The 288,358-nt window shown below is 39.0% G+C and overlaps 4 protein-coding genes and 1 long non-coding RNA gene across 17 annotated transcripts; 4 read left to right on the forward strand and 1 right to left on the reverse strand.

The window, feature by feature from the left end:
• The first annotated feature begins 25,896 nt into the window (after nt 1-25,896).
• On the forward strand, nt 25,897-39,113 carry LOC143897384 (carboxylic ester hydrolase). Of its 3 annotated transcripts, none has more exons than XM_077406006.1 (9): nt 25,897-26,028; nt 27,966-28,238; nt 33,479-33,798; nt 34,029-34,228; nt 35,439-35,635; nt 36,998-37,163; nt 37,417-37,616; nt 37,834-38,120; nt 38,405-39,113. In XM_077406006.1, the coding sequence occupies exons 2-9, from the start codon at nt 28,026-28,028 to the stop codon at nt 38,613-38,615; spliced, it is 1,794 nt and encodes a 597-aa protein (XP_077262132.1). In that variant the 5' UTR covers nt 25,897-26,028; nt 27,966-28,025; the 3' UTR covers nt 38,616-39,113. The 3 variants fall into 3 exon arrangements, with proteins under 3 accessions (XP_077262132.1, XP_077262131.1, XP_077262133.1); XM_077406005.1 differs by lacking the exon at nt 25,897-26,028 and adding an exon at nt 26,818-26,974; XM_077406007.1 differs by lacking the exon at nt 25,897-26,028 and adding an exon at nt 27,004-27,158.
• Nucleotides 39,114-39,731: 618 nt separating this feature from the next.
• On the forward strand, nt 39,732-41,759 carry LOC143897327 (uncharacterized). Its single transcript, XM_077405912.1, has 3 exons — nt 39,732-39,878; nt 40,254-40,466; nt 41,331-41,759. Exons 1-3 carry the CDS (start codon nt 39,732-39,734, stop codon nt 41,757-41,759), a joined length of 789 nt encoding a protein of 262 aa, XP_077262038.1.
• Nucleotides 41,760-42,521: 762 nt separating this feature from the next.
• On the forward strand, nt 42,522-184,138 carry LOC143897549 (uncharacterized). Of its 11 annotated transcripts, none has more exons than XM_077406343.1 (11): nt 42,522-43,009; nt 95,257-95,386; nt 156,735-156,834; nt 173,759-173,926; nt 174,125-174,280; nt 174,527-174,760; nt 175,175-175,404; nt 175,527-175,679; nt 175,873-176,385; nt 176,506-176,880; nt 178,270-184,138. In XM_077406343.1, exons 2-11 carry the CDS (start codon nt 95,288-95,290, stop codon nt 179,638-179,640), a joined length of 3,399 nt encoding a protein of 1,132 aa, XP_077262469.1. In that variant the 5' UTR covers nt 42,522-43,009; nt 95,257-95,287; the 3' UTR covers nt 179,641-184,138. The 11 variants fall into 11 exon arrangements, with proteins under 11 accessions (XP_077262469.1, XP_077262463.1, XP_077262464.1 ...); XM_077406341.1 differs by lacking the exons at nt 42,522-43,009; nt 95,257-95,386 and adding exons at nt 122,532-122,607; nt 122,718-123,761; XM_077406342.1 differs by lacking the exons at nt 42,522-43,009; nt 95,257-95,386 and adding exons at nt 122,673-122,868; nt 123,031-123,761.
• On the reverse strand, nt 131,212-207,178 carry LOC143897552 (uncharacterized). Its single transcript, XR_013256944.1, has 3 exons — nt 206,519-207,178; nt 206,220-206,266; nt 131,212-131,269 (listed from the first exon to the last, which is right to left on the reverse strand). It is a non-coding gene; the product is annotated as an uncharacterized LOC143897552 (long non-coding RNA).
• LOC143897551 (uncharacterized) lies at nt 202,656-222,188 on the forward strand. Its single transcript, XM_077406351.1, has 4 exons — nt 202,656-203,793; nt 209,788-209,834; nt 219,715-220,055; nt 220,885-222,188. The coding sequence occupies exons 1-4, from the start codon at nt 203,785-203,787 to the stop codon at nt 221,391-221,393; spliced, it is 906 nt and encodes a 301-aa protein (XP_077262477.1). The 5' UTR covers nt 202,656-203,784; the 3' UTR covers nt 221,394-222,188.
• Nucleotides 222,189-288,358: the final 66,170 nt, after the last annotated feature.

Below are 288,358 nucleotides of genomic sequence, written 5' to 3' on the forward strand. Positions count from 1 at the left end.
GTGGGTGACCCCACCGATTCCCGCCTCTGCTCGCTATTGGCTACTTTTCGCACGCCGGTTTCGCAGCCGAGTACGCGCTCCGTCTCTCTGCGTGCATGCATATACCATATACCTACCATGCGTGCACGCGAGCGCGTGAACGTGCATGCGTGCTCGTTCGCTCGTTTCCTCTCGCGGCTTTCCTCTTCCTTTCTCTCTCATTCCCTCTCGCCTCGCGCCAATCGCGCACACACCGCGAACGCGCGTTTATACTGATGCGTTACGCATGTGTGTACTCACACACACACTCGTGCCTCCACGCTAAGCCTGCAGAAATCTACCGGGTGTTTTTGGAAAACTGTAAGATCCTTGACAGATTTTACGCAGGTCTATCGCATGCAAAATCGTCGCTTGAAAAACTGTGAGAAATAGTGCAGGTACATCTAATATTTTGTATAGAACGCATATTTCGTTAAGCATTTCAAAAGAAATATTCAAAATATCTTATTAAGTCTCAACGAAAGATTTTTCTCTATAAATATTTTTCACGACATTCTTCACTTCAATGCCGTATAAATTAATTTTAATATACAAGTGTTACAATATTTCGAAAACCTTCTAATCAGTAATGTAAAGACGTAAACGAAATTAATGTTTCACGGAAGGGATTTTCGTCAAAGTTTCTTCAGGGTGTTCGGATTTACTCGAGCAGTAGTGTACATGATACACTATACCACGATACTCTTCAACGTGTATAAGGATTTCTCTGGAGGAAACGCGGTAGATAATAATATTCAAGACCGTGCGAGCGTGCTACAATGTAGGACGAATTACAATATGAAACGCCGTATGTCGCGCGGTGTTCCATTAAAATTAGGCTGCCGAGGAGAGCATGCTAATTATTCCGCGGGCTCCACAAAAGTTCCTTCGCCCTGGTTCTCTCGCCCGACGATCCCGCCGTCCTTGCGCACCATACAGCTCTCTCTCTCTCTCTCTCTCTCTCTCTCTCTCTCTCTCTCTCTCTCTCTCTCTCTCTCTCTCTCTCTCTCTCTCCCCTTTTCTCTCTTTGTCTCTTTTTTTCTCCTTCTTTGCCTGAGCAGGGATAGACAAATCCCACTCTTAGAGTAGTGTGTGCCTCTTACAAAAGGGGTGGAGTGAGACAGCTGGACGTGCGTACCCAGGGTCAGGGTGCTGTGCTCGAAGCCATGGAAGAGGACGAAAAAAGGAAGAAACCGCGCCCATGTTGTTTCTATTCACCTGCCCGTGCTCGAGCGCCGAGCAAAGACGTCGTTAATAAATTACGATTAATTAGCGAGAAGCGAGAACGCCAAGCCGCTAGCGACCGCGATTTAATTACTGCGATGTCAACGACACGTCCGTATTGTACAATTTACATTCGCACGCGTCATAACGTCATGTGCTCGCAGTAAGGTAAATGTACATACCAATGCCTGGACACGTATACCTATGTATGGACATTTTTATCATTTTAGTCTTTAAATAAGTTATGACGCGAATTAAAATTAAAGAATCAAAGATAAAAACATTTTTCTAGTATTATATTTTTATTTTTGATTTTAATTTGCATCATACTTATTTAAAAACCAAAATAATAAAGGTGTGCAGACGTAGGTCTTAAGTGTCTCGGGATTGGTACATTTACCTTACTATCAGAGTTAGGTAATAGTAATGAGCCCTTTTTTCGGGAAAAATCCCTTCATCTCCAACGTCAACGGAATAACATTACACGGCACATGTTCTCTCGACGTTTTTTCCTGCAATCTTTATTCTCGTTCTCAGGTTATATTTTATCCTTTTTCACATGTGTTATTATGCTGTATCATTCGCAAAAGTATATGTGTATAAGTGTGCACGAAGTAGAGATATTTGTGAGTGTCCACATGTTGAGCTCAGGTCTATGGGTTTGCTAATTGTAAGCCAGATGACTGTGCAGATCAGTTATCCCTATACGGTTACTATTGAATTCTTTTTCATCTCTATTTAGTTAATATAAAGTAATTATTATATATATTAATAAACACATGAGAGAGTCGAAAAATAATATTATTTGTAAACTATCGTTCTCTCTCTTTCTCTTTCTGGTGTAATAAACGTTTTACCTGTATTATAAATTTTCATATACATTTATATTCTATATTCTATTTATAATCTTTCTCTTTTTATTTGTATATTTTTTATGTTGTAAATTTATAAACCAAAAAATAAATGTTAAATATTTTAATTTTCTACTAAAGTATTTTATTAGAAAAATACTTTCTCTATATCTTGAGAGATATGCGCTGTAAGGAACCTTTTTGTATATTACTAAATTTTGAAATAATTTATTTTGCCTGTAATGATTTTCGATAGAAATCGTTTCATTAAATTTATCCAATAAACTTTCTTAATGGTCTTAGCTTTTCATGCAAGATTCAATTTTCTTCCGTTTATTGAATTTTAACCACAAGATCTCAATTTATCGTTTCATCTTTTTTTATTTAATTCTGTAATTTTTATTGAAACTAATGATCGAAACAACATATAGTAAATTTTAAGGATTTAATAGTGACTTTGTAAAATCTACATTTGTAAAATTTACATACAAATTGGATATTGCAAATAAATCATTTAAACAAATCTTATATTCTATATCTATTAAAAATTACTATGATTTTAGAAATATTTAGTAATTTTTACCGCAACTAGTTTTCTTAATTTTCTCTTTGTTTCTCCGGATTTGCAACAGTTATACAATACGACTTACATAAGCGACTTGACGAATTTGATCAATTCCTTATACACGAGAGTGGTTCATTAAGTAAATATGAGTTAGAAGGCGAACAACTATATGTAATATATCTACAGGCTGCGTGTGTGCTGCCATTATATGAATTGTACGAATTTTTATGTGTGAGTAGACAAATTAAAAAGTAGTTGCACCGTCGATAAACCGTGTAGAGGGTGATTTATCGAGATATCATCAGATTTGAAAAAAAAAAAAAAACGGTATCCAACGGTAAAATGGTATCCAAAACTTAATGACGAAATGAAACAAATTTCGAGAATGTATAAGAGGAATGTTAAAAAATAGCTGTAATTTCTTCTTTCCAAATAAATCTCTTTAACGAATTATACTCATTTATCTGTATTTACTTGTTGGCTCATCTATTTTGCTTTTCGAAGCTAGGCCGCTGCATATATTCGTCCTCTGTCTTCGATCGATCAAATGAAAGAGACGAGGGAAAAACCAACGGAAAATGAATTGAAAACCGGCAATGCGGTCTCGTGGGTCGTGCAGCTGCGCCATGTGGCAAATGTTTCCAGCCGAGTCTTCCGAAGAGCGCAATCTGCCCCCACGATAGGCCGGCTGCTCTCGACAAAATGCACCTAGGGAGTAGCTATTTCCCGAAAGATTCGGAAAAGAAAGAAAATTCGGAAAATGATCCTTTGAAAAACTGTTCAAACAGTATTGAAAAGCAGTACTGATTCCTGATGGCGATTTCTATTTGCTGATACATTGATTTTTGAAGGCGGCTTACTAGTTCGCGTTTTCTAGTCAAATAGAACTTCTATATAAATGCATGTAGGTTGTATCAAATTAGTATATTGCTTAAAATATAACAAATAATGTTTTAAAGGCTGAATTATTAATTATTTTGTTATATATATATATATATATATATATATATATATTGTGAGAATAATTTAAAAGTATAATTTGTGTATAATCTTGTTGCATTCAAATTTTTTGAATAAAGTAACTTTATAAACTTATATAGCGATACTATACACATGCAATAATATTCTTATTAAGTGTTGCTTAACAAGTAAGTATTATATGTATATTTGTATAAACAAAGAATTATTAATTATTAATTTTTCATATCATGACTTTTAATGTACCGATCGGTAAAATGTCTTTTTAATTGAATTAACTTTCAAATATCTTACAAATTTTTTCGCAATCATGAAGATGACATTTATTAATTGACATCGAAACTTTAATTATAAAGAGATAACTATTTTATGTTTATATAAAAATAAGTCGATTTTGTCTTGTAATGCAAATTTCGATGGATTGAATGAACGATTGTTAACTATCATGGCATCGTGCCATGACAAACTAAACTTGTAATTGAAATAATTTTCTGAAATATTGATTTTTTCATTTTTTGTATTCTTTAAAATAAATTATTGGAGTACGCTGTAGCAATCGGTAAGACAGAGTTTAGGAGATTTCTAACTTGCCAGTGAAGCAGCTGCCGTTTCTATAGCAGTTTCCAGCGAACGCAATTTCGTCTCGCATCTGTCGCTAGAGGCTTTTTTAGCACAAGTTCGTATCCGTATTGTCGCGCTAATAACGTTTTTCGTTCCCCGGCGGAGAAAGAAATCAATCCATTAAACTTCTACTTCACTTCTACTTGATCGCAGCAAAACATTAAATACGATATCGAGAGAATTAAATCCAACTCGAAAGCAAAGAAAGAAATTCCGCGTTTGTCATAATTATCATCGCTGATGATGCGATTTGCTCATATCGAATATTTATGATTACAGCAATGATAATTGATATATATTAGTATATTTTTTACCTTCTTGTCTACGACAATAAATACATTGATGAATTAACGAGTTAATATTTCGCTGTTAAACTTGTCGTTTTGAAAACATTGAGAATAAATCTATACATTTTACTTGCAATTAGGGGAGACCGGGGCTCGTTGGCACAAGAGGCAAGTTGGCAATGCGTTCCGTTTATGTATTTATAGCGAAAAAAACAATGGAAAAGTTATCACAAAATATTTTTTATACTTTTCACAAAGTTTTATTTTAATCAGACAAGTATTACAATAGAAAAAGAGAAAAGTCTGATTCAAGAGGTGACAAGTAAATTTTCGAGCGTTTCAAAATATCGTATATTAATGTTCTTCAGCTTGAGAAGTAAATCAAAGTGACGTATCATTAGTTAAAAGAAAAGTTTCTGTTACTATACGACATGTACGTTATTTTGACTAACAATAGTAATTTATTGTAATAAAAGGACTGAAATAAAACGTATGTAGGGAGAGGGTATGTTGGCTCATATCAAGACACGATTAGCTTGACTTGTTGTTGCCGCGGGCGTGAGATCTGTTTGAGCACGTGATTTACTATCTACAATGCTGATAGAAGCTAAATATATATTATATTAATATTTTTATGATGAAGAAAGCTACATCTAAAATAGTTCACAATTATTTTTCTGCAACAACGTTTTGATATTCGATCATTACAAAATAACTTTAAAAGATACAATCTTTATCAAGAAGTACGTATGTGTTACCCGTTTTGTGTTTCTATTACGTATTCATTAATTTAACGTGGATTTTTGTCGCATAGCCAACTTACCCTACTATCGGGGAAAGTTGGCCACAATGCAGCATGTTCATATTTCATTTATTACAAAGAAACTATACGGTATACAGGAGCGTTCCTAGCATGAAAATGTAAAGAAAGGTTCTCTCTATGATATTAGTACTGTTTAATCATGATAATTAGTTGTATAAAAACTCAAATGCCGAAATTGTAAAAACGGTGCCAACGAGCCCCGGTCTCCCCTACACCACAAGAGTCAAAATTGTTCAAATGTTTTAAAACTGCTTTACAAATTTGCCATGATAAACAAACAAATTTTATCTTGCAGATTTTAGCGATTTTAGTTTTTGCGCGCGAATTATCCAAATCAGTTTTTATTCGAACGCAATATTTATTCATAATGAACGGATGTGCCTTTTTAAATAAGAAAATTATTTTCTCTTTATAAACAAGACTTTATTTTTTTTTATTTCTTTTTTAACTCTGAGTTAAATCACTTATCTATCTATATCAATTGAAAGCAAATCTCATTTTTCATTGACCATTGGAAAATTCTTGTGCATTTCTTTTAGAATATATTTAAGACCGTCGCTTTAAAAGCGAGCACTAAAAATTTACCAACGTTCAACGAGACAGAAGTCGTCCTAGCACGACGCTACCGATGATGAACTTTAATCGTTTTCGAGGACAATTTGTATAGTGGCGTGGAGCGTGACCACAAATGTATTAAGGGACTAGCATCTTTTACGTCACCTCGGAACTCGGTTTCACCGCAAAATTGTCGGTACGCGGGCGTTTCTACGATTTTTAAACGTAGCATGACTTAAGCACACCCTCGCAAGCTCAACGACGGGGACAATTTGGAACAGCCTGTACCAACAGACTAATGAACAGTTGGCTCCTATTGGTAGTAGGTTCCTGTGCTTAGACCTTTCGCTATGTTATGGTAGCGCAGCTGGCATTGCCTCGGTTTCCTTCCTTCTCTCTCTCTCTCTTTCTCTCCTACACCCCTTTTTCCTAAACGACCATCGTGTCCCTGCCTATTTCTCTAGCGGATCTAGCCCTAGCAAAATATGCCGTAGCACGCGTATGTCGATGCATTTTTCTCTTTCCGTATATATACGCAGAAACCGTCCTACATTATTTATGGAAGCCGCCTCTACCTTGGACTTCATCATTTTGCTTCACGAAGTTCATGTCAAACTGAACTTATCGATTTTTGCAACATTCACTTAATAATTGTAATTTTTGAAATCTTTATGAATAAAGCAGTGCGAGTTGGATATTGCAGAAGTAATTGTAGTAAACTCGTTTGTGCATATATTGCACGATTCACATAAATTAAATTATAACTTGTACGTTACGAATGTATACACAATACGATTTGTACATAAGAAAACAGTTAGTATAATAAGATTATTGATTTAACTATTGTAATGAAAGAAAAAATGACGCGAGTAGGATGATGTTATTGATTTTCGTTTTGAATTAAAAAGGTAAATTATGTGAAATAGAAATTTCCATGTTTAACTTATTATATATTAAAGCACAGATATACTCCTGCATTTTATTGTTACAATCTATATATCTTTGAAGTTTTAAAATATTCGTTTCAACAAAATTGAGTGATTAAACAGAAAATTTATCGATTAAATATGGACTAATTCGATTTGTCGATTAATTTTGTTAAAAAAGATCGTAACATTTATGCATTCTTTGTAAAATATGTGATTAATTTCGTCTTTGAAATGTATTTTATCGCGATGAGATTACGAACCTATAAAATTTGAAAAACGAATATAAAATTCTCTTTGGCAAACGAAAACGATAGAATTTTAATAGAATTGATTCTCCTTATTACAGCAGCATTTAATTTTCTCGCAATGAAGACGGACACGCAATCATCAATCCGAAACTTCATATACGCCAAAGTAATAGATACATGACCAAAGATCTATGTATTTATATATACATATTGCGCTATCGCGTTCTAGCCAGGCAGCTGCGGCCGTTACGAATGCCGTGGTAACGAGCGCATCCAAAGGATCGGGGAATCCATTATGCCGCCGTGAAATCGGAAGAAAAAAGTTGGCGGTGCACAAAAGAAGCGGATCTCACGGATGGATCCCGCGATGACAATATTCAGAGAGGCTGCCGGGAGTTCCCTTTTTGAAGGACCTACTCCTATCTCCTTCTCTCTCTCCTTCTCACTTTTATTCTCTACTTCTCTTTTTCTCTCTTGCTCGCTCCTTTATATACTTCGCTTCGCCTCTGCGTCCTTTTTTTACTTCGCCCTTTTTCTACGAGCGAAGGTACCGCCACCTTGTCTTCGACTACCGTGAAGGCACTCGTCCAAGGATGAGGAAGGACTCGCGAAAACAAGCTACCTACTAAGTTTTATTAGAGTTTTATTGGACGGTCGTTGCACTTGGCGAAGAAGTTTCTTTTTTGATTTCTTCAATGAACTCTCTCTACTGCAGTATTATACAATGTTTCCATAGCGTTTAATAAATATAAATGTCATGAAGCTAAATGTCTGAATCCGAAAAAACATTTCAGAAGATTTACAAGAATATAAGAATATACTAATAAACGATTAAATATGTAATAAATGTTTTTAATTCCCTTCTGTAGCCTCTAACTGTAATTATTGCATCTTTTTATGATTGTAATAAAATGTATTTTATATTAAAATAAATATTTGTACTCTAATAATACAAATATTGATTTTAATATAGTATAATTTGTAGTAATGGTAATAAAATCAAATGAAAATTTTATAGAATAATTTACGTATATATAATTATAGGTATTAATATTTTTAATTGCATTTTTATAATTAATATTTTAGTTATTATGTTATCATCACTGTTTAGATGTTAAATATATATTACATTTACATATTTCCATCATTTTTACTGGTATTCTGTAATAATGACAGTTAACTGTCGATATAAATTATGTTATTATGTAATTATGTTATTTATGTTATCTATAGATAACATAAATGTAATAAAAGAACAATTGTAATGTAAATTTTAAATAAGTTACATTCTGAGCGTATTTAAATTTAATCATTGTCCTCTCCTTCAAAAACAGTGACATCTCTTTTTTTTTATTTCACTCTAAAGGGGCATCTTTATTAGCAAAAATCTTAACCCTTGTCCCAAGGTTTTGTTACTCATACGTGCGGAAGGGACGTTTCAGTTTAATGACGACGCTTTTGCGACGATGCTTCTGTCTCTCGACAGTTAATCTTTCCTTGCGTGCGACTCGCGTTGCTAATGCCTCTTAATTCGAACTTTTATTGCATCCATTTGAATTTTTTTTGCCCGACCGTTGCATCCCATAGCCGTTGCTCCTAGCCACCTTTCCTGAATGTCCTATACCAGATGGAGAATGGCTAGACTTTTGTAATCTATTCTGTGGTCGCGCTGTGTTAAAACGACATAATCACGTGATTGGGGCAATTTACGATTCCGACGGTTAACGTTTCTTGATTTTGCGTGTGGAGCAAAAGATTGAATTCACATTTGAAATAAATATCTATGCGACATCCATATCCGCGATATAGGGTATTAAAAGAAAAATATCTTTTTACGAAGATATTTCGAGGTATATTAAAATATATTATTATTTAAATAATAATATGATTCTCTAGGAAAATATCTTTTTTGCAAATTCTTTTTTTTATTGCTCCTCCTTTTTTCTTTCCTTTGAAATAAGAGATATCAAATAAAAATAGATTTGCATTTAATTGCAAAAATTAAATCGACTATTTGGGTCGCATGTCTTATACTGGATCATGTATTAATTTTAATACCTCTATTATCTTATTATTTCTAATACTTTTTTCTTGTATAATTCTTGCATATTAATTGTTGGGACTTGGGCGGAAAAGCTTATACCTATTATTCTTAATCATATATTAAAATTAATGCGTCATGAACAACTGATACAAAGAATAGAAAGTGATATAAGATTTAGTTGAAAGATTTTTAGTTGATAAAAAAAACGATTTTAAAATAACATGTACTGTGGTTTATGGCGTTACATTCGGCGATTTTATGTGTGAGTATATGCACGTACATGCGCTTCTGTGCATATGTTAAGCAAAGGGGCAGATTGGAGCGCCAGTTATGGATGCAGCGTACGAATGGCGGCTTAAAATTCGCGATCGCGAATGTTACTTTACCAAGATCTTATTAAAAACTTGCTGTATTATTTTGATTTATCAAAGCTGAGAAATTAAAAAAATGCAAATTTAAAATTTAAAGATTACTACAATTAAATATATTCAACGAATTTATTTCTCAGTTATATTTATTTACACTTTTAATGTATAAACTGTCCATGCTTCAGAAAGACCGATGCTTTAGAGAGAAAAAAAGGCAAGGTAATAACTGCAGAAAGTGCAGGAATAAAGAACACAAGGAAATTGCGTAGAAATACTTGCATGATTCATACAAATTGTTATATATAATTTTTTACTAACAAAGTCATTGTGATCCAATAAAGATTGTTTGTAAAAAAGTTTTATTTTCTATTCAGCTATAAAGGTTGGTAATTTTCACCATAGAAATATAATATAATTTTCAAAAGTATTTTGATTTTTCCAAGTTTATTAATAATTAAAATTATTCTCTTATAGAATACTATAAATTTTTATAAAACACTAGAAGTAAAACTATACTGTTGTACTAAAAGTGGAATATGATTTTGTTATGTGTGATTTTTTTTAGAATGCTACAAGTATTTTTTTATATGGACATAAATTATGCATTGTATCTTGTATCACTAAAAGGGATCAATGTCAAAAGGAATATAGATTGTTTAGTCTTTCGCTATTTTTTAATCACAAATGTTAACTTTATATTCAAGAATTAAGATGTGAGTTTCTATTGTGTGTGATATACATATATTTTTCAAAAAAAAATCTATCATTAAATATAATTTTTTTACTTTTTTTTAAATAAAATTAATTTTACAAAAATGTGTGATCTTTTTTAATGTATAAATATTTTTCTCATTTATTATAATTATTGTACCTAAATAAAAAGTAAAAGAGAATATAGTGTCATAGCCTTGTCTTTGTATACAATATTTTCTTATTGTTATGTGGAAAAATCTGATAAAAAATATCATTTATTTCCCTCTTCGTAATTCACAATGTAAATTGTAACCGCGATTTTGATCAAGACTAATAGCGCCAATCCGCAAAATGCACCCGATGCCGGGTGATGCAACGTGATGCACGCGCACACACGTCGAATTATCGTTACATATCGCGTTGTTTGATTGGTGGAAATCGCGGCGAGGAGACGGACATAATCCTCCATCTCCCCGGAAGTTGTTCGACGGTGCGCTTTAAAAAGAGGGAGTGAGTAGGGGAGGCGCCCTCGCGGCGGTCCCCTCTTTTGTCCTCGAATCGACGGCGTGCATCGGTAAATTGCATGTCGCATGCAACTCGTCGTTGCCGGCACCGCGAGGGGAGCCAACAAGCGCCGTGCAACGATAGCGATGGTGGTGGTTTCATGGTCATTGGAGGGGCTGCATCGGGAGAGGGAGATGGTGTGCACGAGTGGGGATAAAAGGGGGATAATGCACTTTATAGCAGTGCCGGGCATCAGTGCATCAGCCACGTGTAGGCTATATTCGTCCCTATATCGGATTATCTATACATTTACGCCAGAGATAAATAGTAATGGGCTTCAGTTATTTTCTGTTTTATTGTTTTATTATGTCTTTCATTGCTTTATTATTGCGCGAAAGTTGTTCTGCTTTCTAGGAGATGAGAACTAATGTAATCGGAGCGTTAATTGCCTATAGAATATTTACGTGAAGTTCTATCGTTTCACGTGCTATCAATGTAGATTTGTAGATAAATAAAAAGTGATATCTTTATTTTGTAGTTCGAGATTATGTATAAAATTGTAACATAAAATTGTTTATGCGCGTATAATTTTGATCTCACTCTTTTCTTTTTATATTTTAGATATTTAGATAACTATATATATATTCTCTCAAATATTCAATTAAAAATTATATATACGTGATTCCTTTTACGTTAATTAAATTGTAACAAAAATATAACTTTAAGCTCGATCTTGTATAATTTAAATATATCTACGTAATACAGTAAATTCATTTAACTAAATAAATTAAATAAAGCGTTTCTAATTATAAATACTCCTTGATAAAATAGTGGAAATGTAATAAGACATTTCCCGTTTACAAGAATTAATCTATCTATTCATATTTATGCATAAAATAAAAATTATGTTGCGCTAAATCGGTCATGCAATATTCCGAGACGCGGTGGACATCCTGAACCTGTATGGATCGCTCATTTGCTGCCTCCATCCATTGGCGGATGCACTCGTGGTGGGAAAGAGGGGAGGGCAATGCACATTCATGTATTCTGCACACGCATACTGAGCATCGTGTGCGGCGTACATGCTTGATACCGTATTGGTGAGATACTGCCTCGTGGTGGAGCAATACCGCCTCGCTTAGGGATAATGCCATGCAGTTCACGCATTGTGCATTCGGAGTGCAATCGACATTCGTACGTTCCATAAATACATGCATAAGAGAAACACGATTAAATAACGTTTCTTTAATGTTACGTATTGCATTAGTATATGCGAGACAAATATAAATAATAAATACGATATCGAAATAATAATACTAAATATTATTAGAAGATATTTTTTTGTATTTCTTTTATTGTTGTTCTATTTTATTTCTTGTATTCTATTTGATATATAGCATATTATTTGCAAAAGTGATTAATTAACGAATGGAAATGGCATACGAAACGAGCAAACCGTAACTTCACCGACTAATGTCGTTAAAAACAATTAAAACAAGATTTGTGTATCCCTCCCGAAATTACAATCCCGGAAAAGATTTATCCGAAAATGAGGGAAAGCAAATACGGCGTAACTATATAGAAAAACTCAGATCGTATAGTCGACAGTCGCGAAAATCGGTGGCGTTGTAAGCCAGTTCTATGTTCCCATCCCTATCCGCACATGCTGAAAATCGGCGAGGGAAAGTTGTTCTGGGTACACGACCCTCCTTCCCGCGCGTCGATCACGGTCGTGTAGATGTTTCAAGGGTGGTGGCGACCGTGAAAGTCTCAGGGAGTGAGCACAGCGTGAGCGCCGAAGGAGGGTAGCAGGAGATAGCAGGGGACGGAAGGCAATGAGTCGAGTGAGACAGATGAAGAACAGGGCCAACAAAGGAGACATCGAAGCAGAAAGGGAAAAGCGCTGAATCATAGGCGAAAGTGTCGAAATATTCGATGGAAAGTCGGGCAGTACAGCGCGGTTAAAGAACAATTAAGGAAAATTAAGTGAAATGGGGAAGTAAAAAAAAAGTAATAAAAATGAGAATAAAATATAAAGAAGGGAGATAATAAGTGGAAAAGAAGTTTGGAAAAGAGTATTTGCGCGCGAGTACGAAACAATATTAATATATCTTATATATCCGATAATAGATAAAAATAAAATCTCGAAGTAACAGAATATATTATTTAAAAAATCTTAATGCTAGTAAATTTGCTTTTGTGTAATAAATCGCATATGTCACAAGAAAACTATATATAGCATTAAGTCATTTGAATTTTCTGATAATATAATGTAATGAAAAAAAAATAAAAACGGAGTAAAAGTATTTTTCACACAGTGTAAAACTATAAAATAGATAATAAACTAAAAACTTTAACAATTAAATATATATATATATATATATATATATATATATTTCTGAAATAATATGAATAAATAAAAACGTATATCTGTGTACAGTGAAAAGAATTACTTTTATTTTTAATCGGAAACTATATTTCGTGCGAAAATTCAATCGTGGACGATAAGAAAGAGAGAAGATTAATATTAACTAAAATTGAAATACGAAATGTAATTCAATTGAAAATAGATCGGTGTTTTGAGATAAATAAAGAGAAATAAAGAGAAAACATCAGTCAGATTGGACAGAGATCGAAACGTTAACAAAATCAAGAGGGACAGGAAGAGAAAGACAAGCGTGGAAAAGGAGGAGGCGTTATTTGCGGGAAAGGTTTAGATAGAGAGACAAAATAGACGGAGCGAGAGGGGGTTATTGGTCGAGAGGCATAGGCACTTTTCGGTGTGCAGGGTGAATCACCCCGCATTAACCGTCGGCTACGCCCATTTGGAAGATGGCTGCCTACCTATCGACCAATTAGAACCTGCGAGGTAGCTCGTACCGAAAAAGCGCGGGCTAACGCACCCTCCATCTGACCACCCCTCGAGGAACGTCACCGAGGAGGGGTTTTATTTATTTTTCCTTTTTTTCCTAAACTTCAACCCCTCTGTCCCACCCAGCTTCTCACTCGTCTATACCTTCTCTCTCGGCTTCTGTTGTGCCACACAACGTCCAAATCGTGAAAAAATTTTTTCCCGCTCCCCCCCACCCTTGCACGTCTCCTCTTTCTGACTCTTCTTTTTCCTTCCATCAGCTCCCCACATTTTTTCCTCGTCATGAAAACTCGACGCGGGAAACGCAGACTTCATTCCCAATAATATAATCTAAGGCTGCATTCCGAAATTCACTGTCAGCAATTTTCAGTACTGAAAATTTGTAGTATACATGATGTAAAATAGAGATTTGCAGTAATGACAGTGAATATCGGAATGCAGCCCTAGTCACGACGCAATAATAGATGCAAAATTAATAGAAACCAAAAGTTTCCTGTCTAACCCTGATTTATTGAAGACACAATTTTTATAAATTTTTATAAATCTCCTAATCGTATATATAATATGTAATGTGTGTACATAATATTTATAATAGGTATAATAATATTTAAGTAGGTTGTAGAGTGTTAGCTTTTTTGCGATAAGAGGAATTAAATAAAAAATTATATTTATATGATGCCAGCAAAACGCAAAGAGCATTATAGCTTTTATGTATAAAATTACAATTTACAATGCAATACATTTTTATATAACTGTAAATTAATAAATATAAATTAAGAAAGATAGATTTTTTTACTGCAAGTCGGATTTAAATATTATATAATAATAAATAATATATATACAAATTAAAATGAGATAAAGAAGATCATACATAGCATAAAAATGGCTTTTTAAATAACACAAAAAACACTAAAAATTTTTAGAATCAAAAGCCATGCGATCCAAGCTTAGGTCTTTGAAAGCCTTATATTAGTTTCTGTAATACATATATGTCTATATATATATATATATAATTTTTCCAACAAACTGCGCGCCGATTATTTGTCGGACTTAAAACACAGTAATTGTTAGAATTAAAAACCCTTCCCTTCCCGGAATTAAATCGACTCGATTTAATTATCTAAAAACTGTAAAGAAATTTATTGCGAAAAATATCACCTCAGCCAGGGTTCGAACCTGGAACCTCCCTCATTCCGTGTAGGGCGTCGTACCAATTCGACCACCGAGGCATGTGGTAACATTTGTCGCAATAATCGGTTAATAATAGTTTGAAACGTCTTTCTCAGGCGACGTGAATAAATAATAATAAGAGAAATAAGATCGTAACGATATACAAACAATTAGAATCAAAAGCCATGCCATCCAAGCTTAGGTCTTTGAAAGCCTTATATTAGTTTCTGTATACATATATGTCTATATATATACATAGAATTTTTCCAACAAACTGCGCGTCGATTATTTGTCGGACTTACAGTTGAAATTTGGTAATTGTTTAGATGGGGGAGACCACCTTAGATGACCTTGATATTTTAGTATGTTGTCAAGGTCACCTTCCTGAGTGACCTTCAGAAGGTTTCAGCCTGCGCTCGTTATTCGTTAAAAAGTTATTAACCAAAAAAGTTTGGAAAATATAGCAGCTATTTTGAGTATTGGAAGGCATAAATAACTAATATATACGTGTGTGTGCCCTGCTTTAACAAAAATCACAACTTCTATAAAGCAGAACATACACACATGTATGTGTGCTCTGCTTTAACAAAAATCACAACTTCTATAAAATCACAACGTCTAGATGTAAATAAGCAGTGACCTTGTTTTGCATAGCACGCGTTCCAAGCATGTATATACAATATATATGTATATAAATATAAATATATATATATATATATATATATATATATATATATATATATATATATATATATATATATATATATATATGTATATATATATATATATACATATAGGTCCGGAAGTATGTTCCGGGACTTTTATTTTTGATATCGGTATATTCCGGGACATTTGGCAGTTTCCAGGACTGTCCTGGAAAAAATTGATGTCCTACGGCAATTTTCGGGACAGTTTTTTGAATCTGATTACATATATATGCGTTATATTCCAGGACTGTACATTTCAAAAAACGTAAACAGTCCCGGAACATACCTCTGGACCTACATATATATATATATATATATATATATATATATATATATATGTAAACCAACTTGTAAAGCGCGCCACGAATCCATATGGCACCTCGTTTCGCGTGGAAAGTGTATGCGTGAACTATTTCGATGTATATATTAGTCATTTATGCCTTCCAATACTCAAAATAGCTGCTATATTTTCGAAACATTTTTTGTTAATAACTTTTTAACGAATAACGAGCGCGGGCTAAAACCTTCTGAAGGTTACTCAGGAGGGTGACCTTGACAACATACTAAAATATCAAGGTCATCCAAGGTGGTCCCCCCCCATCTAAACAATTACCCGAAATTTATATGCTGATGATACTTTCTCTTTATACACAATATATAAAGAAATTTAAAAAGATAAAAAAAGAAAGTTCGTTTTAATATATAAAATTCTATTAAAATTTTCAATCGTATATTGCAGTTTTTCTATAACAATATGGAAATTTTTAATTTTAGAAAAGATATTCTTATAATAGGAAAACTTTTATTAGTTTTGTCTTTATTTCATTTTCTGTCAAATTGTGTTGCACTCAAAAAAATATTATATTTCGAATGATAAGCCAATTATATCTCATATATAATTTCACAATTATTTTTAGAAAAAACTATGTAGAATTTGGATCGGTTTTCTAGGTCTCCTTTAAGCTAATCCTACGCCAATGAATTCCTAGAAGCCGACATGCCTGATGGGATTGGTTGGACACGTGTACGTGTGCATGCGTATATGCGTGTATGAATGCGTATTTCAGCCTTTAAGTTAACAACACTTTAGAATAGTGTTGTAGATATGCGCCGTTTTCTTTCCTTTTTCAGAACCGAGTTTCCAGGGCCTCGTCAAACAATAGATGGAATTTTCTAATACCGTCTATTTTACAGCTTTTCTTTTTCGACAAAGTATTATAGTCCGCCGCCGCTACCTGAGCGATTTGTAAGTATAAGCTTTGGCCGTACTGTGTGACGTGCTTAGAAATTACAATCCAGTCTCGAAAGAAAAGCTGATCAATAGTATGAGATAACAAAAATTTCTAGAAAAACTGATTTATATATTTAAAATCAGGTAGTAAACGCGTAGTCGAGCGAGTAAAACTAATGTTTAAAATCATAGATAAGTTTTTATTAAAGCATTCAATGATGAAATTATAAAACATTTATAGGATACGGGCAATAAAGATAACGAAGAAAAGTTTCTAATACTTAAAAAAAATAAAATGAGTATTCTTTTATATAAAAATAAATCAATTTAATTCTCTCCTATATCTTCTTTAGTGACAATTAAAAACGCATTTTAGTTTGTTTTTTATTCTACTACTAAAAAAATTCGGTTTTTCTCTCGAGTTAGAATTATAGTTTTGATGCCGCATATACTATGCTTTTAAAATTTTAAATAGCAAAGATTTATTTTACTGAAAAAAATCAAATAAAGTAAACGGTATTAGAAAATTGCACTTATTATTTTATTATAATGCTATTGTTTCTTTCAGGGGAAATTAAGAAAAAAATATTTATCTAATCGTTTGTGTAAAGAATACAAAATAATGCTACGTCGATACTAAAAGATTTAGGAAAGACTATATTGTATTAATCTCTGATTACCAAAAGAAGTTTAATTTTACGGAGAAATTGTCTGTTAATCTCAATCTATTGTTTATTTCTTGCAGGCATGTGTGATAAATTTACTGTGATCCTATGAGAATAGAGAATATGTAAATAAGTAAGTAGACGGTTATTTTTGCCATGATTTCTCAACGGTTCAGCAAGTTAGTTTCCAACCCGGAAGTACTCTATGAGGAACTTTCTTTGAAGGTATTGGTGAGGGGGATGAATGGGCGTGCCAAAAAGAGAGAGAGAGAGAGAGAGAGAGAGAGAGAGAGAGAGAGAGAGAGAGAGAGAGAGAGAGAGAGAGAGAGAGGTACAGCTGAATGGCTAACAAGATCTTCTCTAGTTTCACAGGCACTTGCACGTGTGTTACGCCAGCCGTGTGCCTATATCTACGTGCACGCGATTTATTATCGTGTGCTGGAAATGCTTCTAAACACGCGCGTACGGCAACAGGATCGTATTTAGGTCATCCAAGATTCTGCGGTGTGAATTAAGTATGGATGAATATCATCTAAAAACTGCAAGAATGAATGGCTAAAAAATTGTAAATTAAATTAAAAAATATATTGAGAAAAGAGAAAGAGAGGGAAAGAGAGAGAATTTAAATCATCTTTCAATATTTGAATTTACTCGTTAGATTTTATTGACAATGTTACTTACGAAACTCGATTACTATTTGGTAGTTTTCGAACGTTTGGCTGCCCCTGCTAGATATGACTAAAATCTTTATAAGTCACGGGATTAAAGCCCCATAGCGGGAAAATAATAATAGTTCTCACGATTATAATCCACCATCTTGCTCGCGTGGGAGAATCACTAAAAATCCGGGACACGCGTTCATAAACGAACGAATTTTCTCATCGATGATACGGAAGCACTCTTGGGGCGGCGACCTAAATCCGAAAAGGGGTAACGACCCCGAAGAGCGGGGAATCGCTTCTGCACGCATCGCGGATCCGTTTGTTCTCATTCGTTCCCTTCTCTTTTTTTTTATGTTCGATTGTAAATGGCGTGCCTTCTCTTTGAATTTCGACTCTATAATATGCTCACCGCACGCACGGTGGATGTGTCCTTCCTGAACTCGGGGATACGTTTCGGGAATGAGACACGTGAAAACTATATCGCTATACTTTCACCTAATATGGCTATTTCACACAGGCAGAAGCGTGGCGCGGCGCGACGTTGACATTTATAGATTATCGGCCAAATCTTGGTAATAATGTTGTAAAATTCGACATTATTAACGTAACTATGATCAGGAGAATGTTATAAAGTGTATAAGTGCGTCAACTATAGCTATAAAACCATAATAATAAAGCATGAGCTTTATAGTTTTATTTTAAATGTATATATGTATATTTGTGTACAAATTAATTATTATATTACTGTATAACAAAAAAATTTTACACCCTTATGATTTGTTTCGCCAATAAAATTTAGTGTAATGAATCTATAAGAATAGTTTCTTCGCGTTCTTGTTTCGGTCGCGAAATTTTTGTGATTATGTTCACGTCTCTCGTGGAAAACTCACGAGACATATTAGATCGGGGAGTTAGTTCCCTTTCCTTCTCAATATCGACCCCGTTTGTATTTTCCCGACCCACTGCAAGGGGTCGATGGCTGCCCCTCTGATGCTTCCGGAAATCGTGGTTTATGTCTTTCGAAAGCGACTATCACACTGAGAAAAAAAATTTGTTAAGCCCAAAAAATATTTAGTCCGATACGTTCAACTAAACATTTTAGCTGGTTAACTAAACATTATAGTTGAATAAATTAATTCTTGATTAAAGAAACTAAATGAATTGTTGTAACAACTAATATTTGGTTAACTAACTAAAATGTTTAGTTGAACGTATCCGACTAAATATTTCTTGGGATTAACAATTTTTCTTCTCAGTGTACAAATTAAAAAAAGTACTAACAGTTCTAATATAGCACTTTTTATAGTTCTACAGTTTTTGATAAAAATTAAAGAGCTCTGCATTTTTTATATTAAAAAAAATTTAAATTGAAAAAATGTGCTAATTTCGCGAATCTAGCACGACACTCTTTTTTCTAAAGTACCAGAATAATATAATATTTGACAAGAGTTCCCGCCGCGATAGTTCTAATCAAACTCCACACATATCTACAATTTCAGATCTCGATATTTCACCAATTAACAATTTTTTAATAATTTTTATCCGTGCCCAGCACGACGCGACGCTTAGGGAGAATAATACATTGTCGTGCTGAGCGCGGATAAACATTTATTGTTAAAAAATTGTAATTGAAATATTGATCTGAAATTGTGTACATATGTGGAATTCGATTAGAACTATCGGGAACTCTTGTCAAATATTATAATATTCAACGCGTACTTTAGAGAAGAGAGTGTCGTGCTAGATTCGTGTAGTTATATAACACGAAATTTTTTCAATTTCAATTTTTTAATATAAGGAATGTGGAACTCTTTTTAATTTTTATCAAGAACTGTAGATCTATATAAAAGATGCTATTAAAACTCTTATGGCTCACCTACAATAGTCGTAAAAGTATGTAAGACGTGAGCAGTAAACTATTGACCAACCACAATCGATTATTCTTGAATTGTAAAAATCCCATTCATAGTCAACAGCTTACTGCTTACGTCTTACTGCACACTGTTGCGGCTATTGCAGACGAGACATTAGTATTTTTTTAAATTTTGTAGAATATCGTGTCAACTTCACAGATCCATACGCAATTGAATAACAACATTTCATTATGTCTAAGTTTGTTTTTCGAGGAATATTTATTGTGTTGTATGTTTGAATAAATATGTGAATTAGAAAAAAAGATTGGCACTTTTATTACTAAAATTTAACACTACGAAGTACGAATTTAATTTTCTTAATTATTGCTAAATTTAAATTTATTAATTGATAACACACCTATATTTTACTACACTTTAGAATTAGATGATTTAAATAAAAAATAGATATTTTGAAAAACATTCCGGAAACATACATCTATAAAAATTCTTTTACTTTTTCTGCGGTAAAAACAAAAAATGGGAAAGCCATTTTCGTCGATATGTTTCTAGCGATTCTAACGGTGTTCGATCGTTCTTAATAAGCTCGCTCAATAACTGGGCTGATCGGGAGAAATTCCTGGCAAGTTTCTTTGAAAGGGGATCAGGAGGGTCTTCCGCAGTTTTATCGGTTGCCACTGGCAACGCCTTGAGCAACCTTTGCCGTTCAGAGGACCCGCGTGCCGGCTTTCCCGACGTGCTGGAGAGACGCTTATAGCAAGAAGAAAGGAAAAGGGGGGGGTTTACGCAAGTGGGGTGGGAACGAACCCTCCTGGATAATGGAGCCGACACTTTCCCTCTCCTTTGCTTAAAGTCGAAAGAAAACTATGGAAAGAAACGAACATTCAATTGTAAACTATATATATGAACATATCGCGTAAGATATTAACTTTTCGTTGCTCAAACTTGGAATTTTTCAATTATAGTGATTACAATAAGTTTCTTTTTAATTTATATGATTTATATAAAGAAAATAATACATCTTGTTTCTAATTTATTATTACAATTATTTCCTTATGAACGGCAAAAGTTAGAAAAGTTATATTAAAAATGGTAGAAATGATAATTCTTTAGCTGCATTAAGAAATACGGTCTACCTGCTTTATACAAAAAACTTACAGAAAAATTATCATCGTGCTGATTGCACAATAAATATTAGAATAAAAATAAGAATAATATTTAAAGTTTATATTAAAGTTATATTGTCTACTATATATATGTAGTATATTTTTAGGTAAATTTATATTTATTTTTGTTTCTGCCTAATCTAATCTCTTTCAATCATTCTATCTACTCTTATCTATAATGTACTTTGTTCTCTCGATTAGTTTTCTTCGCACAGCCATTATTTGCACAACCATCTTTTTTGAACAATTTAAAATTTTACTTTATATAAAACACAGATGCCTATAATAAAAGAAAATTACTTTGGCAACTACCATTCTACGATATAAATGGTTGCTCTAACGACCTCCGTTAGAAGTTAAAAATGGAAAGACAGAATATCGTTAAGAATATCATGCAACAATACATTATGTTAAACTGGTCAGCTTGAAGCTGTGTGCTTTTGGGAAATGAGTCTTTTTGCTTCCTCATAGAGGAAGCTTTGTTTTCGTAAAAAAAAATTTTTTTTTAGTTGCTTTTGCCAATGTGTTCAAAATGTTCTAAAACGTCGAAAAATTGCTATTTTATAAAAATGTCGGTATGTGTGTATGTATGTGTGTATGTCTGCCAAATTTACCGAAATTTTTATAACTCCAGAACTGATCAACCAAATCTTAACGAATTATATATGAAATAGGGGTAGAAAAGATTGAAGAATATAACAAAATTAAAAATAAACCGATATCTTAAAATTTACAGAAGTTAAAGCTATTACAAACATTTTTCTAAAAATTAAGGACCTTTGATTACGTATAAAGCTGAGTCTAATCAACCAAATCTTAAAGAATTATATATGAAATAGGGGTAGAAAAAACTGAAAAATGTAATAAAATTAGAAATAGATCGATATCTTCAAATTTGTGGAAATTAAAGCATAAACAAACATTTCTGCAAAAATTCTAAATTTTATTAAAAAAAAAACCTCTTGATTATTAGCAATTTTTATTATGTGTGTATGTGTGTATGTGTGTATGTATGTGCCAAATTTACCGAAATTTCTATAACTCCAGAACTAATCAACCAAATCTTAACGAATTATATATGAAATAGGGGTAGAAAAAAAACTGAAGAATATATAGAATTAATAAAAATTGCTAACAATCAAGGGGTTCTTTTTGCTTCGTCAAATTTTTTTACTCAAGAATTAGAAAAATAAAAAAAAACGGTTTCCAAAAAATTAGCAATAACAAAAAACTAAACACTCTATAGTACTCCCCGGAAAATTCTACTCCTATTTCATATACAATTCGTTAAGATTTGGTTAATTAGTTCTGGAGTTATAGAAATTTCGGTAAATTTGGCACATACACACATCAGAGTTAAGAGACCTGTATGTAAGACCGTGATCTTGAGACATCACTTCCTCTATGAGGAAGCCAAGTGCAAATTTCTAATTTGCACTATTTTTCTACTTTTGCTTCCTTTTAAAGAATCTCTTGAATTTTTCATAAGGTGTTGAAGGTTTCATACGATGCGGCGTTTTCGATCAGTTTAACACAAAAAACATTGGCGCACAACACTGGAAAAATGTTCTGTATTTTGGCGGTAACAAATAAATATAAAAAATTAAAAAATTATGTAAAGTTTCATATGCTTTTCTAGCTTTTAGTATTTTTCAAGTACTTTTAGTAGTTTTCATCAAGAGACGTCTCTCTCGTGTAGCTTCGCCCGTATAATTAAATAATAAAGCTCGTTTTGAACATCGCGATACGGGTCCTCTCTCTTATTCACCGAGCACAGCAAACCGATATTTTCATTTAACGCAGGCGTCAAATCCGATCGACGTTTTTACGAGTTATAGCTCGCAGGTCGTAAACGTTAAAACGGCCGACCGTATAGTTATGAGACTCAACTCGAGCCGGGCGCCTTAAGGATATTTCGGCATGTTGCTGCCTGCGCAGACAGTCTCCGATAATTGAAGGCCGAGAACCCTCGTTTAACCTTTACAGCTAGCAGAATTATACTATTTCTGCGAAATAGTCGCTCAACAGGCGCTAGCGTCCCCTAGAATTCGGGCCCAGGCCCTATGAATATTCCGCGGGGCCGCTCTTATGGCCGCCTCGATGTTCTATAATATTTCGAAGCCGATACCGACAAGCATATGTAATCCTGCCCAGAAATGCAATAAAAGTCGTCTAATTAAAATTTATTTAAGCGTTTAACTTGGCACAGTTTAATGCACTTGCAAAAAACAAAAAAACTATAAAAAAAAATAAATTGCTGGTTAATTGTTACATACACGGAAAGAATGGTTTTGCTGAAGTATCTAAAAATTTAGCTAGATACGGATCTGCAAATAATTTGTTGCATCATCAAAATAATTTTGATGGTACAACAAAATTATTTTCAGATCCGTATCTATAGCTAAATTTTTAGATACTTCAGTAAAACCGCTCTTTCCGTGTATAATGTATACATATAGGTACATTAATTATAGTGAAGACGATTATTAATTCTATTTCCTTGTTATTCTTTCTATTTATTTATTAAAAAAATAAAACATTCATTAAATTTAAAACGCAATTACAATAATTTTAAATTCTAATGCCCTAAAGTATAAGAACGGATAACAAATGCATGTAATTAATACATTTCTTATTTAGTATTCCACAAAATAGACTCATTAAAATTTATAAAAATTTAATTAGAATCGGACGTTAATCCAAATGCAATGATATACCTTGACGTACTTCTTAATGTCAGAATTAACATTAATTATTTTAAAGAAGACTAAACATATGACTTTGTACACAGAGTAGACATATTCGATAAGATAACCAGCTACAAAAATTTTACAAATATGTATCTTATGTTTTACTATCTGTTATTGAAGTGCAGATAGTAAGTTCGTATCATGCAATAGAGAAAATGGTGGGAAGGAATGCAATCTTGCGAACTCCAGACGGCGCCACCGATTGGGACACAAAAATTGCAAATGTTTAATTGATTATAATATTGCATAAGACATTTTTATTTTTAATGAAAATATTAATAATTTACATATAATTAGTCTTCCCATAGTAAATTATACTCTAATTTAAAGTGTATCCGCGCGTAATTATCCATATCAAAGATTTTTTAAAATATTTGCGATAAATTAATGGAAGAACTTTGAAAAAAAGGGAAATAATTGCTGATGCTAACTTTTATATCAAAAAACAAAAATTTCTTTTTATGTACAATTATATTCTTTAGACATCTAGCAACTAAAATGTAATTTAAAAACCTAAATTTATTTAATATAAGATGTAATATTTTTATGATGATTAAAATCATATTTTATAAAAATAATCCAAAAAAATAAAGCTTTCGGTATTCGATATTTTATATGCAAGATTGATTCAATATTGTTAATGTAACACCTTTACGTATACTTTTTCCTTATTTATTTTTGTACATCTAAAAACGCAGAATTTATTGGAATATATTTTATTTATTCTCGATTTTTTAATATAATTTAACGGTCACAAAATTTTAAGAATATCTATTGCGTTATTTCGCCTCTTTACAAAATGGCGCGTCCAAGTTTGGACGGCATCATGGTATCCTCCACCCCTCTGTATAAGGGGTAAAGCCCCATTCCACAAAGCCTCCCTTCATATAGGGTCAGCTTCCGATACGGTGAATTCGAAAATAACCTTAGGGTACGAGATAAAACTTCTTTTTAATTAAAAGATGTAAATAAAAAATGAGCTTTAGCTTTCTCCATCTATTTCAATTTTATATATGTATATATATAAGTCTTATTCATATTTTTATTATTATTCTTAAATTAAATTGCATCCCGTTTTTTCTTAAAATGTTTATTACACTAGCAAAAATGTGGGTATGAGTATATTATACATGTAATGGCTACACGTAAATATTCTTACAATCAGTATATTGAGCTTTCCTGTGGGATTGCTAATTGTAAGCCGAAATGCGGATCAGTCATCCTTGTGAGAGTACAAGATCAAAGGTAAAGTTCTATTCAAAGGGCCTTCTCTCGGAAAATTTCTGAAAAATTGTTTCACTATGATTTGTAGTACCATCTACCAATTTTCGTCGGTAACCAATAATGCTATTTTAGAATACCGTACACTGTTAACGCAACTGTGATATAGGTAGAAAGCTAGAAAGTATTGAAACCGACGGATGGTACTAACGGATTGGCAACGTGAAATGCATGCAAACGTATACGCTCCGCTGTTGGAAAAATCAATCGGTAGAGGTGATCGCTGGTTTCGTTTCCAACATCGCATTTGCACCGATGAGGCTATATTGTATTGCGTTCAATTGCGTGTTATAATTGCATGTTTTAAAGTAAAGATTTAATTTAAATAGTTAAAAACACACCAAACAATTGAAATTTTTATAATTCTGTATTTGGGAATATCTTAGAATATATCGGTTGGTTTACAGAGTGTTTGGACGTTAATTATTTATTTTAATTGTTCAAGACAATCTTTAAATTAAAAAAGATTTCACATCGTTGTATAAATCTGCAAGTTATTTATATTTCTCATGTGTTTAAAAGTGGTTCATCATAAGATAAAACATGTAGGGCATGATACATTAGTTTCTAAAAAAAAAAATAAAAAAAAAAAACCACTTTTTTTTAATTGTAAGCGATAAAAAATTTAATTGTAGAATTGTATATAATAATATATATTTGGAGAGACGTCGGTAGAGAGAGAGAGAGAGAGTAGAGTGGGCGATGCGTTGACTCGGTCGTGTTTGTTTGTGACGAGTTTAAGACCTATCCATAGTGTTTACGAATTCGAATAAAACGAACGCACCAGGACGTTGCGAGATAATATATAAGAACGTTAATTGCCGAGCGAGAATAGAATCCTCTCAGTAAGCAGAGAAGCGAGAACGCCTGAGAAGAGTATCGAGACACGGACCTGAAGACGAGCGATACGACGGAGTTTTGACCTGAGGAGCGGCTCTACAATAAGTACATTGTTCATTATTTCCGCGAAATAAAGTAACATGTAACAGTACTCTTGATATTATCGAATCATTAAAAAGCCATCCTACTACATAATATAAAGTTTGTGTTAAATTTTTTGAAGTAATTATTTTATAGTAATAATAATGCCACCATCACTTTCGAAAAATTGTGATAACTATATTTTCGTTAAATAAAGCTAGACTTTTTTTAATAAAATTTATTTAGTTAAGATTAAAACAAATTCAACAATATATAATATAATCTGTTTACATTAATGTAAATTCTATAGTAATACATATAAATTTTTATTTAACATATTATAAAAAATTTTACTAAAAGCTGCATTCAAAATAAACTTTTAAAAATGCACAAAATATCAAAAGATGTATTTTTATTAATATTAGAGAGGGATAATGAAAATATTGGTCATGAAAATATCCAGATTGTAGTTGGACAACGTTTCTGATTGCGAGATTCATTTCTTTACATATTCCTCATACCATGTTTTATCTAAAAATATAACAAAAAGCGTGATCAAAATCTATTTGTTTAATTATAACATTTTAATTACTTTTTTCTAATGTTTTGCTAAAGTTGTGAAATAAGTGTTCGTAAATTCTTACGTATTCTTTTAAAGCTTGAAAAATTGTAATTTATTTTATATTAATTACGACGTTGATAAGTGCAACATTATTTACCTATCCGCTTAAACGTGTTTCGTATTAATCAGCATAATTCCGAAAGGCGTGATCAACGAAAGAAATATAGTCGTGTTCGAGATAAACAGGTTAAATAGAAAAGGATAAGCTAGCCAGAAACATTTGTGCTGTTTGTCAGTGACGTCAATTACCATCATCGATAATAATCCAACGAGCGACTCTCTCCTGCGACAGTCTTAATCCTACCTTCGCCAAACGAACACGTTCTTCGGCACTCACAAAACCGCACGGTATACCCTGTCATTATCATTACATCAGCTTCACGGTCCATTGTCTAGAGTTTAGCAGTTTAGTGAGCTATTATTGACACCGTAATTCTCATAATCTGCCAATAGCTTTTTGCTGTTACGACATTTTGTCTTAGCATCATTTGGACATTGGTGACATTATACGAAAATAACTGGTTTTTTCCATGTAAGATTGTCAAGAGAAATCTTCTTGCAAAATATCATTTTAGAAATTATTTACAATGTCACAAAATGTGAATGCGTGCACAACTGTAATTTTTTGTTTATTTACTATTTCCATTAATAAAATTGAAAAATAAAACTTTTGAAGCCTTTGTGACGTGGCATTTACAATTATACGTTGCTCTCATTATATTTCATAATTCTTTCGTCATTGATCTTGAATTTTTTTCTTTTTACATAACACTACTTTACATTTACGACGTGAAACCAGTTTCGTGTTTTTTTAATGTGCCGTAGTTTATGTATAGTCACGGCTAATAAAAAATGATAAATCTCTCAAACGTAATGTAGACATACAATTTCATTTCCTCTGTAATCATGTTCTTGACCATAAATTAAGTCTAATGTAAACGCGATTATTTCCACACATACACATTAATGTTCTAAATTGTCGAAACAAAAGTTCCATCATCAACAGAACGACTATTACTATTTCATAGATAAAAGATACTTTTGCAGGTTATATTATTTAAAAAATGCAGAGAGGCAGTTATATACATATAATATAATAATCAATTATTATATATCTATTATATAACCGTATCAATATAGCAAAATGCAATAGAAATTTTTAGATAAAAGCTATAATAAATTTAATATTGTTTTTAATTATAATATAACTTAATTATAATATATGTAGTTATTTAGATACACGCATCCATAATTATATTTGCATCTGTACCAACTAAATAATTTCTATTTCGCATATCTGCACTCTTTTATAATTAATATTATATTAACAACATTACAGAGATCGTCACGAAATCTCTCAAAAATCTGACCGCTGTATGGTACTTCGAGAGTGTTCAAAATGAGGGAATATCGAAATAACATATTGATCCAGCTAAGCTTTATTTGCATCACCACGCTTAATGCGAATATTGTCTGTGGTAATTCACCAATTACAAAAATTCCAAATGGTACGTTGTTTGGTAAGACAATGCCCACCCGATTTGGAAAAAATATTTATGCATTCCTGGGAATTCCCTATGCTGCACCGCCAATTGGAGAACTCAGATTCAAGGTAAAATTATCCTGTTTTTTTTGTGAGACATAAACGCGAAGTGATTAAGTGATTTCATCCTTAAATTTAATTCGATTAATTTGTAATATAAATTTGCGGAATTTTTAAACGTTTATTTTTATGCTGCGTTTATTACACGAACGAGGGGGAAATATTTTTGAAGTAGTTGATTGGAATCTGTAGACAGACATATTTCTAGTCAATTCGAAGTATATTTTCCACGAGCGGAGATAAATATCCGGTTAAAATATTTCAACTGATAAATGTGTTATTTAAAAAAATCATCTTTGAAATATGATACGTATGATAGGTATAATATAGGTGCTTGCAACACACGTCAAAGAAATAAGTGGTATCGAGTATTTATGTTAATGGTTTAAAATAGTAATTGCCTAAATCGTGTGAGCTGAACTAGCTCGGTTAGCATCACAGCTAGCTGAGTTATGGCTTATAATTTAGAAGAGAGTATGGACTTAGAATCCGGAGTTAATTAACTAATCCTGCCTGCTGTGTCCTTAATGATTCCTAATGGGCTACGCGCCTCGCGCAATCACTTAAAAAGAGGCATCAGGGACTTTCGCGGCAATTAGTATGCAACAATCACGCATCGTAATAACAAAATTTCCTTTTCCTTTGAATTTACGCATCGTTCAGTTTTTTCCATGCAATTACGCGCGCCGCCGCTGTTGCAACTAATTCGAACGTCGGCATTCCGCTTTCCTAAGTCAATTCTGAATATTATTGTATGTACGTGACATACTTTGTGTTTTTGTTTCGCGGAAGTAAAAATACTGCGTTACAATCGGATAAAAGTGATAATTCTTTCCAAGCACGAATTCACTATAAAGAAGGAGCCTCAGCCTCGGCAAATAGATACAGGATGCCACGAAAGCGCATTTTTATTGACGCTTTGTATTCGCGTGACGTTATGTCACCGTGTGTGCATTTTGCGCTTATATTAGCTTTGCGCGCGTTGCTAGTATTATTTTACATCAAATCAATTTTACATTATAATATGTGTAAATTTTTGACATTATAGAATATATTCTTTAGGAACGATAATAAATAAGAGATAATTCAGTCATTTATTATTGTTTTAAAATATTTATAAAAACAAATGAAAAAAAATAAATTTAAATTAGAAAGTCTTCCACACAAAACTGAGCGTAGTTCAAAATGTTTTTAAAATTGTTTTATATTTAAAATAGCTTGCTTTTTGTTGATTCAATATTAAACTATCCTACATTGGATAAAATACAGAATACCAAATATTTATCTTGTATTTAATTAATAGAAGTAAGAAAATTTGACAAAACTGAGAGATAAGGCAAACGTAAACGTAATTGGTTTAATTGTAACTGAGAAAGTGTATGTGGTAAAAGATTGCTCTGCGAAGTTTATATAGATTTTATAATGCACTTTGCAATGTGTCGGGAAATCATGCGGAACTAATAATCGTTGGAATTTAATTTTAAATTCAAGCGAGACGTATCACAGAAATCATGCTAATCATACTTGGCTTGCATTAGATATTCTGCTGGTCGACCGCTATCGTCATTTAACGAGGAAATGCTTCTTGCATCTTATTGGATGTCTATTTCGTAATATCACGCATGTCCAACGATGCGTATAATTTTATTTAATTTTGCTAATGTTTCGAGTTCAGGGGCTCTATTCTTGAAAAATATCGCATACGATATGTCATAAATATCACACTCTGCAACCAATAGCACACTTGCAAAGTGTGATTTTCTATAAGTGATATTCCTAAAATATCGTATGCGATATTTTTCGAGAATAGGACCCCAGAAAATATGACACTATCTCCGATAAATATAGAACAAATTATAACGTATACTTATAAACCAGTGACAGAAATAGAAGAAAATCAAAGTACATCAATCAATTTAATTACTTAATAATGATTCTTGCCCTATGTAATTAAATGGAACGTTTATTTTCAATTTAGCACAATGTACGTTTCGACGTTCACCACTTAATTTGTAGTCTTATTTACGATTAAAATATATAACTGTTTTAATATTTTATCTGAATTAAAAACTAGTTAACCGATATTTTAAAATCCTTTACTTAATATGCATGGAAATCTTGAAGAAATCTTTCATATTATCATCTTTCTCAAATCAATTTAGCGCAATAATAAAGCTTGCCAAGTAAAATGATTTCAATTTAATCACATATATATAGAACAAGTATACACGAGTATGATATGAATAGATTCACTCACCAGTCGCTGGATCGTCGCCGTCGTCCTGCACGCGCTAACAAATTTTCCATTAGCAGCAACAGACGGCCGATCAAGTTATGATTCAAATAGGATGCGACAAGTAATCCTGACCGTAACAATCACAGCACTGATCGTAGCGTTCGACTGATTTACTCTTCACGATGCTCACGATGCTCGATCTCGATCGGGTTATCCGCACCACGGGTGTCCGTATGATCACAAATAATCGCGGATTATGCACCTGTAAACAAGCGAAGATCGTGAAGCACTTACTTAATAACTGCCAACTCCATTTACGTCACGTATGTTAGACTGCGGACGCGGTTTACGGAGAACAGTGTAGCTGTAGATATACAATAGACGCGGCATAAGCTTAGCGGGGGAGACAGATTCGGGGTAAAAAAAGCATACGCTATTTGTCTATAGGGAAAACAGTGTCGCTACAGCGTTCTTCCTCCTCCATTTACGCGCGCAAAGACTCTCCTTGTCTATTCGTATAGCGCAGAGTCGTGTGTCATACTTCTTTCTATTTTATTTTTATTAGCCCATCAGGCAGTGCTTCGCCCATACACGGCCATAAACACGTAAGGACTAGTAAGGAGGCTCAAAACCTCAAAAGTAGTAAGAGATGTGTATGTGTATATGTGTGTGTGCGCGCGCGCGCGCGTGTATGTGTAGTTGTGGGTGTATGGCCGCGGTGTTGGAATCTCAGGGAGGGGGGGGGACAATCCTTGGATCCTTGGGTTCGTTAAAGCCTTAAGGCCCAAGGAATTGCCCCTGCGGGAGTAGTCGTCACACGAATAGACAGAGTGTCTTTATATGCGTGAGTGCAGAGAGGGAAGAACGCCGTGCGCCGCGTCCTCCAGCAGGCATCCACTGTGCACTGGTCACCAGGGGTTACAAACTCCTATTGTTCTCGCGGTACCAGTGTTTGCAGCGCCCTCACTGAGTGACAGGGCTCATGGACGCGAACTAAAGCGCATAGTGTGAGTGAGTGCGAGTGAGAGAGAGATAAAAGTTTCCTGCGCGAATGAGTGAGATAGTTGAACGCTATACGCGGTCACGGCCCACGGGTCCGTTACCGTTTCCGCGAATTTGTACTACGCGAATCAAATATGGCCGTTGCGTCGTACCGTATAGTCAATTAAATATGGCTATCACGTCGCGCGTCGATCGGGACGTCAAACTCGACGTTGAAGAAATGATACACATATATCGTAATGCGAATGCGAATATAACGCGAATAAGATCTTATGATAATTATTGTCGCCAGTCGAAAAAATCAAAAAGTGGGGGGCTAACCTAAAAATTATTTTTAAGTTAGCCCCCCACTTTTCGTTTTTTTCAATTTTTTTGATTGTGCTGAGTTGTGCTAAGTTGTGCTAACATTGTGCTAAAATATTATTTTAAAAAAATAATAACAAAAAAAATTACGATAAAAAAATCATTTTTGGATATAATCAATTTTTTTATCGTAATTTTCTGTTGTTTTTTTTTAAATAATATTTTAGCACAATGTGTTAATACAACTTAGCACAACTCAGTACATTCAAAAAAATTGAAAAAAACAAAAAGTGGGAGCTGACCTAAAAATTCTTTTTTTTTTTTTAATTTTCTTTCGTATTTTTCATATTATGATTATAAAATTCGAGCACAATATAGCACAAACCTAGCACAATTCAGCACAACCGTGAAAATATGTTAATTCTAAAAGTAAGGGGCTAACTTCTAATAGGTGTCGCCGGTCGCCGTCGTTCCGTATGCACCAGTGCACCGAGTCGCGAAAACGATCGAGCGCCCCGGGCCTCGGGAGAAACGGCGGAACCGAACCACGCCTGAATCGCCCTTCAGGATCGTACATTAATTTAGCGTTTTCTTTATAACAATTGTTAGAAACTCTACATGCCGTTTGATGACGTCATTTTATGCGATTAACAGTATCCTTGTTGATTAATTTGGATCTTAATTAATATCTGATTATTAATAATTGCGATTAATACACGGCTCGTCGATAATTTGCTATTGCTTGTAAGCGGAATTTTCAAACAATCTTGCAATTAGTACTTTTAATTTTGACAGTTTAATTTTGTTTTGTATGTTTATAATTTTTTATAATTTTTAAACGCGTTTTTTAATAGAGATTTTATCGAGTAACTTAAAAATTGTTAAAGATAAAAGAATATCTATTGCTTCCTCATAGAGGAAGCTTTGTTTTCTAATTTTTTTACTCAAGAATAAAAAAAAAAAAAAAAAACGGTTTCCAGAAAATCGGTAACAAAAAACTATACACTCTATAGTACTCCCCGGAAAATTCTACCCCTATTTCATATACAATTCGTTAAGATTTGGTCAATTAGTTCTGGAGTTATAGAAATTTCGGTAAATTTGGCACATACACACATCAGAGTTGAGAGACCTGTATGTAAGACCGTGATCTTAAGACATCACTTCCTCTATGAGGAAGCCAAGTGCAAATTTCTAATTTGCACTATTTTTTTGACTTGTATTAAGAATATTGTAAATGCTATTACTCTTTTATAAAGATACCTGATTTATTTTAGTTTTATGGTTCTATAATTCATGTTTCTTGTATATTTTACATAAATGTAATTCACATTATTTAAACAAATTGTTAATAAAAACAAATTATTAAATTTTGCACATAATAATTAAAAAGATTTCTGGATCTCTTGTTCAAATTTGTCAGATGCCATTTTTATTAATCGTTGTTTTTGTCTACGTTTATTAAATAAATCGGCAAATATCTGTTTAATAAAACATTTCGGAAATTCGGTATATCGCAACTGTATAATACATTATCTAAAGAGTAATTCATTCGCTTTGTTCGTCATATATACGTCGTCGATCTGTCGTTTCGAATAAGCCTCCGCTTAGTCGAAGCTGCACGGTCAGTTTTACAAATGTCTCAATGACTTAAAGTCATTGCGAATTAAATACACGCAATTAACTGCTCGATATGTTTCCTTCAAAGCCCCCGCAACCTCCGATCGCTTGGAACGGTACCCTAGATGCTACGACAAACGCCGAGATATGCACGCAACGGAACATTTACGTCCATCAGGAAGAGATTGTCGGCAGCGAGGACTGTCTTTACCTGAACGTCTATACGCCTTGCATAAAGTGCACCGAAGAACACTCAAATTTTAATCATAATTTGAAACAACGGAAAGCCTTCCCGGTCATGATTTGGTTCCACGGCGGCGGATGGATCGCCGGAGCCGGCCATTCTGAATATTACGGGTCCAAGTTCCTGCTCGACTTTGACCTCATTCTCGTCACCGTGAACTATCGGTAATAAAGCTTGATTGATAATTTAAGTCTGATGTTAGGCATCACATTTTTTATTCCCTGTGCAAATCTTATCTTTCGTACGCGCAGATGCAATTTGATTTTTTTATATTATAAATATTACAGGTAGAAATATTGTATAAATGATACACTTATTTTTATACAATTAGAAGTAAAAGATTTACGATTGCGTTGTAATTGCGTAACGATATTACATAGATTTCTTATTTTAGACTTGGACCGCTGGGCTTCTTGAGTACGGAGGATCTGGAATGTCCAGGAAATCTAGGATTAAAAGATCAACAGCAAGCTATCCGATGGGTGCAAGAGAATATTGTTTATTTTAACGGTGACCCGAATAGAGTGACCCTTTTCGGTGAAAGCGCAGGCGGTGCAAGTGTTCACTATCATATGGTCAGCCCTCTTTCAGCAGGTAAAGTTTTAGCAATATCTTTACGATAAATCACGTTTCTTAAAATAAATCACATTAGTTTGCAAATAAACGCGGTATTACAAACCATAATTGTAAAAATATATATGCTGAAAAATGTAAGTACTAATTATAAACTATAAAATAAGTGCTAATTAGAATGTAAGCACTAAAGATAAAAAGATATTTTGCAGCAAAAAATTAGAAAGCAGGTATAGATGAAAGTAACTTATCTAAAATAAATAAAAGAAAATAGATTGTTATATTTCTTATTATTGCAGCTGCTGAAATATGAGGTTAATCTGATTTGCATTATTTACCTCGGAAAACATATGGATTATTACGAATTTTTTCTTGATACGGAGTGTGTAGCAAGTGCTGGCAGGATTTATTGCAAAAACTAATTCTCGATTCTGCGACTCATTGGGTGTTTCACCGTCATTAAGTGATTCGTAATCGCATGCATAATATTATTTCATACACGTGCTGATGTGCATGCATATAATATCAGTTTCAATTTACATCACAACTCGAATTAATCACAACGCGAATTTTCAATCAGTGTACAAAGAAATGTGTTTCACAGTATTGGCATATCTTTTTCCTGAAAATGATTAATAATGTTAATGACATCAAGTTGAACTGCAAATCTAAAGCCCGACGAATCGCATTCAAAATCAATTAATATTTTATCGTTTTTTATCACTGAAATAAGATATCTATATGCAATCTAAAAAGCTTCAATAAATTTTTAACGTTTGTTGACATTACATGTTTTATGCAGCATCAGTATAAAAAGTATTATATGTAATTAAATTAGATTAATTCGGAGCTGATTAAATAATAGAAATATAAAAGGTGTATCGTAATATAAATGAAAGTTTATACTCGTATAGCAAGTTGATTATCAAATTATTATGACATGTTGTTAATTTAAGTTTTCTTGCAAAATATAACGAAAGTTGTCAAATCGAGAATATCATATTTTACAAAATATACTTTCCAAAAAATACTTTCCAAAAGTTTTAATTATTAAAAACTACTAATTTATACATTTTCGCAGACAGGCAGATAATATATTCCGCGTGTATTTTATTTGTATTACTAATGGTGCAATGGGTATTAGTAATGTGATCTTTTGCAGCATCATACTTTAATTGGCATAACTCGTTTTTACGACCGGAAAATGTTTACATTTTTCTCAATCACGCAGGACTTTTCCATCGCGGTATTTCGCAAAGTGGCAACTTTTACAACCCGTGGACTTTGACGTCACCAGGATTTGCCAGAAAGAGAGCCCTGACTTTGGGTAAGCATATAGGATGTAGCTCCGAGAATTCGAAGGAACTCATTGAATGTCTACGAACAAAGAGTGCGGAGGAGATTATTGGCACTGACCATCTTTTCAAGGTAATGAAATTCATCTGATATCAAAAGATACTTAAATAATATAATCAACTTATTGACAAATTTGCAATCGCATTTAATTGATGGCATTTTGCAATAGTGAAATAGTTGCTGCTATTCGATCTGAACGCTAAATTATATCAAATGTTGTCAATTAAATTATTTCTTGTGTGCCGTGTGCACATTTCTTATGTATTTTATTACTTATCTATTTTGACATCTATTTAAAAGGATCCATTTGACTGTCAATCAGTGCTCAATCGATCGTACCGTGATGTGGAAACGTTATTCGTCGCGTCAAATCGCGTGAAATTAATGAATTTATGTGAAAGGTTTAACTCGGTGTGTCTGAGGTATATTTATGTACACAATATATGTATGTAGGTCACTTATCATCTCTGATGTAATCTCGGTACTTAAAAAGCTTCACGCCTGGTTTACAGTAGTCACGTTTTACATTAACTCCTTACTCAAAATATATTGAATGCATTCATGCGCGACTAAAAGTGCAACCGCAAGATAAATTCCGTATCTGCGCGTGCATCAGTCTCAGAAATTATGTGCACTGACCGCACTGACAGGTAGACACTTTATCGATACGGGTGCATGTAAAAGTTGCCCATGAACAGTCACGCAACAGTTTCGCTTACCACTTTAGAATAGGTGTGTCTTATGCAAAATTAAGAATTAAGACGAAGTTTGATCAATGAATACTCTAAAACTTTTATCTTTTATTTTATTTTCTAATAATAAAATTGTTCACTAGGTTTATTAATTACGGTAGGAATTTTGATATAAACATCTTTTTGATAAAGAGATAATAATATTTTATTTAAAACAGCGCCACGATAGATAATTTTAAAACGTGTTATGTTTCGAAGATAAATATTGGATTGAGATAATGGATAAACATTCATCGAAGTTCTGATAATATAAGAAAAACCAGTTTTGTAAATATGCGCGTGCACATTTGAAGATTTGAACGTGCCGATTACGTGCTTTCCGCGTGTGTAATTGATATTCACGCCTGTGTATCACGTATCTCTATCAGCTGATATTAAAATAAAGCGAGCAACAAGCATGTATGTACAATCACAAGCACGGATTTCCTACAAAATTAATCGTTGTAATAGCTGATGATTATGATATCGATGAAAAAGCGTTTGAATGCCTTTGTGCTGTTTTTCGAATTTTTACGCATTTAATACACTGTTTGATTTTATATTTTGTGGTCATACACTTTTTTATTTTTTATAATTATATCATTTAATAAAATAATTTTCTCTTTTTTTTCCATGAGTTATATATGTTTTCAATGCAGCCATATGTTTTCCATAATTTAATTTATTAATTGCTTTATCGTAGAAATTTGGTTACTGCCCGATGATACCATTCCGACCGGTAATCGAACCCAAGCACCCAGGTGCTTTCCTGACGGAGGATCCTCTAATTTCCGTACGAGAAGGCCGCCTTCTCGACATACCCTGGATGACGGGAATTACTTCGGACGAAGGAGCTTTGAGAGTAGCAGGTAGGGGTATGCTCGAATTTAGTTTGAGTAACATTAGAAGCAAATCTATGTAACAATTTTAAGATTCCGACTAGAACGTTCCGTAAGATAATTTTGTTTTCAAAATGTTCATTAGTTTCTTATAAAGTAATTTTTAGATAGAAGTCCCAAAAATCCGTCAATAAAGAATTTAGATTTAATAATTCTCTATAAATTATATGTAAGCAAATAAGATGCTAATAAAGGAAATATTTATGTGCATTATATTTCTTAGGTATTTACGGACGGGAGAACCGTGTGAAGGAATTGGATAATAACTTCAACAAAATTGCGCCTATAAGCTTATTTTATGACGAGAGGTACAACATCACGAATGAGAATTTGCTAAATGAGATAAGCACTTCCATTCGCAATTTCTATTTCGGTTATAATTCTATCGACCACACCGAGGATTCCAGGATCAAAGTCGTCAACGTGAGTTTAAACAATTGTATTATTTGAAACAATTAATATTTGAAGTAGAAAATGTTATACAAATTTACATTTTAATTCAACTAAAATCAACATGTCATAAGAATGTTTTAAATAATCAATGTCAATTTAATTTTAATATTTGAATTGTTTTAGTAAATTTTATAACTTAATTAATGTAACAAAATGAAGTGAATTATACAATAATGTGATTTTATAGATGTATAGTGACTCGTGGTTTAATCACGGCACCCACAAAGCTGTGCAAGATTTTATTGTAAACCGAACTTCACCAGTCTTTTATTATTACTTCGCGTACAGAGGAAGTGCCTCTTTCAGTTCGATATTCGGCGATCCCGTAAAAGATTATGGAGTATCGCACGCGGATGATTTGCAGTACTTGTTCCCTGTGGGAGAAGAGTTGTTTCCGGACACGCCATTGTCCGAGAAAGATCAAGAAATGATCGATCTCATGACCTATCTTTGGTATAATTTTGCAAATTCCGGGTAAGTGTTAATGTCAAATCGAAGATAAGAATAAATTAAATCCATACAAAATATTGAAAATTTGAATTGTAATAAAATTTAATTATAATTAACATTGGAATAATGATTAATGCAAAATTGGATTAGCTATTTAATTATTGAATTAACTACTTCATCCAATGACCTTTGTTAGACTGGATTTTTTAAATTGGATATTATTTTTATTCTCGCGATTATGGATTCTTTTGATAAAACATACCCATAAAAAATTCACCAACATAATATATAAATAAATATTTTTTTAGAAATCCTACGCCAAAAGTGACAAACGTGGTTCCATTGAAGTGGAAACCTGTGAAAACAGAAGAAGCACCGGAATACCTGCGCATAAAAAGCTCAACGAAGATTGCTATGGATCATAGTCTTCTTTTAAAAAGAATGTTATTTTGGGATACCGTAACACACCAGTTGAAGTGCCATGACAATACTTTTAGACGTTTGAAGGATGAGTTGTAACTTGTACATTTGTAATTTGCGCATAAGGCAAAGATATTTGAATGTGACTGCAAGAATCTTAAAATGCTGAAATTTTAAGAGATTATTTTTCATTCATTTTATAGAATTAATTAATAATAGTTTAATTTTAGTTATTCCAAAAATTTTTTAGATTAGAGCTATAAATTGCGCAAACTTTATTTTAATAACATGTAAAATTCACGAAACGCGCAATATTTTAATATAAATAAGAGATGAGTATAATATATTTATATATATACTTATATATATATATATATATATATATATATATATATGTAATACACAAAGTAAAATAACACTACGCTACGGGATTGTATAATTTGCAATAATTATTTTAGTGTTTGACATAATATAACAATAAAATTTTTAGATAACTAGCTAAAAATATATTTTTATCTCATTGTTAAGAGAGTGAATTCAATAATAAAGATTACGATCGGTAATATTATACAAGCTATAAAGTAACATAGTTCAGAATTTCACCGAGTTTCTCCTTACCTTTCCATATTACGAAATTCCCCTACGCAATTCCGTATAGCAAACTTTCAGTTATCTACTTTAATATTAAATATTATTAACTTGACGCGTACGAAACTTTTCACGTAAGACTATCACTATGTTGCATAGTATTTATAGTACATACCTGCAGGATATTTCTGATATGATAAAAAAAAGTTGATTATATAAAAGTGAGATTATATATATAAAACAGATTATAGGTACTTTCCATTTTCTCGAATGCGCGATATTTACACGTTTATGTAAACTTCTTCAGTTAAACGGAGTCTGTCTGATTAATATGATTTTGATATTAATCCAATTAAGGTATACGATCACATCAAAATACACTAATCGATTTTTAACTTTTTTAAAAAGATGTGAGTGTGATACGAAAACCTCATTTCAACTCACTTCAAACTACGGATTGACAGAAGAAATTTCGGGACGTCGTTTAGTTAACGGTCGTGTCCATTCATTGCAAATAAAATAAATTATTGTTACGAACTTCACAAGACTGAAGAGTTTTAATATTTAGTTGAAAGTATCGTCATGGATGAGGAAAAAAAGAACAATTTTATTGGGATAGAAGCGAGAATGTACGCGCCTTTGGAGTGGGATTCACCGGCGATATGCAAAATACAGGATCTCAAGGAAGCGCAGTACGAGGAAGCTCTACGTCTGATAAAAGTTCAGCAGCGGGAAAACCCGAGAACGTACACGCCTGCGTTGAATAGTTCAACCGCAATTAATCACAACCGTTGATTTTGCAAAAACGCATCAACAACGTTTATTTCGACTTTTCCTCATTCCGTCTTTTTCTATTCCTCTCATTTGCAAAATGTTTTTCCGACGAAATCCGGTTAGGAAATTACGCTTATCTCACTTATCGCTCGCGTGTTATCGTCGTGCGATTGTAACATGATTACTCGAGCTCGATTGAAACTATTTCAGAGAACTCTCGTGAGATATCAAATGGATTCGTAATTTCATTTCACTTCATTGGCTCACTTTCTAGCAATCATTTAATTTTAAAGATCACAGAATAGTAGAAAGTAAAAGATTCAATCATTTCCTCCGAATGTTATAAAAATCAAAGTTATTGACTCTTTTTCGTAGCATCATTTTTTCCGGGAGGAGCCGATGTGCCGAGCAGTTGCTCTATTGAAAGATCAGACATCCGTCAGCGAGTACCTAAATCTTCTGAGAACGTGGATGAAAGACACCACTAGTTTGGTCGCGCTTAGTTTGGCATCGGGACGAGTCGTTGGAGTTGCCGTAACGCGAATCAACAGCGATTCGGACAAGAGCGACACGTATAATCGAGTACAAGTACGTGTGGCACTTCGTTGCAGTATCAAATTCTGAGACCTCGATGTAACGAGAATAGCGAGCAATTAAATCTTTCGACATATATGCTCTGATGTTGCAATTACATATTGTACACAGAGATTTTTCTTGTTATGTACAAACGGAAAATCTGAAGGCAGCATTCATAGTCCGATTCCGATATATTTAAGGCTCCTGGTCCCTGAGCCGAGAACTCTGCGTTGACGGTGGCGCCGTACCGTCGCGGCAGAAATAAGAACTCTCTCCTCTCACTCTCTCCAATGGAGAATTCTGTCTCGTGACATGTTGACAACCTCATTTTAAGTTGCGGTATATTTCTTTATTATTCGCTCTGTACTTGTGCTCTAACGTTTAACGTATTCGTGAAACTCGTGAAATTGACCGGATGGTAAGATTTGCAAGAAATATATATGCGGAAGGAACATTCACCACTTCTTTCGATAGTCGGAAAACGACTTGTTTTCCGTATGTTTAGGCTTCGTTTTATGGCCGTTTGTTTATTGTCGAGGGAAAAGGATAGTATCCGGTCAATTTTTGAAGTGTGCTGAAACGATCTGTCGTGATTTTTTTTATTGAAATGTCTCTTTTTATTTCGGAAAATACCGCAACTTAAAATTAGGTGTTTTCCTCGCCTCGATAGTAAGAATCCAATATGGCCGCGGTGACTACCCAGGAGCCTTAAGATTATTTCAAGCCCGTTCCCGAATTAAGATTTCATCTAGAAGCGATTGTAGTATTATCTCGAGATCGTGCTTAGTACTGTCCCAAAAGATAAGCAGCTTCGTTCTATATAAATTGGATCGAGTAAATTGCGCAACGCTAGGAACGCGTGCTCGGTTGGTTCAGAATTTCGAGGGCGACGCCTTGGAGAAAATCATGAATCTGATCAACGCCCTGATAAAGGGGACGGACGCGTACAGGGAGCTCGACTGCGACGTGTATCTTCGGGTTCACGTTCTCTGCGTTCATCCGTCCCATCAGAAGAAAGGCGTCGGCGCGGCCCTGCTGAAGGCCTGCGTTCAAGTCGCGTCCACGTTGGGAATGCCGGCGATCGGTGGCGTCTTCACGTCGGGTTCGAGCCAGTCGTTAGCCCTGAAATTGGGATTTCGTCTCGTCGCGGAGGTCCGCTACAGTCGCTGGGTCGTCGACGATAGAGTCGTGTTCGACGATTCCGGCAAGGGAAATTACTCGGCCGCTTTCATGGGAATGCGAATACCTCGCGAGGACTGCGAGGAGTCGCGTGTGTCGCGTAGCGAGCTCGGAGACGGGAAATAACGATGGCGACCATATATCGTGCGTCGATAATATCGCGGTACGAAGTCACGGATAACGACTCTGCAGTTATACATTATATACGCGATGGTAAAATTCTCGCGAGAAAGACGCGAGAGTGCCTCATGAAGGTAAAATAGAAAATCCGAACGTTTGCGTCTTGAAAAGATACCCTGCAATTTGAAAAACGCATTGCTATCGAAATAAAGCTTATATTTCCAAGAGCTCACGATATAATAAATTATTATTATGAATTATATTATTAATTATACATAAATTTAATAAAAATATTAATATAATAAATTATTATTAATAAGTAATAATAAGTTATTGTTACTCATATTAATATAACAAATTGTTATTACTAAGACTGACGTATCCATCGCGATAAGTTTTGCTCGATAATTCGCAGATATTACAAAAAAGATAGAAAGATTGTGACGACATTTCTATTTATAGTTGCCGAAATGAAAATACATTTACCGTAAACGAATAGCAATACACAAAAGCGTTTGTCCGCTCAGGCCGAAGACGCCGAAGACGGAGGGTCGAGGAAAAAGTTAATTCGGTAAACGCTTTGATCGACGCGTTGAAATTCAAACATTTGCGCGTCGCGGCGGCAGGGTTCGCTGGCGCGGCACGAGCGTTTGAACTTGGTGGATGTGCGCGCCGCCGCGCGCGCGCCGATGACGACATGCGCGGGGAGCGCGACTCGCGAGACGCGAGGAAAAGGAAAGGCCGTCGCGGTCGCGCGGCACGGCGGCGGTGGCGGACTGGCGGCAGGCGGCACGGCGGCGGGCGCCGGCAGTCAGTGCATGACGGCTGACGGCCCGAGGTTTGTATCGATATCGTATCTCCGCGCACGGTCCGCTCGCTCTCGCGAGAGGGAAAGGGGAGAAAGGGAGATAGGGACGGTTCCCGGGGGCCGCGCGACTCCGCGACGATATTACTGGATATTGCGAATTACGACGCGAGCCGCGCGAGCGGATCGTTGTGGTTCGTCGTGACTCGTGGCCGTGTCGTCGCCGCGCGCCCCGCAATTCCGGCCTACCGAAAATTCGCGCCGTTTCGCGGAAGAAGGAACGCACGGGACGCGGGACGCGCAGTGGCCGTGACGGAGAGGTGTGTGACGGAGCAGACGGAGGTATCGTCGAATTTACGACGCCAGACGGATTCGGCGGAGCTACATCCGGCAGGAGAGAGAGAGGGAGGATAGGAAGAGTGGACGAGGGAGCGGGCGACGAGTCATCCCGGTGAGTAACGTGTGGACCTTCGAATTCATCTCTGTACGCACTCGGCTCGCGCGAGAGGTTCACGAGGCGGCTGACCTTCCGATGTCGATGTCGATGTCGCTCTCGCTCTCGCGCGGCCTCGTGAACTTTTCGCGAATCGCGAAAAGCGCAGCTCCGCATGCTTGCGAAAGGAGCAAGTCGATCGACGAACAATTACGCTCTTGCGAATTATTATTACTCGTCCCCCCCCCCCGCTTCGACTCCGTAACGAAGACGGAGAGAGAGAGAGAGAGAGAGAGGGGCGACTCTCTCGATGTGTTTTATTTGTGCGCCTCGCTACCTGAACGTTTAAAAGTATTTGGGAGATTAGGACGTCTTTGAGAGAGATATTTATGTGTCATCTGATATCGAGAATAATATTGGAATTCTGTACGAAAATAGAGGTAAATCTCGGGTAAATGGATTGGAACGTCAGTCACGACAATAATAATCTAAAAAAAATGCTTGTCTGTTTAAAAAGAATTAGAATTAATAATTGGATCGCGTAATTGCAGAAAAGGAACGTAACGGATGTTTTACTGGTAACTGATTTTTTTCTGCAAAGTTCGGATTATTTAATTAATAATCGCGTAATAAAACAGATATTACATAATTTCCACAAAATTTAAGTCAAATATATATAAAGTTAGGAAATTATAAATATAGTATATTACACTACAAGGGCCGAAAGTTGAATTTTCGACCCTGCGCGTCATGATTCCCGAGGCGAAGCCGAGGGCATCATGACGAGCAGGACCGAGATTTCAACTTTTGGCCCGCGTAGTGTATACGATTTTTCTTCATAGCCGGTCGAAAGTACGTTATTAATTTTATTTTTTTTAACTTTAAATGTTAATAAGCATGTTTTTGATGCCTGCCCCCGACATTTGCGGCACGAGCGAAGCGAGTGCTGCTGGTCGTGGGGGCAGGCATCAAATACATTCGAAGAGTCAAGTCTTGTCATATTTTGTAAAAATAAATTAATTCCATTCTATCAAAAATAGATTGTATCGATCAACAGACTTCTTTGGCAACGTATCTGTATTTATTATCAATCGCGCTTCTGCACCGAAATTTCGTATAACTTCTTTCTCGTCTACGGATTCATGAGATGACATATTGTTCATTTTTGCTAGATTATTGAATTGACTTTAATAATATTTTAATATTAAATTAACTGACGACAGAACAATATTGATGACTATTTTTAAGGTTAAAGGGCGTTAAGGTTTAAGGTTATAGAGGGCGCGCGTGTACTTCTCACAGGGAGTAAATGTTAAACTTTCGACCGAGGTATGAAGAAAAAGTACATTTCCACGAAAGTAAATCAACTTTAATCTCGGTTTAACTTGCTTCTTTTTCTAATTCTTACAATTGGAAAAGAATAAAAATATATAAGTTAAACCGAGATTAAAGTTAATTTAGCTGCGTTGGTAGAAATGGACATTGGAGAATTTATAACTTAATTATTGAATAATGAGTAAATTTCATGTAAGCGTAACGAGATTACAGGACTTTGTTGCACGTCTATAGTCCGTGTATCATCGCGAGGAAATCGCCGAGTTTTTCATCTTGTCTCAAGTGACACTTGCGCGTGCCTCCGAGTATAATGAGAGACATTTATATCTTTGTAGAAATTTTGTCAGGCATCAGCGATGCTGGATTTTCGGGAGAACCGGCTAACGCGCATTTAACTTGATCCTTTTGCGAAGAGGAGAAAGATTTGGCGGAATATATCCGAGGTCTAAAATAGCAGTCCAGCAGTCGACAGTGTGCGTGTGGCGCGTTATTTTATTTTTACTGAGAAATGGTCCCGAGAGTCCTCGAATCATTATTTCGAAACGGCAATTATTTCACGGGACCATTTTGCGCGATGACGTCTGTCCGCTAGTCGATTTCCATCGACTATCCTTGGAACACGAGGGTCAATGAGCGACACGCTTGCTCGACACGATGTTTAACGATCCGGAAAACGCTCGGGGGGGATTTATACTTGCAAGGCGACAGCCGAGGCGACAGCCTGTGGAGTGTATCTATGCCCATGTCTTTATTTCGTCATTAACTTCTTTGTAATCGTAGTGAAAACTGTCTCGGTCCAATGTGCCACCTAGCGCTGAATGACACTTCGATATACAGAACTTTTCTATTCTTTTATTTTACTCACGTTTTATTTTTTTACTCATCTCGGGAATAAGTCGTTGAAGTCTGAATAAACGATTGATAAATAATTTTAGTTCCTGGTTTTTACTTGGTTTTACGTAAGTTTTACGTGAAATAAAATTGAAAATTTAAGCCGTATTTAATGTTGAAAGTTAAGCGAAGATTATCTTGAGCTAAACCGCGCAATTTTAATATTTTAATAAATAAGACTTCACGGAATTTTGTTGAAAAGTGGATGGAAATTATAAGTATCGGGATCTGAGTAAAATTATATGTTTTGAAGTCGTAAAGTATTGTATATTTCCTCAACCTGTGACCGCGATTCCTTCGCGTTGCCGCGTTCAGCCAATCGGGCATGAAGGTTAGTGTAAATGGACAAGGCTAACTTTGACATTGTCACATGTGCGACAGACGTGCGCGATGACGTGTATAGTGTACAGAAGTCGATGTACGGAAAAGGTATGTCAAGCTGTTTTGGAGTACGGTATAATCCGGTCGCCGGGAGTTACGAAATTGTTCGGGGAAGCGATTCGTGAAAGATTCGAGCGAAAGAATAAGTCGATCACAAGAATTAAAATTTTACAAATACGCGAGCGTGTTTGTAAGACTCGCGGATACAACCAGGTAGTAGAACGCACAAGTTTCTTTACATTTTGATATATAGATGTAGAAAAATTGGTATTTAATTATGCTCACGTATAAAGATGAAAAGATACCTGGAACATATTAGAATATCCTGCAGACACTTGCATTTATGCATTTGATAATAAAATCTATTAATTATATAATTTCGATTTAAAATTTTATGTTTTCAAGTACCGCGACGTAAAATTATACGTCTCGGCAAAAATAATTTTTATATCCAATATTAACTGGAAAATTTTTCTTTAAACTATAGCTCCAAGTTCATATTGGAGTGTCAGTAACGTGAGCAAGGTCGACCCGGAAATCATCCCCTCATGTTACCAAACGCTTTTTATCGAGAGCCATTAGATATATGTATAGCTGTTTATCGCGCGGGTTCGTGCTTGGAACGGTAACCCGGGGAGAATCTTTGTTGCCGATTACGGTCGTACCGGAAGCGGAAAGTCACTACCGAGGAACGATCATGCGTCGTCGATGGTTTCGCGAAGAGATTGCGCGTTCGTGCGCTGCATGGAGCATCCGCGCTAATGACGATAATGATAATCATATTAATATAACGATAGCGCTGGGCGGGTTCGTAAAGGCCATTGCACGTAACAAATTTTTAGTCATAATCGTAAGGCCGTAAGAAAATAGACCACGCACACTCGATTATTCTTCGAGCTCAAGGAGAATAATCGAGTGTGCGTGGTCTATTTTCTTACGACCTTACGATTATGACTAAAACTTTGTTACGTGCAATGGCCTTTATATTCGTGGGTACAAAAAACGCGATTTCGAAGCGGACTTCAATATGGCTCTGTTCCAATTATTGCGTGGCAATGGGTGGTTACGTTGCTCGATAATACATAGAGACGAAACGCGTTTGATCCTTATTTAAAACCTACCTAATTGTAATGAAATACAATTATATGATTAGTTTATTTGATAATCCTTTGACTAGATAAAACTTGTTTTTGCCAAATTAAGTAGATAGATAAATCCTTACATTTTTATTAAAATTAATGTATATATCGATACTATATTTCGATAAATATATATAAGAAGTATTAATTTTATTAATATTACTAATAAATATTGGTAGTAATACGCTGTATTTATGGTAATACAGTATATATATACACTATAATATGTCTAGCGATGTCGCTTTTAAGGTGCGACTGTTTGAAAGTTAATTTCACGCGGCAAATCATATACGCGTGTGTTCTCTCACGCTACGAGAGAGAGAGAGAACAGTAGTGTATTTATGTGCATCGAGTAGCATATTTATGTGAGAATACTCTCGTGTGGAGAACGGTCACTCAAGTAGTGAATTTACGAAAGTTAGCGATAAAATACCGACAAGTAACATAGTGAAGTGTCCCGATTCCTCGCCCTCGCTTTATCGTTACCGATAGACATTTTTAAGAGACATTTCTTATTTGATATAGGATGTTGTTGACTTGGTGTCTCAATAATTTCTAACGGTAAAGACATCAAATTATTTTTATACGCAGGAAAAACTTGTATGCAAAGAATTTCGATATTTTAATCAATGTTTCTCATTTAGAAATATACAAGTTTACATTTTTGGGACATACGAATTTTAAGAGTTAGTCTAATTTTATTGTTTGTGACATTTGGAATTTTTACACTAAATTTTCGACATTTAATAATCAATTCTTGAAAGAGAATTGTATATGTATATTTTACGTACTAGTAATTTTTTAATCTAATATCAGTCGAGTGTCTATTGAGTCGAGAACAATTGCATATCTCTTAAGTATACCTTGAAGATAACATCACGAGAAGAGATTGCGTTTAATAATTTAAATACAAAAGAATTCGAATACGCGTTTAAATTCTTGCAGTGGTTTAGCCTTGACGACGCGCCCTGTTATTTACACTCGCCTTTTAATAATTTAAGTATTTAGTTATACAATATATTATTTATATTTATATTTGCATTTTAAATGATAATTTTCTGGGCAATAATTTTTTTGTACTTTACATTAATTAATATTAGGCAGCGACACGCGCCCGTTTAAAATTAATTTTTTTAAAATATGACAGACGTAAAATCTAATGTTTAATTGAAAATTATCTGAAATTGGATTTGAGAAATATACTTATGAAAATTAATGTATAATTATTTTATTTATTTTAAAACTTTATATAATAATTTTTAATAAATTAAAAACAAGATTAAGTTGCTATATATCTTGCGACAATTCAATCTGATTGTCTTGATATATGAAAATTATACTAGTCCAAGAGCCGGTTGCACAAAACCCTCTCTCGTCGTCACTATTATTAATAATATTAATAATTAATATTATTATCGTCGTCACTATTAATTATTAATAATAGTGACGACGAGGACTATACTGTCGATAGTTCCGACAGCGATAGCGTTTAAAAAAATTCTCGTGATTTATATATTTAGTTTTTATATCTTACTTTTAAGATTTTAAAGACAAAAAAATAAGAATAAAAAGAATAAATAAATAAAAAACGTGAATTTTATATGAACTTACCTTGTTTCATTTCACACCTCTACCAATGTACGCGCAGCTTGTTTATCACAAAAATGTTATATGAACTTACCTTGTTTCATTCCATACTTCTACCAATGTAAGCGCAGCTTGTTTATCACAAACTATTTTTGCCACAAAATATTCAATGGGAATTTTTGCGCTAGTATGGGCGGTATTCATAGTCAATTTTTAAGATCGTTCTCGTCGAAGATTGTCTTATTTTCTATTTAAATACATGGCAAGAGATTACCCGTATGTTCTGTGAGGGAAGTATTGACCCGTTACAAATTGGCAGCTAAAAGTCGCGCGACTTACGGGTGGCACACAAATTTTTGGTCAAGGCCAGCGATGGCAGCATTGTTTTTTATGTTCAGGAATGTTCGAACTACATTTCAAAAGAAAAAAAAATTGTATGTTCTGTGAGGGAGGTACGGTACGAAAATATATCATGTTTAAGGGTTGCTGCCATGGTTCCTGTCAAGGTGGGGGGTAGCAGCATATTTTTTTATCAAAGTGCTTGAAATCCTGAATCGATTGGCACAAAGTTTTAGCCGTATGTTCTTTAAAGGGGTTTCATCTCAAAAAATTATACCGGAAGTGGCCCTTTTTTAACACTTCGGTCAAGTTTCAGGTCCGGCACAGGGTTAACCACTAAAAAAGCTATCGATTCGAATAAAATTCAGCCGTATGTTCGATGAGGGAGGGTTTTGTGCAGCCGACTCTCCTACTATACCCTTCTCTTTGATCGAGTAAAAATTTGGAAGAAATGATCATTAATTTACATAAGGATATTTTCCATTTTAAGACGAAAGTAATTTTTATTCTTCACATGATCATTAAATTTAATAATTCTGTTCAAACGGAGTAATTAATTAATTATTTGCATAAAAGAATGAAATGTGTATAATTAAAACTTGAGCATATAACGAATATAATCAGATTACATATTCGAGGAATTTTTGAGTCACACTATACCGCTACCGAGTTTCTTCTAATTGAGACCATGTTTGTCTTTTACTTCACGCGAATTCGCAGAAAAAAGGTAGCCCGCTCGTCAATATCAATTTGAAATACAAGCTATAAAGCTTTCGCGTTTATTTACAACAAATACTTGGTTGCGACCGTTAGGTGTGACGTCATCGTGCGCTGTTTACACTCGGTCGCCCTTGCAGCTTGCCGCATTCGTAATTCGTACTACGGCACTCGTGCCGGCAGGCAGCGACTCGGGCCGCTCCGTGTGTCGTTATCATTTCTCGAAATACCAATTACCAATACGCTCGCGAAAATAAACGATATCGTCGCTTATGACCGCGACGCTTTGCACGGCACTCCCGGTAAGAGTGCAAAAGATCTAAGACTTTGTTTAACCAAATGTTTAATAAATAAGCGCGAATATATACATTCTTTCGCGCGATATTTTGCTGTCGCGTCACGGTCGATCTTGGATCTGAATTCATTTCACGAGCAGGGCGGAATTCGCGCACCCCGGGGCATCAGGAGGAATTGTGAAAGTTTCGTGCTACGTTATTTTTGTAAAATGAGGCAATTTTCAATTAATTAAACACGATATGTAAAATAATAAATTGTAGCTGAGATTTGAATCTATTAACAAAACTGATTTCATTATAGAAATTTAAATAACTTCTACATTATTTTGAATGATTTTTTGGGAAAAAAAAACATACATTTATTATATTATTTGTTATTGTATTTGACATGTGTGATCGTGGAATTGAAGTTAGATTATACGCGTGATTCGCTCTTCGCCATTTCGTATATGTATAAAATTCGCGAATAACAGCAAATCCGTCGTCACATTTGTCGTTTATCATTTGTGCCAACGCGAGCGGAACAGTTTTTCGACGAGATCAAAGAGCGCGAATCACCACAAATCAGTCAATCCGTGTCGGTTCGTATAGAGTTGCATCATACAAAATACAAACAAGGAACGAATTCTGCGCGAACAGCGTGGAGAGTTTGTTCTAGCGAACGATGAATTTCTGTGAGCTGTGAATCACGAATCACGAATCGCGCTTAGCCTGGCGCTATAGTTTAGTGGTTTATAGTTATTTCGTGCGTATACAACATTTATTTTCCGAAATGTTAATTACTTTGGAACATCGCTATAATTTCGACGTATTTGTATTTTGTATAAAGTTCAACGAAATTTGCATCGCAATTCCGTCGCCGCTGCGCAACGGATCGATGAGTGACAAATCGTATTGTGTTATAATTGGAATTGCACTGTATCATAATAGATTTATAGAAGTTCTGTCGTATATATTTACGTAGAATGTACTACAAGAGATATCCGTATTACAATTTATCTACTAAAAAGCATGTCATTAGTTATTATATATATTATACATAATATACTTATCTTTATAACGCGCAAATTCTGAATCTATTTATAGCCTATTCATATATATATTTTTTATATTTATTGCTAACTTGATTTCACAATGCTATACGTGAATAATTATTTTGATTCTCAGTTGCTTTCAAATCAGAACGTAGTTATTTAACCGCTCGCAATCTCATTGTCAGATATGAAATTTCACTCTGAGTGTCTCATTGTCAGCTGATGCTTTTGAAATTGGACTAACTCAGACTTCAAGTAACAATATATAATAACGATATAAATACGGGTATATATAGATCACTTTATATATTTATTAAATTAGCTATATTGAAATTGTCCCGAAATTATCTCAAGTCTTTTTAATGAGATCTTATTTTTAATTTTTTATGAGACATTTTACGTTATATATCTCTTTGTTTAAGTGTAATTTAGAAAAATTACAAATATACCATTTTGACGTGGATTGCACGCGGTCATTGAACTTGCTCGTGATCCCCATGACGATTTTCGCAATTACGATGCATTGTGCGCTTTTCAAGGATATTGAGCTTACCGCCGATCGATGAAGTTCTCGCGGCGTATCTTTTATTTTTCATTTTTCTCGTTTTTCTCGATGCTCCGATATTCGTAGTTCATCAAAAAATTCCATCGCGGTCGTTGCATTCTCATTCCTCTTCGGAATTATATGCGGGATGTCGAATTCATTGAACATCTTTTTTTAGATGTCTTAATAGATTGGCAAATGATTTTATGAACATTGCAACTTAAATATTTTGTCAATTACGTTATGAATTAAAATTTTCTCAAGTTGGAATTGAGAAATCCCTACTCACATATGTCTACTGCCAAAGTTCAATTTGCCGCAGTCTTGTAATTTTGAACCATTTGCAATGCGGATCGACATATATCGATGGCTGAACATTTTTTACCGTAACTTTTTTCATTTCTCTTGGCTTGTTTCTCGTACACGAGACACACTACATAAGTACATCGTCTATTAATAGAGTTCACTCTTTCCGCGACGATGCTCTTTAGCAACGAAATACTTCGGTTCGGGTGCGGAAACGAGAAAGGACCTTTTTATCGCGAATACTTGCGCTCCTTCACACACGTACACATTTACACGTGAACGTGTGTATAAAATTCGCTCTCTTGCTTTCTGTGTATATAAACTAACTTATTTTCTGTGCGTGAAAAATTCGGTACGTCTTATGTACGTACATTTGTACGAAACTCTATTTGGCTTGCCTGTGTAAAAGTAACATATATGTATTTGCGAATGAGCGTGTGAATGCATGTGTAGGATATACACACCCTTTTCTGCGGCGCTTGGTTCAGCACCCAGACAGAAAGAAAAAAAAATGACCAATAAAAATAACTCTTAAAGCGGTTCCAACAGTCTCGTTTCGTCTCTTGTCAGCTTTTTGACTGAAAAGTCTAATTTATTACGGTTAGGAAAGCTGTCTCCGTGAGCAGAATAAGTAAAAAATGGCATATGAATGATAATCGGATACGTATTCTTCGCGTCGCATATTTCCTTGACGGATGCTACACTTTGCAGCAATTTAATCTTTAGAAAAAAATCTGTGTAGAATCTTTGTTATTACTATAAAAGAAAATTTATTTATTTAAATTTATTTAAATTAATATTAGATTTTTTTTTTTAATTTATATTTCTTGATATATAGTTGCGATTCGGCAGTTAATATTAATTTTAATCTTGTTAATTCAATGATCTTTTATTTCTTTTAGTTTATGAGAAGACAAAAAGTTAGTTGAAAGGTTAAAGCTAATTGATTAGATAAAATCATTTATTAATCAATTTTGAGTCATGGTCGCGTCATGTAAACCTTGGAATATACAAAGTGAACGATCAGAACGACGAGGATTCTGGCTCTTATCGTGCACTGCGTTTGCAAATATTACTTTATCAGGATTGTAAAACACACCGACACATACACACACATGAAATACGTAAACATATATCAAATGAATCGCACAACTGCTGCACACGATGATAAACGCACCGATTATTCTATCGCCGATATAACGATTCCTTGTATTTTTGACAGCAGATTATTGTTTCATCCCGGTGTTACCTCTCTATATTGTAACATATCAAATACATTACACATACGTAGTTCAATGTATATTAATAATTCCTGCATCGTTGCGTGGCGCTTCGATTTTTAACACGCAAATGTATCATGTGTTTTATATGTTACAAGAATTTATTTCTGATCGAAATTTTTGAAGTGTTTATCGAAAATAATTTAATAATATTTTTGCAAAATAAAATACGCGGTTGAATATTAAACAATTTATTAAGAATTAATTTTAAAGATATTTCTCTGACGTGAATGACACAAACACGTGCTGTATACGGAGCGAGATATTATGTGTGTGTGTGTGTGTGTGTGTGTGTGTGTGTGTGTGTGTGTGTGTGTGTGTGTGTGTGCGCGCGTGCGCGTGCGCGTGCGCGTGCGCGTGCGCGTGCGCGTGTGCGTGTGCGTGTGCGTGTGCGTGTGCGTGTGCGTGTGCGTGTGCGTGTGCGTGTGCGTGTGTGTGTGTGTGTGTGTGTGTGTGTGTGTGTGTGTGTGTGTGTGTGTGTGTGTGTGTGTGTGCGTGCGTGCGCGCGCACACACACAATATATATACGTTATTCGTCATTACTCCCATTGTCTATTGATCCTTCTATTCCATGATGTGCGTAATGCTACCCTCTTTCGGTGAACCCTTGATTAAAGCCTCCCTTGTGAGATTAAAGGATTAATTGAGCATTCTCCGCATTAAGGATTCGCAAAACTCGGCCTCCTCATCTTTGCTGTTATTCGACCGAACCCTCCATACGGGCTTATATCGAGCAAAGCAAAATCCCTGACTGCTTTCTCTTTTTCTTTCGGCTGTCTTGAATCTTGAGACAATATTGCTGTCGACGGGAATCTCGCGGCACTCGTCTTTCCCGTCCGGTTTCTTCCCAGGGGACGCTTTTATCGCGAATGTTTACAGGGTTTATCTGCGCACCCTTTCTGCCACCAGAGTCACTTTACGTTTGCAACCCTCGGTAACGTACTCGGCATGCAACGCGTATGTTGCACCCCTGCGGAGCACGAGATTTTTCGTGTGGCGTTTTTAATTTCTTCGAGGTCCGGGACTAAAAGGTTTTCTTTGAAGAGAATGCACGCCCTTTTGAGAGAAGTCCTATTCATGAAAAGAATTTTGACTCTTGCTTGTGAGTGACAAATAGAGAGCAACGGGAGATTGAGGACACTTTATAAAAACTTATTCTTGCCTGAAAACTCGCACACTTGTAGAATGTATAGCCTTTGAATTTGACGCGATAAAAGCAGTTTAGATTCTGTTGCATTTCAAAATTGTGCATTTACGAGATACAATTTTCAGGGACATTGTTCGGGACCATTTAATTTATTGCCGCTAGTCCAAGCGCTAGTTTGTCTAGCATGATGATAATTTAGTCGGAAACCCCTGATTGCTGTAAGTATGTAATTCGCGCTTCACGAGGATAGAAACGACCGTAGTTGTTCTTGTAAAAGACGACGGAGATAAAGAAATAAGGGGCGTTCGTTCGGAGCGCGTGCCTTCACTGCTTTTTAGACCTGTGACGTGCAGGTGCAACCCTTGTGTTTCGGCGGTCTGCACGCGATCCCAACATTAATTTCACGTCGCACGCGTGCCGCGATAACTTCTGCTGACGTATCCCCCTCCTGTTTCGTGCCCGGCTTTCCACGACCCCCTGCATTTGCGTGCATTGTTTCCATATTTTTCCTTAATTGCGTCATTTAGGTAAGCGAGTTATAATTTGCCATGTGTCTTCATGAACTTGTCGCTATAGCTTTACGCTTGGAAAATCGCCAGGTTCGATCAACATTCCGATGAATCGTGTCTAAATTTATATTTTATTAATCATCATTCTTCGAAATTTTCCAGATAAACAATAGAGCGTAAATTTAAACATTGTTTATTTTTAAAGTTTGTAGAATTTAATTCGGTTTATTTTGAATTTATGATTACATATTTTTAAATTAATTTTTGAACTAATCACTTGCACTTGTTACTTGCGCTCTATACACTATGCTAATTTAATTACTCTTATTCGTTATTATCTTGCATTGTTAAAATCAAATTTTGTAATAAAAAAATTTTTTAAATCGCGAATTTATAGCTGTTAGCTTCAACAATATTCGAACTATATATTTGGAGAAATGAATAAGTAACATCAGAAACGGTTACCTTCCTGTTTCCCACACAAACAGAAATGTCTCTTCAGGAATTTATTAAAGTACGGTTTTAGGATTTATGAAAAGATTCAAACGCGCGATACATAAATTTCTAATCTTTTCAAGAAGATCAATCTTAGATAGAATGTATAAGAAATTAGCTTAAGTACAAAATGTGACTTCGTAAAGAATGCTTAGAAATTAAAATTTTGATAAGTTTAATCTTCTCGATATTGTACAGTTGCAAAAAAATATATCCTTTATAATGTTAAAATTACGTTGCAAAGTTATTTAAGAGATTGCAAGCATTTAACAAAAAGAGTTTCTATTCAAATGTTATAACCGTTGCATAAATCATTTTTTGTTTTAATCGTGATAAGGTAATTTGCGTTTGATAGGCTCCAGCAAAATTCCATTTTGCAAACGTCGGTGCGCACCGCACGCTCTCATCTGAATCACTTCTGCTCTCGTCACGTCCGTCGGCTCGGTAATTTGGAAACTTCACGAACGCCGTTCGGAGTTTGCACTCGGAGCTTGTATTGAATTATACAATGCGCACGGCTGCGTCGCGCGCTCCATAATGATGCACCTCATTCTGCGAAATTACCGTCAGATAGGGTTGTTCGCAACGGGAGCGTGAGACGATTATTATGCACTCGCGTCGATGTTGCACTCGGCGAACGCTTGTCGCGGTGAAAATGGAATGCGATTATATCGGCCGCATGGTTGTAAAAGCATGATTTCAGCGGTGCGTCGTCTGCATTCGTTTCTCGATCTTTTCTCGAAGTGTGAAAACGTGATATAAAGTATTCATGATATTTAATGGAGGTATAAATTTCTCTCGCGATCTTATTCGCGAATAATAATGTCAGTAGGGATACCTTCAACGAATTCAATAACACCAGAAAACATTTATTAAATCGTTCGTATTCCGCGAAGTTCCTATTTTAAGAAAATTATATATTTATTTCACGCTGTGTGTCTTTACAAGTTTATTCAGAGAAGACAAAAATAGAAACTGTGTTTTAGACGACTACTTCTTAGTTCTCCCTTCTGTACAGATTTACATAATTAGATCCCAATTTTTAGGTCACGGATAAGCAAACAGAAAGACAGCTTCACAAATTCCCGTGCTAAGCACGCGAAATTAACAAACTCAATTAATTTTCCGCGAAAGGGTTAAATATCTCGATATCTCGCTCGCGTTGGAGGCGTGCGTTTAGGGATCTGTGAAGTTGGCACGACATTCTACGAATTTCAAAAAAATTATAAAAGTTCTGGTAGCATTTTCATAGTTCTATAGTTCCTGATAAAAATTAAAAAATGTTCCGGATTTCTTATATTAAAAAATCGAAATTGAAATAATGTCGTGCTAACTTCGCGAATCTAGCACGACACTTTTCCTCTAAAGTTGTTAGAAGTAGTGCGTGAATATCACACACTTTATCGCGTGTGATGTGTGTCCGCCGTTTTAAGACATCTGTTAGTGTGTTACTTTTCACGCACGAATAAGTGTTTGATTATATTAGCGTGTGTGACTCGTCACACAGCTGGAGATGTGTAATTCTTAATTATGTGTGTGATTTTTAATGCGCCTATAAATGTGTGAAAAAGGGTCGCAGCCACTTTTATACACGCATATATGTAATTTGGTAAAGGCATTTTTTACACGTTTCTTGCCGTTTATAATTCATAGACATATATAATAAACTGAGCATTCCCATTGGAGATCTTCCGACAAGATCTGAAGGACAGAATATATGCTTGCAGTGGCGATTTCCTTTTCTAACATTTATAGGTTAGGATACGGTTAGAAAAAGAAATCGCCACTGCAAGCATATCTTCTGTCCTTCAAATCTTGCCGGAAGATCTCCAAAAGGAATGCTCAGTCTATTATATACGTTTATGGATTATAAACGGCAAGAAACGTGTAAAAAATGCCTTCACCAAATTACATGTATGTATGCGTGTATAAAAGTAACATTTTAGATTTAAAGTAATGACATACAATGAGATGTAATATTTTAAAGCAATAGAAGTTTATTAAAGTATACAATGAAAGTAAGTATATTGCGCGAGAATATCAACTTGGGCAAATTTTTATTACGTCAATAAAACTAATAATGTGCTCGTGAAAATGGTAACTGTCATTGAAGTTAGGTAATCATAAATTTGATCAATAAACTAATCAGAAATGTTATAATGTCGGATAACGCGCAAAAATGTAAATGGTACATAAAAATGTAAGAAGCTCAACTCAACTTAAAACAAATTCTGTTTTTTTTTAAATACCTACATTAAGAAAAAAATATTTAGATTAAAAAAAAAATGTATACCAAATATTAACTCCAAAGCTTAACTCAATTTAAAACAAATTCTGCTTTTTTATTAAATACCTACATTAAGAAAAAATTTAGATTAAAAAAAATAATGTATATAAAATATTAATTCCAAAGCTTAACTCAACTTAAAACAAATTCTGCTTTTTTTTAAATACCTACACATTTAGCATTATTTTTTTAAATCTAAATATTTTTTTTAATGTAGGCATTTAAAAAAAATAGAATTTGTTTTAAGCTGAGTTAAACTTCTTGACAAATGTGCAAAATTTAGTTGGAAGAGTTTTTTAGGTTTAGGAATACCTATAACTTCAAAATCAATTAAATGAAAAAAATTGGAGTATGACTTGGGATACATTATGTCACACACATAGTACATGCCTATAAGAGAACGAATACATGAGGCAACAGTTGGGTTGTCCACAGCCAATTCCACTTCTTTGTCCGCAACAATAAATGCCTGAGATACGCTGGTGTTCTAAGAAGATGACCATCAGGCGGGGAGATTTATTCTCTTCAGTTTTGAGGATGTCAGATGACTCGTAAATCTGAAACAGCGATATCACCACAAACCTAGGATTAGAGATCAAATTTGGATTTTATTCAGTGCATAACACAAACAGAAATTTTACATACCTTACATGTGGTAATAGCTTTGCATGAGCTCAAAGCCTTGTTAGGAATCAATGCTTTCTCAGCTTTCATTAACAAGAAAAGTTTCTCTGACTCGGTAGTTGCATTCTCCTTAAAAAGTTTGCTGAGTTTCTCTAACAGAATGTCAAAATTCTGGACAGCACTGCTTTTCCAAATTCCAAGTAGATCAAAATCATGCTGCAGCTGAAACGTAATAAAAACCAATTTTAGGCTAGAAGAAGACATCCTGTCATTTACTGTCTTTAGTTAACAAATTGAAATATGTTGAAAGGGTCACATGTACGCTCCGTTTTCACGTACTAATTCAGAGTTCTTCAAGTAAGGGAACTGCTTCAAAATAGTAGAGCACCGAGCACCAATTTCCTTATTTACAATCCAATCTCTGCGCATTTTATTTGTCTTTGACATTAATATTTTCATGTGTTGCAAATTTGTTGCACACGGTTTGGTGTCTTTTAATTTTGACATTAATGTCTTTAAGTCCGCAGCTATATCCTCCTTGACCATATCAGAAGTGCTGTAAACATTACATCTTTGATATTATCAAAATATGTAGCTTTGCTGCCAGAGCTGACCTTCTAAATTATAATAAAATATTATACCTGAGTGAGATGACTCAGGTTCTGCAGATGTGGAAGGCAGCACACACATTTGTATAGTTGTTCTTTGAATTTTCTTTGCACTAGATCCATCTTCTGACAAGATCTTCTTTAAAAAAGCTCGCCTGTTACAGTTGCAATTACTCAGCATTTTCTTAAATGATCCCTGAAAATTTTTTTAAAATTATCCATCTATGAGAAACTTGAATTCATACTCGCAAACCAAACTATTTTTATAATCTAAAAAGAAATAGTTTATTACTTACATAATACGTCGGAGAACCCACATCTTTCAGAATTGGATATTCTGAACATATGGCAATACTTAATTTTGTATAGTCATCTGAAGTAGGTTTGTCATTAGTCAAACTCAGCAGATGAGTGGCACATATGCGCACCAACTCATTGATGTGTTCCAAAAGATTGCTGCACGATTTCAAGTTTTCCGGCAGCACTGGGAGTGGTACGGAACTTAATGTAGTTGATGACTGTTTCTGGTTTTTGAAAGTTTAAGTCAACCTTTAAACATCTACCAATCAAGATATAAAAAAACAAATGTATAAAACTAAAAGTTAACCTTATTCACATACCTTGATATAGTTACTTTAGATTCTTTAGAAGAGTTTGCTTTGCAAGTTTCTCCTAAAGACTGTGCTTTAGTTTCTTCAGAAATTAACACATCTGAAGATTGTAGAGTAGCTATATTTGCTTTGTTACTGGCTTCATTTAGAGTTCCTGCTGAAGGGTTGCTAATGTTTTTAGTCGTATCCCCTGGTGGAAAAATATCTTGGACTTTTTCATATTATTAATCATAATTTATATAAAAATTTTCAAATTTTAATATATCTTTAATATATCTTTGTTGAAATCTGAGTAAATATAAGAAAATGTGTGCAGTTTATCAGACATTTTCATACACACAGATACTGAAATGTTCCGAAAATTTTTATACAATTATTTCCGAGATTATTTATAGAATTATTTATACAAGCATCTGAGAAATTATATTTATATATATTTATAATTATATAAAATATATAATTGAGTAAAACAACATCAAAGGAAGGATTCCTGGATACTGACATTGGTAATAATTGGTGTGATGTCAATAAAGACCTTGGTAAAAAAAATTTCTTATATTTTCTCAGCAATTTTATAAAAATTGAAACTGACAATTTAAAAAAAATTATATATATATATAATTTAAAAAAAATTATATATATATATAATTTGTTTTAAATTGTCAGTTTCAATTTTTATAAAAATGCTGAGAAAATATAAGAAATTTTTTTTACCAGGGTCTTTATTGACATCACACACCAATTATTACCGATGTCAGTATCCAGGAATCCTTCCTTTGATGTTGTTTTACTCAAGTTAAAAACTGGTAGATCAAGGACCAAGCCAGGGGTGAAAACAATAGTCACTCTTGACTTATCTTCAATTATGTCATTTTCTTCAATATCAATAGGTTCACCAAAATCCAGATCGATATGTTGAAAAACTATGGAGCTGTTATTTTCCATTCTGTCCCGTAAATCTTTATCTGTTTCCGAAGCGTTAATTAAAGTTTTTTTAAGGGCGGACACGTCAGATTCTCCCGGCTCTGTTTCAAACATTATTTTTTTTCTCCGACCCGCAAATTCACATAAAACAACCTTCATATTTTTAATGTCACAGTGTTTAATGTATTTAACAGTTCCAGCGGATGTCCCGACGCGCGGTCGTGCTCTATCCGTTAAACAATAATAATAAGGAGGAACTTATATATCGGTTCACGTAAACCCGCGACGCGTAATCCCTAGGCCGACGTGTGTTGTCGCGGCAGCGGCGGACAGTTCGCAGCTTACCGATCGACCGTTCAATCGGCGATCAACTGATTATCGGTCGGCACGTTCACCGGCGACGTGTCCTTCCGCGGCACGTCGTCCTCGGGTTTGCTCGTTGCTGTTATGACGGCGGCTTTGGTCACATCCTCCTTGGGAATTCTATTCTGCAATACCTTGGTACTCTTGCTCGAGGATAAACATAGACATAATCGAGGAGGTCTTCGAGGTCAGAGTTTTCTTCGTTGGCGAGGTTGCGTTCCCAGTCGATTTCCCAGTAGGTGTACGTGTCTTCGTAACGCCAGTTGTGCCGGTGGGCGCGGAAGTGCGACCACTGATCTTGGGCGCTGATGCCCCAGAACGGGAGATTTGCTTATTGAACGTTTCTTTACTCTGTTTGTCGATTAACTGCGATTTAGTGGTCGTGGCCGTGATCGTTCTACCGTATTTTCGCGCGGCTTGATCGTGCTGGACGTCGCCGCGGTTCTGGGTCTCGACGCGCTGTTGACGCCGGTCGCCGGCTGTTTCGATGTGATCGTAGCAGCTGCAGTCGCGGACCCGGGTCTTGGTTTCAACGTTACACTAGATGCCGATGTTTTCGCGGTCGTTGACGATATTTTGGCTAAAGTGATCTTCGCGGTTGTACTTGTACACAAATGTAGCAGTGACAGGTTTTGGCGCGAACTGAAATCTAACCTAATTGCCGTTGAGCGCAGTGCTGCCGCAGACGACAAACCAGACATGTAAAGGCAGTATCGCCAGATTAGCGACCGAGAGCCATCTCTCGGTGGCTCTCGGTCCCCAATCGGGCGACACTGCTTGGGCGGTCAGCGCCTTGTATAACCAAATCAGTCATCACTCGACTTATGACTAAATATTAAAATGTGTTCCTGTGATAATTTTACTAATATTTAATATTATTTGTGTACATATCACTCTTCGCAAATAAAATTTGACCAAAGGATTACGAATAATATATACAGTATATTAGTATGACCGTATGAGCAAGTAGTGAGATGGAGCCTTATTCTCGAAAAATATCGCATACAATATTTCATGAATGCCAGCAAATATTACATTTAATATTTTAGTGTCATGTGTCATTTAATATTTTAGCGTATGAAATATTGTATGCGGTATTTTTCGAGAATAAGGCCTTTGAGCTTTTGCTGACCGTATACACCGAATAATATTGGTTAGAAAGTTATTATATTTATTTCCTATTGTTCTTATTATATATATATAGTATATATACCGAAGACGATCCTTAGATCCGTTCGTTTTAGCAGAACTTCTTGCATGGTTCATGTTTTCTCTTTTTCTCTTTAATAATGTTAAAAAAAAAAAAGATAGATGAACCGTGCCACTAAAAAGAACAGGCCTTTCGGGTTCGGTAATCGACAGTAGTAGGGTTCTGTTGCTAATTGTATTAATAATTATTGATAATCTATAGCTCTCACAAATTGTTTTATGTGCTATTTGCAACTTCCTGAAGACGAAGTTATATCTCACGTAGCTCGTAGCCACAAATTTGATCCCAATTTCACCATTTATTGCAATCAACCAGGTTGCGGCGCTAGTTACAAGAAATGGTCATCGTTTCAAAAGCATGTCAAAAGAGTGCATCAAGTAAATTTACGTAACATCGATGATGAAAATATCGAAGATGTGGCAATAGATATTTCTGAACCTTACCAAGATGAAAAGAATGAATCAGGTCAATCAGGTAAATTATTAACTTTGCACTTTTACTTAAATTTTGCTACATACTTTTACACTTACAATCTCTCCATAAAACTAATCTGTATTTTTTATCACATTTATGACGTTATAACGTAATGTTGATTTTTATTTAGATGATGAGCCGCTCATTTCAAAGCAAGATTTACTTTGGTGGCATGCCTCCATGTTTGTAGTTAATCTCAAAGAATCATGCGCTATTCCTCAAACTACAGTAGAAAAAGTAATTGAGGGAGCACAACAGTTAATCGAGAAAATTACCAGCATTATAAAGGTGAATATATAATCCTTTCACAGCAAAATGTTACTTGTACAATAAAATCCACACTTTACTTGGGGAAATCTATCATTATTTATAAGCCTGTTTTCTTACTCTTTAGACAATGATTTTGGATTCGATCAATGAAGAAACAAAAGCTGTTTCCCGTACTGACATATTGCAAGTGTTTGCAAACTGTGACGCGTTGGATCTGTTTCGTGAAGTTAGCAGCTCTGCAAGAATAAAATCATTTCTTGATAAATGTGGTATGGTGAGACTAGAAAAAAAAGAAATTGGCTCATCGAGAGTTTGGATCAAGGGTGGTAGGCTTGTAAACCGCAAGAACTACGCATATGTAGTTTCTTTCCTGAGAAACTTAGAATTTTACCTAAATAATGATGATGTTTTCTCATGCGTGGATAACCCAAAGCCTCATGATGGCACCATAAGGACTGTATTGGATGGTTCCTATTACCGCTCCCATGGAGTATTCAAACGCGACAGAAAGGCATTTTCTATTATTGTTTATTATGACAATGTGGAGTTTGCCAATCCACTGGGTGCTAAGACCAGAAAATTAGCAATGTTTTATTGGACACTAGGAAATATTTACCCAGAGTTAAGATCATCTCTTAGGTCAATAAATCTGCTCGCAATCACTTCACATTTGAAAAAACATGGTGCAGAAAAGCTTTTGAATAACTTCTTCAGCGATTTAGCACTGTTTGGACGTGAAGAGGGAGTTTTACTGAATACAAAAGGTGTACAGAGGAAATTTACAGGCTTCCTCAATTTTGTAGCTGGAGATACTCTTGCATCTGCATACCTCGGTGGATTTAAGGAAGGAGTTGGTAAGGCGCATAGACCATGTCGCACTTGTCTTGCAGATAAATCAAGTATTCAAGAAAGGTTTTCTGAGGAGCTTTTTGTAATGAGAAATATGGAAACTCATACTCAACATTGTGAAGATGTGACTTTTCCTGGGTTAACAAAACAAGCCCGAGACTTTTGGTTTGCATTCCACGGAGTAAACTTCAGAAGTGCATGTATGAATCTTGACAATACTGATGTCACTAAAATTTTTTCTCATGATTTTATGCACATTATGTTTGAAGGCGGAACTCTAGCAGTAGAAATTAAAAATTTTTTCACGTACTGCATTGTTGAAAATAAAAGATTCACTCTCCAAGATTTGAATGCCAGTATTGCCAGCTTTGATTTTGGCCATCTTGTTAAAGATAAACCTTCACCAATTGAGCCAATTCATTTAGCAAATGGTCTAAAGCAAGGAGCAGCACAGATGCAAGCACTAGGGAATTTTCTGCCTTTTTTAATTGGGCACTGGATTATCAATGAGGACAGGAGCCATCTGTCAAATTACATTTTTTTACTTCAAATAATCAATTTAGCTATGTCTTTTGAACTTGAGGTTGAGGATGCTTTCTTATTGAAGAGAATGATTAGAGTGTACCTTATCAATTTTACTGTACTTTATCCGAATTAAAACAAGACTTCCAAGATGCATTATCTCGTGCACCTCTGCAGTCAAATTCTCTTGTTTGGACCAATTCGTCAACAATCGTGTTTTTGTTTTGAAGGTGCCCATGCATATTTTAAACAACTGATAGCCAAACTGAAGAATTACATTAATGTTCCCTACACCTTGGCTTTTAGACGCCAAGCTCAAATGGCATCACAATTATCTTCTATACCAGGTACATCTTCAAGGAAGTTTTTGTATGGTGGAGATGTTGTTAGGAGTGGAGAGAAAATGCATCTTCAGGATCATGATATGTGTCACATTCTCACAGAACTACTACAAGTGGGAGATGATGCACTTGTTATGTTTGCTCCGCTTTTGTGTATCCATGGTACAACGTATAGAAAAGACTCTGTAATTCTTTTACAGAATGTTGAGGATAACTTTCCAAAGTTTGGTCAGGTAACGCAAATTGTAGTGTACGCAAACAAAAAAATTTTGTTGTATACGGAACTGGAAACCTTATCTTTTGAGAAAACTTTAAATGTCTACAAAGTACTGATGAGACAAGACCGATGATAAATGGTGCTATAAGTCTTTCAAATTTAATTTTTCCGCATTCTTTGTCACGATATAAATATTAATCAGAAATTTACGTTGTTTTATTTAATTCAACAAGGACAGAATTTGGAGTATAAATAATGTACTAGCATTAAAAACCAGTTTTATATTTTACGTAATATGCCTTTTTAAGTAATATGCTTTTTGCAATAAAAAATGTTTTTTTCTTTAATGTGATTCTTTAAAAAAATCCCAACTTTCTGGACATAATTCATTCCACAGCATACATCAATACAGTGATACATTATTTTAATTATATGTAGAGATAGCTAATTTTTAGATAAGATATATATATTTTAATTAATGTGGCGCTTATAGCTTTTATATTCTATATAAATAAAGAAGAGACGGGCTAAATAAGAGCCATGACGCTGTTGATGGTAATAAAAACTTACGCACCATCAACAGCGCCATGGCTCTTATTTAGTCCGTCTTCTCTACTTGAATTTTCCAAACTGAGCCTATATACTTCGAATTTATATTCTAACTCATTACGTTGCTGATACGTACCTGCATGATATGTGACTGTTCAGTGTGTGACTAGTAAGTGTGTTATTATACTCAGTGTGTAACTTTCCCGCAAATGTGTTATATTCAGACACATAGAAACATTACACATGTGTGAATATTATAGTGCTTGACTATTTCATACACTGGTGGATGTTTTATTAAATTCACACGTTGAAGTGTGTGTTTTATACACATTTCCTAGTGCGTTTCCCTGTTTTTTACACGTGCACATTGAGACACAAGTGCATGAACGTTTGAAAAATCATACATTACACGCGTGTGACGCATTAATATTCACACATGTGTGACAGGTCCACTTCTAACATACCAAAATGCGTTGAATATTATAATATTTCACAAGAGTTCCCGATAGTTCTAATCAAATTTCACACATATATACAATTTTAGATCGATATTTTACCAATTAACATTTTTAAACAATTATGATGTCCGCGCCCAGCGTGACGCTTAATGACAAGTGTCGTGCTGAAGATTTTCCGCGGTTTAACGATTATTTTTGACAGTTCTAAAAGAGTTCTGTGCCTTAGAATTAGTCGTAAAGAAAGTTCCGGTGATTAACAATTTTTTAAACAATTTTAACAGTTACGTCTAGCACGACGTTTAGTTAAAATATGTCGTGCTGATGATTTTCTGCGGTTCTAATGATAGTTCTCGGTAGTTCCAGCAGAGTTCTATGTTTTAGAATTAGTTCTAAAAAGAGTTTCGGTGATTAGTTATTTTTTAAACAATTTTTGTAATCCACGCCCAGCACAACGCTTAATGACAAGTGTCGTGTTGAAGATTTTACGCGGTTTAACGATTATTTTTGACAGTTTTAAAAGAGTTCTGTGCCTTAAAATTAGTTGTAAAGAAAGTTCCGGTGATTAACAATTTTATAAACAATTTTTTGTGTCGTGCTGGACGTAACTGTTAAAATTGTTTAAAAAATTGTTAATCACCGGAACTTTCTTTACGACTAATTAAAAAAGAATTTTACTTTGTATACCCCAAGGGGCCTTAAAGGGCGTTTTGAAAGGACGTACCCAACCCTAACCTCCAATTCATCCACTACCTTACTGTTTCCTCTTTTGGACCAACGGTTTAACGTCTCTTCCGAAAGACGGAGCCCAGTTTTCTCCGCATCTTGCACGGAGGGGCGCGGTTTTTCGGAAAAAAACTTTTCCATGTTACATGGCTCTAGTGGACTCGAACCTGGTTCCTCAGATTACGAGTCTGGCGCTCTACCACTAGACCACACCGCCGCCCTTCTTTACGACTAATTCTAAGGCACAAAACTTTTTTAGAACTGTCAAAAATAATCGTTAAAACGCGGAAAATCTTCAGCACGATACTTGTCATTAAACGTCGTGCTGGACGTAACTGCCAAAATTGTTTAAAAAATAGTAAACAGTCGGAACTGTTTGTAAAAATAATTCTAAATCATAGAACTCTGCTAGAACTACCGAGAACTCCCTTTAGAACTGCAGAAAATCATCAGCACGACACATATTCACTAAGTGTCGTGCTGAACGTAACTGTTAAAATTGTTTAAAAAATTGTTAATTACCGGAACTTTCTTTACAACTAATTCTAAGGCACAGAACTTTTTTAGAACTGTCAAAAATAATCGTTAAACCGCGGAAAATCTTCAGCACCACACTTGTCATTAACCGTCACGCTGATGGGCGCGGACATCATAATTGTTTAAAAATGTTAATTGGTGGAATATCGATCTAAAATTGTATATATGTGTGGAATTTGATTAGAACTATCGGGAACTCTTGTGAAATATTATAATATTCAACGCATTTTGGTACTTTAGAGGAAAAGTGTCGTGCTAGATTCGCGAAGTTAGCACGACATTATTTCAATTTTGATTTTTTAATTTAAGGAATGCGGAACTCTTTTTAATTTTTATCAGGAACTGTAGAACTATGAAAAGTGCTACCAGAATTTTTATAATTTGTTTGAAATTCGTAGAATGTCGTGCCAACTTCACAGATCCTGCGTTTAGAGTGTCGATTCATCGATGCGTTTCCACAGCTGCCGCGACCAGAAGGCGCCCGTCTAAATTTACTCATGAGCCTCCTCTTTCACGCCCTTCCTCGCCCTCTTTCCACATCTCTCTCCCCCCCTGTCTGTCTCTGCTGTTGTCGACTTTCCGGTTTCTCGGCGCCCTTAACGACGCTCTCACGGAAGTACGTTAATGTACATGCCTGATGCCCTATTATTAGATCGTCTCGCTCGCTCTCTTCGTTCGTTCGTTCGTTCGTTCCTTCCTTATTCAGTCGCGATCTTCCGATCGATTTTTCTCCCTTGTCCACCCGCGTGCCTTTGCGTCTTGTGGAACCGAGATCGATCGATCCTCGCGCGAGAGTCACGAATTCACGTCGTGCCGCGATTCGAGCTCTCCCGTGCACCTCGGGAATGAGAAAACGATCGATAACACAATGCTTCGCCCCCGTGGTCGCTCGAAGAGAAAGGTGAGGAGAGAGAACACGAGGAGAGGTAGCGAGAGGAAGCAGGATCGTTCCTCCTTATTCCATTAAAGGCGAGTTTACACGGGTTCGCTCTCGACGAGTCGTTCACAGTGAAAGAGGAGTGGACAAGTAAACAATGCCCCATCAAAATGATCGTCCGCGGTAAAACAAGTCGATATACTTAGCTCCGTTTGCTTTGAGTGATCGGAATATTTCATCCATAGAGCGAGATCGTATAAATCATACAAATGGGTTCATTTTAATCCGCTTATAGTGATCGTTGAATTACGTTTAGTTTAGATAATTGTGATTAAATTGACGAACAAAGAGTTTCTACTTTATAACTTTGTAACTAGACAACAATACATTCTCACATTAAAATGTGACATATAATAATACACAATGATAAATTATCATAGCAAAGTGACAGATTTATTTTTTCATGTAGAAAGTGTATAAAAGCGAGACTACCCGAGCGAGATATTCTTTAGTCTCTCTCGCTGTCTTAGCTAGCTACTTCTCTGACTCGGTGGCTCTTTCCTTTGCCCTTGGTAAGCGGTCGGTACTAAAACTCGAGGCGAGGGCTCGAAACAAAGCTGGCGAAGGTAGGACGTGCCATTTTCGCGTGGTTCCCTTGTGCGGCGATGATTGCTGCACCGGCGTTTTTGTCTTGCCCGTTGTCTGCCGCGAAATGCAACGTGTAACAGCGTGGAAACGAAGAATCATTTCTGCGCGGAAACGCCGCCTGAGATAGTAGCGCTGTCGTCCTGTTATTCCCTTGATAAGGATGAAGGTGCACGAGCAAATTACCATTTGCTTGTCGCAATTATTATCGCGTTTATGATCGTAGTCGCTTAAGCGTTGTTTGTCCGGAAGCTGCGATAACGAAGAGTGTGAAGGTAGATTAACCTCGGATAGATGTTTGCTCGAAACTTGAGTCACGTTAAGGATGCAACGGAAAATTATGCGACATAGTGTAATAAATATTTTTAATATTAATTTTTAATTATACTAAGAGCTTGTGAAAATAAAGTTTTTTTTTAAATTAGAAATCACAATTTTTTTTTTAACTTTGTTATTTTGTGTAGTATGAGAGTGTTACCCTGGAAACTTTTCATATTTTTTCCGGTGTTAAAAATCTTCCGCAACGACCGGAAGTGCTTGGCACATTAATTCACCCACGTTTTTCCTTATTTATTCACGTTCTGCCAACGTGATGAAATAAAGATAGCTATACAAGTAGGATACATGATAGAATTAGCATCTGCCACGCGCGAGTTAATTCAAAGGCGCCCACTTTGACGTGTACAACAATATATTATCTTAATTACTCAAAACTCAAAATTATCTTTATCAAAAGCAGTTTTAATTATACGTAAGCTAGAGCTGAAAGTTATTTAATCATATTTTATACGTTTAGAGGGAATGGTTGTATGGTACTCGTAATTATTTTACGTTGACAGAGAGACAATACCAAATGCTCGCCGCAGTCGCGAACAAAAAGCATCAGTTATAGCTCTGAGACTAAATGTTGCACGTATATATTGCTCGACAGTACAGTCGCGGGTTTATTAACGACGTTCTCTCTGCGTCTGCATTCACAAGCAGCAACGTTTCAGAGTTTGCCGATTTCTTTCGTTATTCTTTGCGAGTATAAAGCAATTATGCCATGCAATTAATTATGTAAATAAAAAAGTACGTAATCTTAAGTATTAATAAAAAAAATTGTTTAGTATAAGCACATCGGGACGTTATTTCTGCACTCGTGTGTACATGCATGGGTAGGCGCATCGGAGGCGGTATTAAGCCATTTAATTCCGATTGACAGGCACTCCACATCGACGTTTCGACATCTCCACTTCCACTGCCACTTTCACTTTTATTCGCTTTTATCGACGACGGCTCGTTAATTAAGCTTTAATTCGGCATCGTGATATTTTAATTGTCAGTCACTGTCCAAGATTTCTCATTACATCAGTCATATACTTTCGCATTACTCTATAATTCCGTGTTTTAGTTCTTAATTTTTACACGTGCCATGATCATAAACACTGTGGATAAGATATACGTATAACACAACATGTATTTCTTTTAAATAATTAGAAATTATAGAAGGATTAAAGAGGAAATTTGTCGTTATCAAAAATTTTTTCTTGATTAATAATAGATTGAAGAAAGAGAATTGAATATTAGTTTTTTTAGCTTTTTTATATTAAAGAAATTAAAAATTATTTTTAATTCATTTTTAATTAAAGATACTTTAAAAATCTTTATGTTTTGGAAATAATTTCAATTATTGTTAGTCTGTTTAGTAAATACTAAATTCGATATCTGATTCCTGTAATATGATCTGGAAAAAATTATCTTTTTTCTTTTAGATTTATTTTGTTATTTGAACTTCGTTTTTCACCTTATTCAATGTAAAAGAAATACGTTTTTAACGTATCGTAACTCATACAGTTTGTCTGATAAGGAAACGCAGAGGCGGAAACTTGCGGGCCCACACGTCTGCGCTTGCGTAGGTGTGTACAGGTAGATTAATGAACCGTTATTACGATGTTGAGAGGAATATCTTGTGTCCAGAGTTAACATCGCCCTGCACAATTTATGGAAACGCGGGTCGGAGTTCATAAACGTTACGTATGATTAGGGTGACCAGCTGAACAAATCGTAAATCCTATAGGGAACATGACCAGCTTTGGTCATGTTGCAAGCTAGAGATGCACAATCATTTCATCTAGAGAGTGTTTCAAACTTATCGCCGTCCACTTTCAATCATAATTGAAATAAAAATTATGAAACGTGAAAAAGAAACATATTCGCTTAAAGAAAACAGTTCAATGATGTTTTGTGTCGTGTAAATTTAATAGCGTAATAATGCATTAACTAAGTTCAACAAAATAATTATACAGTTTTAAAAAATCGCCGATAAGTTTCTTAAGATCTGTTCTATTTCTAGAACGATATAATGTCAAGCGACGATGAAGTGTCGTTTTAATAATCATGACGCTGACGCATAATCATTTTTTATCGGCTGTCCCTTCCGGTCTCAGGCCGACATACAGTCATACGTATTTCTATTCTGGAATGAAGCAATGTTCGCACTGTGATAACGACTCGGGAGAAGGGAGGAAGGTCGAGTATGCGAAGGAAGAAAGCGCGAGCTCTCGTCGTTCTCAAGGAACGCGATTATCGGGCTTAATTAAAACGATTGCTACCGCAAATCGCGATCGAGTACCCCAAGCTTGGAGTGCCTTCTTCCCTTTCGACCAATTAGGTACCACGGAGCTCTCCAAACGAAGGGCACAAGGACAGAGTATAAGCGCCGTCGTACGCGATCAATGTTTTATTCTTTGAGAGATAACCTACTCTTCCGGATGATTTAATAACTCTATACGGGTCGCGCTTTTGTACTTGATGGCTTTATTTTTTTATTCTCGGTCTTCTGTAATCTGTATCTTTGTGTTTCATGATGTTAAATCAACAGAGTTTCTAAGATATATCGATAAAAAGTAGATTGAGATTAAAAGAAATTATCGTGAGAAAGAAGCTACAATAATATATTTAATATGTTACAATAATATATATATAATTAATATATTTAAATAATATATATTTTATATATATATAATAAATTAATTCGGTAAATGGAAACGTTTTATCTTCATCTATAAAAATTATGTAAATATATCGAATATTATAAGAATTTATTCTATGTGATTTACTTTCATATCAAACGACAAGACTTTGCAGTGTATAGACAGTCATAACTAAATTGCGAGACAGAGTTAATAACATGTCGACGCGGTGATAGCAAAAGATTCGGCGTATTATTGCGTGAAAGCTGGCGATAATACTTTCCATGGGAAATCTCGCCGATGCGTTAAGTTTATGCGACAATTAACGAGATTAGCAGGAGTCAAAGAGATTTTTGCGCTTCAGGGAACGATCGGAGGGCTGAAGCTGCCCGACGACGTTTTATCAGCTATATATAAAAGACTAAGTTCCGTCCCCGTCTGGATGACTGGGAGATTAACCTCTTGATCTTTTTAGTCGATAGCTTTTTCCATCAAAAATTCTCATAACGCTTTCGCGATTGGTAATCCCGAGACAAGATATTCCAAATATAACATTTTCTTATAATTTGGTTCTGTTTTTTAAATATAAAAAAAATAAGTTTATTAATTTGAGAGGTCTTTAATTCTATAATATTTTAAAATTAAGAATAAGGTAAATGCACCTATGTGCGTCCGAATCTGATTAAAAAATAATAAAATCAATTAATATCCACACTTATTGAAGAATATTTATTCCATTCTATAGACAATATTCTATAATTGCGTCTATTTTAAAATGTGTTTCATTGAAATTAAAAAAATATAACACGGTTTCAATGTTCATAGTGCGCGCCGTGAGTGACCATTTGTACGCGTGCGCTGAGGGAAAATTCTTAGTAGATCGGACGGTGAAAGTGACTGTCATTTTTGTTGTTGTTGCGGATCCTGAGAAATAATCACGAGGTAAATTCAAGTGTTTTAAGCAATCCAGCTCCACAAGCTACTCAAAACGTGTGATTTCATCACACGAAAGGTCAGTAAATTATTAATTTCACACAATAGTAGCAAAGCAGCACAACAACATCCTAATGTACATGCGTGCGTCCGGTTGCTTCGAATATTCAATGTAATTGAATCGTCAGTGTATTTATGCTAAAAATTGTCTTGAATGATGCGAAAAATATCACTTTTTCGATGTGCACTGTTTTTTTCTGCGGCACAACCTATAAAGTAATATAAGTTTCATCAGAATAATTCAAGTCCACCATAACCTCTGAAGAGCAGACGCAAATGAGGGCCCTTACACATTTTGTTTCTATTTGCGACCGAAAACATCCAATACATATTCGTTTTATCCATGATCATGACAGACGCAAAATAGTGCAGTCAAATCGTCCTACTAGTTTGCGTCCTGTCGCAAAGGGGGCAACGCAATGGACGCAAATACGTTCGAAAACTAATTAGGCGGACGCAACGACGTACAATGATACCTTCGCGTAATTTTAGAATTTTTCAGTGCAATATGTAGCAATTTGTCAAAACAAAAGCTTTTTTCCATAAAGAAGTATATATTTTTCAATCAGTAATGATTTTTAATCAAATTGGAATAGATTATACTCGTTTATTGGTCTTTTATTCTGCTATAACCCTTACATGGACGCAAATAGGTGCATTTACCTTATATAGAACTTAACGAAAGCAAAATTTTTCAACTATTTAAACATTAGATTTTGAGCAAATTAACAATCGATATCTCGCATTCTAAGATTTCTTTAAAGTAAGAATCATACTCTGAATTCTCTCTCTCTCTCTCTCTCTCTCTCTCTCTTTCACCAATTGATAGTTGATGCACACATCGTGATGACGTGAAAGCGACAGGTTTCTTAATATGGAAAAAACCGGCCATGGTTAGTAGGTAAATCGGGATATATCGCCCTCGTTGACTTATCGGTTTCCCTTCGTCGCTCGTTAGTCGACGAAGTGTTGAAAGAACGCCGGAATGCGGTGTGCAAACATCGTGACGCCCGCACGAGTCGAGCGATGCAATTGCACTCAAGTCGTCGCGCGACGTTGACGCTGACAAGTAAAAAGGTTCACGCCTGTATAACTCGGCCAGTGTGTTTATGTGGTTTATGTAAAATGAGTAAAATGAGGTTTTCGCCTTTTCTCAGTTGTGAGAAATTTATTAATTTCAAGAGAAAAGCGCTAAGGAAAATCCGAGCATCTAATTTAAAATATAATGGCACTACCATGAGATATATCTATTAAATCCATTAAATGAATAAAGAGACATAAAGATTATAAAATAAATCTTCGTAACGAGACTGTTTTCAGCGTTTTAATAAATATAAAATACATTTTGACAAAGAGCGTAGTAAAAATTTTCCATTCTTTTGTATGTATTTTGCATCTGTATTATAAAAATTTGTTTGATATTTTGAGTGTTACATTTTGACATAATTTAAAGAAAAAACGATATATTTTTTCGAGACTGTAAAAATTGTTAATATAATTTTGTTGAAGATAGAGTTAATATCGCTTTTTATGTTACTCGCTGTCCCGCAGGGATGACTGATCCGCACAGTCATTTGGGCTTAGCGAACCCATGGACCCGAGCTCAATATATTATGGACCCTCACATACACTTATACATATCACGTATAGTACATCTATATGTATAACGTTTTTGCGAGTGATAAAATATTTGGGGAAAAGTGGTAGCAAAATGAAACCTAATTTAAGAATAAGAATAAGGACAGGAAGGAGAATAAAAACAGGTATACATGATGTAGATATAGCGCAGGATAGGAAAAATTGTTTATATTCTTCAATCAAAAAAAGAAAGTTGCTCGCTACATCAAAGACGTCTGCTCGCGCCAAAAGCACGCTTCTACGTAAAATGTGTGTAGGAACGGTTCATACACGGCGCGCCTGTATATCTGCATTTCAAAGGGCCGAGAGGGGAAGTTGTTTCGGACGAGCGGTGACTACACATGCGTATGTACACGTGTACCTTAAGACGATTGCTGTTTTGCATGCTGAGACGAGATGGTAACGTTAATATTCGTAAAACGTGCATCTACGACATAGAACACACGTCATCTTTACTGACAATGTAGACTGGTTTTCGTTCATCGGTGAAAGTTTCGCCATCGCTATTATTTAACTGAGAAAATATTTTGAGGAAGTTCGTATTTTTGATGAAATACTGTTTTGAGAGAATTTATTGTGTAAACTCTCGAAGAAAGAAATCTTATTTTTTTACTTCGAAGCCTTGTGCTTTCAGCTGCTCACGTTACAGTTTCTCATTCACATCGGACTATAAATTCGATTTCGTAATATCCAATAAATTAAGGAGCTTCCGAATTAATATCGAATACCACATTTCTCATGGAAAAATTGAAATTTTTCACCGGAAGTAATAGGTCCGATATCGATGAGTGAAAATGGAATGAGAAATTCCGATGGTATCGCGTGTCATCTCCGTTTCCGGTAAATTGGAAGCTTACGATGATATATAGGGATATCCGATGACATTCCTCGGCCGCGCGAATGAGCGAGGGAACAAATGGACGTAGGGAAAATACGTGTCTCCCACACACACCGTCTATCCCTAGCGCTTAATTAATAAAGTTACCCTAATGCAATATATGACGTACCATGTCGCATGATATATCTTCGTTACGAAGGCTTCGTTGATTGTGAACGGTAGGATTTCAAAGGCCTGCCATTAGGTTCTCTGAATTTTTGACATGCCCGGTGATGTCACAATTATACCCATACTCCCAAAAATGGTAGCAGGAAGTGGATGAGTCAAATACAATTTATTTTTGCAGAGAGAGGCGCAGCGTCGTCTTTTACATTTAGCGAGTTTCGATTCGTACCATTGTATGACAAGTGTAATGCCCGTAGTCAGCTGTGCGTGGGAAACGCTGTATCGCAAGCGAAATTAATGTTCCGCACGCGTAAGCGCGAAACTACGTGAGTTCACGCCGGAGAATTCAAATTGAGGTTGTCCTCTTTGACGTGAGCTCGACCGAGCTAGGTCGCATTTGCATTTATAGACTCGGGAAGGATCGCGCCAGGGTTTAATGAAACAAAATGTGCGAAATGTCGATGCGGGACGATGCCACCTCTAATTAACGTAATTAACGTGACGCCTCATATTCGTATTTTTATTTCGGTTGCATATGTCACGACGCATCCACGTAGTAAACGATATTTCTATCTTCGCATTACCTGCATTCCCTTCGTCTAGTGAAATATGCATGTAGGCTAAAATTCTCGCACTTCTCGAATAAATTATTGATAGATTAGTGACAATAAAAAAATATACTTTATACGATTAAAACATACATTCGTCAAATTCTAAACTTAAAATCTTGAAAATTCTCAAATACCCGATGACGGTGATCCGCATTAGTTTCGAAAGTGTTTCCGTATATGAGGTCTGAAAAGGAATTTAATCGTATTATACGCTTTTAACAAACACGCCAACTTTCTTCTCACTGTAATGACGTTGATATGACAGCGCGACAATATTTAGTAAACCACTCAGGTAAATTAATTAATTTTCAGATATTTTTTAAGTTATCGGGGCAGAAACGCGCAATGTCATATATCCGTCAAACGGATAGCGTGCGACGCGGGATTAATTAATTGGTTTGTTGTCTTTTTATCTTGTGGCGTACGCGCGACTGGAGTTTCGAAACGTTGCAGCCGGAGGTTGAATGCGTTTAGAAAGCCGAACGTAAAATACGTTCGTACTTCATGCACGCAGGTCATTCAGGAATAATTAAGCGCAATGTTAAATTGAAGCGGTGATTAAATATCGCGGGCGACAAACGCGCGCGCGTTTCATGCCCCGACGTTCGTCGACGGGCGACCATTAGCCGCGGAACGAATGTTTGCTGCGCCGATGCCGTCAATCGGCATTATCGGACTTCCGACGGTGATTTGTTTGCCGTACCGATGTTAAACCATTTATGGTGGCCGGTCTTTCATCGATCGGATCGTCAAACACGTCGCTTTCTCGGTCGCGCGTTGTCTGCCACGTGTAAAACGTCAATAACAAACACGCAAATATGTAATGATATATCTAACCATCACAGGGAATAGTGGAAATCATAGAGTGGTTCCTAATGCTATTTTTTCCTCTACTTATATAGTTCAGCAATTAAAGTTTTTTTTTACGGAACAAAAATTGACATCAAATTTATCAAATAAACGTACAAAAAAGTGGTCGGAATTTGTTATTCTTTAGTAACTATGGGTCGTTAGTATAGAAGCAAGAGACAGAAATTTCAGATATGAATGACGATAATTTTCTAATCAGCCTCAATCATAAAAAGATGATCATATTCTGCAAGAGTCGGTATTGAAACGTTGAGAAATTAACCTAGCAATTTTTAGCAAGATTATAAGTATATCCTGATTTTTATGCGTTAATATTTATAATAATAATAGTATGATTTTTTTGACATTTTTATTATATGTATTTTCTATTTTAATTAACTTTTCGCTTTGAAATGTAATTACATGCAGTTATCTGTATTCTGATTTTCCATTAAGCAGCACGTACTAAGTCCTGCTAATACCTCAAGCTTATATGCGAAAATTCCGGCGTGGTTTATCCCCCGGACTACAATATTCCAAGCATGAGCAATGCGACTGCTATCATAATGCAAGCGTTCTCAGAGGCGACAGACAGATCACGTCAGCTAACAATGCACACCAGTAACGATTGCGCCTTATGGCTTTTGAGTTTATTTGTTTTCTTTGCACACGTAGTGACTGCGCGGCTAACCGGGACGACCGCACTTAATATTCCAGTTCTACCGATTGTGAACATTGCGATCAGTATATAAATAAATGTTCCTATCTCAATAAACACACGAAATTAAGCGTCGTTTATATAGCATGATTGCGATACTCGGAACGATTTTTGGCATAATAATGACGTCAAAAATAATAATTGTTTTTTAATAATAACGGGTTGAGAAAGGATTTATAGAAAAGTACAAAAGAAAAAATGTGTAATTTATGAAATGTTGTATTTCCGAATTATAATACATCTCGTATATGATTTGTTGATCAATTCTACAGCTTTTAAATTAAAATTTGTTAGATCAACGTCACAGACGTTCTGACAGGGTAAATTAGATTAGTATAATATTCATTCATGATTATACACATCGATTTCTCACGTAATACATGCATTATATGTATTATATATTGCGGGGAAGGGATTTACAATTGACGATGTGCATTCCGTCCCACGATAATCAGTGCTTCGTTATCGGCTGAATTGGAGCCGTGACGGCGATTCGCTTCGTCGTTACTTCACTCCCGCCGCGCCGGTTTGGTGCCGGTGTAAAAGGTCAATGGTACGTGTTGTGTTACATCGCTGGACATTCGTTACGCCGCCGGCAGGTATATATTGATTTCGAAATTCCAGGTTGAGAGATGGAATGATTGAGAGGTGGAAAAACATTTTTTCAATGGAAAAGTTATCTTGTTTTTTTTCTAGAATCGAAATTTAAAAAAAGAAAACAACGAAATTTTTTTAATTCCAGTTTTATTTTTAGACATCGTGAAATAATTCTTATCTTAAAAATACTACATTGATAGTATTATGATTAAATTTAGGGATCATATTTCCGCATGTTTGCAATAGAGAAATCTACATTTATATGAAGAGTAAAAGAGGAGAGGAAATAGTTTCATCCCGATCCTCAGTTTTTCTAACTACCAACATACAGAATGCAATACAACCGTAGTTGGAAAATCTGGGAACACGTACTCATCATCATTGCGAAGATCAGTGTTTTGAGTGCGTGCTCATCCTTATTCAGAAATTGGCTTCGTACATGCCACAAAGCGGCTCATTTCACCGACCCTCATTCCAGAACCACACCTTTCCTCATAATGCGAAGTTTCACGTTACGAAAGGAATCTGAAGTAAATCTTGCGATCGTAATAAGAAATTTTGCAAAAATAAGAAATAGAAACATTTTAATTTCTCGATTAGTATAATACTATATTTGATTTAAAAACTAGCGAATTGATAGGCAGACAAACGCAAGGAATATTAAAATTTATATAAAATATAATATCATTAATATATACATTATTTAGGTCGCTTGTTAATCTGCGAGAACACCGGAGTCGTGTTGTCCATGTGCTTTTAAAATTAGAAATCTGGCCTCCCGCCAATTTTGGCATGGTGATCGTACACGACACGCGCGCGAGTCGTTCGGGTCTTATTTTTAACAAGATGTGGAAAGCGTGGGCGGAAACCGATCAGTGAAACGATTACGGCGCCCACGTGGATCAGGTGCGCGCGTAAAACGAGTACTCGGGTACCGGAGCGTTCGCCGTTAAGGGGGTCATCCCGTGTGATGACCGTTTTTTTTAAGGTTTTTTTGCATTTTTTTGCGGCGAAATGAAAAAATACAGAGCTTCTAAATTTTTACTATATATTTATTACATCTAAAACTATATGTGTAAATTTTTTTATTTGAAAATATAGCGTCGATGGCGAGTTACATCACTGGAATGGCACCCATGTAAAAAAAAAGCAGACAAACGGTGTCCACGATTCCGGCAGACTGGTTTATCTAAAATAAAAAAGCCAAATTGCATTTTAATCTATAGATAAATGACTATCGCGGGAACTAGGATTATTTGAAAATATTAAAAATTCAATTTTTTGCATGCTTTTAAAAATTATAACTCAAAATAACATGATTTTTTGCGACTATTTTTTTATGCGGACAGAAAACGGCTCAATATTTTTTAAAAATTCTAGTTCCCGCGATAGCCACACATGTGCTGAATCTACCATTCAAATTTTATTTAAATCCATTGAACCGTTTTCGAGAAATCATGGACACCAGTTTAAAAAATACAGTTTTGAGAAAAACGCGTTTGAAAGCGCCGAGCGCTCAACTGCGTGCTTAAACACTTTACCTTCTCACTGCTGTAACTTTTCAATGACTTCGAATTTCGGAAAATTACTTTGCCAGTATATTCTATGCATGCTCTAGATTAGATTTATGCAAAAAAAAAAAAATCGATTTTTTGAAGCCGTCACACGGGATGACCCCCTTAAGATGCACTTACGGTGCGAGAACGAACGATATATATCGAGGTCTATGAATGAACGCTCGTATATATTCCTTTTTTTCACACCGCTGGCAGAATAGTTTAGATCGATGCGAATGAATTCCTTTATCGGCAATCTATGTCTTCTGGACGTATTCGTGACATTCTATGACATCATTGAGCTTATTATATTTTCTTGTTCATAACACGAATCAAACTTTACAAGCGCACTTTTAAAAGTTGGCCTACCGGTTCGGTTTACATTCGATTTCTCGTCGAACCCGCCGCGTACGATGTCGCGACTGATAAAAGGTCGTCGCTCGACGACTATTTTCTGTATCCATGGCGCTTATCTTGAGTACACTTGCAATCGCGGTTGCACCGCGCGTTTCGCCGCAGGTAGCGGCGCTTTCCCCGTCCGGAATCGCGATCACTTTACCGTCGCGACAGCGCTCTCTTGCGTTTCTCGCTCGGGGTATCTCGCTCTGACATCATCGACCAGACGGTCGTTATAAGTTCGATCACCCTCGGTGCCAAATTTGACTCATTCGAAGAATAAATATCCGAACGCGCGACATTTAGCTTTGAGTGGATATTTATATTTTGCAACTTTTACACCGGAAATCGAGAAGACTCAACGAGGGTGATCGAGCAATAATCGTGAAAGATATTTAAGTCTTTATTCAGAATGATTTCCTTTTGTTTAAAGAAAAAGTTATTTGAGAAAACGACACTTGATTACATGTGCTTATAATAAAACACTTTATTTTCGTAAAATATACATATATCGCAAAAACTTGTATACAATGGATTATAAAACTTTTCGTGTCTATGATCGATGCGACTGAGCGTGTAGACATGCAGAGTATACGATTCGGCGATCTACAACAATGAATAATACATGTAGTAGTATATATTAATTATACCGTTTGTTCGATCGTAGCGAGATTAATGAAGTGAATTAAGCGGAAAATCTGCCACGAGCACGATGGAATTAATGAGCACGTAATGCAATAGCCGGGATTTGCAAGTCTATGATCTTGACGAAGCTTTCGCAGTTTTCCTATGTCAACTTCCTATAGGGAACGAAAATTTCAAGAAAATTATAATTTATCAAAGTTTACTTTAATTTTTTTACTCTCTCTTTCCACGTTAAATTTTTGCATTTAATATGCAAATGCGTAACTTTAGAGTCATTAGTACTATCATGTCAGTTTGTGAATATATTATGAGTTAGAATGAGCATCTTTTAGCATCAGCTGCAGTCTTTAAATAAAATGATAAATATGGAGAGAAGAATCTCCATATTTAAAAAGTTTGCTAATAAGCAAAGTCACTTTTTACTCATTTTCATATGTTTTTGTATAATTAAAGTCGGTATAAAAATAATTCATGTGCAGAGAAAATAAGTATTATCTATTGCATTAAAATAAACTGTTATATAATTCAAGATACGTGGAATAATAGTTTATAGTCCTATAGAATTTCTGAAGAAATTAGCACGATTTAGATTGTAGAAATGCGTATTTAACTATCCAGGAGTTGTATGCAAGAAAGCAAAGTCTGCGAATCGCTTACAAGTTTTAAGTATTTATTTTTATGTTACGTGGCAGCCGAGAATCGGATTGTATTTACGCGTCTCGTTTATCGCGTAAAGAGATCCGTAACATCATGCGTGCTCTCGCACCGGCGGAAACGCTGTGTGATCGTTTACGTTGCTAATTCCATTCACGTAATGTCCGAGGTAGTTGTGATTTGCGTGCATGGGAATCCGATTATGACGTTTGCACCGCAATCGATGCACTCGGAGAGCGGTTACGTATATATAACGGTCCCTCCCTGCCTGCTATCACTCCCTTTCTCTCTCTTCTTAAATGTATACAGATATGTACGTATATCTATTCATCCCGCTCTTTCTCACTGTTTCCCAGCTTCCTCTTGTCTTCCACTCCGATCGCCGCAGGTTGCCCGAGAACGTTCCACGCTATTACAGGTTCGTCCGTGCGTAAATGCTCGCTCGAGGAGAGATCGACGATCCCCTCGATCTTTTACGCGACCCTGACTCTTCGTTGTATGAGCGCCTCTTCGTTTTATAACAATGACCCACTTCGCGTTCGCTTGACACTCACATTTCGATGAAAGGATCTCCACTGTTACTTCCATACGAAGAATTAGAGTGTCAGTTTGTATATAGTTTATAGGATGCTCACGGAATTGTCAGTCACACCTAGAAAATAGATAAAATGTGTCAGAAGTCTTGCAACTTTACATATACAATTGCATACAAATTGCATGCATTTTCTTCTATCAATTTGGTATCGATTAGTTTGTAATAAAAATTATGATAATTATTAAACGTTGGATGTTAAGGTGGTTTATCCGCGACTATGTGAGTCAAAATAAACCTCATTTTAAAACTTTTAATTTCATACACTTTCATAGTCGACTAAATTCATTAATGAATTTCTCAAAATGATTGTATATCACAAATCGAATAAATAATCAATAATAAAAAAGAGGCGAATGAAAATAGTCCAATTTTCTTAGCGTAGTACAGAAGAGCTTCAGATGTGGCAACGTCGCAACATTCATGTAAACAAATGGTTGCACGTGTATCGTTCGGAGCAATAAACTTAGAGGTTAATTTTATTTAAGTGCAACATTTACTTTTATATCATGAACAAACAACTGCGTTTTAAAGGACGCTTTATCAAACAAAAAATGCTTGACCACAAAAGAAAACGCGCAGAACTATTGACAAAAAATGAAAAAAAAAACAAGCCGAATGGCGAAACACAGCCGAAGTGAAATACCCATGTGAAGGGCGACACGTTGTTACTCTCAAAACGCTGGGAAAGAATTTGAAATGCGGAAATCGATGTCTTTTAACTAATTTTGTGAACATTCTATACGGTTGAGATTGTTGGCTTTGGTACCATATGATTCGGAAGACACTCCTCTGTTTTTATTCTAATTTTCAACCTGATCTGTCTTCTATAATTTACTACCATCAATTTATCTCAAAATTACGGTCTCTCACGCGTCGTCCGCCATAAACGCAATGCTTAAGATAGGGAAAAAAGCATATTTTTAGACAATAATATCTCGGAAACTACTTACACCGTCAATCCATTTCAAATGTAGCATGAAGATTCGTCAGTTGCTTAATTACTTTTACTGAAAAAACTGCATCGATCTGTTTTCATAGGTTATATGGACATACCACCTTAAAAGATGGAAAACGAAGACTATAATAGTGAGCTCTTTTCAAAATCAATTTTTAATGTCTTTCGTCTTTTGTCATGATTCATTTATTTGTATTCCATTTTTTCTTGAACGAAGAAACAATTTATCTAAAGAGAAGTTGCGTGGAATTTTCACGAGGATATATTATATGTACCGTGGAATCCTTTGGGAGACGCAATGATGGCCAAATAAGGCCCAGGAATGCACCCGAACATTGATTGAAACTGAAAGAACGTGCCTCTATGCAGTCGCAGGCCTCTCGCAGGACGATCTCTCGCAAACCGAATTTCTTCGCGCATATTTTGATACGCTGAAGATTAAGAATAATTCGTGTCAATATTCTGAGAATAAATATTATTTTGATGTAAGTGCGTGTACAAGGAAAGTTAGCAAAATTTTATGAAACTGAAACAGTATAGGAGGTAAATCATCTCCTATATTTCTTCGTAGCAGAAAATTCGATAATGAAACTTTTTGGATTTGAATACGAAGATAAAAAATGTGTTGCAGTATATATACATGTATAATTTTATAGCAATTTATATTATCATCAAAAATATAAATCAACGAGCGCACAGGCAACATTAACAATTCTGTATTTCAAAAAGCTCTTCCAGTTTGCGACTTTATCGTAAAAATTTACATAATATATATAGATATTATGACGGCGATATATATAGACGGCGATATAGAATCATTACGTATGTGTGTATAAAAAAATTCGAGAAAGGGAGTTATAGATAACGCTATTGAAATAGTGTATATCGAACTCTTCAACACTTTCGAATCAGATCTCAGCTCATTGAATCGCGTTAGATAAAAATGTATCGCAGATTCGAGGAGCGTCCATTCTCGAGTACGGATCGAATGTCGATTCCATTATCTGGTGAAGAGGTGTAGGTACGCGGCTCTGGACGCGAAGTAGGATTGATATACGCTTCGAAAATCGTACATGCATTAAGAGTGCCTGACGCCGCGCCGTGCGTATCGCGCGTGCATTCTCGCGTGTGAGTGCGTGAAAATGCGGCTCTAGGATAATATTGCCGGTTACACGAGGTCATTTCCGCGGTGCGCGTATACCTACACAGTCAGATTTTATTTACGTATATTAGTGCGTATTATGCGTGTGCACTCGGCATGTTGCTAATCAATCGCGTTTCGAAGCACGAGGTACTTATAATATGCGCGCTCGTAAAGGAGTAGGAAATATTGACATCGCATATGACTGAGTACGAAGAAGTGCAGAGAGACACGGTAAATTCAACAGTTTGCTGGTGTCAAACTATCATTTAGTGTGAAATATTTGTTTCAAAGATATTAAAAAAATATTTTTTTAAATTTTACATTAGATGTTTATCGTTACGTAGAGTTCGGTCGAAAGGAGTACGTCTATAAGAGTTTATTACCTCGATATTAATCGAGAATCGATTGTCTTCTATGGCTGCTTGAAAATTGCGGGCGATATATCCGCGGATTAGAAAGTCCTCGATCTCGAAACGTTTCCATATCCTGAATCTCGCGGGGAGAGGAAAGGTCAGTGGTCTTGGCCGAAGTTTTCTACGGCGGCTATATGATTCTGCGGCTGCGTCAAAGCCGGCTCGTCACGCAACACGGGCATTCGTGCAAACGCACCGCATACGGCGAGCGAGAGACCGAGAGACAGACGAGCGGAAAGAGAGAGAGAGAGAGAGAGAGAGAGAGAGAGAGAGAGAGAGGGAAAGAAAGAGAGGGAAGGAGGAAAGAGATAGATGAAACGATAGGGGAAATAGAAGAGGAGAAGAGCAGGACTATACAAACGTCGGCTTTACGGACGGACGCTGATACAGAGCCTAATAGAAATATCGATTTCGAGGGTCAACGCACCTCGCGGCGCGATACCTCTGTCCTTCGGTGCATAATTCTTCTTAAAGAACATCGTCGCGGTCGCGTACGATAAGCACTGAAAGAGGATTTTCTTTCTTTTTTCCCTTTCGAGAAAATTTGCTCACAAAGAAGTAAGAATCGATTATGCTTTAGATTTCTTTTGCTTTTACCTTTGGAGCTATTTGAGATAATTGAAAAATTGTGGATACTGCATGTGAAGGATCATTAGTTATACCTAGAAGTTCATTAGAAATGAAAATTAAAGTAATAAGGTTACTTTCGATACTATCTATTGCATCTCCATGCACGTATAAGTCGAATAAAGAACGAGTCGAGGAGAACTTCTGGTCTCATTAAAGATGAGAACAAACGCACGGAATGTTTTACAAATTAATTACGAAGAGACTTAACTCTCTTACGAGTAACTTTCCTGAAATAAGAGAATACTATTCGTGTAGCATGCTTTCGTTATCGATACTGGCAATAAAAGCAATCGGGTATCTACCTGATATCGCTAAATACGTATGTATGACGAGATATCGGAGTAACGATGAAAAACCGACGTTTCCGAGAGTATATCAGTAGTCGTGCTCTCCGAAAAATCCATCAGTACAAATCGTGTGTTATATACTCACATCAGATACACTCAGTGCCGCAGTCCCCCATATCCCCGATAAGATTTAGATCCCCGTTTATATACATCTTAGCTAGGAGTCGGGAGTTCTCGAGAACAGGCAATCGTGCGCAGGATACCCGCGGGCCGGATGTGCGGTTCTCGTCAAGTCGCGGGTAACGCGATCGAAATTCTATATTTAGAAGCGGTAACACCCGGTACAGCGCGGACGGTAGTCCGCGTATGGCGCAGCTATTCCTGTATTCCACGATCTTCTCCTTCGCCCGCGCCATCGTTCTCTTATTCGTTTTTCGTCTGCCGCGCCGCGCTCCGCCTGGGGAAATTCTTCGAGGGCGGACGGATGCGCCGAGCGAATGCAGAATCGCGTTCCCCGCGACATTGGACCCGCCGCGCTGGCGCGCTTTGAGATATTTCCTTTATCTCCCGCGGGTCCCTGCTCGCAATTAAATACAGCCGCGGCTTTCCGCGAGCTGGGGCATCGTTCTCGCGATATTTAACCCCCGCGAGGGATTAAATATTCACGCTGCCTTTGGTACGTTCCTCTCACAAAGCTATCTCGCACTTAAAAGTCGGTTTAACTATCTTGGTAACTATAATATGCATACTTAGTGTTTGCACTGATTCTGTAATCAAATTCTGTAATAGTGGACTGATATCACTTGGAAACATTTGTTTACGCGAATGCATCTATGATTTATTTTGAAAAGATTTTTACCGAAAGGTGGAAACGCGCGGTGATTATTCTACAAATCCTGCACAACGATAAAATAATCATAGAAATATTTCTATCGTTCCTCCTAGAAATTAATCGCTGATCAGAACGATCCTCTGCCTCGAACAAAGAGTTATTCACGATTGGCGGCGCGGCGCGTCTCGTCTCGGGGCGCGTTAATCTCGATTGTCCGTATATTGAGTTACCCGCGCGCGCGCGCGCGCGCGCGCGCGATGTGTCTCGACAATCGTTCATTCACGACCTGCTGCGAGTCGTGTATTCGTACTTTACGTTTATTTCGCCTTATGCGTGACTTCTTTTGACCCGCCACTATCGCATCTGCTTTGAAGCTCGTGAAAGATTTACCACTTTCCATCTTCAAACGCAGATGAGCCGTGGAAAGCGATGCATATGTAAATAATTTTCGTCGCCATGTGTTTCAGCTTTTTATAGAATAAGTCAGGATAATATCTCGCTGAAAATAAATAAATTTGCTACGTTTAGATCTGTATACATGTAAAAATAGTGCAATAACTGTCCAGAGTTGTTTCATCTTGTTATAGTCTGATTCCACCTCACTTTAAGTTTTTGTCAAATTTTGAAATTATATATGCCACTACAGCTCATTTAAAACCGTTTAAAACTATGTGATCCCTAGCAATGGTGACGTGATGGGAAGTCCGGCGATGACAGTTAGCGCGATTATTTCGTCGCTCTTGCGTAACGTAAAGCGCTGCTCTCGTTATAGAATCTCGCACGCTTTTCTCGGTAAAGGCTGGATCGGATCTGTGATTTGTTCTTCGTGGAAATATCGCATACGCCTTATTCTGGATCGACGCTTAGGCATGGCTGCTGAAAAACCGTCAACGTTGTGATTTTTCCGCGAAACGCCTTGCAACCGCCTGACCGGATTATTTTTCAAATGCGAATCACGGAAATCGAGATAGGTATTCATTCGTCGGTTTGAGACGCCCGAATAATGTCTATAGAAGATTATTTTTGCCGTGTGACTATGGAATCACAAAAATAGAGAGAGAGTATAAAGTGTTCGTTTTACTTTAATACAGTTACAATTTTATTATGTATAATTATTTTGATAATTTTCTACACTTTGCAGTTAGTTTTCGTTCAGTTTTGCGCGGTCAGTAGTTTGGAAAGCTTTTTTCAAAACTTTGTCAATAATATTTTACTTATATGAAAAAGGTCTTGAGTTTGTACGTACGATTATTAATGACAGAATACAAGCAAATCTGAAGGGAAAAACGCTTGAATGCAATCGATCCTTGAAACCGGATATCGTATATGCGTCGCATTTTGCGAGAGCGCGCTTTGCGGTGCAGCATGAGCGCAAACATGACGCCGCGCCGCCGTTATTCGACGTCATCGCCTGGCGAGCCGGAACGCGCGATGTAGAACAGTCTTGGCATTCATGCCGATTCCGATGAGCCAGATACCCGCTGACTTATTAACAAGAGGAAATATGAATGAGAGTCGTGCCTTTCGGAAGTGATGCACGAAAGCAACTTTATATCAGCCATTGCCATGTTGAAAAAACACACGAGTCTCGCATCGAATAATTTTAACGTCGCAAACTGTTCCCTACGTTGTAATTAATAATCACTATTATAATTGTTGTTATTATAATTGTTGAAAGATTCGCTTAATGGTTTTTATAAAGAAATTGAGGGAAAAATAATACAATATATATGATAAGTATTAAGTATATTGTTAAGGAAAATTATTTTGTTTTATATCGGATTACACCTGCTCAAAAAAGTTCATAGCTATTTTATTATAGTAAGTATTGCTTATATGTAAAAAAGTGGCTTAAAATTTAGCGTATCACAAAGTCGTGGGAAATATATATCTGCTAATTTTCTTGCAATTGCGGATCGATTGTGCAGGCAGTCCAAAACACTGCACGTCCTCAATCTGGGACTTATTATTAAAGCAGTTCGAGGTCGATTTTTTCGCAACCAACGTTTATTCCGTTGTACTTCCGTGAGTTAAGTCTGTTGTTCTGTCCCTTTGTTCCCGTAGTTCCTCCTTTCACTTCATCGCTGTCCCACTCTCGTTACCGAACTTGGCAGAGCTCTTTCTCTTTCGAGATCGTCCTCCGTCGAGGAGGAGAATCGCGAAAGTGCGTGACGCGGCGTCGAAGGCGCCACAAAAGGAAGAAGAGCGTAACAAGTCGGCGGAGAACGAACGAATATGGAGTGCATCGAAACGAAACGACGGGAGAACGGAAGAGAGTGTACGAGAGACGTATATAATCTGTATAAAATTTATTTAGGACCGTTTTTATTCGCAAACTTCAATTAGATGGACATTAATTGACGTTTAATTGTTTAGTTCTTTTTTTCTTTTAAATCTGTCTGTATATGGAAACATTTAACAGTTTTGTATGTAAAAGTTCTGTGGAAGAAAATCTTAAAAAAGTTTTATACGTAAAGAAATATGTATCCACACGAACAGTTTGATACATCGATGAAATTTTAACGCGTTTTGATTTCTCACGAAAATCTCACATATCTTTATTTATATCAATGTTTTATTATCTCCTGTAAAAGTCTAGAGTTGCAACTTTTCTATTGAATTCTGGAATTAATGCACTTTCTTACATTGCGCAAGAATTGCATCATATCATTTCTACTGCACGCACACATAGAAATACTGTAACAAGCGATGGATATATTCTTGATAAACAACGTCGTCATCGTTAATTATAAACTTTCCAACCAAGTATTGTAGTTTACTAAGCATTAAAATAATTATAAGAAGTTTAAAACTTTTCTAAATAATTATTAATAAAAAATTAATAACTTTTAATATTGCCATTTATATATTCTTCAATGTATCTCTGTTAACATTATTAATTATTTTATATTTATTATGTACATACGTATTACATCATAACTGACTATTCTTGGTGTTAATTTGATAAACGACAAATGTCTCCGTTCAGCCAGGATTGTCGATGATGCATGACGCTTGAGAGTTTTCAATGTATTTATCGCCATTTAAAGTTTTCAAGGTCTAAAAAACGTCGTGACGTTATTAATCGTTTTTGGGCAAAAGAAGGAGGAAGCTATATCCTCACTGTTTACTTTCATTGTTCGGTACATTTTTATATTTTGGCGCACATGGATCGCAGCAAAAACAGTATCAAATATTTATTTTTTGTTATATAATTGCCTATAATTTTTTCACAAAATAATTCCAGTCTTTCATGTTATATGTTAATACATTTTGAAGCTTGGTTTGTTAAATTAATATAATACACATAGTTTCTATTTCTTTTTTTTGTACTTAGCATTTTCACATACACGGATTAGCTAACAAGAGTCTAATTAAAAATGATCTTGTTAATTTAACAGCATTTTTAAGGAAAGAAATACGTTATGCTCTTGTTTTAATAAAATGATATTTGTTTTATTAATACTATTATTAAATTAATAAGATTATTTTTAATTAGACTGCTGTTAGCTAATGCTGTTGATATATCATTTTTTCCGTGTATAAATATGTATTGGGGATATAATTTGTGGATGCCCGCAGTACCTAATTAGCCTATTTGCTAGAATAAACGATGATAATAAAAAACATTATTACAATGCTTGATAATTACCTGGAAATAATTAGCGGCAATACTTCAGCGATGAACGCTGATGTATAACCCCGGAATAAACGATATATCTTTGTTGTTAGCGAAAATGCGAATGAGATGCGAGGAGATACCTCCTAGCTAAATTGCATGCGTCGCGCATTTGTAATTCAAATATCGCAACATTGTTCGTGGATTAACACGCCAGAATCTTTCGCTCGTCGTTTGTGTGCGTAAGGTGAAATATTGAATATATAGTACTAGTTGTGCATAAGATGGCATTATCGTATTAAGGATACCGTCATTGTCTACTCTACGGTGACTACGGTGATGCTGTTGTATTAGGATGTTCCAAAAGCCGCGTATATTCGCAAGTACGATGCAAAGATGTTAGATATTTCTTTGTAAAGATATTAGAAAAAGTATTAGAAGTATTAGAAAAAGTAGCAAGCAGATTTTTATAATAATAAGGAAAAGAAACAACTTTTATTTTTTGATAAAGAAAAGTTGATAAGAGAAATAATAATATCTTTATAATAATAATTGAATCACTTCTCTCCTTTTTAACAGATTATTTATATAAACTCTGAACTTTTTACCGTAAAACTGACACCGTTTTAACGATCCAATAATAGATAGAAACGAAATTATTTGTCAATTTACGTTGAACTACGCGTCCCTTTTCTTGCGGACGGCACGCAACACAATCCGGAATAAGGTTTAATATCTGTTTCCGGGCGCGTGCCTCGCGTGCCGAGACAATCGCGTCGCTCCGAGCAAATTGTCTTTAATCGCTCTCCCGACGCGGACCACGGTAGCTTCTCGAAGGTGGTACGAAACTGCGCTAGGGTATTATTTAGCATCGCCATGGGCAACGACGGTGCTTACCGAGCAACACTGTCGTCGAAATAGCGCCCATAGTGCATTGCTCGAGTCTATACGTATGTACATACGTATTTGCTGAGTAAACGAATTTTTAGAAGGTTTTTGCGTCTGAACGGTAAAGAGTTGGTCGTGAATATTTTAGCAATGGCATAACTGGTGCTTACGCTGCTATTCCGGAGCGGCGGCTATTGATTCGGCCCACCGGATAAAAACGATAGCGTCGTCAACGTTTTATTCTGGGATGACGCACATGCGAAGTTTCACAGAGCTGGATGCGACTCCAAGAATAACGCCTGGAAGTATAACAAGCTGTGCGAAATGGTACGCAATAAAGTTTTCCTTAATGAGAATGTTGTGATATAAATAAATTTCAAGTTATAAATAATTAAAAGTGATTTAGCAAATTTGGCTGTAAGGATGCATATATAATCAAAATTTTTATTTCAAGTATAAACTTGTTCTAATATGATTTTAATTTTAAACTTAGTTACTAAGATATTTAATAGCAATGACAACATTTTTGGTGCGTTATTTCACTTTTCTAATTTCGCGACCAGTTTGTCGGGGCTTCGCACATCCCCTCCCGAAGAATCCTTTTTCGGAGAAACTTTTGAATGGGCGGTGGAGGGTTTCCCCGGCGAGTATACACGTGAGTCATCGGACACCCTTCGAGCACCCTCAGAAGGAGAGATCCGTTGAATCCATCGTTCCGGGTTTTCTCGACCCTCGTTTCCGTGTCCGCGGAATTTCTTTGCGGCGGGGCAAGCTTGTGTTCCATAAGGCAGATCTGAACGCGAACGCTAGAAGGTGAGGATCGATCGAATCAGGGCGTTGCACGGAGAGGACTCTGCGTGAAAGAGGAGATAAGGTTCGAGGAAAGACGGTGCATCCTTCCCGAGGGTGACTTCCGCCATTGCCGACAGGAACGCGAGACGCTCGCAATATTTCTACTCTACAAACACCGCTTGTATTTTTATCGCCTAATATAATTGTTCATTAATTCGCGATAGAATTGTCATTAAATCATATATCTTAATAATTTATACGTTATATATAATTTGTGCGCTTTATTTACGTAGATAATTTTAATCAAATTACATGAGGAATGAACTTTATCACCAAATTTTCTATCTATTTTATAACTCAGCATATTTGCATAATCTAGATATATATACATATTTTCGATTGTTATATGTCGGAGCACATAATAATTATTTCAGTTTTATGCTGTATCACATACAGCTAAAAGAAGTAGCGCATTTTGTGAATGAAGATGAATAACGAAACGTTCCATATCTCGTCATATCGTATTTCCTTCTTACCTTCGGGCTAAATGATACTGGCTGTTCCAGTTCCATGGTATCGGCTCGGATATCTTTTAACTTGATCAATATCGATATGTTTCCGTGTTGCATCGGCTTTGCTATAAACTCGATTATGATTCATCGCATGCCGACATGTCGATTCGACGACAGTCTCTTCCTTTCCTTACTGCCTCGCTTGCCTGTAAGTCCCTGAGGCATTTTCGCCAAGAAGCTCATCCCTCGCGTTGATCCTCACGATATCTCGAGTATACTTTCGTGAAGGGATCTCTGGCAACTCATATCTGCTGCACCCTTCGCGAACGAGGAGATATCGCTAATTCGACGATAAACGCTCCGAGTGTCGAGTGTCGAGCTATAGCGGCGCGACTTACAAGCATCGCGGCGATATCTCGGTTTTTATTTATATTTTATTGATAACGCCGTCGTATCTGGACGGTTCAAGGGAATCCTGGGTACTGAAGTTATCTTTTTTTAACCTGAATTACTCTAACTGTTGTGGAATCAGAATATCTATAATTGAACTCTTGGTGTAATTATAACTGTCACATGTCATTCTTTACAGAATCGTATATGCGATAAGAGGAAAAGTGTGCGAGTTGCGTTAGAGATTCAACCATTCCATGATTACTTCATTGGAGTCTGAATAAAGCTGTTTGCTGCTCTGACACGATCGATCACACTGGTCGCATGAGGGATGAACCGTGCATAGTCAAAGAGGCGCCTCGTTATCGATGTAGGAACCCGTTTCTTCGGCTGAAAGACAAGCCGTCGTGAGCCGTCTAGCTGCAACATCGGTTATGTCGCCGCTGCTGGAGAAACGGGAGAGCTTTGTCTGCTCGTTGCATTATTAATCGAGCAATCGATATCTCGGTCTATGTTTCATGCGCGCACACCATGACGCTAGCCTGTCGCTGTATACGTATTACGTTATTCCATCAACTTGCATTACTTTCTCAACTTTTCAGCTTTATTCGATATTTTCCCGTCTGTACAACTGGAATTTCTGTAATCTTTCTATGGACAAGATCAGGAAGTTGAAAATTTTCTAATTTTTGATAATTATTTAACAGCGTGATCTACATTGTTTTTGTTTTGTACTTTTATAACAATTCGAAGGAATTACGATATTACGAAAAAACAATAAAAAACAAAATTTATTAAATTTCTTATTGCACTTATATATAAATTGTTAATCTAACTGTATAAAATTTAGATGCATTACTATGATAGAATTTTAAAAGTCTTAAAAAATGTATTCATGCGATATTATACATATTATAACATATGTTCCAACACTTTATTGAAGGATTCGTTCCTCTCACGTGTCTTATTTCATCCTCCCTATTATGTAAATTCAGGAGCGATAGTTAGATGATTTATTACGGTTACCAGATAGTATATCAGAAGAGGAAGTCATTATTAAATCGTATTAGCGTTTACATGTCTTCGGAATAAAAAATACTAAACGAATGCATAGTGCCACGAGCACAACATTTTCTACGCTTGTTCCGAAGGCGGCAAGAAAGCTGCATCGTCTGACAAGCTGACGCGTCGCCACGCATTTTCCATCCTTGCTACGCGTGTTCCGCGACCCGCGCTACCATGTTATTCGCTCTATCGCGATGTAAACCTTGCAAGGACACCTCGTCCAGTGCACCGTAAACCCGTTCCTCTCTCGCTCCCGTCTCCTTCTCCCTGCCGCAATTAGCAGCGCAGTTTCGCGCTACTTCGGTGGAATGCAATAACGCTATTCCGTCCCGACCGCGAGACGATTACACTGCACCTGCGTGGCGTGTTTATGTAAAGCTGTCTGGCGATGCGCTTTCAGCTCGGGTATGCACCCGCGGGTGTTCTGCTCTATCTAAAAGTGACCCGCACGGATTTCTGCTACTTTCCCCACACGCGTTACCACGAGAACTTGAAGTATCAGCCTTTTTCCAAGCTGTCACGTGATGACGGCATGCTAGAAATGAGAATCCCGCTGTAGCGAACAATTTTATATCAAAATCAATCTCTTACACGTATATCCAAGAAGTAAAGAATTATAGATTTCATTATTAGCCGTTTGTCAGCCAAAGTGTAATATAATTATAAATAGTCCAAACACGTTCTTGTCGTGAAATTTTGCGTTTTCACAACAAGAATATTCTTATACATTTCTCTAGTCTGAAGTCCTTCATAGGAAGTGTATTCCGCGATAGACATTCTTATTGATTATCAGTTAATCGCGGAACTGCGATTGGCTAATCACAGAACTATGCCGCTGAGCTAAGATCTCGCTGCTCACCGAAGGTCCTTCAACGGGAGACGGCGGAGGCAAACGGTTGCATTACTGCGGCGTGACGGTATCGAAATAATTAACAATCGCACGCGTGCATTTACCCGGAGTGATGCGCCTAACGAGAATCGAGTTAATGGAATCGATACGGTCCACCTGCAATCGTTGCAACGCAGGGAAGGACCGGTCTGTGCGCAAGTGCATGCCGCACCCGGAAATGAGTTTTGTCGGAATAGTGCAAAATGGAAAGAGGACGCGGTACAACGAGTTGATTTCTCTCGAGACAATCGAGCGATTAAATTAATTTTCATTACCGGTAATGGCATCGTGCGCACTTGACCGCGATGTACGACGACAAATTAATCTAATGTCTCGTTAGCACCGTCTGTAATTACGGCTTAATTCTTGACATTCAACGCGATTGCTGTTTTTAATCCCGGAATACATATGCCACCTTAACCTATTTTGCACATTTGTATCGCACTCGGTAGAAAATAATATGCCTGTTTATTACTGCAAAATACATCTGATTTTGCTATAGCGATTAATAGTAACAAAACATTATTTCTTTATGAATTATGTTGTATCTATATTTTTTGTTGCAACACTCATGTATATTATTAAATTCATATTTCTATATTCAGGCAATTATGAAGTATTTTTATTTACTTATTATTTGCTTTTATACCTATATAATTAAATTTGACTATTATTTAACTGGATAACCTGTATATTTAATTGGTACCATGTTTAGATGTAAGATACGTTTTACCGAACTTAAGCAAAGCGCGCTCCGGGGTTAACTAATTACAACGAAGCGGAACTCCACGTTTCAATTTGCGACACGAGTATATCCAATTATTTGAGTTAATGAAAAGGAATTGTGACAAAGCGACATTTACGCCGCTCGCGTTTCTACGATCACAGTTTCGCGGTCCCATTAATGGGAATTTCGGGCCAAGGCCCGTTCAACACTGCTACTAAATGTTTCGTCAACATTTCTGCGCCATCGCAGCTGGTATAACCGCAAGTTACCCTCGAGCGAACAAAGCTATATTACGTAGACGGTACATATTTGTCGATGACATACTTGCATGCAAAGCGAAGGCGACATATGGCATCGACGTAGAATTATGCGAGAGACGCTATTTCCTAGATTTTCATAATTTCTTCAATTCTATAATTTATCATATTCCTATATTCACTAATTGGGTACGTATCTGGTATTGGGTATATATATATGCCGATAACGAATTCGTACGCTTTGAAGAAATAAAAGAACCCAAATTTATTAGAATTCTTTGTTTCATAAAATAAATCCAATTTTGGTGAAAGCGTCGCGTTTATCAGCGATTTCCTATTACATTTATCGAATTTCTCGCAGTTGCTTTAATTTCCACTTTGCTGTGGCGATATTTTGCAATTGCATTTGATTTTAAACTGGTGCAATTAAATTACTGCAATATAGAATTTCTTGTTTATCGCTCTCTCTGTATATGCATAAGAAATCGTTTATATTCCAAAATATAAAATAATATCTTGATAAAAATACTTCGATAGAAAATTTGACGATACAATTTTTTTGTGCAGGTAAAACGATTCGACGGACGATTGGCTCGCCATGGAGCGATACGAGGAAGAAGCCGAGGACAGCGACAACGAGACAGATCCTGAACAGCTTCTGAACGAGTGGCTGGGCGAATTAGACAGCCTGACTGTGGTGAGTTTATATTTCTCTTCACGTGGTTTCTTCTTTAGCTGTTTTACGGTCTCTCTCTCTCTCTCTCTCTCTCTCTCTCTCTCTCTCTTTCTCTCTCTCCTCCGGCTCTACAGCCACTCGTGGGCCCTGGCCTTCACAACAATTTGCCTCCACCCTGTCCATCTCCTGTCCATCGCCGTCGACCTCCATGTCTTTGTTCCCAGCACTCTCATGTCGTCTTCTATTTCATCGATCCACCTCTCCCTCGGTCTACCTCTTTTCCGAGTCCCATACAGTTTGCTGTCTAGTATTCTTTTGACACCTCTGTCGCTGTTCATCCGCATTATGTGTCCGGTCCATCTCAGTCGGGCTGCTTTGGCGCTTCCAACGATATTAGGTTCCTTAAACAAGTCGTACAGTTCGAAATTATAGCGTACACGCCATTCATTAGGGCCGTTTTTTATTGGGCCATAAATTTTTCTCAGAATTTTTCTTTCGAAGCAGGCGAGTCGGTTTTTCTCTTGTTTTGTTATTGTCCATGCCTCACATCCGTATAGTACAACAGGACGAATCAGCGTTTTATAGATTTTTATCTTGGTTGATCTCAATACCGAGCGGGATCTCATTATTGGTAAGAGTGCATAGTATGCCTTATTGTCCTGGATAATCCTCATCTTTAATCTCCTCGCTAATTACGTTATTTTTATTGATTTGCGTCCCCAGGTACTTATCCACCGCCTCAAAGGTGCAGTCTCCACACACCAGATCTCTGCACACCCTTGACTTATTCTCTGCGGTTGTGACTAGGTATTTCGTCTTATCACTATTAATTCTTAGGCCAAATTTGTCTGATTCCCTCTGCAATTCCTCATATACTCTTTCAATATCTCCTCTTGATCTTCCCACTACGTCCACGTCGTCTGCGTATGCTAGAATTTGGATCGACCGATTCGTGATGTTTCCATCCGTTCTAACTTTAACTTTTCTAATAACAGCCTCCAACGCGAAGTTGAACAGCATTGATGACAATGAGTCTCTTTGTCTTAGGCCCGTATTGATCCTGAATTTTGGCGATTTCTCCACCTATTCTGACCATACTCTCCGTGTCCTGCACTGTTATCTTGGTCATTCTGATGAGCTTCATCGGAATTTCAAACTCTTGCATGGCCTTCCATAGTTCATTCCTATTCACGCTATCGTACGCTTTTTCATAATCGACAAACAGGTGGTGAGTCTCGATCGATTGTTCATGGCACTTCTCCAATCCAATATCTGTCTGATGGTAAAAATCTGCAATGGTATATCGTTGATCTGCCCTGTCTGAAACCGCCTTGGTACTCTCCCAGGACCCTCTCTGAATATGGGGCTATCCTATTAAAAATTATCCTTGATAGTATCTTATATGCCGTGCACAGCAGCGACACTTTTTCGGTCCCACCAAACAACATACAAAATATTTTTTCTTCTGCAATGCTGCTGTCAAGACGTCGATATCGAGTTTCGTTTTCTTAAACATGTAAAGAACTTCTCGGAGTCCATCGTTTTTCTCGAGAATGTTGATTAATTTCGTTTTCCCAATATTGTAAATTGCTGAAGTAGTGTATCACATCCTGTGAACGCTTGAAGAAGAAAGATGTGATCGATTACAGAAACATGTTTGAAACTTTTCGTCGAGTATAGGGCCTCCCGAGTTCTTTCTTTTCGATTTTATTTATGACCCGATTTTATTGATAATATGGTTCATTAATGAAACCGTTATTATTAATGAACTGTGTTTTTATTACGTAAAACCCAATTGCCGGTATATACTCCATAGTCGTTGACGGTATTTAAGGCCTCAAATGTAGAAACACACACGCATGGAGACACGTGCACGCTTTTCAAGGAAGTAAACTCGCGTCAGCGGCTTCTCGTGCGACTAGCGAATCATTTAGACCACGCGTCAATTGACACCAATTGAGAAGCGCGTACTCAAGAGAGGCAGTTAGTCAGCTGCCTCTTCATTGGATCGCCTCGTCTTTCAAACTAATCAGATCGAAATTTCTTGCCTGACATCGATTCTACTTCGGTCTTTAGATGTCGTCTCGTATGAGAGACGTCTAATTAAAGACGTCAAATTTATATCACCGTCTACCGCTTTATTTAACGTTTAGTCATTGCTTAAATTAGATCTCGCACGGTATATTTGTTGTGGACATAGATATTGTAACTACTCATCGTAGCCTAAGATCGTGTTATTTATAATTTCAAAGCATATTTAGTTGTATATTGCTCTATGTATCATTTACGATTAATTGTGCCATAACATATAATATTATTTGCAATATCGAGTAACTTAGGTATATGTGTACTGTCTATAATTAATTGGCAGTATTACTTCAATACGCCGTCTATGTTTGCATGCAGGGTGTTTGACAATGCTCCGATGAATTAATATTACTGCTATAGGAGTCCGTTCTTCAGCTCCTATTATTGTACAAACCGTTCGTGAAAAGATAAAATTTATTTTTCCAATTTTCTTCAGACATTTGGAATATTTACGATTGTTCCATGGAGCGATTGGCTGCCTTGGCTGCCTTAATATCAATAAAATCGGGTCATAAATAAAATCGAAAAATATAAATTTTATGAATAAATCTGAACGAAATCGTATTATATCATTATTTATATCTACAAAACCGTTATTCCAGTTTAATTTATTACATAATTCCGCATAATTTTTGCGACATACTTATTTATTGCTACATCAGTAATATCACACTTTACTGCAATATTCAACATTTAAAAATTTAATCGTAAAAATTGTAACTTGTATAATTTTGTCAAATTTCTTTGACTTAGCGTACAAGTATAAAATAGATTCATTATTTGCATATCTTTTTGACTCGTGACTTTCGCGATTTGCGCAATAACGAAAGCGAAACGACAGAATTCTCGACAATTGACGTGTCCGAGTGATTGCGATGCGAACTTTGTCCAGCGAATAGACTGCTGCTTTTAGCACTTTCTGCCCATGCAGAGGCTCGCGGTCTGACGCGTGGTTATCTGTAATTTCATTAAATCGCGGATAATCGCTTTCCTGACGTATCCTCTGTTACATTGTTAGTTGTGTTAGCGACTTTCAGCGCGCTTACAGACATGATTTTACTGGACAGTCTACGGATCTGTGCGACCCGCGAAACGTCATTACGAAGTTCGAGAATCCCCTTTGTCGTTCGTTCCGGTAAAAGTTCACGCATTTACTTTGTAGAACTTTCCCCTGGTTGGCTTTGTCGAGAAGCAATAGCGAAATTTTTAGATTAATCTGTAAATACTGGCAAGTTATTCCACGGATACCTCTTTTTTTCGACATCGTTTTTCTTTTGCTGTTTGCCGTATAACAAGATTTTCAGGAACTTGAAATAAATATTTGTCATATTACCTTGTCTTAAAAACTTTAATATTGTCAACTTGTATAGCGGGTTTGTTTTTTCTCGGGGTTTCTCGAGATACCTGTTGAGTATCTCCTATTTTGCATACAGACGAGTTTATAGGTCTTCTCGAGCATAGCTTGTATTTTAAAGACTATAATACAACTCCATTTCACGAAATGGGGAAATTATTAAATTGGAAATGTCACGTGCGTCATATTTATTAGACGGCGGTGTTCTAATAAATATTTTATTAGATAAACTGTTTTCTTCATCTGTTTTAAATTTGGAAAGTCGTTATCTCTTGATATCTTTGATAATATTCTCGAACAGAGTTTAAACTCAGTCAGGATCAACGGCTTAGTTTAATTTAACGTGATTTAAAAATAGAATAATTCCTGGTACGAATTATATCTTAATGAAATCTTACCACGACACCCGCGATTTCTGGCGAACCGGGACGAGTCTTAATTACAATCGCGGTTGATCTGATTGCAAACGCGACGTTTCGGAGGAATAAAAGTCTTCGCTGAAAGTGAAACCGTGACGAGAGTAACCTTGAACCTTTCTATACAAGCCGCCGGCACGACGAATGGACACTCGAGAATCGAGTCTATAGTCAGTGAAAGATGGATGAGTAGAAATGCACGAGCACTTCTACTTGGCCGTTTCGCGGCGAACGTTCGGCGAATCGATAGCAGAGCAATCTGATGTCATTGCCCCGCCATCACGCGATGTTTACTTCACGAGGACAGGAAGTCAAAATCGCGACGATCGGGCAAATGTAAAGTGAATGACCGATTAGAAGATATTGACAGGTATAACGCCTCTCAGTAAATTCTGACGTATGCCTCATGACTTCATACATATTTGCATCTATCGCTCGTCGACGTTCCTCGATATTTAAATCGAGTCGTTTACGAACAAGTTGCTAAAAATTCATAGAAGAAGATGGTTGAAGCGATCTTTAGAAAGATGATATGTTACTTGTTTGGTATTCCCGTAGTTTGTTAGCTGAACTGTCATCGCGATCACATGATCGCTGAACGCTTATTTCGATGAGTAATGACGCTTGCAGCGCTGAGTCTTTATCGATATACGAGATATGAAATTCCTATGGGTCTTGTTCGCGCGTAAACGCGTGGCGTTTCACGAGTTGCATCGCGTTGAGAACGATAAACAAGCAATCGCCCGTTCCGGGCTTTCTCTTCACCCTGTTGCTTTTTTCTTATTTCTTTCACTTTTATTTCGAGATCGTTCTGGGATATAAAGCAAGAGGCGAGAGAGAGCTTTTGCTTACACTTGCACTTGGCGATGCATCGGAGGTCGGTCAAGGCGCCTGTGTACAGATCGATAGCCTGGCAACGCGGAACGGATAACGTTGCAACTGTGGTCGCTGACCCCTACGTGGCCACAGAACATTCGAGAGAGCGCTGGAACAGAACGCTGAAACATCTTGCGAAATATTATTAGTCAAATCCGGGTCACACTGTCACGTTTGTCTTGCGCTTTTGATAAAGTACCTCTAACCAAACCGAGAAGCAAAATTAATCTTCGAAAATTTCGAACTAATGCGTAAGAACGTAAAACGTATATAGCTACGTCCTTGCGCATCTTTAATATAAAATAAAAGAAATTCAGTAAATGGCCAGCAGAAGAGTAAACAATATAGCTAGCCGTTTTCTACTTCCAACAAAAACGGAAAGTTCAGTGGAATTAACTATTAAACTATTGTATACATTTAAATCGAATAGAATGCGCTAGACTAGACGGAAGGAAAAGGTTCATAAAATACAGAATACCTATATCTTTTTCCTTCTCCTATTTACGGAAATAATGTCGTGACTACACTCCGTGAATTATTCGCGATGATTAGGGCGTTACGGTGCTGAGCATCATATCGTGCAGGCCGTTCCATCGAGACGCGAAACGCGCGGCGCGTCGGGATGATTCGCGTGTCGCGGACGTACCGTAGCGCGAGCACCGAAGTGTCCAATTTGCAGGCACATTCCGCTCGGGGACCGGAGCATTTTGCGCGGGGCGTCACACACGAAATTGTCGAAATTACTGTGTGTGTGCCCCGCTAAATTACGCATAATAGCTTTTCTCAGAATGCGCGCACAGCGCAATCGTGTGTTGTCGCTTACTCATCTGTCCACGAATTCATAATTATTCCTGATACGTGGCATTTTCCTCTAGATAATTGGTTGATTTTTTTAATTAGAAGAATCTATGAATTTCTCCTATTTTAAATAGATAGTAACTTGGCAATGATTAAAAATAGTGTTATTTGGATTTTTGTAACGATCTAGAAGACAATGAAGATAACGAATAACTAATTTTTATTTCTTCTTTTATGAAAGTGTTTTAGTATATTTTTATTATAATGTATTTTTAATTGCAACACCCCTCTGCAACGAATATTAAGAGTGAAGTTTCAGATTTATTAGTTAACTTGAAATTTGTTTCATGAATTTTATTACTAAAAATTATTTCTGCGACAATGAATATTTTTTATTTTTAAATTTCATTTTTAATTTTGCAAATGGTTTTGCTCATCTTTTCTCAATCAATAAATTAAATAAACACCTAAAATTATTTAGCGTATTAGAGTTGATTGTATAGACTTTCTGGCGGTATGTCGTAAAATAATTTTTAAAAATTATTCGCGTTATCTTCGACGATTGTGTAAATTATCTCTTACGTCATCTAGTTCTCGTGAAGAACGATTATCTTGGGAACTATATGCTATCTTTGCTGCATACGTTACCGACAACAGGCGGTTTCTTGCTTCAACACTGGTAATGCAGGTTTCAGCCTTAACGTGTCTCTTTCATTATAGTTTCATGGTTGGAACACGTGTGGAGCTGATACCTCTTCATCAGAGAAGAAATGTTCATTATAGAATTGAATTCTTGATGGTCCCGCAAGCATGACTGATTCACACAGTCATTTGGGCTTAGTGAACCTATATGAACCCGAATTTAATACTGTGGACACTTACATACATTTACACATCAGACACATAGAATCTTTTATGAATAATAAATATTGCGGAAGATAAAACCAAACATTTTAAGAATAATAAGAAGAATAAAAATAAAAACTAGATTCTATACTATTTTTTTTAGATAAAATAAGATGAAGGGAAAACTAAGGCTAACTTTTTATACATTTTTTTTAATTAAGCAAAATATTTCAAAATCGTCAGATATTTTTTAAAGAGGCATTTTAGGATAAATATTTTAATACAAAGATTATCGAGATTGTAATAATGTCGAGTATTCAAATGAAAAGTAATTAATATTTATTAAAGGATTCGCAGAATTGACATTTTGTGCGTTAAAATGTTGAAAAATGGGCAAGATTCTGATGAGATCATTATGATGATGTGGAAAATATCGCACAAATACGAACTTTTCATGAAAAGAACGTATGAGAAGTAATTTATTTATTTATTTATTTATTTATTTATTTTTTACATAACGTGTCACAAACGAAAAATGTATCTTCATCAGAAACCCATAGAGATTTGCAATATGATTGCTCTTTAGTCACTAATTGGATTGAAGTCTCACAATCCCGCGGCAGCCATGCCAAACTTGTAATTATCGAATTCACGGTACGACATGACAAGCTATACGTCCCATTACAGAGACTGATAAGGCTCAAGAGGCTAAATCGTTCATTATATCATTTGATCGTCCGTATAATGAGGGCAAATCGGAGCGAGCGCGAACGGCGAGCCGTGTGCCTCGCGGCGAAATAGACAAATGGTTAAGAGCTTCCGGTGGCTATTAACATGCGGGCTTCGTAGCATCCGCATCCGCGCCGGGACTTCGTGGCCATCTTTAATCGTGACCGGGGCCAATGAGAGTTTTTGTTCCGTAATATTGCTGTATCCGGTATGGTACTTGTTCACCATTCTTTCGTTGATCGAGAGAAACTTTAGGGATTCGTGCGCGCGTTGCCTTTAGAATACCTATAGTTTAGAGTCTGGAAACGTAGAAGCTCTCTATCTTTGTCAATTGTTATAACGGATCTTTTAATTTAATCCTGCTCTTAACAATTTCGTAGTATGTTAACCTAAATAATTTTTCTATTGTGTAGTGCGTATTGTTTTAGACCATATATAATTTTTCCGTTACATTTTCGAGTTCTTAATAATTGCCCACTTATGGGGCGAAGGTTTAAGCACACGCGAAAGATCATCCATTTAAGAAGATAAAGACTAATTATTAATCGGGGATGTGTATTACGAGCGGCCTACGAGATTATCATCAATTTCAAATCGTACAGATCCATCAGCGATGGCCCTTGGCCGCAATTATGCCTTTCGAGCAACCTAAACATCACCTGGAGAAGGTAATTAGGTGACCTCTTGATCTTGGTGCTTCCAAGACTCCATCATATATACGATAACGAATATACTTCGCTATAGGATCGATTCGAGTAACTTGTTTCGGTGAAATAAATAAGTAGCACTTATCGATGCCATTAAATTAGTAGCGAAAGAAAATTACATTAAAAAAAAAATGTTCTCCATTTTAGATCCGTTTATGCATTCGGAAGATCGTGTTCCATCCTCATTAAAGGTTTACGAATCGCAATCGTTGAGTGGCAAAATTGCGAGCTTGTAAAACATGGTTTGTCTTTGTGAAGAATAGTATTATTTTATGAATCTGAATCTGTTCTCTCTCTCTCTCTCTCTCTCTCTCTCTCTCTCTCTCTCTCTCTCTCTCTCTCTCTCTCTCTCTCTCAGAGTATAATTTTAATTTAAAAAAATAGACCAATGCTTTTTTACTTAAACAATACTGTGCAATTGTACTACGTATATAACAGAACTTCGTTAAACAAACGTTAATATACGAAAAAAATTAGTTAAATTAGTTTTCTTGTTTACTCGTTGAAATTGTATAGTTCTGTGTTGGATGTGTTCTCTCGGCTGTAAAATTATGAATGACAATGGCCTATTCCGACATGCAGTGCACACCACTCGCGCTTTTCTTCCTGTCTATTGAGAAAACTAGCTCGCACTCTTCAGGTAACCCCAAGAGAGCGGGAAATGGGAGATCGTTCAGGTAGCAGCGCGCTGCACGTGCCTAAGGGCAGCTGTAGTTTGGCCGACCTTCTTCCCGCTCGTCCATTCTCGAGCATCGTGTGCCGTAAAGCGATCCTCATTTCCGCGTCTTCTCTTCGGGGCTTCTGTTTTCGTTTCGGTTTCTCTCTCGGGGTCAGATGAACCGTTATCAAACTCGCAAAATAAGAAGAAAAGCGAGCACCGAGAAAAAGACGGAAAAAAATTGTTTTGTATCTTGTGGATCTTTATGCACGGTGATGACAAAATATTGTCGAGAGATTTGAAAGTACGTTTTTAACAATGCTTCACGCGTATGTAAGGAGAAACAATAAAAGAGACAATTTTAAATAAAATTTAGAATAGAGTAGAATAAATCCCTTAAAAAATGACATGTATAAAAAATACTTTTGGTTATTATTCTCCCGACGTTTTAATTAATAAGTTAATTCATAATGTTAACTGATAACATGATTATATAAAACAATTATCTGCATTGAGAACACCATATATGAGATTAAAAATTATTAATAATAAATATCTGCTTTTGATTTATTATATTGTAATATGATCTGAATGTATTATATCTCATCAATAACATATGATAATAAACAAATTATCACAACATTATAATTAATTAATGTAGTAGATACCTACTAAAATTAATTTTCTAACTTTCTTTATCTCGAGTGGAGGTAAGCGAGCGAAATACAAAAATTCTGCGGTTCAGCCACGCGTCCTGCTTACCATCTGTTGAGCTAGTCTCTAATCTTGTCAGATAAATCTCATGCGACGTGAGTTATTATCTTTGACACACCACTTTCCGTGTGGATAAATAAATTTAATTTCTGGTACCCTCCTAAGTAGGTCTGCGTATAATGCAAGCATATTTGTCGAAAAGTTAGTGCTTTTTTAGAGACAAAGAATTTTTGCAATATCATTGGATATTGTTCGAAGGATGAACAAACAAAAAGATATTTAATTTTATTTCAAAATATTTTTTATTACATATTATATTGTACATAAAAACCATATATTTATTAATTAACTGTGTTAATGCAAAAGTCGTACTTAGGGTTCTATATAGTTGAGTATTGCTCGCATATATGATTCACAATCGTCACAAGGCAATAGAATGGAATAGAAAACATTTTATTTGTAATTTTTTAGACAAATTGCTTTAATAGTCATAGGATATAATGAAAATTTATTGATCAACCTGGAGATAGAGGAACTACATCCGCCTGGTCTCTCCTTTAGCTTCGCTCTCTCAACACCTCGAACAGCTTAAGCTTCGTCCTGGCGCATATATCCGTCGTCCTATGGGTTGCAGCTGCCTCGTAGTACAGCAGCACGTGTTCCTCTTTTCGGGGCAGGTGGTTGGCGTCGTTAAGCAATCGCCTCCCCCTCGACGAGGACCGAGATTTGAACGCCGTATAGCCCGTCGGCGGGCGAACGGAGAGGATGACGAGGAACAAGAAGAAAAAAAGCGAGAAAGAAGGACAGGCCTGACAGGCACGAGGCTCGTGACTATAATAAAGCGGACTCGTGGTACTTTTGCCAGAGAATATGCGGGGAAGGGGAAAGGGGGATGAGAAGGGAAAGGATTATTGCACCTTTTGCAAAACCGTTCGTGGTAATCAATAATCGTGCATATATTTAAATATGAATTTTTTTCTCGAAAATATATGTCACAAGGACGATAACATATCGAGTATGAGAAAGGGTCCACGGGAGAAGGTCAAATACGACTTTATTAAATTAAAATTTAATTAATTTTGTTATTGATTCGTCACCAAACATAGGGATGAAAGGGGAAATATAGAGCAGAATTTTGTCTAACAAAGTATACTTTTTATTTATGGCAAAATCTAAAAATTGAGAATACATAATAATCTATACAATTGATGATAATATTTGTAGAATGCACATAGAATTTTCTGTTTAAAGAAACATTTAATTTTTATAAGTTACATTTATTTTACAAGTAATATCAGGAATACATAAAATATTTCTCATGTTTCTTCATTTTCTTTATATATATATATATATATATATATATATATATATATATATATGTCTCTTTTATGATATCTAATAAATAAATTCTATTATTGATCATTTTTTGCCACCGTGTGACGATATGACAAAAAACAAGAGGCTTACTATAGGTGTTCTAAGAATTGATATCTGTTGATTGCCAAATATCATGAACAATCCGCGTGATGTCGTTAAGGGGCCAATCGCGAAAAAGAATATAACGAGAGGATAATGTGGTCCGGGCCACGAAAGAAGGACGGTGAAGGTGTCCGTTCGTCTGCGAATGCCCGTTGCAGGAGGACCGCGATCAGGTGAAGCGAACGCGAGGGGGAAGAGGGCGAAACGACCGGCAGGTGGTGGCGAGAGGTGCGCTGCTGATATACGCGCGCGTCGTGACTGCATGGTTCCAAGATCGGCGTGAATCTCCGCCGTGCGGTTTACCGCCGCTTAATAAGCCGCTACGAGGAGGACCTACCGTCGGGCCCTAACTGCGTGCGCAATAAATCTCGTAGCGCAACGCGCGCGACGGCGACGTTACATATGCGAATTGCGCGATTGCTCGAATCTGCGACGCGATCGAGCAGGTGGTGGCCGCGGCCGACTCCTCCGGACTCATGGCTTCTTACGAAGTAAACGAAGGTCACATCGAGCGTATGGTCACCTTTCGCATTTTATGCTTCGATTCAGGAAGATACAAAAATTTTTACCTAAAACAATTCGCTAACATTTTCTTGAATCTCATAGCTTAATACACCGAAGAAAAAAGAAACAGAACTACGATAACAGAGATTATCAGTTAAGGAAATTATAAAAAATCATTTTAAAATATAAAAACTATATATTTCTTTTAAAAAAAGATAGCTGGAAAAATATCGGAAGAACCATGTGTCTTGAGCTTAAAGTTGAATTTTGATGAACGCATCAGAGAGGTTTCACAGCAACATTTCATTAGCAATATCTTTTCACAATTCGCACGAAGTTGATAATTAACAAGATTGCAACGCCATTGCATATTACTTTTTCGATGTTATTGCAAACTTTATAAGAAACAACTTTATCTTTTATCGCTGTTTTAAATTTTTAATAATGTTCGATCATTTTGAATCTTATCAAGTCGAAAATACTCTCTTCGATTATCGCGAAGATGTGATAAGTTTTAAGCCTGATCTACAATGTGTTCTTTGCTTTCTGTTTTCTGCTCTTACCTCTTTGCGACTATCTCGTATTTCGCAATTCCGTCGCGCGATGCGATATGTTTTTTGTTCTCTGTCGCCCAAGATAAAAATTGACGAACTTCAGAAGAAACAAGAAACATCACGTTACGCGACGGAATTGCGAAATACGAGATAGTCGCAAAGAGGTATAAGAGCAGAAAACAGGAAGCAAAGAACACATTGTAGATCAGGCTTCAGTTTCATACGCGAGTGCGTCGAGTACGCGTTATCGGCGACTCGTTATCGAGCCTAATGACATGTGAGCTGCATGTGGGTTGGATAAGAGCAGTGGACCAACCCCATGCATGACTGGGCATCCCTTCGAAGGCTCTCCGACAAAAAAAGGGGCGAGCACGAGCTGATGTAGGACGCGGGGGCAATGAAGTTTTCCGTCTTTCTTTTTTCTCCCGTTTCTCTTCTTTTATTTCTTTTCTTTCGGTAAATCAGATACAGCCTCGCCTCTCACCTCTCCCGAAAGCGAAGAGCAACAGTTGGCGAGGAGGAAACATCTGTCGGTTGCAGCGCATGCGTATCCTTCAGGTAAAAACCTGAAGGATTGGGGTTCAGGGATTCTCAAATTTTCGGAAATTTAATTCGCGAATATTGGATCATATAAAAAATGGAGCTAGTACTTTTAACAAAAAGAAAAAACTAAACGTACGATGCAACTACGTTATATAGAGAAAGAGACGAAAAAGAGAAATTTAAAGTAGATATAATTTATTGCAATTTAAAATTAAATTGGGGAAAATTTATATTACAAATATAGAGAGACATTTTATATATATTTTTTTTAAACTTTGAGGTGTTGAAGCTGAAGATTAGGAAAATGAAACTATATAACATGGTAAAACACTCAGCTCGTTGTGGTGTTTTATTAGAATTCCCTTCGTCTATATCCAGCGATGTAACTTTAGAAACGACACGCTCAAGAATTAAGACCGAATGATGTCGACGAAGTGCGGCACTTTGGATTTTCGACCAGCGTAACGGAGATGGTTGAAATGCGTCGTATTTGCCGCCATAGAACGATCTCTTGCCGTGGAAAACGATGTGTTCCGTTAATTCACATTCGTCGAATTACGACGCTATAAGGAATCTGGTGATGAGATATCTATTTTTGTCAGTTGATATGTTTATTACATTGTAAAAATGAAATAGAAGAGCAGTAAAATATAGAAAGTACATTCCTGTTTAATATTTGATAGATATTTTGTAACAATTAAAATTAGAAAATGCTGGAATGTATTTTAAAAACTGGTTAAAAGTATTCCATTATAATTACGCGCGTTAAAATTAAATTTTCTCGCACTTATACAAACCTTATAATTTACATGCACAATTTACCGCTTCGTACTTCTCAGGGCATTTCCTCCCGAACTTCTTGACATCTGCGGCGAGACATGTATGTTGAAAAGTTTGTTCGACAAGTACCGGTTGAAAAAGTTCAGGCTAACTTATGCCGCGTCATTTATTTAGCCATCTTGAGGGCCTCGCATGACTCACGCCGAAATTACACATCCATTTTCGCAGGCGAAGGGTGCCGCGAAACACCCTTCATTATGCACATCGGCCGCGCTATACGTATAATCGCACGATCTTGTATCGATTCTAATGTAAATGTACCGTTCACCTGAGTTTTTTGTTAGTCATAAACACGGTACTCAACCCGATCAAAGCCGGCTATATTATCAAATATAGATAATATAGCCAGTTCGTAATTTTAGTTCTTTCTTTGTTGCTCAATTAAGTTGAAGCTTACTTATTTTATTAAATAATAATATTAATAGACGTAGAAACATTATTATTATTCCTATCATGAATTGCTCGTCATTTTTGGTTAAGCTATTAGTGATTATTTAAACAAAATATAGAGCAAAAATTTTAATGTTCCTTAAATGGTTAACGAGATGATATGTGTAATGTATTTTTTATTATATATTCCATTGATTTAAAAATGGAAAAGATTATGTTTAAACATTATTTTAAAAAAGTTAAATTTTTATGGTTAGCAAACTTTTTACGTTTCCATTTAGGTGTGTGTAAATGCTTGCGGCTGAATATTCATACGTGTGTCAATGCCATTAGGCCAGATAATCGCGCGAGTTCCACAGGAAACGTTCGAAACTCGTGATCAAACGCAGAAACCGAGAAAATGACACGTCTTCGCCGCGACGAGAAACGAGTTAGGCCGAGCAAACCGCAATATATTCATACTTTACGAAAAGAACCTTCGAGGATTATGTACAAAGTTCTGCGAACTTACATAAGTAGACAGGTCTATTTTTTTACTTCTCTTTGAATCCGTGGTTACTCGTCGGCAATTTAATCAACCGACAGATTTTTGTCGTTTCCGCAACGCGACTGTTTTTGTTACGAAACAGATAATATCGTAATCAGTTTCCAAATTTGACATTTAAAACGTGCTTTTATCAATGATTTCATTACTGTGTAACATTATTTTCGTGTTTATTGTTAGGTAATGATGTTACATTTAACAGTATTGTTATAGATTATATATCTATAATATAATCTATAACGCTCTTTATTCTCAGAAAGCCGGACACTCGATATTCATTATTTCTATTCCGAGGTTCGTGTCCGTCGTGTGAAAATGCGGCTTCGTAGTAGAGAAGGCAGATGCACCGATAGGTATCGAGTTTCTTCAGCTGGCCTGTCTCGTTTTGCTAGATGTCAAGGTCTTTAATGTTTCGAGCGAAACTTCCGATTTGGAAATTTGATAAGGGCGGAAGTAAGACGCTTCGATAGTTTAAACTATTATTCTCGCGCGTAACAAGTCCTTCAAGGTTCACTTATTTATAGTTGAGACCTCTGAGAACATTATACAACGAAGAATCCTTCGTGGGAAATAGAATACTATAATTAACTTTCGTACTCAATGAAATTATGTTTGTGAGCAACTACAGAATTTCTTTCGCAAATACAAACGAAAAAGTGCGAATAATGTTAGATTTTTCATTTAATTTACTTTTTTTTTTAATAACAGGTGCTTTTTCTTGATGTTACATTTTTTTAAATCTTTAGAATAATTATTTTAATCTTATATTATTGTATGAAATGCAAGCAAATTAGATTTATTCTTTTATTATTTTGAAAGAAATCATATATATATATATATACTTAAAACACAATTTTTCTCAATATTCTAGAAGCATAAAAATTGATAAACAATTCTCTTTTATACAATCTACTTTTTATCTAATTACTCAGGCTAATACTGAAGAACTAATAATATAATCAATCAGCACGTATCTAATTAGCTCTAAATGTTATTTAAAAAAGATGTTATTGAGATCCTCGATAAAGCGCTTAGAAATAGATTGCTACAAACGAGGACGAAGCGTGCAGGATCGAAAATTGAAAGACGATTTTGAGAGACACTGCGTATCTGTGCCGAGCGCCACGCGACCGGGTCGTCCGGTCGGGCCGGGTGCCGGGTGTTGTTGAAATCAACGTGGTGGGGTTCCTTCGACGAGCCTACAACCGGAGCCTTATGCCTTCAGTCGACTCTCGGCTCTCACTGCGACTCGAGCCGACTGAGATTCCATTAATTGAGTATCGAGCAGCCCGAAAACGCGCCTGGACGCTTCGCTTCAGGTGCGGGGCTATCCGTCACATTGAGCAGAAGGAACAGCAGCAATAGCAGCAACAACAACGACAGAAGAAGAAGAGAAAGAGATAAGGTTCGCAGTTTTTCAATTACGTCACATACTTGGCAACTCGGGGAAGTAAACTGCGTGGGATCTGATAAAATCTCGTAGAAGATAAAAAATTGCGTCGAAAAAGCTTATCGAGGGGAAGTAAAGGGAATCGAGGGAGTAGTGGGGAAGGAAGTATCCTGCCCGCGAGTCGTCGAGCAGTGCGATCGGGACTTGGCGCGAGTCGACAACCTCGAACCGATCGCGACTGACCAATAGTCCGGTTACTCCGATTCAGGTCGATCACCTCCACGATTTTGGAGCCCACCACGTGCTGTACCCACGATTAGTTAATAACGTGGTTGGCAGGATCGTAAAAGAGAAAAGGATCTAAAAGAAATCGTCAAAAACCGAGCGACTAGAAGCGAAAGAAAGAGAACGGACAATCGAAGCAAGGGGGAACCCAGTCGATTTGCAGAGGGTGCGGCTGGGGCCGGAAGGGTTAAATAGATGCAGGAATCTGCAGACAGCGCCGTCGTACTCCGCCGAGAAAAAACATCAGATATCTACGCTCGAAGGAACTCGCGTGAACGTGCCCGAAGGACGTTTCCTGATCGAACAGATTGTGCTCGTGAATTCCGATTGTTTTTTATAACGTCGATAAGGGATAATCTTTTTTCCACAAGAAAACTAGCGGAGAAGTATTGATTCAACTTGCTGGAAGCTTTTATCTAATTAATCGCCGCCAGTAACAATTACAACGCGTCTGAAAATCAAGACAGATATTCGCGAGTGCTCACAAAATAAAGTGTCTTTTATCTCGTAGTTGACAAATTTCATCGAGATTGATAAATAATTGATTCTCCCGCTTAAAGACTCGTTGAAAGACCTTCTTAAATTTTACAGTGCTTGATAGTCTCGTATATGATATCTATAGTGATTTAAGCAATAATATATTCGCAAATAATCGAATATATATTTAAAACGTATTAGTGTTTGCAATTTTCACGATCGAGGGATTTCGATCTGAGACTCGTGCGATAGTTTGAACACATTCGGTCTCGCTTGGATGACATCGGCGGGGATCTAACAAGGTTTCGGTAGCTTAAACGGTACGACATCACGAATATGTTGTGCGGCACGTTTAAGAAGAGGAGCAGACATCTGGGGGACGAGTATCGGTTGGTCAGATCGAACACCATGCCGAGAGTAGTGTCGGGGCCGAGAGACGTCAACTTGATGTCTGTGCGGAGAACAAAGTCTACGAGGACCGCCGCCGCTCGACCCTTGATCAAGGACCTATTGCATACGGTAAGGCAGGAACAGATAAAATGATGATAAAACTATTGGGATTGTCTGCCGCATGAAAATTTATATCGAATGTGCTGGCGCGCGGAATTTTTTATCAAAAATAAGACAGTTTTGGGATACGGATAGAACTCTGCATTGACGCTTGTGTTCGTAGATTTGGTAAAGAAATGAAACAGATAAATATTTTGTGATGTCTATGAGTAAAATCAGGGACCCAAGGCCTGTGATTGCACGATTGTTATTTTCTTTTTTTACATTTGATTTATAACGGTTTCAGTCGTGCATTAAAAATTTTTGTACCAAGTAACATTTACGAAAATCGATGACATGTTGAGAATGCAAACACAAATGTACAGCTTGTTAACCGTATCGAGTTAAGAACGTCGCGTCGCATAGACTAGTCAGCCGATTGATCCTCAAAGGATTCGGACCGTCTCAAATCTACATACATGAATACGAATGCGTCATGGAGTTTGCATATGTATGTCGGCTACGGCGTCGCGCCGTATTCGTATGCATGCATTTGTCCGTATAATTTACGACGCCGTATGACTTTAACTCGGACGTAAACGTCATGCGCCAGGGGTACATCTTTAGCCGATTAATTAGCGATTTCGTGTTCTTTTTTCGACAGTAAAGCTCGTAACAATATAGCGTGACTGATTAGATAAGATTTTTAGTGCTTATTGTCTCGTTGGGAGATCCCCGATGACAAGGACAGCAACCCGATATTGCACCCGATATATTCGACCGTTTTCCGTCGATTATTTGCGAGGTCTTATTAAAAATTCACTTATCTTGAATTCAAATGCGCGGAGAGATCGCTGCATCGAATCTTTTGGTAATCGATACGTTCGATCCCGCGATGGGTCTCACGCTTTTTTTCGTTCTTTTCGTTCTTCCCGAAAGCATCGCGTTGCTTCTTTTTTCGATCTAAATCCGGCAGCGGCGAGGCGCCTCGGCGCCGCCACCTTGGATTCTCCCGTGGTGCCTGCCTGGACCGAAAGGCAGAGACCGACTCTCGAAGTTCGCCTTATAAGGTGTTCCGCGGGATGCCCAGCGTCCATTAGAAATCCTTTTGTCGGATCCGATCTCTTTTTCCGGCGGATTCTCTCGAGGGGCCACCTCACCGCTGCGGCATTCGTTCCTTCGGAATCATTCGGAAAAAGGTGCGTGTCGTTTTTCGAGAAGGACCGTATCGTATTCTTAAAGTGTACCAAACGTGAAAGAACGAATTGTAACATTGAATTGTCGAGCATAGTAAAACTGACGTAGCGGTGCGGCTCGATGAATTGGAAACTTTTCTTCCGGAAATATTTAATTGTCTCTAAAATCTAATATCACTTTACTCTCGGATCAAAGATACATTTGGATATTGCGGGGAGTCTGTAAAAATTTAATCGAAACTAATTCTATTAACGTAGAGTATAGTAGCCGCAAAATCCATAGAAATAATTAATAGCGATCAATATTATGGCCGGTAAACACGGTAATTCGATGTCGTTCACTCCTATTATCCGAGTAGCCTCTTTACCAGCCGCTGATTGGCCGTTATCCATAGACGGGGATTTTTTTACTCCGGGTAGAGAGAATTTTAATGCATAACTGGCGAGGATGAGTTCATGAATATGCACATAAATATAGAGAACGAGCACGGGCGCGAGGTGCCTTTTTTGCGGGACTCTCGAACGTTAACGCGAAAATATTCGTTGCGCGGTTTGCGCCGGACCGAGCGCGCCTTCCTTGCCGAGGGAAGAAATTTTGTCCGCGGTCAAAAGGACATCGTGGAGTTCGCAGGAATTTGATGCGTGTATATATTGAACTTGTTCAAGTCTGCAAGTAACATATACGAACAATATTCAGAATGCATCGATAGGATTTACATATTTAATCCTGATATCTCTCTCTCTCATGTAGTAGAAATATCAAATATAGATTTTATAATTCGCTCGTTTAGAATTAATTACGGTAATTATGATAATACTACGCAACTTCGATAAGATTTACAACCATGTTTTTCGCTAATTATGTATGCGATGAATTTTAATTTGATCATCGGAAGATACGGAAGTCTTTATCTCTATATATAAATTCTGAATCAAAAGAAATGAGAAATATTTTACTGTATATATCTATATATTTATCATATTTTATTCTATCGTTACATATTCTTGGCAATATTCTATTCTTGTTAAATTCATGGTCATTACACTCGACTCTAAAATATTTGTGTAGCACTGTTAAACAAACCAGTTTTTTCTGATTATAATAAAAAATCGACAAGTATAGTTACTTTTCAGCCGTTTGCCCGTTTTTCAAGCGTAATTTTGCCTCGTCGAGGGAAAATATCGCGAAGCAGCGCGTTAATCAGCGCGGTTTACATCCTGCCATTCGCGAAAACCAAGGTCGTCCGCGAGGTTGTAATCGGCGAGGCCGCGGGCCTTTAGACAAATCGCGAGAAATTTCTAACGATGTTCGCGCATAAAGACAATAATTTCGCTTCGAGATTTCGAGGAAAGAGACGAAACGAAGAGAAAAAGAATTGGAGCTGCGGAGAGAACGCGTGCATGCGTTTTTTTCGCCGCTGCAATTTGTGTACCTCCGCCGCCCTTTGTTCGCGTCTCTTTTTTTTTTCCAACCCGCTCCTCCTTCTGTTCTCTCTCGTCTTCTTCGTCCTCCCGCGCCGCCGCGAGATTCTCATCCTCCTCCGCTATCCTCTTCGTCTCTCGCGAGATATTCCGGCGCATTCCTGATGCGTATCGTGCCGCTGCGATTTAGGCCTCTCCCCCTCCCAGTCAATAGCCCTTACTGCCCTTAAGCCCGTGTCACACTACGTATCGCGGACACGGAACGGATTGGGATTACGGATCGCGGATCGGATGTCAGCCAATCACAGATGAGCTGCTCGTCTATGATTGGTTGGATTACGATCCGCGATCCGCAATCTCAATCCGATCCGTGTCCGCGATACGTAGTGCGACACGGGCTTTAGGCCCTTGTTAGGACCCACTCGGCAAGCTACGTATGAAGTATTAGTAAAATCGAAATATACCTAGGTATTTAATGACTGAAATTAGAAAGTTGAAGGGAATAGACTTTTGTCCAGGAGAAACATTATTTCACGATTTATCGAGTCTTTCAAAAAGCATCCTGTACATCTAAGCGTAACGTTACGCAATTCGTTTTTAACGCGCTTTTTTTCACCTTCCGGTTATCGGGGCTGGTAACCTCGAGGGTAACCTCTTATTAAAATCCATACTGCATTCATACGAAACATTTCCTCCGAATTGCGCAATTAGTTCTGCATCTAGTATGTTAATTTTGTTATAATTACACCTGACGGCGGGTATGTTTCGATAAATACGTTGTTACTATATTATTAATCTGTGAGCGATCGCTAGATGTAATTTACAGCCCGACGCGACGGCTCGATTTACTTTCGTTCGTATTTATTGCAATTAATTTGATAATTTTACTCGCTATATTCCGCTTTCCAGCTAATCAGCCAAATAACCATCAGGGTATCACGTATCGCCACGTCACGAACAAAAAGAGTAACTCATCATACCTGCTATGTAACGAGTTGCATATCGATTTATATGTGAAGTGCAAAATACGCAGCCAACGCACGAAAAATCGCACATTTATTTTTGACATAAAAATGAGTAGACGACTCGATAATGGATAAACTCTGCACTTTTATTATCTAATATAGCTTATTAGTTAATGTTATAAAAAGTTAAACAAAGTACACTTTACCTATAATCCACCTATAAATATCCATCTCTTTACATAGCAGATATAATGAGTTATCTTTTTTGTTTTTTACGCTTATAGACTTAAATATTTACGAGATGAAGTTATAAACGTTGTTGCTGCACAAATGCAGTCTATCATTATTTTATATCATTATTTGATCGTAAATTTGCCATAATTTTAGTCTCCTTCTCTTTTTCTTTCTCCCTCTTTCTCGTATTATCTTCTTTCTTATTATTAAATTGCCGTCGATTTTCTTGGAAATTAGACGATCGCGAATCGTTCTCGACGACGCGGCGGGCGGCTGGCGTGTACGCTATTAACTCTAATTAGCGATTATTAGAAGACATTCCGTAGAGAGACGGCGCCGCAAATTGAAGGCGGCGCAAACCGGTGTGAACGACAGAACAACGAGGGCGGGGGAGACGAGAGTGGGTATAACGGTCTGATTAAAACAAATCGTCGACCGAGAAATGAAATTGCTAGTGCGGCCAATGCGTCGAGATAAGCGGTCTTTTGAACCAATTTTGCTCCGTACGGACTATTGCGAAAAGAGCAATTTATTGCAATCCTTATTTATGTTTCGACACGCCTCTATAAGAACTTGAGAAAAGTAGAAATAAGAAAAACATACTTTTTTTAAGCGGAAAGAAAATCTCAGATTAAAAGTATTAAAGTCTGTTTAAGGTAACCGCGAAGAATATAGAAAAAAATCTGTTAATTATATACTGAAGTAATTTTATTAATTTTCTGCTAATAGTAAAAGAATTAAAAATTGCGTACGAAATCATTTTTCAAGTCGATGCGTGAAAAATTTGCATCGGTGCGAATGCGAATACTGACTCGGCGATTTTATTGCGACGAACGCCGAATTGGGCCCAGACGAGAAAACGGGTACACACAAAGTGTCATCACACACTGATGAAATAACGCTCGTACCTCGCGGGATATGAGACGCTTTCGCGCGTTCAATAACGGCGAAATAATCGTCGATGGTGCAACGCATTGCATAAGCTTCTTATGGTACGACCTGATTAATTGCATCAAGTGCATTTTGAATAACATAAGCATGTAGTACAGTGAGCATCTCTCGTTTCTGGTTGCATCGATAGCTTTAATTAACTGATTCTATATGTCTTTCTAGATCCACCTATGAACAGTTAATCAAACATTAACCGTCGTTGATGTTATAATTTATTTTAACTATTTATGATTTATTATTTGTGTGATGTTATCTATTGGATTCTTAAACATTTTTACGTTATCTTAAAATAATAAATAATAATAAATATTAAATATAATTTTTTGGGCTGATTATAGATTGATTAACTCGCGCAGCGCGTATTTTGAAGACAATAATATTTTGATATATTTGATATATTTATTCATTTTAACGAAATAACGTCGTTGAGAAATAAAACACGCGTACAAAACGCGCGTGCGAGCGAGCGTATATTCGAGGTGCCGTTGACCTCTTATATTTTACCAAAACAACAGTATCTTATATCTACATAACATTACACACTTTAACTTCGTATATGCAAATGCGGATGCAGCGTCGAATGTGGGATGAGAATGGGTCCGGTATACGAAAGCCTCGAAATTCTTTCGCAAGCTAACGTGGGAGCTAACGAGACGATTCGTGGTACATACAAGGCCCCATATAGGTGCGAATGAGAACAATATTTCGAAAAGGAGGGCCTCACCCGCACGACCCCTCGCCTTTTCCCTCTCTCCAACGAGTTCGCGGGCTTTCGAAACGCCTAATGCATTTCCTTGGTTCGAGCTTGATCGATCGACAACTCGCTACGCGCCACGTTAATAACAACTAGATATTCTATCTCTCTTTCTCTCTAGCTCTATCTTACTCATACGAGTGAGAAGTATCTGAAGGAGTTTTATACGCGACATAAAACTTCCACCTCCGAAATGTCAGCGTGAAGACGCTGAGCCGAATACAGCCATTGTATACTTAAGTTATGCGTGGCTTCGGAAATTTTTGTCGGATTCGTTATACGTACAACTTTCCCGTTCCCAAAGCAACGGGATTGTCTTTCAACTTCCAGCTACCGCCTTCGCGTTTCTTATTCTAAAGAGTATACCAAAACCGTTGCTCATTTTAGATGTTAAAAGTCGAATGAAATTTTACGAGTCATCAATAAGTTATAACTGTCGAGCGATTGGAAAGATATGTTAATTGCTAATGAGTTTAAAATTGTTTGAATTTAGGAACAATTGTTTAGGACTACATAAAATTGCCTAATTTATTAGATCAAAGTGGGCTTTATTCAAATAGAATTTTATAATCTGAACTTTTGTATCTTGAAATATTCTCGGCCAGTTCGACGAAAAAAATTATATATTTCTCTCTTTAAAAAATTAAGGTATTTCCGAAATATCGCAACAGCACGCGTAATACAGAAGGTACCGAGATGCAGCGGTATGGAAATTAACCAGTCGTTTTATTACTTCTTATTGCGACCATATCAACCTTTGTCCAACGATAGGCTCACCGAGCGAGTTGTATTACGCAAGGGATTTGCTTGCAAAAGGGATAAGGCAAAAAAACGCTGCATTACCTGAGCCTGCTTAACATAATGCGTGCATTGATACGTTCACTATACTTCAGTCACCTCGGACTTCACGCTGCGTTCACTTATAATGTTAGTCATTAGTCGACCGATTTGCCGTAGAAAAATCGGTTGAAAGTCAATCGCACGTTTCTGCGGGATACCCGATCGTTAGGAAGAAACATAGTGAAGACGGTAAGAAGATTCGAAATATATCATATGCTGTTTCTTTCATATCTAAATGCATAATCATTAAGTGTACTGGTCATGCGGGTATTGAAGGGTTATACCAGTAAAATTTTCACCATATCGCAGACGTTCGTACATACATATATCTATCAATATCGAGTGAAATCGCAATCGAAATGTTTCACACACCGTTCGCCGAAAGGAGGACTTAACATTCTTTGAATATTTTCAGAGGAAAACATAACTAGGTAAAGATTTTGACCATGTGGGTTAGTTGCTCCTTTCGAAAAGTGTCTTGTCCTGTCGGATCTAAAGAACGGATTCTCGAATGGGCGCGGCGTAATTTAAGATACACGGAGTTCTCACCCTCTGCAGCCCTAGATATTATAGTGAACAGATATGTTTCGCGGGCATCTGTGGTAGATAAGGCGGTTTCGTTGCGTAGCCAGGTCGAGTGGTAACATCGTGTCCGGCTGACGGAGGCGAAATCAATTAACTTCGGCAACACATGCGTGCGTAACATACGAGTGCGTCTCGCACGCGCGCTTGCGACGTACGCGCGTAGTATGCGTAATACGCAACGTATACAGGGTGCGACAGAAATTGTGGGCCTTTCTTCGATCTCTCGATATATATATAAATCTTGATTCTTTTTCCGGTCGAAAAAAAAATTTATTTTTAATCACGTATGATTAAAGAAATATATATCGGCGATATCGACGCATTTTTTAAATAGCTTTTTCGCTATCTGCTATTCAGAGAAACTAACTTCTGAGACACCCTGTATATTGTGGCCTGTATGAGGCGCCTATAACGCGTGCATTTGCCGCGTGGGTTGCTATGGGCAACCCGTGACTAACACACGTTCCAGCATCACGTCTCTCACCCTTCTCGTCTCACCCTATCTCTCCTTTTCTCCTTCCTTTCTCTCACTCTTTTCTTTTCTCTCTCTCTCTCTCTCTCTCTCTCTCTCTCTTTCCTCTCTGTTTGTTTTTCTCTCTCCACGTCGATCTCCCTTTTGTCGTTTCTTCTCTTTCTGTCTTGCATCGGATTCAGTGACGTACAGTCACCGCGATGAAACTCAAGAACTAATGATTGATTTTGAGGGAGAAAAATTTCGGGTTTCACACATAGCGTCACGTCATCACATGATTGCACGATTAGGAAAAGACTCTGTTAAGTTGTGAATGATGAGTTTATCCTGTCTCTTTTTATCTGTAACAATACGAGAAATGCTTTCGAGCAATATGTGGAATTTTGTGTGAATATTTGGAGCACGGTTGAAATTTATAAAATAATTTTACATATGTCGGTCAAATTGTATACATATTATCACATTAGTCATTAAATTGAGGAAGAAAAATATGCGAATATTTTCTTTGTCTAGGAGTAGTTCGAAAATAAGAAATGTATAGAGATCAGTGGATATATCACAGACGGCTAATGAAACATTACAATTATTTCCTAAAAGTGCATTTTCCACAAATTACTTGATACGTTACTGTAAACCATCTCTCTTCGTTTCATGCGACACGTTTATCCTTCTCAGGGACACTCGTCCGTTCTCTCCTCCTTTCTCTCTTACCATCTTTCTCTCACATGCCTTGTACCCTAGGTTAGCGCTTTACGTTCTCATCGTGCTTGCTGGCCCTCTCCCCTTCAGGAGTGGATCTCTATGGAAACTAACGAGACTTGATCCCTCAAAAGACTGCGTGGTAATCTTGCCCGAAAAAATTTATCAATTTTTAAAAAACTGTACAGCGTGAGAACTGATGAGACACTTCTCGCCCGTTAATGATCCTATTGGGATTTTTCAAAGATAAACGGAACAGGCAGAAGTCAACGTTTATCCCTGCTCCCTTTCTCTCAGCAAGTTCAGGGATGTACCGCACTTTATTACGGTGCAACGACGCGTGACCGCCGAAACGTCGCTTACGCAATGTTTCTCTGAAGCGACGTCGATTATCGATTTTACGATAGGCACATTCGCGTGCATCTCCGATGTCGACGTATCGTGTGTACAAGAGCGACATCGAGATGGTATCTACACGCTGTATAGTCTCCCGCGCGAGAGAGAATTTCTCGACCTACCGTGATGATAGAGCTACGCATACTACGCTGCATACTCCGGCGTAATTAATTACCGGCGTGTCTCCGAGGCCGATTATCTAATACCATTTTAGAACGCTGAATTTTAAACGAATAAAAAATTTCTTGTAGCTGTGTGTGTGTGTGTGTGTGTGTGCACGCATGTTTAATCATCCGAAGTTAACAAAACTATTTATTGACTCTTTAATTAGAATTTGTCTTCATGAAATTTGTCTATCTAAAAAAAATGGTGTATAAGATATTATACAGTGTTAGAAGAGATAATCTATCTCTTGATCAAGTGATGAAATTGAAGTCTCTATCACTTTATCAAAATTATTTTGTGAGATAACAATATTTGAAGTGTAGTATCCTTGACATGTCTTCTAAAAAAAACTACTCGGTTGTTTACTCGATCAGAACCCTCCGTTTATATATTTAAGATTATAATCAACGAGTTAACTAGATCCCAAGCGATGCGAATCTGGGTGAATCTGTAAAAACAAAGCCGCCGCTTGTGGGATCTCCCAGGATAGCGCATGGGTCTCCACTGAAGAGGGATCGTCCCTGAACCCATGGCAGCGACGTGCTGAAGAGAAGGGGTCATGGAACTCGCAGAGAGGGGCAGCGCGTCGTGATGGAGGTGGATGAGGCACCAAAAGAGAGAGAGAGAGAGAGAGAGAGAGAGAGAGAGAGAGAGAGAGAGAGAGAGAGAGAGAGAGAGAGAGAGAGAGGGAGAGAGAGAGAGAGAGAGAGAGGTTTCTACAAGGGATGCTGGCTGCGTAAAGAGAGACGAAGAATCGCGACGAACCTTCGACCATCACCCCCTCATGGGGACGTTCTCTTTTCCTTACTCTTCTTTTACGTTCTCCTCTCTTTTCTGTTTAGCTTTATTTGCTGTCCATTGCTTTCCGGCTAGCTTCGAATAAAGATAGAGAAAGCACAAAGAGGCGTAGAGCGAGAAGATAGATTTAGGAAAGAGGAATGTTGGAATGCAAGTTGGAACGAGAAGGAATGAGATAATGCGAGTGTTTAAGAAGAAAAAAAGAGAAAGTCGTGACGCAGATATGAGAGAGAAGGTGGCAAATAAAGAAAAAAAGAAAGAAAGAAAGAAAGAGAGAGGGAGATGAGAATGAGTAATTCTGATTGTAACGATGACTGGAGACGATTGAATCTTGGTGAGAACGCGAGTCGGATGGATTTGTGAAGGAGGTGAATAAAAAAATCAGTGGAAAATGAAGTTTTACAAAATACATGAGGAAGACGCTGATTTCAAAAAAGAAAGAAAACCAGGAGCGGGAAGATTGCCAAGAGGAATCAAGGAAAGAAAGAAGTAACGAGATGGTGTCATTTTAAGGTGGGGGAAACTTAATCTTTCAAGATTAAAAATACAATCGTGGCGTTTCGAGAAGAAGGAGGGGGAAGAGGGCAAAGGGGAGAAAACGAGTGCCTGGTTTTCTGGAGTGACAGCGATAGAGACAGAGTTAGGGTCTCATAGGGAAGAGAAGGAGAGACCCAGCGGGGGTTTTGAAGGCAGAACGAGAGAGAGACAGAGACGTGAATAGAGAGAAGCCAGGGCAGGGAGCAGACAGATGAGGTGAGTTAGAGGGAGAAAGAAGAAAGGGGGACTATTCGGTGGAACAGACGAAGGATGGGGAGAAGAGTGAACGGAATAGAGAGAGGGAGAGCGAGAAAGAGAGACAGAGAGAGAGAGAGAAAGGGAGCGAAATGGAATAAGAGAGACAGGGAAAGAGAACAGAGAGACCAGGCAGCGAGTGCGCCCACTGTGAGCCGCCTCCATACCACCTCCAGCATTCCCAGCCTGCACACACAGTTGCAGCTGCACCGCGGCCGTGGCTCGCTCGTGTGCACATGCGAGACTGCGCGCGCGTCACTCGCGTAATCTCGCGATTCTCTCGTGTGTGTATGTGTGTATCTACGTATATATATATATATATATATATATATATATATATATATATATATATTTAATATATAACTATACTGCGTGACGCGCAACAACGTCGTCGCCATGCAGTTTTAACGACGCCGTTTCCTTCGCTTCTTCGCTTATCCCTCCATCGGACGAGATTGGATCTACCATCGCTTCTGATATTAAGCTCCAGCTGGATTTTCGAAGATCGCTGAAGGGAACAGCGAATTCATCGTAGTGAATCACAATTAGAAACGTACGACACTTTCGCCGACGTAAATTCGTAATTAGATGAGTCGTAAATCGATTTCGACTCCGTCTTTCCTGCAACGTTTAGCTCCGCGGGAGTGTCGAGTTACCGAAGTTCACGAACTGACATTGACGAGTGTCGACGAACTCGCTGACGTTGAATTCGCAGGCGGAAAGACTCTCGGAGATCGATCAAGATTCCTTTCCAATTCGGGTTCACGCGGTCTTCGAATCGACGCCGACGGAGCTCGTGGTCCCTGAGATAGCTAATTGTAAGACGAGTTTGAGATAGCGTAGGGACGAGAGTGCAAACACGGCAAACCGGAGTATCGGCGATCGGCGCGTGTCTGCTGTTTTTCTGCTGCGTTTCCCCGGCAAGCCGCACTGCGCGGAGCACGTGCGAACCGCGAGGCCAAGAGAAGTGCACTCTATCGATCGCGTCCAATCTCGAGGAGCGTGTCCTTCTCGTTATAGCGCGATATTCAGCCGGCCGGCATAGGAGGAGACCTGACATTTCGCAAATGTCAACCGCGCTCGCTGATGGCGTAACTTCCGCGTAATCGGAGCGTGGCTGATGGACGATAAGAGACCAATTCGTGCTTTCCGTGCCGAAACCGTGCCATATTCCGTTTCTCGTTCCCTTTCTTCCGCGACGTATCGAAAGTGACAGACGCGTCGAGAGCGATGGCTCGAGACACGTGATTCTGAGGACAGATTGTAAGCTAAAAAGACTCGACGTCTCCGATTCCTGGGATTCCAAGAAAGCGACGATATCTCGTCATGGATTGGATGAGGAGGCAGGACGTCAAGGAGGAGCCGCAAGAAGCTCCTAACACTTTGACGCCGGAAGACGACGACGAGTGTTACTTCGAGGAAGACGCCTCGATAGACGAGGGAATGGTACGTGAGATTTCGCGTTGCGTTTATTTGATTTGCGATCGTTTTGAAGGATTGATTTAGTCATCTTGTTGAAAAGTATCGCTGTTTCAATTTTAACATAAATCATCGTGCAACACGGGCACTTTGTATGCATAGAGGTAACGGCGTCAATATACATATACATATTTATCGGGCTGTTTATATAATGAGACTTGATGTATGTATTAATTATATCGTATTATATATGCGCACTTATTGAAATATAAATGTACCGCATGATCGAAACAGCAATCAGGGCGGGGTAAAATTAGTATTTATAGCAATTGCGCAATGCAAATTGGTTAAAGATACATCGCCGAATATCGTCACTTCTCCCCGCTTGGCGTTGCATCGGTCAAGGTAGAAATTTGCATATCCCGGTTTGGAGAGTACGAGGTCTCCCTCATTCGAGATGCACTCTCCTTCAATAACGGTTGTACACGAACGAGCATCGTGATCTTCGCCGTATCTCCCGACGCGTCCATGAATGTTAATAACAACGCCGTTATCGGCCGCTCGCCGTGGTCACAATAATCGTTGGCGGCGGCGGCGGTTGGTTTAATGCGTATATTGCGTCCGACGTTCGCGAATATCGATAGTACGTGAGTCCGTGGTAATTTCGCAATCATATCGTGCGTCCTTTCGATTACGCGAACAATCATTGCGCTCGCGGTTTTTTGCGAATTCTCCCCGCGAGATTGCCGAACTCTCTCCGGGAATTCTATCGCAGCATCTGTCACGAGGGCTGCGCTCTCGAATTGCATCGCGTTTCCGAGAGAGCGTCGAATTTTCTCCAGGTAATTGCCGGGGCGGATGCTGACCGTTAAGGCATTCAGTTACGTGTCGCCGCTATCCCTTTCCTTTCCCCAACCCCTGTCATTCGTTTCGAGCCTGCATGAGGTCTAAAGCTTATATTACGCAATAACTTTTCAACGTTACCTTGATATTATTTTATAACATTACAATACAATTTTAATATTGTATGTACATATGTATATTTATTTATTTATTCATTTATTTATTATTATATCATTTATACATATTATACTGACATCAAAAATGTTGTCTTATTTGAAAACAAATTCGTGAATTAGAATTGTTTGAAAATATTAAAGTCCACAATTCTAAATTATGTAACGAAAGTAATTGAGCATTCTTTTTAGCAATTATATAATTATTTTGACTTACATTGCGTTGATACTTTTCTATATGCCATATAAACAGATGTGGCTTCTGCTTCACACATGGATACTTTGCGTAACGTGTCGTTAACGAATAATATAACGTTGCGTGAATCGGACTTAACCGGCTACGAGAAAATGGGCTCGAGTGTAAAATTACGGCGAATCTACTGTTACGTCCATTGTTGCCTCCAAAGTGACCGCTTGAATTACTAACCGCTGGCGGAGCCATTCCGCTCGCTCGGGGCGAAATTGCATGCGAACCAACGTGCGTGCGCTACGCGCAAACATTTAACGGGGACAAAAAGCCGCCCGCGGCGATAAATCAGATAATTATGCGAGAAAATCGAGACACGAGGGTCGCTATAGGGCCACGTATCATCCTTATCAAACTGCTTGTAATTAATACATCTAATCTATTTATAGGACATCGCCAAACATTTTGACAAATTTTTAGCTTTTATCGTTTAACTGGAACAAGTATAAATTGATTAATATTGACGATTTCAGACTGGAAGAATTTTTTAATTTGCAATTTTAACTTACTCATATATTTGACTGCAAGAGAAATTAAAAGTCACAACGGACAGACATCTCTTTAAACTTTCTCTCAAAGAAAACCGAACTTCGTCCTCTTTAAAGAATCCGCGACTGAAAGGGGACGCGATAATGGCACTCGGTCTAGGGCAATTTCTGACGGATCCTGGCGACATGCCGACTCGGCCGGAAATTAAGGGAAGAAGGAGAAGTTGCCGGTCGATTCGTCCAGCGATTATCGGGATCGCGGTTGGATGGCATTTACGGAACTCGCGCGAATTCCGCATTTTCCGATGATCGCCTCTTTCCTTCTCTCTACCTTCTCGGTCTTGATAAGAGCAGGTGATAAGTTACTCGAAGCCACTTCGGAAACCTTGGCAACGCCGAGGTGCTTTCGAGGGGCTACGATGATTCAGCGCCAGCTGCGCCCTCGAAGGAGAAAGAGTTGACGGAGGAGGAGGAAAAGGAGGATCGGCTGTAGCGCACGAAATTTGTTAGTCAAAACCGAAACATCGATCCCTCGCCTCGGCAGGATTAAATGTACATGTCTCCTGAGCGGAATACTCGACGAGGTTTTCCACCTTGCCTTCCGCTGCGTGTTCGTCGGTATCTCGTCAATCCGCTTCCTGTTATCTTATTGGACGATCGTATCGGCCGGAAGTGACTCGTGGCCGAAGGCGCAGGGGACAGGCGGTATAGCGTAGGCAGCGGCAGATAAGCTCGGTAGACTAAATAGTTACGAATATTTGCTTTCAAAAGCGGGGAATAATACGCCGTACAACACGAGCGTTTTAACGCTTCGTGCGCGATACACATCGCAAATTGCTTCCTCAAAAGTTTATTACGAAGATTGGATTTATCAAGCGCGTGCATCACGTAAAATTCGGTGACATCGTGTCAAGAAATACTCGCACTAATGCAATTATGTATTAAGTTACAACGGATACTAGCATTGCGTCATGGCGCATTAATTAACTTCTTGTTAATAATGACAGTTTTTTGAAAAGTCAATATTAAATAAACGATTCAATCTATCAAATTTTTGGAGACAAGAAAACCAATCTGAAAGTTTCCTTAAGCATACTCAAAGTATCAAAAGCTCGTACATCTGAGTCCCCTCCTGCGTTAATCTAAGTTTATCTCAACATCAAACTCAACAAAATTCGTGAAGTTTACCCTTTTTGGAAGTTTACATTAACTAATGAAAGTTTGTGTATTCCGTTGCACAGAACGCGAAGTTGTTCTGGTCGCCAAATAGCAGTGCGTACCGAAACAATGGGGTTGCCCGGAGATTGAAATATAATTTCAATCGGAAAGGTAGACAGAAATAGAAAGAGGTAGAGATAAAACGATATCAAGATAGAATCGATGGTGAGTCGAAAAGAGGGAGAGAGAGAGAGAGAGAGAGAGAGAGAGAGAGGAGACTAGAGCGAGGGTGTCTGTTGCTCGGAGCTCGTCCGCAGGCAGAAAGCGGGGGGATGATAGGCGACTAGTCACCATTTCACCCCACCGGCCGTGGCCACGTCGGGGATGAAGTATGACTCATCCGGGTGCCACCACCCCTGTTTTTCGGCCGTCTCTCGCGTCGGGAAATTCGCCACCCGTTGACTCCCCTCTGGTCGCCGAATCTGTTTGTCGACCCTACCGTGTTGCCAGCGAGTAAACGAGCATTATCATAATCCGTAGCGACAGCGGGAAGAAAGAGATGCACCATCAGGCGCGTGCGGTTCAGGTGCCCGATCATCATTGATCGTAACTTTTCGTGCTCAATATGATCCCACAGTCGAATCGCCATTGCCATTCAAGGACAACGAGTCGTTACGGACGATCAGTGCCCCCACGGTCGAATTTTAGAAAAAAAAGAACGTATTGTGTGTTTTGGGTGGCGAAGAGTTTATGGGTGATAGGTCGCACTTTGCGACGTGCCTGGGAATAATGGTGAGTTGACTGTAAAAAATGTTTATTTTGTATTTTGTGTCCTTTATTGATTTTATTTTCTTATTGCACATTTCTTATTTCCAATTTTATTATTTACTTTACATTATAAACGCGTAAAAATTTACTGGTTTTTCAATCGAGAGTTTTAAAATTATCAGATTCTCTATTATCTCAGATTCTTTCAATTGTCAGATTAATATAGACTCTTTAGTTTTCAAGTAACTCTAATTTTGCAAATCTTGAAAAGTAAAAGTATATTAGTTTTTTTTTACGACTTACGAGAAGTTCTTGCTGTATAAAAATAAAGTAAATCTTGTATGAAGACGTATTTGAAAAATACGAGTATTATTTTTCCAACAAAAGACTAAAGTTAATCTCAAAGTATAAATAGAAATTTTCTTCTTTCTTCAATTTAGTCACATTGTACTTTTGTCTTGTTTGGGGAGTAAAAGATTCGTATTTCTCGTATTCTCCACCATAGTTAGATGTTAGATCCCTCGTTAGCATGGTAAATGGGATAGACAGCGTCACTGCCTGCATGGCATCAAAATAAAAAGAACACAATCTAATCCACACGTGGTGCAGACAAGAAAAAGATCTAATCCACATGTGGTGGCACGGGTGTCATCGCGGTCGCTTGGCGAACGAATTAATCCCATTATTTTTATTCTTTTTACCTCATCCTTCATCTTCGCAAGAGGATGTGTATTTCATCACATATACGTGACGCGTTCTAGAATTGGAGGGCCAGCTCTTTCTCAGCGGGACTCCAAGAATATAAATAACAAGACAGTAATTTGTAATTTGTAATTTTAAAATTGTACTCAAAGTTTTTATTCAAGTTTTTATTTCATTTACGGTTTGGAATTACTTAAAGAGAAATTCTTAAATGTTATAAAGACGTGACAGCGTCCGATTAAACTGTCATCGAGGAGAATTTAATTTTTCATCGCTGAAGTACGATTCTGAATTTCGTCATGAAATATTTTCTATTCAATATTATGTCTAGAAAAAAAACATAATGTTACATCTGCCTCGTGCGATTTGACGAACGACTTTCGATTATTTTTCCAACGAGATTGCGTGGCTCGGTCCCCTCGAAGGCGGATTTATGTCTTCGTGTCGGCTGCGCGTATTAGATGAGGGAATGCACTTTCAGGTGATCATTATTGCAGAGACAGTGAGGGGACCGAGATTCGGGCCCACCCCTTCGCAATCGCGGGGGCGTAGGTTATCTACCGTCATTGTCCAACCGATCGATGCTGCACGACCGGAATTACCGCTACCCCTCGAGGAACTCCCATGCTTTTATCTTATTTTCTATAATAGGGAATTGGCACGAGCTTCACGTAAGCTCGTAATGAGACCCATTCGTTTTTTGCATGTTATTTTATTATTTTAAATATTTCTGATCGTGGATATAATATTTTTTTTATTCCAGTATCTAAATACATATGTTGTTTCATAATTAAGGTCTTATATAACTGAAAGTTTAATATGACCCACAAACGTGTAATATTAAAATCTACTTAAATATTTATAAATATAATCTACTTAAGTACCTAATATAAATAGAGGCAATTAATGAAAAATTTCGATAATTAATGATTTGGCGTTTGATTTTTATTCTTTATACTATTTTTTCTATAAAACAGAAATCATAAAATATACTTTCTGGCGTTTATTCGCTAGATTTCGCCCATTAAAATACTTTTATTGTCGCTGAAGACGCACGAACTCTAAAGAAGAGTATTTCGTATTATTCGTATGGAACTTACGAAGAATGTTTCCTTCCTCCCATCTTACATATACCTCGCGAATTGTATGATGTTCCGTAATTCGTATATCTTCCGCGGCTCTGGTACTCTTTCATTTGAAATCATTCTTGGCGTGGGGATTCCTCAAGTCTGGCGCCGGGCAATAATAACCGTTCACCCACGCCAAGTCGACGAGGTTTTTGCACCATCGTAGTGGCCTCGCAGAGTTCCCGAGCGGGCCTCGCAAAATGTACGCGAGCGAGTCAGGGAATCGATTCCACGTACGCTGTTCTCGCCTGGCGGATCACTTAAACGAACATCTGTCTGTTGCATTTGAACGTGAGCGCAATATCGAAAACGCTAACTTTCTATTAAACACATCACGCACATTATAACCGCAGGTTTGAAAGAAACGCACTCTAATGTTTCTCGCGGGTAATTTTACTAGTTTTATTAGATATTATATGGCGACAGACTCAATCGATCAAAAATAATTGACGAAAGCTGTAATAGCGCGTTGACGTAACAGAGAAGTAAGATTCTACCTTACATATGCAGACGACTCGTGCATTAGGTGACTAATTTACAACGACAAGCCGTAAATTCAATCAAAGGTACCGTTGTCGCTTTATTCAGGAATTCGTATATAGAACGGGGGAACCTTTACCTGAGCTGATTAGGTCCCCTCGCTCCGGAATGCCATTTATCACCAAGCGGAGACTGCTGCGAGGCCCAAGGAACCGATGCCCAAGGAGACCCAATATAAGACCACACCGTCACAAAGACTCCCGCAAGGTTTCTTCGAACGATCGCGGTCAATTAAAAATGTCGCATTAGCGAAGCCGAGTCGCAAAACTTCGCCCTCGTGATTATATCTCGCTGATGCCAATGATCTCGTTAATGTCAATTAAAATCCGTAACATTGAACCTGGCCGAAAGCCCGCTTATAATTATAGGATCATCTTTGGCAATTAAAGGATTATCTTAACGTTAACTAGCTAGGGTGTGTAATTCGGAGCTGTCACGCAAGAATAATCCAGGTGCGGACGAGAAATTGTTATAGCTTCCTGGATTTTATGTGAGTAACTAAAGTCTTCTTTATATATACGCAAATCTGTCCATCGCACTTACGCGCGAAATTATTGATTCTACGTATGTATATACGTCGAGAGTGTTATTCACCGATAAGGCGAGGAGCGTGTCGTAAACAGCCTAACAGAATTTACGCTAAACGCCGTCGTCTCTCTTTCCGGTATTGCTATTTCGCATTTAACGGGCGCCACTTCGCGCCCGTGCTCTCCCCATTGTGCGGCACAATCGCCAAGATAACCTCGCTGGTCGGGGGTATCATCTTTCCCATTGTAACCCCGACGCGGAATAAGAGCGTAACGCGAGACACGCCGCGCCAGCGTAAATGAAAACGCGAACCATGAAAATGCGCGTATCATCGGAATATACATTATAGCTCTCTACTGCATTCGCCGTTCTGCGTTTCTGCGTTTGTCAGCAAAAGAAGCGCGAGGTTTCTTCGGAGATAACGATTCTTCTTGAAACCATGTGTGCTCTATCTTCCTCTGAGTGTTTATACTAAAAATGTATAATACATAAATTAATTTCCATTTGTATATCAAGCACGTTAAAAGAATATATTAATCATCATACATGTTAAACATGTTGAACTGATAATCACATTAAAAGTTAACGAATTTGATTAGTACAAAAATATGTCCATTTTTGAAAGGGCCATTTTTTCTTATTCCTAAAAGGTTGCGTTTATTGTTAAATGGACCGCGAGAGAATGCTGACCGACGACGCGCTGTTCCGCATGCATGATCGCACGCTACGCGTTTTTGGGAACGGTAATTCTTCTCGAGTCGTCTCTTCTTATCCCGGGAACATTACGAAGGGCCCCGGAACCCGTTGTTCAGAAAAGCCACATGTGCTCTAATGAGTGCGCCGACAGACGGGCAGTACTTATCTCTCCGTAGCCCTCTGCTCTTTTGTGTGATTCCTCTCGCCGGGATCCCTCTCGTGTCCCTCTGCATCGCCGACGCGAGTCCAGGGGCGTAATAAACATCTGTTTCGATTGACAAAAAAACTGCGTTAAAAACTCTGTTTAAATTAAACCACTATAAATATCATATTTCGCTTAAATGACCGAGTCGTTCGACGAAAGGCATTCAAAGTTCTTTTTTGCGTTTTACTGCGATTATTCCATATATAGTAAATGGCGAAATTAGTTTGGTGTCACTTGCGAATGTGGAGTGAATTTCATACACGAACATTCCCCGTACTCGATGACTCGAACATCTTCGACAGAATAATCGCTCAATTTATAGGACGACATTATCGCGAGGAGACAAAGATGAAGAAGACGACGACGAAGAGACAATGAGAGGATTACAGGATCTCCTCCTGCCCGTCATTCAAACTGCCGCTGTGCTCATACTCGACAAAGGGGTGCTTTTTCGCACGGAAATACCGACGACGTACCGCACTCAAGCCGGATTAATCGACCGAAACGAGTGGTGTGAGGCACTCGATGAACTCGCGGATCGCTCGTCATTCTACATGATGCGCGTTTTTCCGCGGGGAGCCAGGACGAATCGCGTCCCGTGGGTGCCGTACAAGCGAAGGCACTTTGATATTTAACATATCGCAGTTCGTCTATTGTTCCAGATCCACTGAATCCGCGCATCTGTTTCTGAAAGTATATTTATGTATTTGAGTGACAGAGTAGGCACTTGTGTAATACTTTATCCGACATATTTGTGACACGTAGAACATTAGAAAATTGCGCGAAATTCTATTTTGTTGTTCAACTATTGAAAAAAAAGTAAAAAGAAACTAGTATTTTTTTTAATGGAATTTTCTGATGCATATATGGAAAACAAGATAAAACGATTTGGGCATTTCAATATTGCGTATGGAATTAGAGCGAAGAGCTTTGCTGAGGAAGATTTAGTCATTGGTAAGATTAGGTACATCGGAATAAACATGAATCAACGGAAGAAGAAGGTCCAGAGAGCGAACGAGTGCCGTACGGGAGATAAGGTTAGTCAGACGGTGAATGTCGGTGTGAAGCTGCCGCGGGCCGAGCTTTTCGCACAGAGTCACGAAGCTCCCGTACGCCAGCTTGCGTTTTCAATCCCGCTCGCTTTCGCTTCCCACGCTCTCTTACTTTCTGCTGTCGCAAGCGCAAGCCTGACTAATCGATTCGGGCAGATCGAACGATCGATAAGCTATCGCTATCCTCGATGCCCGGCCGATCGCGCGACCCGGAAAGATTGTGGGCCTGTGGGAGAATATACAGGATGGACCAAAATATATTTACTTTGGTCACAGCTTTGGGATATTAAATTAAAAGCCAATATTAATGTTTTTTATCCGTTTCGCAAATTCTCTCTAGAATTTTTTAAAACATCGATATTTCCCGATTATTTGCCGATACGTTTGAAATATCGCGAGATTATATCGTCCTCTCACTCTGTTTTATTTATGAAATCTATTTTTCGTAGTCGTTGGTGATTGTCTTTACTGCTCAATCTGTTGTCGTCGCGAAGGACCTCGGGTACCCTCCGGCTGCATTTATTTTTATCGTCCTCGCCCTATATATCGCCGGCGGGCATTTTTATTTTCGGCGGCGAGACGGTTTCATTGACACGAAACCGGGGGGCCCCTCGGCCCCTCGGCGCTGTCTTTACGGCATAATTATTGCCTTCCCGCAGGGATGACTGATCGTCATTTGGGCTTAGCAAACTCATGGACCCGAGCTCAACGCATTGCGGACTCACATGTATTTGTACATCAAGCACATCCACATATTATGTTTATGTGAGCGATAGCGCAATAAACATTTCAGGAAAATTGACAATAAGATACCAGCTAATTTAAGAAGAATAAGAAGAATAAGAACAGGACCGTTTGATGTAAACGGTGCAGGATAGCGAAAGCTGCGATGCTCGTTTCTTGTTTATATCCTTTAATTAAAAGAAAGATAAAAAAGTAATTATTGCCGACCGACATCGAGCTCAAGATCGTCTGATGTCATTACAGACGCGTTACGATCGTAGATACGCGTGAAGATATCCGCGCGCTCATTGCTAATTAAAAAAGGTCTCCCCCTCATATCAAAATATTCATCGTCCGCGTTGATGATATCTTACATAACGTCGATTGATCTTTTCATGCTTTCGACTACATTATCGTGCCCGTATAGGCGCGGTCGATTTCACGATCGTTGTCAACCTAACGTAATCAATTTTCGATTTCGAAATTATCCGTTTAAAATGATCCTGAAAAATTGACAGTTTAACTTTAATAGAAATAAAATTTGCGTTGCTTTTGGATAGTAAATTTAATAATTTTAGACGAAAGTATATTAAGTCTCTTTAATATTGATTGCCTAATTGCTGGCCTATCAAATTGGTTTTGCCTATATATTTGCATATAATAGAAGGTGATATATATGCAAGTAATAGACGACATATTCGTGGATTATTAGGTCGGCTTGTTCGTGGATCTATAGATATGTAGCGATAAATTCGAAGATGCTATATGTATGATCTACAGATAACTATCTACATTTATGTAAATTTATAGATCTAAAAACTTGTTGATCCATAAATTATTATGGCGTTGTTCGTAGATCAATAGATTACTAGAATTACAAGCTCCGTAAGCTGGAAGAAGAGAATGTACAGATCCACAGATTATCGTTCGTTAGATCTTTCTCTGATCTATACTATGCGTCTTCAATATAAATGAGTGGCTTTGTAAATTCAATGCACTATAATCGATAAATGATCCGCGCAGTTTAATTAAAATTTAATAAAAAAATCTCTAACAGTAACGAGAGACTATTGAAATGATAGAGATTTAATCGTTAATTCTGACTAGCTCATCTTGATTGTTTATGTCTATTTATAGCTATAAGATCACCGCTGTGAGACACGATCCTCACGCACGATCCTTTTGAGCACCAACCTCGCTCGGCCTCATCCAACTAGAACTATTTGCGCGCTTATAGATCGCGAAGGTTACGAGCAGAATGCACTCGGCAGATGTCGAGCAGCTGCCGTAGCAAATTGCCTTCGTGGCTTGCATTTAATTCGTGATCGGTTGTCTTCGCTCTAAACCCCATCGGCTGAGCTCTATCCGAAAGTCTCGCAGCTGTCTCGGAACAGGGTTGACAATGGTCGACACAGTTTTTGCCTATATTGACCTCATGAACTGTCTTGCGCGTTGCGCGAAGATCTAATTTTCGTTCATTTAGTACACCCGTCAATAGTTTAATCAATCACTATTATACGTATACAAAGATGCTTTCGCAGAATCGTTTGATCGATCCAGAATCTTTTAGCAAAAATTTTATTGGACGGTCTTATTTATGTAACCCTTATGTAATCTTATCAGAAGATTGTACTATATATATATATATATATATATATATATATATATATATATATCTGTTTGAAATTTATTACGAGGAAAGAGTTGCGAAGAATCTTCTACATCGTTCAATCACGCAAAATTGACGTTCGATACATGATTCTGCATATCGTAAGATAAAAGTCAGAAACGGTTACGCGCGAATACTTTATTATAATTGAGCGTGCATGATTATGTTATCTCGGCACACCCTTGTGCTCTCGCGATTTTAACGTTCGACTCGGCCGATTCGCATCTCGTTGTGGCGCGTTCGAGCGCGAAGGAATTGTAAGGAGAGCCGATAACGCTATTAGCGCGAAGCCAGTTCTCTGAGACGAACGACGCGCGTTTTATTTCACTTCCACCTCAAAGTTTTCTCTTCGGGCTTAGAGTCATTTCTCATCACAATGGCGCCGCGCCGGTCCGAGGCGCGCATTGTCCGCTGGATTACGCCATAAAGTACAATATCTTATATTCGGATTAGGCGGGTTTAGAGGCGCATAACGAAGGTCTGAAGTGCCTTCCAGGCATGTCACGAGTCATTCTGTTAGGCTCGCGCATAGAGAACTCGAAGCGAGACGGTGTCTGTTTACAGACGACTCGCCGGGGTCTTTACAATTCAAGAGCGAATAATTATTCGACGTTTCTTGAAAATAATCCGGTATTGTTAGACGGCGAGAGCGTTGACACGCGAGGAGCACGTTTCACTCTTAGGCACTTAACTATTGCGTATATATTACTTGAATTACTTTACCCTCTGATTCTCTAAGAGGCAATTTCGATATAAAAATATAACGATTATCGCAAAGCAAACGACAAATTTAAATACAAATTCATGTAATATTTTTATAAATTTTATCCTGTACGTACACCCTTTCTCATCTTTGAAGTAGCATGGTTGTTGGTTCTGCGGGAAGAAAGCTTTTCCACAACAAAAATAAGGGACAACACGTTTCTGGAAATTTGTTGGGACAGTATGCACGACGGCGACATTGGTGCGTGCTCGTGCATAAATTCCGGTGGGCACGCAACTTCTCTGCGCACGCAGGATAGTGCGATTAGTCTGTAACGTTCCCTCGGTGACTGCGTGCGGCTGCGACGTTAAAGTGACCACGTCGGGCGGAATAAATTCGCGTCACTGTCGGGGGTAGATAATGCGAGTTTATCGTCGACGTGTGTCCCCCGTGTGCCCGAGATTAATTGGAAATTTAGGAGAAACATGGCCGTTTCACGCGGCTCTCGAAAAGAGACGATCAATAAGTATAATCAGACGTTGTCGAGCCGATTGATTTATTTTGGAATTGTTTAGTCATGTCATATAAATCTAATAAAATATTGGTGATGTTTGTTTCAATTCAATTAAGGAAGAATTTTGAAATTTTTATATCTTTTTAACATATTTTATTTGTCTTAAATTAATGTTAGTAAAATTTACGGTTAGAAAATTTTTAGTGAATATCAGTTTCTATTTTTTAGTAAATATCCATATTAAAATATTACATAAGAAAGGCTTTCAAAAACCATTTATTTTTAACAATATGGAATTATAAAATTTTCCGATAAAGCGACTCGCTAAAAAATTTTTCCTCGGAAATGGCAGTGCGCTCCTAAAAAATAAACAAGACGGTTCGGCATTAGAACCGTTTAAATCATCGACGCTGAAAATAAAAACTGGACATCGAAATTCGAGTGAAAGGAGAGAGGGACAGGGAAACGGGGCTGTGTCCAGACCAACACAACCCTCGTTACAACAACACGGGGCGGTATGTATTGGGTGAAAAATGCGAAGAGGGCAGCGTGTGGGCGAGACGGCCAACGTAAACACGGAGGGACGAGCCACGCGCATCGGCACAATAAGTTATAACAAACGGCGTCTCTGCTTGCTCGTTCCTCGTTGTGTGGACTCGCATAAGAGGGTCACGACGAGGGTGGCGAGGGGATCGGACGGGAGGGCCACGCCTAACCGCGTAAAAATATCAAAGGGCCGTGGGCGTGCGAGCCAGCTCCTCGTCTAGTAGTCCTCGAAAACGAGACGATGAATACCGGAGCCTCTTGTCCCCGTCGTGTGGAGTGAGCGCGAGCAACATGTGAGAGGAGGTATATCGGGTTTTACGGCAGCCGTAAGCATCGGCTAGGCATGCGACAATATTAGTATGTCCCTCGCGGGAAATGCGCCACGTGGTTTTATTCCGTGCGTGTAAGTAGAAGAGAAGAGCCAAGTTATTGAAATAACGGAGCACTAAATTAGCACCCGAGTACATTCAAGTTAAACAGTCAAACGGTATTTATTTTCACGTCGCATATAGACTCGCGGATTCTTTCTTACAATTAAAATATATACCTCGACTTTCAAGATTGGAATACATTTTACATAATACTCGTCTCTTACAGTTTTTCGCAATAATTTTTCATTTTATGAATATTGTCTTTTACAAAAGTTACATTGCAACATTTGTACATGAAAATTATGAATTTGTTCACACATACAAAATTTACCTTTGGCTTTTTTTTTACTGCAACACGCTGTCTTAAGATGGTTGAGTTAAGATTAATGGAGATGGAAGTCAGCGATTGTATCGCACGGTCTCGGTTTAAACGGATAGAGGACCGTATCGCATCAGCCAGCGGTCACTTCCGCTTGTCCAGACAGTCCGTCGCTGTTTCCTCTTCGAGGTGTGCTTTTGTCGCCTCCGTGCTGCGCGTGCGATCAGAATGAAAATGAATAGAGTGGCTCGTCTGGATCGTGCCGAGCAGTGTCTCCCGGTGTCTCCCAATCACTTCTATTCAGAATGTATTAAGTGTTTCCAAAGAAATAAATGTAGAGTCTCTTGCATAAAAAATACTCGTTGATTTATTTGTCGACTGCTTCGGAAAATTGGAAAATCGCCGGTTACAATTACACGCAGTGTGTGTAAATAAAAGCTTATATATTTTAATTTTATTCCATCGAGTATTATTTGCACGCGTGACAGAATCTCTCTTTTTCAAGTTTTGCTTATAAAGAACGAGAGAAAAAGATCCTGAAATACAATGCAAGAGAAGACAACGAGGTATTAAATATGGGGTTTTAATATCGAAAGTAATAATATAGACCTTATCGATAGCTCGGTCACGTTGCAGTAGCGAGCGCAGACACTTCTTTGAATATTCAATGCATTTTATTCAAGGAAGATGATCACAGATACTATACGCATCGTGTAAAAAAGTATTTTCGCGACATTATTATTCTCATTCTCAATATTATTGCTACATATATATAACGCAGTTTGTATTCTGCGGACGCAAGATAATACATTTTACAGTAACTTCGTCCCGACATTAATGGATTTTTCCATTAATGGCTTCGATGAAAATACAGATACACACACGCATATACTGCCGCCGTATACTATTATATTTCTCTATAGTCAATTCAAATTCTTCACGTGATTTTGAGACCTTTTATTTAGTTTCATAAACGCTTGTGATGCGACAAATTGGAGGTTTTAAAATACAAGCATAATAAAGAAACATTTTTTTCGTGCGAGAATAAAAAATACTGATTTATTTAGTGCTTCTTCATAACCCTTTTCCGTCACCTTTTACGTTGCGCTTTTTTTCGGCGTGAATCTCGGGGAACGATCAGACAATCGAGTGCTTGACTGGTCGTTTACGCGATGGTACATCGCGCTTTTCCGGACCCTTCGCCGCTCGTAGAACCCTTGGGGGGCCTCGCCCTTCACGGTGGCAGTAAAAACGTCCACCACCCATGCACTCGGCTCAACGACGACGGGGCATATAAACTCGATGCATCGCTTTACGTAACACTCGATTTTACGTTCTCGGCTGAAAACACTGCGGGCCGTGGTAATAAAAAGGCGCGGTATTTCAAGACGCCGACAATCTATCTCGCAATATATCATGTTATACTTCAACTTCACTTTCCAAGAGTATAACATGATATATAATGATTTACGACCAGACGAAGTACAATTTGTGCTGTAAAGAAATTTTTCAGATATCACACATTTCAAATATCAATTTTTTATTCTTTTACTCTGTTGACACCTCTAAATGTTACGGTAAAAATACTTTTGCTCGAATCACTGTCGTCGCAGCATTTAAAGACCGATATTGTTCGTAAGGCGATATTTTATTTGCAAGATATACGTCATATTATACAAAATCTTTATTCTACCTTTTTTGGCCAAAGGAACAAGAATATAACACAAGAATTCATGCGGTGGGCCATACAATGGCTGGTGACACGGGAGGTCTTTGCGGTCAATCGCTTCCTCATCATCAGAATACGATCGATTCCTTACTAGGAAGACTGCGTCGGATTCCGCGGCAAATGGACGGCCACCCGCGCGTTTTCGTTAAATGCCGCTTTGTCGATTCTTTCTACCGCTTCCGATGACTCAGCGGTAGCTTCACCGGTTACATCGCCGATGGTTTTATTCACGCGGCTTTCAAGGTTCGCGCTTTGTGCGAGCCGACTTTCGAGAAACCTCACGGTTTTTTCGGACGATTCGTCGGGGGTCCGTCGCGGGGAGTCGTTTCTCGCTATTTTGGATAATGAATTCGGGCCCTGTTCTGAAGACCGGCGAAAGCTGCAGGAGTCTGACGACGCGACGCCAGAACCATTTATTACGCGCGGAAATGATTATACGTGTCTACGATCCGGCAATTCCGAGGTACCAGTAGAATAATCGATTATAAATGTTTAACAACGCTACCTAATACGTGTCATATATTTACATTCTACAACGCATTGATAAATTTCTCACTTGCTCTACAAGGTCTGGGAAAATAGTTCTTATCAACTTTCTCAAAACTAACGAGTGTTATTTCTGAAGTATCTCCTTTCGCATATTAATAACTTTCGTATATGTCGCTTATCCCATACATAGAAATTACGTTACGTCGTTCGAGTGCGCCTGCTACGTGATACTGAAGTTCTTAGAAAGCTAATTAAGGGGGTGTATCTTGGCGAAACTTATGGCAGGTCTCAAAGGTCGAGCAACGTAAGACGGCGTATACTGCAATGTTAAAAGGAAACAAACTTTCTTTGAGGAGTTTTCGTCGTTACGATAACCGGGGAAATATTTTTAAAAAGAGAGAGAGGGAGAGTGAAGCTGACGATTATAAATGTAATTTCCGGCCATCAAAGTCAAACGCGCGGCACGTGAAACTTTACAAGTAAATCAAGCTGCATTTCTGAGAAACGTAAAAGATTTTTATAAGTTTTTTTTTTAAGATAGACGACAGTTGGCTAATTAATTAAGTCACGTAGAATTCATAAATGAGAAATAATTGTAATTCTGAGAACACGTTATGCGCGGAATAAAATTTAATGATAAAAAAAAGCAATTAGGAGAGCTGAAACGGCTACAAAAGGAAATATGATATTTAAATTAAGAAGTCGCGATATGAAATAAAGAGTTGGCAGAAAAGATATTCAACTCTCGCGTAAAGGTCTTTTATTTATTTTTTACTTCTTATTTAACGCGCCTTATGCGTTTGGTCTATTATTCGGCGAAGGTATATACATATATATAAGAGTGCCGACGCACGCTTATTTACATATACGTACAGTCGCTCTCTCGAGAGAGGTGCGTTCTGCAACTCTCGGACGGTGCATCATCGTCGAGGCAGGCGTTTTCTCGGGCCCAGGATGATTCAAGCGCGAAGTCCGCCATTGAGCGTCCAGACGCTGCATATCGTCGCGTGTGGACATTTACGCGGATTCGTGCCAAGATTTATCCGCGTTCGCGACGCTGCGCTGCGTCACCCTTTCTCCACGCGCACGCGGTCGTCGCTTTATTTCAAGACGTCGCTACGGAACATTAGAATAGAATGGAATAGAGATAGAGTCCGTATTAGAATAGAATAGTGTACCTGGAACGGCTGGAACCTTATTCATCTATATTGCGGCGATTTTTTTTTTATCGTGGAAATGTCAATTGCGCATCGGGATGCGTTCAATTTTAACGTTCAATTTTAACGAAGCTGAGTGATGACACAAACATTTATATCATAGCTGTAAGCATATTTTGCATTAAAATTTTTATGATTGTGACTTTGTAACTTTATTTATGTGTTTAATCATTTGTGTGACTTTTGTATAACTTTGTTTGTTTTTGTGTTTAATCATTGTTTCCGTGACTGTTATTTCTTTATCTTCTTGCTATAAAGTCCACAGGACAGATCGTCATATTTAATCCAGCAGCGTCGATTTATCTTGGATGACCCAGAATGAATGTCCTTCGTGTAGCGGTCTTATCTTCATTATTGCGTATGCCCGAGTTATGAGAGCCGTAAACAAGTATAGCATCCCATTCTTTTTATATCTTCTCGTAAAAACGCAATTTCTCTGTTTCTCTCTTTCTTTCTCTCTCTCTCTCTCTCTCTCTCTCTCTCTCTCTCTCTCTCTCTCTCTCTCTCTCTGTCCCTCGTCTTTTGCAAAAACGCAACGCGCCGCATGACGGATGCAGAGTTTCTTTGACGGTCAGGGCCGGTGGGTGGCGGCGAGGTGACCAACCTATGGTCGGCCTAGAATAGAAGCCGACTCTCCCGCCGGTCTCTCTCCTCTCCACGATCTATTTATAATCAGTGACTTTGATCTCTCTTTCTCTCGTTCTCCTCGCGAGTTCTCTCCTCGATCGACATGTAAGACTCGTAATTTTTGCCGTAATTGTACGCGAAACTGTGCAATTGCATCGCCCAGCCGGTTTAGCGTTGGATTCGATAGCACGGAGCGAGAATTATGTTGCGCCTTTTCTATACAATTCGCATTTACACTATTGAACGTGGCGCTCGCTAAATAAAAAGACGTGAATATGCATTTGAAATGCTTTCGCGATATTTAGGAAGAATGGCGCGTTTGTAATAACAGGAAAAAATATAGACGCACTGCGAATGAAAAAATAACAATCCCCGTTGCACCAAGAGTACGTTCTTTAATGAAATGGAAAACCATCTTCTCTCGATATTTTTGTAATCCATCCGCTCGTATTTTCGTGACGACTTGTAGGTTGAATTCTTTTTTTTTTTTCGTGTGACAAACGACACGTGACACACGCCCGTCGGTGAACCTAATTCGAGATCAGTCTGCCAATACTTTCGCTTCCGCTTTTGGTTCCGGCACCTGGTTTTTAAGGGATAAGTTCAATATGTCTCTCGTATATTCGGAACAAAGTATATATAATCTCCTTTTTCTATTTTTATGTATGTATGACCAACAACTGTACCGTTTCTCATGTATCATTATACATGGATACAAAAATTATTCAATGAAAGAAATCTAAAGCATGGCAAAAATTAATAAATTGTTTTTTCTCAATTTTCAAAAAGTAATAATAACTATGATTTTTATTACATCAATTCACAGTTATAATTATAATTATCTATATTTACAAATTTTGCCTCTTTTAGTCAAAGTGTCACATTAATTTGCCTATAAAATTTTATCTAAGTATTGGAATTAATTCACATGCAATAAAAATGAGCTTTCTTTATTTTTTCGAAAAACATTTTGCGATTATTGGAGCTGTGCGAGCATGTCGTAAGGTCCCTCTGCGCTTCCTGTCGTATTCCGACAAGTCCGATCTTTTGTAAGGCGACGCTATAGAGGAGTCGGCTATATTTAAACCAACGTCGGGCCACAGACCTATGATTGGGATGCGTGGATACGCGATGGGACGTGCCTGACGAACGGAAGTTCATTGCAAGCTGCAGCGAGGGGGACGGTAAGCTATTGCGTCGCGGAGGCGACAGGGATTCGTGGGTGACGCGACTCGAAGTGATTTACTTTTTCCGCGAATCTTCGATACAAGACCGTACCGTTATTTTTAACTCCATATTGCTCATAATCACAAATTAATTGGTAATTTTTACACTATAAAAATGAAGATAATGAGAACGGAACAGTCGTTCGAGATTACATTAGCGTTACGGAATCGCGACGTACATAAAATTTCAAATGCATAAAGTGGGACATTTCTCGGCGTCAATTTGGAATCTAGCAACGCCGATATAAAATTAACTCTCCGCCAGAAACGTGAGAAAGCGAGTTGGTTTTCTATTACGCACGCTTCCTCTGAAACACGCGATGTCAAATGACATTTCGTGAGTACGAAAACGAGTACGCGCGCGTCCATCGAGACCACCGCCGGCAAGCTGGAGGAGATCGTACGGGCGAAAAACGGTTTGCTGCTTGACGTTCGAGGCAATCACGAGTGAATTGGAGCATCTATGCGCGAGCGCGAGTCCGTCGCAAGCGAAATACCCACTTCCGCGAAACGAGTCAATTCTACGCCCTGCGCACGGATCCAATATCGTCCAATTGCCGAAGGCGGTCGCGAGAAGAGCTACGGGAAATTGCGAGAGACCGTTTGCGTCATTACGTATAGGTTCGCGCCTGTTGACCTTTCATGGAAACAATGTGGCTACATGGTGTACTGTCAGGCAAAATCAGATTTAAGTTTTAATTGGCAGAAGAAATCTCCTCTCGAGTGTTCATGATCGAGAATAGAGTATTTCTGTAGACGGCTTCGTTGGGAGCGACGCGACGTTCCGGCTGCTCCACCAGGATTTTAGGCGTTGAAATTAGAACTGTCCGACAACTAAAACACGGCTTTATCTTAGCGTGCCAGCGAAGCCGGCGTAAGTTCGACAAACTTACAGCCCTCGCTTGCGCGAGTCTATACGCTCGGTTTGTGCCGTTGATCCTGAATGCGACGGAGAGAATAACCGCGAGGGAAGCGGCGGGGGTCCCGGATATAATCAGTTTGACGTAGTTTATAAAATAATTAACGACTTCAATTACCGCGGTAATGGCACCTTTGTTGTGCCTGCGCGCGGGGGAGATGCGATTACGGAGATGCCCCCCTATTCCAACGGAGCGAAGAAGGGCCCTGTTTACGTAAATGTGCGCACCCACGGGGTACACCCACGTGCAACGTTATAGGCGTGGAGAGACGCGGGTTTAATTTCCAACGGATATACCCCGAAGCTACAGGCTTTATAACGGTATCCCTTATTATGAATTGCAAAACTTTCGACTCGCCCCGAGCGAGCTACTTAATTACCGGGTCACTGCTAATTAAACAACCGTCATAAATCCACCCTTCTAATGCTAACATCAACAGCATTAAATTTTTTGTCGTTATTACTCGACGTTACTCAGTTTTTATATTAGGGAGCAGAGGCTCAACGGTAATAAAAAAAAAAAAAAAAAAAAAAGAAAGAAAATCAATCCTCTGCGAAACAAATGCCCTAAAAAAAAAAGTGTTTTGCGTATGTAAAAATAGCAAAATATATATTTTTTGAAAGTATTGTCGATACTTCACGAAATGCATACAATTTAATATTACTATTTTGGACGCACATAAATTATTTGTGCGTGATACCAATATTGAATTTTGATGAACGACGACATTAATATTGATATCGAATACCAAATATTCTAATATACGATGACATTAAAACCGCGATGCGAAGAATTTGATATCATTATACAGGATACTTGTATATATTGTGAGATATCTTACACATACATTCATCGCAAATATCTACGCAGCTCGTTAGCTATAATTACGTCTTTATGAAATTAACTGTCTTTTGCCTTTCTACTTCTGCATCTTCCTGTTGATAACACGCAGGGCACTTTTCTCACCAATATCTCCACCTGTCTTCCCCAGCTGTGATACCATCCTTTTACATAAATATTAATATCGATTATCAGGGTGCGCTTTCGGACCTAGAGCGTAGACGCAATGACTCGCAGACATTTTTATCACAGCGGACTACGCTGCGTACTTAGATAACCGGCATCCTGTTTGCCCATTGTTACGCCGGAGCAGCCGTCGGCCATCGCTAGGCATAACGGCGCTTCTATCTTCCGACTGTATTTTCCGCTTTTTTATAGAAGGATCGGGGGAAGGCGCGCACGGACGCGAGTTGTCGGATAGCACTACGGTTTGCACTTTTTCTTTCGATGCGTCCGACGCCGACGGTTCGCGCATAGCCGCGCCGCACCGAGAAATGCAGCGGCTGCAAAGCGGCGACCAACGAAGCCAATCTTAACGCTCGGCTCGTTAAATCGTAGCGAAGGGACGTGGCGGTTTGCCGGTTCAAGGGACAACCGGGCCCTTTATCACGCCGTTCTATAACGAGACGATTCCGTCGACTTTTTATCGTGGTCGACTATCGTCGAAGCGGCGTAATGTCGCCGATCGCGTGAATTATTCTCTGGAAAAAATATCGTCTTGATATATCTTGTTTTAATTGCGATCAAATGGACGATTGGTAAAAATCAGGCGAAGAGATATCGCGGGAAATAGTTACAAAATTTAACAAGAATCTAACAGTATAAGTCTCGGTCTTTGAAGCAGAGACAATATTTTTGCGAACGATCGAAAGTGGTGTTAAAAATCATGCTAAGGACCCTCGAGATTCTGAAACATCTTTTACGATTTAATGATCGTTAAATTATTTCAATCGTTAGATGAAATTTGAATTTAAATAGATTAACTCAAAGATTTGAACGCTCGAGTAAGCAAACTGGATCAGATTAATAATTCGTGCGATTGAGTACAATCGTGAAAGGCGGATATATGATAGCGAACGGCATGATTAGTAAGTGCATTTATCTTCACATATCCCGCCGTTAGATATTTCAGCGGATTGGCAAAAAACAGCTTCTCGCATGGTTTTAATAACATAGCGGTATCATTGACTTCGCCGAGTTCTCCTCTTTTTCCCGTCATTTTTTTATATCTCTCTTCCCGACGTGGGTGGATTCGCGTGTCCATTAGCATTATTAAGGTTCCGTATCGGCCACGATTGCATCCGGTCAAGCTAAACTATACGCTTTGCTCGTTGAATGTAAATTTTTGTATCAAAACACAGCAAAAAGTCGACGATCTGAGCAGCAATATTCCTTGAATCCGGAAATCACGTAATTGAATACATATCTAAAAGTTTTAAAAGTAGACATAATTTTATTATATAAAAATAAATTAATTAATTGCCTCGTTGTCTAAATTAATCGGCTTCAGTAAGATTATCGCTTATTCAACATGGATTACTTAAATGATATAACTTAAACTTATTATGATAACTATATTTTATTAACATGCGCGCGAGTAGGAAATACGGTATTTTCTCATCGAAATAAAGTCACGGAAGCTCGAGAGCTCGCAAACTTCTATACACGACGTCGGATGTGAATCTTGCCGATATATTTTACAAACGCATAGGACGCGTTGATCGCCCGCTACTGGTACGACCGATGATAAATCCAGAAACCGGAGTTACCGGAACTGTACGTTCCGGTTCTTCAAACACCGTTTTATCAGAACGAATGCCCGACCCGGCGAGCGAACTCGACGGGCTGATCGGTCGCGGCGGTGAATCGAAGATGAAGCACGAATCAACGAATACGAGCTCGACCGAAACGCATGTTATCGCGAGTGATCGAACAATGCCATTTCAAGGAGGCACACGCCAGTCGAGAAATGCGTGTGCAAAGCATTCATCATAAAATATCTTTTCGCCGCTTTTTGCTACGCGAGATCTTAAATTGTGTATATATTACACTGCCCATGCACTTTCAAATTACAAATCGATGATTGTAAACATTTGTTATTTTGAAAGACAGTTTTATCAGCGATTAAAAGTAGTCAGCACAAGCAAAATAGATATAGAAATATAAATAGATGAAAGAAATTAGTCAACGCGCGATATTAAATTGCATGCCTGGTGTTTTATTGAACTTTACATGTTGAATTTTACGTTCGATAACCTTAAGATACAAACAAAGTATCTCTTTTACTTATCTACTGATTCCCTTAACGAATTAATTAATTGTCAGGTTATCGTGTATTATCAATTCTTACAAACTTTGAAAAATTTTTTAATTAAATGCGACGCACGTTGAGATTATTTTGAATTTTACGTCACAAAGTGCAATATTATAGTGTATCGTATCTTTTTATTTAGCTTCCTATTTAATAAACAGGCATGTTTAATTGGTACATAATTTTCACGATTATATAGGGGAGACCGGGGCTCGTTGGCACCGTTTTTACAATTTCGGCATTTGAGTTTTTATACAACTAATTATCATGATTAAACAGTACTAATATCATAGAGAGAACCTTTCTTTACATTTTCATGCTAGGAACGCTCCTGTATACCGTATAGTTTCTTTGTAATAAATGAAATATGAACATGCTGCATTGTGGCCAACTTTCCCCGATAGTAGGGTAAGTTGGCTATGCGACAAAAATCCACGTTAAATTAATGAATACGTAATAGAAACACAAAACGGGTAACACATACGTACTTCTTGATAAAGATTGTATCTTTTAAAGTTATTTTGTAATGATCGAATATCAAAACGTTGTTGCAGAAAAATAATTGTGAACTATTTTAGATGTATAGCTTTCTTCATCATAAAAATATTAATATAAATATATATTTAGCTTCTATCAGCATTGTATAGATAGTAAATCACGTGCTCAAACAGGTCTCACGCGCGCACGGCAACAAGTCAAGCTAAGCGTGTCTTGATATGAGCCAACATACCCCATCCCTACATACGTTTTATATATTTCATTCGTTTTATTTCAATAAATTACTATTGTTAGTCAAAATAACATGTCGTATAGTAACAGAAACTTTTCTTTTAACTAATGATACGTCGCACTTTGATTTACTTCTCAAGCTGAAGAACATTAATATACGATATTTTGAAACGCTCGAAAATTTGCTTGTCGCCTCTTGAATCAGACTTTTCTTTTTTTCTATTGTAATATTTGTCTGATTAAAATAAAACTTTGTGAAAAGTACCTATGTCATATAAGAAATATTTTGTGATAACTTTTCCATTGTTTTTTTCGCTATAAATACATAAACGGAACGCATTGCCAACTTGCCTTTTGTGCCAACGAGCCCCGGTCTCCCCTAATGGTAATAAATGATTATAATTCTTTATCTAGATAGAATCATTAAGCCGCATGCTAATGACATCCGATATTGCTAGCAAGCGCTTTTGTAAAATATGATCCACATAAGCCCGCCCTTTCGCTATTGATACACTTGATAGAGTACCCGCGATTGATGATACTGCGGGTACCCTCGTCGCGACAGATAACAGAAGACGACATCGAGTCAGCTCGATGAATATTAGGGTAGTACTTTTACCGGAACTGAAGATCCAATCTCATTCTTCAGAACCGGTCTCCCCATCACATAGAAAAAGGAAACGTTAGAAATAATGGATGAAAATAGAGAAATGTCGATAGAGTTGTTCTATAAAAAAATCATTATCGAGCACCATTAAAAGGAAGTCGTTATCAATAGTAGATTGTAAAGTAATCAGGAATAAAACTAAAAAAATGGCTCAATTAATTTAAAAGATAGAAATAAACTGTATCTTATAGCTATATTATCATTGTCAGCTTTTATTTATTAGTTCTTTTAATTTATACTTTTAATTTATAATTCTTTTTAACGTTATGGCATTAGCAACAGCAAAATGTATAACGCTATTTCAAATGCGCTTTTTAATAATCTCTATTTAATCGTGAAACTTATCGTTGCAAAGATGTTGGTCGGTGTGTCGACGTCCCATTTCTGAAACGAGATCTTTAATGAGCAAAGTAATGTAACGTAGCAAAGTAACATAGCTGTTGTCGGCACTGCGATGCGTACTGACGAAATAGTTAGCCGCTCATACGAATGCGGATGTTAACAAATTATTTTGATTGGGACTCGTCGGAATCTCTGCTGGTACCCACGTACAACTAAGGGAAGTGAACAGTACGGTTAAGTCTCGACCGGCATCGGGGCGACGGTTTTAGGGATTAGGTCGATCTAATTTGCCGCACAAACTAGCAGGATGTTTCTCGTTCCCTCGCAAGGATCGCACGGTGATAAGCGGCGAACTTGAAAGGAGCGCTTCTTCCGGACCGTAACTTCCCGTGAATTTGACGCTAGGGTGGTCGATTAGAATTATGCGATTAGGATCATCTAATTGCTGCTTAGCAATTCTGTAATTCACAGCCTGATAAACTGAAGGAATAAGAAAGCTATAAAAAAGTAAAATTATAATTTCGAAATATTTAATCTAAAAGATACTGTAAACAATAGTGAAATTAATCTGAAAGGCACTTGACTGGAAAGTGTAAATTTCGTCAATAAACGATACATTTTTAGTGATGATAGAATTTTTTAAAATCTTGTGACACTTTTCATCAATTGTACTAATTGAATTCGTCATTTGCTTAAGGGGATCCTGCAGCCGTATGATTTACCTACATTATCGTTTTTCGATGGATCTTTTAATTGGCTTTATAGAATTGCAAAAATCTTTTACAGAATTAAAGTACGCATAAAAATCTAGGGTAACAAACGCGATTTTATATCAAAAACACCAAACAATTAAAAATATTACTTATTTGGGCACATACGCATCTGTCACCTGACGACAATATTTGCTTAAAACAAAAATTCTGCAGTTTACACATACATAATGTTTATCTGCCCTTGGGAAAACTTGTAGGAATAATATCGTGCAAGTAGAAATAAGATTCAATGCGTACAAAAAAAGATCCATCGAACAATTATTTCAGTAATGCAAATACGGATGCAGAATGACAAGAAGTGCAGCAACAGTAGTTGTTGGATCTTGCGAGAGATGGCGAGCAATCGAAAAAAGAACAGATGTCATTTCATTAGACAGACAGATATAGGGAAAACAAAATTAGAAAGGTTGACATTATCGACATCGAGGAAGTTCGTCTATAATATCACTGCAGGATCCCCTTAAATCGTAGCATCGCGAATAATTTGGTTGCTTTTGTTATCATTTTTAATGAAAGAAATTTGTTTTCGCTCTTTAGCATGGAGGGGGGACGACCGGTTCTTTTCTTTCTTTCTTTTTTTCCACGTACAGATGACCTCGGAATTTCTTCCAATGCTTATTTCCCGCGGCGGCGGGCGTCTCGGAGAGAACGGCATCGCTATATGTTACGCGAGTATTGTTCGCGATGTCTGTCGAGATTTCACGCTCGTCCGCGCGGAGGACCACGCGCGCTGAAAAGCGCCGTGAGTAACATCTTATCATCGAGGAGGCGCGATGACATCGTCCGTGCATTGCACGTGCATGTCTCTAGTGCATCGCGCATTGTGCGAGAGACCAGTAAATAACGATCGGTTTTCTCCATCAATACACGCGTGTGTGTATGTGCATGCATATGTGTGCACACATCGTTGTACAGGACGATCCGTTTTCGCCGCGTTGGATTTCAATTCTGAACTTAATACTAATTTGAAGAAATCAATAAAGCCTCATTATGATGGATGAGCTAAAAGCAATGCGATGCGTGACTCGGGAACATGAAAAAAAAAATGTATTGTCTTTCTCTTCAATCATTTTTAAATTCTACGGTATATAGGAGATAGATTAATATTAGGGTTGCTCGCAAATTCGAACAAACGTAAACTGATTATTCAATCTCGAATCCATTATAAAAATTGTTGGATAAAAATTTACGCAAGTATAGCTTTGAGATGTCCTGTAGATCCGCGAACGCATCTTCGTACCGGATATGCAAACACGTGATGGGAGGTAGCACATAAGTGCGTCGTCGCGACGCATATTTATCCTTCAACGTGTCTCGTAGTCGGTCAACGACGTCCCTTGGACGTGGTGAATATTTCTCTGTCGAAGAACGACGTTCGACAAAATGATTTCCTGGATCGCGAGGTACACTCGAACCGTTTAACGCCGGCTTCTGTGCTAAAGTTATTGTATTATGTATTCAATATATGAATTGCTCTTAGACAGCGGTTAACAAATGTGATATGAGATTCAGTATTGCTTTTAAATCGGACTTTGCGCACATTTATGAGATTTTCGAAATATACATTTTAATTTTTAAAATAAAATATTGTTAAATGATAATATTTTAGGTATTCAATAGCGTACAAATTAAAAATGTTATTTCACGCCGTCGCAAGATATGAGATCCTTTTTATTCGATTCGAAGATAAAAAAAGAACCTTTTCATTTCCTATATTTAAAAGATATTTAAAGAAACGGTAAAATAAAGTTTCTCCTTGAATTATTTCGATTTCAATGCGGGAAAAATCAGAGCTACATTTAGCATTAAAGGCGCGAGGAAGATACATGCGGCCTCGGTTTCGAATCGAACTCGTTTTTCTCGTCGCTCGCAAAACGAAGAGTGTGAGAGTCCCGTAGGGAGCACCGCCGCGCCGGCCTCGGCAACGAGTCTATAATTACCCTTTCCCTTTGCATCCTCTGCTTCTGCCACGTTTCTGGGATTTCTAGACCAGAATACGCGCCACCGCGTTCTCAGCCACTTTGCGAAATTACGCGAAAAGTCGCGAACTTTGCAAGCTCCGCAAACTTTTCAACTAACAATAAGCAAATTTTAACTTCGTTCAAAGATTTAATAAACGTGAAGTTTAATAGCGATTTTATGTTGTGTTGATTTCGTCGAATTTGCCACGCGAGTTTAAGCGATTTGTTCTGTTAAATGTTCGCGAGACGAGCGGTGTTTTTCGGGGTGGAAGAATCGGATTGCACGTTGGCGATCAACGCGAGAGAGTTCGTACACCTCCATGAACGCATTTATCGAGTACATGTATATGCCTGCATGCATGCAGATGCGGTCTCCACAATGCGACCATTCTTTTAAAATCAAACCTTGCTGTATTGTTAGAGACAATTAAATTGTTTTATAATGCGGGAAAGCAAAAGAGAATAAAGCAAAAGTGTTTTCCAACATATAAAAAAAATTAAAATTATACATGCATAAGCATGCAACTCATAATTATGCAAATTATACAATAAAATCGGAAGTTCATCAATAATTGATCGATAGTAAAAACGTTGTTCTTTCATCAAAAAATTAATTAGGAAGTTGCAATTTATCGCGCAGTATAAAATTTAGAAAAATATACATTATGTAAAAGTATAGCGCATATTTTAATAATAAATATGTGTATGTGACGTGTTATCATATGTATTATTAATCGTATTAATTGGCAAAGCTGCATTTGATTGACTGTCGAATCGCCTCGTTCGACATGTCATCATCCCTCTCGATCCAAGCTCGGCGGGGATTAACTCGGAGTCCCATACCTTATTCTTGTAACGCGATTGCTGCAGGGGCTGCGAATGCACGCAATCGTGGTTGCAAACAAGACGACCGGCTTGTTCACCGACGCGCCAAGATAAAATAGCAGATAAAATACATTGGCTATGATACTAAAACATGTATTATTTAATAGATCAGAGGATTACAGCAATTTTTGAAGGGTGAGAAAATTGAATTCTTAATATATAATTTAAAAATTGTAAATTTAAAAGTCAATATTAATGGAGTTTTAAACATAAATTAACAGCTATAAAAAAACCTTTTTTTTTGCCCAATTGATTATACATATATTTAATCTAATAATAATATTCATGAATGAACGAAATTAATGAATTTATTTCAAGAATTTAATTCCTTTAGAATAATATGATTTAAATGACGAGAGCTTTTTATTTTCTTTTATTTAAGGTATAATATAAAATAAATCTAGAACTTGTGTGTCATTTAGAAATAACCTAAAATTAATAACAATATTGTTTTCATTATACTGATAGCTTGACAAAATCAAAGATTATTTAAAGCTCATATTATTCCACATTTTGTTTTTCGACAAACCGGAAGTAGCTTTACTCTCATCGAAAGTTTCATATCTCTATGAATTTTTGAAGAACTTTTGCAATTCAGAGCTCTCGGAAAGCTATCTCTCGAGTCGATTAAGAAAAAGTTCCACGATCTACGGCAAAGGGATCGCTGACCAAGGACACTTTAGTATCCTGACTAGAACGATAGGCGTTGCGTCCGGTGTTCCTGCGGGAACCGACGGAATCGATAGACGCGCAGGCGCTTCTGGTGCCAGGAATTGAGAGAACTAGAACGAGAACGAGAAAGAGAGAGAGAGAGAGAGAAAGAGAGGTCCTCGGCGCCGTCCTCTATGCGACGGAGGGAATTGGGAGGGCGAGTGGGATGTGGACCGACCGGCCTCCACGTTGAATCCCTCGCGGATCAGCATCCAGTGCTCGTATCACAACGACAGCCGCGATACCGCGTCCGTCCGCGCGTTCCCAACCGTCCGTTCCCCTCAATCTGTGCGTTGCGATCTAATTAATACTGCAGCAGCGACTATAGCTATAATAGCAACTGTAGACAGTATGGTTTAGATTGTAGCTCAAAGGCGATTTTTTTCACAAAACTTATATATTAATCGATCCCGCCGCGATTGCTTTTGGCTGCAAGAAAATTCTCTAACATAAAAAAGAAACAGAAGAAAGATATTTTTTACTATTTCAGACGTCTATATATTTATGTACCGGAAGAAGTCTGTTATGAAAAAATTCACGAAAGCGATGGAAAATTATGAGTGCCATTATTAATAGATTAAAAAATAATGAGGCACTTGAATCAGTTTTATTTTTTATTTTTTATTTTTTTTTATTTTTTATTGCAAACGGTGCGGTGTTAGCAACATCGTCTTCGATTTTTTTGGCAGTTTAGGTATAATAGCGCTGTTATCTTGTTGCCCTTGGAAACACATGCTAATTTCTTAGAGCGTTGAAAGAGGGTGACCGCAGGACGGTATATACGTTCGGGCGTTTCGATCCGTCCAGAATCGAAATATGTCGAGTGTTAATGAAGCCGTCCACGTGCGACATCCGGGTGTCGATGAAGTCGCGCGAGATGGGAGCCGAGTGATCTTCCGCGAAGTTTGAGGGAATCGTTGAGCTTCCGCCACCTGCCAAATGGACAGGCTATTTCGATGGAAGAGCCATAAGGCTCAGGAAGATGTGAGTACGCACCGAAATATGCGAACAACGTGCGTCCCACGGAATTTACACACTTGGCTATATGCAAACCGCTGTGCGGCAATAAAAGCTCCCGAAGGATCCTGGCTGAAGTTTCACTGAAGTTAAACGACGCCTCGTTCTGCTCACCTATTCCCGCTGAATAATTTTGCGATAAATTGAAATCGATGCTTAGAAAACGAAATATTTCAAGCATTCGAAAAATGTCTTAACCTTCCGTGTGATCCTCTTTCACGTTCTTCGTGGATTTTTCTATTATATATTCGACGAAATTCTTTAATTGCACACCTCGTTAAAACTTTTCTTATTTCTGACATTTACAACACTATAATAATACGTCAGATAATATTTTGTATCAGGAAACTCAAATTTATTGCTATTATAATACATTTACATGTATACAATTTTATCTATGTCGGAAGAAGGTTGGAATAAAGGTCAATGAGCCTTAAGATAAGGGCGCGATAAAATGTTACGGTTAAAATCTACCAAATATAGCTTTCACGTCGAGCTCGGTATTCCGGGGTTTAATGCAACTATGCTGATAATACGGAATATGGGAATATATACGCACGAAACGAGACACGGGCGTAACGTCCGCGGGGTTTCGCGTTACAGGAAGAGCCGGCATTATCCGTGCGGATCTAATTGTTGCGTCGGTCGGCCGAATGATGGTTAACGGGTCGTTCACCACACCCACACCGAGTTCATCGCCGATACGGTATACGAGTATCGGATAGGAAGCATCCAGCGAACGCGGACCGTGCGTGAATGCGGTAAAAAATTTGGAAGTTCGAGAGAGATCGCATCGGAAATATAGTAATGCAATTTTTTGACGAAATACATTAAAAAGTTTCTCTTTGTAATTATTTTATAACTGTTTCTCATAAAGAAAGCTTTGTGAAGTTTGCGTGTATATCAGTAACAAACGATCGTGATTAATAATTTGGAAAATTTAACCCAAAGAGTGTCTCTCTTTTCCCTCTCGCTCTCTCAGTGCATCTCTATATTTTATGAATTACGTCAAATACAATGCTGTTGCAAACCGCAGTTGTGGTCGTGTGGCACTGCGCGTGTAATTTGCAATAATATAATATCGCGAATAATATATCTCTGCGGTCACACATATTGGAACAAATATTCTATAACTGAAATATGCGACGAACACGCACGTAGCTTCAGGGACATCTATACCTAGATGAACTCCCGGACTGCTAACTATAATTTCGCAACGCTCAGAGAACAATGAGTACTTGTGCATTCACGCTTCTATATCGCCGCTGTTTATAAATCCTTCTAGACAATTTACGGCGCGCCAGTTTCCTTTTGACATCAAGGTGGTCGTGCGCGGTCTATTTACATTGTATCGGGCTACCTAGTTCGCGCATTAAACTTCAGTGACCCAGTAGTGACCACCAGGTCGTTCACCATAACCCGTACCTCTCTAGGGTTATCGATGCGTGCCAGTCAGGTTGCCCATGTAAAAGCACGCACGCGCGCACGATTATAGAAGGTACCTTATTCGTTGATGCTATCCTCAGAAGTTGAGGAGCAACGTTCTCCGCTCGTCGCTGGCATGATTTTATCGCGCAAAATGTTGAAAGGAAGAGGCTTAATCAACTTCGTATCACCGACTTAACGATAACACAAAGGCTACTTATTTTTATCTTACGGAAGCTGCTGTTAAAAATAAAGTTTCTGCCTCTAATAAGAGAGATACTCCTAATAAAAGTACTAAAAGATTATATAAAAGTGGGACATTTTCCGTAACAACACGTTTGAGAATAAACGCTGTTCTTTTATTTTTATTAAAATGCGGAATATTTATGTTAGGTGTTTAAATACATATGCATATATAAAAATTGCCGGACAGACGTATAACATATTATTACATAATTGGTGTAATCAACTAATTTCACTATTATTGTTTAAAAAATTCATTGCAGGCACATTATCGCGCCGAGGATATCAATAATTTACATTCCGAGCAGCCAGTTTCTTAAGATTAATTATCGATTGGCAGGGACTAATTTCGAAACAGATTACATCGCGTCTCTCTTCTCTTCTTTCTCGATTAATCTTCTGATGATCTACAGTGAAAACCAGAACATATCACGGATGTTTTCTGTAATGGAAAATGTTCTGTATGTTACTCGATATCGATGAAAAATAGGTTGCAAGTCAATGTCCATACATAAAAAAAAATCAAATCTACGAAATTGATTATACTAACATTTTAATATGTTATACTAACGTTTCTGTTATTTGTATAGTAAAATAATTTCGCAGCATATTAAAACTAATAAAAATTAAACAAAAATTGAATACTTTATACGATGCGATCTAAAACGAATTGGGAAAACCTTTATGAAGTCTATTGATTGGGTACAATCATATAAAATTCATTTTTTCCTCCGTTGTTCTACGAAAATTAAACAAATTCGATGGTTTTGTACGAGAACTTAATTTCTCTATAATATGCAAACAATGTATTTTTTTATAATTAGTAGTATAGCTCAACTATTTTATTCTGTGGGAGAACGGAGAAAATTGCACGTATTATACGAAGTTTCGTTGTGGGTGCTTCCAATTTTACAAATCTCATCCGCAATCGGGGATTGGAAACGTAAAAGGATTTCGAACGGATTACGGATCGACTTGGATTTCTAAGGTCGAAGAAATACCGGAGTTACTTCTCGGTGCGGATTTGATTTGAATATTACCTTTTTGCGTTACGTGACACCACGTTTTTCGTGGCTGGCAACCAGATATTCAAGAATATATTGGCATATCTGCTTTATCTAATCCACACACGAAGTTTGTACGTGTTAAAAGAAATCAAAATCGGTGTTGATCGTAAGAGAAGAAGAGATAGCATATTTCTAAAAGTTTTCTTATACATATTCATAATTTATCTAGAAAAATATCATTTACAATAATTGTGTAATTATTATAATATTATTTTTTCAATATTTGTGCAGTCTTATATATACTATCTTACATTTACTATTAAATTTATTAAATCGTTTGGATAGAAATATGAGACTTTTAATCTTCTCTATCAACTCAGGAATCCTTTGAGAAGACAGATGGCTGCGACAGGTCGTTGCCCTTGTTTGCTTAACACGTTACAGCAAGCCCACATTCCTCGATTGCAATGGGAGTAAAGCTAACGTGTTTGCTATCTTTCGTGTTGCAGGGTCTTGACAATGTGAGCTCGGCGACCCTCAGGCCCTTTAACTCGGACATCAACACGCCGAGGATCGACAGCTACAGATTCTCCATGGCGAATCTCGAAGGTAAGCTCACGTATACCACTCGCTCGCGCACGAGTTTATCGACCTCGCTTTTCACCTACAAAAGTCACTCGATCTGTCGGCGATCTTAACACGTGCCAGACTCGAGATGTTTCCCCGAGTGCGTGGGGCAAAAAAGTCGCTTTGAACGACGTGTGTCGACCACTCGAGGCCGTCCGGTCTGCCTTGATGATTTTTCCCCGATTTTCCGCCGTTTTTCTTCTCTCCACGCCCGATTTTCCTCGCCCCGTCAAGTAGAAATGATGGAATCTCGCTGACGCGTTCCCTCTCAATCGATCGGCAGCTCCTCTCGCGATCTCGTCGCCCCGGATACACGCGCGTTCTAGTTCTATCGTTCGTTCTTCCTCGATTTCGCGAAGGCAGGAAGCGGCCGTCTCCCGTGGTGCGTGAATTTTTCAGGCGCTTCCTGCGCGGCTCTCTCCTGCGCGGCCCCTACGCGGATTTCGCTCCGTCGCGTCGAGACATTAATCGCGTGACAAAGATCGATCGGCGAGTCGGCTAACGAGACGCGATACATATCTTCTTGTCGCAAAAATTTATTTCGGCCATTTATTTCCGATTTAGGCGGCCACTACGGCTCAACTCTATGCCGCCTCTTTTGGTCGATTAACTGCTGCTTTCTCGAGCGGTTGGAAATTAATTTGCGGTCGACTTTGATCGTCCATATGATCCAAAATACGTTCCTTTGAGGTATTTCCATTTCCGATAATAACATTTATCCGATTGTTCATTTGGAAAATAATTTGAGCTCACGCGAACTGAATATTCTCTGTAATATCTTGCATTTATACACAAATATAACCACGATATTAAATAAAACGTGTATACATATTTTGTTTGACTTTTATATCAGATATTTATGAATATTCTGCTTTATGCACCTCATAGTGATCGTTATGAATATTGCCCTCCCATTATACACGCCGTTACAGTCACGATTCTCCCTCTCGGTCTCTGTTCTCATATACCTTACCCTCGCCTCGCCCACTCATCACGCATACGAGTATAACTGCGCGAAACGCGATTATAAGCGGAGGAACGGGCGGGCCGGCTGAGCCGGCTCGCGCCGGAAGATTCTCGAAAGAGCGTGCGTGCGATGGCCACAGCGATCTCTCTTCATCTCTTCATCTCTCCATCGTTGCTGCCGCCTGCGAGCTCTCGACTCGACTCGCTCGATGCAGAACCTGGGGGCGGACAATCGATACGGTGATATATATTGTTGTTGCGCGATGCAAAGATCGAGAGTTATATATAATGCGGCGAATTTATCGTAAAGGTGCGGGATTATTATTTTTGCCTCCCCGGCTAATGATTCATCTGGAAACTGTCGGTCCCTAAGCGTGACACGCGTACGGCCTTATAGTATTTCACACATTGTACGATAGAGGTGTTCATCAGCCGTTTTTGTATATTAAACATTTGAGAGCTTACACTAATACGCTAAGCTGCGATTCTCGCGATTTATATATTCAGAATTTGTATAAAATTTTTAATTAACTCCGTTTTTTCACCGAATAATTTATCTTCGTAAATTTGCAATTTAATAAAAATATCTGTGAAAACTGACCTATTTCTCTGGTGTACATGCCACAAAAAAAGGATTTATAATGTTATTATATAAAATTAAACTTTAATTTACTAAAATAAGAAATTAGATATATTTTCTATCAAGGAATTATAAATATACCTATTATGAAATAAATTTGCTGAAAAGTTAATTATGAATAAAAATTGGAGTTATATGTTCAAAAGTTTCAGAAGTTTGTAAATTGCGACGTTCTTGTTTCTCAAGAAATATTCTTGTCTCTCGATTTGAGAGCTGCTGACGGTCGGTAGATCGTAAAGCACACGATGAAACAAATCCCTACCCCAAGCCATCGGAATTCTCGTTACGGTATTTTCAGGGCGTGATGCTCGGGTTTCGCGATGCGTGAAAAATCCTGAGACGTGTATTCAATTACTTACGGCCACGCGCCTTGCCGCACGTGGAATACTTAATCGATCATCTCCCGCATTAAAATAGCACGCCAGACGGGCGTCGCTTCAATCCGCGCTGCGAAACTACGATGTCTTTCCTATTTTTGCGATTTGTTTACTAATATTGTGAGGTCCATCTTTCTATAAAAAAAAATATTCGCGTTCGCAGTTTTATCCAAATATTTCGTTTATCCATCAGAGAACAATTATTTTATATGTTGAACAAAAATAAAAATTTCATCAACCTGAGGCAAGCAGATGCATCGCGCGGATTTCAAATACGAAATTTCGCTCGTCGTTCTTTATGGTCTGCAATAGTCTGCATCGTGGACGGTGCTTTCGCAAGCTCGAAGAGAACATTCTTCCGCTCCACCTTGCCATCGTTAAACCGATATTGCAAGCCCGTGCATCCTGTGGGTGAGCAACACCGAGTCTAGACGGCCGGGATCCACTGGCAATATTCTCTCGCGAGTGCCATCCTTAAATCACGGCGAATCGACGCGAAGTCACGCGCGCACAATAAAGCGCCCGTAAAGCGCAACATTATACGATTACGGTAGCACCGGCGCGGCGCGGCGCGGCGCGGCGCGGCGAATCGAAGAGACGAGATCGCGCAGACGATCGTAAAGCGTCGTCGAAGGGTGCGAAATCCTAACGACCGTTCGCTCGCGATGGAAAACCCGAAGGATCTGTCGTGATGTGATTGCATTGTCGCGCGGTTTCACGCAAAATCTGAGAAATTAGCGTTGGAACAGATTTTCCTGCTGTCTAAAATCCGAGAGGGAACCTTCCTTCAAGTTCGAAATTGGTCGGGAAACGAAGTTTCAGCGAAGATTTAGTTATCGGGCGAGTTCCACCGGCATCACCGACCGTATTGAATCATTTTAATTGCAACGTGGAATTTTAATTCCGATTGTTGCGAAGATACATATACAATCGGCACGAGCGTATCGCGTGCGACTTCGCGAAGTGATACGACGGAACGAAGCCGGCCACGTAACGTCGTTAAATTAATGGTAATGCGTGCGTTAGCGTAATCGGATCTCAATCTATATTTGCCAGAGTTTTGACCGTCGTTAGGGAGAGAATATCAATAAGGCGTCGGGCACGGGCACGGGCACCGGCGCGGGCTAGTGGTACGAATCGTCGACAAAGTGAACGACGCCGCACCGTCGGGAAACGAGGTATATAGGAATGTTTAATGCATTACCAGCCATTCACGGTTCCTTTTCGCTGGTTTTACCTCGGGCACAGCCCGGGGGTTTTATTACTCGTGCACGCGTTTCAACGTTTCCTCTCTCGGACGGCCGTATGAAACCGCTGCGCATTCCGCGGCCGCGCTATATGTTAACTGCCGGCCGTTAACTCGCGCTTTTAACGCTCGCCTCTATAAAAATTCAATTTGCACCGTTTATCAATACCTAAAAATGATTGTTGCAAAATTTGCTGCGAAATTTCTCCATTTTTTTTTTAATCCGCAGTAGAATTTATTTTATATCTCGTTATTAATTAATTAATTGAATGAATTTTAAACGATATATTTTCCAGGTTTTCCAGCCTCTACTCGGTAACTCGAATTCAAGCGCGACAAGTAATTTATTCGCGCAGAAAGACTTAATTATCCGTTAAACGCGCTAAGAGTAATTTATGCGGTGTGCTGCGCGGAATATTTAATTATTTATGAGGCTTCGTCGAGAGTATCAATGGCCACAAAGCTGGCAAAGTGCATCACCGACAAAAAAAAGGAAAAAAAACTTAAATCCAGAATGCGGTAGGAATAGGAAACGGTTATCTTGAATTATGCGAAGATAATGAGATAGCATGGCAGTCTCTGATCGTAAAAGTAGGCAAAGTGTGTCGGTTAAGTAAGTTAGTCAATTCATTAAAATCTCTTGTCCATTATGCAATGTTTTTCCACCATATCTTTTTCTCTTTATATTTATCGCCATTATTATAAGATATCTTCGTTATAATTATTTTACTTGCTCGACGTTATAAAATTCCTGCTGAATACCGATAACAAAATTAATATAACAGCGAATTTTAATTGAACTCTCCTTCAAGAATGCAAAGGATTGCGCTTCCTTACAATTTCCTTCGTCGTCTATGGCTCGACATTTGGAATTCATGCTGAAATTATAGATCTCTAATAAGCAGCTTCGCTCACCAGCTAACCATCTTGTTCGCTCGATTATTCCACGGAGATTCACGATTCTGTCTCGGTGCTCCGTAATTTTATACGTCGCTTGCGATCGCCATTGAAACGACCCGCTGTTTCATCTCGCACAGTCGTGCTGAGCGCAACCGGATGTCATTTTAACGGCTTCTGTCGATTTGCAGGAATTCGTAGGATAGAAACGACCCGTTGTTGTTAACGGGATCAATGTCGACGGACGCATCAACCCTCCTCGCTCGCCCATAAATCATCATATCGGACTGTCAAACGTCTCCAATCTCATTCGAGCGCGTATAGGGTATTCAACGCGATGATAATTCTCGTCGATTGAACGCGATGCTGCTAGAGGCGTTTGATGAAACTAATTTTGAAATATAATCCTTCTTATTACTTGCTATTTCTTATAGAATTTTTATATTTATACTTTATAACATAAAAGAATTAATATATTATAATAAATTAATTTAAAATTGTAAGTATAGGATCTATTAATGAATTGAATATCGATTTTATATTCCGATTTTATATTACACGATTTTTTAAATTAATTTTGCATATACATAATTTTATAATTAATAACGCTTCTTATTTCGAGCGATGACAGAATATCTTAAAATTTACACATAAATATTTCTGACGCCAATGAACGATATAGATGAGCAGAAAACATTTAATATATAATGAGATGAGCGTAAAAATAAATCACAAATAAATTCATAAGACCCAGAACGGATGGCATGAAAATTATAGGCGAGTCAGAGAATGTCATTGCCTCGTTTGACATCCTACTAATGTTCCCATTTAATGTCATCTCTCTTTAAGCCACCCCCGCATCATCCGCTTCCTTGTGCAGCTCACTGAATATTCACCGAGACTTTCCGTCTTCTCTTCTTCTTTCGTTCTTTCCTTCTCGCTTCCTTTGTATGACGCCTTGATGACTTCACCGTGCTACTTCTTTTACTATTTTTGTCAAAAGATATTCAAGTATTTGTAGACGTTATCTGAATCTTGTCTAAAGAGCGTATCAGTTAAAATATTCAAAATAAAGATCCATATTTTTTACGAAACAAACGGTTCAATAGTCATTTTTTGATTAAAGAATATAACTTATTCTTTAAGAGATTATTCCACTGAGAAGTGCGGAACGATTAAGTATTCATGTGAGACTTGATTTAAAATTCAAGAAGAAGAGAAAGACTTGAGCTCTTCTTTGTCTGATGTCAGCATTCTTTCTTTTTTGAACGATAAAGCTTTAAGCAATTTTGCTACTTATTAATCGAGAACATACATAATATAATACGTAATATTATAGGAATAAATACATTTATACCAGAAATAATATGAGAATGAAATATGTAAATTATGTGAAATTAAGTGAAATGCTGAAGTAAGATTTTATAGAATAATGGATTCAATGAAATTATTCAGTTCTGGAAATATTATAAAACTTGAAGAAAATCGCCTATTACCACTTCGTTTCGTAGTTCATAAACTTGATCGATAGTTTCTCCTCTTAAATTAATAAGGTCTCATAAATTCTCGCTGGAAAAAAAAACAGTGCCTAGCTCTTTCATCATGTTCTTATTTAATCCAACGGCATGTTATCCACGCCTGTCAAAATTTTATTAAGTACGCGAGAAAATTCAGCGTCTCGACGGCGCCGTCGATTTCCTCGAGATTGCGAATGTTACAGCGAATGTTTCGTTTCCCCCATTCAACATTTACGTTAATGCCCCTGTTTGGATCTCGCCGCGGCTCGAGCTGTCGTGATGGCTCCTCCTCGAATGCCCGTTGAATTCACTCTCGCCCGTCTTGGTGCCGCGTCTCCGCAATATTCGTTACCATGGAGAGAGAAGACTCCCTTTCAACGTTTAAATATATATTCTCTCCGAGAAATTGTTTCTTCTAATCCGAGAACGTCCTTCTGCCCGAGATAGACATCGCGGAAACGGCAGGACGGCGTAGCTTTTACTTACAAGATTTACTCCAAGATATTTCCAGCGAAAGATATAGTTATGCATGAAAATAATGAAATACGTTCATGCTCTTTTCTTAATATAACTGCCTTCCTTATAAGAACAAGAATGTACTTCATATTTCTGTTTAATGTCTTTGCTATTCTCTTTCTATCTAGAGAGTAGAGTAATAATTAACGTATTGTGAAAAATGCTTACGGTAGATTAGAAGATTAGATCATTATTACGACAGACCCGACAGACCAAACGACTGCCATTACGGTTCGAAGTCGCACGACGGTACAGTTCTAATAATTGCAATATATACGCTTGTGTACAGCTGCGCCTTCAGCTGTACGTCGCGTAGCAGTAATTGTTACTTGACGTTTAGCTAATTATGTCTCTTCTCTTATTGGCGTTCGACACACATTTTCGTGATAATTTCTTTAATTATTAAGACCTCGCAATTAATTCTCGCTAAAATTAAGCAATTAGGCATATACTGACCATTAATGTTCACAATTTTATTCTATCTTTCTGTGTATGTTGACGTGCGTTATATGATTTAACTTAAAGTTTTAAAATTTGTTAACACTTTTCGTTATAATAAATAATAAAAAAGATTATTAAAATGTAACAATATAAATTAATAGAAATTTTAATTAATAATGTGATAAAAGCTTTTACTTTATATTGATTTAAGAATTTTTGTCATCTATTAATATTTCTTTAGATTGTAATGCTCTCGGCAATGACCGCGGGTTAAAGATGCAAATGGTTCAATTACCTACCATAATTATTTCGTGTTTAACTGGCGATTTTCCATTCCGGCGCATCCACGTGTCCCGACAAAACTTGACACGCAACGAAGGGTGCATCTGCCGAACCAAAGGCAAGTCACGTCGCGAAGGGCAAGGCTCATTAGTTAATTAAACAAAGCTCGTTTAGACACGCAATCGTAGTTCAACCTTGGATTCCCCTTCTTTATATTTTTCCCTTTTATTATTTTTTCATTATCTTCCATTTTTATGCGGCTTCATGTCGTAGAAATTTCTGTGCCCTTTTCAAACATAAAAATACATCGTCGTTTCTTAATAATTAATTTAAGTTAATTTTAGACGAATGGCTAAATAAAAGAAGAAATCAAACTGGCGTGCGTTGGAATAAAATTGAACTTATTGCTAGAAGAAAATTCATGAAACTGCAAGTAATCAACCATGTCAGATTTGTAAATGGGACTGCAATACATATAATATAATATCATTTATAATATCATTTTGTGCATGCGTAGAAATGCAAAAAAAGTGCATTAAAGAATGGACGCGGATAAGTAGGTAACGTAGAATCCAGGGCACAAACAGGATTGTCTTCATACAATCACAAATGTTGCTGGCAAAACGCCGATTGAACCGTCATCGACATTGGCGGAAATCAATCTGCCCGCCGGCAGCTCGGACAAATTGCCGCGGTAATTACGACACGCGAGGTCCATTGCGAGTGTTATTCGTTTCGCGCGACGTATCAACTGTCAATTTAGGAACGAGCATCAGAAATCTCACCGCGGGCGTTTTACATACAAAAAAGAGAAGATACAAAGTCGACCAGTTACTCGCGAAAAAAATTAGGATATTAATTGTAGGCTATAAAACTTTGAAAATATTACATGCGGGCATCGCATCGTTACATTAATTGTAACAAATTAAATACAGCCAAAATCTTTTCGCAATTTGTTTCAGCGAAATCAATATGTGTAAACTCTCTTGCAAATTGCAAAGGTATAAAATTTCCAAATTTATGGCCCCTCATCTTTGCGTTGTATTTTCCACTGGGCGTCGCGTCGCGGTAATAATTCGCTGCAAACAGCGACCACTCGCGCGCGGTTGCTATCTCGTAGAAAGTGCGAGGCTTACGAAGTGCGTAAATATGTATTAGCCACAGGCGAGTGCGTGCATCGGCGTCCGGCACTTTTCCGATTTCACGCCGCGTGGAAAACAGCCTGAGCGGAAAACGAACCGGTGCAGCGCGCGCGCGCGAGTGGTTAATCGCTTTTATCCGTCATCTCGTTCGGACGGCGCGGCGCGGCGACCGGTTTCCAGCTACCATCGGAATCGGATTAAAAGCGAGGCAACTACGAACGTCGCATCGATCGAATTCTCTGCATGCCAATAAAAGATACGCAAGGGTTACCCCCCCGTCTCCCCCTGCACTTTCATTAACACTCGCACTTACATTATCTCACGTGTATACGCGCGAGCGTTAATCAATCGATTCCACTTTTTCTTCGCAGTCCAGAAAACTCGATCGAGACACGTCGGGGCGATCGATTAAATTTGTGTCCGACGCGCCGGATAATTAATTTAGTAATTACGCTTACATTTAATTGCGGAGAAGGAGCAGGCGCTCGAAAGTGTCCCGGTTTGATCTTTGATGTATTTCGGATGCATTACGGAATGATTAAATCGGAGGACGAGGAATATATTATTCTTTTCTTTGCAGCTTCGCGATTGCAAAAGCCTTTCGAAACTGGTTCAGCGCATGCAATTAAATTTTTACGGGAGAACGAAACTTTGTTTGAAAGTTGGAAATTAATAATAAATTTCAGAAAGTAGAGAAATATCTCTCGCGATGCGTTATCGCGAAGATCGCAATCTGAGATGAAAGCACGGCAATGAAAGTAAGTTGCGCAATGACTGCAACAGGTACAGTGCAATCGGTTACGAGAAAAAAGTTACTGCACACAGCGCGCGTAAACGTGAAGTCACTACTACATCTTTCTAACATCTCTGCTATCGCCGGAGGAAAAGCAAATGCTTTTGATAGTTAATATAATTTTTAACATAATATTAATTATGAGAAATTTCCGATCGAGTACATTCGTTGAACTTTGCAGAAATATTCTCCAGGAGTGCGGACGTTTATTAGTCATCACGTTCGCGATGGAAAACAGTAAACTATTTTAATTAACAATCGCGCTGGAGCCCAACAACGTCGAAATACATTATATATTTCCCACGAGGTGCAGAGGAGAACAGGATATCACTCGTTTAATTAAGCATTTTTGAAACAAAACGCCGATATCATAATCGATTGATCAATTGATCTATATAATGTTTGACGTATCTCTTTTTTATACCTAACTTGTTTTGACCCTTTGATACACGTCTATACAGTACAGGCGCATAATCCAAAGAATTAAACGGGCGTAATTCTACCCCAGGAAAGTATATACGGCGTAAGGATCAATTTATAATTAATACGTTGAACGCCGACGGAATAACCTGCCGATCATATTACATCATACACGCGGGTCAGAGGGGGAGAGGTTAAGTATGATTTATATATGGTTAAGCTGGCGTTTATGCACGAGCTTATCGGAGCGAGAGAGGCGTTTGTGCAAAAATAGCGCAAAAATATATTTGCAACCGAAGAAGCGCGCCGCGTCGCGCCGCGACGGCTCGGCTGATTTATGCAGCTCGATTAATCTAGGTTACTGCGTTATCGAGCCGCGTTTGCGTATTCGCATAATCGGCAGGGTGAACGAACCTTCCTTCCTTCCTCGTTCGCGATCGCGATCGGGGAAAGTAAAAAAGGTTCACCGCGCGCGCGCGCGAAACTCGCCTGCGGTAAAAAGCGAGAGATTCGTTCTACTCGACTATAATTGCGGCGTGTCAGATCGTCCAATCGCGGTTGATCGGCGGCTGTTGTTTTGTGCATAAATTAGGATTTTTCGACACGTTGAACGAGTGCTGAAAGATGAAAATTAAAGCTGTTCAGGAGAACTGAAATAATGCATATTTATAAAGTGACATTGCATCGCTTCTGGGCCGGACTTGCGACTTCGTATCGAAATTGCGATGTTTTAACGATATGTATAGCATGATAATATAATGTAATACGGCAAAGTGCGGGTTGTTAAATAAACAATAGAAATGTCTGTCGCACAATAGATATCCGGTATCTTTCGCATTTAATATCCCCTCGCAGAATACAAGACTAACATGATCATGTTTTGGCGAGGCGCCGATAAATATATTGACGTTAATTCATTATTTTTCTGCGTAATACGTTGCTCCTAATGGACAAACCTTTCCCCCCCATTTCGGTGACACGCGGATCAGTAAGTGGACGCCTTGGTGTACTCTCATATGCCGACGTCGTCTTTACCATTTATCAAATCGTCACTCTGGCGCCCAGACTTTAATCAATATACGAACTCTCTCTGCTCCGTGTGTACTCGCCTCATGATATCGCGTTATAGGCTCGATGTTCGATTTGTGCTAAACTCGTTAAACAATATTTCGTAATCGAAGCTCGACTATTATTACAGTTCAGCACAATTATTATACGCACGATTATGTTTCGAGAATACGCTTTGAGAATATTATTTAAAATATTATTTTTATATGCGTGCAATGTGTAACGTCGTAATATTGTTATATAAAATTACGTTTTTACTACCCGGAGGGATATATTGTGTTATTTATATGGCGTTATAAAAGCTTGCCTAAGTCAATGGCGCGTTCTACCCTTTCGCACGCATAATTATGTGCGTACGCACCTACCGCGTGACATAAATGCGACACTTAAAGTGCGAGGTGGTTAATTAAAGCGAGTAAACTTTGCTGGCCGTTGACGACAAAATTCGTCCGCAAGATAATTAAACTAACAAAGAGGCAAGATATCGTCAAGTATAATTTTAAGGAGAATAAAGTTTTATGTCGGAAATATTTCGAGTCATTTAGATCGTGATTCGTGACTATATATATTTGTTTTTGCGAAAGTAGTTCAGATTCAGAATAAATAAATTTGTAAAATTTGTAGAATTTATCTACGATAAGCAAACTACACGACGTACGGAAATGATGGATTTTTATAAATCTATGTAAAAATATTTAGACACTCTATTTCCGATGACTCATCCTGTACTATCTACAGGATCTCCACCGATCAAAGGGATTCCACAAATTCCCTGAAGTTTTTACAGAGGTTCTCATACTTCAGGCATTGACGACCCTTTATCGTGCAAAATAGCCAATAATACAAGAGGTGATGTTAATTTGACGTCGATTATTATTGCATGTTTAAGAAAATTAAAAAGCACAACCTAGCACGATCAGATTGATGGAACGTTTTTAACAGCGAAATGGCGCCACGGTTTCGAAGGGGGGCTTTATTTATAGTCAATAGATGTTTGCGTAAGTCAACTGGTGCACTCTCAACCCTTTTTAACATGCATAAGTCTCGCATGCACGGTGTACAAAGACACGAGGCACCCACACGCAGGCGCAACGCGCGTCCGCGCGGAAAACTCGCGGCGAGAGGCGAGTATATTCACCTTAAGGCCTTTAGTCTAGTGCCGTCGCGCACGCGATGTGCGCGTCGTGTTCACCGTGTGGCTCGTATCCCTTTGTCGACAGTGCATCGTTGCAAGCCTAGCTGATCGGGGGTCCGGGATTAACCCTCCGATGCACCTTCGAGAGGTCAAAACCACCGTGCGCTTTGAATTTTTCCCGTACGTCGTGGGGTTTGCTTATCGTATATAAATTCTATTTATTTATTTTATTCTGGGCTGCGCGCTCTAAAAAAAACAAATATAGTCTGCACGGGAATATCTTTGTTGTTCCGTATTCTATGCGACATTGCGAGATTATTCAAGATAAAAATTTTCGTCAGAAGGTTAATTAATTTTGATTAAGAATTTTTCCTATCGTAATTATATAGAGAGAGTTAGGAAAACTTACTTGATATTGATTAGGTGTCAATTAAACATGACGCGAAAGTATTTATCCTATAAAAATCCGCGTCCACCTAACTTTCTCATCGCAATGTAACTTTTTTCAACGATTGATATTTTATTAGAATTACTTTAAAGAATTACTTTGCTAATAGTGGGAAAGTGATTAAAAGTGACGTCTTTGATCGCTCGAACGATCGACATTTCAAAGTAGAGACTTCGATGTAGCTGCAAAAGGTTTACGTTATGCTGAACTGAACTCGTTTACGATTATGAAGTGATAATTCGGCAAATTGATTTCCACTTAAATGGAAAAGTGATTATGCAAAACGCGAATGTTGTAATCGCTCATGGCGATGGTCGGATGACGACGCGCTCTCTCGCTCCGATGAGAGGCTCATCGGGGTGCGATGCTAATTGACGATCGCACGGGAAACGGGATTGTACTCGAGAGGATCGACGCCCCGTTCGGCAGGCAGGGTGGAAGATGCTCGGGCATTTCGGTAGCAACGAGAGCATATTGGGCTATTTCACAGTCAAAGGTACAGATAACAAAATTTTCTCTGAACTTCACAATTTGAAACAAATGAAGATAGATTAATAATCGACTTGTAGTTCTTAACAAGAATGCAAGATATATACTTTCGAGGTCAGCAAAGAAGATAATAACAGTAAAATTAATGATGTTTCTTATCGTATCAACAATATAATGGCGAGAATTTGAGCAATCCGTGTGTTCGCATTATCAATTTCATTACGCGGAGGGTGATTGAGCGTTTGAACATTTGTATTGGAAAAATTTATACGATGCTTGATAAACGGTGCTCGGCAGATCGAAGGAAAGCGCAGCCTTCAACAACCGCGCCATGACAATGTGCTCGACTTAAATTTACAGTAATTTAGCGCCGCGCGCCGACGAGAATTCGTAAATTAGCGGCGAGCCGAGTCACACTTACGCATTCGTCTACGTGATAATTTACTTCGAAAGTCAGTGGAAAAAGTTGCCTTTATAACAATTCTTGTTACAGCAGAAACAACATATGTGAACAAAATTTCAGGACTGCTATTTTGCTCGTCGCGATTTCGATAATCTATTTATTTTTAAGTTTTTACAACTATATTTGCATTTACATATTTTGCATATAATCGAGATGTTTAAATATTACATGAATTTGAACATGAATTTTATAGAAAACTATTCATTTTCTTTTAAGCAAATCTCGACAAAGAAACATTTTGGCGCGATAACGCTTGGAACCACCATAATCCTTTAATTTTAAAAATAGCAACTAAAATTTTATATAATTAACTTCCGAGATATTTTAATACCTTCCGTGGCGATATATAAGCTCTTCATGATTAAATCAAGTCGCATAAATTTCGCTGGTAGTTTAGATTAAAACTGCATTGTTCATATAATTGGGAGCTGTTAATCTCTTTTTTTTTAGCTTACGTAACGAATTAAACTTTGCAAAATCTGCAGTTCGTATGAAAGCTTTAATTAATTGTTAACTTATTTTCCGTAACTTCGAAATATTAATCTATTCCGCAGGTTTCTCGTTAATTTTTTAAACTCGAAATTTTACAGAGACCCTTTATAGGATATTTATATATTAAGTTCAGATTATATATAAATGAATTATTACTACGCACCATAAAGCGCTTTTATTACAAATTTATTCGTCTCTTTCCACAGAATATATGTATATTGGAGTATAAGGTAAATCCGATAGATACGTTGCGCACCATTCCCGTGTTTACCCAACATTTATCTTTTTCCGACGACCCCTTCCGATAATGGCGTAGCCACGAGACTCGTAAAAGCCGGCATTGTGCCTTTCCCCAATCCTTTATTTCTCATTTTTCTTTATCCTCTTGTCATATCGCAGAGAAGGAGATCGATACGTGTCTGAATTTTTTTTTTTTTAACAGACTTACCACTACAAATCTCACCATCGTGTAAACAAATCTGAAAAAACGACAAGAGCCACGTCTTATCGCCGTGAAAAACGATTACAGGGCGTTTTATAAGTATATAGCACATGGCAAAGTCCGTGAACTAAGTTCAATGCCCTTTGAGACAACAGAAAAATTCATTTATGGGGAGAGACATGGTTTGAAACTTTTTTAATTTAAGTCTCACATTTTATTTGTCAATACGATATTTTTATTTAATTATTTTCAATTTTATTTAGTATGTGTGAAAAACAAAGAATAATAAATAAATATTCTTGATAATAGGCATATAATTAGGAAAAAAAATGATGATTATCTTTACTTGATTCTGTTTTATTTTACACGCGAATACAACGTCACAAGCTGAGAATGTAGTCTGGTTATCTAGGACGGTCCGCCTTCTACGGTGAACCTTGGCAATTAAGCCAAGACTTAAATTTTTCCTGAGACGAACTTGTTAGTCTGAAGTTAACACACAATTTCGTGCTCTTTACACTTCGACAGATTAGTTATAAAAAATTTGCATAATTCCTTTATTATCAATTCAAATTAGTCACTTCCTAACGGAAAGTTGGCATTATTAAAGAAAATGGCTAACTTTTTGTACTTCTGAATTTTTTAAAAGTCTGTTTTTTGAACTTTACAAAACTTTTGCTTGCGGATTTCGCTACTTTCTTTTTATTCCGTCGTGAATTCCGCTATCGAAAGCGATCGCTGTAGAAGCGTTGGAAGATCGGTCATGTCGGAAAGTCGTGACTCACACGTTCCCGTCCATGTTGTCTTCCGAATGCGGATGACCGGTTAGGTTTATCGTCGAGGTGCTTGCTTGCCACGATGAAGTTACGATGCGTACGCGTAACTTCGCCGTAACGGTAGTCGCCGGGTGCGACTTGCAACTAGCGCGTTGTTCGCGCCTCGTGGAAAGTGCGATGCACGCACACCCCGGTTTCATTTTCATTCGACGTAACTCGTTTGACATTAATTCTCCAAAGTTGACACATTTACAGCCTCGTATTACAATACGACTGCGATTGCAACTTCACCGTCACGAATGCAAAAAGTCTACATAAAGATTATCTGATACAACTTTAAGCGTGACGGCTGCATGCATCCGTTCTTGTACTTAACGAAGATGCAAATTTAAAGCGGATTAAACTGATATTAATTTTAACATATGTATATAATCCGTTCGTCATATTGGAGTAAGAAACTTCTCCTATATCTATGACAAATACGCGTCTATGCAATGCAAATCAGCTGGAATATTACATTCCATAATTAATTCGAAGTTCCCTCGGCGGTTCTCCGTCGTGAACAACGCGGACACCGCGGGCAACGCGTGAGAAATTCGAGGCGGACGGCGAGACACACGAATTTGCATGATAAACGTTCGCGAGATTCCTCGGCTTCTCTTTCGCATTCGCGCAACGTCGACGTCGGCGGTTTCGCGGTGACGATTCACGCGGCGATATCGTTCGGATTCCGCAGGGTGCACGTCACTCACCGACGCGGCGTCGTCGGCCGAGGAGTCGCGTTCTGAAAAGTTGCAGAAAACTGCATGCTAAATTGCATGCGCCTATACAATCGCGTGTAATCATTAAAACGCAATAGAACGTACGGTCAAAGAGCAAGAAGTCGCCATTGTTTGATATCTCGAATGTCGAGACTAAAAGGGATTTAAATAAGAAGAGTATATTAAGAAATCAAGTCGAAGCTGAGAGAAGAAGTTTATTTCAGTATCAAACATAAATATATAATTTATAATTTGATTAATATATAGTATAATTGTACTTTATATTATCGTATTGTTATCTAATAGAATGTCATCAAAGTTGCAGCAACATGCACTTTCTCACAATGGCCTTCAAATATTTTGTGTCATTAATTTTACGATATCGCGTAAATCTTTATCGTCTGGACTACTAATCGTTATAAAATTACACAAAGATTCTGATATGCTTATAGTTTTCTTGATAAGTTTGAGAAGCCTCGTCGCTTTATGTTGGTCATGAAAGCAGTCTTGACACTAAAATTCGCACATTATCAATTAATCACGTCGCGCCGCACTTTTTCGTAGCGACCTGAAACTCACTTACCGTATCAGCAAAGCGAAAGAGAGGCATCTCCAACAGTGTCCTCGCTCGCTCTTTTGCGACCCGACAGAGTGTCACGCCTACCGTGAATTGTACAAATTCATATTACTACTCAGATCCAACGTGATTACGAAACGTTCCGCGAAGTAAGTACGATCACGTGCGTTTTGGTTTCAGTTCAGAGAAAATCATCATCAGAAAATAATTCTTTCGATTTTTATATTCATTTCTTATTTTTCTTTTCTTTTTTCAAATGGTTTACGATTTTACATTTTAATATTTGCACAACTGCCCCACTGGGCAGTTGATCGTAATTATATGCAAATTTAAATTGCATTGTTTTCTTTGTTATATCGATAATTATAATTATTCCCTACATTATAAATTACCGCATCGATAATGAATAATCAGCATTTTAAAAAAGAGCTCTACTGATATAACGTTATCATGTGGATGAAAAGCTCGATAGAAACTTTGCGATTATTATACCCGCCGTTTTTTCGAGCAGTGTATATGTCGCATTATACACTGGAACATCCACGTGTGAGATACTCCGCTGCAGAATTGCCGACTGCTAATTTCGCTAATTGCTGCGAAGAGTTCCATGTATGCGTGCTATCACATATTGATAGTGATACGTGGTAATTATGACGTGTACATGACATGAGCTTGCATAAGGACAGACACTCGGGGGGACTCGAATTTACCTTTACCGTTTCCTAAGAAACCGTGGCGAAGTTGTATCTTGCGTAATCTATGCTTCTAAACATATTAGATTTAACAACGCAATCTCAGAATATATTGAAAATACATAAACAAAGACTAAGACTTTAGATATCACATTATTTCCAATAACGTATAAATTTTTAAATTGTAAATATGTATATATTGCTAATTTAGTAATTTAGTGTTGAAAATTTTATATATCGCTCTCTTTGTGCAGAGTAACTGTGTATTTTTTAACTTTTTTTCCAACGTAAAATATGTAACACACGTCAATGGTATACTTTTACAGATTCACAGGATGTCGACCTGGACGCGATTCTCGGTGAATTGTGCGCTTTGGAGCGACGTTGCGACGGCGACATCGCCGCCACTCCTGCGGCAGATTCACAAAGGCCAGGGCGACCCACCAGCGCAAGGATCAATCCGGGCGACAACACTGACATCAAAAATGAAGGAGGTACGGGCTTGAATATCAATGAAATTTTCTTGCGATATATTATTCGCATTTATTGTATTTGATTTGTTGCTTAAATTATATATAGCAACCTACTTTATATTACTTGCAATTTTATAAATTATATTATGTATAGTGCATAAATAAAGCTTAAAATAATTTTATCTTTGTATGCATTTATGTTTGATCTTGTTATTATAGGTATGCGCACTGATAGTCCCGATAACGACAGTGCGTTTTCGGACACGGTGTCCATGCTGTCCAGCGAAAGTTCGGCAAGTAGTAGCGGTTCCGGACACAAGCCACCTCAGACCGCCATGCACACAGCTCCTCAGCAACAACCACACCAACTTGTCGGTGAGTCTTTATTTTATTACTTTACGCCGTGATCGATAATTACAGATCGTTGATTGAGTCATCGATTTAATTGAGACCAATTTAAATTTTGTTAAATCCCATTTCTTCAAATTCGTTCGTTTTACGTGCGCTATTTTATCTGTTTAAAATACTTGGACGGCAAATATTCTATTTTTATTTGTATTTATATCTATGTCAGATGGGATCGTGCATCATGAGTAAATTTGTTTGCAATTATCTCTTGAGATGCAGCGAGTAGAGCGAAGGCAGAGAAGATCCGCCTGGCACTGGAGAAGATGCGCGAGGCGAGCGTACAGAAGCTCTTCATCAAAGCGTTTACGTTGGACGGCAGCGGTAAAAGCCTCCTGGTCGACGAAGGGATGAGCGTCGCGCACGTGTGTAGGTTGCTCGCGGACAAAAACCACGTGCCAATGGATCCAAAGTGGGCCGTGGTCGAGCACTTGCCCGATCTCTTCATGGGTGAGTCTATTATCTTCTATTTGTCGACTGCTAATTGCTAGACTGGTGGCGCAACAATTATTCTCTGCTGGATAATATTTACATGCAACATTAATTTTTAATGCCGACATTCTTATTTTTAATCGATATTTACTAGAGCTTGAAAAGCCTTTCTTATATTTATGTATTATTACTAAAAATAGCATTGAATAGATATATTTTATATATAATATCTATATTATAACTCTTTAAATGACAAGCAGCGCGTTATTACATCCAACACGTAACATCTATAATTTTTTTTTTTTTCATGTTATTGGAACTTTTTCTGAAAAGAATCCATCGCAAGTTTCTCAAGAAACGATTTTATTGCACTATCGACGTTGACTTGCAGAACAGAACACGTAATGAACGAGGTATTATTAAAACTTTTAGAGAGGGTTTACGAGGACCACGAATTGTTGGTGGAGAATCTACTGCTGTGGACCAGGGATTCCAAAAACAAGTTGCTTTTCGTCGAGAGACCGGATAAAACACAGCTATTCCTCACGCCCGAGCGATTCCTTCTCGGTCCCACGGATCGCGGCGGCGGCGAGTACGACGACCACTCGAGAAATATCCTACTGGAGGAGTTCTTCTCGAGCAGCAACGTCGGCGTGCCCGAGGTAAGCGGCGGGACGACATGTTTACGATCTCGTTGCGTCTTGGCAACTGGACTGAGCGATAGTAACGAGTTCGTTGACATACATCCCACTTCTCCTCTGCATCGATTACCATTCGCTTTCAGGTCGAGGGTCCGCTGTACTTGAAATCGGACAGCAAGAAGGGCTGGAAGAGGTATCACTTCATTCTACGAGCTTCTGGTCTTTATTATTGGCCCAAGGAAAAAGCGCGCACCGCTCGAGATCTCATCTGCCTGGCGACTTTCGACGTTAATCAGGTTTGCCATACTTTTATGATATATATTCTTTCTCAATAATTTTTAGCGGTTGTACAAGTTGCATCCTATATCCATTATATCTCGTTCTACCTTAAGATTGTATGATCTCCTTCTTTAATTATTTACTATAAAATTCTTCAGCCATGAATTATGCAAGTTGATTCCATAAAGAATGTCGATACCTGTTAACCAGGTTTATTATGGCGTTGGTTGGCGAAAGAAATACAAGGCGCCCACAGATTTCTGCTTCGCCGTGAAGCATCCACGGCTGCAACAGCCTAAATCCACCAAGTACATCAAGTTCCTCTGCGCGGAAGATAATGCGTCTTTGGAGCGATGGATGGTTGGCATCCGCGTGGCAAAGTACGGCAGGCAGCTGATGGAGAACTATCGGGCGCTCGTAGACGAACTGGCGCAGGAAGATCTGGACTTGTTAGCACACGCCAGATCGTGTTCGGTCAGTTCTATCGCTACCCCGCCAAATCAGACCCAATATAACACGACGAATGACAACGCTAGGCAGTTTGCGGAGAATGTGAGGCACAGCAACGAAACGGTAGTCGCCACGACGAGGCAATATGACGGACAAAGACAGAGTTATAATCCGGAACAACGGCAGAGCTACAACAATGACGGCAGGCTGAGCAGAGCGAGCAGCTCCAGCTCTAGCGGATGCCTGTCTGATGGGGCACCGAGTAGTTGTGAGGTGATTAAATACTTTGATATTGCGCTAAAATAAATTTATTAAAAAATATTATTATATGCGACTGTTACTGTTGCGTCATAATTACAATTATTTAATTCTCGTTTATTAATTGTTTGGCAGGTGGCTTTCGAATGCGGTGAGTTTCCAACCGGCACGATAAAGCGGAAGCCGTCTATGAATCCAAAGTTGCCCCTCACGTCGATTACGAGGCAATTGAAAGAGGTCGGCGAAACCGTTCGAGACGAGCCGGACTCCTGTCCAAGTCCGACGAGCTCGGGATCCGGTACGCTGACTAGGAGGCACAGTCGTCGGCGAAGCGGCACTGATTCCGACGGATCCGGAACGTTGAAGAGACATCATAGATCTGGAAACGCGACGCCCGTTAGTCCAGTACCTCCCGGCACGCCGGTGAGGGAAAGAGCGAGCCCTATGGGATACAGCAGATCGGAAAGTCAAGAGTCGAAGACACCGACGAGTCCGATACAAGCGTGCATGGTAATTTATATTACTAAAGAATTTAAGAAAAATGACTTTATCCGCCAGTGATTAAAATATAAATGTTAGTTTATTGCTCGACTAACTGGCAATAAGAGTACAAAGACTGCACAACGTTTCGGCCCACGGTTAGGGCTCTTTTCAAGTGCGATCTAAAATTTATAAAACAACAATATATGCAATACAAAATATAAAATATAATAAGCAGACTAAAATTAATGATCGTTGTGTTCGAGAGCAATACCTATTCGTCTAACCGACTCGTCATAAAAAATTGACGGACATGCCTGTGATCACGAAAATCTAGCATAATCATATATAGCAGCTGTGAACAGTTATTCATAAAGCAACAATATGTGAAAGGAGTGTGCAAAAATAGAACAGACACTAATAATAGCTATAGTGGTCTAAACAATTCATTTGACGCACGTAATTGTATAGCGATCCCCTTTATAAAAGGATTAAGTGAGGAAAAAGGTTAATTTCGAGGTCCTGTATAAAAGACCTAAAAAACTTAGTGCTGTCATCAAGAGGGGTAAGGATAGACTTACGACGAGCAAAGAGACGAACGTGGTGTATCAGATAGATTGTGAGAATTGTGAGGCTTCTTACATAGGACAGACGAAGAGACATTTGGAAACTAGAATTAAGAAACACTGCAACGATATTAAGAAACATGACAGTAATCTCTCAGTCGTGAGTAAGCATCGTATACATAATGACCACAATTTCAAGTGGTCAGATCCTAAAATTCTACATAAAGAATGTAACATGAAAATGAGAGAGATTGCCGAAATTTTCTTCATAAAAAAGCACAATAATAACACTATTAATCTTAAGAAAGACACAGAGAATTTAAACTCAGTATATGACGGTGTCATTACGTCTGTTTAATGTTTATAATTCCTCCCCTATACCCCCCTGATGCCTCGGCTCCTTCTTTGTCTGTCCACAGTCTCCTTACATACGCACAACATGTCGCAACGGAGATCTTTAACACGCAAATTGAATTTTTACACATTGGACACGTGAGTCTCGCTTGATTTTTGCACACTCCTTTCACATATTGTTTCTTTATGAGTAACTGTTCACAGCTGCTATATATGATTATGCTGGAACATTTTTGTGATCACAGGCACGAATAGGTATTGCTTTCAAACACAACAATCATTAATTTTAGTCCGCTTATTATATTTTATATTTTGTATTGCATATTGTTGTTTTATAAATTTTAGATCGCACTTGAAAAGGCCCTAACCGTGAGCCGAAACGTTGTGCAGTCTTTGTACTTTTATTGCCAGTTAGTCGAGCAATAAACTAACATTTATAAAGAATTTAACATAGCCTAAGATTTATCCGATATGTAACGAACAAGTTCGTATCCTATAGATGGATTCAATTACCTCACTGCCACCGCCACCGTCGCCATCAAGAGTCGCCGAAGAAGTCGAGTCTGACAGCGAGCCACTTCCGCCGCCACCCCCCGAGATGTTCCGCTCGAATCTCTCACTAGACTCTCTGCCGCCGCCGCCGGCACCCGGTGAACTTCCGGTTTGTAATACGCCGGAGCTCACGGGCTCCACGTTGAGTCTCGCGTCTCTACCGCCACCGCCCAGCCCGCTCGTCGGCGAGACCGGAACGATACGTCGCGCCAGACCCAAGCAGTCCACCCCTACGAACTCTGTGACTCCCGAGAACACTCCTACGCACACTCCCAATCCCAGGTCGCAGTCCAATCAAATATATACAAATAGTATCGCGCTGAACAGCAACTCGGTCCAGAATTACAATTCGAATGCATCTCCGAATGTTCATAATGCGAACAACACCGCCAATTCCGTATCTTCACCGCACAGTTCCTATCCAGGATCGACGGCGAGCACGCCGACCTACACTCCGAACTCGCCTAATTTCACATCGCCACCGCCCTTCGTGCCACCGCCGGCTTATGGTACTCAGCCGCCACACACCAATTCCCAGAGTCTGGGCCGGCAAAATTCCAAGGTCGAATCGATATACCAGTCCGGTCATCACAACACGATCCAGACGATCAGGCCAAATCCCAATATGGACACCGTCCGACGTAGCGCTATGAAACAAGGAACCGGTCATTACGCGGCGCCGCCTTATCTGGCCGAATTGAAGGCCGCTTCCAGTCCGCAGCCGCAACGACGAGTGACCATTCAAGAACCACCGACGTCGCCCAAGTCGAAGACCGGAACCGGCAAGAAGATCTCATTTAATCTACCACCTCAACAGGAACCCGGCAGTCCTGCGTTACCGCAACGAAAGCCGACGCCGCCTAGAAGATCCGACAGCACCAGGCTCACGTCGCCGAAGAAGCTGGCGGCGTCCGACCAGGCGCCGCCAGGCGATTTCCTCAAAGACCTCCAGAGGGTAATGAGGAAAAAGTGGCAGGTTGCGCAGAAGTGCAAGCTGGATTCGACGACGACGCCGCACGAGGTGCTCGGTTTTCGGGACCCGCCGCCCGCCGTGGCCGATTATAGGGAAACCAATGTGTCTAACTGGGTGCAGGAACACTACGGTGCGGATAATCTGTATGAGAATGTATACGCGACGGATCCTCACGCGCCGGTCGAGTACGCGTCCAGCCCGGCCCGGCAGACGACGGTGAGATTCGCCGACGAGAATCGCAGCATGAACATTGTCAACGCGATTGCCGGGAAGAGGCGACCGCCACCACCGCCGCCCAAAAGGGCCGAGACCACGCATCTGACCACCACCAGAGCGATGCACTGACAATAGCAGATAATTCAGCCCCATCCCGAGAGGCGATGGTACTGCTGTCTCTGCGGCTGGTGGAAGGAATGAGAACGGAGGTGGATGTCGGTACATCGAGTCCATCGCTGCTGCTAGAGAGAATCGTCAATGGGAGAAGAGAAACGTCTCTTCGGTAAAGAATAGATTGTATGGTTTCGTTGCCGGGCTCTGTGCTGGAGAATCGAATGAAAAATCGAGAGAGAAGAAACCGTTCGGACACGTATACGGAATTTTAAAAGGAAAATATATTCGTCAGTTTCGGTTCTAAACGGCTCTTTCAGTTTTGGAAAGAACTGAATTGACAGAATCTATTTATATGGATGTTAATGAGAAGAAACCGTTCAAATTACCAACAACAAAATTATAAGAAGTTTGAGATTGTCATTACAAATTACAAGTGCAAGAGGATGAATGTCGACGAACCGTCCTTACCGGAAGTTTTTCTTGACCCGCGTAACATAACTGCCGAACTGCTTTAGAGCTGAACACGAACCGAAAGATGAATGATGTAAACGCTCCTTTGAATCTTGAATTCGAGCCCGCGACAGCGGCGACAGAGATTCGATGGCGTCATAGCCGATCAACGCATAAGGAACACTGCCGCACATACGAAGGATGTGATATAAATCATAAGCACTATGCCCACGCGCTTTTGATCTAAGGATCGCGGGGGAAAAAGAGAGGAGACGATGAGAAGCAACGCGACGGAACGCACGATTTTTTTAGGCAGGACGTAGGGACTAACCGATGATTTTATGCAGAATCAAGGAGTTCTGCTTGTGCGTAAATTTTGTAACCGCTAACTGCCTCGTCTGCGATTTTCTCAAATATACTTGGAGAGAGAGAGAGAGAGAGAGAGAGAGAGAGAGAGAGAGAGAGAGAGAGAGAGAGAGAGAGAGAGAGATGTGATAAATAATATAAAATAAAAAATATATATGTGCGAATATATATGATCTGTTGAAGTATTCTCAAGTTTCATTCAATGAAATAATTATCGGTTAAAGAATAATCGTGTCCGAATATAATTTTTAATATATTTGTCCAACACTTAAAAAAAAAAAAAGCTAATTTGGCATTCACTTCGAGAGAATATTGCTTCAAGAGTATCGCGAAAATATTTTACGTGCTTTAATAATAAAAATTGGAATAAAAATGTAATATATTATATATTATATATATATATTTTTTTGTCTCAAGTTTTCGCTTCTTGAATTTTTCGAAATAAAAAGCTTGATGATTCGGACTGTATTCCCAAAGAATATAACGAAGGGAACGCATAATCTATAACGCGTAAACCGCAACGCTCGAAGATACGCCGAGGAAGAAAGTCGCCGCGAAGCGAAATTGATCTCAGCTCGAACTGGAAGCGACCCGACTTTTCGCAGCGCAAGTATTTCAACGGTAAAGAAGACAACTTTATCTTCTATGCGACTAGAGCGTCTTTTTCGATCACATCCTTGTGCATAGGTATATATGTATATAAACTGATGTACGCGCGTTTACATCGTTATATCAACTTGGATACTGTATGTGTAGTTGTATTATACAATCGGAACACGCTTCACGATGTGGACACGATGACGAGATTTACGGTTATCCGTACGTTCATCGGTTGTACCCAATAGAACTACGTGACGATAACTTTACTCGCCCGTCGTCGGAGTGAACTGCGCGTGACGCGAGATCTCGTTTATGCCATTTTCCGTTTCTTTTTCGTTGGATAACGAAGGAAAACTGACGACGTCATTCTGACGGATGACCAGGTGGATCAAAGGAGAAGAATGCCGAAATTCGCGCGAGTCTTCGATGAACCGATTAACTCTGTGGAGGCTAGATAGATAATAACAAATTCTTTGGATAACTCTTTAAATGAAGCTGCTGAGAGGAACACGCATTTAACAAGTGTTAGTTATCCGCTGGACCTGTTGGGTGGGCGATTCAACTAACTCTCTTTATCTTATTTCAAGTATCCGATTCCTAGAATTAGAAAAAAGCGATCTAGGTACGTGCGATTGTCTCACGTCGCCGACCGGAGAGAAAGCGAAATATGCGTCGAGGCCGTCGAGCGATCGCGACGATCGTCGCGCTAGCCAATGACGAGGAACAATATCGTGCGTAGCTTCCCGTTTGTGATCACCAATGGAATCTTCAGCAACGACTAGCCGAGCCTTTTTGAATAAGGTTGCGTAGCTGATGTAGTTTCATATCTCGATTTGTATCACGTTTGCATGACTTACATGTGAAAGTTAACGACTCTTCGGACTTACGGAGCATTCTGTATCGTCGAATTTTTATATACGAAGATCGGTAGCCGCTCGAGAAAGCCCGTTCGTGCGATATTCAACACGTAGAAAGTATTTTGTAAGATCAACAAATTTTGATACAAATATATTTCGCCGTAGTTATATACGCGAATATATGGATAGGGAACTACACACAGGACTCAACGTTACGAGTAGTTCATCGACCAGTTTTTCGAGCCAACGAACCATTTCTAATTTTTAATCCTTCGATATTTCCGAGAAGATCATATCCACGATAATCTGTAATAAACAATTTTTCTAAAGTTCATGCTGCGTATGTGTGCGGGATACTAATGTAAGTGACTTATCGACCCGTTTTTTTCAACCGCGAGAGGTTTTCAAATTTTCTAAAAAATGCCGTGTGTGTATGTGCGTGAGGATTTTCCAGTTTTATAAACTATAAAGGGTTGCGTTTTTTAACGTGCAACCATACAATTTTTTACGGTTTTTCACGCCGTGCCTGTGCGCGAAAATTTTCCCAATTTTCAAGGAGATCCGCACGATCTCGCACCGGACGTGCTCCCTCGAGCGAGCGCCGAAAACGAGCACGAATCTGCGTACTGTAACACAATCGAATTACTTAATAATAATAGCTAAAGACTAACTTAAAGTGGAACCGTCGATATCGATTTAACTATATCCCCGCCTTACGCGCGGTTTAATCAAACTGAACCAATAATATAAATGCATTTTTGAGACTAATATATCGACTTTACAGAGACTAAGTAATGATCTTTTTCATACGAACGTCTAAAATATATTTCCCGCGAGTGCGAGTATCGGTGCCTCTTGGAATCAGCGCTTGGAATGCGATTTGCGAAATCTTATTCTTCAAGCAATTTGTCGAAGACATTTCGACAGTCAGTACATTTTATATTAATTTTATATGAATTAAGATTTCATATTTCGGTTTCATTTTGTGTTTTTAGACTTAATTGTATTTCCATCGTGATTTGAGATGGATTTACTAGCGTTCTAATAATTTTATTTTTTTATTTTGATGGATTTTTTTTTTTTTTACGTTGCCGTGAATTCGCTGCGCGGTCACGTCGCCGACTTATTCCAAGTAAATTGAAAGAGGGACTGGTACGGGACTTGTTCGGAGTGCTGGCGCGTGCCGAGATAAAAAAACTTCTTTTGTATCCGTACTCCTTAAGGAACTTTCGCCGAGCTGAACACTCCAGGCAATCTGTGTAGGTAGCTTTAGTATTCGATGTACGCGTGCTGGCCATCGCTTAATTTTCGGGATGGATGAATTAATCGATCGTCCATTTCCAGTGAACAATAATTTGATTGAAGCTTTCGCGTTGAGATTAGTGCAATTGGCAATAGGAATCTGTAGGGAACGAAGAAAGCGAGAAAGCATAACAATGATTTATTGGTTACTAACAGAAATTATAACATTTTGATTATGGTATACGGGGTCGGCTTAGAAGATTAATCAACGATGTCGAAATCTGCCAAGTTAAGAACAAGCGGAACAAAGAAGTCGTTCATTGCGAAACGCGTTTTTCTTCATTACAACAATTTTCACGAGTAGCGAACGAGAAAAATATATGTTTCTTTTTCGCATCGAAGAATATTTGTAGAAGATAGGAGGGAGCTTTTTGTGTCGGCCCTATTTCGATTGCATACTCTAAGTTGTTGGTATAATTCTGTAAATATTGTGGTACACCACGAGGGAAAATTATTGTCGGTGATGTTCGCACTGCCGAACAATGATACAAACGTGTTTTACATACATTGTTGCGTAGGAGAAGTGAAGTGAGTGAGACAAGTGTGAGCCTTCGAAGGTTTTGGAAGGGAAACGAATCTTGTGCGAAAGACGAAGTTTCGCTGCGTTTCGTTTGGTTCAATCAATTGTTTCGCCTCGAAGAAATCGCTTCGGTCAGTTATCTCGAAGATGAGAGACCTCGAACGCTGCGTTCTCATCGCTATCAGATCGATTCGATGTAGCTTAACAGTTAGACTCTAGGTCGTATTGCAGGTTGTTTTGGATACGCTCTGTGCAGGTGTGTTTAAAAAAATTGTGACAATACTGACATTATTTCGTGACCCGACGCCAGTTGTTTAGGTATAACGCGTACCGAGCGAACAAAGAAATGCGCAGCAGTTGAAATATTATAGGTATTATATTCATGTTTTTATGTAAATAAATTTTTGGTATATTTCAATGGTCGACGACCACTTTTTCTCTCCCTTGTGCCGTATTTGATATTTATTATACAGAAGTTTATATTATAGAAATTTTATTTATTATTGATAGACCACATTTTTATTCTTAAAAGTAACTTACAATTACTTATAATTTTTGTAATATTCTGTAAGTTTCCAATTACCGACAGTGCGAACAAAGATTTCGTAGAAACTTTTTCATAAAAGTTGCAACGTTTCGTCACACAATAATTTCATAATATTACATATGAGAAAGAAAAATTGTACCTATTGATTATTTTATATTTTTCATATAATTCAAAATATTTTCCAATTTTATTAACCATCGGTAATACTAACCGTTGGTCATGAGAAGTAAAAAAAGAAGCTTTTTATTTTCAATTTTAAATATAACAATGATAAAAAATATTACGAAAAATATTTATTTTGTAAAAATTGCACGTTGCAATACTTAATGGCTTTTGTCAATTCTAATTTGACTATATTTTTAAAATCACATCTGAAGTTCCTTATTACGTTACAAGATAACGCGCACGATTGCCGAGAAATAATTTTGCTTTTTTAGTTTAAAAGATTTTCTATTATACGTATTTTATATAGGATTATTATTTTTTACATATCTTGTCTTTTTCGTCTTTTGTGCGAACTCTTTTAGCATGATTCTCTTTTTCTCTCTTTCCTCCCTTCTCTCCTTTAAAATTTCAAACCGAATGCTTACCCTTCTGCCAGCGAGCATATAAGTGGCAAAAAGATGCGCGCTTCCGGTCATAAAAGCGCCTTAATAAAAAGCCCTCGTTTTTAATATTCTCAAGCGGTGTGTGAGGGACGCGCTCGTAGATACACATAAACTTGCGCGGTATTGAATTTTCCAGCTTTTCTCGCCGCGTAAGCCAAGGTTCACCGTAAAGCTGTGGCTGCCGGCACGAATATTCGCTTCGATATTTTCTCTCTTCCTCTCTCTCTCTCTCTCTCTCTCTCTCTCTCTCTCTCTCTCTCTCTCTCTCTCTCTCTCTCTCTCTCTCTCTTTTCTCTTTTTTATTCCAATACATTAACGATAGCCCTCGCGTCACCGAGCATGATTCATAATTCATCTGTCGCGTTCTTTGTTGGCGATTCTTTGTCGCGACCGGCCTGCAATTAAGTTGGCCCGATAAAAATTCGTGATAAGGGCCACCTTGTTGAATCACTTGACGTCGCTTCGTAGAAAAATCGATTAGCAAACGGAATATTTCGCTCGTATAAATGAGATACTCATTGCTATACATATGTAAAGCGGATAAAGTCGTCTCTAAAAAAAGGATGAGATCACTGAGTGCTCAATACACGAGATTGAAGCTACATTGCGTTTCGGTTTTTGTTTCGATTTACAGTCCATTACTTTCAGTCTTGTATATCTTTATTCTTTCTACACTTTGAATAAAACAATTATATATTTACTTTTTTAAGAAAGAAAGAACAAAAGAAAAACGACTGGGTGACTAAATATAAAAGATCTATAATATAAATTCGTCTCGTGCGTACTCTAATTGAATTCAACTTCTTGTAGGACCTTTTTAAAAAAATGAGTCGCGACAACAAGAAAACTGGTAAGTCACGTTTGATGTTTCCTTCAACAGTCTGGCCTTCTTCTCGCAACGCGTATTATCATTGGGTCAGTTTCCGATAAAAATGATTCAATGTCGTGATTCAAAATGGAAGACGAGGAACATCTGCATGCGTACGCTAAACTATTTCATAAGTTACATTGCAGAAGTAATTAGGTACCCTCGCTAAATCGTGATGGCTATATCAATCATCTTCCGGATTAGCGATATAATTAACATGCGTCTTATCTCGCTTACGAATGTGTCACGTGTCAAACATGACGTCGAGTTTGATATTCAAGTCTCCAGATATTTCTCAACTCAAGAATGTGCGAGAGTGTATTATCGATGAAGCATCGCCTGTCAAACCGAGGGACTCGACGAACAATATTGTAAGTAATAATCGATGGACAATTATTCGCAGCATGTGAAACGGCTTTTTCGTGAAATTACGGCGATCGCACGTACATATTACATTTGCTGAATTGCTGCGTTTTACTTCATAACATAAGGAAGATTGACGTAAATATATGAAATTGCCGGGAGCGAGGAAGGAAAGGGGGTTACAGTTTTATGGGATTCTTTTTACGACTTACGGGGGGCAGTCCTGCGTTCTACTTTGCGTTTACGTCATATGCGCGACCCTCGAGCGTTTACGCGCGACGCGCTGTTGCGAGCAAGGGGGATCGAGGGGGCTCGAGGTGGAGGATGTTATACGTTTCTCGGTCGGTATCGAGTGTGCTCCCTCCGAAATTCCCGGTCTTCCTTGCTTTCCAAATTCTGTAAAAGTGTCCCACGTGCGCGCATAAAATGTCCCTCCTTTCCTCCTTCTCCTCGTTGCGTCACTGCGTCCGGCGTTTTCGAGAGCTGTAACTTCGGCGCAATCCCCGCGACGCACACAGCGCGACGAAATTGCGTTAATAAAATATTATTATAGTCTATCAAATCCGCCGATGCGAATTCCGATATTAATAAAAGTATTACGGCGCAATTAATTTTAAGGGCAGTAATCTAGGAGCCGAAACGAGCTTTGAACGAGTAAACCGCAAACTTAACAAACTCGAGGAAATGAAATTTCAAACTTTATTGCGTATAAAGATAAAGAAAGATGCGATATAATAACGATAGTATAAAAGAACTTTTTTTCGTAAATCACTATAAATGAACGGTGAATACGATACGCGATGCTCCCAATGCTTCTCGATGAATTCACAGAGATAATATAATCCTCGAGAAAGGTCAGAGTGCGCCGAAAGGCGTTGACGGCGACGTCGTTCCCGTCGTCTTCGACCTCGGCGTATCCGCGAACTACAAGAGTGGACGGGAGAACGAGGAGGACGGAGGAGCGCAGCGCGGAATGAAGCGTTTGAGCGGCCCGCTTTCCAGGAACGCGGGCGTAAATCATGATTTTATTACAGATAATTTTACGAGGAGTAGAGCTCGCCGACACCGCTGTTGCCGCCGCCGTCGCCGCTGCCGCCGTCGATGACGACGACGACGACGACGACGTCGCCGAGTTAGCTACTTTAAACTGGTAATCGCGCCACTTGCTCAAGAACGTGCCAAACTCGTCGCGCCGCGAAAGATCGTTAGCGAAACAGCGGACCGAGGTGATCTCGGCAAATATTCCAAGCGGAAAAAGAAGAGGAAAACGATTTCTTGTTTCTTATATTAAAAAAAATCGGGAACGAAAGGTGCAGTAATTTGGTCATATTTCTACTTCTTTAGAATATTTGAGGTGCATGCTTTGAAGAAAAAAGTTAGGCGCATTTCTTGAAAGCCTATTTCCGAATACTCGGAATGTACAACATATTGACATAAAAATTGAGAGCTGGTATAGCTAGGAATTTGTAAGTGTCTTTTAAAATAACAAGTAAAACCGAGTAAAAAAAAACAAATGTTTACGCAGGTATTTATGGATTGTAATTTTTGAAGAATTCCGTTTTGCGTTTTGAAGGATTAGGTATAATCTTGATGCTAATCTTGAAGAAGTGCCTTGTGCATCATGAACTGTCATAAGAAATTTGACGTTTTTTTCTTCAATAATCCTATAATTCTTTCAAAAGCAAATATTTAGTACAGGATATAAGGATTAACATTCCCTTGATTAATGTTCACTCCAACATATCTTTTTCTGCACAGCTTGATTCGTCAAAACACTTCTCCAATTACTCAGGACTCAATTGTCATAGTTGTATAAATCATGGCTTTAAAAGAGCCCTCGGGGTCTAAATTAATAAAAACAAAATAACGAAATTAGGGAAGACCTGAGGAGGAGCTCCGTGATCATTTTTCCGCCGGATTTTATCGACTTCGCGAACGAGTCCGTATATATCCGGCAAGCGGGAGTCAATTAAATTTGATTATCCGAAAGTTCGGTGAGAGCCGAATCAGCATAAATTCGTGGCACCCCCGACTCCCGACGTCGCGATCGCACATCTTCGTCCATGTGGAGTTTCGACTTGCCACTTCTCGTTTCCGTCCTCTTTCTCTTCCTTCTTTCTCTGCCGGCGCCTCCTTCATCCTTATACGGCGGAAGTGCCACCGGCTTTACGATCGCCGATACGAGAGACGTTTTACCGGAATTAAGATTCCGGGGTGGAAAGGAGAAAAGGGGGGAAGACGCTCGCGCCCCGAGCTTGTCTGACACTTTAAGCGTCTCGTAAGTCCGCGGGAGAACGCGTAAATTATTCGGGCGCGACGCACGTCGCTTCTTATAAACGTTTCCATTTACATATAGGCCGATTTTACAGCGGGCATGTAAACGTTTTGCATTATTCCGTCATAAAACTTGCGGATACATATATATTCAGTCGCATTTCGCGAGAAAAATGTGAAAGCGCAGGGTAGTTGTTGCGTTCTTTATACATATAATATGTGAACATTTCAATAAGCGGCATACAAATGTCAAGTATTAATGACGGACGGGTTTCAGAGTCCCTTCGTCAATGAATCTTTACGGATTAAGATAAGTTATTTTAACGACAGACAAACTATTCATCGTCTGGAGATCAAATCCAATCTTTCGGATATAATTCGGATGTAAAAAAAAAAATCAAAAATTCTTTCGGCAATGGCGCCAATGTTAAATACCACGAATTGTTGCCATCTTTTTTCATCTCATCGCGTGCATGTGAAACGACCGTGATTTCTGATCTAGGTTCCTCCATCAAGGACCTCGGCGACCGCAGGAATGTCGGTCAGTGTGCATGCCCCCTGGCGGACCGCTGGTGGTCCCCGACTATCGCTCTCGGGGCCCGTACTTCGCGACCTTGAAAACGACACCGCTCGTTGCGGTAACTTCCTCTTTACCGCCTACGATATCGTGTGAATGTAAATTTCACGGTGGATGCCATTCCGGTGCGTAATACAGCACTTCGAATTTAACACGTGTTTATTCGAGAACCTGTTTGCAGCCCGGCGTTATTATTTTGTTTACCGTGGAAATAATAATCATTAATTCACCAATCTTTGTTGAAAACAACATTAATTATTCATCAAGTGTTTGCGTTTGTAAAATTAACAATAAACATTTCCGAGTGGATTAATCGAAATTAACGGAGAATTAACTAAGTGGTTGTGTGTTCAATAATAAATTTATTAGTTATTATAAAATCATTACGGTTAAATTAACTTATCAATAGTTATCGGTTGTTTAGCATACGCTTGCTTTATCGATCTTTTCCTCTTTGCATATTTCAATTAAAGATCCGCGAAGAAATGAAGAAAAATCATAGTGCGTCATACATCACGCGTGACGGTAAGATCCAGCACTGAGGCGAGAAGACGGTCTTTGAGAGAGCGGAATCTCTTAAAGAGGATGTATGGGATTAAGATAATAGTCTCGAGAGGGAAGGAACTCGGAAGGTGGTGGAGGCGGAGAAGCAAAAACGAGCGATATGATGTGGGTCAAAGTCTTCGGGACTGGGTCGCCATCGTTGGGTTCCTTCGTGGGTCGGGAGTCCCTTGCAAGCTTCTTCGGGATCGACCACGGCTCGCCGCCGCCCGCCCAGGAGAGGTTTCAATTCCCACGACGACTTCGGACTTCCGATACTCCTCCCGAATGCCGCGGCCGGAAGTTTCGAGGATGTACTCGTCGTAATTCGATTAATGGGATAGCAAGTTCTCTCTTATCGCCGTACGAAAAAGCGAATGCCACTGCACTCTCTCAGCGATTAGAGACAAGCGGATACGTCGGGACAAGATTACTGTATCAGGATAAGATTCCTGTATTCATGCTTAAAGTCTTTGTTGTTCAAAAAAATTCCATTGATCAGAAAGATGATTCATAATGTTCTGTATATAGTAATTTGTCAAAAATGTCATAAAGCTCGAATGTACCGAGCTACAATTAATCTTATGCAATAAGTAGAAATAAAATTATAATATATACATATTATTATCGATAAACATATTAAAAGTTTAGTATCATTTATCTTGCAAAGTCTAGAGTCGCGAAAATGATTTCGTTGTATTCTCTCCAGGAAGAGGGAAGAAGGAAATGAAATCTCGTAGTTCTGAGACAGATTCATTACAGGGTGATATCGCGGAGCAGAGGGTGGGTAGAAACGACAAGGGAGGTTTTGGGCGATGACCGATGGTTCGTGGGGTAGGTTGTCGCCTTTTCTTCATTTTTCTCCCTCGCCGCGTGCCATCCCTAACAGGCGTCTCTGTTACGTCTTTAATAAGATAAAGCCGCAAGTCAACTATAGCCCGTCTCAACCTAAGGGGAAGCAATCTTTTAACCCACGTTCGAAATCGCAAAGGATAGAAAATGTCACGCGACCGACAGGAGTGCGTTGTCGGTCAGTTATCTTTTATCCCGACAAGTACGCGCGATTATTCGACAAAGAATTTCTGGGGGCAATTTCCAAATTATCAACGTTAATTAACAATAACGAACGCCGCGATTATTTCGATTACTTTATCACTTCGACGAAACCTGCGCGCGATACACAGTTGAGCAAGCAGGGTAAACTTGGTCTATTCGCGCGAGAGCGGAATCCTCAGCTTGCAATTATCAGCGCGGAAAATGGAAATGGCGGCCCGGTCCTGTTCCGGCGCCCACGAAATTTCACTTTCCACCCTTTCCATTCTCGGCCAGCGCCGGCCACCACACCGCATTCTATCCTATCTGCCAGCGCTATAAATTAATACTAATCTCGGAGCGAGCTCATGCAGGCTTCCTAGGCCGCGAAGGGCGGGTTGGATTTATTGGGATTCGAGTAACTCGCTGCGACGTTATCGTCGCTCGCTCCACTGGTGCACCGACCATAAACGCCGTCGCTAATCGTGCTTCCGAGTTGTAGAGTCACGTTCAAGGTCGTGCTAAAAGCATTCTACAGCCCGGCAAATCTTATGTCGATGTAGAAGCTGATGTTGCAATTTTCAAGCAGATAATTTGAATAATTCTTCAGAGGAATTAAGAAATGTTAAGAAGAGTATTTGTTCATATACCTATATAGTAAAATCATATAAAATCTTATTATTAACTGCACAGAAATTCTAGAATTATAAAAGATAATGAAGAAAACAGGGATTAATTTGTAAAGGTACTTCAAAATTTATTCTTCAGTATTAAAAATTCTGTAGCTCGCGACTTACAAAGTTACCAACATTTTAAAAATTATTTATGCTTTTGGCAATCCATTTTCATAAGACCTCCGAGCTTGTCCTGCAAGGATTAAGACGGGAAGATGAGCACCACTGCAGCGTGTCTAATGTAAGAGGAGGCGGCCGGAGGTGGAGGAGGTGAGAGTGAACGTGCGTAGCCGAGGGGGCCAGCTCGGGCAAGCCGGACTTCGAGATCCTCCACCCTCCTTCGTGCCGCCCCCTCGGCCCTCCTCGTGTCTATAACCTCACCACCATTCCTCACACCCAACCCCTCTGTCTTCCCGCACTTTCTCTTCCTCCCTCGGTCTCGGCGACCTCCAGGAACAGGCAGGGGTGGCTTCGCGACGAGGCTAGAGGAGACGAAGGAGGTAGTCGGGGTTCGCCGAGGAGGAGGGCGGAAGAAGGGGGGGGCCGCGGGGGTTAGGTCTGAGCCTAGATCAATACTCGCATCTCCTGCCGGCTGGACCAGGCCGGACATCGCGTTCCGAAGCTCACCTTCTCGCCGATATCAAGCCACCCTACCCTACCGAGCCATTCTACACCCTGCACCCCCGCGGCTGGTCCATCCTTCTTCCTTCCTTTCGTCCCGCCGCGGCCTCTTGGCTAGTCCTCTCGGCAAACCCTCGCGATTTGCATCCGTCGAGAGGAGCAGAGGCTTTCGCAGGAAAGAAAATTTTTTGTTCCGCTGTGAAGGCATTCTTACGTTTTGCGATTGATCCAATGTTGTTTTAGCAAAGTGCGAAATAGTATTGATAAATAATGAATAAAAAAACAAAAACATTTGTAAAGAAAAAAATCTGTATTTATTGATTCTATGTATATATGGGGGATATTTTTATAAGATTCCGAGATTTTAACTATATGTATATTCTAATCTAAAAATATAAAGACAATTATTATATCAACGTCAATCGTAAAATGCTTTTTTAGATTAATGTCATATGCCAATCACTATTTTCACTTTAAATGTCATCCGTTTTTTTTTTAAGATAAGATTTGACAATCTTTTCCTAATTTTTCACGTAATGTAGTTTACAAAATCTTAACATTATTGAATCTTAACATTATTAATTATTACAAATGTGCTGTTATTATAGTAAAATGTATCATGAAATTTCCTTTATTTGTGTTGAACGTTTTAAGACACTTTTTAAGACGTATATATACGACAATTTCCATATCGTTCGAAAATTGCGGAATGTATAGGATTAAATTAAGTACCCTCCCTGTATCTTTGGAAGTACTAAAGCCGGTCACTTTGCAGTTTCCTGGACCACGGAGAACCACTGCACGTCGGTCAATTTCCCCTTAGTTTCGCCTCGCACAGGAAGGATGGCCGCTCGCTCGCCTCCTCGAATACGCTGCTCTACGTGTTCGCAAACGAATACAAAAGAGGGAGAGCGGACGATAGGACCGAGCAAGAAACGCGAAAGAGAGAAACAGAGAGAGGGAAAGAGAGAGAGAGAAAAAGACTCGCGTTCGTGCACCCCCTGCGTGTTTACGTACACACATACACACGCCTGCGACACACGCGTGTGTGTACTGCGAGAACGTGCCTCGAGAAAATTCGACCGGTCGGTCGGTCGGTCCATTTGCATGCTCGTCTTTTCCCGATCCCTCTCGGATATTCCCTCCTTTTGGATTCCGCCTACGATGTGGTCGTCCAATAACCAAAAAATTTCTCACTATCCCCTACCCTTAGCTTCGTTTCGCGGCGGAGAGCTTATTCGAGGTCCCGATATTCACTCCGCGTAGTTCTGTGCTCGAATATTATTCACACCCGATAACATCGGATTCTCTCGTTGGACTTTCTCCGCCAAAGCTCAATCCCTTCCACTTCAATTAAGCTTAATTGTAGATCGTTAATTCTTTGGAAGGTTGATGTCTTATATATTCTGAAAACGTCTTTATGAAGTCGTTCCTTTCAAAGAGCTACATCGCGCTTTTTGAACCTGAAAAGATTTAATTCTGAAAATAGCTTCTTGAATAACTTTTCGCATAAAGTTGGCGAACTAAAATATCAAAAAGGTGATATATAAATGAAAATTTTTCTAGATTTTTTATTCTAAATCTTTATTCAGAAGAGATTAACCTTGAATTTACTCTGAAGTTTGATTACACATTTAAATAAGATATTTTAAATATAATTATTATATATATATTAACTTTTTAGTAATATGTTATTTTGCATATTTATCATTTATGGAAGATGTTTCAATAGGAGTAAATGCAATGCAAATTGCAATTGCTTTTGTTTATTGTGGTCATGCTAAGATGAGCAAGAAATATATGTACGAGTATATATACTTATAAAAAATAAGAACATCTAAATAAGAATCCGGTCGCTGATACACTTGTTTGTTCCGTACATAGTAAAAAGTGTGAAAATCGACTGTCAGTAGAGAAAAACTAAAGGTTGATTGCTATTCCCTGAATATTTGCGTGTCTGGCGTGAGCAGCATAATTACGTGCAACGCGCCGTTGCTGCAGCACTTGTGCAATTTATGCGACGTGCAATTGCACGTTCCGAGTCACATTTGAAAATTAAAAGAGTCTCTGTAATTTATCCTGACAAGCCAATAGCAGAGAAGTCGCGCATTCCTCGTTGAATCTGGTTGTAGAACTTGAGCGTATAAATACAAATAACCAGTTTGAAAAATATTAATCAAATTATTTTGTAAAATAGAAATAGTAACTATTCCATTTTTTTAGCAACAAATAAACTATATAATTAAGTAATACATATATATAATATGTAATGTTCTCCAATATTACAACGTAAATTTCGCAAATAATTGCATGACGCGGCATAGTTTCTATTATTATTATTATCATCATCGTTATGATTTTTAGACATTAAATTTACTTATTTGAGTAATAAAATTGGTTTTGCGGGAGAGTAACTTTCTCGGCAATACCGGGGGATTGACCACCACTGTTCACTTTCTCCGGGCGAGAGAACCCTTTGGCGTCTCATCCCCTTTGGCTCGGCTCGGCAGCCCGACTCACTCTCGCTCTCGATTCGCTCTCACTCACCTCCCCCTGCCTTGCCACCCTACGACTCCGCTAAGGCCACCCCGCGTTGCACCCTTCTACATCAACCCTCGCTTCGTCCCGGCGTCTTCTCCCCTCCCTTGCCGGCAAGTGAGAGTGGACCTTGGTCCAGCGCTGAATCGACCCTCTTTGCAACCTCCGCCTGGCTCCGCGCTCACCCTCGCGATTCCACGACCGTTCGTTCCTTCCTTTCCACCCTCGTCGCTCCTCCATCCCCGTTGCCACCGCCGACGACGACGACGACTTCTCCGCACGTCGCCGCACCCTAATCCCCATCTCGAAGATACGTCTACCCTCGAAACCCCGTATCGATTGGCAGAAACAACGCTAGAGAGCGCCACCTAAAACCACCCCGTGGCTCTCGTTCTCTTTCTCGGCCACCGATCACCCCTGAGATTTCAAGGAAGGCGCGGAAGATCGGCAGTTTCGATTCCTTCAGCTCAGGATACATCACAGTACTTCTTTTTTACTGAGCGGTTTCTCTATACAAGAAACTATTTCTTCTATTAAACCTTCAGAATTGCAATTGTATTATAAAAGAAGCAATGATTAAAATTAAAAAAAGAATCCAGTCAGGACACCCAGAAATAATTGGGAATCAGGAGGTAACAATCATAATATATCGGAAGGAAAAAAATATAACTTTGCAAAATTTCTACAATACTAATATTACATCGACTTATTATATTCTAATAATAATATTACTTGTCATATTCTAAAATTATTTGACGTATGAACAATTAAAAATATTATTTAAAAAATGATAGATACGTATAATGTTTCAAATGCAATTTTTCTCGATGTATAACTGTTACGTGAAAATTAGATAAAAATTAATTGCGAAAAATTTTACTAATCATTTTCGACTCATTTGAACTTGTTCTATCCACTTATACGATGAACAGGCAGTAGTTATTCTTATGCATGATTATTACACTTTCCGACCCGTGAATCGTAATCCAATTTCATCTAATTCAAATTCCGTAGCCTCATTCGCCAACTTTTGCTGTATTCGTGACGTGCATTGTGACCGGGAAACGCGCACACACTTGTAACGCGCGAACGTATACTTCTCAGGTATACAAATTCGTGAGAAAGCAGCCGCGAGTGTTCTCGTTGCAGGCTGCTTCTAGCAAGCAATTAAACGGCGTTGCGGGCCACTTTCGCGCGAATTTTCGCGTGTGGCCAACCAACATCTGCGAGTTACGCGTATGGCTATGCGGTGGTAGTTCGGGTAAATGTTGGGATAATTGGGGCGAATCATGCGAGGTTTGCCGAACGCCCTTTCATCGGCGCCCAGACTTCTCACTTGCGGTCTCAAAATACGCGCGTGAATGTTAGGAATGCAGCGGCGTCGATTTTAACGACGGAATCGAGAATCGAGAGAATGTCGCAAACGTAAACGTCGCAACTTTGTCCTGGATTCTTCGTCATTTAGTATTAGCAACATTGTGTGTTACAATGGCAAAAAGTTTCTCAATTATAAGAAAGACTGAAAAGAAATCTCTCTTCTGCGCTTTATTGACGTCAAATTTGTTTAAAGATCTCGTGTTAAAACGAATACGCGACGTTTATTTACGTGACAAGGATTACACGCTCTTTTCTTTCGGTTTTATCTTTATTCGGTTCAAAATTTCTCGTGTAAATAGTCAGGATAAGGATTATTCCGTGAATTTTGTTGAAATCTGACTACCTTGTATGATTTTTGGCATAAGTAGCAAATGCGATGGAGAAGAACGTTTCGCATAAATCGGGGGATGAGTGTGATCTAATGGTATGTTTGTGTACTTGAATAAAATTCGTCGTAATCTACATAATCTCAAATAATTAAATCGTCTATAATTATTTTTAGAAACTCATCAAGAATCTATTAAGAACTATCCAATGGTTAACGATCGCAAATATTATGAAGTACCGATATTAGAGATATACTACTAAATTCATTAGCTGGTTTTACTGCTCGACGATGATCGTCGATCCAGCAGGTAGATGGTCCGTTTCGAGCACAAAGTAACATTTGGCGTGGACAGCGGTTAAATCTCGCTCGTTAATATTACAAGATCGATTAATAACCGAATTTCGGTGGAAATTCTACAAAGTCGGCCCGCCACTTCCGGTTGGAGGAATCGCACCGTCGTGATACTCGCGCCCGCGTCGCGAATTCCGCCGACTCGTTCGGCGGTGGGTCGTCGGCGATCGTTAAAAAAAAGAAGGCAATTAGCGTCGGACGCGTTTGATCGCGTCGTAAAATCCATTGGCAGCGTCCCGCCTTCGTCCCGCCGGGCGCCCCGTTGTTTCTTCTACTTCTTCTTCTTCTTCTTCTTCTTCTTCCGGCGCGGCGCGGCCGTTAACGGAACGGCAATTTAACAGCCGATAAAGTCCGGTGACGGCGGTGGGGATAGATAAGGCTTCCTGATGGCGTCCCGAGGTTGCCGGGATAAGAAGAACGTTATGACGAATTAGGCCACCCTCGCTCCTGACACCGGCAGAAAAAGGGAGGAGAACCTACCCTACCCCAACGAGAGATATGTTTGGGGCGTCGTTAGCTAGGTCGATGGGAGATTTATTTGATGCCGTCTGGCCGATGGTGATGCGTTACTACTGCGTGGTTAACGAGGTAAACTCTTCAACCTCACGAATCCCGGACTGACCCCTATATAATTGTGACTTCAGGTACGCTTTCACGGCTGGGTTTACGAGACCGATGTTCCAGATACCACGATGAATTTTAATTCCAAGCATTTCCTTTCCATACAAATTATGTTAATTCGTAGTGATGACTAATGAGTAATAATAATTATAATAATAACGTGAAAGTTACAAACGGATAGCATACAAAAAGAAGACTGTATAATTTATATCGGACTTATCAAGTTATTACAAAGAAAACAGTTCTATATAAATATTGTCTTAAAAGAAAATTTAAGCGAAACGTTTTTAAGAAAATTTCTTCGTTTAAATTTAAGTATTTCGTTTATACAATCAACTTCGACTTCGACAAATATGTCTGAATAGTATCGGTCGTTACTACGTTTAATAAAATGCATCGACTTACTGTTCTAAGCTTTCTTTTAATCTATTATAATCATTAAAATAGTATAAGAGAAAGATCGAATAAAATTATATGATTTTTTACTTTGTATTTACAATCTCCATTCGAGGACCTTAAAATGTGCGCGCCGTAAATCTTTTAAAAGACATTCTGCATTTTGATGCAACCGCGAGCTCTCTCGAATCGTCTGATGTCTGCGCTAACTCTATTTGAGATTTTAAAATTCAATGAGCCAATCCGATCGCTGACTATAGACGGTTCTCTCTGTGCGAGATCTCGCGAGGGAGAGAGGAAGTAAAGGGAAGGAAACACAGGGAGGGATATACTCTTTGCGATAACGGCCCTCTTCGCCCTCTCGAAGTCTTGGCAGATCAAAAGCATTACACTCGATGGCCAACTTTTCGTTTGAACGTCCTCGATGCGCGGAGTCGTTCTGCGATTCGTTTTATATGCGAAATTTTCTAATTAATGAGATCGATTATTGTTATAAATTATGACAAATTCGTATGAACTCATAAGTTCAGCATTGACTACTTTTCCATTCGACTATCTATACTTGTTATTTAACTGCAGTAAATAATTTCCTTATTCAAATTATTGCATTATTTTTATTAACCTTTTTGTCATAAATATCTTATTTCTAATTAATAATCATATTATTTTGATATTTATGATCATGTATATATTATTAGTAAATTTAAATATCCCTATCTATCATCTTTGACTTGCTTATTATTTCTTAATATTTTCTTCGAGATATTTTATTTACTTATACATTCCAAAAAATATATATAAAGAACTACAAGAAATGAAGTCGTCACAGAAGATAACTTTACTAAACGGCGTTACATGGTACTACGATTATTTCGTGGAGCTCTCTCTCGGACAATCCCGGAGAATCTGGTATCTATGTAGGAAATTATCCCCCGTAATCGTTACAGTCCCGTCAGCCCCCTCGGTTGGTAGTAAATTCTTGAGAACCGACCAAGGTGTCGGCCGATAACGCGGCCGGCCGTTTGCCGGGCGTATAAATGAAAAAGCGAGAGTCCCGCGCACCGCGACTGGAAGCTCGTAATTCTGAAGCACCCCTCGGACTTCTAATAAATGCCATAAGCTGTTCGCTGAGAGCGAACATAATTCACTCCTCCCCCGCGTTACGTAAATGCACACGCGCGCGATAATCCAATAAACGCCTGAGCGCACGTGTGTCCCGTTCCTTAATAAATTTGCCCAATAAATCGCGTCAATGTAATGCGACAGTTACATAATCGTATTTCAGTCACGGTGAAGGGAGAAACCTCGGGCCTCGGTGTCGGTAGCTTGTCAAACATTCAAAAATATTTGCGATTTAAATCTGTTCTTTTTGTTTTATACGTTTGCGACAATTTTCTTTTACGATGAATTACTGCAGATAATAAAAGAAGATAAAAAAATGAGATTTTATTGAAGAATTAGATACGATCCTGTTTATTTGGACAAACAAGACTCAACATACGTAATTTTTTCGTGTCGTTTTCTTCTTTGAAGCTGATTGATTTTATTTCACGTATGTGAAATACGTGTCGATGTGCCTGCGTATCTAGAAGAGAATTGCGACGTTATTGGAGCAGGAAGATAAAAAAAAAAAGGCAGGGTGTTTGCTCCAGCAACACTTTCTGTCATTCTAATGTCGAAGTTACGAACAAAATGTGTCAAGGGGTTGTGTTAATATATGAAACAAGCGGTCACTTTTTAACGTGCGAGAAAATAATTGCACGTCCCTAGTCGGGATCGAGTAATTCGTATAAAATCCGTATTTTAATAATTCTTATCGAAAGTTTTGAGAAACGACGCTACCTGCGAAGAAGATAATTCAAGTGAATTTTATTATAGAAATGAGCATCAACTTATTGAAGTCTCGTATCTTAACTTGTGAGTGCTAAAAGCGGATCTACGTTGATCCGTAACAAATATAAAAACATAATCCAAATTCTCCGATGGCAAAACATATAAAGAATAAAAACTTATGTTAACGGGCCATGAAGCTTAATTATTATTAGGCTTCATGGGCCGTTAACATAAGTTTATATTCTTTAAGTATGATTCTTTGTGAACTTCTTTACATTAGTTAATTAATTTTTTTTTAATATGAAAATAGTATCGATTAATTAAACGACTGTATTGCGTTATAATACATTATTAAGAAGGGATTTATTATAAAAGACTTTGAATTTTATGTTTCTCGTTTCTCACAACGCCTGATATCGCTATATCACTCTCGAGGGCGTTACCAATAAATGTCATGATACACTTATCGGACAGATACATAGATCGGGTAATTATTCGGACAGGATGAGCCATAAAAGCGCGAACGGTAAAATATTCACTTCACTCTTATGACAACGGCTTTTAACGACGCGCGTTTCGAATTTGGGCCGAAAGTGGCACTTCTTTATTCCGATGGCGCGGCCACTCAATATGCACACAAAAAATGAAAATTATCAGTTATTAAAAATAGTTTATGTCAGGGAGATCAGTCCGTTCGTTATTCGTTAGTTAAAACGCGTTCTGGGAATTGGTCTTTAATGGGCGCATAGAGTTTCATGTGAAATGTCTCGAGACCGCGTGGACGACTTTACGACCTCTCGTTTCGAGACTTCGTTTCGATACCACCGCAGAAGAGGAAATGTCTTCGGTTTCGACTGAATAATTAAAATTGATGCGGCGTTTAGCGAATGTAAATCGTACCTCTGTCGTCGTGACGCGTAATGTACTTCTTTCCGAATAAGATAAAAGGAAGAAACTATCAGCCAAACTTGCGCTGTTCTTTTTCGCGCAAAAAGTAGTGCGTCGACAAATCGCCGATCAGAATAAAAGCGTAGGAACATCGTCTGCTTTGATGAGAACGGGAAAATTCTGAATATTTACAGTAAAATTAAATATTCTTAATTTTGCAATGCGATATAGCTCTCTGCAATTTTTCCACGTTATCTCAGCGGAAACGAGACCTCCGGTATCGATTTCGTTGTATTGTCTGAAAAGTTTAGGAGAAACGGAGAGCCAGAGGAGCGCAGAAAGTCACCCAACGGCCGACACCCACGTCACTTTTAACGACGGCACGACACGGAGTAATAACGAGTGACAAAAGAAAATCGCCGCGCTGAAGTCTCGTCGCGTGCGCCGAGCCATAACTTCGCGTCACGACTGAAAACGTTTCGCTCGTCGTTACGATCGGCGAGCACGCGACTCGCACGAAGCGCGAGCGACGGACTCGCGAGTTCGTCGGAAACGACAACCGGCCGGCTATCCGATGTCGTTTCCGTGATTTACGACGAGATAGCAAGGGCGTTTCAACGATTACGGTCATTTAATGGCCTGTAACTGTATTATACGAATCGCTCATTTTCGAATAGAACTTAGTGGACTCTAGGAAGATTAGGGATCCTTGGAAGTTCTCCAGATTTTTAAAATTAGTGAAATAACAAGAATATCTCCTAAAGAGAATTACGAGTTGTTATTATGTTATTATGTCATTACAATCATTTTACTATTATCGTTGTATTGCTGTTCTAATAGTATATATTCTATAACGTCTCACAATTGTGTATTCTTACAAGCTAAAAAATTTCCGATGGAATCTCTAATCAAAACTCTAGTTAAAACTCAAACAATACTACTGTTGTTTCAAAGTAAGTAAAAGCCACGTCGCGTTGGTTCGTTATAGGTATTATCGATTGTTGTCGGGGGCGAAGTTTCCGCCGAGCATCGGGACAAGAAGGATCCGCGCGCGGACGTGTTAGCAAACTGTGCTTCAGAAGAAAACGATTTGGGTTATGGAGCTCTTCGTGCCAGGCTCTGGTTCTTGAGGGCTCGGATTGTCAGTAGAACGAGCAGTCGCGAACGAGCGCGTGAGTGATGGGTGAGCGAAAAGCTGTTCCGAATGAGCTGGCGGCCGAGGGAAGGGAGAAGGTGGGTGAAAGGGAGGTAAGGTTCGCCAGTTCGCAAGCAATTATCGCGCGAATCGCGCCACTTGGCAGCACGTAGATTGCCTGGCGTTAGCTATATCGATCTCTAGCTCATTTCGCGGTTCAACTTTGCGGCGCGATCGATGATAAGAGCCCGCTAACCAAGACATTTATTTCGCTCCTTTAGCTGCGATACCTTTATCCTCCACAGACCACATTCATTCTTACAAATGTTTCACCATACACCTTAATAAAGGATGCCTGAGATAATGTCTATTTTTGAACAGTTGAGATTTTCTTGAAACATAGTTCCTTCAAAAGGCAGTTTTTTTTTCTAAATTACAAGCGAGAAAATAAACGTATTATATTTTCTATATAGTTATAGCGTAGGTACATTAAATTATCATATTAAATTAAATTAAATATTAAATTTACGGTAAATTGACTTCTGTGAAGGGAAATGAGAAATTTTACAAGTCAATGTTTTTCTCACGCTATCATTATGCTCATTTAATTCGCCAACAACCGAGAACGCATACAGAGTAAAAGGAATTAAGTCCGTTTCCGTCAAGGAACGTACACCCATACGTCGGCATTAATTTTCTTCAGTTTCGCAATTACGCGCGCCATAATCACTCCTCTCTCCTTGCTCATCCCGGACATTCCGACAGTAACATCGCCGACCCTCATTCGCGCGATTATAATTAACCGATCGAATTGAAAGAAGGAAAGGCGTCTCACGCGACTCGTGTTTCAGCGTATTCGAGAGTCCCGCGTTCTAAAAACGCGGAACACGAAGCACGGTAGTTTATACCCTCTCAGTCTCTCGGCATAACAACGTCTGCCGGGGGTCCGGGGTATCATAATATCGTGTATACGTACATATATAATACGGTGGCAGACAGCAGTACAGGGACCTTCTCTTCGCGAACACGAGACGCCGCTCACGTGCGTATATATGCGCACATTGCGCGCCGGTTGCGAATCTCTGCGGAATCTGACAAATTTCAGCTCTTTAACGTGCATACGTTTTATTAATTTTTAAACACATTTTATGTATCTGTACGCAACGATACTTAAAATATAGGAAAATAATTGACATCGGATATTAACGCAAAATGTCTCAATAATAAAAATAATTTTTTTAAATGATATTAATCATGTTTTGCTAGAAGATAAAGATAAAATTATTTAATTTACTTATACAAATAGAAAAGTTCTTTCACATTTCCAAGTTCATATTTAATATAATTTTATAGTTTCTTTGTTGCATTTCTTTGCGGCACAACTCAAATAAACGTCCGAGACGTCAGAAATTGTTGACGAGTAAAAATCACGGTGCCATGAATAATGCAAAGCTAATTCCTGGAATATTAAAGGGCTATCGTGCGATGGACTCTCGTGCTGCAATTTGGGAAAAGCCTGGCTTCGTAAGTCTCAAGGTAGCGGCTTGTTTCCTGCCAAGTCGCTAAAAGCCCCGTAAATTATTGCCGAAAGTTTACAGGGTCCGCTGCAGCACGCGCGCACGCGTCCCACCCTGCACCCCTAATTGTGCTAATTATTATCCCGCTGCCGGATGACGAGGGGAGACCGAGAAGTCGGTCGGGTTTCGTGATGTCGTGGCTATGTTTTATGGGCGACAACACGGAAGGCATCGCCGGCAAATGACCCGCGAGGTTCCAGGCGACGTGACAATCTCTCAATTCAAGTAGGCATCGCCGAGGCGGCGATGGCTATCAATAAACTCTCGTACTTTTTTCACGAATGATTTGACGGAGATAAACGTTTCATTTGCCGTGTAACAATTAATAATAAACGAATAATTACGTAGATTTATATAAGGACGCTTCAGCAAGACTAAATGGGACATTTTTTCAGCGCATGCGGAGAACAAGTAAATAGATAGTGTGATATGTCATTAATTTCTTAAATGGCGCGCAACGTGGAGTTTCACAAATGGGCGAGTCTGAGGGTTTCCTTGTCAATCTCCCGAGTGTTTGTGGTCGTGTAAACGGCATTCGTGTACAGGCGGATATATAGGTATATCGAAATGCCAGGCAGGTGTGCACACAGAGACCATTCGATAATACGAGCTCGGGCGAGGGTGGCCGCACACCGAAGGCCGAGCACGCCAGTCCGTGCTCAGACGTGACTCGCGAAGCAACCCTCATTTTTTGACCGACGACCGACCCCGTGCATCGTTCTCTCCCGTTCGGTTTCCGTCTCCGGTATCGACCGGTTTATCGGTGGTGAGGTGCGTAAAGCTATCGCGCGCCGATGTCGCTCTCATTGGAACCACCCCGCGCGTCGATCAACTGTCGACATTGACCTGTCGACAACGAAAAAAGCCAATAAAAGTTAATAAAAGCCCGTGTGTCTTTTGCTGGTGAACGAAAAGAATGAATCACGTATGTAATGTTCTTCGGTGATACGTTTTAAGTTATTGATTTTAAACAGATCACGATTTGGTAATTATATAATAGTAATTAATTGCAGCGTTTGTATAAGTTTTAAATAGATAAATTAATTTCTCATAAAAAACCACCATTAAATTACGTAGCAACGTTAGAATAAAATTTATTGCGATGCAGTGGCACATATATTGGTTTAATTTATTGTTCTTTATTTCATGCGCTCTCTTTTAATTATTAAGTGCATTACGATTATAAATAAAGTTCTGCGGACATCGCTTGGAACGTCGAAAGCGTACAATTAATGTTAACATATTCTTTTAACGTAAGATTTTCGCTGAATCATCTGTTGCAGCTGTGCGATGCAGCTATTCGGAAAACAAGAGCGAAATAGCCGAACGCTCTGTTGCATTATGACTTTATCTTGCGTCGTGCAAGTCATCGATCTGCGCAACATAATCTGCGTGATTGGCTCTGTTCTTTTTTTTTTTTTACATGTCGTTAGTGCGAAAAACGTCAAGTCTACCGTTCGACGTTATTGATGATTTCTACATTGTTAACGATACTGTTGATCGCAATGAAAAAAAAAAACGCGGTTCTCGAAAACGGCCGCGGCGAGTTCTATATAATTATTAAGCGACAAAAACTGGCGAATCCAGAAAAAAAGGAAAGGGATACGCTATTACTTTTTGTTACACTACCAATGTGTTTATTCAAAACCATTGTTACGTCAAATAAATTAAGAAACGTGACAATCAACTGACCGTACTCTCGCAAACGAGACGTGGCATTGAGGAAGTTAATGCGATCGGCTGCGTTCGCTAAACCGATAAACTTTTATCCTGTTATTTTCGAATACAGCATCAGCGACGTCGCGTTTTTCGTTCGCAAATTTTTTTGTTCGTTCCTCTCGAATACAGAAACGCGCGGTATCGCGTAGCAGCGACAGAATGGCCCATGAGATTCTCTTTTTTCGAAAGCGACCTCAAGTTCTTTGGAACTGGACGTTCTCTCAGCTTCGATCTTCGGATGTCGTAACGCGATTCCTCTAATAGACGTGTTTCTTGTTCAAAATTCACAAATTCGTCGATATGAACGGCGATCGCATGGATGTGGACCGAAATAAATAAAATCGCGACAGGTATGGCGAAATCAATCAATTTTACGAATTTCTTAAGGTGGTCCTTTCGCGGACCCAGTTAGTCAAGTAACAGTCCGTCATGAGATAATTGAAAACAAACAGTGACAAACATTACACACAACACCCCAATAATTATAATAATATAACATGATTTTACACGCACGATTTAATCGTATTTAATTATTTACTAATTAAAAAAATATCCAAACAATTAGAATCAAAAGCCATGCGATCCAAGCTTAGGTCTTTGAAAGCCTTATATTAGTTTCTGTATACATATATGTCTATATATATACATATAATTTTTCCAACGAACTGCGCGCCGATTATTTGTCGGACTTAAAACACAGTAATTGTTAGAATTAAAAACCCTTCCCTCCCCGGGATAAAAAAATATCACAATAGTACTGCGGTTGGACTCGATTTTGGTTAGATCAGGCATGACAGTACGAGTAAAGCGATATGCGCGTGGATCCACTACTTAATTAACCTCATATATCAGAGCAAAACATTCGGCAAGCCCTTATTTTCAAGGTATGTACGAAATCCGGAAACTTCAGGAAATATTTTAAGACATGAATAATGTATTCGTCTGATCGCTAAGTACATGTATTATTCGTTGAAAACCTCGGCCGTGGCGATTTGCATCGTTCTATCTTTCTCGTTCGTTAGATGTAAACAAGGATAGAATGACAATGGCACGCTCCGCGAACGCACATTTGGAATGACTTATTTCTTGTAAAGTGTCGGTAACCTCACTTGATTTTTCGTACACATGTCCCTTATTACTGTATATTTAACATGTATCAAATTTAAGTACTTATCTAATACTTGTTCTCACGAAAGGACCACCTTAACAGATATTAATTTCTATCAGAAAATACATTAATTTCTATCGGTTTATTTTAATTTCTATCAATTTGTGAAGTCTCCCGTTGATATTCTTATATATAATCCATAATTGTTCTTAGAAACAAAATTTACGAAAATAATAGTTAATTATTTTTCTCAATTTATGCACCTCAAAATTCGCGGAACACTAAACTATGCGTAATAATCATCCACCACAGCTCTACCTGTATTACTACAAAATCGGTATAATTTGACACGTAGAATTATTCCTTATTTTCATTTACCAATTTTCATCAGTTTAAATAAAAATTTCGATATATAATGTCTAATGATTGTTAGGAAAAGACTATTCGTGGTTCTTTGGTAATATCTTATTTTTTTACAAATCCATTACAAATTCTCGACATTGAAATTAAAACATATTACTCACCGGCCGATGCGCAACAGCGGAATTGTAAGTTGTAATCCTGCGTTGATCTGTAACGTAGAAATATTTTTATATTAAAACAGCGTCCAAGATAATCGATACTTGAAGTAAATAATTTATTATCGCGCCCGTTATCGAACTCCGATCGAAATTGCGCCGCGCGTAATTAAACCTCGAACGGTATTGTACGAGTAATGATTCGAGTATATTACGTAACGAACGAATCAAGTCGCGCTTAAAAAAGTGGCGGAATCCGCCACAGTACAGCAAAATAATAAAAAACGAATGTAACAACTACTCACCCCACGCCCCCCACTGTCGCTCCGTCGTCGCCCGATGCCTCCCAGACCCAGACCGGCCAGACCCCCTCCTTCACTCCTCCCTCGATCCTCTTCCGTTGGTCCGTTATCGCATCATCTCCGTCGGCGCACTCACTCACTCTCGTTCACTTGACTCGTTCAGGCGCAAAGATATCGTCGCTTATGACCGCGCGCTATTTTCGACACTTTGCATGGCACTCTCGGTATTAACTTATCGCGACGCGGCGCGTACTTAGGCCCAGTTTCACAAGAGTGTCGGTTAACTTTTAACCTTAGATTAAGTCACTCTTCGTCTCTTTCTAATGTCCCCCTTTAGAAAGAGACGAAAAGTGAGTTAATCTAATCCAATATTAAAAGTTAACCGACACTTGTGAAACTGGGCCTTAATTATACGGCGATGGAAGAATTTACGAACGCTAGAGGGATGGAGACGCTACGAATGGAGCTATACGATCCGCTCGACGCCCGTACGTCGGTCCATCAAGTCCCGCGTCCCGCAGGTAGACGCTATGGCGGAGAGAATTTCGTAAATCGCGCAGCCAACTTCACTCGCCAGGAGCAACCGTCGCGAGAACGCTAGGGTGCGTTCAGAAATTATGCCTATAAAGGCCTATCTACATAAGACGCAGAACGCAAGTCGCAAGATACACGCACACGGCACAGTCTACATGTCAATCTAACAAAGAGGTTAGGTTAGGTTGACATGTAGACTGTGTGTGTGCTTGCGACTCGCGTTCTGCGTCTTTATGTAGATAGACCTTAAGGCACACCCTAGGCTGCGCGGCGTTCCGATATTTACTGCCAGTACCGAAAATCGAAAATCTGTAGTGTATGTATATGTACATGCATGACGTAAACTATAGCTTAGGCCGGTATTCGAATAGTCGATTCTTATTTTAAGACCGTCTTAAGTAATGTTTTAAAATAATATTCTTAATACAACTCTGTGATTGGTTCACAACATCTTAAGATCGTACTTAAGATGGTCTTAAATATAAGATTCGACTATGAATACCGGCCTTAGAAGTTACCCAGGTTGAATTTCTAAACGCAACCCTATACACTTATTGCTGTTCCCACACCTGTATTTCTCGCACTTTGAACAACGAATATATATGAACAACGAATATATAAGAATGTCAAGAATACTTTTATGTGTTATAATTAATATTATATATGTCGCATACAATCGGTGATGCTGGAACGTATCACACTAGCGGCTCGCGGCCGCGATTGCGATTCTCAACCAATCAAAAGATCGGCGATCAGCGACCACTACTTTCCGATTGGCCGAGAATCGCAATCGCCGTCGCGGCCGCGAGCCGCTAGTGTGATACGGGCATTATTGGGAGCTTTCCAGCAAGCGATACAACTCGACACAAGTATCGTTTTATCTTTGTTGCTCATTACCAAAAAAGAAAGATTATAGAACGATGCTTGTGTCGACCTGTGTCGCTTGCTGGAAAGCTCCCATTGAGAACCCGCCCGCCCGCGCCGTCCGCGCAATATGGCGTCCCCGCACTCATCACCGCTCTTGGATCGCAGCGCGGAGTAGTACACGTATCGTCGGACTCCGGCGGTTTAGACTACGAAAAACTGTGATGTATATCGAATGTTTATCTAAGTAATACATGTGCTTCGCGGAATTGATACGGATATCGAGGTAGGATCGCATTCGATAATATTGACTTTCGATTACATCCTTTCGGACGATCGGTCCCGCTTTTCTCGACCGTCAACTTGACTCGCTTCTCGCGTCTCGTGTCGCGCGATTTCAGAATGAAGTAATTGCCATCGTTTTCGGGACGCGGATAAAAGATATAAGCGGGGTAATGTCTAAATCGAGTAATGTCGCGACGTATTTAGTTATAGCGATCACAGATCAGTCTCTCTATTAACGTCATCGTACGTTTATCAACATCGTAAATCGTGTTTCGATATCTGGCAATCATGGAGAATATATAGACACAGTGTTCATAAATTAATCGATGCTTTAAATGTGGTTGACCAAAATTGCCTCGCAATCAGTAAAGCAGCGATCGTATTATTTTCGGTTCGCGGCATATTTCTCGTTGACTTCAATGCATTATTTATTCCTCTTACGTTGCTTACTTATATTGCAATACGTGTAAAATTATAGTCTCAACGTTATATTCGTTCAAAGTGCGACAAGTAATGTACAGGTGTGGAAATAGCAAGTACAATTGCTCGTCTACAATAGCCGTAAGAGCATGTAGTAAAGATATGTAAGCAGTAAGCTATTTTGAATAAGATTTTTGCAATTCAAGAATAATCGACTCTGTGGTTGGTCAATAGCTTAATTACTGCTTACGTCTTACTCTCGCGGCTATTGTAGACGAGCCATAACGTTCTCGCGACGCGCGACGGTTGCCGCCGGCGCGGGCGAGTGAAGTTGGCCGCGCGCGCGATTTACGAAATTCTCTTCGCCATATTAGCGTCTACCTGCGGAGTGCGGGGCGTCACGGGCGTCGAGCGGATCGTATACCTTCGTTCGTTAGCTTCTCCGCCGTAATTCTTTCGTCGCCGCGTGTAATTCGGTTTTAACATGAATTTTTTTTATTAAGCGGTCTGATAGATCATGGCATACTTTTTTTGTAAACTTTTTGAATTTTTGCACTATCTTCAAAATTGAAGAAAATATAGTACACGAAAGTGCGCTGTGACGTCATACTTTATATAAGAAATGACGTCGTATCTTTTGAAGTTGCCGTCATCAAAGAAACTTTAGCAATTAAGCTATAACTTTCTCAAATTTAGGTTTTTTTTAAATTTAAAAAGTACTAAAAATCGGCTTAGAATCTCTACATTAATTATGGATACCGCTTAATAAAAAAAAAAAATGTTAAAACCGAATTAAGTACGCGCCGCGCGTCGCGAAATTAATACCGGGAGTGCCGTGCAAAGTGTCGCGCGATCGTAAGCGACGATATCGTCGATTTTCGCATGTGAACGTCGCGTCGCCGCGTCGCGCGTCGTGAGTGAGTGAGTGCGCCGACGGAGATGCGACAACGGACCAACGCGGGGGAGGATCGAGGAGAGGAGGAGGAGGCCTGGGAGGCATCGGGCGACGGCGGAGCAACCGTGGGGTGAGTAATTATTAATTCGTTTATTATTTTGCTGTCCCGTGGCGGATTCCGGCGCCACTTTCTCAAGCGCGATAATTAATTATTTACTTCAAGTATTGATTATCTTGGACGCTGTTTTAATATAAAAATATTTTTACGTTACAGGTCAACGCAAGGCTACAACTTACAACTCCGCTGTTGCGCATCGGCTGGTAAGTGCATTTTTAATTTAAATGTCGAGGTTCTCGGTGTGCCCACTACTCCGTCCTCACTCATGTTGCCGAGAGAAGTCGCAGTCCTATTCTGAATAGAATATATAAGATTCTCTTCTTTCGAAAGTGACTTTAAGTTCTTTGAAATTGAGCGTTCTCTCAGTTTCGATCTCCGGATGTCGTAACGCGACTCCTAGACGCGTTTCTTGCTCAAAATTCACAAACTCGTCGAGATAAACGGCGATCGCATGGGTGTAGCCCGAAATAAATTAAAAATTGACGGGTATATGGCGAAATCAACCGATTTTACAGATTTCTTAACAGACATTAATTTCTATCGGAACAAGCACATTAATTTTTATCGGTTTATTTTAATTTCTACCAATTTGTAAAGTCTCCCGTTGATATTCTTAGATTGTAAGTTAATAAAAAAAAATAATAATAATCCATAATTGTTCTTAGAAACAAAGTTTGTGGGAATGATGAATCATTTTTCTTGATTTTTGCACTTTATCTCATCAGAATAGGTCGTGAGATCCATTGCCAATTTAATAAAGATCACAAAAATAAAAAATTCAGAGGCCTGAACCAGTCATTTATTAGCATATCTTTTTTTTTTACTTGTTGACTTATTCTTAAATCAGTAAAGTAGTAGAATTAGTTTTATAAGGTTAATTTTACAGAATTTTCCTCAATTCGCGGAATACTAAACTATAGGTAATAATCATCGACCACAGAGCTCTACCTGTATTACTTCAAGATCTGTATAATTTGGCACGCGGAATTATTTTATTACTTTCATTTACCATATCCAGTTTCATGCAGATTGGCGGTGGCGAACGAAACAAAAGCGGCCGGCGAAGGCGAGCGCGTTCGAATATCGGGATAAATTGCGTTGCGTAATACATCGCCGCCGCCTTTTTATTTCCCGGAAATCTCTCGATTGGATGTTATACGTCGAGGAGAGCCTGCTGGGCAAAAGGATGACAGGAGCGGTCGGCGCGACGCGCGCGAGACTCGCGCGCGAGTGTGCGTTGCGGATTATTGTGAAGCGAGCGAGCGAGCGGGCACACGCGAGAACGATCGCGCTATCCTTGATATTTAGCGATTGATTGGCAGGATTGCCAATTTGCTCAATTACCGGCAAGTTTCGCGGAACAGCGAATCGAAATTATATGGTCGGCGCGACGCGCCTTCGCGCGAGACGGACGGCAGCGTGTAAAATCGTCGTCCTCTTTCTTCTTTCCCTTCTCTCGGCCGGCGATCGCCGCATTTTGGATCCGATCGAGGCCCTTCGGTCTTGATAAATAAGCCATGCCTAACGGGGAAAAGATTCGGGAGCTGGGGATTTCGAAATTCCGGAATCTCCTCGACCGTGCTGAGCACCGTCCAAATCGAGTGCTTAATGCCGGACGAGATCGATTAGGATGAAACGGTACATTATCTATCTATGGACACAATCGAGAAAAAGAACAAAAGCGTGGAATGGGCAAATTAGCAAACAAAAAATAAAAATTAACACATATGTTAGTCATTCACATCACAAACTGTTTTGAAGTCATAAATTTTTAGATTTTTATTCTCTCTGATGCGGAGCCAAAAAAGAAATAGCTGTTTTTTAATAACGTAACTAGATTTTACGTTGCATCGTCGCATAATTTGTACAACGTTGTCCGCTTTTGCGTTTAATTACGCATTTTCCACTTTCGTCGCGCGCGTCCAGCGGAGAGACAAGTTATTTTTACGTCTTTGAAACGAGACGTTACAACGTGCGCGACGCGAGCTGCATACAAAACGGGACGAGGATTATCCGGGCACGATGTTCTAAACTAATCTAAACGAGCGCATGAATTGCGTGCGTTGCCGGACTTAGCATGTTTGGCGCTGTTGCTAATGCTGATACTGACTGCGCAGACTGCTATGAAATTTCCGCGTTCGCGGAACTAGAAACGTCCGCGTTAATGCACGGCGATCTGACGTGCATGCACGTCAAATTTGCTGCAGTGTGCCGTATTCACCTCGGGCCGTTTTAACGAGCGTAAAACTCAAAAGGGCACACGCGGGGCAACGTAAGGTAAATGCCGGGACACTCAAAATACTTATGTCCGGACACCTTTATCATTTTAGTTTTTAAATAAGTATAACGCGAATATAAAAATCAAATATAAAAATATAATACAAGCTAGGGAAAATATTTTTATCTTTGATTTTTTGATTTTAATTCGCGTTATAATTTATTTAAGGACTAAAATGATAAAAATGTCCCGACATAGGTGCGTGTCCAGGCATTGCGGTTACCTTAACGTTTTGCGCGCGGAAGTTTTAACGCGAGCCATCTCGGTTTTCCAATCCAGTCTTTGCTATCTCCTTACATTTGCCTTTCTCTTTTCTTTCTTTGCCGCTCTCTTTCTCCCCCTTTCCCTTTCTTCCGCGGCCGTATTTTCCTCGACCGTTTCCTCGCGCAAACGGAGGAAGTTTCGCATGGTCGTGACTTTTCCACGCGGCAGAAAGTCATAAAATTCCCGAGGGCATAGGCGAAGTCGGTTGACTATCGATTTCACGTGTTTCCTTTCGGAAATTGCCTTGTTTTTCCCTCCCCCGTCTTCTCTCTCTCCTTTTTCTCCTCCCTTTCTCCGTTCTCACCCTTGCGCTCCGGGTCATGGTGAAGATCGATACGCGATATCGCGGACCTCACGATCGCCTGGGTGGTCCTCCGCGGCGCGGCGCGGCGCGGCGTCGCACCGGCTTCTGGGACTGATTTAATTCGGCTACGCTACGTGGACCGCCTAATGCCGCTTCGCGCTGCCGACCGGTAGATTCATTGTCCAGCACACCCGTTCGCCTCTCTTCATTTTTTCCCGTGGCATCGTACAGCGTACAAAATCAATCTTCCATTGCGCATTTATTATTTTGAAGCGAACTGCTTAGAGCGCGAGATATTTATCTCTTAAGCATGAAGATTAACATAAAGTATACGTCGCAGTTTAGCGCTAAATGTGATAATGTCGTATATCAATATTGCGAAAGTGAAGAAATTATACCTGGAAAGTGTGAGATCGTTTCAACCTTCAAAACATATAAAATCCCCGCCGAACTATCCATCAATCGATTATAACCATCCCTCCTTTCGTTCCTACTCCTTTGCCGTCTGTGTTTCTTCCTAACGAATATCAATTTGATTGCCGTCTAGCCCGTTTCTTTGCATGAGCGGAAGTTATTGGCGAGCAGGCGCGAGGCGGTGGGAGAACCGGGCGAGAAGAGAAGAAAGAAAGGGGGTGGCGGGGGCGCTTTAAATCGCGAGGCTCGCCCGAGCCGTCCGGGTAATCCAGACAGATGGGACTCGTTAATGGGACGCGCGAGTAATTTGCAAGAAATCTAATAACACCGTGGCCTTCCACCCCCGCCCCCCCCTCCATAACTCGTGGCTTGACTTTCCGCCTCGCAGCTCCCCCTCTCCTTCTGCCCTCTGCAACCCCGGCCTATCCTTCGCGTCCAAGGACCGTCTAATGACAATACACGGGCGCCGTGCTCGTGAAAATTAAAATTCGCCCGGGGTCGTACACGACGTTCTCGTAACAGCGCCCGGTCGTCTCGCCCCCGCGCACGTGTGAGTGCGTGTGTCCAGGTGGTCGTGAGGGATCGCGATGTAGCGATGGAGCCGATACTCTCGCGAGTTATTATTTCGACTGTGGCAACGCACGAAAGTTCATAGTCTAGGATAATTGGTATTTTTTATATAATATATTTACTATTTCTCGATTATTATATATATATATATATATATATATATATATATATATATATAATCAGCTATCTTATGTAATTAGACATCAAACGAATTTCTTAAACGAATTTTTTTGTTTTTAGAAAATTGTTCTTCACTTTCTCTTATTATGCAATATTTTACAATGCTTTTACAACGTTCCCTTGTTATTTTGAATACTGATAACAATGAATATCGTTTTTGTTCGTTCAAGATCCAGCTTTTTAGTCTCGTTACTCCTGCAGTGATCCTTCCTAACTAGAAGTCTGATTTTCATTCTTTAGTTTGCTTAAAAGACAAGGTAAATACCGGTAAGACAAACCTCTCCATCGCTACCGCGTGTTGGTACACGGGCGTGTGCGTGCATGCGTGCACCGCAGATCGTGTAGTAGAGAGAAAAGACGACGCGGGGGAGCGCGGAACTCGTTAAGCAGTTTGCGGTTCGTCCCGTCTTTTTTTTCCACCCGGGCTCGCCTTTAACGTAAACATATTCCGCGAAGAGATCAGCATCTTTCTCTCTGCGCGCACCGCTTTTTCTTCTTCTTTATTTCGCCTACCGGTGTCTTTCGCCTCCCCCGCGCGTCTTTGTTTCTTATTACGCGCCGCCGCGGTTTCTGGTGTCTGGGTTCACCCACGATGCGCGCCGATTGAGCGCGCGAATCTCGCTGGTATCAATTTGGGGGGAGGGGGGCGATTCTCTGGCCCGTCGTTAAGCCAAAAACCGATGAAGTTTAGAACGATGAAGTCTGGACGCGAAACGTTCATATCTTCAAACTACGAAAGAAACATCTGCCACATCCTCTTTTTCTTTCAGGAAGATTATCATAACCAATATCCCGTTCGGGGTTTATTTTAATAAAAGCAAAAAAGGCGGAACGATCGTTTTCAAACGCGGCTCAAGAGACTCGTTTTATTTAGCGCTAAAGCTGCCTGTTTCTGAATTTTATCTCGCCTATATGAAAATCGCACGTCTCGCGCACAGCCACGGCGCGAGACGAAGAGTCAGATGGCTGCATTTAGCGCTAACTGCACGACGGTGAGAATGCGGGGCTATGATCGCGAAAATATACGATCGATATACGCGATCGGTACTATCGTGGCATGCAACAGAGCGATATCCGGCCAGATTAAATCGCCGATTAAAATTCACGGCGTGTCCAGGCAGTATAATTTAATTTCGTAGGTGTTCGTGCGGATCGAGTTACGCGGCGAATATCGCGGGGAGGACTCTCCCTCGCGCGCGCGTTTATTTCCCTTTTCTCTTCCCTTTCGGCCGAAACGCGAAACGTGGTCTCGCAGGTCGGCCTCGCCTTACTCGATGTCTGGATAACAAACTTGACGACTATTAAAATTGAAACGCGCTCATTATCGATTCGCCATGCTAATCGAGCATGGCGGAGCGCGGACTGACGGATTCCGTGAGGCTCGGGTTACATGGACTCGATTATTTCGTTCGATTAGACACGAGATCGCTACGGCACGGCACTTTCTCGCGACGACGATCTCAGCCTCGCCCGCTGTGCCTTTGCACGACCATAAATTGCGCACCTCGTAAATACTTCTGCGACATCCCCTTATTTAGAGTCATGTTATATCGCGTAAGAAATATAGTAGAAATATAGTCAAATATGAATATATCGACACCGGTATATTTTATTTTCTAGGATATTGAATTTATAAACATAAATAACACACAAAAATATAAGCACTTTGGCATATCCAGCTTTAATTATGAAGAATTGAAGTTGTAATGTGGGAGTAAAGCATTGCAGTATTTTATTGTATGTAGATTAAAGACGCACAATATAAGAGTATTATATATATTATTTAATTTATAAAACAGTACGATATTTTACGTGAATTACGTGATACATAATAATGAAGGATCAACGAGAATGTCGAATCCGTATACCGGTCGACTTCCGCAGTCGTAACTTTTCTTGATTCTGAAAACAGGCTTTGGAAGCACCGATTAATTATGCGCATTCGTCAATCGTATCTCGTGAGATCTGTGCCGTGACCGGCGTTTTGGATTAGCGGGTGGTCCGATGTGTCGGTTGGGAGGTGGTGACGGTGGCCGGGCCCCTTCGTCAGCCTGAATCGGTCCGCATTTAGAATCGGATAGCATTAAAACGTTGTTTAGCAAGCTATTCTGAATTTTAATTCCCGCGGTCGGCAACGTAATCGAGGTGTGGAATAGATTAGTTTTCGCTCACACGACTGTCAGCTACTTGCCGCGGGGCCCTGACTGACTGACTGACTGACTCACTGACTGACTCGATTGCAGGGCGACAGTTAACTTCCCCTTCTCTCTTCATCTTATACATTCTCTTCTACGATTCTCTCGTTCGGCTCTCTTTTATCTCTCCTTTTTTATTAGCATACCTAATATTTCATCCGTTTAATAATTTCTTAGAAATTATATTAATTATTGCAGTTTGTTAAATATTTTTATTCTCTGTAAAAAGCGATAACGCTTTAAAGCTCATGAATTTAATATAACAATTTAAAATTGAAGCAAATAGCCACAGATGAAGCTAAATATGTGCTAAATATATGTACAAATACGGATTAAAATATAAAGTTTCTAACGATTTAAAGGTCAATTTTAATAATAAGGATCTGAAAAATCCTTTAATCAGATCAACTTCGCGCAATATATGATGCAGCTATTTCTCAATAAGAAAAAACCACGATATAATTCGATATAATCACTCTAATTCAGCCTGTCAAAAACTTCTCAATTACTTCTAGAGGGAAACGACAGTGACAAAAGACGAAGCCGAGGGGAGGGTCAAGCTCGTCCGATGAAGATGCCGCGCGAGATCGCGCCCGAACGCTCGTTTGAGAAAAAAGAAAGCGCGACCGCGGTTCAAGGTCGCACGTCTGGACGAAGTTCGGAGCTCGTTGTTGCCGCGGTAAAAAGAAGAGGGATGATCGATGGTGAGAATCGACTGGGCTAGTCACTGTGGCTTCGTACAGGAGAAGGCATCACCTTGCGGAGGAGGTGCCAGGACTCTACATTCGGCGCCTAACGCTCGAGGATCCCAGGAGGAGGGAACCGTCCGGTTCAAGGTCGCCGTCCCCGGCGCGCCATATCTGTCATCCTCGTAGCGGCTGTACGCGCTTGGCGCGAGGTTCCTCGAGGTATCATCGGAGCGGATCGGAAATCTAGCAGGGACTCGAGATCGTCGAGAAATCTTGTTGACAAATACAGCCGTCCTTGCTAGCGTGTCGCGATCAGCTCGCCGGCGATGATTGACAAGTTGGATCTCTGCACCTGCAGCTTCAACCGCGCTTATACTATAATACCGAACCGGCAATTAAGCCATCGAGAACTGGTTTCAAAGAATTTTCGCGGGTTTCGTCTATATTTAGAGAAGAACGCTTTAAACATATCGTTCGCGCTTGACAGTATACTTTTTATCCCGTTTGAATTCCTATTTATAGACATTGAAAACATTGAGAAAATTGTTCGAGTAGCAAGATAATTTTTCTTTTATAAATTGCTCATCAGAGATTCTACTATCTCGCACGTCCTTCTTTATATCTTATATATACTTTGAGAAATAAAATTTACTAGGACGCGTAAAGCAGAAGGGATAATCAGTCCTGTCTGGTTATTGAATGATTAAACATCGACCGCGTGCGTACGAATTAACATAGTTGCGCTAAAGAGTCGAACTTCTCGAGGCGACGCAAGTCGAGACCTAGGGAAGTCGCACTGTGTTCACGATGAACGCTCGCTAGGACCCCGTAATTAAACGTACTAAAATTTAACGGTCGGTCGGACGAACGTTGCTGCGACTTAATAAAAGCCTCCACGGACAATCGCCGTGAGGCCGCGGCACCAAAACGTTATTAAAGCGGTTCTCGCATTAAAATACGAGCAGTATCGGTACGTCATTATCATCGACGTTTGATCTCCCTCTCCCTCGCCGTCTCATTCTCTCGTTTGCTGCGCGTCTTCGTCTTCAATCTTCCCCCTCCGTAACGCGGCGAACCTGACCTCCGCGCGAGATCCGGGCAATGTTATACCGGGTTTATTGCGACTTTGGAACGTGCTCTCGTTTCCCGAGAAGCGACCCTCGCCCGTCGCCGCCGAATCCTCCCACGTTCCGCCTGTATTCCCTTTGATCTGCGTGCCTTCTTCTTCCTTTCCCTGTGGAAGTCTTTCCGAGCGGCCGGCTACGCCTCATAGAACACGCTCTTTGCCCTCTCGGCAATTAAAGCTATTGCTCAATTCAGTAATCTGGAGCAGTTTGCGGATCGCGGATCACGCCAAGTCTTTTGAAATCTTGTTCATGGTATTATTCAAAGTATCCTCACGAACGGGGTGTATCGCCGATTGACTTGGTAATAATAGAGTAAATTAAGAATATGTGATATATTATTGTGTTTATATATGAACTCATTATACGTCTGATCGAAAAGAATCCTAAAACGAAATGTAAAATTGAACGTTTGCTAATGACTTGTATATGTATTCCACATGATGTTAACATAAAATATCTATCTCGAACGCCCAACATTATTTATGTTTTCCTCAAGAAGTCATAGTTTCTTTTAATTAACTTTCTGCTTTTTGTCGCTGTTCCAATTTACTCTCTTCGTTGTTTTTATTCGCATTCCTACTTTTTCGTGGGAATTCATTTCGATTTCATTATTAATTTATCCTTAATGAAATTTGGTCAACAAGAATAAATTAATTTTCAGAATAAATTGTTTGTAGTCGCGATATTTATTTTTTTCTGAACGGACGAACGTAAGAAATAAAACAACGACGCGCCGCACTGATAAATTTACCGAATCATCTCTCGCCATGATTATTTTCGGTGTCCAGGGTATTATTTTTCCCCTCGTGCTCTTCCCGCGCTTCATTCTCCATCGCGCGAGCTCGCCTTTTTGCTCTCGCTATATTTTTTCATCCCCTCTTCTTGTTCAGCTTGCGGTTCAAGGTCGTAATCTTCTCGAGACCTCCTTTCTTTCAACCAGTTCTCCGCTTCGTCTCCCTTTTAATCTTTTTCTTCGGCCGTTCTTGCGCCTTCGTTTTCGAAGTTCAAGGCCTTCCTCTTCTTCTTGAATATTTTCTCCCGACCTCTTCCTCGTGTACTCGAATTTCTTCTTCTATGTTCTCTCATTTTCCATTTACTTGCTCCATTTCTCTCCAAACTTTTCTCTCCGGATCCTCTTTCTTTCTCCTTTCATCTCCGTTCATCTCGCTTTTCACTTTCAATATTACTTATTCCGCTCCAAGAACGTCACATCTTTTTTCTCTTATCGTATTCGGTAATCTTTTTTGTTTTCTTATTTTTCTTTTCTTTGTTGGTATAACTTATGTATTTAAATATTTTTTGATTTTATAGCAATATTTTTCTTTTTCTCTGTTATAAATTTTATATCTTATTTTTTTTTCGTGTTATCTTTGAAAGATTTGGTCTTTTCGTACTTCACTTTCGCCGTTCTTCCCACCAAGAACTTTGTTTCCCTTATTCCTTCTCGTTACCTCACGTTTACGTCCACCTTCTTCTCGGCGTTTCCTCTTTGAAGTGTCGTGCCCTCCAGGCTCCGCAATCACATCTAGTTATCCAGTTGTCTGAAGTCGAGGAGGGCGAGTACCCTTTCTCGTTGTCGTTACGAACCCTTTCTGCGCCGTCCACATCGTGCAATCATCGTGGCGAGCGATCATTACAAAGTGAACGAAGCGAGAAGTGTTGCTAACTTCGTCGTGACACGAACCCTGCGGCCCTTCGCTCGCTCGTCTTACGAAAGACATGTCTTCACTTTTATTTCTTCGCGAATGTTAAACGATAGCGATTCTCTCTTCGATGCCCTATGTTATCGTCGAAACTTTCCAATCTCGAAAGTTACATTTCCGACCGTTCACTCGATGGTTAGATACTAAATTTTTTGAAATATAAGAGACACTGGAACTATTATATGTTCACCTTGAACGCATGGCATGTTTAGATTTAAAGAAAGTGCAGAGCATGATTAGATTATTATAAATAAAAATATATTAGATATTAAACATGTTGTTATATATATATATATTATTCTTATTTAAATCATATATCTATTTCTAATCTTTTTACCATTCAATCTATGTATATCTAGCTACAGATCTTGGCTGGAAAGGATTCGGAAGGAGAGCCCGGCTTTCTTAACAATAGTATCGTTGGAACTCCCAGAATCGCCGATTCCTTTAATAGAGTTCCAAGCAAACGCGCGTTGGAGACGTGACGAGTCCAATGTAGTCGCGAAAGACAAGGATGATATTTTAGACGAATTTCTAAAGAGGGTCACGGAGATTGAAAAGGATAGAGAAAAGGAAGACCACGTAGGAAAAAGCAGCGTGTCGCGGAAAAGTCGTCGCAGTAGCAAAAAGGACAGCGAATTTTTGGAATGCACGAAAACACCCGCCACACTCGAGGAATGCACGAAAAACATTATCGAAGGTCAGTTTATGTATCTTTTTTTCAGGATAAGATAACGAATGCGCGTGCCACTTTGGAAAAAAATAGCTTTGTTTCTCTAATATATCATTCTAAAAATTTTTAATGATAACTTTAAACTTTTTTCTGAAAATAAATCTGATATTCACACATTCGCTGAAGCTAGTTAAGAAAGAAATATATACTGTGTAACACCTTACATAACATGCCATGCGTTACGTAGAAGGAAATAGGGTTGCAGTCCTCTGGAGATGTAGGTATATGTCAACCTCCTAACGCAATTCCTACTTTCGTCAGGCTCGGGCTCAGAATCTTTAGAACAAGATCAGGGATTTTCAGATTAAATCAGATGTAACCCGGATAATGTCGCCTTCAAATTAGCCGATTCATTATGACTTAATTGTCCTTGGAGTCGACCGTGTTCGCGGATTATAAGAATGTCACAAAGAACACCGTAAAAAGTCTACGTTTTCGCATTTATCGGCTTTACATTTAATTACCACTTTTTTGTTCACGCCATTTTATTCATGGCGAGACGTCGTTTTTTATCTATCTCCGCTCGACTTGCTCCGTGAGAGGTCTTTCGGAGCATCTACACAGCTCGCGCTTACTTTTAAAGTTCGATCCTAGTCGGCGAGAGCTCGAGATCGGATTTCAGGGACGCGCGCCGCGCCGGCAGGATCGCCGTAAACGGACCTTGAAATTGTGTGGGCGCCTTTCGCGATTCCGTGGCGATTTATCGAAATTTTTCCGGCTGGCGTGCGAGAGACCGGCTTAAGAGGAGCGGCTAAGCAAACCACGAAATTCTCGGACGGCCAATATCGAATTTCAGGACCGAGCCGCGAAGGACCGATCCGACCGCAGGATACCGGCGACGACTGCATATGCTCCGAGATACCGAAGGATCTGCGAATTGACATTCGCAGGAAGACGGAGATCGCGCGTACTCCGCCGTGTACTCCGAGTCCGGAAGTGACTCACGCTATTCGGATCGCGATGAAGTATCACGGCCGGTCGGGATGCAAAGTCGGAGAGGACGAGAGTCTAGAGGAAGAGGAGGAAGAGGAGGAGGAGGAGGAGAAGGAGGAGGATGACGAAAAGCGAGCGGATGAAGAGGCGGAGAATGGCAGGAGGACGAAGAACGAGGGGAGCAAGAAGGATCTTCAAGGTCCATCGAACGCGAGGAAGGAATCGGTGAAGCACGACGCTCGCTGCGTCGGTGCGAACGCCACGTTAGACTTCACCCTGAATTGCAATAGCGTGCGACTCACTACTCGTGACACGAGTTTGAAAGCAGCGTCGAGAGGCGAGAGGCAGGAACGGCCGGAAACGCGAAGTTAGTTTGCGTGGGTTTCCTCTCGAAAGTGTTTTGCTCGAGATCCCGTGTTCCACACGATGGATGCTCCGCTGTGGCTTTAAATATACATATCGTAAAGCACATAATAGCTCGATGATTTCCCTACCTGCTCCCTTCGGTGTTTTTAGCCCGTCGGAATTTCTGCTCGCACGCGCCCGAACTAATCTCTTCTCTGAGATTTATCTTTTTTTTTTGTACACTCAATAACGTATTCATCTTGTTTTTAATTTTCAATAAATGGGATAAATTAAAATGTTCGAGAAGTTAAGAATAAATTCTTCTCATAATGAATGAAATCTCCTTCATGTAAATTTGTTTAGTTTTAAAATCGAAATGTGTGCGTCAGAATAACTTATCGAATTCACGGTAATTGACACGATGACTCGCTCCAATAGTTTTTGTCAACAAATTCAATGGGCGTGAGAGCGAATTTTGATCGAGTGTGTCTGCACAATAATTTGCAAAAACCGCACATCCATAATTTTGGGACTTGTCTAAACAAAGATGCCGACAACCAAGCATAACATAGCATTGACATGAAACATTCCTAAATTTTGCTGTATTGTATGATATTTAATCTTCGTGAGCGAATATTAACTTCATTAGCATGTTATATAGGAATATTTAATAAATTTAAGAGCTATTAAGTTTCTCCTATTTTTAAAATTCAAAAAAATATCCAGAAACCGATAAATATCGGTGAGAGTCATAAATCCTAAGCATTTAGAAAATAACATTTTAACTTGTAGGTATAATAAATAATACATATTTAGCAGTGTGCCATATATCATCATATTTTTTATATTATTTTTTAAAATAAAAACTTGGAATATATAATACACAAATTTTAAAAAGTTACACTATAAATAACGCTAAACACATTGAAGTTGTCGATAATATAATTATTCATGGCCTTTGATTTGCCAGAATAAGAGTTAAACGCGATTTAAAGGACTCGGTATATTCAACGCATACCTACCACGATACAGCAAGTGTCTTTTAGCACGTGAAATCGCGAGATTCTCGGTGGAGATGCGACACAATCACGGCGGGGAGTTTCTAGATTTCGCTCGTCGCAAAAACCGCTTCTCTTTTTCCGATGCCGAAAACCGTAAGTGGGAGTTTCGTGCTCGCGCCAGTCGGCGAAACCGCTCGTGGAATCGTGAATCTTTCGCGCGCGGCAATAAATCGCAATCGCCGATTCGATTTCTGCGAACACGCGCGCGCGCGCGCGCGCGCGCGAGAGAGAGAGAGCATACGCGCAGATACGTCGAGGCGGCCTATTAATTAGCTCGTCTAATAAATCGCGACTGGGGTCGGGCGAGGGGAAGGAGAAAAGGGAGGACGGAGGGAAGAGTGAGACGCTATCACCCTTTCGGTTCTTCTCGCTTTCGATCACGGCTCGCAAGAAGAGGTAAGAGGAAGACAGGGAAGGAGACGGAATGGTGAGAAAGGGATGGAAGGGGAGGAAGAGGCCAGTATTCCGATCAAGAGGAACAAGAAGAAGAGGAAGCGGTCCAAAAAGAGAGATCATCGTACGAGTTTCGTGGTGGACCAAGCGCGCGAGATGAGAATCGCGCGTCTAGGCTGGCTCCGCTCCATGGAAGGCCAAGCTGGGCCCAAACCGGGTGAGAGAAGTTGGCCGGCTCGTCTCCGTCTCTCTTTCTCTCTCTTTCTCTTTCTGTTCATCTTCTTCACTTTCCTCCTCCGCTTCTACCGCACGTCTTCCTCCCACTTTCGCGAGGCGGCCATCGCATTTTTATTTTGTCTGTGCTGCGCCGCGTTGCGCTGCCTCTCTCTCTCTCTCTCTCTCTCTCTTTCTCGCTCTCTTCTTCTCTCTTTCTTTCTCTCTTTCTCTCTCTCTTCTTCGTAGGGTGAAAATGGTTCATGGCCGTTCCCGAACGCCGATTTCGCCGCGGATCCTGCGCGGAGGATCGACCTCTACTCCCCTTTATCCTGCGTCTCTTCTCCTGGTCCTGCCACTTTATTCGCCACGCTTCTTCGCTCCGGCCGCCTCCCAGTCGCGTCGCGGTTTTTCTTCGCGGTATTCCTTTCTTTATGCACGCGATTGCATCGTCCACCTTTTTAACGCGCCGTAATGGAATATCTGTTTTCTACCGGCTAGATGATACCACCGCCTTCTCGAGGCGTTTTTTCGATCCCGTCGAAGTTTCGTTACTTTTATAACGGCCGGTAGAATAGCGTTTGGCCGAACAATGCGGGAGCCGTTTATCACGTGAGTCGTAAATCAATTTTTGAAATACAATAAACAAGTAATGAGATGCGGGTGTGTGCAAATCCATGCGATACTTTAGCGAGACTTTCAAAACACGATCGCTTTAAAATAAATGACTCATATAAATTATCAGCGGAGATCAATACGACTTATAATGATTTCAAGATACTCGTATAAGTTATCATTGTCTTTCGCAGCATTCTTTCGCAACATTTATATGCAAATTACTCTGTCGATTTATTTCTCTGTGAGATAATATTCTTTGTTTTTTTTTTTACTAAAAAACAGTGCTAATCTTATTATTACTGTTTTCTTTTATACTTTGTCCGTATTATTTTGAAGTAATTCCGAAATTTAAAAGTCTACTTTATTTTATAAGAACGTTTGATTTAACATCAATAATTATAATTAACGCTTTCTTCCCTGCATGTATAATATTTCTTCAAGTTTTCCTGAAGAACGCATTTTCCGCGGTTACGGCATAATTGATCTAAAGAAGAACGCGCCAACTGCGATTATCGCCTAATTAAACTCCACATCCGATCAGCCAGGATGACGATCGATATTTCGTCCGTAAATAACTATCCTTTGCGTATCGCCAAGGGAGAGTCAAGAAAGGTGAAGGGATAGCGTGAAACAACGCGAGAGCGTGTAAGTTCTAATCGCAAAGAGTCCTTTCCCTTGGATCAAATTACCATAAATAATGATCCCTTTGCAATATTTATAGTAACTCATACCCTACGGCCTTAAGGCCGCCTCACCCTGCCATTCTTCTCCCTCGCCCCTATCATTTCTTCGACTTTCTCTTGCCATTTTACCATACCCCGCCGTCCGTGTCCTGCTCCTCCGGCCATCGGCTTGCTCGATCGCGTCAAGTTTTCCGCCGCTTTTCTTTTGTATTTCTCGCCCGCCTTCGTTCGTCTGCCTCTCCCTATTCTCGGCATCGATTAACGTGTTTACCCGGTCGGCCGGGGATGCAAAAACGCGCGAACGGCCGCGCCGACCGCAATCGACGTTCGCGGAAGATCGCGGAATCGGAAAACAAAGGGGACTTTGTGCTCCGCTGATGAGACTGCGACGCCTCTCCTCCATCGCGTTTCTCTTCATTTCTGTCGGATGTAACGAGGCGCAGGGCGAGAGGAGAAGAGCCGAAAGGAGAGGGTGTCAGATAGGGAATTGGTATGTTGATTGTGTGTGCCGCGCCGGTGTAGAAAAAAAGATAGAAGAGAGATAAAGATGGAGAAAGAAGGGATTTAGCTTGTTGCATGTTCTGGAGTCGGGTTCCGCTAAAGTCGTAATGCCGAAATAAGAATAGCTCCGTTGGGGTCATTCGTTGATTAATTTAACAATAGTTAGTCTTCGTTGAACTCACATAATTGTGCATTTAGATTGTCGCACTTTTCATACGTGTTTATATGAATGCTGCAATTAATTCCCGGCGGCCTTTTGAGTCTTCGAGTTTTTGAATTGGATATTACTATCTCGGAAATAAATCATGTGCAGTACTTGTCGTTAGCAAATGCATTTTATTTGAATACGCGGACACGTCGGCAGAGTTCGAAATTAAGATACCAAATTTGTCCCTTAAGTGGATTTCTCACTTGAGAAGATAAGGTTTCATTTAGCTTGGATAAGCCGATTAATTCTGCTGACTTTTTTAAACATTTGTGTGTCATGAACAACCTTTTCGTAATTCAAAATATAATTGACTTAAGAGCAAAATTAATATTAATTATTTATCGTGATAATATATAATTTTAACAACATCAAATTTTAACAAAAATTTGAATATATAAATTGTCATTAACATTTCAATAGATCCGCATTAAGATCTAATTAATTGTGTATAACCAGTTTATTCGTGCGGTTATATATTCTTATGAGTTCGATGGATACCTCTAAATAGATCGTGTCTAAAAAAAGCAGAATAAATTAACGATCTCTGTGAGATGGCTATGCATAAATTAGGCACACGACCGTTTATCTGTTGCAAACGAATATCGTTAACGGACGATGAAATAATGAAGAAAACGACACTTCAAAAATGTTTATCGCGCCGAGAAATCTAGCAGGGGCAAAAGAGAAGAGGAGAGAAGGAAAGAGTCGAGGAGAGATAAAAGAAGTAGTAGATACATCCTTGATGAGCGATCGTTATCACGATGAAAATGCAGTCTCGAATCGATCCATGGCAGTCGATTCCTCTTGGCTCCTTTTATTAGACTGCCAATTTCGTGGCGTCTTCCACGGAATTCTCTTTTCTTCTCTTCCTCTCCTTCTTTTTTTATTCTCCCCGATACGAAATCTCGCTGACTCGGCCGCCGACAAAAATTCCTCCTCTAATCTCGAAGTGCCTTTTCGACGCTTATCTCGGAACGACGTGACGTCACGGCGGCGCACATGTTAACTCGTAAGAAGAATAATTCGATTATGCCAACGTCGGCTCGTCGGATTTCACAGTGGATCTCTTGTTATCTGATTTTTTTTTCTACACAAAGGCGTCGACGCCTTTTTTTTACGCGCCACATAAATCTTCGCTCGACCACGAAAGTAGCCGTGAAGTAGATATATCTTCAATTAAATCCGCCGTACATGCAGTCATTTGAAATTAATTTTTTACTCGGATCTTTACGTTCAGTCTCTGAAATTTATTTTTTTACGTCATCGTACAAATGAAATTGTATCACGAACGCAAAGAATAAGATTTGTTTGACAAATTCGATATAGAGCAAAAGTTATCGTATGCGCAATCGTCGGTGAAATAGGACTTTTTCTTCCACTTCCGTCGCGAGCTGGCTAGTAGACGTGTTTCCGTTTCGGATTTTCGTTTCATTTATTTCAATGCGATCGATCTGTTCGGAAGCATTTTTACAATTCCACCGGTATATATTCTCACGATCGAGGGACCGAGCGGAGAAGGGAGAATTTCAATTTCCCCGTCACTAACCTCGCTTCCATCAATCTCCAGAACCGCGCTAGCCGAGTGGAAAACGAACCTCGATGACTTCTCGGCTGCGAATTCAATGTTTTAATAAAATTTCAAAGATCATGGTTACTTCACGCAATATTTTTTAATAAGTTCTGATACATATCTATTTATTCACATAACTTACGTTTTATTACTTTCTTCTTTACTCATTTTTAATTAAGCATCAATTTTTTTTTTACAAATTCTAAAGCTTTCGAAAAAGATCTGATCTTGAAAATTATGATCACTTTGCAATAAAAATAATTGTTTTATCTGTCAGATATTCGACAATAGATTTACATAATCGGATAAAGGTGCCCGAAAGCATCGAATATTCTGTATCTTCGGAGCTCGAGCAATTTCCTTTCGTCTCGATGAATTTTCTGCTTCACAGCGGAGGCGAGTTAATGAGAATATAATCTTAGTTGTGCGTGGTCTCACTCGTTCCGACGGACGACGTTCCCGCCATTTCGCGTTCCACGTCTTCTTCGTCTTCTCCCTCCCCCGTATTCTCTGTACGGTATCCGGTCCTTCCTTCCGGCAATTACTCTCGTCTCGACGTCGCATGGAATTATTATCGTCTGTAACCTATCGGACGAAAAGCCAGAAAGACGTTCGTTGCATCTTGCTACTCCTGCTCCCCATTTTTATATGAATGCCTCGACAATAAACATCATTAATGCGCGTACCTTGTTAACGCGCGATTTATTCCGGGACTGATTTATTCCGACAATTTCGACGGCTAATAAATTTAAATCCGCGTTAAAAACGTTACTGATTGCGAGATGAAAGATTCATGGAAATATTCAATGAATTGATAACGATGATAATTAATTATTAATCTCTTCTAGTTTCTCTTACATTACTTTCTGGATCCGAAACCGCTAGATGTAAAATTATTCCGTGTAATACATAATGGACATAAGATAAATGTGATATAAATATATATAATACTATTGCAAAAGGAAAGTGTATTTTGATAAGCAAATATTTGTCAGAGTTGTATTTTGTGATATATAAATTTTAATATACAATTTCAACATATATTTATAAAAATTCAGCTTTTTCATTACCCGAGTATGAAAGTTTTAGTAAAATAAGTGCTTGTCGTGAAATAATAATACCTATCGCTCTTTTCGGCATCAGCCAAATTTCAGTGCCGCCGCCAATTGCAATTCGAAAGACGCTTATTAAAGCGTGCATTACGAGCACAATGGCCCGGCACCGACCGCACAGGAAGGCTTCTATCACCGCTGATTTAGGTTCATTAGGATTTTTATTAATAATTTCGCTAATTGCCGGGTTTGCCGAATTAATTGGGCGTCTGGAAATCGCATGTGTCTCGCGCCAATTGCGTCTGTATGGACCGATACACTATAAAAACTAAGAATACACGAAGCACGGAGTCGGATATGGCAAATAATCAAATATGAAAAAAGAAATGAATATTAGAAACTGATGTTTCGTACGCATAAATATCGAGACGTAAAGTTACGTGAATTATCAGAGAACTTAAAATTATATGGATTACAAGATATTTCTTTATGATTTTTTTCGAAATTAGAAACATAATATTAGCTAGCTAAATAAAAAATAAAATTAATTAACGGCTAATGTGAAAGTAGTTTTAAATTCGTTGAACTATATAGATTGAAAAAGAAGCAGATAAAAAATGATGATTAATCATCCGTTAAAAATTTGTTCGTAATGATAATCGCAGATGGTTTTTCCTTTGTCGAAACGACAAGGAGTTCCAGAATGAGTAAACGAGAAATTAACAAGAGGAGACCTTGTGGTGATGCGCTAAACGATCGATATTGCAAGAGAGAATCATCTTTCTTTGATTAAATTTTCAGAAGCTTGTTCCGAGAAGAACAAGCGCCGGCCGGGGTACTTACGGCACCGGCGTGTAATTCGATTTGCGAATTGTGCATCCAACGAAGGAGGTGCGAGGATAGCCCAGATATCCTCGATGAGCCCGACGCCTCAACAAGTTGTATACATATAATCTGACCCAGATCCCAGGGTCTAAGTGAGGTTTAACACGAGGGAGAAAAGGGGAAACAGAAGGAAGAGGAACAGTGGGTGGAGACGGAGAAGGAGAAGAGGTCCGGAGGGTTCCTCAGAAGCAGACAAACAAAATATAACAGCACGAGTTACAAGGAAGGATCCCGGCAAGATGAGGGGTCTCTTTCCTCCTCCTTCCTCCTCCTCCTTCCTCTTTCGCCTCTTCTTCTTACTCTCTGTCGCTCTCCTTCGCTTCCTCCACTCTCGTCCATCTCCAAGAAGGCAGAGGGGCGGGAGGGAGAATGAACCCTCTTGAAACATGAATGGATTACGAAGAGCCGTGTTCATTCATTCGCTCCTTGGCGGCCTAGAAACCCACAAAAAGTGTATCTCTTCACCACGACCATAGACTACGGCGATGGTCGTGGACTTCGACTATAGGCTTCATCACTCCCTCCCACTGCTTCGTCCTTTCCCATCCCTCGCGGGATCCTCCACCTTGCGGATCATGCTCACGTGCGATACGGGTAAATTGAGCTCCTCGGATTTATCCCCGAAGACTGATGGAAAAAAAATAAAGATTAATCCTTCTTTAGCATACGACAATATTTGTGGTTCGCGGCCTAGTGAGACTTTGATAATAAAGGGAAATAAAGATCGATATTGTTTGCACGCTTGACAATGACACGTAGATGACTAAAAGGATGATTTTGCGAACCAACACATTAAAATTTATTATTAAATGGACCAATCATGATCAGCTGAAGAGCTAGTTGAAGCTGTTGGATTTGCATGCACGTGAGACAAAGCCAGGTTGGATATTAATTTGTTCGGAAGGCAATAGACATATTTATAACATGAACATGGTGTGATGCAGTGACATCGTGGACGACAGCATCTCTTCGACGGGCTGAGCGGAAGGCAGAAGCGCCGCGAGCTCGTCTGACCTTTCTCAAAGTTTCGGATCCCCCGAAGGAGGGACACGAGGGACTGCCTAATGGAGATGGAAAAAGGGAGAACGAGACGTCGGTTCGCGGAGGGTCGTCGCTTTTTGCCCGTCTGAGATGTCGCCGCCAAATGTGCGAAAGGAAGCTCCTCTACCGCTCGTGCACGCCGCTTCGCGCCTAATTGAAAGCGACAGTGACCCACTTATGCCACCTATGTTATAGATTTCTTTTTGCTTACCACCACGAGCGAACTGATACCCCGTTAAAAGATACTCATCACCGCTAACTGCGCAGCGGCAGTCGCGGTAAATAAATAATCAAATTTGGATCTTGTTAATTTTTTATATTTTAAAATAATCTTTAAAATTATATCGAAAGAAAGACATATTTGATTTGAATAGAAATATTTAAACAGTTGTGTTTTAGCAGTTTATTTATCATTGGGCTATTGCTTAGGTCATTTCCGCTATATTTTATTATAGACTAAAAGACGATAATTCCATAAGAAATTTAAAGATTGTCAGAGAAAAAATAATTTTGCCTTCAGATATTCGATAATAAATATCAAAGGCTTAATATAACAATAATGCATCGCGCATGCCGAGAAATCAAGAGTTAAAAGACCGACTAACTGTTGCCGATATCACTTACCGTGAAAACACAAAGGACATACATACCTGCGAAGCAGGAAGACTTTTGCGGTACATGAAGATCTCTCGTGACTCCCCGGTGAACGATGTAGAGATATTTCTACGTACATATCCCGCGGGGTAATTACTATCGGCTGGAGAGGACCGCACAGCCCGCGAGAGATTTGCTGAGTTATTATTTCTTAGTGATTTTCTGAATTGCGCCGGGCACGAACGCGAGACGATGTCTTCGTGACGTAAACGAGATAATGGGCTCCGCTCGACGCGTACCCACGATGTAGACATAATGACGACGGTCTTAGAGGATTATAGTTCGTCCATATAACTCTCAACTCTCAACCATCCTCCCTTTGCTGCTACGTTCGCCATGCTCCACCGATCTCTCGGCGATCCCTCACCGCGACCGGGTTAATTGACAATAATAAGAGACAAAACGCGCGCGCGCGCGGGAGCGGAAAGAGCTCGGCGGTAATAACGCGGTGAGCTCGCGCGTTATATAGCGATACATATGTGTAAATCACGATACGGATCTGATTAACAAACAATATTCTGAGATAAAACCTTTTGTTGCTAAGAATATTCCTGAAATCTAATACATTTGATATCAAAATAATGTTAAGCGATAATTAAATTAAATAACGTATTAAATGCTGTAGGTCTTTTAGAGTCTTTTTTTAGAATTCTTTTATTTTGTTGCTAGATTGATAAGCCAAAATAAAGTAATGTTTAAGATAAAGTTTATCTAACTTATACTTTAAAGTTATTGCAAAGGTATTTTGTACAATATTTCATCTTTGGAGACAGGCACTCTTAAGTCTTCTTTTGTGTAACTTGTAACTTTCTAACGATAACATCGTTATCGTCACGTGTTATCGTTTAGTAGATATAATATGTCTATGTAACAATACTAGCAATATTAGAGATCTTATCGTTGAAAAGTTATTGAATAGGCATACAAAGGAGAATAGAATTTCTTCACACGGAATCACGACGCTGCGACGTCGTTAACGTTTCAGGCGAACGCTGGCGTCGATTAGGGGTGGCGATGGCGGAGGGACACACGAAGCCGGGAAAAAGATAAGTACCTGTTGGAGAGCAGGGCTTTTCTCTTTGGTCCACCATTAGAGCAATTTTAACGTCTCCTCTGTTAGGGCGGCAAAAAATGCCGGTGAGTCGTTGCGCTAGACTGAAGAATGATCGGAGAGGCGCCAAACCTGGTTCGACTGCTCTGCCCCTCTCTCTCCCTCCGGCTTCTCTCTCTCTCTCTCTCTCTCTCTCTCTCTCCTCTCTCTCTCTCTCTCTTTCTCTTTGCTCTTCTTCTTGTCTTCCCCTATCTCGATCCCCCGCTGTCTTGTCATCCTTTTCCCTCTCGCGACGACGCATTGTCCTTTTCGCTCCAGCACTCGAAAATAGGATCTCTCTCTTCGTCGCTCTAAACCTGCGGGCTTCTTTTTTTTCCACGGTTCTTTTTTTCAGCGTTCAGCTCGCTCCTCCAGGACTCGTTAGATTCACTCGGGGATTATGTTTCGTGCTATTATAGCTCTCGAGGAACACCCCCGCGCATCCCTTCGTCCTCCCCCTTCTTCCCTTCGCTTCCTTTTGCGTTTCTTCTGCGCCGTCGATGTTACTCCTCATCTTCGGCTATCGATTTATTGATCTTCTCTCGGAAGAATCTCCGGCGCGAGATAAGACATCTACCGTGTCCGCAGCTTACTTGTACGACAACGAAAATATTCTCTCATAAGTGATATAATAATATTTAGCAAGTGCATAGATTACGCTTGTTGATCGTCGAATACCATCAAGAGTTTGGCTAAAAGTTTTATTACTTCCAACGACGAATGTATTATATAATTATACCTTTAAATATACAAATTAGATTAAACCTACATTACATTACCATACCTCCATAATAAATAACAATATATATCGTAGTGCGATAAGTTAAATTTTTTTGTTCTCCACAAAATACACGATATTTCACCCTAAATCTGCCGTTATACTTCGTCGATTCATAGCCTATTATCATTGGCATTCGCGAAAATGTAGACAGCTACGTCTTTCTCGCGAAACTATCTCTAAAGTAAATTCCGGACATTTGTAGACGACACGAGTAACCGGCGGGATACGCACGCGAGGAAAGCGTTAATACAGTATCAAAATCCGCATACCACGGGCGACTTCGAGGGGAGTACGGGCATTAATTTCGGCGACGTGCAACGGCACGGCGCGCAAAAAGGAAATCGCGAGACGCGGGATCTCCACGTGGGATCAGGTATATCCTTGGCACACAGGAGCTATCCGTCTCGGTCCCTCCGCTGAATGTTAGAAGATATATTATACTCGAAGAGGGTGGTAACACTTGTTTGATTCAATTCCAGGAACAGCAGGCGCGAAGGCGGCCGCTCAATTTTTCTTCCGTCGTGGAAGTTGCGACGCTAGTACTTATCACGTTGGTCGAGTGTGTGTTTGCACACGCATACAAGTGCATGCATACACGTACGCACAGTTGTTGGCATCTCGCGAATTCACAGCCATTATCACGTCTTGATAAACTTATACTTGAAAATTATCCGCTAGAATTTCTGTAATATACCTATATATACATATACTAGCATGCCTCGCCGGGCTTCGCCCCGGAGAACATGTGTATTAAGACACGCAAATAGTCTTTTTTTCTTTCCCTCCCTCCCCCTCTCCCTCCCCTCTTATTATTTCCCGAAAAATTGAAAAAATTAAAAAAATTGGTTTTTAAAAGATCGGTAACGAAAAATTATATACTTTATGGCACTCCCCGGGAAATTCAACCCCTACTTTATGTACAATTCTTTGAGATTCGGTCATTCCAAACCGGTTTCCAAAAAAATCGGTAACAAAAAATAGTACACTTTATAGCACTCCCCGGGAAATTATACTCCTTTTTCATGTATAATTTTTTGAGATTCAATCAATTATTTCCCTAAAAATTGGAAAAATTAAAAAAACCGGTTTCCAAAAAGATCGGTAACAAAAACTGTACATATCATGGCACTCCCCGTAAAATTCTACCACTACTTCTTTAAGATTCGGTCAATAAATTCCCGAAAAATTGAAAAAATTTCCGTACCGGTTTCCAAAAAGATCGGTAACGAAAAATTATACACTTTATAGCACTCCCCAAAAAATTCTGACTCTGCTTGATCTATAATTCTTTGAGATTCGGCCAATTATTTCCTGAAAAATTGAAAAAATTAGAAAAACCGGTTTCCAGAAGATTGGTAACAAAAAACTATACACCCTATAGCACTTCCCGGGAAATTCTACCCCTATTTCATATACGTTTGGTAAAAATTCGGTCCATTGGTTTCCGAGATCATAGCGGACAAAAAGAATGCAAACCCTGTTGCTTTATAATAATAGTATAGATAAATTTGTTTTAAAGATTTTTGTTCAAAATTATATTTTTTGCTTTTGCAAAATATATATTAACGCAACAATTTCATGTACTTATAACTTGTTTTCCGACAAGCATGTGTACTCGGTGCCATCTTTTATCTTTTTCTTGGACAGGTAGTTTGTAATGTTCACCTCACTGAATTGTTGAACGACGTTTACCATCGTAAGGTGTTTTCTTTTTTCTCGTTAATTATGTGACTTCACCGCAAGTGTGACCGTCATCTTATTTACTAACTAGTAAGAGTAGCCTGAAATAAACAAAACAGCGTTGTACAGACTTACGGTCGAAAAAACTACCTGTCGAAAAAACTGCGTCGTCGTTTTGACGACACGATGCGCACAGGTGAATGCAATAGGCCATTGAACCAACGATACAACCTGTTGCAATAAAATTCTCGCGTCTACCTGGGCAAGAGAGATCAACGGAGTAGTAGGTAGATGGAAGTTTCATCAGGATGTTTGCCGCCGTTTGTGGCGTAATCAGGACGCTAGACAAGGACTACCTGCGGAATTCACATAATAGAGAATACCAAGGCGGAAGGAATGGAAAAATGCGTTTAGTTTTGTTCTATTTAGAGCGCAAAAAGAAGCATATACTTTTTTTATATTAAAAGGTCAGATTCGTAAATTATATCATATTTATGATTTCTATATATATATATTTGTCATTTATATGATAGCAATTTATTATTTATTATATGAAAATATATAGAAACTTGTTTATTTTCTTTTACGGAATAGCAGATTATTCTTAAGTTAATAGAATTAATAAATCTCAGAGAGCGGCACAGAATCATAATTTGTACAAGTCGATGTTCAGCAATTCTCGTAAAAGAAAAGTAAATAAAAGAAGAGAAGAGAGAGAGAGAGAGAAAGAAAGAGAGAAAAAGGAATGAGAGAGAAGGAAAGGTAGGATGAAGAACGTGCGGAGGCCGCAAGAAAGTGTGGCAAAAGTTGTCGCGGTTGAGGCCTGCACGGGACTCATGGGCACGCGTTAGTCCCGATTATGTGCCAAAAAAGGACCTTTAGGAGGAAGAACCCCGGTAGAGGAGAGTAGGTAGAGGGCCCGGGAAGGAAAGAAAGCGGAACGTGGCCGAGGAAGGAAGCCCTGGCTTTAATTCCTGCTATTATTGAAATACGCGACCGCCACGTGCCAAGGGACGACGGGGTTCTTCCTCTGCCCCCGTTCGATAGCTCCGACCACGAACAGCCCGGACGCCCGTTCAGCACCTCACGCGAAAAGGTAAGATGCAGCCGGGATGCAACCGTGTCGGTCCCGATCAGGATTCACGGGACCCTGCAATTCGTGAATCACTCGTGCAAAGGGCTTCGTAAAGTTACGATTATGTTTTGTTGCATTCCTGAACGTGCTCGATGAGTCAGAAGGTAAAATCATTGCTCAGTGAGTCATTCGCATGTTCCAAGTTGTTTCTTACAATGATGATTTTCTTGCTTTTTTCTCATTATTACGAACTCTGTTCTCACAAAAACTGACTGATAAGAAGGAACTGTATATATAGTCATACAATGCAAAAAAAGATAACATTATTTTAAGTACAATATGTATAATCTACTTTTGATAATAGTAAAATATTTGCTTGTCGTATGAATTCAATATCGAACCAAATAATTCGCTACTTTAGAAATTGAATCTTTAACAAATATTGAGCTCCGATAATCGTGAAAATAAGAAATATTTTATTTTCAGTATTTTATTCGGAGCACGTTTGTTTAAGAATAGATTAGATTATCACCGATATTTCAATTTGAAAAAATATACGAAGTAATTTATGGGAATTATCGATACATTTTTTCTTAAAAGATAAACAATTAATACGGTATATCTGGATAGATATTTTACACAGAATTCTTGTACAATGTTGATATATAACACACACATTTCATATGTTTTTTATGGTTTGTAATAATTAAATTTAATATTAACAAACATGCAACTCATCAAAATGAAGTGTCTTCAAAATTTAATATATCTAATAAAATATTCTTATCTTTCAAAGCAGTATGAAAATTTGCTATATATTGTATTTATCTAATGATATCATAAAAAATGTTTTATTAGTTTATTACATAGTTAATCGATGGATATATCGACGAATATCGTAATAAATTTACGTATCATCCTGAAACGCGCGGAAACATAGTCTTCGGGGCGGGTAATAAAATTCGTAACAACCCTCATTTTGCAAATATTAATACAATCTGAAAGCTATAGCTTCGGGTTAACAGCACGTGCAATCTCGACAACGTTCGATTTTCCGAGACAGTGTTTAACATAAACGCTAACGACGCGACGGTCTTTAGTTGCTCGAACTCGATGGTGCGCGAAACCGCTAATAATAGCGGTTTCGACCGGCCGAGTGTTAAAGTTTTAAGTAGATCTCGTTCGGGCGCTTACGTCTAAATCCCATTTCACACGATTGCGTACGTGCGCGTCCGCGAACGTCGGTGTTCCCGCGTCTCCTCCGAGATACAAATTGGCGAGATCACACGGCGAGATCGTTGCGACAAAAATTATATGTACCGATCGCCGGGACATTCGAGTTAAGTGCCTCGTACGCACTCGTTCCCGCATGCAAATGCGACAGATCGCCGATAAACATGGTAGCTCGGTGGCTCGCCGTCATAATATTGCGGTTATTATCGTGACGGCTCGAAGCGCAATCTCACCTTGCGCAAACACCTGCGAGCGCGACGCCCGATGTGTTTCATTACGATGTGATTCATCGCGCCAGGGAAATACTGCACCGTAAGCTTCGTTCATTCATGAACGTCACCGCGCGTATGTGCGTGTTGCTTCCGAAGCCCGTGATAATGCCGCGATTGTTAAAACCGTTTGCGGAAATTAATACGCAAGGTGGGACGGACTCGCTTGTCACGCCGCGAATTACAGGTAATTGCTTTCTTCGATGTTTTTATGGTTTTTAAATATTTTTGATTAATGGCGACGATCAAATGCACAATCGATAATAATAAATTATCGCAGAGAAAGACGAGCGATACTGAAAGGGACAAAATGTGTTTAATTTCATAATGATAAATTGATGGCTTATTCAAATGTAAGCTATTATTATAACTAATATTGCCGTAATGCAAACGATGTTATAAGCAAAAAGAAAAGATTGCAGTTCTTCAAACATTTATGTGTTTGTGTCAAACACGTTTCTCAGCAAATTCAAAAATGTCCAGATACAAGAAACCATCCTCCACCGTCTCAGGTTTAATTTGCCTTACGCAAACGATCTCGCGCGGGATCTCGGCAGTATTTTCGCGGTATATCTACCGATTTTATCTGCATCACTGTTATTCTCGTAATTAAACATTATAAGCCAATTAATAATCGAACGTGCGTCTGGACCAAGCGCGGCTGGGAAACGCGCGCCGGAATAACGCTCGGGCGTAATTACAGAGGATGAATTATTCCACGTCGAACGAATTACTCGACGCATAATTCCCGGTGAAATTATAAATTCGATTAAAATCCAACCAACGCAGCGCAAGGCACGTCCTTCGCCGTTCATTGTGACCGGTGGAAGTCGCGCGATGTTCGGATGCGCTGGAATCGTTCGGATTCGCAGAACGGCTACGAGTATACTGCCGTTGTACTTGACAGCAATTTGCGAATGTGTTTAAGTTGATATGTCCTTTTCCCTGTCATTGCGAAACAGTTTATTTCGGCACGAATGGTAAATTGGCATAAAACTGGAGCGCGTCTCGCTTATATCGTTCGCCCGTCGTCGCGCGTCTCAGGTATCTCGGTCTACCTGGGACCGAACGTGCGGCGAACGTGAGGGACCCAGCAGCCTGTAAATCCAACGGGCTCTCCAGGAGGCGCAAAAGCTCGACGCGCGCAAACATCTGTCTCATTACGGGGGGATTCATTACGCCGGGGCGCGCGATGTCACGTCGTCGTTGTCGTAACGCTCGCTCATGAATAATAACGGCGCCGACGCCGTAAACGGCACTTTATGATGTATCAGTTAATAGCCTTCTCTCTCGCTCGCTCACCGTCTCTGTCTCGTCTAAAAGGTCCAGCTCTCAACACTCTCGCGGCGGCGACGGCGGCGACCGCTCTGGCGCCCGCATATTTTATTCATGAACCACACGCGGAACACCACCGCGATTAGGCGGGATATCCGTGAAATCGGTTACTCGACGTAATCCGGCGACGACATATTTATACCCCCGAGAGAGATGAGGCCTCGTTCTCGTTTATTCGATCAATCTCGGCCGCGACACGTTCGAGCGCGATTACGCTTAACGAGTTTACTCAAGCCGGTTGTCGCTGATTGTGAATTTTACATATCAGTCTTCGTCTTCGTACGAGCGGTTGGAGCAAAAATCGAATTAAAGAGACAGCTTAGCGTCAACGTTAACAGAACGAGGTATTTAATCAGATACGTAATTGACGGTTCTCCAGGAGCACTCTCTTTCTATCGTCCCTATTGTTCCCCCTTGATTAAAGCGACGCTATTATCTCGCAAGATATTTTCCGATATTTTAATATAAAAGAGGCCATTGAATCGTACATCGCTAAATCGTGGATCGTCAAAGATTGAGACCCATAAATTGTCAGGCATTCGCGTGATTCATATGCAATTCGTCGATAATCGCCGGTAGGTAATCAGTGCGATAAATCAGCGACAGGGACGCTGCGTTATGACTGTAATTCCTAACAATGTCCTTCTAATTGCCAGCTCGGAAGTCGCCGTATTGACGCGCCGCTGATAAATTGCCGGCAGATAGCCCGATATTTTGTTATCAGGGGACGGATTGCGAGCGCGAATAACAATAATTAATATTCGCAATAACGGCATAAACGGCCGCGGACCCCCGGAATCGTTTAATTGTTGCGCCACGTAAAATGAATACTTGCAATGCGAACGCGAGCATGGAACTGAAAGGATAAGGTAAATACCCCGGCGTCCCCCGCTATCATTATATTGCCGGCCAGTGCTGTTATTATCTCTACGATAACGTGTAATGAATGAGAGAAAACGACCATACCATTATCGATAATTTCCCCTCAGGTGCATCGCATCCTTAATGCCATGTCCTTGCTTAGACGGTTTTCTAATATCCTCGCGAGCAACCCGGCCGTTCCTAGAGCGTCTCGGGAAATAAGATTATCTTAATTATGAGATTACGCCTTTGCGATCTTTTCTCGTCGGGAGGATACGCGATGCTACTTCGGCCGACATTACGGGTATAGGCTCGAGATACGGCCAGCTGATAAGCCGTCGTGTTTTGACAAATCCGGAAAGATTAGCTGTGAAGCGAGGACGCGAACCGGTATTCACATCACCGCAATCAGCGTCCGATGCTAATATGAGGGGCGCGATTCGGCGTTATCACAGGCTGAAGAGAACACGCTCGCATTTAGCGTTGAAATGGATATACTCGTGCGCAATATTTATTCAGAAAATACTCTAATCTAACTAGCATAATAATGCTGTTAACGAAAAATTAATTTAATGAACATTAACAGAAGTACTGAATGATATATAGTTAAGTACCTTTCCGTAATTCCTACAGATAAGTATATAAGTACAGGAAGTAACTTGAATTTGTAATCTTAAGCAAAATCCTGGGATTTCTTATGAAACCTACACAAGCCTCTCGCGTCAGCTTTCGTTTATCCTGCTGCGAATAGAAAAGAAGAAAGTTTAACGAGAGAGATCGGAAGGGTTGCGAAGGATAACGGGACTCCGCGTTCTTCTCACGCGCTCCCTTGAATTTGGGACCTCCTTATGTATACTGTCTAACGGGTATCTATCTTTCGGAAAGTGTAGGGGAGACTGCGTAAAAAAGAAGTCGACGAAGCAAGCTTCGCGGCGTTCGAATGGAGTGAAATTCGAACTCGATGAAGGTGGATCGGCCTCCCCTTGGTCAAATCGCTCATTTCCCAGGCAGTTCGGTCCTGTATTTAATTACGCGGTCTTTAACATCGGAGTAATTCACCGTTATTTTCTGAAATGAATATTTCTTCTTTATCACAGAAGAGGATTGTGCTTCCTATTGAAAAAATTCGTTGACGATTTTTTTAAACACGCTTGTTTTTTTGAGAAAAATTTTAATCTGATACTTAATTGTAATTAAATCTGTTAATGTAATAGAACTTTCTGTAATTTTATATCATAAACGTTCTCTCGCCTTTGAATTTAAAACATGAAAAAGGAAAAGGAATTTCCACTTTGAGTTTATAGATTATACGCTTTGAATGCCACTTTAACGCGGTTAGATTTTAACTCACGAAAACTCATGAAAAGTAAGAATTGCTGCTAAATAAACGAGGTTGATAAATCGGCAGCTTTATGTATTTGTCTAATTGTTTTATACCGAACACGAGTTATCGCATCATTTATCTTTATAACTGTGTTCTGAAAATAACTGTGTTCCTAAATCATCCATTCCATAAATTTCAGCATCTTATCTGTATATCTTATCTGAATACCTTATCAGTATGTATATCTTCTATTGTATATAACTGATTCAGAACAAAAAGAAAGTATAGAAGCAAACTGTTAGTCATAATGTTGAATCGATCGGCAGATAAATCAGTATGTGATTCCGTATAAAAGTTAACATCGTTTATTCGACAAGCTCGGACGTCTTAACGACCGGAAATCACAGCCATGTTCTCACCATGCTTCCTCATCCTAGGGCCCGATCTCTCTTCTTTTCCCTTTATCTCCTTTTCTCGTACTGCCTTCTTCCTCTCACTTTCGCGCGGATGTACTCACGAGACGCGCGTCTCCGTTTCTCTCGGTCTGCGATACGAAAAGTCGCGTAGCGGAGCGGTGAATCTCCAGCGCGCGTGTTCCTGCGGTTCGTCATTATAGACGGTGACTCAGAGAGCGAAACCAGTTTTCGTCGCGTCGTGAACCTCCTTTTTCTGCGCCACGCGGTTTGTGACGTTACGTTTTAATGCTTCAAAGTCAGGAATCGCGACGTACGAAAAATTCGAACGTGAAATTCGAGCCGACAAAGTCGAGAAAGTGAAGAAGAGCGTTCGCGTATAACATGTAGTGTTATATTTAAAATATTTAGTACTGTCTCTCTCTTTCTCATAGTTCTTCACTTTGACCCCGTGCGAACGTTTAGCATTAAACGTAGCTGTCCGATGGAATCTTTCTATCTTATTTTGACGTAAATATGAAACGCGTAAACATTTAATATTACAAACAGAATCTCAAGTACGTTGTATCAAAACGTCAATTTTTTATTCAATTACTATCAAACCAACAGCTATAATCAAATTAAAAATTAAGACAGCGCATATTAAGCAATAATTTCCTATCAAATCAGGTATATTAAGAAGAACAGCTTTAAAATGTAAATCTAAATGACAGATTCTGAACTTTGTGTATGAATAAGTTAGCGATTGAAATCACGGATAGAATTCGGGGGGGGGGGAGATCGTTTTTAAAATGAAAAGCTGTCACCGTGTCGCCGATAAGAATTTGGACCAACGTGAATAAAATTGAGAATTTATCGCGAGGCCGCGAGACTTTACGACTGCGAGAAAATATTATGCGTAAGTGTAGCTTCGGATTCCCACTTTATGGCGCGGATCGGAATTCTTACCGCGTGTATTCCCCGTTCCACGGGAAAGTAGCGTCGCGATTAATATAACGAGGAGAGTGGCTTAGAGCCGCACACTCGCCGCGGCGGATATTATCGTCTTAAATGCAAATATAATTTCGCATAAGGAGCATCGTTATTTCTCGACCTTTGGCCGAGGCGACGCGACGCGCCGTGGTGGCCGCGGGTTCTTATAGGAGCACTTTCTTCTTAATTTCTATCGTCCCCTTTGTTCACCTCGATTAAAGCCACGACATTTTATCGCCCGGAGCAGCAAGATACTTTCGGCCACTCCAAGATTATACGGCACCGTAATTCGACTCTAGAAAACTTTTTATTATCACTGCGTATTAAATTATTCAAGAGTCTAATTACGAAATCAATTTTCAGAATCTTTTTCAGCGCGATGTTTTCCTCTACTTGTAATCATTAAGGATTCAAGAGATTTTTTGGCAAAACAATTTCAGTAAATAATATGTATTCAACGATAATATTTAAGTCGCAGAATTTATATCTTCTCGAGATTTAGCTCGGCTATTTAAATGCGAATATAAAAGATTAAAATGTGAACCCTGCCAAGGCGTGTTTGCTTTTATTGTTATTTATCCAGAGGAATAATGCTTAAGAAATAGTGCTTGAAATAGTTTTAACTTCGCTCCTCTCGTTCTATCTTTATTTCTGCTGCGAAGTTAATTAGAATAAAATTCGCGAGCAATTTGCAACTGTAGCCTGCAAAGGTTTAAGGTATATACTCAACGGTCATAGTTCATGACACATACGCGGGTTAAGGGTTAATCCGGGAACGCGCTCACACTCGCATGCAATACGCGGTATTGCTTATTAGTTAAAAACGACAACCCTCATAACTCAGCGCCTTCGTAATACGTCAAACGTCGGGAAGCGCCGGTAGTTCGCGGGGTTCGCTTCATTAATAATCTAACGCTCGGTCGGCCGAAGCTAATGACTTTTCTCGAACTTCGGACGTTAACTCCGGCGCATCGATTATTATTTAGCGCGTACTTAAGCGCCGCGCACCGCGCGGTCCGCGCGCTCGCACCGTCCGCGTCCGCACGATTCGACGCTTATATACAAGCGCGGCTACATCGCGTCGCTCGCGCGCGCGAGTAAACGATAAAATTATATTGCCCGATAAATTTCGCGCCCCGCTTCCCAGAAAAGCTTTTGTATTAATGGCGACTCGAGGGCACCCGAGCTTCTTCCGAGCGGAACCAGACTCGGCTTTAACCTCGGTTTACACGATGCTTTTTTACTAGCGGCTAGAGAATTAGTAGCCGGAGAAAAAGCGGCTCGGGGCATACACCTTGCCCCGAAAAACCAGGCTAGTTTATTAGCGCGTTAAATTACGCGATGCATTTTTAACCAATAATTATTACGATGGTATTTCTTTTTTTGAGAAACCAGAGAATTTATTGCATATTATCTCTTATAAAATATCATTAAGTATGTATATATAAGTGCTAAAATTTTATAAAAGATTGAAAGAAGGAAAACTTTCACGCTGGACAATAAGATTTAATAAGTCTCTATTAAAAGTGACGTCATAAGAACAAAGGTAATTCTCAGGGTTGTAAACTATCGCAATGGCTCATTTACAATAATTTATGTACCTTTATTTTGACAAAATTCGACTAATTCTATGTCGATTGTCAAAAGCTTTGTGAATAAATTTATGAGACTTGAAAACGCCTACGAGTGATTTAGCGAAGATTGTAATTAGATGTTTGTTTCGTAGTTAATTGTAGCTTTATTCGGTACTAAAAAAATATGTGTAAGGAAACTAGAAGAAAACTGTTACTCCTTTTGCTTTTTTCTTGCAAGCGTGTAACGCGATGCGCTCGCGACGAGTTTTCGCGTCTCCGCCACTTAAATTCGCGCCGGCCATATCGATGTCTTTATTAATGAACCCGGGCGCGTTGGGCATACCGGTGCGACCGGGCCACCGCGGCTGGAAAAACAGGGCCCGTGCCCTGCGTACCCGCGGGAGACTGGAAATCTGAATTGACGCTGATTGGAAGACGCCCGGCGTTCTCCAGCACGCCGAACTCGGCATCGTCCGAAAAATCCGGCGCGATGAATAGGCGTTCCAGGAACGTGTTTCGACTCGCGGCGTGCCCCGCGATCGCAGAAGAATAGCCGGGCCCGAGAAAAGAATTAACGTGCCGCGGGGAATAGATCGCGATCGCCGGCGTCGCAGAATAATTCGCCGCTCGGTTCCCTTTCCCTCGGCTCCGTGAAATACAGGTTCTAACCCTTTGCTCAGCATCCCGAAGAGCGTTCCCATGAGCGTTCATTCGTAACGTAAAGTTAGAGCGGTAAAGTATTATCATACGACTTTCAGACTGTAGCAACATTTAAAGGAGAACTCTTCCAACAATTTGCACAAAAAGACTTGAGCATCAATAAATAATAAATTATCGTATAATATTTAAAAAGACCGTGAAAGATATCGAAACGTCTAATAGCTCACGTTGTGCATTGATCTGGACAACAAAGGACAGTGTTTGCTCATTCTTTTAAGTTACTTCGAATAGTGTTCGTCTCGGCCTTTGTGTCGAACTCTGCTTAATAGCCTCTTTATAAATGCCTACACAAATGGACATACACCAAAATATATAACGGTCATAAATTACTGTTGTCTCGGTTAGTAATAGAAGTAATATCCGTGCTTCCGCATGCATGTATGTGTTTCAAACAATATAAGTGAAAAGGAATCAATACATATTTCTATGTTATTTTCGACAGACAATAAACAGACTTTCTAGTAGTAAATATGAGATAGATAGAACTTTTTTTCATATAAACTGAAATCTCTCTCTCTCTCTCTCTCTCTCTCTCTCTCTCTCTCTCTTCTATTGAATATATTGTATGTCAAAACAATTTATAATCGCACGTTTCTTTTTTAAACTTATATCAGCATTTTTATTCCCGATGACCGCAACGCATAAACAATTTGAAAATTAAGACATTTTGCATTAACGTGTGACGCTAAAAGGTTTATGTAGCAGTCGTTGATTTCAGCAATTCAGAATTAAATGACTTTACAAATTGATTCAATCTTGAATTTAAATGGCGATGCTGCCACGTGCACGCATTGTAAATTGCTGTGCGTAAGGGTATGCGTAACGTGCTGTATAAAATGTATAGCACGGAATTAAAGAAAAGAAAAAGAAAACGCGGTGAGAGAAAGAAATCAGAAACACGTTTTCGTGCCGGACGAAGAATTAAAAGAAGAGACGCGAGAGTGTTGGAGAAAGTGAGAAAAAAGGTGGCGATCGTGGCAACGTCGGTGCATGAAACTGCAAATCTTTCGGATTCCGATGAACCGGTATGCACTCAGCGGCCTACGAGAAGAGGGCTTCCCTAAGTTCGGACCTAAATATGAAATACGAGCCCGCGTTAATATCGGAGTCGACGCGGGGCCATTCGATGTTAATAGCGTGACGGCGCGATCGCGATATCGAAACGTATCGCGGGTGAAAGGCGAATCGAGTTTCGTCCGAGCGCGAAGCAAAACATTCTGCTGCGATGAAGCAAAATCTGAGTAGCGTATATTTTTTTAAGATCAGCTCTTATCGACTTAGACAATTCATAATTTCATAGAAATTAATCAGTGCTGTTTGACAAAATATCGTGATACGATAATAAAGTATATTATTTCTGTTTTTTTTTTTTAAGAATCCACTTTCCAGTGTTTTAGTCGCTTCGTATGAGGATGGCCTCGTGAGTTCCGTCGAATCAATCGAAAAAGGCGCCATGTGGTTTCTGCGATTCGGCGAGAATCCGAGATTCGACGTGACACTTCGGGTCGCATCCTCCTCGTCTTTCGATCCGGTCGCGCACGGTTGAACGACTTCTCGTGGACGGTCCACAATATGGAGCGAGATTAGAAAGGAAAAGAACGGTGCGCGTGTACCGCGGAGGGTGGTGAGGAGACCGGGGAAAGGGGGTGGTAGGGACAAGATGAAGAAGAAGAAGAAGAAGAAGACGAAGGCGGCGCTAAAAAGAAAAGTCGGTGCACGAATTGAGACGCAATTTGATCCACGCTATACGAAGCACCAGCTGAAGTTGGTAGTCCTCGAGCTCACTTGACGTGAATGAGATGACAGGCATTGTCCTACATGTTCTCATGTACTCGCGCTCTTGCTCCCTCTTTGATCGCATATATAATGCGTTCCCCGCGTGTGCACGCGGCGCCTTTCTGGATCTCCCGTCCCCCCTTTCTTGTCGCTTATTTCCAGCGAGGAACTCATTCAGCGTTCCTTAAGCTCGACATCGATTACGGCGCGTTCCGAGATACCATTCGAGGACGCGATTTCGTGACGAATCGATCTCGAGCAGTTGATTTCGAGCAAGCGACATACGATGCCAGAGAAAAATCTTTAACGCACAAAATCTTGTATCTATAATAATTAAAATTGCTTATGATAAATACAAAGGAATCGCGACTTCAAATAATTTAAGAAATGTCTAAAATTTCTCACTTAATTTTAAAATATATTTTTTAAAGTTTTACTCTTTTACACCTCTCTGGAATATAACGGTAGAACGATGTAATAGAAAGAAATGACAAATTTTTTAGAAAATTAATTCCCAGAATCATAAGTCTTTTTTTTAGAAAGGAGTTATTTTATCATATAATAAATTTATTTATATTTTATAAATATTAATTTATAAATATAAATATGTACCTAAAAAATTTCAGAATGTTCCATGCGAAGTGAAGCTAGTTCAGAGTTTTATTACTATATCGTAAGCAGCATTGTGAAACAGTCTGTATTGTGCTGAGAGCATTGTTCAGGAATTTTTTTTTTTTGAATTTGTGCGAGATGAATATAATACACTGATCTCAAAAAATAGCGAGAGTGTGTGAAACTTTCTTTTGAGTAAACCTGCTCAAATCTGCTTAGTTGGGATTGTCACAATGTGCAAGAAAGCTTTTAAGGATAATACCATGGAAAAAGAAACGGAAAAAACGAAAAGATATATTATAAGATAAAAAATAGCAACACAATAAATCAAAAGAAACGAAAAACATATAAAAATAAATATAAAAATGCTATTGTTTAAAACAATTTTAGAACTTTTGGGTATCTTTTCGTATATAAATATGAAATTTATGCATGACCAACAGTGAACGTTTTGAAAAATAAAATCTTACGCCGCTTGTTAACAACAATAAACAGCAAACTATACTTTATCATGAGTAAACGGTCATAGTTATCATTTTATAAGCATTATTTTATCACTTTTCGAAGACACGCATATCTTATGAAAAATTTCTGAAAGCTGATGATATCGGACTTAGCTGATATCTCTCGCGAGATCTCACGTTTCCCAACTAAATGCCTAGTCAGTGAGTCAGTGTGTCTTGCGGTCGGCACCGATTAAAATCTTCGTATGACTACATGGGTTCCTGTTCCGCCTTGTTTTTATTTGCTTACCTCGCTGGAAGAAGCGGCGCTGCGTTTTACATCTCTCATCGTTCATCATGTTGCTCCGAAATACAAGGAGCTAACCGGTGCATTTTTCTTTTCTTTCGATCGACATTCAAGTAATATTTACGAGATCTCACAATCAGTTACGTGCCATGGAAACAAATCACATTTGGGAAAATTTTTATTCTCTAAAGAAATTTCTATTTCTCAGTTAGATATAATCGTGAAAATGTAGTAAGAACATTTCATGGCAAACGTATAAAGTTAAAAGAAAAATGGACTAATAATCCGAAAAACTTACAATCTCAAAGAGAGTGAGTGTAGAAAAATAATACACAGAAAAAAAGAATATTCTTGATTTGAAAATATAGTTTGAACGTGTAAATCTTGAAATGAGATTATATTGCGTTAAACTTGCCTGGAAAAAACTTGCTTGAATGAAGTCATTAAAAGTGCATCCAAGAAAAAAATGTTGAGATAAAACGTTGAAGTTCTTATGGTGATCTTGCTTATGTACGAAACAATCTATATCTTGTTATAAAAATTTCAACTTTTACTTAATGACCTTATTCAAGCAAGTTTTTTTCAAACAAGTTTAACGCAATATAATTATTTCAAGATTTCCACATTGAAACTTTTAAATCAAGAATATTCTTTTTCTCTGTGTAATCTAAAGCACATAATTTTTTTGAAATTAAAGTAAGCAATTGTAATCTCGAAAATTCCAAAGAGGATAAAATAAGCAGAATGCATATAACGAGCACATCAGAGATATATATGTTTATACTATTATGTCTTTATTTTACAAATAAAAGCTTGGAGATACTTAGATAAACAAATAGCCAACTGGACGTTTCAAGATGAGTGGTATAGCGTTAAGCGTATACGTCGCACAGAATCGAAAATGTCATCCGCTGCTTTACAATTATTACAATTTATGACGCGTGTACGGCGGTAACGCCAAGTTAACGAGGTCATAAACGTTCGCTCTTAAATTTCCGAACGTCCGAGCGCTTCTATCGGTATCGGCGGAGGTGCTAATGGAACTTGCTTAACGAGTCGGCGTATACGTGCATGGCCGCGCGGCGGCGATCAACGAGGCCTCCGATTATCGGGACGCAATTACGTTTACGCGACTTTAATCGCGAGTCCCTCGGGAGACGGACAGCGAGCCCTCGCGCCGTCTCGGGCGGCCAAATGAAGACGTTCCCGCGGCGCGAACGATAAAAATGTCATTGCCGCGGCGCCGTAAACGCCGCCAGATGCAGCGCTAAAATTACTAACGGCACTCCCCGTTCCCCGTTTCGCGTTATTACCGTACGTTTACGACGTCCTTACACCGCCCGTTGCCGTACACCCGCAACAGGTTGCAACAGGCCGCTGCCATCGCCGCCGCCGCCGCCGCCGCCGCCGCTGCTGCCGCTGCCGCTGCCGCTGCATTCACCACCGCGCGCGCATCCGATAAGTCGCGCTTTGTGAAACGGAGCGATTCCCGCGGAAATGGGATCATTTCGGCGTCTCGCTTTCCGTTCGTCCTACCGAGAAGACGTACCGTCGCGGTCACGGCCACCGCAAACGCCGATGTCGGATTAATACATATCGGCTCGGCTGAACTCGAGCGAGCGCAGCCATCCAACGTTTTGCATATAGCGAAAGAAAAACACATATCGGGTATAGATTCTATAATTTAACAAAAAATGTAATTTTTTAATAATTTATTACACTTTTTAAATAAAATGATTATTACGCTTTCTAAATAAATTTTGTCGGAACGATATAAATTATTTTATATTTTATTATACATTTTTATTGCACAATTAAAATTCTGCAGATATAAATGTGTTAAGTTGAACATTGATTTCTAAATAAAATTAAATTAGTCTGAAAAAAGATAGACGAAGTAAATTTTAGGTAAGAAAAACGTCGGGATAATTTTGGTATAACAACAGATCACCTAATACATTACGTTAGACATTTCCAGATCAGAAGTCTTCTTTGCAAAAAATTTATCGGACCTAGGATCAAACCTAGAAAATCGTTCGGGAATTAAGGAGAATGACACGAGCAATTTATCGTTCCTCGCGAACAACATGCTTTTCTAAAGATTTCGGATGATCTTTTCCATCAGGCTGTTCACACAAATGCGACGCGGGTGGTAAGGGATTTCGCAGCTCTTTGGCAGCGTTGCCATTTTCTAAAAATGCAACGCTATGGAAAACCCTCACCAGCCGCTTTCGTATAGCGTTGCATCGACGATTCGAACATCGCGAGCAGCAGTCAGAACTCGTCGTTCTAACGACAAAAAAAGAATAATAACCGACCGGATGCAAAATTTCAAAAGAAAATTCTACGGGCTAAAATAACGATCCGGAAAATATATAATCTTCAATATACAAAAATCTCAATCAGTATAATAGAAAAGAATAAGAATAATAACATGACTCAAAAGATTTTCATTTTCAATATTTGTTTCTTGAGACGCGAGCGCGTTTGCTTATGAAAATTTAACCCTATTCGCTCCAACCATGCCTTTCGTGTCCCAATAGTCGTTTGTTCCGAAAAACAAATGATCGTGGGAGAATCCCCTCCACGCCGGAAAAAAATTATTGTGGCTGGGAACCTCCAGGTAAAAATTTCAAAGTCCTAGCTCATTTACTCTCGAAACGGCGAACAATCAAAATCTCGGAGGGACACGAAAGTGCATGGTTGGAGGATTACGTCAGTGTTGTGTGAAAGGTAAATGAGCTTTTTTTTCGATAAAAATGTATTTTTGTGTATAATTTAAGCGTATTTAAAATAGTTTTGTCGTTAAAAAAAAATTTAACATTCCACAGAGGTCTATTATGGCTCAAAGGCAAGTGAAAGAGGTGAGGAGGATCTACGATTATTTAAAAAAAAATTAATTTTTTTACATAAAAAATATCTGTCACACTTCAAATTCGCCTTTTCTTATTCAGAAATTCTTTTTCTAGCATTCTTTAAGTCCTTAAAGTCCTTCTGTACCATTTAAAAATTACCAAATTTGCGGCGACGAAATTAAGTATTCCTATTTAATTAATAATTATCTCATTTTTTTTCTCATTTGCACTACTTTTAGCTTTAATTTGCGTTTTGGCTTATTAAGCTTCGTCAATTTGTTCGTGAGTTATGATTTTTTAAGTAAAACGAGTCGTAACGCGTGTTTGTCAACATACAATTGTTGTAAAAAAATATTTAAATAAATGATTTCTAAATTTTTTTTACATTGATTTTTAGTCGAAGGTACAAAGATATCATAATAACTTTGGAGAATTTTTCAAAGCTATTAACATTTTGAAAAACACGTCAGACTCAAAAGTGCATGGTTGGAGGAATAAAAGGGCGGAAAAAACGTTGGAGTGAATAGGGTTAATAATCACGACTGTCCAGGGTAATTTAAAGAGAGATTAGATATCATGTTTGCCAATGAGTTTTATGTTATAATAAATATGCATCGGTCGTTTTTAGAGATTCCGATATTATTATTCATGCGCTCTTGAAAATTGAATAATCACGACTGTTTTATCCAGGGTTATTTAAAGAGAGATTAGATATATATCATGTTTGCCAATGAATCTTATGTTGTAATATGTATCGAGGCGATTTTTAGAAACGATATTAAAATTCTTGCGGAGGAATATATATTAGTTTCCAAACTATACGCTCTTCGGTTGCAACCGAAGAAGGACATTTTAGAGTTAGCTCCCCCTAATCGCATAAATGCATCGGACGCGATCGAAGCTGATAATTTTTCAAATTATCGCAAATTCCTCTGGTTCGCCTGTGCATCGGTGGGTCCTGTTACAGCGTCGTGAATTCTTGCATCACAACAAAATATTTGCTTTTTCGGCGCGCCCTGTTTGTATAGGTGCAGGCTCCTCCAAGGTCCTCGCTTCTTTCTTTCGGTTATCCTCGTCTCTCTTCTCGTTTCGGAGAGGATCTTTCATCTCCTTTTCTCCACGAGAGATTACTACCTCACCCGAAAACGTTCGCTCAAAACAACATGTGACGAATACGTTTTGTGCGCACCGAAAGTGCATGCGGTCTTCTATGCGTTCCCAGGACCCAGAACTTATGCTTCGGAGTTTTATTTTACGAGACCGACTGGCGACAATAAAACGTCACGACGGAGAATAAGATAGTGAAGCTACGGTAAAAAACGCGCACTCGTCGAAAATTATCTTGCGCATGAGATGACATATTTACTATCTGCTAATAATGCTATATATATTGACGAAATAATTAGTTTTTTCGAAAAAAGGAAAGAAAAGAAAAGAGAAATCTTTACTCGACGCATATGTTATAATGAACATATTATAAATTGAAACTACAAGATTATAATTTTGACAAAAAATCAAATAATAATGTTTAAATATATGATTTGCTGAATTAACTTATTATAACACTTTTTATGCAAATGCATTATACGAGTTTTATGTAAGCGAGTTTTATGTGTGTGTAACCTTATGTGTGTCATTCTTGACGCTTTGTGCTCTTCGCACGTCTACCAACGTTTCAGGACAGTGACGCTTTCGAAGGCTTGCATAGACGCGGACGTTACATCGATCTGTCGAATCGGTGGGAATTGCGAATTTGGATTGCGACAAATAATTACGCGTAACCGCCGATAATCGCTAATTGCCCGCAATGATGACGGCTCGTTCCCGCAACGTCGAAGCTCCCGTGCTGGAAATCAAGTCATTCGCGTTGCATTACGATCGCATTATGATTACCCCCGTGGTAATTTGCGAGCAGCGTAATGCCTCCTCATGCCTCCGTTGCGTTTTGCAACTCCAGATTGCACTTTTAGCTCGGTAGCTTTTCTCTCTCTTTTTTTTCTTTCTCTCTCTATCATCGTCGGCAATGCCCGTGGGGTACACCAATGCTTCTTACATGCAACAATAAATGCTTGCGATTTGGTTTGACTCTTCTCTCGTTCTCTTTTCGCGCGCCTACGGAATCACTCTCATTATTTCGCCGCGTTAATGTCAAGGTCGTACGTTCAATTACCGCGACGGTAAAAATTGTCCGCGTGCTATAATATAATGCACATTTTTCCTTCAGACTCGCGATTATCACGATGCCCCTGAGACTGTGAAAATATCCACAGGTTGAGATGATGAACATCACGAAACGCAGTAAATGCAAATGTATTGTAACAAAGTCTATTCTACGATATCCCCGATTATTTCTGCAAAAAAATGTTTTAAGATTCCGAAAGCGTGATGTGAAAATAAAACAGAATAGTCATGTAAAATTTTAATTCGAAAGTTTTTACGTAGTTTAATATTTTTTTAAGTATGTTATTGTTATCGTTTTAATTTGGTTGCAAGATATAATTTGATATCGGTTCCTTCGTTCGGCTCAAATCCGTGTATTTTCACTGCAAAGAAAGAGGAAGGAAATAATACGTTCTCATAACTCAAACTCCGTTAACAATCAATACTTTAGTCATATTAGGGGTATTCAAATAAGTTAAAGTTTAACGGTTTGACAGGTTATGTCGGGTTAAAGTCGAGTAAAAAGTTAATTAATTAACTTTGGGCGCGCTACTCTTTAAGGTTATGCAAAATACACAAGTGTCTCATTAACCTATCACATTAATCTTTGGGTTAAAAGTGTAAAAATTAACTTTTTACCCATCTTTAACCCGACATAACCTGTCAAACCGTTAAACTCTAACTTATTTGAATACCCCTACTATGTATTATAACTGAAAACGATAGCGTCTCGGTTGAGACTCTAATGTATACTGCCGAAATTCTCTAACGAACGGCCGATTATAATAGAAATAAGGGAAAGGTATTCGAGATTATTGTTCGACCAATAGTCTTCGAGCACATGGAATTTGAAGACTTACATATAAGAAACGTTTATACAAGAAATTGACAGAAACGTTGTGTCGGCTTCTAGAATATTTTACACAGAAAAAAATAAGTGTCAAATTAAAACTTATATATACTCATATATGTATATATATATGTGTGTATATATGATATATATATATATATATATATATATATGTAGGTCCGGAAGTATGTTCCGGGACTTTTATTTTTGATATCGGTATATTCCGGGACATTTGGCAGTTTCCAGGACTGTCCTGAAAAAAATTGATGTCCTACGGCAATTTTCGGGACAGTTTTTTGAATCTGATTACATATATAATCTGATTACATATATATATACGTATATATATACACAATAATCTATAAATTATAGATTATATATTATAGACTATAATCTTCTTATAAAAATTCCAACGTTTTATTTCAAGATTTCCACGTTGAAACTAAAAATATTTTCAATTCAAGAATATATTTTTATCAGGAATTCTTTTTTTTTGTATAGACAGTTCAACTAGACCGAAACAAAGTAAACTTTCTATAATAACAAGATTTGAAAAAACTATATTAGCAATAAAAAAACACGAAACACAGTTATAAATTAGTTGAAATAAAAATTTACAGGTTTTTTAATAAATATATTAATATTTTTTTAGGGTGGAAATTTAATAAGTTTGCGTTACAAACTTCCTGACGTATTCGCGCGCATTCAATAATCAAAGGAAAATCAAACCGTTCGAAGTAATTGCGTGGTCTAGTCGACGTCCTGACATTTAGATAAATCAGACTATTCTTATCCACTATGAAAGACTTCGACGGCTACAAGCGTGCAAATTACAACGGCGCGCACGGGATACAATGACGGTAGTGCAACAGTTGCACCCCGCGGATAACCATCAGCAAAACCGAAAAAGGGGTTGCGGCGAGAAAAGTACTCATTGACGCGTAATTTGTCCGGGCCCGAGGGCGTGCCCGTCAAATCCGATTAAATTGGGAACGTGTAATTTTTTACCCCTTACCACCCTCTCGCGACGCCCGTCCTGAATGGCGAGCCGCAACTTCCCCGTCGCCGTTCCAACATCGTGAAAACTGAGCGAAATTTCGCGTTTGTCGGTGCGAGAGGACGGAAAAAAAGTTTCACGTTACGACGAGAGGAAAGCTCACGCCGGTGTCCCGCGTCGCGCGCGAACGACGACGACGACGACGACGACGACGACGACGGCGACGGCGACGGCGACGGCGACGGGCGAGGGAGCCTTCTCTCTGCGCGCGGCCGGAAGTAAATATTATTTCCCCCGTAGGTGCATCGAGGTGCACTCCCATGCACGGACAATGCCGCGATTGTGTGGAGCCCGGGCGTCCATTCATTCGGGCTAGAAGCGCAGGCGTCGCACGAAAATATTCGCCAGGCGACCAGTTGGAGCCTGGAGAGATGCGGAGACAGGGATATAGCGGGATTATTTTTCAAATTTTCCGGCGTAGCACAACGTTCTCCCTTTGTCGGGGCATCCGCACGCATTCACGTATGAGACGCTCCGTCGGAGAAACCCACCAATCTCTATACATATTCTTGGCCGTTCTCGTTATCTCGCGCATCTTCTCGGTCGTATTGGCGCGCTGGATCGCGCAAAGGTACTCACGTTGCACCGGGCCCTTTACGTGTTTGTTCACTTCTAAGTGTCTTAATAGATTATCCCTGTTTTGTGAAGAAAAGAGTGGCGCGCCTCGTGCCTATTGGTAGATTTATTCTCCAGAGAAATCCAAAGATCAGCAGAATACATAGATGTTAAATTTATTCTACCACATTCTCGATTATTCCTGCAAAAATCGTTTTTAAAATTTGTCATCGAATATTTTAATAAATAAAATGTAGTGTCTGAAGTCTGAACAAAATATCACATGCATATATAAGAAATGATTTTTTATTTGCAGTTTTTTTTGCAACTTGTATTAATAAATGTATTTTTGGAGATAAGATAAATATGCTATAAGTAACGATAACATTCTCACAAATCAACTCAAATATAATTACTTAATAAAATTTTATATATTAAAAACTAACTAAATTTTTTTTATTACATAAAATATAATTGGATAATAATTATATAAAAGAGCGGATAAAAAACTAGCAAAATAGAAGAACGTTAACTGTGAGTTTACGTTGTAAAACGCGTCCCGAGAAAATTTTAGCAAGAGCCTTCCAGAATCGTAGAAGAACCTGAAACGACAAAGCAAAAGAGGAAGGGATGGTCGAACTAGCCACCCCCACTAGACGAGTCCATTTGTCCGAGTAGGGGTGCCAACTCACACTACGACTCGACGGTACATGGAATTCCTGGTAGAGAAGATTTATTTTTCTGAAGAGAACGCGCCTAATGGCGTACCACGAACCAAGAAACTCTAAAGTGGCTAAGTTACGATCTTGTAACGGAGGCTTCCACAATGTCGGCTTCGATTTCTCCGCCCTTCCCTCCGCCCCTTCCATTGCCCGTCAGCTTATTTCAGTCTCTTTTCCAGTTTTTCTTTCCTCTTTCAAGAAAAAAAAGACAAAAATATGCTACATGGGTGCGCATTCCTACAGTGATGTTTTGTTTTTTGCCAAATACAGCAAAAAAATGTTTCTTCATCACAGTATGATTTTCTATCGTCGAAAGAACCATCTTCGAAAGTTGTATCATATATCATTTCAAGGACATAAAAATGAGTTATATTTATTATAACGTGCTATTTTTCTTAACAAAACAATCATGTTTCTGTTAAATTTGTAAAATTTTTCATACTTCTGCGATTTTTTACAAAAAAACGTTTAAAGCGAAAAGGAAGAAAGAAAAAGAAAAAAATATTAAAAATTCGAAAATCTTTATTAATTTATTCGCAGAAAACCGTTTTGTTCTTGCTATGCTATCAGGCTAGCCACCCTCACCTTCGCGTGACGGTATATATATTTCGATATATTCCGCATCCCAGTGGAGTGCATTTTGTAGAAACCACGCTCGCACACAAATAAATGTAGCGGGCCAAGCGAGCCTGCTGAAGAAGATGACTCGTAACGGGAGGCGGGAAACTCGCAGGAAACTCGTCGGCGGATTTAACGCAGGGAAACCGGTTTCCCGCAAAAGACGCATGCCGATGCCTAGCCGGAGGAAAAGCGAATGTTTTTCGAAAGGTTTCTTCTATAGAACGCAGGAGCAGGAAAAGAGTGCATCGCAGACTTCCACGGGGGTGAAACCTGTTGCCAGAGAGCTCTGTTTCTCTGCTCCCTTTAGCTATTCACATGACGAAGTTCTTCGAGTTTCTCCCACCCCTTTGGTTTTCGAACGCGCCATCGTGAAAGAGTTACGCAGACGTTTCCTTTACTTCACGAAATAAAATCGTATCCTTGGAATGTACAAATCGATTTTTGTAAGGGAGAAATGGAGATGAAAAGAGAGATAAAAAAGGAAAAACAAAGAGAGAAAGAGAGAGAGAGAGAGAGAGAGAGAGAGAGAGAGAGAGAGAGAGAGAGAGAGAAAGAAAGAGATATACCCTTTCTACCTTCTCGACTCTTCATTTCTTCGTCTGTTTTCTTGCGGTTTTACAAATATGCTGCCAGCAAGTCTTTATGACCGATGATTACACACCTCGGAGCCAATAGGAAAATCTCATTAACGTCTGCCAATTGAGTCAGAATTCTCTGTCTCTTTTTTCTCCGTTTATCTCTATCTCTGAAAATTAAGGTTTCCCCGAGTAAGATTAAAATTTTAATTTATGATTGTTATCAAATTCAAGATCATTAAATCAGCCTCTCTCGACGAACGGCGCCTCTAATCGCTTCTGTATAAAACTGCGTTACACCGAGATAGTCTCTTTTAAATCGTTTTTATTTGTCAATAAGAGAGAATGATGATGCGCTTAATTATAAATGAAATAATAATTAATGAATTTTAATCGATTTAAATGAGAAAGGGATGCAGCGACGAGGTAAACCGCGTGAGTTCGTGCAAAATGCCGAGTCGCGATTTTAAACGAAGCCGCATCGAAGAATGATCTTACGAAGTAAAATTGACCGTCTGTCCTGGTCACGGCTGCCGTTGCAGATCCTGCAACTTATTTACATCGCTCTTTACTCGGCCATTGAAGTAACAGCATTAACGGAAATGGGATTTATTTTTCAGGCGAACGGGCAGCGCGATAATGAATTCGTAACCCATTACCGAACGAAATTAGGAACCCGACGTGTCGATATATCATATCGGCGCCGGCCACTAATGACTCGATGCGTCACGGATATTCACGCGGCTGCCGTGGGAGTCTGCGAGGATCCACCGTAGCGAATAAAAGTGAGAAAACTATTCGAGGATAGTCAAGGGGAAAGAAAAAAAATATGACACGGCCACGGTCGCGCCTTGCAACGGCCGCGCGAGATAAATTCCCGTACGAAATAATCGTCCCGGAATGATTACCCTTCCAATAACTCTTCGGATTTTCTCTTCGTTCTCGCGCCTCCGCGCGACGAAACGAAAACAAAAATCCGACAGGAGGAAGCGCCTCGAATCCGCCAGCATCAACGCGCGCGCGCGGCAGCATCGTCGTCGTCGTCGTCGTCGTCGTCGTCGTCGTCGTCGTCAGCCGTGGTGGAAAGCAATTAAGCTTTCCCCTGATTTATTCCGGGCATAAATAATTTCGTAGAAGTACTAATTATCGCCGGTTGGATCTATCTTCTATCTCTCCCTTCTCCTCGCCCTGCGCCACCCTTCTTCCTAGCAGCCCTATTGCCACTGCCGTTTATTCGGTCTTTCCTTCCAATTTTGTCTCTCTGTCTCTGTCTCTCTCTCTCTCTTGATCTTTCTCCTATCCGCGCCTCAAGATGAAAGCACCCGCTTCTGCGTGGCCAAACTTACCGTGAAGCGATAAATTTCTAGAAACAATAGGAAACTCCGGGACTAGACAATAGAAGAAATATATGTACCGCCTAGTATTCGTGGCCCGTAGACGGAAGCGGGGCTTCGGGTTTATTTTGAGGAAAAAAGAGAGCGGCCCGTTGAGGAAGGGAGGAAGATGAGGGAGAAAGAGAGCACGAAAAGGAGGAGTGGGTGGTTGGATGGCGGGGCAACGGAAAAGAAGCGGCACATTTCTCATGCCTCACGGCGGAACGAGGGAGAGAGGAAAACCCTACGGATTTTCCATGGGGAATGCAAATTCGGATTGAAATATCACGGGAAAATGTAAAGGACCCGATGAGATTTGTACGCGTCGCCGCGCGTTGCGAACGTCGCGCGCGCGCTCACCGTTGGAAATAATTATCAGAAGTCTTCTCTCTCTCTCTCTCTTTCTCTCTCTCTCTCTTTCTCTCTCTCTCTCTCTCTCTCTCTTTCTTTCTTTCTCTCTCGGGTACGTAGAAAGGGAAGGGACGGAGCACGTCGAGGGAAACACAAGTTTGAGAAAATTTATGTTCTATCAATGGGGGGATCAAATCGCTACCATCTATATCCATTCTATTAAAAGCCGTCGCCTTCGTTCCATAAGCAATTAACGTTCGCCGGGGATGAATTCAGATTTTCTGCCGTCTTGAGCCCATGCTGATATATTGTCGACGGAATAATTTTCCCACTTAAAGTAACACGTACATTTCCCATCTATATATTTAGCTCTTTATATTTTATCGTCGTTCTGAAATTTTGATAATAACCTATTATCCCGACAATTAAGCTAATTAATGAAGAAGGCAGGAGTATTCCATAAAGTAAAAAAAAGAAAAAGTAAATATTTAAGATCCTAAAGTATAACGTGATGTTGAGAAAACGATATAAAAGTGTAAATAATGTCTTTGAGTCTAAAATTTGATAAAGTTAACAGACATAACAGATGAAAATTAAATATTTTTCTTTCCTTTTTTTTATTTTTGTTTTTCTAATAAATATATATAACATTGTTTTAATAAATAGTTTTTTTAAATAAATTAGTCAGACTTTTGGAAAGAAACAAACATTTGGAAAGAAATAAAGTTGATTGACATACGTATTATGGCGTGTTCCGTGCGTAGCGAATTTCCGGAGAAAAACGAAAATGACCAAACAGTCGCATGCCCAATCATTTCTATTCCTATGCATTTTCCATGCATTTATATAAGTGTCTCTCTCTCTCTCTCTTTTTCTCTCTCTCTCTCTCTCTCTCTCTCTCTCTCTTTTTCTCTCTCTCTCTCTCTCTCTCTCTCTCTCTCTCAGGAAAAGAGAGGCTGCTACTATACGGCCGAAAGGTATTGTAGTGTCGAGTCGAAACGATCTGTCGGCTTTGACCATTCGAAGCGGGATCGAATCCGGTCCTGCGGTGCGCGAGCCGGAGGCTCGTTGATTTTCTACTATTCAAAATAATGAGAAACGTCCGTCGGGACGTCAGTCAACGTCACTCGGCGTCGCTCCACCCCCTCGATAGCCCGAATAGTCCGAAAAAGCGCAACAAAACATGGAAATCGTCTATCCTAGCCTCGCGCATCTGACAACGACGGCTCAAGCGAGGCACGTTAATTGCACGATGTTTCCAAATTAAATGCTGATCAATGTGGGATAAAAAGAAACCGTGCCGCGCTCGCGTGGTCACTTTTGGACCGTAATCAGAACTACTTGGGGAATTATTTTTAATTAAAAAGAGGAAAAAAAAACGGAGCGCCGAGATTGATATTTAAAAGATTACATAAAAGAAGCGTATCGTATTTTAAAGAGTTATGAAGATTATTATTTTAAAATTCAATTTACGTTTGAAGAGTAATGTTATAGCATCTTACCGAAGAACTAAACGCAAAATAATTGCTTATTTGTTGAGAAATTAATCGTGAAGTAAAGAAACAAGAAATTTATTGTATTCATCGTACTCTGGATTGTTTTACATCTTGTAACGATAAACGTTTCACTTAATCCTACAAGGAACTGAAGATGAAAAATAGATGAAACCGTTAATTAGATGCTACGTTACCGAAAATACATTTAATTGTTATCTACGAGCGAGATCTGCGAAGAAAAAAAATGGGCGTATTGGATGCTGTTAGTCTTCGCCGCCTACTGTGACCATTGGTCAGAGGCCATAAACTTCTTCTGCAGGATTTCTTTTGTGGAAATGCCAAGAATGCCTTATGCAAGATTGTTTTATGAGCTATCGAATTGTACGGCAATAGAATTTAATTCAACAATTTTTGAATTATATGGAGCTACTTTATATTAAAACTTAAAATTCTGTGTACTTAAAAAAAAGTGGTTTTTAAAATATATATTTAATATTAATAATAATTCTCTCTCTCTCTCTTTACGCCAACTTTTCTGTTAACTGCAAAATGTTCCGTGAAATTTTTGTGAGTATAAAAGTATTCCATTTTAAAAATATTTTATATCTTTTTCTAAAATTTATTTTTTTTCTTTACTGTCAAAGAAATAATTGGATTTTTCACAACCAATTGTATCAATTTAAGTAGAAGTTTTAAACTGTAGATATACTGATTTATTTATTTAAAAATGACAACTGCAAATATTATTTCTTATTTGGCTCCTCCCCCAGCTAACAAGATTTCTGCCAAGTTTTTGGTGAAAAACGCACTTGCTGCAACACACTGCGCGCCAAGGGCGGTCTAGTAGGCGGAAACACGCTCACAGAACGAAACTCGCCTCACCTGCCGGCGATATATTTTTCGTCGCAGATGGCACAGCAGATGATCGATCACCGAAAATAAGAAGAGAGAGAAATCCCGACGTCAATGACTAATCTCCGAGTTCGAGCCCGGAGTTCACCACGTAATGCAGCGTTCGAAGGTGGAACGAATCCGTATTTGATTAGACCATTCTCGATACACACGTAAGACGCCACGCAAACATTGGAGATTAAAGATATTCGACAGTCGCTTCGTGTATCGCATCTTGCGCAACGTAATAGACGTAGTAGCCGAAGAAAAATTGAGAATTGCATGACTTAATTACGTCTTAAATTATAGACCACCGATTGCGTCATCACGAATCGCGGTGGCTTGTTCGAGTTCAGAGAGAAACTGCGTTTATACATTGCCTTTTAAATTGCAACTGGTGCATTTTCTACGATTATGAAGTGAAGAACGAGAACGTCATATTTCGTGTATCTCCTATAGCTGCGTATTTCGCTTCTTTGTTCACGCCGTGCTCGTACGCAACGTCGCTCGGCCTCGATTTATCTGGCATCTCGCGAAGCTGAGGTAGGAACACGAGCCACGGAGCGGATCGACACGGATTCACCTTATCCGCGGTATCTACGCGTGGCTGGAAGTACTTCGGGAGAGATGCCTGCCTTTCCTCAGCCCCGCGTAGACGTAGCCGAGCAACGCCGGCGTAATTTACGGCGCCGATGTCGCCGCTATCGGCCGATTCCGATCGGCTGCAGACAAAGACTTCGAGACAAGCGGGAAGATAGGAAGAAGCGAGAGCCGGCGTGCGATTGCGTCGAGGTCGTTATACGAAGCGAGTAATGAGCGAGTACCGAAGGCAGAACCATGTCCGTCGGATATGAGAACGCGAGCTGCACGCGAAACGCACGTGTTTTCCGGTTTTCGATTAATTTGTTGATCAAATACAGGAGTTCTGCTCTTTTAAATTTATATACACATTACACATTTTTCTATTATATTAAATTAATTATATTAATTTTATATTATTTATAATATATTAATTTATTAGATTTATTAGATTTATTAGCAAGCGCGGAAAAATTTCGCGTTTGTCGTATCGACGCGTTCTTTCGAAAGCCGAACGAAAACGATGAGGAACAAGAAGAAGAAAAAAGGGGCGGGGGAGGAGGAAAAGAAGTTCGCCGCTAATGGCGTTTCCCTAATGAACGTTTTCTTTGTCTCGGGCAAACAGCGAGGTCCGGGACCCATCCTGCCTGGAAAAAAAAAGCTGTGCCGTGAGATAAATAAATTCAGGACTTTCGCGAAGGAAAAGAACCAGCGCAACAGCTGTACTTCTTTACGTAACAACTCTGTCTCAATTGAATGCTTCTTTCGTCCCCCGTCACAAATTGATGCCACAAATAGCGATACCGAAATTCCGATGAAAAAAGAATAACACAAATATTTACCTCTGCTCGGAAACAACCTCAAGGACTTAAAACTGACATCCCATTTCCGTTCATTCTCGCATAATTCTCAATAATATCTTTGAGTTACAACTCGATTATTCACACTTCTGTGAATATTGTAATAAATAAAATTTTTTAAGATACCTGAAGAAGCTTTAAAGAAGTACCAAAGTTAAGGCTGTATGTTATACATTAAACTTCTTTTCAAAAAATATTATTGCTACTCAGAATATATTTAAATAAACAACAAATATAATAAGGCTCTGAACAGAAAAACAAGGTAAATAATGGGCTATGAGAGCCAACGCAGGATCTAATATGCGAAAATTATAATTAACCAATTCTTAGTCAATACATTAAAATATTAACAAATTAAAAATTATCAAACGTTTCTGCTCTGAATTGGGCCCTCTTCAGTGATAGTAGTCAAAGAACGCATATGTATAAGAAATTAAATTAATAAGCACGTGAGCGGCGGTATCGCAACGAGCCGACACGAAGACGTAAGCACAGATATAGGAAAAGTTCGTATTCTTGAGAACATCGAGCGCGCATCTCGAATCCGCGATGTTATAAAGCGTATGTCAACGTAACGTAACAAATTAAATGCCGACACAACGACGTAAGCACAGATATAGAAAAAGTTCGTATTTTTTAGAACATCGAGCGCGCATCTCGAATCCGCGATGTTATAAAGCGTACGTCAACGTAACGTAACAAATTAAATGCCGACACAACGACGTAAGCACAGATATAGAAAAAGTTAGTATTTTTGAGAACATCGAGCGCGCATCTCGAATCCGCGATGTTATAAAGCGTATGTCAGGCCCGCATCCGTGCAGCAAACGAATGTGAGAGTCAGTCTCGTCTTGCATAGCAGAGGGAGACGAAAGTTGGCAAACTGTGGCCCGGCAGAACTGCAGAATGCAGTGAATGTTTAGAACTGTACTTCTCAAAAGTCTGTCAGTCTGTCCAGTATAGGAAGCGTCGCAATCAGAGCAATTAATGCGATACACAACATATTGAGAAGCATTATCGACTATGTCCTTATGTAATTTGATGAGACCATTAAGTCGGTTAAACCCGTATAAACTCAATTTTTTGTCTACAATGCTAGTGAGATGGGTAAACTTCACTGAAATATTTTTTACATACGGAACAGACAGGTAAGATTTGCTTGTTAGATCTTCATCGTCGGAAGATCTCGATGGAGATCTTTTGTGAAGAGATTTAAGTTTTTCCAAAAGAATCGCGAAAACAAAGTTCAGCGGATAACCATTTTCGAGTAAAAGTGTAACAGCCATCAGAGACAGATTTTTTGGGTGGAAAACAGGATGGGATAAACAGGATAGTCTAAAAGCTCTGTCAATTAGTCTCAAAACTACTCCTCTTTTTTTTTTACGAGATTGACTCTCACATTCGTTTGCTGCACGTATGCGGGCCTGACATATGCTTTATAACATTGCGGATTCGAGATGCGCGCTCGATGTTCTCAAGAATACGAACTTTTCCTATATCTGTGCTTACGTCGTTGTGTCGGCATTTAATTTGTTACGTTACGTTGACATATGCTTTATAACATTGCGGATTCGAGATGCGCGCTCGATGTTCTCAAGAATACGAACTTTTCCTATATCTGTGCTTACGTCTTCGTGTCAGCTCGTTGCGATACCGCCGCGCTCACGTGCTTATTAATTTAATTTCTTATACATATGCGTTCTTTGACTACTATCACAGAAGAGAGCCCAATTCAGGGCAGAAACGTTTGATAATTTTTAATTTGTTAATATTTTAATGTATTGACTAAGAATTTGTTAATTATAATTTTCGCATATTAGATCCTGCGTTGGCTCTCATAGCCCATTATTTACCTTATATTTAAATAATCGGTACAAAGTATATATATATATATATATATAATTCAGTTTTAAATAACATACACGTTGTTTTTCTCATACAAAATTACTAACATTTATCAGGTCCTTTTTTCGTGACGCTTTAATTTCACAAAACAATACTGTGCTGTAAGTCTCAAATTAAGCAAAGATTCCGGTTCGTGGTGCCTACGATTTCGGCAATTCGATCCTCGCAAGGAAACGCCCATTTGATGGCTCGAAGGTCGAGTCCGATCGCGAGTCGCGGACTAATTCCACGCTCGAGCGACAGCCGACTAATTTTTGCTCCAAGCCAATTCCGTGCGCGTCCTTGGGCGCGTTGTCTCTTTCTCTCGCCGGTTAATAATGCAGGACGTTACTGTGTCAGTATGCCAATTTCTACTTAATTTGACCGGTAGCTACGACTCTGTGGCGCTAAGCCAGCTTCTCATGATGGCAGTGAATCTTTCATCGCCGATTATCGTTATTTGTCGGGAACATTTATTGTCGTGAGCTATTCTCTCAATGTGAATTTCACCTTTTATCATGTACGTGGAAGACCACACCTCGTGAGATAAAACGTGCATTTAAAATATTAAATCATATCGTAATGATTGATTGAGGGATTTTGACGCATTGATATAAGTATCTATATTTTCGCTAATTTTACCACGATACAGATATTGTTGATTAATGTTAAGCATAATCGTAAAAGTTTTTACTGTTTTAAATATTTGAATTAGTAAAAACTAAAACAATTTTGTTTAGCATCAAATGCATGATGGGAATACGGGTCAAATATGTCAACCAGCAACTTCTAGATTCAACTGTGTTGACTCTATTCTTAAAATACACGCACACATACGCGTACAACTAGAACCCCATATGTAAGCTCTGATACGGCCGGTGTTTCTCTCGTCCACCTCGCGCGACAATCTTCGACCCTTTTTCCACGCATCCATCAGGATATCCGAATCCCGCGTAGTATTGACGTAGTTTGAATACAGGGTGCGAGAGAAAGCGGTATACGCGGCTAGGAGGAGACGGGGACGCGGAGAGGCATGGGACGAGAGTCCAGAGGACGGTCTTCCAAGTCCGCATTTCTCGATGCCATCTCCATCCACCCTTGATCTCCCTTTCTCGCTCACCCCTTGCCTTTATCCCGTATATGCGCCATTCCTCTCCGTTTCCTACACGTCGTCCTTGCCGATCGTCCTCGCCCTCGCGTCTTTCCTGCCCTCCCCACATCCGTCCACCTGTTTCCCTCTCCTCTCCCGGCGCCACCGCCATCCTGCTGGCACCCTTGCGAACCATCCGAGCTATCCGAACCCCTCTGGATATCTCCATACGCCACTTACTGGGCTCAGGATGTTCTCCGCGCGTACGTGAGCGGAATCTGCGAGCGCGCGCGGAATGAACCCGGTTAAGCGACGTAGCTTTTATCAATATCGCCGCCGGCCCTTTCTGTGCATCGACATATCAGTTTGCGATACCTATTTTACCTAAATCTTGAAAATGACTTAGAAATACGCAAAAATTCAGAAAACAGAATATTTGAAGAGATTATAAGATTTGAGTCATGTATTTATAATTGCTACGAGAATCTTTATTTTACGTAGCACATCAATCAAATTACTTATCGATCGCCTAAGATTTTTGGAGTATCTGCAGTTTTTCTCCGATTTAATACCCGACTTAATGAGACTCAAAAATTATTTAATTAATACGTATATGATCCTTTTTTTTCTAAAAAATCAGTTATTAAAAAAAAAAAAGAATTTGGACAATATATCTTAAGACTTTATCTAATCTCAAATTTGATTACAAATATTGTCTTAAAAATATTAAACTGACTATTCTCAAAATCTATTTATTACACTGTATTGTGTCCCAAGTTTGATTTGGGCTGAGTTCTTCAGTAGATGAAACACGACAATAAATGTGAATTTTAAGTACTTGGTTGATATTTTAGTTAATCTACATTAGGTAACACTTTTTAAGTGTCTTGTACCTCCGTCTTTTTGACAGTTTATTTAATATCTTACATTTTCTTAATGTAGTTTATGTCGCTTGTCGAATAATTCTACATTAACTAACGTTCGTAAGTTTACGCGACGTAAACAAGTCTAGAAAGTCTTGTCTAAGACGATCAAGGCTCGCAATTTCGTCTCTCGTCGAAGAGTTTCAGCACTTGAGCGTCACTGCGGTGGTCGGCGCTTCTCGTAGGGGTGGTCACCCTCGCCGGACTGCAGAATGTTGTCGCTGGAGGCGGCAGCAACGATGGCCAGGGAGATGGGGCGGCTCGTCGAGCGGTCGGCTATAAGGGGGTGGACTCTAAAGTCCACCCGAAGGGTAGCTTTGAACGTAGAAGGGTGTGCGACAGAAACAGAGAGAGAGAGAGAGAGAGAGAGAGAGAGAGAGAGAGAGAGAGAGAGAGAGAGAGAGAGAGAGAGAGAGAGTGGGTAGGAAGGAGGGTCGAGAGCGAGAGAGAAAGAGGAAGAGAGAGAGCTCGGGAGAATTTACGTCCCTCGGTGAATTCCTACAGGACCTCATATCGCGCGTACACGTAAGTGAACACGTGCGTGAGTACGCGCGAGCGCGATACACACGCACGTAAGATCGCGAACACGCGCGTGGAATGGTATATAGCTTCGGAAAATTCTCGCACGCCGTGGATGGCTACAGCTAGTTTCAAAGGAGCTCTATAAATCCTGAGAACACATGGCGGCCACTTTCTTCGGCCGCGCACGATTTGCACGGCGCTGCACGTGTCGCGCGGCCGGTCTCTTTAAAGCTGCGCGCACATACGCCTCTCTACGTCGCGGTCGTTTTGCGAAACAGAACGTGTTGTGTCCTTTTGTTTAATGTACCCGACGGCAAGCCTGAGACGTACTGAATACGTCTGAGAGACAGTGCCGTCATTAATAGCGAGTCTCACAATGACAATCGTGTGTATACCGGACAATCGGATTTCCCCGCGGAGAAATATATGTGACACATGCATATGTGTGCACGTAGCTTTAAAACATATGGTTGTGTATGCTGTAATTTAAATACAGAATAATCTCTGACTCAGATACGAGGATTGATATTGCTATGGTTTAGTATTCGAGATATATAATCGATTCAAATTTTTTTAAATATCGCGCATATTTCACTAAAATGAATTAATAATTTCTCAACTCAACTTTCCTAACAATTTAACGCACTTTGTTCGTTTATCAAACTAACTAGTAATGGAAGATATTTTTATGTATTTGATAATTTCTATTTTATTTTCTCACTTTTTGCGAAATATTTGTATATCATAACTTTATCATGAAGCAAAAAATGCGTTATTTTAATATTACTTAAATATTTTATCGTTTTGTATATATTATGCATTATTTAATCAGTTATTCTTCTTATTTTTATTTCGTTAATTATTGAATTGAAATAACAGTATGAAATTGACAATTTATTTGACAAGTGCAGATATATTGTAATCGTTTTTTTCACATATATAACATACGTTTCTTTTTAAATTTCTATATTTAAGTCAACCTGTAGAGAACCTGTAAGTTCTACGTGTTGTCGACAGAAAATGTCAATAAACGTGTAAACGCGAAGGAACCTTAACGGTGGACCAAACAGGAGCGGCAAAGCAAGGCGCCAATCACGCGCGAAGGCAAACAGTCCTGCGGACCGTCGTTGATTGCCAGAGAAGTCCTTCCTCCTGGAGCTTGTGTCCCGGAGGTAGACGCGACTCGCCACTATACCACGTTCCCTGAATACGAAATCAAAAGACAGTCGGGTTTACGGAAACGCGCAGATTTCGTCGCGAAAATTGGCACATCCGAGTAAATACGAGAAATTCTGAAGATCTAACGAGAATTTCACATCTTCCGTCGAAAGAACTTTTCTCGTTTTAACGAAAAGAAAATTCTAAAAAATCTACGGACTAATTTAATTAAGCGCATATACATCCAAAATAAATAAAAAATAATTTCGATTACTTTCGATTATCGCATTTGTGGTTACTGCGATTTTATATACAAGAAAAAAAAAACATCAACACGCGCTCCAAAGATGTCAGGAATCAACTTAGCCGATCTTGACCCTCTCGATTTGATTCCGTGGCGCCGACATCGAAAGAAGCGGGATATCGGGAGCGCGTAGGAGAGACGTGTTTCGTTTGTCCAAGCCTCGGTCTCGTGAATATTCCAAGCTCTAAAAGCTTCCCTCCCTCGCCCTTCCTCGCTTAGAGCAACGACGAGCGAAGGGTCCATCACGTCCATAACAAGCTGTCTCTCTTTCTCCCTTCCTCCACCGTACTCCCTCTCTCCCATTTTCATTCCCTCCCCCGATCTAACCTCTCTAGGCCTCCTCGAGGATGGCTCTCAAAGGGTCCAGGGCTATGGAGACGTTGGCACCAAGGGAGAGAACCGGTGTGGAAGACAGAGAAGGGTATACCATGCACGAGGGAGAGATAGGGAAGGGAGGAGAACGAAGCGCGGAAGAGACGAGGAAGGGGGCTGGGGCCATCGCGCCTACGTTAGGTAAATTCGGTGTAACTCGAGGGGATGAGGATAAGAGCAGGTCGTGGATGAGGTTGGGATGGAGGGGAGAGAAGGGCGAGAGAAAACGGGGGAGTAAGCGAGGAAGAGTCCATCGCCCACAGGGGTGGGCCGGTGATCGATAGCCACACACTTCGGCCACCACCACCTTCAGATCCCCTGGACTCTTCCTACGCCGTCGGATAACTCGGCTTGCGGAGCTTGCAAGTTGAAGATCGTTAAGCTTGGCGAAATTGTGCTCAGCTCTCCGATTCGGGAAGATGTAGTAAATAAACTGAAAATAAATAAACCAGAACGCGACATTAAATTACGAGTAGATCAAAATGATAAAAATATTTTAATCTGGAAAATTAATGAGCTTTTAATTAACATAAAACGGTATCAAAGAAATTTTTCGCGAGAATTAATATTCATAGCTACTTTTAAATTAAAAATTTCTAGCGAAATAAACATGAATTGTAAAACTATTTTATTACATTCAAAATTTTTATTTTTATCTCAAGAATTTCAAAATCTCATTTCAGTATCTAAAGTTTCTGTTGTTTTTAAAGTTTCATAATTCTATTCTTCTGAATAATTTCTATTCTTTGGAATAAGAAAAAGAATTGTTGGCAATTTTTTTCTTGTTGGTATGCAAATACAAATTCTTTGTAGTTGATATTAGATAAATTGCATTTTTTTTAGAATGAGAGACTTAATGTATTTGCTGCTGTCACTTCACCGAAATGTCGTGCAAATCATTAATTTCATTCATTCGTCACGCGCTACGAGTTTTTATAATTTTCTCGTACAAGTTTCCACTAGATTTGAAGGATGCTCCTCGCATCATTAGTCAACTTCGACAGGCTACTTTGCCTTAGCTCAGCACTGTTTGTTCAGGTCGCCAAGGATTAGAGCTTAGCCGTGTGTCGAAAATTTCCACATTTTTTGCACACAGAAACGTGATCTTTCAGGAATCGCGTAGCATTTGGGTTTTCTTGACAGCCATTGCAGAATCGTGATACTTAGATTTGAAATGTATTTTGAAAACTACAAAAAAATGTTATTATAACTCTTAAAAGTTTAAAATAATTTGAGTATTTTATTAACAATCTTTTAATTTAATGCTGAGCTATTTCAACTTGAGACACCAGTTTGGAAGTTAATTGAGAGATTTGCCGTAATACTACGTTAAATTATAAATAGACCGTTAAAAGTGTGTAATTAACGTCACTCTGTATAATGCCGCATGTATAGCCCAAGAGTACGTAAACACCTAAGGGTAAATCCGTTTTGCGCGCGTTAAAGGGAAAATCCGCTCACAAAGGTTTTTTTCCTCATACTCGTGGCTAAGTGCGCCGAGATACACTTTTCATAAGGAGAGACATTACTTCGTCCGCCATTACGACATACGAAGATTAACAACTACTTCCTGGCGGCGAACGCTCGACGTTCTCCTTTTTGCCCGGTGCTCGACTAATTGCAACCATGCGAGCATATTTCTGCGCGCAAGGCTCGTCGGGGATGAGAAAAATGACGTCCTCGCGCGTCTCTCACCCCCATCCTTCTCTTTACCCTCCGCGACGCGGCCGTAAAGAGCATTGTGTGTATAGGGAACTGCCGCGGCCGTCAGCCTTACCCAGGACATTTTGCGAACACGTGCAGCTTGCACCCTGCTTGCATTTCACGTTTCCTCCTTTTCTCTATCTCTCCTTTTTGCATGCGTTCGGTCTGCTTTTACCCAGGGCGGCGAGGTTTTCCCCATATTTGCCGAGGAAATTTCCCGAAGTCGCGATTAGCGACGGCCGTCGGTAATGGGCAGGGTTTTCCAAATCTCGGTGGGAGACTTGCGCCTGATTTATTTTTATTGCGCTCTGGACTTTAGTCGCTGTTACGCTTTGGCCAACGATGAGGATTAAACCTCATAATCGTAATACGTCGCGGCGGATGATGTTATTAAATTAGGAAGCCTGGTTATGACGCGGAGATAAGCGACGCGCTTAGGTACAGGGCGCATGCGGTGCCGCTACGGTAAATTAATCGGATTAATTAGAACCATTCGTCAGAGAAACTCTTGCGATAAGGTCGGCACTTTGCGACAAAAGAAGAAATATAACGCGTAATTACTACAAATAATATTCGCAATCTCTTTGCTTGCGAATCTCGTGACTTCCAACTTAATTCTGTAATTCTTTTGAAAGGACAAGTTCTTAAAATGTTTAATTTTTCACGTACATATAATTCTACAAAAGAGAATGGAATAAAATATCATAATTTTTAAATAAAACAACTTTATCAAGTTGTTTAAGAACTTAATAAAGCGAATATTCTGCGAGTTCTCGCTCTTTCTCTTAATATTATTAACTCTCGTAAGACGATATTATATATTGGCGCAAAATTCTGCGATATCGTGGTACTATCACCGCGTCGTATCACATTGCGAGACAAACGGCGACGTCGCGGGAGAAATCGGCTGCTTCATTATGGAAACAATGAGACTCGTTCCGTCAAACGTCGCGGGAGCTCGCGTCTCTCGATTCCCACGTGTAGAAAGCGCGGAATAAATTCTCGAGCGTCGGTCGTACATACTTCGTCGTTCGCGTCGGTGGTATCTCGCGTTCAAGTTGGAATTATTTACGTTATTCCTGACGAGCCGTCACTCGCCGCCATCTACATACGGCATATCAGCGGAGAAAGAAAGGAATAAAGAGAACGAGAAAGGGAGAAAGAAGGGAGGGAAAAAGAGGCAGGGTCCGAGAGGCGCCGCACACATATACATACCTGAATAAGGGACGCTGTCCCAGGAGAGCCAAGAACCCAGGATTTGTTTTCAACCCCCCTTCCCCTCTCTTTCGCACTCCGTCCTGTCGTTTATAAGTCCGAACGTAGTTTTCTGTAACGGAGTCTCAACCTCAATGGGGAGACGTGAAAAGGTCCAGCGAAAATTATTCCGAACAAATTAATATTTATAAATGCCGAGCGAAATTTCCTGTCGACGAGTTGCGACCGTCGCTGATTTTAAAAATTCGGCAAACAGCAGTTTTCCCGTTTGCTATCGCCGAGATGTTGAATACACATGTTAAGCGTGTTGAACACAGTATTTTGTTGTACACATACATGTATCGTAAATCTTTTGCATCTCTCTGCCCGTGAATTTAAGCCAAAATATATAAAACAATGTAATTGTGAGAATCACCAGAAGCATAGCGCTTTCTCATCTTGATAGAGATATTTAGATATTTTCGTGCAGCGTACGTTTTATGTGAATCTTTTTACAAATTCTTTCATCTTTCACACAAAGAAGAAAAATATCGCTTATCACGCAAATCCGGTGAATATTGAAAGTGTATGTGGAATGCATACAGCGCGCTTGTGCAAAGTCGCATGGATGCGCAAAGTTTCAAAATTTGAAAATTAAAACGCCAGCCGAGTGCCGTGAGAAATAAACTATCCAGACTGCTGACCGGATCTAACAATAAGAAGGAATATCCATTCCTCAACATCTTATCTCCGAACAGAACGATCCGGGTTTCCATGGAAAGTGTCCGCGCGCGGGTGAAATATCGCGAGAAAATTCGTACGTACGTTTTCACGCAGCGACGCGACGACCGCGGCGTGAGATGCAAAAAGACAGATAAAGAAACATATTGCCGGCACTGAATGCAGCCGGCACGCATTTGGCATGGATAGATCTCGGGCACTAAAACCGTCACCGATTTCCGTGCGATTGTCGCTGCGAGCGGTTGGACATGCATTGTCCGTCAGGCAAGAAAAAAACACAGCGGGTGGCAACGTTGGAAATTCGCCTGAGGGCGGAGGAAAACGAAGCAAGGAGAGAAAGAGTGAGAGAGAGAGAGAGAGAGGGGTGGATCCGAAGGCTCCGAAGAAGATGGTGGAAGATGGCTAAGCTGTAAGATTTTCGAAGAATGACGCTCTCCTTCGCTCCCCGCACGGATGTTATTGTGCATCGGCAGTTACGTTTCTTTCTTCTTTCAAACTTTCGATATACTTCTCTCTCTGTTGCCGTTTCTTCTAGTCGCAATCACATCCATCAATGCTTATTCGTCATTCGCATTGAGTGACGCAATTCCGCGAAAAAGTTTTTGAAAATTTTGATTAAATATAGCTTGTTTTGCGTCTTCTCCTTTCGTCGGTTGTCTTTAAAGCCTGATCTACAATGTGCTCTTTGCTTTCTGTCTTTTGCTCTTAACCTGTTTGCGACTATCCCGTATTTCGCAATTGCGTCGCGTAACGCGATGTTTTTTGTTCTCTGTCGCCTAAGATAAAAATTAACGAACTTCAGAAGAGACAAGAAACATCACGTTACGCGACGGAATTGCAAAATACGGGATAGTCGCAAAGAGGTTAAGAGCAAAAAACAGAAAGCAAAGAGCACATTGTAGATCAGCCTTTAACTCTTGACAAGATATATCAAGCCTCTCCAACTACAGAGAATTTTTACTTGTCGCCTAGCTTTTGTTTGTATGCAAAATGAATAAATAATATAACATATTAATCTCAATGCAATAATTTCTCCTTTTTATATTTTCTAAATTCTTTTTATAAAATCGATTAAAAATTGAACATTACGTTAAAAAACATCGGAAAAGGATCTAGAAAGAAAGAAAACGGACTGAAAGATCCCTTGTTATCAATCGTCCACATTATTCCATGTTATTAGTTAAAAGTTAATATTAATTGAGACACAAGAAAGTCATATCAAGCGTGTCCACTTTACATACGGCGTGGTCATCAACCACACGGAGGAAGCATGCATCATAAAGCCTAACGACATCGTCGCGTAGACGTCATCCTTCCCCATCTTTCTTGTTTCTTCATTTCTGTCCCTCCGTCCCTTTCACCCTCTCATCGGGCGATGCGGCCTCGTATATACCTGGCTTCGTATTCGTTTCAGTGCGCGCGGGCACATGTCAATGGCCCCACGCCAAAATTGCAGAAACACGCCGGCCGTAGCCGCTGATGGCTTTTCGGTCTTCTTGCTTGATTTTTGGTAATTACGCGGCGCGGCGCGGACGGCTAGCAATCTCGTAGCCGGCACTCGAGCTCTGCCTCCGCGAAACTTTGCCCGATGATCGCTCGGCAAATAACAGAGACCGGCGTGCAACGTGGCCGAGAGCTCGCTGGAGACGCTGTTCCTTCTTCGCCGCGGCTCTATCTGTCCTCCACATCCTCGTCTCCTCCCTACGCTCGCCTTCGTACGATTGTTTCGCAGGTATTCCCAATGATCGCGCAATTAGACTCACGCGAAGGAATCGGAAATGAATGTTGACTCTCAATGTGCTTTTTAACACTGTTACTCAGCCAAAGCTACAGTGTTATTTTATTTGTCTGTTATTCAGTCTTAGTTTGAAAGTAATAGTATCTTCTTCAATTTTTCAAAATTATCTAGTGCGAATGAAAGACTTTACTATTTGTTGCATTCTGTTGATGTAATTATATAATTATTTAAATTATAAGTGCATAATCTCTCTCTCTCTTTTTTTATAATATTTTTATTATAAGTGCGCATAATCTTTTCTTTTTATTACATGGTTCTTCCTTTTTCAAATAACTACATTGGCAGCACGATGTGATTAAAACCATATACACATTATTCGTCTCGCTCTGTAAATTCTCCAAGAGCATCTCATAATCCTATAAATCTCGTTTAACCCCCGGCTATGCTTGACGATTTATTCGGACGGCCGACGCGACTAAATTAAAGAAAAATCCCCGATACCCGATCCCCATGACGAAAGGCGCCGATGTTATTCAAAGGTCCGATGGGTTTCACGTACACAAGTAAAGCCGTATTCACGCACGCGTCGAAGGGCTTAGACCATTAATAAGATTCCGCCAACCAAAACAGACAGTTATATTTACAAATTTTATCAATTTTTTTAAATTTATTTTACTTTGGGTTAAAAAATTTTACAACTCAGTATATATATTTACATTGCTTGATTAAGGAAAGATAGAATGTATAATAATATTATTGTTATATGATATTATTATTATAAAATTAACATTAAAACTTCTCAAACTTAGTATATTTCTGTCCATTTATAATATAAAATATACTGATTATTTTTTAAATTAAAATATTGAAGTATTTTAATCAATATACGTCATATTAGATTTAATTATTTGATATGTCGTATTTGATTTAAATACTTAAATATTTCAATTAAAAAAAGTAGTAATTAATTGAACGCATTTAATCAACATTTAACAACTTTTTTTCTCAGTGTGGGATTTATATACAGCGGTTGATGCCACGAAAAACTTTGATATACGTTGTATTCGTTATTTTTTTAAATTATTCACATTATAAACATAATTTTTGAATTGGAGATTATCGATTATTATTATTAAATAAATCACTTACGAGATGCTTACAGAAGATATCATAATTTGCCATCGTAGCTTCGACAATCGCGAAGATGCTTGTCTCTCCAGAACTCTTTCCTATGCATTCCTGAACATTCGGGGATTGCTTTCGTCCGTCGTTGTAAAATTCCCCAGGAAAAAGTCCCGTGGACGGCACAAACCCCATCGTCGTCGCGGCCGTCTCTCTGGGAGGAGTCGCGCGTGAGAGTATCCATCAACGTTATCTCGAGATCTCCACACGGCCTCGAAATGGATTCATTAAGGGCGAGATTCATTAGCATCCCGAGGGAGATTGTCGCTGGTCGGGGTTTCGTTTCTCGTGTCTTCGCGTTTCTTCTATATGCCTTTTCACCGCGTCCCATCCCGCCTCGTCATTCTCTCCAGTCGTCACCACGAACATTAAGACTAGTTAGCTATTTTCTAGATTTCAATTTCTACACCGTGTAATGAATCATGGAGTGTAAGAGTCTTTTGGGAATAAAAGTCTTAAAATATACATTCTCACGATAGATTTTCTTGCTGCCACATATTTAACGTTACGGTTTCATGTGGTTACATGTCCCAAGAGGTTGAACATCTTTTGTTAAAATCTTGAATGGTGACCCCAGTATCTGACTTTTCAATGGAGTCCCGGTGGTCATTGATGACCGGCGCTATCGATATTTTTTTTTAAGACGTCAGTAAAAAGTAAAGTAAACCTTTATAGCATAAAATTTTGAATGGACATAAATATAGTTACATAACAACGCAGAAAATATGCACAATTTAATGTAGAAAGTGCAGATTACTTATGAAGATATAGTCTTGTTTAATCATATTATACAATATTTTATCATTGTATGCTTATGAAAATTTTACTGTAGCGTAATAATAAAACATAAAAAACTCGCTGGGCGAATAACGTGTTAAGATTTGTCCTGCATTGTCGTAACTCTGATGTATTTTCTTATATTTATTATGCAAAAGAGAGATTCGTGTGTGACGTTATTAAAATCTTCTATAAAATCTTACACGATTCGCGATGCATTCGTGGCGACCCTCGTGGCTTCCAGATGGGCCAAGCTTAATCCTTTGGATGACACAATGTCCGCGTAACCGACGGAAGAGCGGACCTATAAGGAGGAGGAAGAGAGCAAGGGGGAGAAAAAGATCTGGAGGACTGCCGCCTCGTCATTCCGGCGTCCCATAATCCTCCGGGAGCATTCGCGATCAGACAGGACACACTCTGCGCCTGTGTGCTCGCACGAGCTGAAGAGAAGCCCGAGGAAGGAGAAAACGAGTCGCGCGACCTGAATAACTCCGCCCGGATGTTTCTAATGCATGGATTAGCGGGCTCACGAGTTCGTGAAGAGGACCGATGAACTTCGAATAATCATGCGACCTCTCTTTTCTCTCTCCCCCAAGTTCGTAGAATATCCGCGACGGTGACTCGGTTACAATTTATCATCGGATCATCAGGTGCAACCGAGTAAATTTTATCGTAGGCAATAAATACATCTACGATTAGTCAAGAAATATTGTTGAGCGATATATTGAGTATTTATTTTGCTTATATACTTAAAATTTTTCTTTAGACTTCGGATTCTTGCATCCTAATAGCTTTATGCGAAATGCACTATAATTAATAATAAAATATCTTAATCGATATTAAAACGTCAATTGTATGTTTATTAATTGTTAAGTAAACATATTTATATATTTTTTATGAGGCTTATTCTTATTAATCTGATTATTTCAGCTTTTCGTTCACATTTCGATGAATAAGCCTTAAAATTGAACGTTTGCATAATTAAAATAACATCTTTGATGATTTATTTCTGTTCATTTGACTAAAGTTACATTTGCTATCGTCAGATAATTTTTCTCGCCGAGAAATGAAAGGGTTCGTTATCTTTCTCACGTATGGTACCGCGGAGGCTTGTAAATCGATCAAATTCTGTCCGTTGGAACGTTCGACGAGGGCGCGACCGCGCGCCGTTCTCGAAATCAAAAGGGAACAAGACAGAGAGGGAGAAAGTAAGGGGAAGAGAAAGTGAAGGAGGGAAGAGACCAATTCCGTCTAACCGCGTCGTTTTACTTCGATAAATATGACGTGGAACCCCTTTTCCGAGGGGGGAATGCAAAACACCCCATCGCCGCACGATAGGCGGGGTGCAACGGAACCTGCGTAATCCGCCATACGTTTCCCATGAATATGCATCTGCGAGGCTAATGCGATTTGATTCACGATTGGCCTAAGCGACGCGGGAAGGGCAGAACCTCTCGAAAGCCCGCAATAATTCGATACATCGACCGTGAGGCGCAAATTAATGTTTGTTAGCGTAACGTTTCCCGGCAAAGACGGGAAGACGCGACCCTGGGATGAAAATAAATTACTGTACGCCGCGTTGCACGATCTAATTCGGTCAGGATTGATTAACATGTTTTGCAATCGCATAGAAATGAGATATTATATAAAATTTCAGTTATCACATATCTTACTTTAACTCAATACAATCTGGATACTGCGCTTACTAAGTCTTGATGATAAACACATGCACATTATTTTTTAAATAATTGTGTAATTTGATTGATTTTCTACCATACTTTTTCCCAATTTCGTGAAAATCTAAAATATCATACTTATAAAACGAGATTACAGAAGATTAAAATATTATATTATTGCCATATAGAAATTTCTAAACACACATTACTTGTGTAACTAACAATCTTGATGAAAAAGATGCGATATTAAAAAAAAAAGTATCTGTTGGTTTACGATCTTCTACTATTTTCCGTTTAAGGCTCGAAATTGCAGCTGCCGCAAGGAGACAAAGCCGCAGGAGAGCGAGAACGGGGGTGGAACTCGGATTTAATTGCTTTACTGCCCGGCACTTCCGGCAAACGCAGCGCAAAGCCAATAAAGGCCGATTTTACTCCAACCCCTTGTAAACTTTATGTCGGGAGCAACAACGTGGATTCTCACCGCGCGACGGACGAGAACGGAAAACAGCAGGGAAGCAGCGCTTTTACGTCGCGTGGAAATAAAAGATTTTTACGACGCATGAAAAAACATTCGCGTGGTGGAAAAAAATCATTAGACGGAATATTTTGCAATAATTTCTACCGACTTTTCGAAATCCGTTAAATACATCGCATACGAATGTGGTATGAATTCACGATTCCGGTTTTCTTCTCACAAAAGAAAATGAGATACGGGATTTTAAGTTGATAATTATCGGTGAAGTGCTTGAGACGCGCTCATGATCGAGCGATCGTTGTCTCGTAAATTACACTGGCAATTAGATACCGGTGCTGGATATTGTACGATGCGAGAGTCGCTCGATACTTTCGAGTGTTTTTTTGGAATTTATATATCTATTATATTATAAATTTAGATTTAATAAAAAATTTTATTAGACATTTGATCATATTTATCGGAATTTTATCGGATTTGATTGTATCAACAACGCTATTTTTCAAACGCCTCTATTTTTTGAAATAAAGTAAAGAACAAAGCAAACTGATATGACGATGTTAGCGATACAATATCGCTAAATTTAAAAAAAAGATAAATAAGAATAACATATATGTTTATGTGTGAGAATAAAAAGCGACTGCACAAAAATTATGACAAGTTCATGCTAGCGAAAAAGCAAGAAAGAAGTAAAAAATATTCGAAAAATATATTGCTTTTTTATATGAATATTTAATATTTCAATATACTAAGAGAAAAATTGTATTTGGACGATAAATGCGTATCTCATATTTTATATACATTTGGGAATATAAAAAAAGATTGGATGTGAATCTGAATAGAAATATTGGAAAATACGTGCGTATTTCTCGCTCCGGAATATTTTATGCCGCGAGGTATTGCAAAGCGACGAATAAATAGAAAATCGCGAAATTTTACTCGTATCTCCCCGTAGTCGTAGAAATTTAAAGTATAACTGAATTTTGACGAAACGTGCAACATTACAACTATTCGAAAACTCATACGCGAAAATAAACAGAAATAGTATTCACTGCGCGAATTTTAATTAAAATACACTCAATGTTATGTTTCAGATTGCTCAGCAATCTTATTATAAATGTATAATATATAATACAGTTTCTTCCTTTCTTTTTCCTTCAATGTGTAAAATTCTTTTAATGCCGATAAATTTACCGTAAACTGTGAATCTGAAAGATAAATGGCGCGCACGTGTTTTGTGTTATATATACAGTTTCATCCGTAACAAATGCGTCCGCACGATCATCAAATCGTGTGCGCCATAAAAAATGCGCCACCACGGGACAATTCATTCAACAACACGTGGTGCCCTTATTTCATGGAAAACTGGAGGGCACCTGCGGCTGCGGCCGCTGGTCACTTCCTGTATCAGCCTGGGGGTAACCAGGTTAATCCTCGTACGCCTCGATTGACCCTCGTACCCGCAGGTTGGACCTATTCCGAAGAGAGGGAGAGAGAAAAAGAAAGAGGGAGAAAAAAGGGGGTACGGGAAAGAGAAAGAGAGAGAGAGAAAGAGAGAGAGAGAGAAAGAGAGATTCCGGCACGCGACCAGAACCGCAGAGAGCAGTGACAAAAAGGTCGCTCGTCACACATACAGAAGCACGTAGTGCGGCTGTGAGCAAGTTGGACGGGCTTCTTAACATAACTTCCTCCGGAGAGGAGGAGGTGCCTTCCGTAAGGGCCTGTTCGTGAGAGACGGGCGACTCTTCCTTGGCCCTTTAACCAAGTCCCGGGGCCCTCGGAACGACAGGTTGTCGATAGCCCGTTAGGAGCTGTCGACCTACGCGTCGATTCACGCGGCTGTCGGATCGCTCGATGTGATAACGACATTATCGAAATTATATCTGATCCGGCGAGGACGTAAACCTGTAATAAAGAAACCGTTTTGCCGGTGAGAAAGACATGGCAAAATGTAATGGAGAACGGAAGCGATTTATCCAGATATGCATCAGAATTTGCCTATTTCGCTTGAATGAATGAATGTTCTATGGTGCAGCAAACAAGCGCGCACAGTAAATGTATATAGTTTATGTTTCATTTCAGATTCACATAATAATATATCTATTAATTCTCATTTGATATAAGTTTCACTTTGCGCATCCACGTTGAACATTGGTAATTCATCACTTGCAAGGATTGTATCATTTACAGATTTACAATACGTATGCATGTACAAATCAATTCTAAGAGAGCAGTCGATATTGCATCGACGAATGCCACTTTTGTGATTAATCATCATGATTTTTCCAACAACCATCGACGAAAGACGTAACACAAAGACGTTTCCACGTTGGTATACCGCTGCAATTTCCCGGCAGACTGCCGGCGTGGGTTTAGTACACAACTTTACACCGTAATTGAAGCTTTGATACGATACTAATTTTATACAGATACACACTTGCGGACGTGTAACGCGATAGTTTGCCTCACGTAAACTCGAGAGAGAAAAGGGCGACTGCCCTTCGACGTAGCCCTCAGGTCGAAACGACAGGTTGTCGATAAACACAGGTACCCATACGTCGTACTGAGCCGCATCGACGGCTGCTTCCGGCTTCGTCCAACCAAAGTGTTTCGTCCACTTTTGGGAATACGCTAGCGACCGTAGATGTAGTTCAGCTTTATTGAACGGCTATCTATGATGTTCGAGCAATTTTACAAGTTGCCGCTTTAGAGGAGAGTCCCACGTAAAGACTGCACGAAATCCTGAAACTCACCAGAGTGCACTACAAAACTTGTATTTGCATGTACTTATTCGTGTTTAACTCTAGTATTGTAGAATTGCAGAAAGAAGATAAAAATATATATTTAAATAAATATATCTTGATATTCTGCTAAAATAATTAATATTAAATTTGTTTACCTATAAACGACAGAAACATGCATTAAATCTCTAATCTTGGCAATTAATCCATTTTTAATATATTTGTAGTAGAGTTTAAGCAATACAATGTAGATATTTTTTCAGGCAAAATATATTTTCTTAGATAAGTTTTTTATATTTAAACTTATATAGAATTTATATATATATATATATATATATATATATATATATATGTATTATTTATTTTAATATAATTTTTCGTGTTTCAAAATAGATCGTATTTTCGTATTTGCGCGTTATATATTCAGGAAAGGGGTAAATATATTTTTATAAATAAACTTCGTTACTTTAAGGGACGATTTAACGTAAAATCTCGCGTTGCAAGCCTTCGCGAAAGAAGCCTTCGCATTCCCATGAAGCCGACGATGACAGAAGAAAAAGGAGGAGATGCATTCTCGCGGAATGTAGGTCGACGATTCAACAGAGTCCCGAGGATATCCTGCCTATAGATTGGCGGGAAGAAGAGGAAGGAGCGCAAAGTGCGCTCATGAATGAGGAGCCCCGAGGACCTTATCCAGGATTCCGTGCACTGGCGCCCCGCCACCCGCCCTCGCGGAGACACCCCCTTCCGGTTGAGATTTTATGGGTTTGCCGACCGCCGGATACCCTGACGAGTGTCGTCTTAAATTTTTGAGGGAGATTTTTCTTCCTCTTTTGTTCGCAGCGCTGATAATTACGAGTAAGAGGAACGCTACACGAGTTAAGAGATAAAATATATATAAAAAGTCTTTATCTCAAAAATCCATTATCACAAAATTTAAAGTGTATTAATAGACTGAAATACCATAATCTCGAGATCAATATAGAGAAAAGATTATCTAAAAAAATATTCGATAGCACGTACACAAAATTTTACAAAGTTAAATAAATAAACCAATATCTTGATGAAATTTTAAGAAAGTTAGGTTATGTCATTAAATGCCGTCGCACTATACAAGAAAGCTGTTTTAAGTTGAATAACTTTTGCAATTGATTAAATTTGTGCCGAGAAAAAAGTCAATATTAAATTCAATGCAAGACGCGATCTAGGTTTGTAATTTTTTAAATCAGGTTTATTGCAATAAAATGCAAACTTGGAAATTTAGTTGCTTCAAAAAGAAGTTCTATTTTTTTTTTTTTTCATGCATGGTTGTTTCACTTTCAGATTTTCGTGTCTCTCGCAGGAGTTTGCGCCACCCAACGAGCCAGTTTCGTTTTCACGTCCATCAAGATTTGCCCGTAAAACGGATTTTCTCGTGACAATACGCGCGAGTCTTTTTTTTTCGCCGCGACGCAGATTCCTTTAACCAGGCCTAGGCAACCCCCGGTAAAACATGTGTGTACATGGAAGAGCGAGAGGAACGGTATATGAAAGAGAGAGGAAAGGAGAGCGAGTGAGGAACGAACGTATTTTCGGGAAAAAGGATTCCGTGGGAACATGGGGAGAGAGAGCCGGCAAGAGTTGGATTTCGTGAAGAGGAGACCGTCCGTGCGTGTTTGAGGATGATCATCAATGCGGTGGGAGGGAGGAGGAGAGGGAAAATAACGTCGACGAATAGGAGAATGAAACGGTCGTCGCAGATTTTTACGGTTTCAGAACGAAACGGGGTCTCTCGTTAGGGCGCGTTAGGGCGCTTCGAAAGATGAATTACAGCAAAGAAACGTAACGACTGGGTTCCGATAGCCGCCTGTGAAAAGCACATTGAGAAAGGGTTAAAGAATGCAGCAGGAAAGGGTTAAAAAAATACGGTTTTCAGCAAAATGTGGTACGGTTTTTCAGAGATTCTAAAAAACGGTCTTCTAAAAAGAGCAACCTCTCTTTCACATAAATAAAACTTTTTTCTTATTTCTCGAGAAAGAGTTAGACGTGACCTTCTTTCTCGCAATATAGCTCATAAAGCAATTAGCGACAATAAAGGCAAAATATACATAAGTTTGAGAAGGAAAATTGTTCTGTTGTAAATAAATGAAAAATGTTACTACGCTTTGCTGATAAATAAGAAATGTCGCTATGCTTGTCAAGGCAATATAACATTCACTTTTTGTCTGCACGGCTATTTGTAATATTTTAGTTTAATGTAGTTCAGAAATTTTTTCACACGCTTAACGTGTAACTAATATAATTTACTTCTTTTAGGATGGCATTTATGATCCCATGTTACATAAGTTCAAGATCCTTCAGAGACTTGTCATGGACAACTTTAACTTTCAAACATCACATTTTTTGGGCCATCCGTTAACATCACACTGAGTTAGCATAACTCAAAGTTTTTTTTTTGTTTGTATCTCGGGATCTAAAGCATCAATTTTAAAGTCCTTTTTTAATCGATGCGCCAAACAATAAGGAGGGGGAGGGGGTGAAAGAATATATAAATAAAAATGTCATAAACTTTCCGGTATTCGAGATATTTTGAAGAAATATCTCGAGAATATGTATCAACGTGACACGAAATTCTAGCAAGGGTCTTAAGTTTCCACGGTCTCACATGCAGAGAGAACGCTTCTGGAAAATACGTACGCATGTGCAGCCGAGCACGCGCGAGTGTAGCACATACGAGAAGAGCACAATTCTATTGTCGGAGCGAATCCCTTGTTTGCTCGGATATCTGGCGAGCAGCTGATTGGGATTTTCGAGCTCTCAGGTCGACCGTGGATTGCATATGGCGAGTCCCTTTCGTATAATGATGACGCTCTCGTGTGTGTGAGATCGAGAATGGACAAAGCGCGGAGAACGGTTTCTCTTAAAAAGATTGAAAGATTTTTATCCAACAATTTTAAAAATTTATGTTTATATAATTAAAATAATAAGTGCCATTTTCGGTCGCGGGCTGGATCTTGCTGGCCTAACAATATTTCTGTGTGAATTTTGACTTTTTCCAACTCGGTAAACTGCGCGCTGATTATATGTCGGTCTTAAAACACAGTTTTTTGTTGGTAAATGCACATACTTAAATTGATAATAGATTTAACTTTTGATTCTAATACGCATTCATAGAATAATAAATAAAGAGAATTCGATTTATTTCAATAAGTATAAAATAGAATGAAAAAAAAAACGTGATACTAATTTAATGTAATAATAATATGATTAAACCAAAGTTAAATTGTATTCTTTTCTTATTTGGTTTTCAATCTTTCTTATTATTGTAATGATAAAGTGTCTATTTAAACGCGATTAAATCGAGAATAAAAAATACATATAAGTATACTCACGCTGACATATTCACTATTTTGTATATTTTCATCGCTTTTTTGATACTAACTCACGCTGACATATTCACTATTTTGTATATTTTCATCGCATTTTTGATACTATACGACAGCTCCATTAATTTCAACATTTATCCAAGTAAAAACTTAAATTTTAAAAATTTTATATTGCGTGTAAATGACGTTTAATCAATATTTTTTAAGATTCTGCGTTTAATGGTCTCGCGGATATTCCTATTCGCCATTCGCGTCTTACAAGTATTAGTGAGTCTTCTACTGCAACGTACGCTAGTTTGATTAAAATTTGTTTATCTTGACATAACTTATGTTAAGAACTCTTTTTAATAAAACTATTGCGAGAAGAATGCTCACGAAATACCGAATTTTGTTCGGCGGAAGATCGGCAGAAAAACACTGAATTAGATACTTAATAACGTCACTAATGGTCTATACGTGGATGACTCTCCCCGCCCGACAAGTCCGACAAAAGGGAGAGAGATCGCCCCAGCGTCAGGTTTATTTAATACAAAGCTAGCGGCGCGTGCGGGGTGGCACTCGGCTGCCGCCAGTTGCGGGTGCGGGGGTGGCGACAACCTGTTGAGTCAGACAATATCGCGTTTTTACTAATGCCACATCGTCGTCCCGACACGAGGATCGAGGCGGGGGTGGCCGCATTTTTGCCGCGCGGCCCCCAGCCCCTTACAACCCCGACTCGGGATCGTTATTATCGAGTCACGGATTATTAACCCCGTCCGAAATACCTGCAAATCCGTGGGAGTGGAAAATGGCTTTCTGTCTCGAAACAAATGTACCCTTGCATTCGAGAGCGACGAAAGAGAGGCGAAGATATAAATAATATTATTCAGTCCGAGTTCCAGTCACTCTCTTTCTCCCTCTGTCTCCAATATATTCGAGTTACTCGTGACACTCGCGAAAAAAACGATTACGTTAAGCTACGACTGAGATTTAATTCTTTTCTGTATTTAATACAATAATTTTATAATGTTTTAAATATTTTATAATAATATTGCAATGATGATGTTTACGGAACGGAAATATATTTCATTGTATATAACAAAGTTCGATCATTATAACTATAATTCAAGTTTTCATTGTGTAATTAGTCGAAAATCCCATACAGCTAACGACGAATTATTACGAGCAATGATTAATTGAATGTTAATCACGATAATCAAATTAATTGCGAATCTAAAAAGTTAATCGCGCAAAATATATTAAGTGGCATGTCGAGATCGTAATAATTATTTATAATGATTGAAAAGAAGCAAACACATATGTTACGCGATATGCATTACTGGCCATCGCCGTATCATATCTCCGTAATACACAGGGTGCGTTCGCGGAGCGCAATTGTCAGTTATTCTATCCTTGTTTTACATCTAATGAGCGATAAAGATAGAATGATGCAATAGCGCGCTAATAGCGCGCTTTGCGAACGCACTCGGAGTAATGCAAGCGCGGTTCAATTTCGCTGTTCCGTCGTTCCGGTTTTTAGCGGACCGTGGACCGAGCGACGCGATGCCCGCGCACGCCGCGCAGCCCATGTCGGAAACGGAACGGAAAGTGAATATCATCGCTCGTCGCGTTATCTCGGAACTATATCGCGTCCATCGTGCAATCAACCCTTTTGTGGCAGTCTACGAGACACTGATAACGCGCGCGCGCGCGCGCTGCGAGCTGTCGGGCATGTATTTTATCAAAGTGTCGCCTCGTACCCCGTTAAAGTGTCGTCAATCGCACCCCGCCGTGTGACTTTCTCGTACAGGTTGTTTCGCGCGACGATCTCGCGCATAACGTAATGGAGCCGACTCAACCGACAGGTGAAACATTTCGCGATCACCGCGCTCGTCCGCGAGTGCATAATCCGCGATTATTCGCGACATCCGGACACCCGTGGTGCAAAAATCCCGATCGAGCGTCGTGAGCATCGAGTGGATTAAATCGGTCGGACGCTGCGGTCAATGCGGATGATCGTTACGGTACTCGCCTTCGACTCGTGCAACTCCGCACCCTTGAATTTTCATCTTTACGCACGACTTGCACACCCTAGCGTGCGCAATGGGGCACTTTCCATGCACGTGTTACATAAAGTTACATTACGGTGTATCAGTGTCATGGTTATATGCGGTACTTGTCTCGTCGCATTTGAGTCATGACTTCAAGTCGTTCAGAAGAAATATCGCGTGAAAGTAAACGCCAAGTATAATCGGAAGTGCCGAGAAAAATCTCGAGTGATCGTCATATTAGATACCGTCATGCGTAGATACGATATATATCTCGTTGATAGTTCGACAGTTTCATGGAGTGTACTCCGTGCGATCGTAGTATATTATTTATGATAGAATTTTCATAGATTGATCATGTGAATTAACTAATCGCATGAATTAATTGAAACAGAAAATCCTGCGGTAATTAGTAGATATGTAATGATTAGTAATAATCAAAAATTAACGCTACGATCGGTTACGGAATTACTTATAAATAAATAAAACGAGCGTAAACATAAAATAAGTGTGTCGTGTCGGAAGTATCGAGAAAAATATCGGGCGACTATCGTATATTGCGTGCGAATATATGGTGCATCGGTATAGTGCTACAGTGTGATATCTGGACACGATACCAGTGCAAGATTGAATGACGTGCTGAACAATGATGTCGATGCAACGACTGGTGAGTCAATTTGTTTATCACGTTTGCGTTTTAGGATTAAATTAAAGGCATTTTTAATTTAATTCTAGTGTGACCGGCTGATTTGCCAAAATAATGATGTAAAGAATTTTTAATATCTTAATTCAACATTAGTTTAATATAAATCTCGTCAAACACTGGCACGTATGTTTGTGCGCACGTTTTATTTTTTGAATTCTAATATTGCAACAAAAATATTTAACATAATATTTAAAATTTTTTTTTATTCTTTTCCGCTTTATTTTATTGCTATGGATTTAAATTGAATAAAATGTAGTTAAACGCAACATTGAATTATATTTTTCTAACTTTAAAGATTTGTTCTTGAAGAGATTAAAATAATATTATTATTGCGATGAAATGTAATGTGATGATGAAAAAAGTAAATATAAATATAAAATTTTTCAGACTCGGAGTTGCGAAAGCAGAGGAGTAGTATCGAAATCGCAGCGCATGAATCGGTGAGTGATTTTTACATTATACAAACACAAATAATATCTCTTATTCATGGAAATTTAATAACCTTGCAATGTAATCGCACTTTTCTGCCCAATTATTATTTCGTAATTAATTATATGAGAGAATAATGAGAGAAAATATTTAAACGTTTATTCACACGGTGTTCATTGAATAACGAAGCCAATCGAGAAGCAGAATGGAATATGCGAATAAAATATAATTAGTTGGTTTTTATAATGCGACAAACTTTTGAAATTCCTCATGAGATAAACATACTATTCTATTTATTTCCACTGTTCTTATCATTGTATATTCTGTATGTTCGGGAGAAAACTCAAAGCGTTTCCGTTGCTTACCCCAGATAAATATTTTGATCCGAGGAAGTCATGCAAAGCTTACTTAAACCGTAAATATAAGAAGGTCGCTAGTTTAAATTTTATACACGCACATTATTTATTTTCACATTGACTGTGATATTTATTTTCCAAAATTTAAGATTATCTAATCTATATATGTATATATACATATATATTCCTGCTTTATCTCTATGATTTTTATCAAAGTCAAATTAATTTTATTAAAAACCAATATATATAGAATTTGTTTATAAAAATTTGATAACAAAAGTATATTTAATGACATATATTCGTCAACGAATCTGCATTATTCGATAATTTTAGGCTATCGCATGCATGAAAAATTTCATAATTTAGTTGAAAAGATTTATGATTAATATATAATTCTCTTTTTTATTTATATGTATTTATACTATTCCTTCCTCCATTCTCTCTCTGTTATTATTGCGACGATTTGACATCAGCATTTTGCGACAATCAACCATTTAAAAGAAACGATTATTTAATACGAAATTCATGGAACCCGTCGCTAAACCGCGTTCACACGTGTCGAGCAGCCGCATGTGTATATAAAACGAAAGTTTTTCTCAATTTTACGTGACTTAAATGTTTTAATCCACGAATGTGATGGTCATGATGTTACGTATTATGAATAAAATTATTTATTGTATATTCTACGAGAATCTCTATTTTATTTTATAAATTATGTTATTGTGTAATTTATTTCATGTTTCTTAACTTTATTACCAATTGGGTAATTAAAATGATCGATCTATCGATATTCTGTGACGGCTAAACGCTGTTTATCGATCTCGCAGAGCGTATCTTTCACGAACGCGTCCTTTCGACGAACACAACGTCGATTCTTGTGTACGGGCCTCGAAAGTAGATAAATCTTCAGAACGGCGAGCAAAGCGCACCTACGGCGGGGTGTTCTGCTATTGAACCGATCTCCAGGGCCGTATCCATCGACCTATTCAAGTTCACGGGAGCATGTCCGTGTGGCGCGGATTCGTGAAGCGAGTACCGAAAAGGGAGCGGAAAGGAGCGCGAGGGAGAGGCGACGAATGCACCGGCACCAGTAAGGACCAGGTGCATCCACGGGAGCCTGGGAAGCGCAAACTACGGCGAATGAAATGCCGGCAGATGCTACCAAGCCGCATCGAGAGAGAGAGAGAAAGGGGGGGGAGAGAGAGAGAGGGGGGGAGAGAGAGAGAGAGAGAGAGAGAGAGAGAGAGAGAGAGAGAGAGAGAGAGAGAGAGAGAGAGAGAGAGAGAGAGAGAGAGAGAGAGAACGGGCCCTCCGCGTCGCCGTCTATATATGCACAAGGCGC

The sequence above is a fragment of the Temnothorax americanus genome, unplaced genomic scaffold (assembly GCF_048541705.1).
Source record: "Temnothorax americanus isolate GAGA-0224 unplaced genomic scaffold, ASM4854170v1 Scaffold20, whole genome shotgun sequence".
Classification (NCBI taxonomy): domain Eukaryota; kingdom Metazoa; phylum Arthropoda; class Insecta; order Hymenoptera; family Formicidae; genus Temnothorax; species Temnothorax americanus.

Coding starts and splice junctions, on each gene's coding strand:
- LOC143897384 (XM_077406006.1), top strand. CDS start 28,026: ATGAGGGAATATCGAAATAACATATTGATCCAGCTAAGCTTTATTTGC. Junction 37,164..37,416: donor AGGAGCTTTGAGAGTAGCAG/GTAGGGGTATGC, acceptor TATATTTCTTAG/GTATTTACGGACGGGAGAAC. Junction 37,617..37,833: donor CCAGGATCAAAGTCGTCAAC/GTGAGTTTAAAC, acceptor GTGATTTTATAG/ATGTATAGTGACTCGTGGTT.
- LOC143897327 (XM_077405912.1), top strand. CDS start 39,732: ATGTACGCGCCTTTGGAGTGGGATTCACCGGCGATATGCAAAATACAG. Junction 39,879..40,253: donor CTGCGTTGAATAGTTCAACC/GCAATTAATCAC, acceptor TCTTTTTCGTAG/CATCATTTTTTCCGGGAGGA. Junction 40,467..41,330: donor ACACGTATAATCGAGTACAA/GTACGTGTGGCA, acceptor CGGTTGGTTCAG/AATTTCGAGGGCGACGCCTT.
- LOC143897549 (XM_077406337.1), top strand. CDS start 111,894: ATGTTGTGCGGCACGTTTAAGAAGAGGAGCAGACATCTGGGGGACGAG. Junction 156,835..173,758: donor CTCCATGGCGAATCTCGAAG/GTAAGCTCACGT, acceptor ATACTTTTACAG/ATTCACAGGATGTCGACCTG. Junction 173,927..174,124: donor TGACATCAAAAATGAAGGAG/GTACGGGCTTGA, acceptor TTGTTATTATAG/GTATGCGCACTGATAGTCCC.
- LOC143897551 (XM_077406351.1), top strand. Junction 209,835..219,714: donor CCGCTGTTGCGCATCGGCTG/GTAAGTGCATTT, acceptor ATGTATATCTAG/CTACAGATCTTGGCTGGAAA. Junction 220,056..220,884: donor CACGAAAAACATTATCGAAG/GTCAGTTTATGT, acceptor ATCGAATTTCAG/GACCGAGCCGCGAAGGACCG.